The following is a 288358-nucleotide window of genomic DNA, read 5'->3' as shown; positions in this document are numbered from 1 at the left end:
CCAGCCAACTCTGGATGTTATAACCATTTGGGCAGTGAATCAGCAGAGGGAATCTCTCCCTCTTTCTCTCTCTGTCTCTCTTCCTTTCTCTTTGTGTCTTTCTCTCTGTGACTCCACCTTTCAAATAAATTGAGATGCATATGTAAAACATTATTTGAAATATAAAATGTTAATATTTATTCAATACTCTTGGATAGCTATGTGTAAGACATATCTATTTCTCATTTTTAAAAAATTATAACAAATAGTGAACCATCAATGAAAGATCTCTCTTTCTCTGTCTCTCTTCTCTCTGCAAAATATGCCTTCCCAATAAAAATAAATAAATCTTAAAGAAATAGTTTAACTAAAATGGCAATAGTTCAGCAAGAATATAAGAAGGAGCTATAAATAGCACTTATATGCAAAGTTATAATTGTTATTCATATATAGTACATTTTTAAATTAAGTAATTTAAAATTTACTTTTCCATGATATAATTCCATAGGCTCTGGGATTTCCCTTCCTCCTCACCCTAAATCTCTACCCTTGACACTGATCATTACAATAATACAGTCCTTCACAATCAGTCTTAAGTCCATCATACTGCTATTTAAGTGTATCCTACATTATAGGCATGGACAGTGGTGGAGAGGCCAGCGTCTGATTGTCAAAGTACATTCAACAGTTTCATTGCGAGCCCATCTATGACTTGGAAGTAGAGATGTACAATGCATTGTATTGATAGTCTCTACTATCCAGTTGTTATATATCCCCTTAAATGAAAACCATAAAGAAAATCAGCAACAGAGTGAAAAACAGAAAATTTGCAACATGAAGTTAAATAACATGCTACTGAATGACCAATATGCTGCTGAAGAAATTAAAAAGAAAATCAAAGACCTATCTTAAGCAAACAATGCTATTATATGACCTCTGAATCAGTGAGGAAATTAAGAAAAACAAAAACTGTTTTAAATGAATAAATATAAAAACAAAAATACCAAACCCTCCGAGATGTAGCAAAAGCAATTTTAAGGGCTATTGATCTTGTGTTTTGCCTGAAGATTGCTGTATGATATCAGAGAAAATATGTGATATTTATCATTTGGGGATTGGCTTATTTCACTGAGCTTAATGTCTTTAGTAGACCATTTGGTTGCAAATAGTAGAATCCCAATCTTTTTAATGGCTGAGTAATATTCCATGAGGTAGATGTACCATGGCTTCTTTATTCATTCCTCTTTTGATGGGCATCTGAGTTGTTTCCAATTCTTTGCTATTGTAAATTGTGCTGCTATAAATATAGGGTTATAGATTCCCTTCTGTCATATGCAGTTTTCATTTCCTTTGGATATATTCCCAGAAGCAGGATAGCTGGGTCATATGGCAGGTCAATTTTCAGTTCTCTTAGAACTCTCAATAATGACTTCCATAGTGGTTTACCAGCCTACACACTCACTAACAGTGAAGAAGCGTAGCTTTCTCCCCACATCCACCAGCAGGTTTTGTTAGTTGAGTTCTGAATGCAGGCCAGTCTCACTGGAGTTAGGTGGAATTCCAGTGTGGTTTTCATTTGTATTTCCCTGATAGTTAGGAAGGGTGAGCATTTTTTCATGTGTCTACTAGCCATTTGAATTTGTTCTTTTGAAACTGTCTGTTCATTTCCTTCACCCATTTCTTTACCCAGTTGTTTGTTTTTCTGTCATTGAGTTTCTAAAGCCCTTTATAAATCTTCGATCTTAGTCCCCTGTAGATTGTGTAGTGTGCAATGATTTCCCCCATTTTATTGGTTGTTTCTTCATTTTGTTGATCAATTTTGCCGTACAGAAGCTTTTTAGCATGATGTAGTCCCATTTGTTTATTTTGCTTTGAATACCTGTGCTTTTGGTGACTTTTCTAAAAGTCCTTGCCTTTTGCTTATATCTTGTAGAGTGCTTTCTATGCTTCCCTCTAACAGTTTGAGGTTTCTAGGTGCATTTAGATCCTTGATCCACTTAGAGCTGATTTTTGTATATATAAATCTGCAATGAAGTCATCGGTTCCAGGGCTTTTCTTGCTTGGGAACTGATTTTCTTGTAAGAACTGATTCAATCTCAGTTCTTGATATAGGTCTATTTCAATTACTAAGGGCCTCATGCTTCAGTTTTGGTAGATTGTATGTCTCCAAAAATCTATCCATTTTTCTCTAGGTCTTCTGATTTGTTGGCGTATAGTTACTTATAATAGTTCCTAGTAAGTCTCTATGGCTGAGGTATCTGTTGTTACATTTCCTTTTTTGTTTCCGATCCTATCTTTTTGGTATCTTCTCCCTCCTTTTTTGGAGGGGAGATTAGTTGAACTAGTGCATGTCTATTTTGTTGATTTTCTCAAAGAACCAGCTCTTTGATTCATTGATCTTATTTATTGTTCTTTTGGTCTCTATTTGGTTTATTTCCTTCTTTATTTTGGTTATTTGTGCTTTCCTATTAATCTTGGTATTGCTCTGCTACTGTTTTTCTAGTTCTTTCAAATGTGTGGTTAGCTCATTTACTTGGGGCTTTCCTAATTTCTTTTTTTTTTTAAAGATTTATTTATTTTATTACAAAGTCAGATATACAGAGAGGAGGAGAGACAGAGAGGAAGATCTTCCGTCCGATGATTCACTCCCCAAGTGAGCCTCAATGGCCGGTGCGCGCCGATCCGGAGCCGGGAACCAGGAACCTCTTCCGGGTCTCCCACACGGGTGCAGGGTCCCAATGCATTGGGCCGTCCTCGACTGCTTTCCCAGGCCACAAGCAGGGAGCTGGATGGGAAGTGGAGCAGCCGGGATTAGAACCGGCGCCCATATGGGATCCCGGGGTGTTCAAGGCGAGGACTTTAGCCACTAGGCCACGCCGCTGGGCCCGCTTTTCTAATTTCTTAACATAAGATTGAGTGAGATGAACTTTCCTATTAACACTGCCTTGGATATGTCCATAAAATATTACATTCTTTTAAAATAGTTTTTAAAATTAAAAAAAATCCTGTCATTTAAAAATAATTAAAGATCACGGAAACTTTAGCAGTATATCATTCTTAACAATTTATTTGGCAAAATATAAAATAAAGTTTGACAAAACTGCATCTGCAGGAATAGGAATACTGTTCTTATAGACATATCTTTTCTCAGTTTTAATTTTTTCACAGAGTGATATCTAGCTCAGCTCTATTATTAAAATCCATTTAAGACCATCATAGAAGGCACAGTTATCAAAATCTTTAACAAAATCTGAGGTAGTTTAGAAATCATCTAATTTGAGTCTATTTTATTTTACAAATGAAAACAAAAAGAAAAGAGCTGTCCAGATTCACTTGAAGGCACTAATAGAACTAAAATCTGAATTTGGGTCTTTTTTTTTCCACCCTAGTTCTTTACCCGCCATGACACATGAATCCTTTGCTCAGCTTTGACTATCTGCATAAATGCCTCACTCCCCAAGAGTAATTGTTCCCATGAGTGAACTGGAGAGGACACTAAAGTAGATGTAGGAGTTGTAGGAGAAGCAATCCTAAAGGTTATTGGGCATCAACATTTTTGAAGCAGAGGACTGGTAGAGGAAATACAAAGAGCTACATACCTTCCTTTATGGTTAAGAGATATCAGAAAATGGGGTTTCTGAGGCGGGTAACAAGGCAGTTGGTGTTGGCTGTCATAGAACCAAACTACGTAAGTGGAAATAGAAAGAGAAATGTTGCACACTGATTTTGTGCAGTGTACTATATCTCCAATTGGAAATCTCCTTTAGGCAGTTGTAGGTGCAGCTTGAGGTTCAGGATGTAAGGGTGCAGTGAATGCGTCAGTTCATTCTTTTTTCTGTAAGAATAAGGATTGATAGTATGTGGGCCATCCAGCAATACACACAGGGAATGAGCGGTTGGCAGGATGGTCGATACATGTTGTGTTGTTGTTTTCATAGTCACGGGCAGGGCCATCTGCGGAAACAGTACTGGTTGCATTACTTCTGGTAAATGTCAAAGATTTACACAGAGTATTGTGATGGGTACCGAAGGTCATAGTATTTACTGAAGATGTCCAAGAAACAGACTCTCCATGCTTAAATTAGCCCCTGGTTAAATTAGCCAGGAAATGCCTTCACTGTCTCCTTGGGTTTTAAACTCTGCTTTTCCCTTCTCAACTCTGGCAGGAATCGAGAGAAGAGTTTCATTTTCTAAGTAGAGGGCTCTTATAATCTGAGTCCCTCTTCCAACTCAAACTCTCATGGGTATCAAAAAACAATCTGAGTATTTAAACATAGCTGTCCTCCCCTGCTGGTGCACACCGCTGGCCAGGAGCACTCCCATTGACCTAGAACCAGCCTGCAACATTGAGCTCTTCTCTTCAACCACTTTTTTTTTTTTTTTTTTTTTTTTGGCAACGGGGCGAGAGGGAGGCTGGTGTATGGGAGTAAGATGTCTTTTTTTGTTGTTGTTGTTGTTGTTGTTGTTGTTGTCCTGAGCACATCCAGGAATCCATTCACTCAGCTTCTAGAGAATGTTTTCAGGTGACAGTCTAGTTGGTTCCAAACTTCTCCCATATCATTACCAATAAAAAATAATAGTCTTAATTCTGTTGAAGAAATAAATTTGTGCTTGTAATTCTGCACGCCTGTTTTAGCTCTTTCATATTCCTTTTGTTGCAGAATTGATCTGCCTGACCTATGCTCTGCATTTGGTTTAGCTTAGTATATATGCTATGTTACACTTGAATAGCTATTTAATTTTTTTTTAATTATTTATTATTTAACTTCATTAATTACATTGTATTATGTGACACAGTTACATAGATACTTGGGTTCTCCCCACCCCACCCCAAACCCTCCCACCATGGTGGATTACTCCACTTTGTTGCATAACCACAGCTCAAGTTCAGTTGAGATTCCCCCATTGCAAGCGTATACCAAACATAGAGTCCAACATCTTATTGTCCAGTCAAGTTCAACGGCTTCTTAGGTATACCCTCTCTGGTCTGAAGACAGAGCCAGCAGAGTATCATCCCAGTCAATTGAAAGCTCCAACATACCATCAGCAGAAATTTACATCATTATGGAATTAATTGACATAGTAATGAGTAACCAATATGTTAAAAATAAATGCAAGTTCTTAACCACATTCTGTGACCACCTCACCTATACTTCAATTTTAGTTTATACACAACATATAACATTCAAAACATAACATGTTATACATAACATCATATCATCTTAAAGTAAGGCAAACATGTGGTATTTAACCTTTTGGGATTGGCTCATTTCCCTTAGCATTATGGTTTCCAGTTTGGCCCATTTGGCCACAAAGAACTGCATTTTGGTTTTTTTAATAGCTGAGTAGTATTCCATGGAGTAGATGAACCATAGCTTTCTTATCCAATCCTCTGTTGATGGGCATTTTGGTTGCTTCCATGTTTTTGCAATTACTGATTGTGCTGCTATGAGCATAGGGGTGCATGTTGGTTTCTCATAAAACAAGTGTTCTGGATATATTCCTAGGAGTGCTATTGCTGGATCATACGGTATGTTGAATTTGAGTTGTTTGAATATTCTCCACACTGATTTCCATAGAGGCTGTACCAGCCTGCAGCCCCACCAGCAGTGGAGTAGGGATCCCTTTTCCCCGCAACCTCGCCAACAAGTGTTGTTGGTGCTTTTATTCATGTGGGCCACTCTTACTGGCGTTAGGTGGTACCTCATTGATGTTTTAATTTAGATTTCCCTTATTGCCAGGGAACTTGAGCATTTTTTCATATGTTTATTTGCCATTTGGGTTTGTTCCTTTGTGAAGTGTTTGCCCATTTCCCGTGCCCATTTCTTGAGTGGCTTGTTTGTTTTGACATTTTGGTTGTTTTGTAGCTCTTTGTATATTCTGGAGATCAGCCCTCTATCACCTATGTCGTGTGCGAAGATCTTCTCCCATTCTGTGGGTTGCCTTTTTACTTTGTTGATTGTTTCTCTAGCTGTACAGAAGCTGCTTAGTTTGATGAGGTCCCAATTGTTTATTTTGGTCTCGATTTCTACTGCATTTGGAGTCTTTTTTAGGAAGTGAGGGCCTACCCCTAAGTGTTCCAGTGTGTTTCCAACATTTTCTTCCAAAAGTTTGAAGGTTTCTGGATGTAGGTTTAGATCTGTTATCCATTTAGATCTGATCTTAGTGTATGGTGAGAGATGTGGATCTATTTTTTTGTTTCTGCAGGCTATTAACCAGTTGTCCCAACAGCATCTATTGAACAGACCTTCCCATTTGCCTGGATTGTCATTTGTCTTTTTGTCAAAGATTATTTGGCTGTATCTGTGTGGGTTTCCTTCTGGTGTTTCTATTCTGCTCCATTGATCTTCCTCTCTATCTTTGTGCCAGTACCACGCTGTTTTGATAACCACTGCCCTATAGTATGTCCAGAGGTCCGGAACTATCACACAGGCCACAGTATTTATTGAAGAAGCTGAACTGAAGCTCTCATAGTTACCTGACAGGAATCCAAGAATTTACATTGTAAAATGTGATTTGGCCAAAATTAGAAATGTTTAGACTTCCCACCAATCATCACCATTGTAATAATGCCTATTGTTTACTATGCACTAGATTCTTCACTAAATTAGGTTATATACAATTTTTTTACCTAATCCTCTCCATTTCCTTATGATGCAAATGCAATTTTTGTCTTTACTTGACAGAGCAAGGAACTAAAGTTTAAGGTTAACTAACTCAAACAAGGCAACACAGCTAGTAAGAGTCAGAAGTAGAATGCAAAGCATCCATTCCCGTCAAAGCACATTCTTAACCACTAAGCTAAACTAAATTCCTGTGTATTCAACGTTTTCTCCAAATGTGGTTTGGGAGAATGCTTGCTCTGCTCTGATTGTCACTTAAGCTGTTCATGACAGGGATTCTTTTTATTTGTTTGACTATCTGTATATGCTGAATGCTAAATGTGAATTGTCACTCATGCATTCCCCACAGCCCAAACATTGCATTGAGCAGTCCTAAAAGGGACTTGAGATGGGTAGAACAAAGGATGAAAGTTTCCAGAGTACTTTAAATTAAGCTAATGTAATAATGATTAGGGTCAAGTCTCGTATAAGGCAACCAAAACTGGAACCATGATGATACAAACATGTCAGGGGATGCCTCCTTCACAACCAAGTGACGCAAAGAGAAAAAAAAAAAAGACTAAGTGTTGGGTGGATGATATATTCCATTTGACTTAAATAAATGAAAGACCCATTAGTTTGAGCATACAATAAAAAAAATGAACCAACCAGGATGACTAAATTGGGGGAAACTTATTGGGTTTCAGTTTATATAAACTTCAAGGGGGAGAGAAAAGCCAAGAAAAGGGATTTTTAATGTTAAGAAAAATAGTGAGTAAAAATTTATAATTTTGTTTGATTTTACTTTCTCAATCTTGTCCAGCCCTGTCACGATCTGAAATTTCAACCCCACAGCTCAGCCACCATGTATTCTCTTTGGATCAAGAAAGCATGTAAAGAAAACAAACAGAATCACCAACATTTTGCAAAGTTGGAGGCCTCAAGTCTTCAGCAGAGTATACAGAATCAGGATTTAAGTCACTTTTGCCTTATATCATGATCAGCCACTAGATGGCAAAATTTGACATGAAACGTGAGCTTCCATAGTCAAGTTTGGTGAATCTAAAGCAGAGTTTTGTGTTTGTGTAAGCACATAATAGTACAACATGCATAAAGATATGTAATAGGGTCATTCCTAGCGTGTGCACATTACTTCTAAGAATCTCTATTAATTCATTCAAATTTGTATCCAGAGAATGAGACCCAGTTGACTATGGAGCTTAGTTCCTGAGTCCCATTTCTAATAATTTCTCTCTTCCTGACTCTGCCATCTTCCTCTAAAAAACTCAATCTCAGCCCGCTACTTAACAATGCTTTGAGTGCCAACCAGCAGTTGTCCTGGGCCCTTATTAATGATATTGTCTGTCACCATCCTCATTCCTCTCTGTCTCCTTTCAGAATCCTTCCTGTTTATCACTGGGTAACCGTAGGTACATATTTGCTTGAACAGAGCCCTATTGTGATCATTTATTTTAAACAGAGTATACTGCTAATCTAATGAACCCATCTCTAAGCAGTGAACTGAGCAGATTAATTTTAGGTCCTAGTCTGAGCCAAAATGAGTCCCATAATATTCAAGGAACTTTTTTTAACTTAAAAAATGGTTGTGTGGTTGATTTTGTGTGCCAAATTCAGTAAGTTGAGGGATACCCAAAGGGGTGGTTAAGACTTTAGTCCTGGGTGTGTCTGTGCAGGACCTTATGTCATTGCTTGAGTCATCAACTGAGTAAGATCAGACCTAGCCATCCTTCAGACTAGTGAGGGACTGGACAGAACACAAGTTCACTCACTTCTATGGCTGGACCCTCGTCTATCTTCTGTCTCTCAGGTGGGAGCTCCTGACCGTCAGAGCTCCGGTCTTGAACTGGACTTTTGCATCGTTCTCTCCCTTGGTGCTTGGGTCTTTGAACATAGAATGGTTTCTATCACTGGTTTTCCTTGCTTTCCTTTTTTCACAAAGTAGATGGTGACCCTTGTAATCACCTAAGCTGACTCCACAATAAAGCTCCTCTGACATTGCATGTGTTTCTTAGAACTGTAATACAGCAGGCCACATAAATGATAAAGAGATGAATGTCAAATTGAGTTAAGCTGCTTATTCCAAGTTTCTCATCAACAATTACTAAAAATAGAACCAGACACTCCTTACACCTGATTTGACATTCCACTTAGTCAGTAGTATCTTTCTTTGATCATAAAATGAAAAAAGAGAGGACCTTTTAAAGAGAGAGAATCCTGCCAAAAGCAGAGCTTTTCCAAGTTCTATCAGTAAAAACAGTAACAGAAAAAAAAAAATTCTGCCATGCTCTCCAATGTTCTGGACTTCATCATTTCTACACTCTACCACCTGAGCACAAATTGAATCACTAGAAGCTTTTGTTACAGATGAGCAAAGTGAAGGGGAACTGGTAATTCCCCAAAGCAGATGGGTTTTTGTGAAACTTCCATGCAGTATTTAGAGACCAGGTATCGCTGTGTCCACAGGCCTCTTACAAAAAGATGAAGTAGCCAAGCAATCTTCTGCACAAAATTTATCCAGACCAAATTTCTGCAGTTTAAGTGAACCTCACTTCCTCTTTGCCTGGCACATAACAGATGCTCAATAGTTATAGAGAGGATAGTGGAAAGAAAGAAAAAAATAGGTCAAAATGGGAGTTAGATGAGAGAAGAAACTGTTATTAAGAACATATGAGGGGCAGGATGTCAGCTCAGAGGGCAATTTACCATTTGGGATGCTTGGATCATGTATTGGAGTAACTAAGTTCCAATCCCTGCCCACTGGTAACCCAATAGACAATGTCTTAAGTACTTGAGTCTGTGCTTCCACATGAACACTCAAGGGTTCCTGGCTCTTGGTTTTAGCTTGGCTTGGCCTGTCTGTTTCAAGCTTTTGGGGGAGTGTATTAGAAGTTGGAAGACCTCTCTATGAATCTCTGTCTCTGTACCTCTATCAATTTCTCCTTCTCTATCAAATAAATGCAGATAAACAATTTTTAAGGCAATCGTATTGATTTAGTTCTCATCCACATGGATGAGATTTTCCAAAGTGGTGGCAGGTACATCAGTAACTGACACATAGAGTTTATTTGGTGAATCTTCATCCTCATTACATTTTTCTGGACAATCTCATGTGAATATGGGATGGGACATTCCTTATTCCTTTGGCCCAAATTGCTTTGTGGAGCCTGATATCAACGTGCACATCTGGAGTTCCCATCTCTTTGATGGCAAACTTCCAGATCTCTTGGAGTACCCAAGAAACCTGCCTCTGGAACTCCACTCCGTGGATGCTCTGATGAATGTTAATGGTTTACTTCTGCATCACCACCTCATTGATGGCAGAATGGCCACTTTTCTTCCTTCCCTTTTTTGCAAGAGCCATCTCCTAGGGCCAAACAAATTAAAAACAAAACAACAAAAAGAGAGAAATACCTGTAAAATCACCAAGAAGCATCATTCATTTGCTCAGATGAGATGAACAAATGTTAATTCTCTTCTCAATATAATCTGTTGTAAGGTTATCCATTATGCAAAATATTCCTGAGGCATTTCTTCTCTAGACTGAACAATTCCAGATCTCAAAACTTTGTTTCTAAACTTTCATTATTTCCTGTTGTTCTTATCTATACCAGTTTTGATTATTGTTAAAGTTTAAATCATGTAAGGTTATTTTCAATTGTTTTTCATTTTCCTTTTCAGTATTATCCTTTTCAGGAAGTGATTATATATTGAAGAGGAAAAAATAAAGGAAAATCCATATTTTGAAATCCAAGGAGTGCCTAGCGCAATAACATAGCAGCTAAAGTCCTTCCCTTGCATGTGCTGGGATCCCATACGGATGCCGGTTCTAATCCCGGCAGCCCTGCTTTCCATCCAGCTCACTGGTTGTAGCCTAGGAAAGCAATAGAGTTCACCCCAAGGCCTTGGCACCCTGCACACATGTGTGAGACCCTGAAGAGGCTCCTGGCTCCTGGCTTCAAATTGGCTTAGCTCCAGTCGTTGCGGCCACTTAGTGAATCATCATATGGAATATCTTCCTCTCTGTCTCTCCTCCTCTCTGTATATCTGACTTTGCAATAAAAATAAATAAATCTTAAAAAAAGATTCAGACCTGATGGGGTATAAAATTGGGAATTTACATTAAAAAAAATCCAAAGAATAGTAAAAAAAATTCCCTGGAAATGTGTATTAAGGAAAAAACTATGCACTAATTTCAAAATTTTTGCACCAAAATTAACTTTTAATTCAATTTTTATGAAGTCTTTTATAATGCCCTCATCTCGCAAAAGGCAGAAAATTGAAAAACCTGCATGTAAAATTACATGTAAGTTATAAAAAATTTGCATGCAAATGCAAACCAATTTTAGCAGCAATTAGGTGTTTTGAAATAATGTAATAGATTATTATCAAGTCCAAACTTTTTTTCAACACACATACATATACATACACACCCTCACATACACACATATCTTCCTATGGTAGGAAGATGATTATGATATCAAATGGAATACAATATCAAAATACCTTGCCCTAAGCTCACAAAATTCAGCAATGTAAGAACTCAGAAAAACAATTGACAAGGTTTGTTTTGGACAGGTGAGTAAAGTTGAAATGTTTTCCTGTTTTGAAGTCAGCTGTCCTTGACCCTCTGCCAGGATCACCTTGCAGAATGACATCAGCAGCACTTCCCGGAGCTGCTGACTGCTGGACTCCATCTACTTTCAGTCCTGCCCATCAGAGTTTCAGGGGTGAGGACTTGAAAATCGGTACACCCCCCCAGATAGTTCTGGTCATTATTTCAGTTCCCAGGGTTACTCATGTCAGCTTTAACTTTGTGGATCTGCCTTTTTGTCTCCTTTTGTCTTTCAAAATCCAAAGATTTAAATGGATATTTAAACATGGATAATTAAAATGTGCAAGTAGTGCCTTTCCCAACTGAAAATCAAACCCTGCATCTATTTCATCAGTGATTATTGTGTAGACAGAATTCACTTGTGTTTCTAGGAACCTACAATGTGCTTTGATCTTCCAGGGACTGACTTTATCTTTGGATGTTGATGTAAGACAAATCCTACAATCTCTTTCATAATTCATTGACTTGGCCAAGTATCAAATTTGTACCTCACATCTCACTGTTTAATTTCTCCCTAATGGTGAAATCTAATGTAAGACATTTGTCCTTTTGGGTAATATGGGAATATTTATTTCCATTGTCAGATGTTTGAAAGGAAGGGAAAAGAATTCTGAGTGCCAAATGCTGAGTCAGTGGTCTGAGTGAAGGAATGGCGTGCCAAGAAGAAGGCTTACAATTCCTTTAGTTGTTAGCACTCATGTCAACCCAGGTTACATATGACTAGCCGTAAAAACTTGGAATCATGTGACAAATTATAATGTGCACAAATATCAGCAAGCTATTCTCTAAAATAAACTTGCTTTAGCAACTTTTTCATCATTCTTAAAGACATTTTTCCTCATCAAAATAAGCGACTGTATTTTTAAAGTCCCTTGACTATGGATTGCTAAAGACACCTCTGCGATAGCCTTCCTGGAGTTCATTGGCTTTTTTTATATTCCATAAAAGGTTTGGTATTTGTTTTTCATAGATACATACTTCATCGAGAACTTTAAGATGCATTTGATTCTCATGGCAGCTTATATAGTGAAAAGGAACATATACATGTCAATTCAATTAAAACTTAATGTTACTAACCATCAGTGTAAATTTTGTCACAAATGAAATTTAAAGGATGGAAAATTAGTGTTGCTATTAATTGAAATTAGCATAGAAATGTGTTTTATCGTGTATATATTGGACGAAAGAGAAATCTATGAAAAGTCTAAGCTGCATGAATTATATTTCTTTACATTGAGTGTGATAAAAAAATAGGTTTCAGATTTCCAAGTTAATGTTATAATTTCTTGTCATTAACTCATCATATTGGGCCAATTTGGCCATCAGTACATTGAGTGTACCAGTGTGCCCAATACTGTCCATTTATGCCTCTGGCTATAGCACACCAAAAGTGCCCACATTGAACAATAAATTATATGATCTTCCAAATACAAATTCCTGGACCACAATTTCACCAATATGACATGATAAAATTTGCCTATTTATAACTCATAGACCCAGTAAAAAAAATCTCAGAGTTAAATATCATCTTATTGAATATTTGCACTATTCTTATGGGAGTGCTAAACTGTGGGTAAAGAAGATACAAGAATGTCAGGTTACATAGATACAAACATTTTTTTTAACCCCCAAATAGGTTGTATTGTTTGGAACTAGAATATATTCCTCCTTCTCAAAAGCAAAGCTAGAAAATATTACCAACGTACAATATTAACTCCAAATTCATTTAGGGGTCTATCTAGCCAGAAATGGGGAGGGAATAGAAAGGAACAGGCTCCAGAGAAGGGGTACAGGCAGAGCTATGCTCTCAGGAAAGCGTGAACCAATCATGGGGGAGGCCAGAGATGGACAACCCAGGCACACTCGGGCTCTGCTACAGGAAGAGGCCTTTGATTTCTTGACAGGCTAATGATACAGCACAGGCTAATCCCTCTTGGGAATCATAACCAGATGTGTTTCAGAGTGTTGGACCTAAACCCCTTCTGAGATATGATTGATATGTTTACTCGAAATGTCAAAGAAGATAATGGAGTCGCGACTTCCAGCCCTCCACCTCGACCCAAGGCCCACCTCCTTCTCGGTTCCTCTCACAGTGGGTCAAAGGCATCTCTCCAACAGGAGAACTCAGGAAACTAGAGTAATACTTTCAGAAGTCAGTCCCTGAAAGGGTAGGAATCTTTCACGTTTCTTACAGGGTTTGCTCACGTGTGGCCCCCCGCTGCTGCCCTGTAGTGGAGTCCCTCCTCTTGCGGCATCTATTCCGTCCAATCAGAATAAAGCACAGTGACCTTGAGAGAGCCTCACCCTGTCAGAGACACCGCACCCTCCGTGTGTACTTGCGAGGGATATTTATCAACGTGATGCATTTAGATCCAGGAACACTTACATTATCCTAACTCCAAAATGGAGATTACTGTCAGGATGGTTCATGTGGCTTCCCATGTCCAATCTCTGCTATGGCTTTATTTCATTGCAGTTTGCCTCCCTTGAAAAGAGAACTACTGAACTTCGCAGAGATTCCGATTGTGTTTTACCATCCTAAATGGTCTTATTTAATCAAAAATAAACTGACCCTAATAGCTAAAGTTATAAATTGAGAGCTGAATTTCCTGGGATGTGCTATACCTGTTACACTGAAAACTGACGCCACTCCTTTCTCCAGCCTGCCTCCAGCAGCGTCCTTTCCCAGGCACGCACTGTGGCAGTATTGATTTAGCTGCACTGCGAAGATCACTGCATAGATCCAAAAACCATTTTAACCAATTCCAATACTACAACAATCCTGGAAGCAGGAAGAATTAGGGCTTTTCCACCAAAATAAATTCTGTTGTGTTTGTTTATTCACAGATGATTAAAATAACATTCTGTACCTGCCTCTCAAATCTATACCATTAATGTGATCAAAACAAACACATTCTCTTCAAACTCGTAGAAAATACAATCTCAGGCCTGTGATGAGGACGGGGCAGCACTTGTGGGAAGGTGACACACCTTGCTAGTATGATACTCCTGTTGAAAATAACTGTTTTCCATTCTAATTTGCAATCAAGAATTCAAATGTGATGTTCTTAAAGTGGTTTATTAACTGATATATTAGCGTTTTGTTAAACTGTGCTTTTAAAAAATATATTTATTTATTTTTTATTGGAAAGTCAGATATACAGAGAGGAGGAGAGACAAAGAGGAAGATCTTCCATCCCATGGTTCACTCCCCAAGCAGCCGCAACAGCCGGAGCCAAACCAATCCAAAGCCAGGAGACAGGAGCTTCCTCCGGGTCTCCCACGCGGGTGCAGGGTCCAAAGGCCGTGGTCCGTCCTCGACTGCTTTCCCAGGCCACAAGCAGGGAGCTGGATGGGAAGTGGGGCTGCTGGGATTAGAACCGGCCCCATATGGGATCCTGGGTGTGCAAGGTGAGGACTTTAACCACTACGCTGTTGTGCCAGGCCTTAAAATGTGCTTTTTAATATTTCCATTGAACATGTCATAGGTACCTCAAATTAAAACCATTTTGTTCTTTCTGGGTACTCCTAACTCCCCCATATCTGCTCCTCTCACACTGTTCCTTCTTTAAGCAAAGATTCTATAGCCTGCCCAGGCACTCAAGTAGAAACCCTTAAGTAATCATCAACTTCTGTGTCATAATTAATAAAGATTGATGAGTTAAAGAACTGTATTTCTTACGTACCACCAGGAAGACGAATCCTCACTGGCTTGAACCAGTAATTATCCCTCTTTTTGTACCTTAGGCAAGACACTTAACATTTCAAAATGCCTGTTGCCACATCAATAAATTCAAAGATAGGGACTCTATGAAGTATATAATGGACACTATGGGACTAATGGGAAGTGAAGATACATTGCAGGAGGCAACTCTATTCATAAACAAAAAGAGAAGTCCCAGTGGAGCAAATGCATATTTCTCAACACTATGATACCTTTGTCTATACCTGTGATGGCCATGGTGCACTTAAATAGCAGATTGTTACACTTGTAACTGTTACCACAGGACTATACTGCTGAGATAATGACAGAAATGGTAGGAGGAGAAGATGGGCGAGAGAGAAAAGGGAGAGGAAGGTGAGAATCCCTATACCTACAAAACTATATCATGGAAAATAATAAAAATAATTTAAAAAATAGTTCCAAGGTTCTCCACTGCAACATTGCAACCACATTCACGTAATGATATCTTGACAAGTAGAAGATAATCAATGGCTTAGCAATGCTTTCTACATGCGTGGGTTTGTTTCGTATTCTGCATACTTTCCAAAAACGTCCTGTGTTTGATTCCATGGCAGTGCTTAGCATTCTCAAACACTGTTTTCTGCTTATTAACCATCCTCCAGATACACACTGTGATTTCTCAAAATCACGATCCACACGTGTAGACTATGGCCTTTATTGCTTTAGCTTTCCAATTGCATGTAAGTCCTGTATTGTAGAACATCAAAGAATCTAATTCATTGTTCTTGGGCACTCTAGACTAAGCTGTCCTCACTCCTGCTAGGATGCCCAAAAAAATCCTCCTCAGTTACTTTGCCTTCAGCCCCTTGCCTTCTTCCATCTTCCAGAGCAGTCACGTGACCTTCCCAGACCCTTCTGTTGCACATTCCACTTCACTGATGTCACATGTGCCTGCTGCCTACCTTTAAAGCCCCAACTGGTGCTTCTCTGTGGTGCCAGACACAGTAACCTCACAGTAACCTCTCTTCAGCTACTCTTCTCTGTCTCAGGGCCTTTCATCATGTTGTCCTCTCTAATTCCGAAGGAATTACCTTCCAGAAAAATCATAAGATATCCTGAGTCAACCATAGTTGTTTTTCTAAAAGAGATACAAAGCTTATATTTTGCACTTCAGGAGTATATCTGTTTATAGTTACATAAATGAAATGTCTAGCATTTTTTTCAAGTGTGAATTGTATTTATCATCCACTTATGCTGTAGTGTAACTACTCCTGGGGGTTATACATAAGAATGTATACATCAAGATGTATTAAGCTTTCATTATAAATATATGGAGATCATGATTAGTCACGAAGAATACCCAAAGGTTGTCTCTTAAGTCAGTATTCTTTTTTTAAAAAAATAACAGACTGTCCTTCTCGTTCTATATTCATCTCAGAAAATCATAAAATGCTTCCAAAACCAATCTGTAGAGCACAGTACTACTTTACTACCCAAAAGAGAGTTCCTTCCCCAGAAAGCAAAACAACTTCTATGGGGTGTGGGGTAATGGTTACTTCCAAAATATTTCCAAAACGATAGCATGACAAAAAAAGAAATTAGAACTGTGACGTGGTGTTTTCCTGATTTTACAACTTACACTTTAATATCATTCTGCTATCACATTGTCTGTTGGCTCAGAAAGTCTAGAAATAGCTAATGCAATACTATCAGATTGCTTATTCTTAAAAGCAAGTCTCAGGAAAGTTCATCCTATCCTTTACCAAAACACTCTTAAATTTGAGAGACAGTATAAAATGTTAAAGGCTATGGGGGTTCCTTTCAGTGACTTGTACTACACATTTTATACGTTCTCACGCCGGGGGGACTCTCTGACGTTCACGAAACAACAGGTTCTGGTGGGTGCACAAGCATGCAGCCCACACATCAGCCATCCGACACGTCCAAATCCAATAGAAATTGTTCTAAACTCATATTTTGGCAACTGAAATAACAAAGACATTGATCCTTGAAGTGCCTGGGAAAGTGACAAACTTCCTCGTGGTGTCTCCAAGCCTCTCCGTGCTCTGCCCTGTGAATGCGATTGTGTTTACGTAAGGATTAGTTCTCCTGACAACTATCTGGGGTTTGATTTAGGAACTGAATAAGAGTCTACCACAAAGAGCCACTGGATCACAGACAGTGTGTTCTTTTAATTTACTTCCATAAACAGGCAGAAATTGAAGTCAGCTGTCAGCACAGGCCAAATTAAAGAGCCGAGTGTCAGAGACACAGTTGAATCAAGATCAGTTTTTTGAGGTGGGGGTGGTGGGAGGTTGGATTTGGAAGTTTTCAGAGAAGATGAATTGTGAGGTAAATAGCTCAGACTTTCACTTGAACTGTGGTTTATATATACTGTGCATTGTTTACTTTTCAGAAATTAAATTTAGACTGAAACTAATATCATTCCTAAAAAAAACCTTTTCTTACTTTAATAATGTATATAAGCACAAAATACAATAAAATAAATGTGCAGACCGTAACCACCCCTAATATAATAATAGTGATTCAAGCTCAGTTGGCTAAATTTGTGGGCTGCAAACCTCCTTAATCTGACTCAATATAAACTCCTAATGCTTCTTTTAATGATTATTCTAATTCTGTCCTGGTAGTTATTTCCTTTTCTTGTTATATATCTCTCAGTGACCTTGCTATTGTGCAAGTCTCCTGTAACAGAACACGATCCTTCTGATTACCAGGAGGGCATTAGCAATAGCTCAATCCTGGAATTTTTGATCACTTAATAAAAAGTACACACATTTATGCTATTTATTCAAAGGATGGAGGAGGTCTTTGGATATGTACTAATGCTTTTAAATCTACTGAACTAAGTAATTATAGTCTAGTGGTCAAAATGACTGGAATCAGATCCGGGTTTGAATTGTGATTCAAATATTTAATAGGAAATTATAAATTTCTTTGGCATTTAATTTACTCATTTGTATAATAAACGTGTTTCTTAAGGTTTTTTTTTTCCCAAGATTTATTTTTATTGGCAAGTCAGATATACAAAGAGAGAAGGAGAGACAATGGTCCTCGGTCCCGCTGCTCCATTCCCTGAGGGGCCACAGTTGAGTTGATCTGAAGCCAGGAGCCTGGAACCTCTTCTGGGTCTCCCATGTGGGTGTAAGGTCCTGAGGCTTTGGGCCGTCCTTGACTGCTTTTCCAGGCCACAAGTGGGAACTGGATGGGAAGTGGAGCAGCTGGGATATGAATCCACACCTATATGGGATCCCAGACATGCAAGGTGAGGGTTTTAGGAGTTAGGTTACCACATCAGGCCCTTTAAGGTTGTTTTTGAAAATGAAGCATGACAATGTATGTTATGTGCTTAGCATAAAGTGCATTGAAAGTGCTTAACAAAATGATGGTTCCCATCATTTTATTATCAGTCCTATTGAGTAAATAGACGTGTGTAGTCCTGCAGTGTGCTCAGCTCTGAGGGATACAAAGACCAAGTGAGAAGCAGTGCCTCTGTCTTCCAGAACTGTATGATCCAGTTGTTAGTTCTGATTATGCAAAGCAGCATGACTAGAAAGTACAGCATATTACCCTACACGACAATGTCAGTGTGAGTGCAGAGGAGGTGAAGAGCAGAGAAAGACCACCAAAAAGAGGCTGACTTGTTGAAAAGATGGCAAGATGCTTCCAGGCGGAGGTGGAGGTTGCAATGGAGCCCTGAATGGAGGGTCTTCCACCTTGGGAGTGAGTGAGATGGACAGACATGCCCCTGGCCTGTTTGAGCCTTCGGGAGCTTCTCTAGAGCAGGTGTATAAAGACTAGTTTCATGCGGAAGAGCCTGCATTTCTCAAGGGGGGAAGAGCCTCTCACATTCACACAAACACATGAGCAGAGAAAGAGAGAGGGTGAGATTGAAGTGGTAAAGAAGCAGAGTGAAGGAAAGACAGGCAGGTAAACAGAAGGATTTACTTATTTTGCAGTCAAATGATTGTAAAATGTTAGCAAAAAGTGAAACAGGTGTCATTGTAGAATGCCTTAGAGACCCTCTTCCATTAATATGCATAGCAGAAGCACAGCTGATTTTAGTGTTTAAAAGCATCTAGTTACACCTTAATATTATAATGTCCATCGTGGTAAAATATAAGGGTACCTCAAAGGGATCATGGAAAATAGAATTGAAAAATAAGTTTATCACACACAAAAACATTTTTGAAATGTGTGCAGTTTTCATAACAAGCATTTTTATGAACTTCTTGAAGAACTCTAATACACATTTTAAACTTTTTACACCAAGATAAAGTACTCTTTTAATTTCATTTTTCATGAACTTTTTGAAGCATGCACATGTAGTTAGTCCTCCATATCCACAGGTTCAACATTTATGAATTCAACTAATCACAGATCAAAAATGTTGGGATAAAATCGATTCTATGCTGAATATGTACATACTTTTTCAGTTGTCATTATTTTCCTAGGCAATATAGTGCAACAACTATCAATGTCGCATTTATATAGTGTTAGGTTTAAAGTCATCTACCTATGATTGTAAGTATATGGAGGAATGTTCACGAGATATATGAAAATAACGTGCCATTTTGCAGAAGGCACCAAGTGTCTGTGGACTTTGACATTCCATTGAACCCAACCTCCAACAATTCCAAGGGTCAACTATACATAGTTAAATCTATCTTTTCATCAGAAGAAAAGTTAGTAGTAATATGAGATTGAGAATAGATGAATAAAAATGAAAGCAGTTAAGAAATGACTCCCAAAACATGAAGATTGAAGTTCTATTGAATTTGATGATAGGATTTCAAGAAGGCTGAATTATGTTCTATTCAAAGATGCCATACTTGGAGGAAAAGAGGGATTGAGAGATTTCACCTTTTGATGAGCAAACAAGCAACATAGCCAAGTTTTAAAGAATAGTAATGTGCTTTTTTTAAGTTTTTCATTAAGATAATGTGTAAAACTTGAGTAGAATTTATATCACACAGGCTTTATTTTCTACTTGTGTTTTGAGATTCATGAATTCTGTAGGATGCATTTTTGAAAATAGAATGAACTTCTCCTACAAAGGGCTTGTTACCCTAGATCTTCTGCAAGAGCTACAGGACCAGGATGTCTGCTCTGAGGACGCCATAGGAGCCCCCATTTTCCAGGTGATTTGACCAGACTCAACCAGTCACAAGCTATTGAAAGGCCATGAGAAAGAGTAAAAACACTCAAGGTCTTGTGAGGCTTGATCTGCCACATGGTCACTTTTCTAATTTTTCTTGGCCAAAGTAAATCCCAAGTGTAGCACAGGAATAGTTATAACATTACAATACATAAAGTTGTATGTGGAGAAAGGGAAATTGTGTAGACATTTATAGAATTGATCATATTTTCTAATTTTTTTAATTGGAAAGGCAGATTTATAGAGAGAAAGAGAGCCAGAGAGAAAGATCTGCCATCCTCTGGTTCAAGCCCCAAATGGTCACAATGCCTGGAATAGAGCCAACCTGCCCTAGGAGCCTCCTCTGAATCCCTAGCGTGTGCAGGCTCCCAAGGCTTTGGGCCATCTGCCACTGCTTTTACAGGTAGGGAAAAATAAAGCCGGAAGCTGGAGATGAAAAGTGGAGCAGCTGGAACACAACCAACACCCAAATGGGATGCTGACACTTGCAAGTGGAGGATCAGCCAGTTGAGCCATCACACCAGCCCCAATTTATCTTATCTTACAGTGTAATTTTTTTCATACAAATCTAGTTAAAGGTCTTTGCTTCAGACTATGTAAAATGGTAACATTCCCAGAAAGCTGAATCAATTCAATAGAATGAAACTGTCTGAACCAGAAATGAACATGAAAATGTAAGTTACCTGTGAGGTTGCTAAGACTTTTAGCAGATATAAAACTTTCCGCAAGTGACAAAATGGGTTATGGAATGTTGGCTACTTCTTAAGAACATTCTGAAACCAACTGAAATGACTTCCATAGCTTAAGTTTTCCCATCCTCTTCAATCTTCTTGATTCTACTACCCCACTTCTCATTCCCTTTCTTGCTCTTTTCATCTAAGAATGAACCCCCATTTCTGAACGTGAGAACAAAGTGATAGCAACTTCTAAAATATTTCAAACAAATTAAAAACAAAAATACACATACTTCTAAATCCCAGGCATTTGAGATTTTCAACATTTGGTTGTTGAATCACTACTTTGGGAACATCTGTACAGTTTTACTTACTATTATTATTATAAGATTTATTTATATTGGACAGGCAGATTTGCAGAGAGGAGAGACAGAGAGAGATCTTTCATCTGCTGGTTCACTCCCCAAGGGCTGCAACACCCAGAGCTGAAGCAAACTGAAGCCAGGGGTCAGGAAAAAATACGATGGAAACTGGCCAGGTGTCTAGCCTCAAAGTCACAAAGCCTGAGTGCTTTGTTGGAGGATCTGGATCAATACATGCCTCCAGCCCTTGCCTTCAGCTTCTGGATGTACATCTTAGGAAGCAGGGGTGATGACCCAACTGATGGATCAACTGCCATCCATGTGAATGATTGGATTGAGTTCCTAGCTCCTGACTTCAGCTCTCTCCCTACCCAGTTCCAGCCATTGTGGCATTTGGTATTTTGTTCCCTCTTTCAAATAAATCAATAATATTTTTTAAAAGATGATCAAATCCTCCACTTATAAAAGTTGGTATGAATACTCATACCACCACAAACACACACACACACACACACACACACACATCATGATGGGTAGCTGTGACTAAAGTGCAATTCCATTATTAATTACAGTCAACATTCACTACAATGTTGATAGTTTTTGAAGTGCTCATTCTTTCCTCTATCATATTGAAATATGCTGGAAATTTGATTTCCTTTCACTCCTGAAAATGAGCCTGCTATGGCTGAGGCACCACCTAAACTGGCTGCCACAGACTGCTTCACTGCAACAGTGTATGGTTTAAGCATCATTCTACTGAGGGTACAAGGACAAACAACAACAACAACAACAATAAAAACTTGTTGGGGCTGCTGACTTCAAAAGTTCCTCTCATTTCATTTCCCCTTAAAATAGTGTTTAGATGCAAGCTTTCTCATAGTCATTTATTTTTGGTTATTCTAAATACATTCTTAACCCCTCCCCAAATTGTCATGGGTCATGTTCAAGGTGTTAATACATTATTGGGTTATTGATATTCATTCTAGTACAACAATCACATTCATGTACATAATCGATTAAAGCCAATAAACTGAATAAGAGGAAATGTGTTGAGGCTCCACAAAGAGCCAAGCACCATGTTAAGAGAGCCTGGCTCTCAGTAGAGGAATGATATTTACCTAATTTATACACCAAGTCTAAAATTGACCCCCTATCACCATCTGGATTTACTTTGGAAAAGTGTAAATTTGACCAATCAACATACTGGGCCTAAAATATTTTTAAAAATTTTTATTTTTCATGATATAGTTTCATAGGTTCAGGGATTTTCCCTTCCACCACCCTCATTTTTCCCTTCCCCATTTCTAATTTCCCCCATATTATTACAATAATACAGTCCTTCAACAATAGTCACAAGTCCATCATTCTATTTAAATATGTCATGACATTGTAAATATAGACAGTGGTAGAAAATCCAGCACCCTATTGCCAAGATACATATAACGGTTCATTGGAAGTCTTTGATTCAGGAATAGAATTGCATACTGCACTGTATCTTCTCTCAGTATGTTGGCCTTCCTCATACAGTTCCTCTAGATGAATATATGTATATACATGTTTACCTATGTATCTATTGATCCTATGTTTTACATGAATGTTGCTGCCTGATATCAGAGAAAGTGTATGATATTTGTCCTTCTAGAATTCCCATATTTCATCGAGCATAATGGTCTCTAGCTGGGACCATTTTGCTGCAAATGGTAGGACTTCATTTTTAATGGCTGAGTAATATTCCACGGCATAAATGTACCACAGCTTCTTTATCCATTCCTCTCTAAATGAGCATCAGAGTTGCTTCAATGTCTCTGCTGCCGTGGATTATGCTGTTGTAAATATAAAATTACAGTTCACTTTCTCATATACAGATTTCATTTCCTTGGCTATATTCCCAGAAGTAGGATAGCTGAGTCATATGGCAGATCAAGTTTCAGTTGTCTTAGCACTCTCCATACTGACTTCCATGTTGGCTAAACCTAAAATATTTTTTCCTAGGGTAAAGTCTGACCTATTTTTGAAGGCCTGCAGAGTCTTCCATGATCTCCCCTTTGCCGCCTCTCCTATCTTACCCATCTCCCTTTCTCACGCTGGGTTATATTCTTTACCCAATCTTATACCCCAATCAACCTAGGAACTTGGCTTCCAATCACCCCAGCACTATCTTCCCACATAAATTTCTCCCAAGGCTGCTTCTTTGCATCACTTAGGTCCTAGCTCAGCTCATTCTCTCTCTCTCTCTCTCTCTCTCTCTCTCTCTCTCTCTCTTGCAATTGCTTCATTTTGACAATCTTTACATAGTTACTCAAGGCACAAAGGGTCAAGGGTTACAGGAAAGTGGGTAAGTCTATTGTTTCCACATTATTGCTTTTTTTTCCCTGTATCTGGGGTAAATGGGGAGATAAATGGAGAAGCCCCACCCAGCCTCCTACCCATCCCAGGTCCCCGATGTGGGGAATGCTCCGAGGGTCCTGCTCAAGTGGTTTTAAAAATTCAACAGTTCTGAATTGCTGCCAATGTCGTCATTCCAAGCACAACGAAATCGCTGCAGAATTCACTGGGTGACATAGTTCACATTAGAGTCTCTGCCCAGGTTTTCATTGCCAACACATGGCTGGGGTAGTTGATTGGTTTGTTTTGTCCTCCATCCTCTGTTGTGGTACCAGGTGCCCTCTGCAGGTTCTGATGGACTGCCATATCCTCCGTGTGCACCTGGATATGTTGTCCACAGCTCTGTCTGAGCCTCTGAGGAGGCTCAGCTGTGACACATGCACTCCATGGTGAGATCATGAAACCTGCACCTCTCTTCATGGTTGGGGTTCTGAGTTCAGCAGTTCGATTTTAGAGAACCCCAAAGAAACTTTGTCTGAGGTAATCCCAGACCAGATTTTTGTGTGTCCATACCAGTACAGGGCCTGGCACAGTCCATCTCCCCAATCAGCTGGTGGTTGCAATTGCTGGGTCAGTTTTGTTTCCAGCCTTGTCTTCCACACGAACCAATGGGAGTCACAGTCCAGCGTGTTTCTGACCAGCATACAATTGGCCCTCATACAAACCAGTGGGAAATGCAGCCTAGTCAGAGTGACCCACAATAACCCCCACCAGTCCTACCCCCTGCCCTGGCTCCCATGCTTGCCTGTATGTACCACAGACTTGTTCAGTCTGTTCCACACCCCATTCAGCTCTCCTACATGTCAATGGGCATTGAATCCTAGTTCAACCCAACAGGCCCACTATCTAGCCTACACAGAATGGTGGGTACCATTCTGTTCAACCAGGTCTGCCCCAGTCCTGGTTTTTGTGCTCTCCAGTGGGAGTGATAACCCAAGAAGGAGGTGCCCACTATTTCCCTTCAGGGCCCAATCCCAGATCACGCACTTCCCGGGTGGTTCTGTAGTTTAACTTGTCTGGTCTCATTTTCATGAGAAGTCTTCCTGGACCATCCTAGGTAAAATATCAACTGACTGCCTACTCCTTGTTATCCCTCTTCTCCATCACTCTGTGTTCTTAATGGAAGTGAGAATTCTCTGGATTTATATTCTGTATTCATTTGTTCCCATGTTCTACTTGAATGCAAAGGGTTGACATCTTTCCTATAAGCTTTGTCTTTTATGCCTAAAATAGTAATTTTGGGCCAAATGCGTAATTTGGTGATATTTATAGCCATGAAATGGAGACATATCTATGCTAAATATTTTATCCAACATCACATAAATAATCCATTTGAATTTTGGTGTGTCACTTTAGCCCCATTTGAATTCAGGATTGCCTGATTTCAACTCCCATGCTATCCAATGTATGAAGTTCCAAGCGTCTAATATGTACAAGAAAATCATATAAATCTACATGATCCTCCTTTCAACAATTAAGCAAATGGATAAATGTCTATAAAAGCAAGATAGCTTAATTCCATATTCTATCCTGGGTCTGAAGAGGAGAGGATTTAAATGTTAAATTTCATCATAGAGCCTTGGTTTTGTTCAGGAGAATGTTCCAAAAAAAAAAAGACAAGGAAAGAAAATGAAGAACAATTTTGGCTCCCAGCCATTTATAAAGCGTGCTGTGTTAAGATGATTAACATCCATGTGTTACAAACACTGCTGCACAAAGAAATGAAAACATTTGGAGATTCATGTATCAGTAATAGTAGAATATGAATATTTTTCTGTATGAATTCAAACTCCATGGGCTTTCCAGAGCACCACAAGCTCACTGAGTGGCAACAGTGTTTTTCAATAGTAAAATAAGATTTGTTTTACCTTTTAAAGGAGTTTTATTAGTATTTAATTATTTGACTTGAAGGAGTTATATGGGTTGGGGAGAGACACACAGAGGTCTTCCATCCATTGGTTCACTCTCCAAATGGCCTCAATGGCCAGAGCTGGCTTGGTCTGAAACTAGGAACCAGGAGCTTCTTTTGGGTCCCCGAGATAGGTGCAGGGGTCCAAAGCTTTGGACCATCCCCTGCTGTTCTCTCAGACCATCTTTAGCAAGAGTTGGAAGTGGAACACTGGGATGGTGGTGCTATAGGCAGAGTGCTGGCCAAAGATTTTTTTTCTATTAACTTCACCTACACTTGTAGTTTTCTGGCATTAATTTTTTCTAGAATACAATATGATATATTTACCAAAATTCTGACTTCTCTCCTAAATAATGGTAACAGAAATGTGTGCGCAATTAAATAAAATCACATTAATAAAGGCTCGCTATGGCCCAGCATGGTAGGCTAGTGGCTAAAGTCCTCACCTTGCATAGTGTTGGGATTCCATATAGGCACTGGTTCGTGTCCTGGCTACTCCACTTACCTTCCAGCTCCCTGCTTCTAGCCTGGAAAAGTGGTAGGAGATAGCCCAAAGCCTTGGAACCCTGCTCCCACATGGGAAATCTGGAAGAAGCTCCTGTCCCCTGGCATCGGATCTGCTCATCTCTAGCTATTGTGGCCACTTGGGGAGTAAACCAGAGAATGGAAGATCTTTCTCTCTCCTTCTCTTTGTAAATCTTACTTTCCAATAAAAAAAAAAAAAAGTAAAAAATGGCTCACTAAAAACCAGCCAAAAGCCTATGCAGTGCTCATCAGTAGAAGGAATTTCAAATCTTTCACAAAATTAAACACTCCATTTTTCCTTGTGCTGCCTTCCTTTTTAATAAAACAGATTGAAACTGATTTGTATGGCAATTGGATGTCTGTTACACTACTTTTAATTAACGTCCAGTTTTGACGTTCCTCCCGCTGTCATGGAATGTGAGCCAAGAAACTACACGCAGGTGTCAAATGCCAAACTAAGGTCCATCTAAACTTAACCTTGACACAGGAACATCCTACCTGAGAAATGCCCATTTTTCAAGTTTCTCAGGATTGTCAATAAAGATGTCCCTAATTGTAAACTGAACAAGATTGGATTCAGCAGTGTGCGGCTTTTCATCGCACCTGAGCTCACAGTGAGGTGCCAGGTGACAGGCATTTCAATGCTCTTCCTCAGAAGTGTGAATACTGGGAGCAGAGTGGATTTGCAGCTGACATCATCCCACCAAGTTAGCAGCAGCTCCATTCCTGTTCCAATTGTCATTTACTTATCCTTATGGGAATCAGGCTGTGTCTTAATTCAAAGGTACTGTCCATCTCTGCTTTCCTGCCTTCATTAAGATATGTCAACTCTCTTGAGTCATGTTTCAAAAACTTACCCTGAGTTCTCAGGAACAGGCAAGAGCCACAAGTCAACTCAGGAATTCTGGTCTTTGGCACAGTTCTTCTCCAGGAAAATTGCATTTTCTACTTTCTCCTGTAATTTCCTGAATTTAGAATCTAAAGTATGCTGGAAACCTGCATTGCCCAGCTATTGAAAAGCAATGCAATTGTTAAAAGAGTATATTTAGTCAGTGGGATGTGGGCTTGAGCAGAAAATTGCCTCCTAAAAACAACAAAAAGAAGTTGGAAGAAAATCCACATATTTATATCTAATTTATACTTATTTTAGCTATAAAATAGTACATATTTATGAAAACATTAAAGTACATTTAAGGGAGGTCATAGGTAGGAGTAAGTTTTTACTTTTTACTTTATTCTCTTCTACATTCTTCAAATTTAGATCATGAGCATCTTTTTTGTTTATTTTAAAGAAATGGCACTATTAGAAACAAAATGGGTAAAGAACCTGCGAGATGCCATTGTGAGGTTAGGTATAGACTCAGGGAATTTTGGGCTGTACTGAAAGGAAGGAAGGAGGGAAGGAAAGAAGGAAGGAAGGAAGGAAGGGAGGGAAAGAAAGGAAAAGAAGGGCAGGAAGAGAAGAGAAGGGAATGAGGGAATAAAAGGGAAGAGAAGGGAAGGGAAGAAGAAAAAAAAGCCATTCAAAGATATAAAAATTCAAACAAGGAAAAGAAACACTGCAATGACATTCTGTGATTTTTGACACGAAAAGCTATGACTTGTGTGGGCTTCACAAGGAGAAACATCCACAACGTTTAACCCTGATTGCAATTTTCCCTTTATGCCTATGTTATGAAACACTCCCATTTTCCTGAAATCACTTTGAATTATTTTCCTGGAAATTCTAACATTTCCAAGAGACCAACTTCCCCCATTGCCAAAATCTCCTCTTGGCCTGACCTTTTCATCTCAAATTTTGAGGCATTGTCCATTTTATATCTCACACAACATTACTCATTTCTTCGTCAGGTGGCTTGGATAAGTTGCAATGTTTTCCAGTTCTGCAACTAAACTGTTACAGCAGGCTGCTTTTTGGAAAGGGTGAAGACGTGGTGAAAGTATGGGTAAGAGGCAGCTTTGGCTGCCAGTAAAAAGTGTTGAACTATAGACAACCCAAGAGGTACCCGATTTCACACTCTGGGATGGCACCAAACACAGCTCAAACTGTAATATTTATTTCAGTGATGGAAAGTACTGTTGGAGAAATACACAAAAGCAACTCTTGCAACTTTAGCAAACCAATTATCATGGTATATAAACTGAACACCTGGTGAATCAAAATACCACTAAATCTGATCCCTTCTGGAATTTGAAATAAAACTGCATCCATTATTTAGCAAGAACATCTAGGACTAAAAGACAATTTGCGTTCCTGTGCAAAATCTGGCTAACAATATTCAGGTTTCTTATTCTGAAGACCTGGCTAGTTCAAATTCTCTTCTGTATTACCTCCCAGGGTTTTCTCCAGATACATTTCCAAGGTTACAAACTGTCAGGAAGAAATTCCAGAATTTTTCTCCCGTTCCTATTCTTTAAAATTTTACAATAGTTAATAGGCAGAGGATGGCTCTCTAACCTATTTAATGACCTTTAGTCACTTTCTTAAGGAGAGTCTCACTCAATAATAATGGATTAACTGCTTTGTATGCATATGCAATCATTGTGCAGTGAAGACCAAGAAGAAAAGAGAATGTTTTCTAAAAGGTAGCCATAGTAAATATGAGTTGAGTCAGTAGTATTGAATGTGATGCTTTCAGTGGTGGTAGAAAACAAAGTGGAGGCTCTATTTGAAAGAACAAAAAGATTCTTATGGTGGGGTTTGTTTGTTGTATTCTTGTATTTTTTGCACTTGTCAGTTTGGAAAACTTTTCCCATCTTGACCTTTTCTTTTTGTTTTTAAATATTTTTTTTAATTATCAGCTTTAAGTTATAAAACAAAAATTGTGAGGTAGCAGTACTCTGAATTCCCCTATACCTTTTACCTCCTACTTCCCAAAAATACAAGTTTCTGAAGACAACGGCCCTTGAAAGTCTGAGGGATTCGATGGTTCTGCTGGAAAACAGCTCTAAACTGAATGTGTGCATCCTGTCCATGTTTGTGTGTTGAAGTCCTGCCCCATGCGTGATAGTATTTAAAGTTAGTGGTCTTTGGGAGTATGTAGGTCTAGGTTAGAGTGCAAAGATGAGGCTCCCACAAGAGGAGCAGTGGCCTTATAAGAAGAAAACAGAAAGATCAATAGCCTTGCAAGTATTTAAATTCTAGCCATCTGCACAACAGACGGAGGTCCCTGGCCAAAGCAAAGCTAAACACCTTGATCATGAACTTCCTCCAGAAGGCTGAGAAATAAAGTCCTATTTTGTAGACCTCCTAGTCTGTGTTGTCTTGTTATGGCAGCTCAGCAGACTAAAACAAGCATATGTGGAATGGCTTTCCCAACAAAGTGACTAATTCAGCAGTGTCTGATGTGAAAATGGTTGTAGCTGCCCTGAAGAACTCAGGGCATTTATGCCACTGCACCATAGTGGGAGATTCAGAGCCCCAGCTCTAAATTCAACAGATGTCACCTCAAGAGAGGCACCACTTCTGCCTCCAGCAGCCCACATTAGATGGTGAATACTAACGGGAATGTCTTTGCAGCCTTCAGTCATCTCAAAGAGATGAATAGAAATGCAAATATTTCTTTACATTTAAAAAGTAGTTTCCTACAAACTGGCCTATTTGATTTGTACCTGTGTGATTCCATGAGAGAATCCTGTTCTCACAAACTGGGCACCTGAGGACCTACGTTGCTTGCCAGAGGCTGCAGCTGAGTCATGACTTCCTCATTCTCTTCAACAGAATCTCTGATGAATGATGCTATAAACTTCCCACCTCACCTTGGAGGGCTCTGGTCAAAACTAAAGGTCACTTCGCTGGCAGTCAAAGCCACTCCTTATGACTTTTTTTTTTGAATCAATAGGACTTATATTCACTTAACTTCTTTCAAAGTATATCGTTATAACTGTTCTGCCTTATTGTTGCTAATCTCTTTCTCTGCCTAATTTGTAAATTAAACTTTAAATTAAATTCATCTATATATTGAAAGATAATATGAAGGGGTTATACTATACAAAATTTCAGGCTTTTCAAGAGAGTATTAAAGAGTATCCCTCATGGAAAAGTGGGCATTAACATCTTCACACTTTACATTTATAAAAGCAAGGGATTAGCCAACATTTAACATAAAATTAAATTTACTTCCAGTTATTGTATTTTTAAGGGAGAATAACCCATACCTAAACAAGTTACTTGCATAGACATCAGGCATATTGCTTATGTGCCATGTGCTAATGCTACTTAGACAAGGTGCTTGAGATGCTAGATACCACAACAGGTAATCTTCACAAACTGTGTCCATGCCTTGCAAAGGAGTGGAGTTAATCTTTCTGGTTCTATTGTTCTGTATGTATTCCACTTAGATAGTAAGACTCAATCAAATACTACTCGGTATTTTATCTTCTGTCCTCTTTCACTTTTGATGTTATTGCCTCTCTAATAGGAACACTTCTGAATTGTATGTGCAAGCAAAATCTAAAATATTCGATGCTAGAGGACAGCACTTGATTTGAAGCAAAGGTACAAATCATGAATGATAAAAGTAGTTGAGTTTAACTTTTCTTGCTTATAATGAACTACACCTATCAAACATGCTCTTTAAATATTAAACATATTAAACTCAATATAATGAATGTATTTTTAAGTTATTTATTATTATTTGAAAGGCAGAGTTGCAGAAACAGAAGGCGAGATAGCTCTTCCAGCTGCTGGTTCGCTCTCCAAATATCTACAATAGCTGGAGCTGAGTTGGTCAGAAGCCAGGACTCAGGAACTGTTTCTTGCTTTCCAATGTGGGTTCAGGAGCCCAAAGACTTGGGACTTTCTTCAATGCCTGTCCAGGCCATGAGCAGAGAGCTGGATTGGAAATGAGTTATCAGGACTCACACCAGTATCCGTATGGAATGCTGGCACTGCAGGCAATGAGTTAGCTTGCTATGCCATGGTGCCAGCCACTGAATATAAATTTCAGAATATTAAAATAGAGTAATAAACCCAGCAGTTTTTGTCTTGCATTGTTTAGATGAAAGGTAAACCTCTGGAAAGGAAGGAGGAACATATTTTAGGGTAAAAACACTACTTCTCCTATGATGTGATTCTTAGCAAGTTTTCCAAGAAGAAATTTCTTCCCACTCAGTAGTCAAGAAGAACTGAGGAAACAACACATCACCCTTGTGCAGTAGACATGAAATTTAACATATAGATGACTGAAGCAGTTTGAAATGCAGCTCCTTTATTTGTTTTCATTTCAATTGGCTGAGAGTAGAAAAAACTCAAACTTTACTGTTAAAGGCCACTCTCCAATTTAAACTGATCTCTTTTCATATAACTCCAGCTTGTTTTTCTAAATGCCCAGACAATTCAAATGTTAAATTCTTTATAAGAACTTAATGAATGTTCATAGGCTGGAGCCAATTGTAATTATGCGGAAAGGATAAAAACAGTATAAAACGTTTTGGGTCCTACAGTGCAAAGGTGGCCTCCCTGATGCGTGTCCTTCTCTGACCCAAGTCAAACAGACAACTTCCCAGACTTCACTCCTGTGGCTCTGGGCTCTGCACTTGGACTTCCTGACTTCCAAGCCTCTGACTTAACAATCTTGCTCATATGCAAACTTAAGGAATTCACTTTAATCCTCAGCTGCAAAACAAAACTCTCCCAAATTAATTCTATCTCGCTGTTAAACCTTAAAACAGAATTTATAAAAGCATTTGCAACAATAAAACAGAATTTATAAAAGCAAAAAAAAAAAAAACAAAAACAAAAACAAAACTGCTTCACAGGAATCAGTGGCAAGATGACACCGACAGGGCCCTTTGACACCTGTTTCTTTCAAGATGTCTGGGGGGGTGGGGGGGTTAGACATTCCCAGATAGCTATAGACCGACACGTTTGTAAAATAGAATGAAATGAGTTATTAGAAATGAAATCACAGAAAAGCAAATAGATTTACAACAGAAGCCCAAGTTACTCTAAAAGATTCTGATCACATTTTTTTCTCACTTTCTCATCTTCATTCTGTTGCCATCAGGAATAGTTTGCATGCTCTAGTCCACCACCCATGCTTGATTTAGTGATACCACCCCATGTCTCCATAAACCAACACAACATGAATATTAGCTCTTCTTATTTTTATTGACTCCCAGAAGAAAGACAGGGAAAGTCAAGTAGTATGCACCAAAAATCAAACACAGTATCAACAATTTGTGAATGGCAAGTATTTAAAAATAATTGACAGGAAAACTGACAAACGAGGACTACATGTATAATCTTTATCCATTTATCGTTTTCAAAAGAGAATAAGAGGTTGTAGGAATCATGTTGTAAATGAGTAAACTAAGATCAAAAACTCTTCAAGGACTTGCCAAAAGTCATACAACCCAGTAGCTCCAAATACTGATTGCATGTTAGAATTAGAGCTTTTGAAAACTACTTGTGCATAGATACTGCTGTAAATCAATGAAATCAATGCCTCTGATGATGTGGCAGGGCCAGAGGATTTGTAAAGAGCTGGTCATATGTTTAGAATGTGCAGGGCTTGGTTAAGATTTTCTGACAGAACCTATTAGTGGAGAAGAGAGGACCATGACCCTTACCCATTAGCCTCATAATTACTTTGGAAGCCACCCTGCAGGGGAAACGTGTGTCTTTGGAGAACTTAGATGAATAAATTTTGTGAAAAAAGTAGTTGTATATTAAGTGTATGAATAATGAACTAAGCCCACAGTACTTGTACAGATATCAGACTTAGGCTGTCAGTGTCTACGTGGATCGCCAAGGAAGCCGCATGGACCAGCCAGAATGGAAGGGTGCTAGAGTGGACTCTACATAACCTTTTAGATCCATCTTGGAATTCAAGGCTCAAGACAGTTTTTTTTTAAATGAAATATCTTGTTTCATCCCTTCTTCCAAAATTGTAATCAAAACTCTGGCTTGTACGATGTATTATTTTTCTCATTTGGTTTCCCTTGGAAGAGAATGGAAACTTTGAATCTTGGCCACTGTTCCGTCACATTCTGATTTCCCCACTTCATGGGTCAGAGTGCTCCATGTACTTTTTTTTTAATAGCAATAGAATTAAAGTACATTCTTCAGAAAATATACTGTGGAGATTTATAGACTTCAAGAATATAGTAAAAATTATGCCAAATGTTGAAGTTTCTTTAAAGTTAAAGGTGGTATATTAGATGTGCTTGCCAATGTTTCATCTGAGGTAAAGGCATTTAAACATTCCAAGGCTTACTTTATATTGTTTGTATTCAAAATACTGACTCCTAGACCTCCCTTGTGTAAAATTCACTCTGAACTAGTTGGGAAGGTCTTAGATGTAGAATTATGAGTGGATGAATTTGATCACATCACAAGCAAAATTGTGTCAGCCATTGAAGTAGAATATTAAGAGGGAGATAGTATTCCTTGCAGAATTCTGCTGGCTGTGTCTTGGTTAGCCTGACTACCTCAAGCTTTTCATTCAGTTGCTCCTTAATAACACCTGTCCAGGGTAGTTTGCATCTCTGTATTTAACTATGTTTTTTTTTTTGTTTTGTTTTTTTAAGATTTATTCATTTTATTACAGCCAAATATACACAGAGAAGGAGAGACAGAGAGGAAGATCTTCCGTCCGATGATTCACTCCCCAAGTGAGCCACAACGGGCCAGTGCGTGCCGATCCGAAGCCAGGAAACAGGAACCTCTTCCAGGTCTCTCACGCAGGTGCAGTGTCCCAATGCATTGGGCCGTCCTCAACTACTTTCCCAGGCCACAAGCAGGGAGCTGGATGGGAAGTGGAGCTGCCGGGATTAGAACCAGCACCCATATGGGATCCTGGGGCTTTCAAGGCGAGGACTTTAGCTGCTAGGCCACGCCGCCGGGCCCTAGCTATATGTTTTAACAGACCTATTTGGCATAGCAGTTATCATGACTGTATTTGCTTGCTATATTTTCCCTACTGTAAAATGAGTTTTGTGTCCATATTATTCTATTCCCAGTGCCACAGTACTAATACAGTTCCTAGCATGCGCACTGTTCCATGGAGCTTGTTGAATCAATAACTGAATGTACTCTTATCATTATCACCACTTGACCCACAAATACATTGTTTAGTGATTACAAGTATTGGCCAAAAGTGTAGTAGTGGTAAAATTACATAACACCTTTCACAAGTCTTTCAGTTGTGCTTTGTAGAACCTATAAGCTACTCAAACTCTATGCCATCATCACAATTAAAAAACCGCACCTTAGGTGGTTATATTCAGGCTGAAACCTTAAACTTGGAATCAAATATTGAATGTGCCACTTGCTAACAATTTACCTAATCACACAAAGCCTCAGCTTTCACATATATAAAATGTCCAGCCATAATAACAATAATGAATAACACACCACAGACCATGGTTGTAAGAATGGAATAGGATAATATATAATTTAAAACTCCCAAAGTTCCTAGCCCAGAGTAAATCCTCAATTAATGCTTGTTGAATCTGAACTTGAGAAAAAGATGACAATTTTGGATGGAAGTTTTCCCAGGTCCAACAGGCCATTTCAAGGTGAAGAAGGCTTGGACTGCCTTGATTATCAAGACTCCACTCCCTGCACCCTTGAGCCACGGCTCCTGCAACAGTAACTTTTATTCCACCTGCGGTTTCTGGAGTCACATCAGAGATTTGGAGTAATTTGAATTAACTTTTCCTCTATAACAATATCATATAATCTGAAACTCCTATTCCCCTTAATTTTGCTCTGATTACTTTCTAAAGCTCAGACTCCAAAATATTCTAGAAACTACATGTAAAATAATATATGGGTATACTGACTACTTGCTAAATTAATTCTGGAAAGTTTACCTAATACCATACTCAGGAATTCAAAACTTTGTTTCACTTTTGATCTCCCTGAATTATTTTGAAGAGCACTTTATACCTAGTATTTTGTGTGTAAGTCTTGCCTTTATCCAAAATCAACAACATTTTTAACTGTTAACGACTTATAAAGTTTATGACTTAAAGGAAATTACTTAACTTCTTTCTTTGTACCTTAGTTTCCTTAACTGTTACATGGGAATAGTAAGACTACTAAATATTTAGGGTTATTTTCAGCATTGAGTAAAATAACTCATGTGCAGCACAGTGAAAGTGTCTGGCACCTCATAAGAATTTAATAAACATTAGCTACTTTAATAGGACTGGGCAGATGGGTCACACACAAAAAACACAAAACTATCTAAGAACAAGATGACTACCTATGATGACTTTCTCTACAAATATTATGATGTTAGTTCATATTTCCTAGAGAGTATACTTAACAGCTAATTTCAAACTTTCATGTCAGGGAGGACCATGTCTTTAAAAAGTTCTCATTAATGTATACAAACAGTCCCAAGTAGTCCACAATTTCTCCTATTGTAGTGCACTAATGCCCTTAGTGTTAAACATTGTGTGATTTAAAAGATGTCTTGCCTCAATGACTCAGTTCTAGAGAATGAAATTCTGAGGCTATAGAGCCAGAGAGCATGTGCTACAAATTTATTAAACAATCTCCATACGTGTGAAAATTTGAAAATAGCTATAACAGATTGAATTTATTACTTTTGTATCATGATTTTCACATAGAAATGTCACAATGCCTTTGGTGGGGAAAAAAAGGCAATATTAGCCTACTTCACAAAAACCAAGGTAAATTTCCATGTTTTGGATTGGCACTATATACCAGATTCTGTGCCTGACTTCTGTCCTAACGATGTTAACACTCTAGTGAAACTACACAGAGTTCAATCTCAGAAATCATTTGCCCCTGAAATGTTTCTAAATATTCTGTCATGAGCCTAAAATGCAGACTATAATTGCATTGGATACAGTCATGGTTTTTTTTTAAAGATTTATTTTATTTTTATTACAAAGTCAGATATACTGAGAGGAGGAGAGATAGAGAGGAAGTGGAGCTGCCGGGATTAGAACCAGCGGCCATATGGGATCAAGGCGAGGACCTTAGCCACTAGGCCACGCCGCCGAGCCCCCAGTCATGGTTTTATTCTGTAGGAATGGAATACACAAGCAGAGGAAGAAACATCAATTAACCACAAAGCATGGAGAACATGCTTGCGAAACAAAGCACATCAGAGTATGTTGACAAATGTGAACGCAAGAAATATCTCTGATGTGGACCCAAGACTAACAATGCTAATTAAGCCTGGGGCTGGACTCTGGTCTAGCCCAAGCCAAGCACATAATGTTAGAGGAAACCATGTTTATCCAGGTAGATACAATTAATTTTCTCTAGGAATGAGGATGTTATCTGGTAGCAGGATTGTGAAGCCTATGTGTCTATCATTATTCAAAGTCTCCTACAGTCTTATATTAAGAGTGCAGCTAGCTCTAATAGTAAGCTTCAAGAAAATTCACCCTGAGGAAAATATCCCTGTTTGTCGTTCATACCAATTAGGGTCCTCTAGAACCTGCGAGAAACTAACAGAGTCCTTGTGCACCCTGTTCCCTGCTGATTATTCCCAAATTAAGTCTTCCAGAGGCCAGGGTAATGTTCGGGAAGAGATGCAAAAGAAAACTGTCACTAAAAGAATAAACAATAATTTTCCATGCTAATTTGTCCTAGAAAAACACAAAACTTAAATGGGATGTAATACAAACATTCTGATTCAACAAATATTAAAAGTTTTACTCATAGCAGATAATCCCCAGTAGTTCCCCCTTTTCCTATCCTTCATGAAAAGAACAGATTTCCTTCTGTGCCTTGGGATGTATTCAATCCTATCTGGATTGACTGTGGATCCTTGGGTATTTAAAGGGACAAGGAAGCGCATTTGAAACACAAGGCAAACACTGAGCTTTCATTCCACTGTTGAAGTTCTCTATATTTGAGTTAAAAAAAAAAAAAACAAGAGGCATATTTGCATTTGCATTTTTTGCCCCTAACTGAAGAATCAGTTTTTCAGAAGAATATGAAGCTGAAAAAATGTCAATGAAATAGCTGGGTTTCATAAGCCATGGGACACTTAGTACAATTAGCATTTGTGGCTTCAAACAGGGAGTCTCTGTGGCTGAGCTGAGCAAACAGCAACTCAAACTCAACTTCATGTGGCTATCTTGACCAACAGGAAGTGTGTAAGCAGTTTCAGAGCCACCTGTCAGGTAGGTGGATGGCCATGTTCTTACATTGCCACAGCATCTCCCTTTCTGTCCTTTGCTTACCAGAACACCCTACCAAATCTAGAGTGTAGTCATTAGTTCTCCTGGGACTAACCGTAAGTTGACATTGTATGTAAAATTTAACAAATCACACACTACAAACTTCTAGACAGACGGGCTATCTTCAATTTTGGCTATTATTTTGCCTTGAATCTGTAGGATTGCTGAAAAATCCTTTTAAAAAGAGGAAGAAGAGGGCTCGGCAGCGTGGCCTAGAGGCTAAGGTCCTCACCTTGATCCCATATGGCCGCTGGTTCTAATCCCTGCAGCTCCACTTCCTCTCTATCTCTCCTCCTCTCCGTATATCTGACTTTGTAATAAAAATAAAATAAATCTTTAAAAAAAAAAAGAGGAAGAAGAGAAAAAGAAAAGAAGAAAGTAGGGAAGAATGGAATGAGATGGGGAGGATGGAAAGAAGGAAGGACAAAAGCAAGCAAAGAAGGAAGACAGAGCTGGAGTAGGAAGGATTGGTGGGATAAGAGAGAAAAGAAAGGAAAACTGAAAGGAAAGAAAGAAGAAAATGATGTTTGTTTCAGTAGGACAGCAAAGATAACATTAGGCACACCCTAAGAATCCCTGGCTAAGTGTCTCTAGTGTATTTTGCATTAAAAGCAGACTAATTTGGTGTGACTGCGACTCAACCAGCACTCGGATTCCCAAGGTTCAGCTCTGGGCTCCTCTCGCTCCCAGCCATCTCCCACTAGGTCACACAAAAGAGGGAAAGTGTTTATTTATTGCTCTATTATGACTGAAACCAGCATTATTTGGCACTTGCTCTCCAAAGTTTAATGTCAAAACTTCAATATCATGAAACAACGAGCTCGGTCAGGGCCAAAATGCTTTGAGAATAACTTTTTTTTTTTCTCATGGCATTTCCATTGCCAGTGCTAGCCAAAACCCAAACTACATACCCAGATGAAAATAAACATAAATCAGAAAACCTCAGAAATGGCCTGAGCTCAGTGTGAAGACTGAATGAATGATGGCTTCAATTAGCTTGGACTAGATCCTCAGTTTTTATGCAAATAAAATTGCTATTATAATAGTAAAATAAAATACCTTCCCCAACAAGAAATATCCAGAAATTCAGCCTACTCCATTAAATGTTAGGCAAAGTCCAGTAATGGATGACTTATTCCAGTTATTTCTTCAGTTTTTCTGGTAAGAGGTTCAGCAAGGAATTGTTCTTCCTGTAACAGAAATCTTGTGTCTTTGACACTCAAAAATCACTCCTGCTTGGAGAAAAAACCAACAGAAGCACCTTTTGTGAGAAGGACCTGACGTTAGCAGGAACCATGACGGAAATGCCCTGGGTTACTATCATTTCATTTTTTGGTAAAACTTGGTGACCTTTTCTTTCTTTTCCAATATGGACAGGATGAGGCACATAAAAGCATTTATGAAAGGATATAATTTTGCTTGAAAGCGAACTCTATTTCTGCCCCCACAGGATGTCGGTGCTCTCCACAGACCTTGTGTTGATTACCCTCTGTGGGAAGTAGCGGTCAACTCTAATTAACTAATTTACTTTCAACAAGTGTTTAATTAGGGCCTTTGCCCATATGCTGTTCTCTTTTGAAGATTCTGCCCAAGGTAAGAATTTTGTTAAAATAAAAATAAGACTGTCTCTATGGCATAAGAAGTCTTTGACCATGTAGGAGATATTCTGAATCCCCTGACAAGTTATTATGTTTCATAGATGTATATATGTTGGACAATTTGAAGGGACATTAGGCTGGTTATCAGCAGGATCAAATGCAGCGCAATCAAAGGCTGGAACTGAAGATGAGAACATGAAAACAAAAAAGCAAAATCCAAAAGAAGCAAAGTATAATCACTTTTGGTAGATGGAGATTAGTTGGTATTATGTGACTATTAACTATGTGCCAGACACTCTGTACTGTTAACAATTCCATTGAATATTCCCAAGAACTATAGATTCTTAAATCATCTTCAATGTGCAAGATAGGTAGGTAACTTTTATGCTTACAAGTGGCAAATTTCAGACTTGGGATACAAACATGTATAGTTATTGGGGATTTCCAAAGCTCCTTAAAGAAATGCTTCCCTGGGCCCAGCACCTAGCAGCTAAAGTCCTCGCCTTGAATGCATCAGGATCCCATATAGGCACCGGTTCTAATCCCAGCAGCCCCAATTTCCATCGAGTTCCCTGCTTGTGACCTAGGAAAGCAGTCAAGGACAGTCCAAAGCCTTGGGATCCTGCATCCGCATGGGAGACCTGGAAGAGGCTCCAGACTCCTGGCTTGGGATCAACGCAGCTCGAGCCATCACAGTCACTTGGGGAGTGAATCATCAGATGGAAGATCTTTCCCTCTCTCTCTCCCTCTCTCTGTATATATCTGACTTTGCAATAAAAATAAATAAACCTTAAGAGAGAGAGAAAGAGAGAGATGCTTCCCAAATGCTAATGTCTATAGGAACTGCCGGATAATCCAGCAAGCAGAAAATTCTCATTTAGTGGATCTGTGTCCTGGGTGGGCTTGTGTTTCTGAGTCCGTGATAAGGTCCAGGGGTGGAGGTGGTAAGACACTCATTCCACTGACCCCTCAACAATTCTTTGGATAGCAAGAACTCATAAGTAAGGCTTCCAACAAACTAAAATATGGCTAAGAATGTGCTACAGATTTCAGGAGGTGAAGCAGTGCCATGGAACTAATAAAATGGTGATGTCAGTAGGGCCTCAGTCTCCTCACCCACTAAATAAGAAGTGCTGAGAGAGCCGGATCATTTCAATCATGCCTCTCAGGTATAATAGAATAAGAACCTATGATTCATTAGGAGATGGACATGAGACTAAGTTTTCTGGCAGAGATGTTGAATAAAGCTGTTGGGTCCTGCTCCCCATATTCCTAAGCCCACCAACAATTTAGTAAGGATAAGAAGAAATGTTAAAGTTTGCATTTTTAACAATACCTCACTATGCTGATGCATGTGGTCCCCACCCTTGGAGAAACAGTACCCTAAGTGATATAGAAGCCAATCTAAAGCTTGGCAGTTTCTACGAACAATCCTTATGCATGTGATCCAGATATGGATAAATGAAAGATAATATCCAAAGATAATGACAACCCCTATTCACTGAGTGCATACCCCAAGCTACACATGCAGAAAATATTACTTATTTCTAGATGTATGTGTATAAAATATCTAGTCCTCACAAAATCCCTGCAGATGTTTTTGAGCTATTCTTCAAGTTATGTGAGCCTATTAATTTCCTTTTTATTTAAGCCATATTGAGTTGGGGTTTTGGTTCCTTGCAGCCAAAAATACCTTAACTAATTGACATGTAATATGCCAGGCCCTGAGATTCAAAAGTGAGCTTTTCCAAAGAACTCAATGGCTCAGTGCAAGAAGAAACTGTGAAACAAGTAAAGTTGTGATTAATTTCAAAACAGAGATAGATTCAAGGTGCTATGGAAACACAAAGGAGAGACAGAAAAGCTTTAGAAATGGAGACCCTAAGTGAATTATTGAAGAATGAGCAAACAAAATGGATGAAGAGAGCAATCAAGAACAAGGAAATGACTTGTACAAAGGTCAGACACGGGTGTGAAGGAGCGTCAGTCAGACTCTACAAGAAGACAGTTGCCGCAAAAGTGGAAATTATTAGAACATCTGTTTATGAAACAAAGAAGAATTTTGTCTTCTCCAGGCATTATGGAGAAATATGTGCCACAATTCTACTTTCACATATTTTATTCCAATTTCAGCTTCACCTCTGAATAGCTGTGTAATCTTTATAGGTTATTCTCCAAACCCTCATTTCCTTGTATGAAAATACAGGATAATGAGTTTTAATTTTCAGGTAGTTTAACCTGGAAAGATAGTCAGGATAAAGTTCTTGGCACAGTATTACTTCTAGTTTGGTTATTGAATATGTGCTAACAAGGCAAAAATTAAAAAGCCTCTTCCCCTGGCTCTTAAGATAACTCAACATCTAGTTGTCAAAAATATTCAACCAAGTAGTTCATTGAGAAAGAGAAATGCTTAGTACACTGTAAGAAGTATTACTTTTAAAAATTATTTATTTATGGGCCCGGCACGATAGCTTAGTGGTTAAAGTCCTCACCTTGAACGTGCTGGGATCCCATATGTTCACCGGTTCTAATCCCGGTGGCCCTGCTTCCCATCCAGCTCCCTGTTTTTGGTCTGGGAAAGTAGTCGAGGACAGCCCAAAGCCTTGGGACCCTGCACCCATGTTGGAGACCAGGAGGAGCTCCTGGCTCCTGGCTTCAGATTGGCTCAGCCCCAGCCATTGTGGTCACTTGGGGAGTGAACCATCAGATAAAAGATTTTTCTGTCTCTCCTCTTCTCTGTATATCCACCTTTCCAATTTAAAAAAAAATTATTTATTCATTTATTTATTAAAAATCAGATTTACAGAAAGAAGGAGAGACAGAAATATCTCCCATTCACTAGTTTACTCCCTAGTGACCACAACAGCCAGAGCTGATCGATTCTGAAGCCAGAAGCCAGAAGCCAGGAGCTTCTTCATGGTCTCCCACATGGGTTCAGAATCCCCAGGCTTTAGCCATCCTTCACTGCTCTTGCAGGCCACAGGCAGCAGCTGGAGCGAAAGTGAAGCAGCTGGAATTAGAACCAGTACCCACATGGGATCCGATGCAGGCAAGGTGAAGATTTTAGCCACTAGGCTATCATGCTGCGGCCCAGCATTGCTTTTTAAAACTCAGTAAGGCAGCTTTTTATCCTACCAGTTACCTCACCTGTTAAAATGCCCATGTCCCACTTCCAAACATCTACTTCTGAAGAATATTCAACCAAGTAGTTCACTGAGAAGGAAACAAGCTTAGGACAGTGTAAGAAGCATTGCTTGTTCAAACTCAGGAAGGCACTCATTTATCCTACCAATGACCTCACCTGCTAAGATGCCCATATCCCACGTTAAAATTGCTGGAATCATTGCTTACCACTGCCTCCTGATCCCAGGTTCCTGCTAATGAAAAACAATTGCCGGCAGCAGAGATGAGTCGATCAGAATCATGCCACCTGGTCTCAGGTCTCATGTGGGAGATCTGAGTTGAGTTCTTGGCTCCAAGTAGACTCACTGTGGATTCTGGCTGAAGGGTGGTGGTGGTGTGTGTATGTAACAAATACATGAAAACTCTATCTCATAAATAAATAATAAACATAAAGATCAAGGTTGTTTTTAAGATAATGGCTTCTGCTACGTTGTGGAGAATTGATTGAGAAAAGTGAGGACAGAAGATTGGTTGAAGGATTGATACATTAGGGTGAGCTAGGAAACAGTGGTTGAAGAAAACTGGCATTGATAAGCATTTGGGAACAAAGCTGTTTGCACTTCTTAAGTCAGCTAAGATTCTAGGATGACACTCACACTTCTAGTTTAGGAATGATTAAGAGATCATTCTTCAGCTCTGGAGGATAAAGGAGAATCAGCAGTTTTCCTACTCTCATCTTCCAGCATTCAGTGATCTATTTCCTAGCCATCTGTGCCATCAATTTTAAGCAAGGTGCATTATAGCCCGCCACTTGTGTATAAGCTTTTCTCTTTTTGAGCTTTCTCACTGCAGTTGTTAAACTAACACTATCCACAGTACACAGGAACGTCTTATATCCTGGAAACTCTGGGGCTGACTCCATCAGCCGGTGTTTCAGCTCATCCACCAGGTGATCCTGCTACCTGCTACAATCATGTTTAGGGCTCTAAAGTGTTTTGTAACATCCTGCTTTCTTTCTCAGCTGAGGAAGCAGCTCCTGCAGCATTCTACCAGACCTGGAGGTGGAAAAGCACAGCTTCCTAAGGAGAATAATAGAGCCAGAAGACTGAGCAGCTCAAGAATCCTCACCAAAAATACAGGTAAGCTCCTACTTGGAGACCCACAAGTTTGGAAAGCCCTGTAACTGATATGGAACAACTTTTTTCTTCCCAGACAAATTTGAGTATGTTAAGTAGCCATGATATGTGCTACAAAACTGTGTCAGGATTAGTTCAGACTTCAAGGCCCAATTTTACTAAGAGACGAACTGAGGACGGGTAGAATACGTGAGAGGTAATCAAAAGGAAAAACACCTCCTCAAACATGTTCCTCCTGCGTGCTGGGTCATTTTACTATTCTTACAAACCAGGCCACTTAGATTCCAAGAGGCAAATATAATAGCCCATCATGCTGGGTCAATGGCTAAAATTTCAAGGGTCAACAAGCCATGGTCTTAAAGCTCCAATTACGAATCTAACCACCAAACAGATGCTCAATTGTCTACTGGCCTCTCTGACACAACTCTGTATTTCTTGGCAGGGGTTGGGGGCGGGTGGTAGAAGACTTGTTCCTTGGCACTCAGAGAAAGCAGATTAATCCTATCATGACCTCTAGGTCTTGGTTTTAATCACTGATTTAATTTTTGACTAAATGGCATCCCTGGGTGGGTTGCATAGTTTTTGAAATGCTGTAAAAATCCTTTCCTAAAAATTCTCAAAGTAAAATTTGATGTATGGAATATTATCTTTCTTGCTACATCGTTGATTTCCTTATTGGAAATCTATGATTCTGGTTTTGAGAAGTTGAAAATATTTAGCTTAAATAGTCTCATCCCTGAGCATAGAAATCAATAGTTGAAACATCTTTTCTTGACTGACCAAGGCTGTGTTAGATAATCTAGCTAAATATCAGCAGCTGCTGAGCATCAGCCTCGCTTAGTTTTTTACAGTTCATCTCCTCCCGTCCCTCTAAGCTAATTATACTCACGGATTGGCTCACAGTTAGACATCCATAGGCAGGATCTAGACATGTAGAACTACTCAGAGGTCAAATAAAAGACCTTTCATCTGTGTGTTTTTTCCTACTCTTAACAGGAATTGTTTAATGCAACTAGTTCTTAGAAATTGTGTTCTCAGCTCATTGTGGTCAAGGTCTTGGAGATAGGCACCATAACCACTACTACTCCAATATTTGTGGTATGTCAGTTTTGCCACAGAATTCTTGGAATTGCAATATATGCCTGGTATTAGCTGAAAGATGTTGATCAAAAGTTTCTCAACCTATGGAATCATGACTTTCTTATCTGCAAAGCCGAGGTGGTTGTGCAGGCTAAATGAATGAATGTATGTAGTGTCAATGTTGTTTCTAGCACATGGTGTTGAATAAATACTAGCACGGAAACAGCAACGACAATGAATGATGATGGTGGTCGTGGTATAGGGATTGTAGTGGTTAATGATGGGACAGAGGATGATATAGTTTAGTAGACAGTATCGATGCTTGTCTCAGGACCCTACGCGCCATTTCTATCACACTTCCTAAAAAGACAGTGACTATTGGGTGTAAGAAATAGGAAAACCTCATGATTTCTTTGAACAACAAAACTGCTTTTAAACTTAAAAGGTTCTTGGTTTAACAGAATGGCTTTGGCACTGGTTTGGTTGATCTACTTGATTTTGCGATGATTAGCACCAAAAGTTTCTAGTACTGATTCTGGCTTTATGTAATTTGTACGATCTAAAACGCGGGCTGATGGCTACAGGATCTTGCGGGGAGCAATAGTTGGGACAAATCATTGACATGCACAAGCAGAAGGGAACATGAAGTAGGCTGGCTCATCTCCTTCCTCAGCAATGTAACTTACCTGGTGAGGAACTGCTCCCCAGCAGGCTGTGGTGCAACTCTGATCTTTAGAAGTTGGTCCTCACATCTTGTTCTTTCATCCTGCACTAGCTGGTTCCCCAAGAGCAGAATACACCTGTGTGAATCATCAAACACACTATGGTGAGATATGAGGGAATTTAGTTAGTGATGTTATCTTCAGTAAACAATCTATTTCCCACATTTGGTGAGAACTGAAATTACAGCAGTGTATAAAACATTGAAGAAATGTACCATCTAATAAAAGAAAAATTCAGAGAGAACTATAATATAAAATGTTGTTGTTTGTGAGGAAAGACAATAGAAAGAAAATACTGCCCTTTTATTGAACATTTATTGAGTCCTAAGCATTGTGCCATGTGTGTATCTATCCATTTATATTTATGCTTCATAATAAATCACTTCAGGTATATTTTGAAGTATAAGAAGTACAGAAGTTAAGAAATGGAGGTTAGTACAATATTTGTGGATGGTGTAAATAGCAGAATTGGGTTTTGAATCTAGTTCTACAACAAAGCCTACTTCATTTTTCCCAAATCCTGCCACAGTGAGGAGTATCTGTTTGGTTTGCAGTCATATCTTCCAAGTTGAAATTGTGTTTAAGAGGAAAGTAAAAGAATATTTTTGGCTTTACCAGGTAAAATGAGTGTGTGTGTGTGTGTGTGTGTGTGTGTGTGTGTGTGTGTGTGTGATTCAGCAGTGAAAAAGCAAGATCCATGATAGTGAGAACAGCCAATATGAAAATCCAGGAACAGCAAAGAACATATCCCATTCTTGGTTGTCTGTTGCTACTTTGGAGATGCCAAAGATAGGAAAATGTACTAGTTACAGCATCCAAACTTCGTGCTGAGGCTGACAGTGAGAGAACCATTGCTAAATTTTGAAGTACAATTTACATTTTATAAAAACTCTGTTGTCTATACTATAAAGAATGGACTGTGACTTGGTACATCTAGAATGGAGAGTTGCTGCGTCTTCTTACATGAATAAATGTAGGTCTTACAAGTATTTCAAGATATTACCATGGCAGTAAATCGTATCCTTGTGTGCTGCAGTTTGTACTCAATGTATTGCTTTAGCAATTCTTTTTTTAACTTAACATTTGATTATTTTGAGACTTTGTTTTTTATTGTATAAAGTGAACAAATTTTATAATGCAGATTTAGGAGCACAGTGATATTTCCTATTTCCTATCCTGTTTTCTCTCTTGCCTGTATTCTCCATCTACCTTCCTCTTTCCTGCTTTTTTTTTTAAATAGTGTTTACAATGGCATGCTTTTATTACACTTAGCAATCATAGGCTTAACACTCCGTTAGGTACAGATATCAACATATAGCAACATATAGCAACTAGAAAATATACCCTACTCCCACCAGGCCTACTCCCAGCTCTGGTTCCTATGCTAGCCAGTATGTGCAGCAGAGTGTCCCAGTCTGTCCCGTATCCAATTCAGCTCTCGTGCCTATCAATGGATGTAGAAACCTAGCTCAATCCAACCGACACCCCTATAAGCCCACACTTATGCCAGCTAGTGCTGCCACCTGTCTGGCCAGGCCTGCCTCACAACACTCATGCTTACCAGTGGAAGTTGCAGCCCATTAGGGAGGTGCCCACAGTTTCCGTAGAAGACTCACTCTCAGGCCTGGATTTTGCACTCGTCAGGTGGTTCTGGATTTTGCACCCAGTTCCAACTCTCGCTGGTGGGTGCTGCAGCCTAGCTCTGCCAGACTACTCTCATCTCTGGCTCATGCAAACCAGTAGGTGTGATGGCCTAACCCAGCTTGACTCACTCTATCCTGGTTCCTGCACTAGCCTAGTCCAGCATGACTCATACTCTATCCTGGTTCCTGCACATGCCAGTGTATTAATGTTTGGCTCAGCACTGCCCAGTCTGGCCTCCTAGCCCTTTGGTATCAATCCACACACCTACTGACAAGTGGAGCTACCTTGTCTGGCCAGACCAACTCCTAGGCCTGAATCACTTGCTCACAAACAGGATCTATGGCCTACCAGGCCCACTCCCAGAGATCTCATGCATTTCAGTGAGTACTAGGCCCTTACCCGGCATGGTCTGCCCCCTGTGTCTCAGCCTTTGTATGAGCTGGTGGATGTCGTTACCTGGCTCACTGCATACCCTATTCTTGGGTTTGCCTGCAGATGATGCAGCCTGGACCAGCCCTACTTGTTCCCAACCCCAGTACCCATGAGTGTTGGAGGGTTCCATGGTTGTCCCTAGCTCAGCCTGTTAGCATTCCACAGCTCTTAAGCAAACCAGTGGAAATTGCAGTTCCACAGGGGTGGGTTCATATATCTGCCCACATACCTGCTTTTCTTGTGTGATGATTAGTGTCATGTCCCAGCCTAGCATTACCTCCTCACTGCTCCAATTCTCACTGGCATGTACTGGGATATAGACCTGCCAGGAAAGGCCTCAACCCTAACTTTAGTATGCACTGGTGAGTGGTCGTGGTCGGCTGTTGTCCATGCTAACTAGTCCAGCTGAGATCTCCCACATGGACTGGTTCGTCTGTCTGACCCATAGAGGTCCTGCTGCTTCCAGCCTCTAAACCAGTCATTGTCAGTCCCCTCGCTTACCTGCAAGTGCAGTGGCCTTTTCTATGAGTCCCTCAGAAGTCATTCCTCCTCTGTAACATATTTCTTCAGCAGTCCTCCCTCCCTCACATCTCCTTACCACCTCCCCTGATCAATCCGTGGACCACACTCATGGGGAAATTCCCAGGTTCGCTCCACCTGCCAGCAGGCAAGACCCCAGCTCTCCCCACTCCCCGCCTCACCCCCGTACCATCCCTCAGGTCCCCTATCACAAGCCCACACCCTCAAGCACCCATGAGCACAGGTCAAGGGCTGTACCCCATGAGCAGCTAGCTGCATGTCAGCCACTCCTGCCAAGGGTACCTAATTGTGTCACTGCTGTTCTACTTCTTATCCAGCTCCATGCTAATGGCTTTTGGAAAGCAGCACAAGATGTCACACAGACTTAGGTCGCTGTCACCCATGCGGGAGACTCAGATGAAGCTCTTAGATCATGGCTGTGGCATGGCCCAGTACCAGCCTTTGCATCTGTCTGGAGAGTGAACCTGCAGGTGAAAGATCAGTCATCAGGGTCCTGCACTATGACCTAGCAACTGAAGTCCTCACCTTGAATGCATTGGGATCCCATATGGGTGCTGGTTCTATTCCCATTAGCCCCACTTCCTACCCAGCTCACTGCTTGTGACCTGGGAAAGCAATGGAGAATGGCCCAAAGCTTTGGTATCCTGTACCACATGGGAGACCTAGATGAAGCTCCAGGTTCTTGGTTTCAGATCGGTGCAGCTCCGTCTGTTGTGGTCAGAGGAGAGAATCATCAGACAGAAAATCTTCCTTTCTGTTCCTCCTCCTCTCTATATTTTTGACTTTGCAATAAAAATAAATAAATCTTTTAAAAAAAAAACAATCATCAATCTGTGTGTGTGTGTGGGTGTCTTCCTCTCACTGACTTGGAAATAGATACATGTTTTTAAATGTACAATTTTTTTTTTATCTTAAGTGGGTATGGATCTAGTAGTCTGTGGCATATAGTAATCTTTTTTCTAAAATGAAAAACTCAAATTATTTTTTAAAAGATTTATATATTTATTTGAAAGGTAGAATTACAGGCCCAGTGTGGTAGCCTAGTGGCTAAAGTCCTTACCTTGTGTGTGCCAGGATCCCATATGGACACCAGTTCATAGCTCAGCTGCTTCACTTCCATTCCAGCTCCCAACTTGTGGCCTGGGAAAGCAGGAGGATGGCCCAATGCCTTGGGACCCTGAACTCATGTGGGAGACCTGGAGGAGGCTCCTGGCTCCTGGGTTTAGGTTGGCTTAGTTCTGGCCATTGTGGTCACTAGGGAATGAACCAGTGAATGGAAGAAGATCTTGCTTTCTCTCACTCTCTCTGTAAATCTGATTTTCCAATAAAAATAATAATAAATCTTAAGAAAAAGGGAGAGTTACACAGAGAAATTGAGAAAGAGAAGAGAGAAAAAGAGAATCTTTATTCCTTTGGTTCACCCTCCAAATGGCCATAACAGTTAGGCCTGTACTAGGCTGAAGTCAGGAGCCCAGAGCTTCTTCTAGGTCTCCCACATGGACACAAGGGCCCAAATACTTTGGCTGTTTTCCACTGCTTTCCCAGATACATTCGATCAGAAATGGAGCAACCAGATCCTAAGTCAGTACCCACATGGGCTTCCAGTCAGTGTTGGTTTCATAAGCCACAACATAAGAACGAGGCTCCAAAGTTAGATAAAGAATGAAAGGAAGGAAGGAGTAAGACAAAGAAAGGGTAAGGGAAGGGACAGAAAGGAAGACAAGAAAAAATGTAAAGCAAGCGAGGAAGGAAAGTATTATGTTCTTAGAATTGTGTCTGTGAAATACGTTGAAACTGTTCTGCTCGTATTAGTGTTAGTTTAACATGAGACCTAATGGTATTGGAGTAACCTGTTGCAGTAACCATCATTCATTTATAGTGACCCTGACAATCTAGTGTGTTAATAAAATTCTTCTAAAAATAGTAAAAGGTATTATACCTAGCATTCTATTTCTGAACACTGATGCCCATCCTTTTTTAGACATCTTTGGAATTTTGAGACAATGTATCACACATTTGGGTTTACTCTTTTGGCCTGTTTTGATTCACTTAGAATGTGGCCCAAAATGTTGCTCATTTTAAACAGAAACTGAAGCTAACAAGGTTTAACATATCCAGGTGGTAGTCCAATGGACCGCAGTAGATCCAGTTATTATTAAAGAACTTAAATAAGATCAGGAAATTATAAACTTTCCAGTAAGTCCCAGTAAGAGAATTATAATAGAAATTTTGAAGAACATTGAAACACTTCTGCAGCTGTTCTCCTTTTGGTGAAACAGCTCTTCAGTGTCAACTGCGGCAGGTGAGGGTTCTGTGCAAACTGAGTTATCCCTCAAGAGATGCTAGAATAGGAGCCAATGTTTTGGCACAGCAAATTGAGCTGCCATGTCCAGTGCCAGCATCCCATATCAGAGTCTCAGCTGCTCAGCTCGTGATCTACCTCTCTGCTAATGAGTCTGAGCCTGCAGTGGATGATGGCTGACACTGACCTTGGAGACCCCACAGATAGAGTTCTGATCTCCTGGCTTCAGTCTGGGTCAGCTCTTGCCTGTTGAGGCCATCAGTGGAGTGAACCAGCACATAGAACTTTGTTTACTCTCCCTCTCTCCTCTCCTTCTCTCCTCTCTCTCCCTTTCTTCCTTCTTCCCTCCCTCTCTCCCCCTTCTCCTCCCTCTACCCCTTTCTGCTCTCACACGCATTCAAATAACAACCAAATTTTTAGAAAACAAACTTCACAGTAACAGATCAAATTGATCATAACTATGTCACTTTGTTTTTAAGTGGAACAATAATGAAGCAGGGAACTGAAAGTAAATTTTTAAACAGATGGGTTGTATTTCCACTGAAACTGTAGCTTTGGCATTGCTCCCTCTAGATGGACTCAGAGAATTCTTTATGACGTATGACAAAGCAGGGGAGAGATATGAAACTGTTTTAAATACTGTACTTAATATGCTGTCATCCGCTTCAAACGAACAAGAGTAACCGTGGCTGAGACTTGTCTGTCTTTCTAACAGGCAGAATCTTCCTAATTAGTGTTTCTTTGAAATTTAGGTCTATAATCTTGAAATGGTATTGTAATCATCATTGGAAAAATCTAGAATTTCTCTGAGATCTTTAAGATTTGTCAAACAAAGGAAATGAAAAAGTTTAAACTAATATTAAGTACATTTTAATTTAAAGCATTAGATATATTGGGATTTTAAGTAAGTTTTTGTTAAACAAAGAGTTAGCTAGGGTAGCTTGCATAGCACCTCCTTATTGTATAAATATCTTTCTTATTACTATGCCCTTGTGAATTATACCCTATTCTTAATTTGGGATGGTTTCCAACATTTTAACGTTCACACTTTCAGTATCATGAAACATTCTTCAAGTTTTCCTTAGTGTGATTATATTTAGTCAACATTCCTTCTTCTAGAATGTCTTCGTTTATTACCACCACATCTTTCCTCATTCTTGTCAATAAGTTTTTTTCATTAAATTTCTCTATGAATCTCCTATTGAAATTGTCAATATTCCTAAGATCAGCTATTTTGTTCTGTAATTCCATTCTCATTTGATTTAAAATTAATTTCCAGTGTTATCACTTTTTACCTGTTTGCCACTTCTACCTTTGTAGGCAAATTCCATTTTTAAATGATCCATTTTGTAAAAGTTACATGGGTTTGTCCCTGTGTGACAAGGTGGCAACAAAGTGATATATATGGCTGAATAACAAGTGACCAATCCCTGATAAATTTTGAAAGAAATGACATGATTGATTACTGATAATTATATCCAGATATCATTAGCATGGTGACTTGTGGACTGAATAATTTGCTGTAAAATGTGTACTTCATGCAATCTTTCTCAATGAATATGGCATGGTAACTGAAATGTGGTCTGTGTTCTTGAGGGAATGGTGTTATTTGAATTATACTAACTGAAGGACCTCCATTGTAAAACTAGAGGGGAAATCAATGAAGCAGGGACTTTGGGGAAGAGCACAGGCAACCCCAGAGCTGATGGTATTATATCATAAAATAAAATATTTTTAATTATAAAAAATTATAAGTGAAATCCATGGATATTACCTCTATGTTAAGTGAAGCATTACAATATATTGGTTATCCACCTCCTCTTGAATGACAAGAGGGCAGAATAATATCTAAACTGATCGGTAGGCATGAGTTGGACATATGGCCAAAAGCTGTGAAAAGAAGGATTTTTGCAGATTTATGACAGAGGCCCAGATTGTAAGAGTAATTATATGTGAAGCTTCATTGAAGATTTCATTTATAGAAGATGTTCTCATTCATAACATGAACAAGGTTATCAACCCTATGCACATTAAGTCAACTTCATTTGTGGGACCCATATAGGTTGGTCAGTGAACTCATAAACATGGTAGTGTGATTGAAAGATGTATTTTCTGCATGATTTACAACATATACTACTCTCACACAGACCGATTTGATTGTTCCTATCTCCAAGTGTGAAACGTTCTAAAGAAACCAATATGACTCCCGCAGAGCCAACAAGCAGTTGGTGGAATGCTGATTCTGTTGCAGCTGATCCTCATAAAAGAGACTGAAATTTGTTTTAGAAAATACAATAAGTATTACTGGATTTGGATTTACCTCCCTTCCTACCATCTTCTAAAAGTAGCATCCAGAGTTTTCCTCTGTTAGTTTTCTGCAGAACTTTCAAAGAATAGGTTATGAAGTGGGCCAGGTAATAACATCCACCAGCTCATACAAAGGTTGAGACACAGACCATGCCGGGTAAGGGCCTAGTACTCATTGACATGCATGAGATCTGGATCTGGGAGTGGGCCTGGTGGGCCATAGATCCTGTTTGTGAGCAAGTGATTCAGGCCTAGGAGTTGGTCTGGCCAGACAAGGTAGCTCCACTTGTCAGCAAGTGTGTGGATTGGTACCAAGGGGCTAGGAGGCCAGACCGGGCAGTGCTGAGCCAAACATTAATACACTGGCATGTGCAGGAACCAGGATAGAGTATGAGTCATGCTGGGCTAGGCTATCACACCTACTGGTTTGCATGAGCCAGAGATGAGAGTAGTCTGGCAGAGCTAGGCTGCAGCACCCACCAGTGAGAGTTAGAACCGGGTACAGTCTGGACCATGCCAGGCTGCTGCATCTGATGGCAAATGCCATGACAGGGGATGGGCCATGCTGAGCTGAGTCAGAGCAACCACTGGCAAGCACAAGACCTGTGGCTGAGAGTGAGCCTGCTTGGGAAGCTAAGGCAATGCCCCAGGAGGAATGTGGTTCCCACTGGTGAGTGCGAGAGCCAGAATGGGGGCAGCAATGTGAGCTGGACATGACTGCAGTTTGCCTTAGTATTGGTATGTACTGAGTCTGGGGTATGCCAAACTGGGATAAACTCCAGTGCCAGCTGGTGCTTGTGAGAGCGAGGGTTGCTTTCAGATGGTCTGGGCTAGGTCTTGGCATGTGTTGAACAACAGGAGAACTGTGTCTGGTTATGGGCCAGGTGTGGCTGGGCTGTAGCCCCAAGCAGTATGAACCAGAATTGGTATGCGCTGTTTGGCCCAGGCCACTGTTCCTGTCAGAACTGGAGGTGGACCAAGTCAGGCTGGGCCAAGGAAGGACTGCTCCAGTGTGCAGGATATCTGGCATTGGGAGGAGACCTGACAGAGGAGATTGGGGAACTCCTTTGTCAGGATGCAGTCCCTGCAGGTGAGCACAAGAATCAAGGCCGGGAGCAGCTCAGACCATGCCATGTTACAGTACCTGCCAGTATATGTGTAGGTCATGTCTGGGTTCAGGCCAGGCTGGGCCAGTCCATAACACCCACTGGCAGATCTGAGAACCAGGTCGGGGTACAGAACTGGACATGTTGGGTTGCAACAACAGCCAGTCCACATTAGGGTCAGTACTGGGGACTGTCCAGGCTGGGCTTGGTTGTAGTACTAACCAGCATGAGTTGCAACTGGCAAAGACTGGACCAGGCCAGGCTACCGCACCTGCTGACAAATGCCGAGATGAGGCGGGTATGATAGATTGGGCCGCAGCTTCCACTTGCACATGTAAAACCTGGGACAGAGGTTGAGCACTGTATGGGACAGTGAGCACTCCCTTGCTGGGCTGCTATCCCTGTTCTAGAGCATTAAACCCAGTGGGTTGAGGGGTAGAGGCAGTCAAGGCCAGGCAGAACCACAATACCTGTTGGCCCGCATGTGAGCTAGGTTAGCGGGAGAGCCAGACTGAGCTAAGTGACTGTATCCATTTGTGCATGCATAAGCCAGAGTAAATGCAGGCTAGTCAGAGTTTGCTGCAACATCAGCTAGCAAATGCTGGGAATGTTGGCATGTCCTGTCAAGGTAGATTATAAAACCACCTGTAAAATACAATTATCTGGTCCTGGGAGTGGGTCTTTTAGGGAAACTGTGGGCACCTCTTTTGATGGGTTGCAACTCCTACCAGTGAGCAGTTGGTGGTGGACCTTGCTGGATGAGCAGTAGTAACCATCAGCATAAGTGTGAGCTACTGAGTGGGGTCAGTTGGTCTGAATTAGGCTGAAGCACCCATTGGTGTGTACAAAAGGCAAATGGAATACAGGACAGACTGGACCAGTCTGCTGCACTTATTGGCATGAACAGGAACCAGGTCTGGGGGTGGGCTGGTAGGTTTATTGACTGTCATTATGACTGGGTTACAGTTCCCACTGGTGTACATGAAGGCCAAGTGTATGGTGGGTGTGTTGGCCTGGCCCACATCAAGTTTTCTTTTGTGTAAGAGGTGAGGCTGGAGAAAGAACTGACCCAGCAAGTGCAACCACCCTGTATGCATAGGCTGATGTGGGTGATGAGCTCAACTGAATCCTGTACTTGGTAGCACACAAAAGCGAAAGGTCCAGAGTCACTTCAGATCAAGTTCCTTTATGGATACCCACCCACCCACCCCCTGCCGCAACTGAACTCCGAACTCCAAACTCCAAATATGGAGAATTGCAGCGTCTGTGGTCTGACCACAGAGTATATGTGTCAGAACTGGGCTAAGACAGAGCAGTGGACAGTGTACCCTGATGCACATGGAGGATATGGCAGTCTGTTGTGAACTGTAGAGGACATCTAGTATCATAGCAGAGAAAGGTGGCAGAAAAATGTGTATAACTCCTGTAGCCAAGCATCGACAGTGAATATCTGGCAGAGACTTTAAGGTGGACGATGTCAGCCATTGGACCTTGGGAAGATTTCCTCATCCTTGGAACAACAAAATCAACAGCATTTCAGAACTATTAAAACCACTTGAGCAGAACCCTTAGAGCATGCTCTACATCAGGGACCCTGGGATGGCATCAGGTAGCCATTCCCCATCCCCGGGTACTGGTGTGTATAAGATGTTGTGTGAGGCTTCTCCACTTCTTTGCCCTCTCTTCCCAGATACAGGAAGAAGAATAAGAAACTTGGAAACAATGATCTCCTCCATTTTCCCTAATTCTCAACCCTTCCCACCCTAATCAGTGGTCCACATGGGCATGCATCCTTCTCAACTATGTAACCATCATCAAAAATAAAATGAAAAAATAAATTAAAAAAATACTTGAAAATGAAAACCAAGGGGTAGATGCTAGTAGGGCTTCTCCCATTATAATACTTTGTCCCCATTTGCAAAAATGTTTATCCCTGTCACAAATGACAATAAGTTGTGGATCTGGTTAATTAGAGAAGTTAGCACCCAAGAGAGAAAGAATAGACCATGGGACATAACAACCCTTGCACTACATTGGGAGCTGTGATTGCTTTCTTACTCTTCGGGGCTTCACAGTCTGTTTTATAAACAGGCAAAATAAGGTTCCAGTGCTGCCTGAATCCACATTAGGACTCTGCACACAAATACTCCTTTTGGTACATGGCTTTGTGGGTCAGTCATGATGGCTGCTATAGAGTGAAAGCAGCCACAGTCAATCCTTAAAGGAATACACATGCCCATATTTCTACAGGTGGACTGAAGTACAGATTTGGAAAATAAATGGATCTCTTCCTACCCTTCCCAGTGACACTTATTTGATGACATGAATTAGTAGAGAAACAGACATTTCGATTTCTCCATGTTTCTTCATGAGTTAATATAATAGAAGATTTTGCCTGTGGCTGAGGTATTATGAAGGAAACCACATTTTTGCCCATTTTCCATTCATTATCTCTCCCTGAGACTTGCCGAGTGACTGAGCTCTATATATGGGTGTGTCAGCCCCTCCTGGGTTCTTTCTCTCTTTGAGAGACTTTCATACCATACTGTTTTTCAACATAAAGTCTTTCCTTCTCTTATCTCTGATCTGTGGACTTTACAGAGAGGCTTAGAATTTGCAAGGACAAATAGCTGTAAAGCTGCAGTGTTGCTGTTGTTCTTGTCTGCAAATTTGCATAAATTCAGCTACTTTGGTGTCATGGTTCATGTATAAGCAACACCATATTTTTGTAAGATTTAGTATTTGGAAGGTGGAAAGAGACAAAGAGGTGGAGAAATAAATCTTCCATCCATTAGTTTACTCTCCAGATGCCCACTGATTTAAGGACAGAAACAGGACAATCGCAGGAACTTCATCTGAGTCACCCACAAAGATGGTCAAGACACAAGTACTTGATCATTGTCTGCTGCCTTCCAGGTGCATCAGCAGGAAGCTGAACAGGAAGCAAAGTAGCTGGCACTGGAACTAGATCTTCCAACATGAGATTCAGGCACTCAAAGCAGCAGCTTGATTTACTGCCCCTCAACTCCCAACCCCAGCAACACTGATTTAGTCTCCGATATCCCTCTTTGATCCTCTGCTACTTTACAGTCTACTAAAGAACGAGCTTGATTTAATCTCAAAAGAAAGTTTTCTCCAATACTTAAAGTGTCTTGCTATTTTGAGTATTTACATCATGACTAAATCTCAAGATGGTGAGCATCACTTAGGGTGAGAAGGAGAGCAAACCAGTCTCCCATTTCATAGGAAGTCAGGATTCTAAAGCCAGGATGCCAAAAACAGTCTTTTTAAAATTTACTGTTGTAGAGGCTAAGCTACACTTTTTAGATACATTACCTTGTTTAATCCTGAATACTACTATAGAGCTTGAAGTAGGATAGTCTCGCTTTAGTTGAACAACAGAGACTAGAGATCTTAAGTGATTTCTTGTTGTCCACACAAACTGGTGTATTGTAAAACCAGAGTTTGCACAGTAATCTCTGACTCATAAGCGCACACTCTTAACTTCTGTGCTCTTCTGTTAGTAGTCAGCAGGTGGGAAACTGAAATAACAGGCCACAATTTCTTGTCCACCCAAGACAGGTCGTTCTCCGTAACAGATCCTTCTCAAGAAAGGAAGGAAATTTATCCATGGCCCTTCCAAGGAGACAATTCCATTGACCAAACATCTTCTCAATTACAAAACCATGGGTCTGTACCTTTTTAAGTCACAGGTCACCAGGAAATATGGTTCCTGGCTTTTCCCAGCATAGTAGTTCTCATGAGGCTAACAACTCTCTTCTGTTAGACGGCAGGGTAAAGGGCCTTAGAGGGGAGAGCTCTTACTGTCTGAAACTTGAGTGTCACCTCTGAGACCAGTTCAAAATATCTGCTAATCTGGGTAACAAGCTGACTGTGCTCTTCTCTGAAATTCGAATAACGACAGAGGTTTTCCAGAGAGAATTATGGAATCATCATGGACTGCAAAAACACGAGTTCTTATACATCTTCTCTTGTTTAAGTGCTCTTCTCCTGAATATTCTACCAGGCCTTGAGTCTCCTTGAATGTTTTCACACAGAACAAAAAATGCTCTCTGTTTAACAGAGCAAGAAGCCACAGGGCACATTTCCTTTCTTCAGGATGCCTCTGTCTGAATATTATATCATTAGACAATTGCTTCATATATCCATAATATTTATCTTAAAAAATAAAAAAGACAAATGTGGCACACAGTCAGCAGTTACAATGATTTAAGTGACTTTGGTTTATATAGCTAAGAATTCTTGTGACTGTTCAGCCATCTGGCTCACACATGGAAGAGAGTAAACTAACTGAATTGGCTGAGAACATGAGAAGAACCATCTGGTCATGTAACAAGCATTGCTTGTGTGCCTACTCTGTGCCAGGAACTGAAACCAAGGGTGAAGATAATGCTTTGGTTATATCAGGCTCAGTGTGAGAAAGGCTTTTTTTCCACTTTGGATTCTCAGACAATGGAACAGGTTATTTCGAAAACCCTTAAAATCTCTATTTGTTAATTCAGTTTGAATGGTCACAAGATATTGTAATATGTGTGTTTTCCCAGTGTGGGAAGGGTCAATAGCTGTAAGGTGGAAAAGTCTACAATTTGTAGCTCTTCTTGCTTTAAGCTTCAAGTTCCACTACTTTAGTATAATGATCCATGTGTAAGCATCACTGTATTTTAAAAATAAGAATCATTGATTTATTTGAAAGGTAGAGTGAAAGAGGGAGCTAAGTGGCAGCTATTTGTGGAGTGTGCCAATCAATGGGTATTTCCTTTGACTCTTACTCTTAAAAAAATAGAAAATTTCTGTTCATAGATTCACCTCCTTGTTAACAATTCAAAAATGGTTTCTTCAACTCCTAGTGCTCCCTCCAAGTCACATTTAGCCATCCTACTAGAAATTTCCATTTGAAGTCCTGCTACTTGTCCAAAGTCAAAGTGTTTAATAAATTTATCTTTAAGTCAAAACTAAGTTCTCTTGATGTGATCTATATTTCTATAGATGGCATCTTTCTATTTTTTCTCAGTAATTTAGGTCCAGAATCTTATCATCATTGATGTACTACATCAGGGAGATCTTGAAATTTATTAATCTTCAAGTCATGTTTAACATTTCCAGATTCCATGCACACTTTCAAAACAAGCATTCTACTCTTGAAATCTTAACACTGTCAAAGGAATTGGGTACAGTATTCCCACAGCTCTGTTGACTTTTTTCATTTCTCTTGATAAGTACATGTTCCCTTTTGAAAGTTTTGCTGCCCATTACTTATTCATCCCCAAAATATAAATGATTGAATAATATCTCTTTATATTAGTGGGAGCAAAACTCATTTCCTTTATTTCAGTTACAATATACTCAATAGATAATTTATAAAATAGAAAGATGTAAATAACCCTTAAAACATGTTGTCATCTACAAATAAGAAATCTGTGAATGTATGTGCGATTTCCATTTTCCTCTTGTTTATACTCATGAGAAGTTGAAATTGATCTATCACTATGACATTATTCAACCTGTGGGATTCCATTGATAGCTCTTGCTCTTCAAAGCATATGTCACAGCTTAACCTGGAAGTACCATCACCACCTTCAGGATTTATTGCATATTGGCATTTGGTTAATAGTAATCTAATTTCCCTGCAATATCAATATTAAGTCTCTTATTTTACTTAACTATAAGCTTCCAAAAGCCAAGGATCCTGTTTTCAAGGAAACATTTTTTAAAATTTATTTATTTTTATTGCAAAAGCAGATTTACAGAGGGAAGGAGAGACTGAGAAAAAGATCTTTCATCCACTGGTTCACATTCCAGTGGCTGCAAAGCCTGGAGCTTAGCTGACCTGAAACCAGGAGCCAGGAGCTGCTTCCAGATCTCCCATATGGATATAGGACCCCAAGGCTTTAGGCCATTCTCTGCTGATTTTTCAGGACACATGCAGGGAGTTAGTTGAAAAGTGAAGCTGCTGGGACAAACCAGAACTCATATGGGTCCCAGCACTTGCAGGAAGAGGATTAGTCAATTGAACCATTGCACTGGGCCCTCAAGTAAACATTTAAAGTGTGAATTCTCAGATGCTAGAAGAGAGAAGTTACTAAATTTGCAGTTAGTAAATTAGTTGAATAGAGGAACCTTGATCTTTTGTTCCTTGAAGGCATTGTTAAAAGAGGAAAAGTATAACTATATAGCCTAGGACAGCAAATGATAAAGCATGTATAGAAGCTATATCCTAATTACGTCACCCTTATAATTTTTAAAGCAAACAACACAATTTAAAGTGGACAAAATATCTTACCAAAGAACATATTATATTAATCACACACAAGAAAATATACTAACATGAAGGGCATCCATTGTAAAACTGAAAGGGAAATCAATGAGGCAGTGACCTTGGGGAAGAGAATGGGCAACCCCAGAGCCTACGGAACTATATCATAAAACAAACAAAGCATTTTTTAAATGTAAATATATATATATGCTAACAACATGCAAATTAAAGCATCATACTAAACTACATATCTAATATATTTAAAATTAGGGAGGTTAACCACATATTTAATGGTGACAATATACATCTATTGTAGTTCTCACCCACTTTTGGTGTATGCAAATGTTAAATCTTACAATGCAGCTACTCCACTAGCAATCTATGTGAAGAACAGGAAAACATATGTTTACTTTCACTTTTACTTAATATTCTTAGCTCTGTTGCAGTAGCCCAACATTTAAAATGCTTTTCAACTGGTATAGAGATATATCATATATAGAATAGCACAATGAAAAAGACTGAGCTAATGCTTCATATAACTTATAAATAAACAAGTCTTAAGATGATTATGCATGAAAGAAGGTAGGTATAAAGAGTATATGTTGGGCTCAGTTGATGGCCTAGTGGATGAATCCTCACTTTGCATGTGCCCAGATACCCTACAGCTGCTCCACTTCCCAAATAGCTCCTGGTTTGTAGCCTGGGAAGGCAGTGGAAGATGGCCCAGGACCTTGGGACCCTGTTCCTGTGTGGGAGACCAGGAAGAAGCTCCTGGTTTCTGCCTTCAGATCAGCTCAGCTCCAGCTGTTTCAGCCACTTGGGGAGTGAACCAGCGAATGGAAGATCTCTCCTCTCTCTCTCTTTGTAAGTCTCTCTCCTTTACTCTGTAAATCTGTGTTTCTATTTAAAAAATCTTATTTTTAAAAGAGTATGTGCTATATAATTCAATTTATAACATTCTCAAAAATGGTGAATCAGTGTGGTGTTCCAGAAAGCATATGAGTGCCTTGCCCGAGGACAGAGATAAGTACAAAGAAATGACAAAGGGCCATAAGAAAACTTTCAGAGACTATGGAGTTATATTATCATTTTGGTAATATCTGATTACCATGATATTAATGTGGTTTCATGGGTATTTCAATGTTTATGCTTATCAAATTGTAGACTCTTAAAATATATGCCTTTCTTCTATGCCACATATACCCTCAATGTTTCAAAAAGAGAGGGACAGTTCATAACTAATTCCCTGCTATCACTGTATTTGAGTCAATGATCATCTGGATTAACACATAGAGGAAGATTTTTCCCCCAGATTTTGTTATTTGAAAGGCAGTGTTACAGAGAGAGAAGGGGCAGTGAGGGCATGGGGCAGAGAGAGAGATAGAGAGAGAGAGAGAGACCTTTCATCTACTGGTTCACTGACCAAATGGCAGCAATGGCCAGAGCTGGGCCAGTTGGAAACTGGAATTCAGGCATTTCCTCTGGGTTTGGGTCTCTGACTCAGTTTCATGGGCCGAAGAACTTAGGCCATCTTCTACTGCCCTCCTAGGCACAATATCAGGAAGCTGGATGGGAAGTGAAGCAGCCAGGACTCCAACCAGTGTCCATATGGGAAGTTAGCGTGACTAATGGAGGCTCAGCCTGATACAACATGGTGCCAGTCTAACTTTCATTGCTAAAAGGAAAATCTGGCTAAGGGTATTGCTGCATATGCAAGACTCCATCACTAATCAATTCATTTAACATATATTGCTTAAGATTCCTATCTCCCAGCACTATATCAGCTACTAGTGATAAAACCAACAATATAGCCATAGCCATAGTTCGCACTCTCTTGGAAATTAAATTCTGTGGAGGCAAGAGGAGGTGGGGAGATATGCTCACTACATGGACAAATAGATCTTGTGTCACTGCCTGAGCAGAATGATGGGAAAGGAATTTCTCTTTCAGTTTGAGTAGTCAGGAAAGACATGGGAGGTGATATTTGTAGAGAAAATGTTTCATAATCTCAACACATTTATGTGTTTTTAAAAAGATTTGAAATAGCAAAAAAAAAAAAAAAAAAACTTGGTGGTAATCTTAGTTCTTTGACTCTTCAGGTGATTTCCCCTCGGGGATCTTAAAGAATTTGGATGGTTTGTTGATTGAAAGGGAAGTTGTGGAGAGTTAAGCAACAACAACAAAATACATAAATGAAAAGTTGGTGAAATTTCCAAAAGCCAAACACCAACTAGAAAACCAGTTTCAAATTAGAATCATCTTCCATAATTGCCACTTTGAGGGTAATTAACTTGACCCTCATAATAGAACATGTAGTCCCCTTTCATTTCGCAGCTGAACCCATGTATTTTATTTTTGATTTACAGTATCTTGTCTGTCCTGATTCTTGCGTGTTGAAATCAAAATATCCATGGCAATGAATGATGAGGTCATCTTTGTATTATCAGATTTGTCCTCTGGTGTTAACCTATCCCTTCACCCACCCAGTATTGTGAAGTATTCACTATGTGCCAAGCACTTACTGCCACATGAGGCTGTGACGATGAAGCAGGTACACTCTTTGAATAGCTTCCTATCTACCATAGCTAGACAAAACGTGAAGATAAACAGGAATTAATTTCAGGTGGCATTCATTTCCAAGCTAAAGCCAGAAGGAGAAAGATAGTTTATCCTGCCTATTATTGGGGTGTGTCCCCTCATTTTTCAGTGAGCTGGAGCTTTTCCTACTCTCTCTACTCCCACCCTCCTATTCCTGGAAATTTCTGGATCTAGTTCTTTGGAGACAGCTATCCTCGGCCAAGTCTTCACATGTCATCCCATACATCCTTTTAAAAAATTATGAAATATATCAAATACAAAATTTTAAAGTTTTAAACCAATAAAGAAAATTTTCACAAGTAAAACATAGCCCATATTATTGACATCTCCTATGTCCCTCACTTGTTCCTCTCCATCCTACCCAAGATCTTTTAACAGAAGTAACTTCCATTCTGAAAGTAGCATCTGCCAAATCTCTGCATTTGTTTCTCATTTTGCTTTGTACATATATACTACATTTGTATACAACGTTGATTGTGTTTCTTTACAAACTTGTAAATGACATCAATCTCTAAGTATTCTGGAAACTGGATTTTTCTGCAAGTGTGTAAGATTAATTCTTGTTGATATGTGTGAAGCTAGTTGTCACTTCTCTGCTCATATTCTTCCATTATGTGAACATTCCAAGATTTATTTCTGCTCTGGTTGACAGACTTTCAACAATGTTGGTTCAACAAAACTCCCATAAACATTGCTACATAGGGTGGCATGTGCACATGTGTGAAAATCTCCCAGGGGCATGCTTGGAAATTGAATTATTGGATCATCTAATACATAAAACTTATACTTTATAGATGTTACCAAATACTCCAAAATGTTTTTAGCTGTATAAATTCCAATCAGCAGTATATAAATTCCTGTTTTCCACGTTCTCACTAATTCTTGGCATAATCATTTATAAAAATATTTTCAAATAAAAGGGTGTGAAATAGTAATTCAATCTGTCTTGAATTTTCATTTTTCTTACTATTAGTGGGATTAGACATCTTTTCAACTTGTTTATTTGTCATTCTTGTTTTCCATTTTATGAAATATTTTTCTCTTCTCAAAACATCACATCAGCATAGCTTATTTTATCTTCTTCAATTAGAAATTTATTAGAGTTTTGATGGAATATATTTTGTCCTTCTTAAATCATAAATCAGTAAAATTCTCCTTACCCCTAACCACCTAGTTTTTCTTTTAGTAATTTCTTCATTTATGAAAGCAAAGGATAGAGTATTGCTTCTTTACTTTTGCTATGAATTAAAGAGAAGTGGTTTGGTAGGTGTAGCCAAATTTATGATGTTGTAGCAATTTTTGAAGGCTTTCATAACTCTTGAACAAAGAGGTCAGAATTGATACCGGACCAAGAAACCTGGGAGTGATATGTATCCTAACACATGAGGGCTCAAGCTAGATCTGTCCTTCAAGACAACAATTCCAGGATCCAATGGCTGGTAGACTGCACCTGTCTGTCCTGAGAGTAATGAACACAAGAACCATACAGGGAGAAGAGTCAGCACGTGCTCTCCAAATGTTCTTCATGAAGCCTGTGTGGTGATACATTGTGCCACACATTGCTTTAGGGTTCTCTGACACTCTCATGAATAGCCTACCTTATTCCTGAGCTATTTGTATGGAACTGTTTGCTACATAAGAAATACTTTACACATTAGTTCATTGGATTTATCCAGACTTCCTATGGGTTACTAAATTGCTCCAGGGCTATGAAACATCCTCCTCCTCAGGATACCCACGCATTGACAGGGAGAAAAAGCCACATTTAAGTAGCCACTCTCTGAGTTTATCACAGAAATAATAAAGCTCCAGATTTAGATCACTTGTAAGCAAGTTACAGTTCTGAGCAAAGTGTCAAGCTGTATCTAAGATGCCAGCTTTTCCTGTGTCAGCTAAAATAAATGCCTTGAAATGTTCTTACCCGTAAGACTCCCAATTCTCCCAGGATCTCCACTCTCAAAGGCTATGAGATGGACTCGGATGTGAGCTCAAGAGTCTCACTGTGGTTGCTAGAAGATAAATTACCCTTTGAAAAAGTTTCTTTTATGAAAAATTCAATGTCTTCTATAAAGAAATTGATCATTTGTTTTAAAAGGTGATATGTTCACCCTGAAGGTCTAAGTTTTCAGCGAAATAAATTCAAGCCAATTTTTTTCCATTCCAATCGAAGCTTTTATTCAACACTAAAAATCCCATGGCCACTAACCCACAGAAGCTGTTGTATCCTTTGAAGTTCCCCTGTGTTTCAGTCAAGAGTTGGTGCCAAGTCTGGCTTCAGGAGCCCTTCAGCGATTGTTCTCTGCCCAAGCAGAGTCCTCTTTGTGGCAAAGTTGAGTCTTTGACTTAAATTTCACAAGGAGGACCTGGTTGCCAAAGTGACATGGGTACCTGTATACAGCACAGTGAGAAGTTTGTGACAGATGAGCGTGCCTGTGTGAGAAGAACAGATACATGCACACATGTGCACACATACACACACATGGAGTTTAATTTGATTTTGCTGAAATAAGCCCATGAAATTTATATTGAAAAAAACTATCTTGTTCACTTTATGTGTTCCAAACATGTACGTTTATCAGATCTGGAAATTACTTCGTTTAGATATTTTAATGACTGTACAATAGTTATACCATTTTTTTGTCATGGAATTATTAGCTAACTTGAGATACTGATGAATGATATTAATAAATGGCCTAATAAAATATAATGCCAAATTGACTGTGAGCAGCAATGAAAAAGAAGCACATGAAAGTGGTTAAGTGTATTACCCAAAATTCCCATTCCTGTTCTCAGCCATCTCGCCTTACGATGCCCTAGTATTTCTCTTAAATAGGGTCATGGATCATTAATTTCCTGGCCTTGAAATCTCTTATTATTTAAAGTGTTACTTAGCAACTTTCAGACATTGAAGTTAATCCAAATAAATGAAGCCAAAAGGTCTGTTGGTCTGTTCACTCTTATTGTAAAAACTCTATTGAGGTTCCATGCTGGAATATTGCTCACTTGCTTTCTTAGAACTACATTGTCTTGACTGAGTGAAAGAAAAAAAAAAAAAAGAAGAAGAGCACAGTGTGCCATTCCTGGGTTCCCACAGCCAGGAAAACAAAGTCACCAATGTGTTCAGTGTTTGTCCCATGCATCCACCTCCCTGCTCTTCATACATGAGAAGGGCTCTTATTTCCTCCAAATTATGGATTTGGTCTTTAAAATAATACATATTCCCTAATATCTGGTTAGTGTAGAAAGCAAGACCAAACAAGTCTCTGTTTCTGCCAGGGTGATTGTTTATCCGCAGCTGCTTGTCTGCTTTTATCTGGGGCAGGCTTTGTGACTATGCCCCTGAGGTTACACAGGACCCAGGTCCTACTCTTGGTTTTCATGTTGTGCTGTCTCTATTGAAACTGTGTTTTCATTTTGTACTGGCCTCCACAAGATATTTAAGTGACCCTGCTGGTGTATCTCTCTTCCCCTCCAGAGATGAGCTATCTGAGAAAAAGAATGGTATTTTCAGGTCCAGCTGTATACAAAGATTAACTTTCATAGAAGCTTCATAGCAAAATATCGGAATCAGATAGCATAATATCGGACTCAGTTTAAGTGTGCACCTAACTATAATTTATTTTAAAATAACATTTTAAATACAATTAATACCACAAATAAAAAAGCGATTAGATTTTAAAATAAGTGTTAAACTGTTTTTGATCACTATGATTCCAATTTTAATTTTTAATGTTTAATGCTTTCAAAAGTAGAAGCTAACATAGCAAACTCTTGGGTCAAGGCCAGTAGCCTGAAGTTCAATATCAATCTCCCGTGTGGGCAATAGGAACCCACACACTTTAGCTACCTATTGCTATCAGTGAGCATCAGCTGGAAGCTAACAGTGGGAGGTGGGCTGAGGTGGTAACCTAGGCACCTGTGTGGAAGATGGCATCTTAAATGCACAAAACTTATCCCTCTACATTTTAAAATAATAAACGTCTTTAAATATTAGTGCTTTTTAAAATCGTTTTAGGACTCCTTCCATCTTTATTAAACCCTTGTTGTATTTTAATTTATTGTCATTCATTTTTAACAGATTCAATATAGTGTGTACATACACTCTTAATATGTTATTTTCTAATCTGGGTAGAAGAGCGTCTGGGCAGAACAGAGTCACCTTCTCTTCTACCCTCCTTCCTTCTCTCTTTGTTAGTTTTTGAGATAAAATATATTCAATTTATATTTCAATAAAAATGCTTGATGTTTATTCAAATAAGTTTTACAAGGAAAAAGCAAAAAGATCCTAGCTTCAAAGAAAGATAGGTAAAGAGCATAAGCAATAATGGAATGGAAAACTGAACACTTCATCTATGTATAGCAAATTTCAAAGTAATCACAGATCATTAAAATTACAATAGCCTAACATTCTTAACTGTTGGCATGACAAAGTTATAAAACAAAATTTTACAAAAGCACATTTGCAACAGTACTAATATACATAGGCTTTTGTTTTTTGCTTTTGCTGTTTTTTACTATTTTAAAATTTTAGCTCCCACGTATAATGAGACCAGGCACTGTTTGTCTTTCTGTGTCCAGCTTGTTTTACTCAATGTGATGCTTCTTTTTGCATGAATTTTGATATGAATTCTAGGATTTAATTTTTCTGTAGCTTAGTAATGCTCTGTTGTGAATATACGTGGTATTTCCTTTGTTCATCTGATGGTGGACACCTTGGCTGATTTCAAATTTTGACTGTTGTGAACAGTGCTGCTATGGACATGGTGATGCAAGTATCTAACACAGTGTGACTTGTTTTTTGTGTATGTACTCAGTAGTGTGATTGCTGGGTCATCCTATGGTACATCTATTTCCAGTTTGTTTTTAAGAAATCTCCATGCCATTTTCCGCAGTGGCTGCACTAATTTATATTCCTACCAAGAGTGTGTAAGTGTTCTTTCTCCACACCCTTGGCAGCATCTGTTCTTCTCTGTCTTTTGAAGTTCAGCCATTCTGACACAAGTGAGTAAATTATACTTTGGATTTCCAAGACAAGGCATAAACTTGAGCAAATTCTGCCAAGTGATGAAGTTGAGCATGAGCAAACCTTCCTTACACCAGTCATTCCAAAACTGGGTAACTTGGGAATAGCACTGGGTCAAACACCATCCCCCCAACTCTGCAGATGGCATTGTTCTCCTAGGGGTGCTGTCAGAGAACAAGTCTTCCCTGCAGGGGAACCTTTGGAGGGACAAATCCCAAGGTAAATATGTGCACTGGGTAGTGGAATGACTCCCTGTGCTTGCTTTAGCAGAATATTTTCTTCACAACTGAATTGCAGCACTTTGGATTCAAGTGCTCAAGTGCCTTGGCAGTTCTGTTTCTGTCACTAAATTTCATGCTGCTTCATTTTTCCTGCGTCCTCTTCCAACACACAACATGAAATGTGTTGTATTAGTGAGGCTACCTAGGTACTTTAACCATGCATGCAGAATATGTCAAGTCAGAACTTACTTCAAGTGGGCTGTACTGCTTGACATATATTGTTAAATATGCCTTATAATTCACAATTAAACAGACCTCACTTTAGTGTCAAAACATTGAAAAAGATAAAAGGGATATGATTTCAGTTTAATTATGATAGCCCTCTGTCCTGAAGGGAGTATGTACATTCATCAGGCCTGTTCATAAACAATTGACCACCTACTTCAGATTCCTCTATTCCTGAACATTGTTTGCTTGTTATAAAGACAGTTAGGGGACTCAGATAAATGCAGTCACTCAGCCTACATACATATCACCATAAATCACTGCAGAAATATAAGTTAATATATGCAAACCATTGTGCTAAGTGATCCACAAAAACAATCTTTTAAACCTAAGTGCCTTTTCTTCTGAGAATTTGTGACCTAGTTACAAATATGAATGCCCCAGTGTAGCAAGAGGAATGACAGATCACTGTTTATAGAACGCAGACTAAATTCTAGGCTCACTGTAAACTCTGCTCACTCATTTCTCTGTAATTTTATATTAAATCATTTAAGGTCTACACGAAATCACAGGGTGAGTTTTTTTCCAAAATTCTTCTGGTGAATACTTGAACAGGCATTTGAGTACCATTTTTTTTTCTTTGACAGTAAATCAAAGAAATAATTATTTCTAAACAAATTCAGGCCCAAATATCTCAATATAGCCTAAGCATCTACCCAGCCAGCAGAATGTCATTTATTATAGTTGATTGGCAGTAAATACAATAAATGTAAACATCAAGAAGATGTTTGAAAGAAAATAGTTTCAGCACTAAACACTCAACAAGTATTGCAGAACAAAAGAGAAGTCATATGATCTGACAAAGTATATTTAATAATTCGTGCTAATTTTTAGATGGTAGTCTTTTAAATTGTCTAAATTTCCTAATTAGAGTATAGCAAATTTAATGACAAAGAACTACACACAGGCACCTAATTACAGTGGAGCAACGCTGATACTGAGAAGTTAAAGAGAGGGTAACTACCATACCATCCATTTTGTCTGTTGCTATTTCACAAAACACATCAGAGTTCAAAACTATAAGATGAAACAGATTTGGCCAGGCGATTTTCAAAAGCTTAACAGTCTGTGTTTTTGAAATGCACTAATTTAAATTTAAAGACACATATTTAAAGCTTCCCCTTTGTAGGTTTTCAGCAACATCCACACATGGAGTCACCATCTGTTTTCAGGCTGGTTCATTACCAATTCATGCCCTGCTCTGTATTATCAGATCAAGAGGGTGGACATAAATTTGGCCACCTGGGCACTGGTGTCATTAACAGGCACTCCAGCCGCACACTCATAAAGTGGTTTTGCTCGGAGCTGTTACTTGGGGGTGCTTCCTTTTTCCATTTGATCAATGTTGAGATTTTCTCAGTAAGCTCTTAGTAATGTAACTTCAGAAAACGAAATTAGAGAACACCAAGAACTTTCAGAAATATTTCATCTATGAGAAAATCATCTGTAGCCGAGAACAATGAAAGAAGCGAAGGTAGAGAGAGACAGATCCTCACAAGCAGAAACAGAGAGATGTACCGAAGCTTCTGGATTTGTTGCTGCATGAAGAGGCATAGGAAAGAATCAGACATTCAGCATAGTTCTCACAACGACTCAGGACTGCAAGTGGACGAACCCACATTTTCGCTTTGTGGTGAGAGGAGACATATAGCTCTTCTGCCCAGGTCACTTAGTTCATCACAGAATTCAAGCATCACATCTAAAACAGATGTTATTCTTTCCTAATTAAAATTTTAACTGACCCTGTGTCACTTTGCAAACTACCTGGAATTGAGAGCTGATCTAATAAATTGTGAAGTCTACTAAAACAGAAAAACTGCCCTCATTACTTCTTACTACCCCTTTTAAACACTGAGCAAAAATGCAAAAGCATCTTAGAAAAAAATACTAGGAAGCAATTTATATCCTAACAGGTTCTTTTAAGAAATGTAATGTATTTGAAGGGTTTTACAATTGATGCGAAAATCACCTTCCTGGACAAAGAAACATTTTTCTCTGGTTTCTCAGGTTTCCTGGATTTGAGTATATTTTTTAAAATTGGTAAGCAGATAGTAGTCCATCAACATAATCCTTTCAATTAACAACATACTGAACAGCTACTATAATTTTGTAGGCTACAGAGATTTGAAACAGAAAGTCAGTTATTGCTTCCAGCAGTTTAAGCTCAGCTAGTGAAAAATGCATGTTGCAACTTCTTTAAAAAAAGTAACTGAACGTAGTCACTGTAGAAATTCAGAGTGTATCTATGAGGAGTCAGGAAGGCTACCTGAAGGAAGTGCACATCTGGTGAAGATGTGTACAGAGGAGCATGAGCTGCAGGGCTGAAACACCAGCAATCTGCTTCTCACGCCTGGGCGGGCTGTAAAGCCAGAATGTCGTCAGAGGCCCTTCTAACCCGCAGGGAGACAGCCACCTTCTCACTGCATCCGCACAAGGCAGTTCTGTGCACCCACCGTCTCTTCCTCTTTTAGCAAGCCCACCTTAAGATGTCATTTACCCCTAGTGCTCCATCAAAGGCTCTATTTCCAAATGTAATTACATTATGGATTAGGGCATGGAAGGGTCAAATTCAGCCCATTATTGATGGGATTCTGATGAGGCTTTTTGTGGGGGGTGGAGGGGGGAGGAAGATCCATGCTATAACGTGAAAGGACATAGTGTTGGACAGATTCATTATCAGCCATGCTTGCTGCCATTTCAAGGGTGCACTGTATCTTCTTCACAAAGTAGGCACATGGAGAAAACCTATAGAAACCACATGCTTTTTGGCTCGTAGTTATATGTATGAATCTTGGAAAAAGTTGGACAATAAATTATTGTCACTTTCAGTATATCTGTCAATCTCTTGTCAGAATGAGATTTACTTCACTGAAAGTAGAGGTTATTGTTCTAATTCTAAGCTTATGGTTCACTATACTTTTGGCTTTTCTACTTTTATATATCTATGATCAAGTCTCCGTTAATAGATAATATGTGCTGTAATATATAATAATTACTGGATTCCAAGAAAAATCAAACTGAAAAAGTTACATTCCAGAGGATGCAAGGCTACCCAAAGGTAATTAATAACCCAGAAACTTGGTTCCTTAGTACAATGCTTTTTGATGAGGCGATGCCTGATTTAGCTTGGGCAACCACTGTTTCCCATACCATGAGTCAGAGACCAATGTTGCTTTCACATTGTGGCTCTCCCTTTGTGGTCACAGCAAAAAGAGAAAAGAAATCTTGGTCAAGTGCACCCCAACACTCAAGGGTGCCAGCCCCGAAGCGACATCTGTATTTCCCATCCAAATTCCATGAATTAAAATCAATCCAAAGAAACCATACAAGTTCAAGAAGATTGGGAAATGAAATGCTCCTCTGTGACCAGAGAGGAGAGAACTGGATGTGCTGAGTACCAGAAGTCCCTGTCACAGTTTTCTGGATAGCATATAACCTAGACAGGGGAAACTCACAATGAGTATATATGACAGAGAAAAGGATCAGGCATGTATTTATTAAATTTTAATACGTGAAATGCAAGTTCTTAAAGCTTTAGTTGTTCTAACTTACAAAATAAACCTTTTGAAATGGTATTTTTTGCCACTCTTTTGCTTCCCAGTGAAATACCATGATTGCTTGTGCACGTGCAATACCTCTCTCTGTTCCAACATGCAGGCTTTCACATTGCAGAGCTGCTACCAGAGGCTCTCCATAATTACCAGTTTGAAAAAAAAATTCCTCCCTGTTGAAAATCACAAACCCAAGGACCTTTAATTTGCAGAATGTTTTGTTGTTCACTTGATATAGTTCATTAAATTTGAAAGAAGTAAAGAGAAAGTCTTTGTAGAGTCCTTCAGATAATTATTGAATCATAAATGTAGATGAAATTGGTAGGTGATAGAGTAGCCTGAAATTAAGTATCATTATCACATTTATAGGAACGAGTGGTTTCCAGAGTTTTTAAGCATTGACTTATTTTAAATTCTCTCTACAATGAAACTATTTTCAAGGAGATTATAAACTGTCTATCAATTTCTCTCTTGCAGAGTACACAATAAGTAAATGGACTTGAGAATAGTAAAACCATCGACCATTACACACTTTGCTAATTGTCATCCCTACTTTCTTGTAATAGTTGAACTCTGAACCAAAGGGCAAGGAATCTGTACAAAATGTGATTCCCAAGCCCTGGGTTACAAGAGGTGGCTACCAGCTGCAGATCTTCTTCCCTGAATACTTCCTAACAATCTGCTGATTTCTCATCCTCTCATTGGTGACCAAGGTGTGAGTGTTCCTAAGTCTCTTTTCTTCCCTTTAATATTCTCTCTGATCAACCCCTAAAGTTCCACAGATTTAAGCATCATCCATACACTGAAACCAATCCCAAGATGAAATCTTTAGCTCTAAACTTTTTTTTTTGTCAACTCCAAACTTACGTGCAACTGCCTTTTGGAATCCATATATAGACATCTAAGAGATACCTCAAATTTAGCAGGTAAAAACTATTTATTTTCTAGTATTTCTTAACTTTCTCCATATTCCTTAGAAAAAGAAACCCTTGGAATATCTTTGATTTTCTTCCTTTACCCCACATCCAGCTCATTGGCAACTCTTGTAGTTTCCTCTACCAAAATGTGCTGTGAATCTACCCATTAACACCATTCACCAATCCATATCGCATGGATTCTTATCTGATTCTATACTAATCTGCTAACTTGTGTTTCTGAAAACCCACCTTCACACAGCAGCCCAAATAAATAGAGCATAGAAATGAGACTACGTCACTCTCTGCTTCAAACCTGCCAAAGAATTGTCAGGCTCTTAGAGTAACATCTAAGGTCTCTTTGCCCCTCCCAACTTTACCTTCATTGGTTCCTGCTTTCATATTGATTGCATGTTCCTCCTGAATGTACTCTCATCACTTTCCTATTCAGGTTGTATATTCATAATACTAATCCCATGTGTACATTAACACTTAATTTCAGTGACTGGGCTTCTCTTCCTTAGATTGTTGTATTCCCAGAAATCAGACTTTTTGCAAAAGAACATCCCTCAGAGATGCCTTCCTTAATTCTCCTACCACTATCATAGGTTCTACATGCTGAACATTTGTCTAAAACTCACCCAGCAGCCAAAATGAACAAGCTAGAAAGCTGGGGTAGTGTAGTCACTATTTAACAGGTTTTGTTCTTACAAGATATTCAATGCATACTTAATTTTCAGAGGCAAGATATAAAGTGGGAGTCAGGCTCAATTAAGGACATGTGCAAAGATAAGCTGTGTTAAGAAAAGGTACAAAGATAATGGGCACTTAAGGAATTACGCATTCCAGAAGCATAATAAAGAGATAGTAAGTATATTCAAATAATCATTGTAAAGAGAAGTCTTCCTGACTGTGTTTAAGATGAGTATGCAGCATCAATTCATGTAGACTTGGGACCCAAGAACAAGAATAGGGTATAGCACAGAAAAAAAAAAAAGTATGGATTTATAAAGCTAGAAGTTAAAGTACATAATTATTTGATTAGAATGCAGGAGCTAGGAAATGCTAGAAGATAGTGAAGGTGTTTTTATCAATTTAGAGGTTTCAGATTGAAAAAAAATTACCTAGGATTTTTTTGTTGCTTTTTGGGAGTTTCACGAGAGAAAGGTAAAGCTCAGAGACAAAAGAGAGAAATACTAATTGATCTTCCATCTACTGGTTCTCTCCCCAAAACAGCTAGGATTTGGCCAGCCCAAAGTCAACAGCTTAGAACTCCATCCAGGTCTCCCATGTGGATGGCAAAGGGTTCACATACATGTTCCATCAATCATCCACTGCTTTACAGAACATATATTAGCAGGAAGCTTAATCAGAAGCCAGATTTGGAACCAGGTCTTCAGCACAGGATGTGAGCATCCCAATGGCAGCTTAACCCACCATATTCACCCCCAAGGGCTTTTGTCTTAATGTTTGGAGCTAAAAAGTAGGTATCAATGTATAATGCAATAGAGGCTTGAATGAACCGCAGATATTTGTGCATGGTAAGTAAAGAAATGGATGTGTTTGTGGTTGTTGTTGTTTTGAGAGGTGAAGAATGTGCCTCCATAAGCTTCTAGGCTAGACCAAAGCTGGTAGCTAAGAAAGCCATCCAGACATATCATATGAGTGTCAGAAACTCCATTATCTGAGCTGTCACTGCTGCCTTCCATGGTCTTTTCAGTGGGTATGCTGGAGTCAGGAGCTAGAGGCAGATATTGAACTCATGGGAGATGCTGGCATCTTAACTGGTAGGCCAAATGCCTGTCTCATTTTATTTTTTTAATATTTTATTTTAGACTCGGACCTGTAATACAAACTTGTGGCCAATAAGAGAGAAAAAAACTAATAATTGGGTGAGATAGCACAAATGGAAGCATGAAGTAGTGGTTGATGGCATCTACAGATGTTTACCATGCCATGTGTATGCAGAGTATTTACTGGACTCCTAGAAGAGGCAGAACTAGGAGCCTCCCATGACTGAATTTAGAAGAACAATGTGCAAACCAAGGAGAAATCTTCCACATCAGGGACTAGCAAATCCAGTCTGTAAGCCCAGTCCACAAGGCTGCCTGTTTTGGTATGGCTAGTAATCTGATAATTTTACTCTTTTTCAATTGTTAGAAAAATATCAAAATAAGTGTAATATATCATACTAATTTTAAACTATCAACTGGACATAAATAAACAGAACTTTAGCATAGCCATGCCCGTATGCTTATGTACTAAATGTGGCTACTTTGATGCTACAACAGGAGAAAAGAGTAGTTGTGACCAACACCATGTAGTCCTCAAAGCTTAGAATAGCCCTTTGCAGAAAACATTGGTCTCATGCTCTTCTCAAAACCAGATGTGAGAAGGTTTGTGACTCCATTGTAAATTAGCAACGAGAAGGGGGGGGGGGGCAATCACTAGATAAAGCTCAAATTAAAGTTCCTTGTGTCCTGGAGAGCATGCCGACGCAGCAGCGGATGCTATGGAAACCCAAGGAGCAGTCAGGACAACGCCATTAGGAAAGCCTACCAGCATACAACTGTGCTCCTTAATTGGAACGTCATTTCTCCCAGGGTTAAGTGACTGTATGCCAAGGTGACTGTGTTTTATGTGTGAAGACACACAAAACAAGTACACATCTTCCTGAAATGTGATTTTGTTCTAAGTCACTCCTCCCCTTCCTTCGGGGGATGTTGAAGATTAGGGGGATAATTGTGCATTTTAAAACGCACAGCCATTTTTACTGAGCAACATGCTGATTCTGCACAAATGTTTGTGTTATGAAGACTAAAATACCGATATAATTTATAAATTCAGTGGAAAGGTTATAAAAACACTGGAGGGGGTGTTCTGAAGAATTTCTGGGTGAAGAAAACTGTCGCTCTTTGGGGCTTCCACTTGAACCTGAGAAGCAAAAAGTAACTTCTCTGTCAGCTTCAATCTGTTGCTAGTGTTGGCTTGGAATGATAAGGATTTTCTCTGTGTATTTTGCTCAGGTTATGATTTAACAAGGCCTGCTCGAGCTGGAGGAGGCTGCGCATGGCATTTTGTTGTAACATTCCATCACAAACTAAATGCAAATCTGATTTTGCCTTTTTACAATACACAACATTCAGACTGTTCAACAAGAGGGCTTTCAAGTGTTCATGGAAAAGTCTAAGGGTTCAGGGTCCTGGTGCAGCAGGCTAATTCACTAGGTGCATGGCTAGCATCCCATATCAGAATCAGTTTGAGTCCTGGCTGTTCTGCTACTGATCCAGACGTTTGTTCATGTACCTGGGGACACGGCAGAAGACCGTCGTAGTACTGAGGCTCCTCCACATGGAGCTCCTGGCTCCTGGCTTTGGCATAGCCCGTCCCTAGCATCTGCCTTTTGAGTTTGTCTGTCTGTTTGTTTTATGAAACTGAAGGATAATGTGGACATGGGTGTTTGGACTTAGTCTTACAATGCTTGCATACCCAGCTCCTGATTACAGTTTCCCACTATTGCATTCTGGGAAGTATCATTGATGACTGAGGTCCTTGGGTCCCTGCGACCACAAGGATTGGATTAATGGCTCTCACGTTCAGCCTGGTCCAGTCCTGGCCTGGCCTCTAGGGATACTTAGGGAAAAGAACTGGCGGATAAGTGCTCTCACTGGTACACAAATAATATTTTAAAAATATACATTTCCCATGACCTTTTGTACCTGCTCGATTATTGTATTATCTATTGGAACAGAAGAAAAAGACAGAGATAGAAAGAGAGAATGCTACCTTTCATTTATTGGCTCATTCCCAAAACAACCACAACACACCAGTGTGAGGCCAGGCCAAGAATCTGAACTCCAGTTAGTTCTCCCACCTGGATGATAGTGGCTCAAACACTCAATCCATAATCTGCTGTCACTTACGGTGCCTCAGCAGGAAGCTTGATTAACAGTGAAGACAAAACTCAGACTGGCACTCCAGTATGGGGTGTGAGCATTCCGTGATATTTTCTTAAGATCTTATTTTTATTTGCAAGGGAGATTTGGAGATGGAGATAGAGATCATCCATCTGCTATTTCACTCTCCAAATGGCCACTACAGCCAAAGATAGGCAGCTCCAAAGCCAGGAGATTCTTCCACTGCTTTTCCAAATGCATTAGCTAGGGAGGGTGATTAAAAGTGGAGCATCTGGGACTTGAACCAGCACCCATCAGATATGCCAGCACCACAGGTAACAGCTTTGCTCACTCTGTCACAGCACTGATTCCTGATAATCTCGACCCAGAATATTACAATGCTATTACAATGCTTGTTGCAACCATTTACTCTTTAAATATGTAAATAAATACTGATGCGGATGGGGCAGGGTAATCCACTGTTGGTGGGAATGTAAATGAATGTAATCACTATGGAAGACACAATGGAGATTTCTCAGATTTTTAAATAGATCTCCGTATGATCCAGCCATCCCCACTACTGCGAATTTATCCAAATGAAACCAACCTCTTACTCTTAAAGGCAAGTTTACCCTTAAATGTATGCCTTCACGAGTCAAGAGGTTATCAGTCATATGGTGAGTATGCCCAAGTTTACTGGTAAAGAAACACTGGAGTTTTGGGAGGGGAAAGATGATCTCAGTGTTTGTCTTTTTTGAATCTCCGTATGTTACATGATGAAGAGGATGTTTAAAAAGCACTGTGCTTATGTGAAAGTAAGAAAAAGGAAGGTGTTTGAGCAAGACAACAGAAGGCTAAATAGGTCAGTAGAAAGTTAAGTGGTAGAAATACAAATGAAGTTTTGGAGTGAGTGAAGCTGGTAACAAGATTTTTTTTAACATATAGTTATTTATTTGTTTTTTTTTTCCCTTATACAGATTTACATGCACAGGGAATCATACCTCCTCCCTCACTACTTTCTCCCTTCTGGTATCCTCCTGTTATTATTTGTCCCCAAGTTTTTACAATGGCATAATTCATTTTACTGTTACAGGCGTAACTTTCTAATATGTAAATGTATTCTAATATTACAAATGTGGGGAAAAATGTAAAAGTATAATTAAAAATAGTAATGGGAGTTCTATCATTCAGAAGGAAAGGTGCATGCAGACTGTTATTTCCCAGTATGCTAATGTCCTTAGTAGAGTTCATAGTTGTGTGTGTCTATGTTTGATGTTAGTTGTCTCAGACCAGGGAGAACATAAGATATTTGTCTTTTATGGACTGGCCTATTTCACTAAGCCTAATAGTTTCCAGAGGGTCCATTTTGTTGCACATGGTAAGATTTCATTCTTTCTTCGCTGAGTATTATTCTGTGAAGTAAATGTACCATGTACCACATTTTCTTTATCCATTCATCTGTCAATGACTATTTGGGTTCTTTCCAAGCTGGGCAATTGTGAATTGTGCTATGATAAACATGGGGTTGTGGGTATCTCTCCTAGGCAGATTTCATTTCGTGTGGATATACTCCAGGATTGGGGTGGCTGGGTCCTGTAGGAGAGCTATCGTCAGCTGTCTGAGCAATCTCCATCCTGACTTCCACAGGGGTGGCACTAGTTTACATTCCCACCAACCGTGGATTAGGGTGCCTTTTTCCATGTATCCTTGCCAGTGATGATCATCGTGGACTTTTTATGTAGGCTGTTCTCACCAGAACTGGGTAGAATCTCATTGTAGTTTTTAGTTGCATTTCCCTAATCGCTAGAGAACCTGAGTACTTTTCATGTATCTATTAGAACTTTGAACTACAGCATTTGAAAAATACCTATTTATGTCCTTTGCCAATATCTTAACTGAGTTTCTTGTTTTGGTGTTCCATGTAAATCCTGGACATTAATCCTATCTGTTGTGTAATTTTTGAATATTTTCTCCCATTCTGTTGGTTGTCTCTTCACTTTATTGTTTCCCTTGCATTATAGAAAGTTTTTAGCTTGATGTAGTCCCATTTGTGCATTTTGGTTTGAAATGCCTGTGCTTTGGGGTCCTCTCCAGAAAGTATTTGCCTGTGTTTATGTACTGCAAGGTGTTCCTGATGTTTTCTGCTAGTAATTTGATGGTGTCAGGTTGTACATTTAGATCCTGGATCTGCTTAGAGTTGATTTTTGCATAAAGTGAAAAGTAGTGATCTTGTTTCTTATTCCTACAAGCATATATCCAATTTTACCAGCACCATTTGTTAGAGACAGTCCTTTCTGTCTGGATTCATTTTGGTTAATTTGTCAAGAATTAGTTGGTTTTAGGTGTGTGGGTTCACGTCTGGGGTGTCTATTCTATTGGGACAATAGAACAGAGTGTTCATAGAGAACACTATCACATGAGCTACTGGGAACAACTGGATAACAGCAGCACTGATGGAAAACTGAAGCTGGAAGGTGGAGAGCCCCAGGGTGTTTTCTTCTCACTCTGATCCAAGCGATCTTTCCACAGTAATGAGATTATTAGAGATGATCCTAACAGGTTCTTTATCCTTGGTCCTAGCTCCTTCTGTCAGTCCACTTCTTACTGCAGCTCCTGCTTTGGTACTAATTCTAACAGGGTGGCCTTCACGTCTGGATTGTGAAAATGCCACTTCCCCTTGTTATCCTCTAACTCAGGGAAATAGTGGCTTCCTGGTGTTACTAATTTCAGGGCTGTGCTGCTGACCTATGCTAGCTTTTTTGCCCTTTGTTCATTTCTGCAACCAATCCCTGCTATTATGTTTCTTGTCTGAACACCCCAGGTTGGTTTATGTCATTGGCAGTGCCTCAGTTGATTCAGTAATTCCTATCTGTGCATATATTGCTTCATAAGCTGGGTTTCTGGGGGAAACTTGGAAATCCTATATATATATATATATATACACACACACACGTATATATATAATATAAATATATATTATATATAATCATATATATATATATATATATATATTGCTCCAAGAATAGAAGTTTAGCAGATATTTTCTAGGAATCAAGTAATACATTGAAGCATATATAGTCAGAAATATAGTCTATTTTGTTAAAGAGAAACCAATATGTCAGAGAGTAAATATCCAGTGAAAGAGGCACTAACAGGTAATGGGCATAGTTTTTCGTAATACTGTTGCTGTTATACTGTTCTTTACACATTTTACCCAATTTAGTTCTTCAAATACCACCCTAGAGATTTACTACTCAATTACATCCCTGTAGGTAGGTAACTGTGTTCCCCATCTCACAGATAAGGACATTGAAACTGGAGATGGCTTGGACTGGGCAACCTGACTTTAAACTAGCTAGTGTCCTAGATATAGTTACTAACATTACTTTTCCATTTTGTTTTCTTTTAAAAAATAACAATTACTTGGGGGTTTAATTGTTCAAGAATTTCATTTTTATCCCAAATGTACATTTTTATAACAAAAAAATCTTCACAAAACATAATTTTGAAGTTTTTAATGCACAAAAAGGAACATCCCAGAAACAGAACAAGTATTGACTTATTAACAATGAAGAACTCTACAAAGGAGACCCCTCCCCACTTAGTAACTAGGAATACAGCATCAACAGATGAGAAGGAGGGGAACACTTGAGGGCTAACTGCCAACGCTAAAGTTGTATACAACATTCATGTATGGCTTATCTCTGAGAACAGTATTTCCACAGTGCTGCACATGACATTGATACTGGGAAGATGCTTTTGACTCAACTATTAAACAAAAATACTGAAGAGGTAGTTTTGCCAACGCAAGGTGAGACAAAGGCTTTTCCTTGCTTTGGTTATTTCTCCAATAATCTGCAAACATTTCTTTTTTGTTTAATTTTTTCCTTGATCAGGAAGATTGATTTTTTTTTAAGAATTCATGACCCTCTAAAAACAGGTTGTCCCCAAGGAGCTGTTTTGGAAAGTATTATTCTGAATGTTACCTGGGAGAGTTTCATCCTGCCTCTACCATTTTGGATATGAAAGTTTGACTCAATGCAGAGCTGTTGAGATTTGACGGGTAGTTGTTGGAATTCACTCTGGCTTAGTCAAATTCCATGCATGGTTTCATGAAGGTAATGTCGACAGTGATCAGGGATATAATGAGATGCCCTATCACTGACACTTGGGGAAAGCTAGCAATTTCTTAAGTCGAATAATTAAGTGTGACAAATTCTTCCAGGTAGCCCATAAAATGGCACAGGGAGTTCTTCAAGTAAGTGCATGCAATTCCTCATGTTTTCAGTTGTGTTTCATAGACTCATCCTATCCTAGGCTCTTCTGATGGCCAAATGCCACATGCTGCCTTATTTGCGCGGGGGACACATGGAGTGGGGAAGGTCTGTCCATAACTGTTTTGACACTGGGCATTGGCTATGTACAAACTAGCTTATCCTATTCTTACAATGAGAAATAAGCCCCCCCAAAAAAATTTTTTTTCAAGAGGCAGCAAAATACTTGTCCACTTGCATATATAACCTAGAACAGTTAAGACAATGGTTAGGAACCACTAGAAACAAGGTGACATCATATTCATCTGGTATGACTTGTTACATACAAGGAAGCATAAATATACAGTAAAGAAGAGCTTTCTATGTAGCCCCAGCAGAATATGTACATATTAGAGCTGCTGTGGAACTGAGCAGGAATTTCCATAGCACATCCCTAATTACAAGCAGTTTCATCATCCAACAGTTTGAAGGTCACAGACGCTGGGACACCAAGGGTAACACGAAGCAGGCATCCACATACACTTATCCTCAGAAATGCACATTGGGACAAACAAAGGTCACAGGTGAACAGTGCTTCGCCTGCCGAGTATCTTTCACATAAATAGGCATGAGTCCCTCCTCCGGGCATGATGGGCAGCCTCACACCTCACAAGTGCTCTGGACCAGGGATGGATCCTCTTGGCACGCAGCGAGCCAATCATGTGCCTGCTTCCACTGAGTCAGGCTCACAAGCTCCTGCTTCACAGTCTCCAGATTCAAATCAAAACATAAATAACCCAGAAACCACTCCTGTGGCTCTTACTTTCACAATGATACTAGAAACAGACACTGGTCAGAGCAGCAACAGATGCTGTTTCCCAGCGCGCTGGAGTGGAGAGTAGCTTTGTGCACCTTTGCGAAACAAACCCAAAACAAAACAAAACAAAATCCAGATTTATTGTCTGTGTCTTGTCTTTTACTGACTCGCTCTGTCTGTGGCCAGGAACACACTGTGCTGCTCCTGGGCCCTTTCCATCAGCTTCCTCTTCTTCTTCTTGTTCCTCTTCTCCTTTGCTTTGGGTGGTCTCTTCCCTGCAATGGGGGAAAGAGAAAGGCGGATTTGTCAGAAAAGGCTTTCTCTAGAAAAGAAAGCACAAAACATGGAGAGTTTTGAACAAAGCCCATCTGGAAAACATCACCTATGGAAAAAGCAGCCTCAAAGAGAAAATTGTTCACATTAATTTTGACGGAATAATAATAATTTACTAAATTGGATATGCTGTCTAAAGCAGAGACTGATCTTCCTATTACAGGGAACTGGCATATTTAAAAACCTCCCAGTGGCCTGATCGGTCTCTCAAATATCCTCCTGCCACAAAAATTTCGCTTATCCCCTCCTACTTTTAACAATGCTACCCTTTACTAGACATCTTTACATCTTTCTACTGCTCCATATGTCAGTGGGTCAAAAGAAAATAAGCACATATCTACAGTAAATATACCAGGAGTTTCAAACTCCCCCTCTCTGCCCCTTGAGAGAGAGGGAAAAAAATGCATTGCTTTTAAGTGTTCCCTCCATGCTCTCCACATGCCAATATATGAAGTGACATATGGAAGTATTTTTTTTCATTTTCTATGAAAATTCACAAAAACATCATTCATTATGTACTTTACATATAAATTTTGATAAGGAAATCAGAGAGCAAAAATAATGCTAGCTTGTTCTAATGAACTGGTGGTAGGTATCCTACTACCAAAAACGCACACCAAGTTATCCTATCTCCCTCTTTGCCTTAGCCACTAGGAAGCCCAGACCACAAGCTAAATACCCGAGGTTTTCCTTCATTAGAAATCTTTGGCTGCAGTTTCCTTTTGCTGCTGCTCTATTTTACTTTGTTCATCATGCAGTAATGTTTCTCTGCAAATATGGGTACATAAGTTTTCCAGTATGTATAAGGAATAAAGATATTGGTTTTGATCCACCCATTGCCCTCTAGACTCTAAACACATAGAAACCATGAGATTTTTTTACGACAGAAAATGTATTAAAGGTCTATCTGTGAGAGAAGTTACAGCAACATTGTTACACTTTCACTAAAGGAAATCTTTCTCCAGTAGACTAGAAATGTTAGTGACTGTTCTTCCTCTCCTTCCAGCCTTTCTTCTGATTTTATTGCATAGTTCTACCACACACAGGCGTGCATTCGTGTGAAATGTAGCTGTTGACCAGGATGGAGAATCAGTACCACAATGGGACATTTCTCATGCATAAAACCTACAAAACTCAACGTCCCAGATCTTTTCATTACAGGAATGCGGTTGGCCAACTTCTCAACCTAGACTGTGGAGAAAATGGCTGATGTTAAAAATAGAGAAATTGGCTAGAAATTAGGGAGACTTGTGCCTAGGAAACCATGTCATACAAGATTGTGAAAGGCCATGAAATTTTTGAAATGAAGGGGGTTTCTCATTTAAACTCTTATCAGAAAAAGTCTGTTTTGGCTGAGGAAGAAAAACAGTCTCACTCATCAAGCACCTACCACAGGAACCATCACATAGTTAGTATTCCACGAATGTTGCTGAATGAAGTTTTTATCACAAGAAAAAGATAAGTTTTTAATAGGATGCAACGTTAAAATAATGAGAACATGATCGTATCCCATATTAAATTATAAAAGTCCTTGAAGTTAACTTCTGTTTCTCATTAAATTCTGGTACTAATGTTATGGTGGCATTTTGCCATCTTTAAATGAAGTTAATCCTAGCTGATGAAATTGTAGCCCAGGCAATCATTAATCAAAACAGCTGTAAAGCTATAACTATTTAGTAACATTATCTCTAATGATGAGATATGTGTAATGAGGGCAGAGATGAAACATGTAAAATAGCATATTTTAAAGGATTCAATTATAAAGTCTTAAGAAAAAGTTTATGTAGGGAAAGTAAAGAACCAAGAAAACAAAGCTCTTCAATTGAAATCATTTAAAAATTGTTTGGTTTATGCTTAATTTATACGCAACCTGGAATTTCTTTTAAAAGTAATCTAATATTACTACATTTTAAGTGTACTTATTTTAAGAAAGCTTTTCACATTCATGATTTGGTTCTTCAACTAGATCATGCCATTGGAATTTGAAAGTGTACTATTAACTGCAAATCTAGGCAAAATGACTACACTCATTTTAAAAGCACCAATTTCGTGTCATTTACTCAATTTATTATTCTGATATAGATGTAAATATAAAGGGATCTGTAAGTTTTGCCGAAATAGAAAAGTTACTCAATATGTGACATTAGTTCTGACTAGCCATGCTTTGGGGTCTCAAATCACAACTCTAAATGTTTTCCATACAGATCTTCTCTGGTTAGCCTCTCTTTGCTATTGGTTGGCTATTGGTTTTGGTCTTGGTCAATCCCATTTCTCATGTTGAGTACACTGTAAATATTTAAGAGCCAGAGGAGATCAGAGAGATGCTGAAACTAACTGAAAAACATGTTGTGTGCCCCTCAGTATATTGTTTGAACTCTAAGTTCAACTCAAAGTGTGAAGATATCTTCAATACATTTTCTTCTGAATCTTCCTAAGACTCAGAGCCACAAGAAAATTAGTAAGATTAAAGCTAACTGATGATTCGCTCCCCAAGTGACCTTGGAAGATCTTCCTCTCTGTCTCTCCCCCTCTCTGCATATCTGACTTTGCAATAAAAATAAATAACTCTTTCAAAAAACAAAGCTAACTGAGATATATGCCCCTGTTTTCTATATGATTCAAAATCAGTTGTGTAGGGTGCATAAGTGTGCTAATTCTGGTGCCACTTGATTTCTTTATATTTGTAAAGATGAGATTTGAATCCCAGAAAGATTTCTGGAAGGTAGGATGCTTCACATTCCTACCTGCAGGAAGTGCCCTACCAGTCACCCAAACAGAAAATCATGGGCTTAATTTTGTCTTATATTCTCAAGTACAGACATGGGATGGATAAAATCTAGGATCAAAGAAACAGTTTGAATGTGACGAGACAATTGTCAACCTCCAGCATATTAAGGACTAGTTCTACTCATCAAACTGAGAACTTTGGTAGTGAGCTCTTAAGGCCACTTCTGCATTCTCAAAGTGACGCTCGTCATGATCAGGCAGAATGGGTGCTACAGAGAAAACATTTTTTTGCTACCTGATAGGTGGATTGAAGAGCTGGCCCAGATACGGCTGTGTTTAAAGGGAAGTAATGTGGTTTCACAGAGAAAGGAACCTGCTAGCAAGGCATGCTCGTGTAACTGAGTTGATAAGTCATATTTGTGACTGCCAGTTGCCACATTTACAGAATGAAGACACTTCAGCGTCTTTCACTACACAGTTAGGAAACCATGTGGAAATCTGTGTTTTGATAATGAAAGGAAGATGTAGAAAATCACCAGCCAAGCAAAATCCTGAAAACGAGCAAAGCTTGAAAGATACTATCAAGCCACTCTTGCCAACATAATTACATTGACTTGCACACATGTGGAAATGGTCCAACAGGATAACCTGTCAACTCCTGTGCAGAGAAAGGAGAACAGTTCCTTATAGAAATATTCCTATCCTTCGGCTGTGGATTACTGCTGTTGGAATCATAACGAGGGTATATTATTTTGCATCAAGATAACCAACACACTCACAAATATCATGAAGCTTTGAAAATACTGACTACCACTAGTCAGGCACAGATTTCACAAGCTCCTAAATTCAAGACCAGCCTTCAAATGGCTTTTCCCCTCCCTAGAAAAGGACAAACATAATAAAAGGAAACTGAGAGGAAAATCCATAGCTATGACTATAAAGGTTTAAACCTCCTCTCTCTTGATCTTTCCCTATTGCTATCCTCTTAACTTCCCCCTCCAAACACACAGCCAAAGAAGCTTCCAAAAGTTCATGGAAAATCCACATTGCACTTTTCCCCCAAGAACTTTCTGAAGCCATGTCTTACACACATATGCATATGCATTAAGAGAGCCCCATTACGGCAACTATTACCTATTGTTAGTCGTACTTATGACAAAAATGATGACTTACAATCAGGATTGATCATTTGCTAAGTTCTCATACATCTGTGATTCTGTGGCTAGAAACCCGGGCTTCCCCGCATCTATGAACTCCTCCAGTGAGATTCCTTTTTAGATTTGTTGGAAAGGCAGAGCAGCAGAGAAAGAGTAGAAGATGTCTTCTATCTGCTCATTCATTCCCAACTACCCACAGCACCCAGATCTGAGCCACGAGGAAGCCAAGAGTCCCATTTAGGTCTCCCATTGTGGGTGGCAGGAGTTCAAGTACTTGAACTTCTGTCCAAGCACATTAGCAGGACGCTGGACTGCTAGTGGAGCAGCCAGGAATCAAACCAATGCTACCACACTGAATACAGGCACCACAAACAGCACTTGAAGCTGATTGGCTACAGTGCCAACCCAACCATGGAGACTTGGGAGTCACCTCAAAGAGATTCCAGTATCCTTCGAAGCAGCTGGAACAGACAGACAGCACGTCAGTGTAACCACCAACCCTACAAAGCTGGCCAATTGCAGGGGATGCTATGCAGGCACAACCTAAAGTTTACTTCACATACAAAGTCATAAAGACTCAGTTGTGCATAATGAATAGGAATTGGTCTGTCTTTTTGTCATATGGACAACTGAAGTTTGAGAATGAGTAGCAGCGGATTTATTTATTAAAGAGTGATTAATGATTCTCTGGAAAATGCCAGCTGGTTCCTAAAAGATTTTCAAGGTGCATATCAAAATAGACAGGAGACCTAAATACAGCACAGAAAGGAAATGAAAATGGCTAATGTGTTTGAGCTTAAGATGCTACTACAAAAGTTCTTGAAAGTAATAATACCTAATATTTCCAAGTATATAATGAGACAGGCATCAGGATGTATTAAGAGAATATAAAATTAATACTACCTTTCTTAAAAGTGATCTCGCAACTTGTACAAAAACATTAAATGTATTCATAACTTGTATGTAGGAGTCTATTCTAAGAAAAAACTTGAGTAAAATTTATACATAGAGATGTTTATTACTCATGTAACACTGAAAAAATTGTAAATGACCTAAATGCCCAAGTGCGATTTTTCATGACTCACATTTTATGCTTGTTGAGCAGTAAGATGCATTTTTGGCTATATATTTAAGGAGTTTGCATTTTAACTCTTTTGCAGAGGTCTTTTTCAGATTCTTAAAACTTAGCTTAAATGGTCAGGAGAAAAAAGATTGCGCTACAAAGTTCCACCTACTGTGATGCAGATTTTTTTGCAAAATGTCACTTACACTTGGATCTAAGATGCAAAAGCAGAAGAGCCATGGGATCAAGCTCTAGGAAAACCTTAAGAATGCATAGTAATTCATTAAACTTTCTTATTCTAGAAGGTGGTCCCAGGAGACAAATATGGTTATGCCTGGAATGTACCACAGTACTTTGTAAAGAGTCTAACATAAAAATTTTCCCACTGTCAATAACAGTTGAAACTAACAAACTTTTAACTGAACAAACACTGAATGTAGATGGTATATAATATAATGTTCTATGTGTATATGATATAGGACTTCAAAAATTCACGGAAGATTTACTATTTTCTTATTCCATTTTCTCCAAGTTGTTGAAAACCTCTTAAATTGTGAAATTTCATTTCATTAGCCATCACCTTGATTCTTTTTTTTGTGGTATGAAATTGTAACTTTGTTTACAACTTTTTTTAAAAAGCACACAGGTTGCCCATATGACATGAGAAGTCAGATAAGTAGGTAAGGGGAAAAGAAAATAAAACCATCCTCACTCCTTATCATGCCAAGCTCTGGGAGGGGCATTTTTAGTTACATCCATCTGTGTGTGTGTGTGTGTGTAAGAAAACCTCCTTCCACTAGAATCATTTCTCTGGTAGAGAAGTTTTTTTCAGCCTATTTTATTATTTGTATATCGTTTTATGACACAGTTTCATAGGTTCTGGAATTCCCCCAGACCCTCCCCAAGCCCTCACCCCATACTGAATTCCTCCAAATTGTTACAGTAATACAGATCGTACCCTGTCATGATTCCTTCATTGCGGGCATGGACCATGTAGAGTCCAGCACCTTACTGTCCAGATAAATTCAACAGTCTCATTGGGAGACCATCCTTGTTTTGAAGTATGTTTTGAGAGGAACAGAAACTTCTAACCCTCTAATGCTTATTTGCTATGATCCAGTTTTGAGAAAAATATTACCTGTAGACAAACCAACAAATATCGACTGTGTGAAATGAGGAGTCCACTGAATAGAAACGCTTGCATTTCAAGCAATAATAGATTAGGAAGCTCGCAAGCAGTAGTTTCACCAATTCATCCTTAGGAACATGTGCTTTAAACTTCTACAGATAGGCATTCGTCAGGGGTGACCACGATCCAAAACAGAGTGTGACAGCTTTCCCTGCACGTAAACACGAAAATCACTCAAGACGCCAGAACTGAAAATATTCAAGACCGTCCTAGGTTTCCATTCATCTACAGAAACAAATTCAAAAAGACAATTTGACCGAGTGGGAAGCCCCTCTGTGTTTCTTTCATCTTGAAAGTTTGCTGTATGTTGATGTAAAACATGGCAAAGGTAAGTTTGTTGTGCTGCATAAAGACTGCTTGATCTGACGGTACGAATGGAGGATGCTGAGGATCCACTGAGGATCGCTGAGCATCTGTTGCTGGCAGCAGAGACAGAGGGCCATGCCTAGGACACACACCCTACCTTGCACTGTCCATGAACTTTCTGAAGTGTTCTTGTAGACAAACATCTCCTTAGGTGAAAAACCCTGATTTTTAAAATTGCTCCACTGCAGCATGAGAAAACATGGAAGCACGGTGAGTCCTGAAGGTTCAAGAAAACTTTATCAATTGTTCTCATTAAAGTTTCCTGCACAGGGTGCTTCTCAAGTTCCTCATTTAACAGCCCTGGTGGGGATCTTAGTTCTAGGTCTATAACACAATTTTTCAGCTATTTCCAAGCTCTTACCACCTCATCTGGAGCAGTAAGGACCACAACAAAGCTTCTTGAATGCAAGCCGGGTTTGTTCCCTAGAATGGGAGTCTTACTATTTGATCTGACTTCAATTCTTGGATAACTGACACTTCAAACAGAAGCAAAATTGTTCAAACACAGGATGACTTGAAGATGAGTGAGAACAAGTAGAAGTAGTTTAAGCACTCTAAAATTCTTCTCATAAATAATTCAGGCTCATGGTAGAGCAGCATCATTGCTGAAAAATGAAATAACACTCCCCTCCCCTCTACCGCCCCACCACCGCCACCAGAAATAATGTAAATATGAATACCTGTTTCTACCACAAGAGGGCAGTAATTCACTTTATTGTAAGTCTTGGTTAAGCATTATGTTTCTGTATTTGTTAAGATGAAAATATACAGGGGACCTTTAGGGGTCCAGATTTTTGAATTACTTATTTCAGTCCCAATTAGACACATTTAACTTCCTAGCTTACAGGTAAACTCTTCATGGAACTAAAGAATAAGTTAGAAAACCCAAATACCACGATAGGAAAAACAGCAGTGCACTGCTATGGAAAACGTTTCTGACAATCTAGGGTTCCAACGAGAGAAGAAAAATAAGATGAGGCTGCTAGGCATACAGTGACTGAAGAGGAAATATTATCTACAAGCCCGCGGCACCACTTTATTACAGGGACGTTAACTCCTTGATGTTAGAACTGTTAGAACGATCACTTGCTGGCGATTCCTGAGACATGATTCTGCCTACATCAGCCTTGCCGCACACAATCACATGGGCCATACTGGGGCACGTGCGGAGATGCCGAGTGTGGTAGATACGTGCTGTGTGCCCTGCTGTAGCCCACCTGTGCCAAGTGGTTGAACAATGATTCAAGGTAAATACGGAAAATCTAAAGGGACATCTCCCACCCCCAGATTCCTGTGGCTAATCAGCAGTAGAGCTGGTCTTCAAGCAGCCATTTAAATTTCTCTTTAATACACACGCCCATTGCTTTGAAAGTCACCGGACAAGAGCTATTTTTCAGGGAAAGTTGAGAAGAATTAGAAGATAACTACTGTTGCTCTGAGTTCTGTGAGAAAGATCTATGGCCTCACTGTAACTTCAAAAATCCTTTAGGAACCGTTCAGCGCTGTATAAATGAGAACTTAACCTGTAAAACCTTCTGTAAATTTGTTGTGCATTGATTTGTTGCATATTCGTTTTCTTACCTTTTAGCAAAACACAGGGTAGAAACCTGTCCGGCAGGGGTAAAGGAGATGACGGACATGCTCACGGCGCAACCTGCACTGAGTGCTTCATGCACAATCCCATGGACTTAAATACCACGAAACACACACACACACCCCAACAGCCAGAATGTTGTGTAGCTCCCTGCCTTAAAGTGATTCAGAATAAGCAAAAATATTCAGAGAATTATCAGGCTCATTTAGCACTCCTAGTTCAAATCAGAGAAAGCATTGGGTTTTGCAGAGAAAATGATACTACGGTTTTCATTTGATTATGAGCTACGATATAGCCAAAAAAGAACTTCTAATTCCTTCACAGATGACTTCATATTATAACAGGACATAACTTTTAAGCTAATTCCATTAGAATGAGGATTTAATACCACATTCTTGTTCTCAAATCAATAACCATTAACTAAATGAAAAAATCATCTAAGAAAAGACATTTAAGACTGCCATCATATGGCAAGCATGTATTGAATTTGGATTCAACACGATTTCTATGGACCTTGGAAGCACACAAGTGGAAAGAAAGTAATGGTGTCTTCTAGTAGCTACAGAGGAAGATGAGCTAACCCTCAAGCTCCCAGTGTGCCTAAGGGCAGGTCTTACAGGCAGATAGTGAACATGGTATAAACGGGGGTTGGGGGGAGGTAGGCTCCACACAGGATTCCACGTGTGGTCCTTCCTCTATGCCCCACAAGATTTTGAACCTCCCTCCTTGTAAAACCCACCCACTTCTCTGATGACACATGTGGCTGAGTATCATAACCACCAGTCTGCTAATTAATAAATAATTATAAATACTTCCTTGTAAATAAGTAAAAATATCTACAATGTAATGCCAATATGTGACAAAGAATACTACTTAACAGTCTTTCCAGAAACCAGTTTATACCATTCACTTACATAAAGTTAGACCAAAGACCTAGGGGCTACATCTTTATACAGAGCGGGGTCAAAAACCAAAGCCATAGGGACTCGGTCAGCTGTGACACAGGTGACCTCCCTGCTCCTCTGGGCTCACGTGTGGCTTCCGCCCCGCACCTCCATTCCTACCTGGTCACTGGAGACTACCCTCACCCTCAGGAACCCTGCAGCTCTGCAGCTTGTTACTCCCTCTGCTAATTGCTTCCATTTCAGATTCCCCAGAGGGAAAATGAACATATTTTGGTCACTCTGTAAGCTAATCCCCAGTGTCATGGATGCCTGTACAGCCCGGGTGGGTCACTCCCAGATCTAGCCTGCAGGAGTGGGATGGAGTTCCATGATGCCAGAGCTGGCAGGCAGCTGAAACACAAGGTTAAGAACATAGGTTTGGGGGACCCACAGTCTTTGATTGGAGCTGAGCTAAACTGCTTAGAAACTAATGATCTTGGATTAATTATGTACATTTTCTAAACCTATAGTCACTATAGCACCTACCTTAGCCTTAATGAAAGGGATTAAAGAGAAAATTCTAAATGTCACCTTTGGCATCTAAATGCTAAAGAACATATACACCATCATGTAAGGTGCCCCACGTCTTATTTCTAATTGTCACAACACCCAGCAACAAAGCATTATTTCCACTTTGGTGATGAGGGAATAGGCTTAGAGAATTAAATAGTTCACACTCACATAGGTGAGCAGTGATTCCAACCAACATCTGGCAGATTCTAAAGCCTGTCCTATTTCCACTATGCTTTTCTGGATCCCTTGTGTCCAACAAAAAGCTTCTGATCTCATAGTCATTTAAATGGCCGCTGAACTAACAAATTGATAAGTAAATACAAGAGTGCTAAAAGCATCAGGCTCCCTGCACAATGCTATGTCGGTCCAAGGTTCCTTGAGGTTTCATCAGCTCCCATGGGGCTGGGCTACAATCTGTATCTCTCACATCAATTATTCCAAGGGGTTGGAGCATCCAAAGTGGCTCCACTTCCTGGGCCCAAACAACTCAGTTAGCAGCCCCACGTCACTATCCACGGGGTGTATCCTAAAGTTTTAACTTTTTCTAATGTTTCTTGTCTAACTTCCCTGTCCCTCCTTGTCTCTGTAACTGTCCTTTTCAAATAAGTAAGATCTCTTCAAAAAAAAAAAAAAAAGAACGAAAATATTTTTTCAGCAGCAGAAACTGAGAAACAGAATCAAGCCACTTAATATATTCTAAGCAACAGAAGAGGTAGAGTTGGGATTTGAACTCGGGCAGTCTGGTCCCAAAGCTTCTAGCCCAACAGAGGTTGTGATTCCTCTCGTCTCCCTGTAGCATAGCCATGACCCAAGGGTGCAGGAAGAGGAAAGGGGAGACCAGCGTTACGCCCCTGCTCTGAACTCCTGCAGCACCTATGGACGGGTCATTCAGTTAAGTGGCTGCCTATTAATTAATCTCATAAAATGGAGCCCGGGGCCATCATGGGTTTGATAGAAGATGGCTCAAGAGCATATTTTCTCTGTTATTCTTATAAGACAAGGGAAATATATGAACATTTGCCAAAGGAAACAGTTGCTATCTACTAGAAATGGCCAAACATTTTGAACACTGTAGAATTTTTGCAAACTACCCAAGTAACAACAATGAATTTTAAGTAAGGAAGGGAAAATTATTGGACAAGAAATCCAAATAACATGTTCATCACACCTCATGATTATTAGTGACAAATTTTTAAGATTTAAAAAAAAAGTCAACTTTTCTAGCTTATCTTGGATCCTAGCTATCTGTGTGACTATCCAGATGTTAATTCAGCAGAATATGGCTATATTTATAAATATCCTGCTATTTAAGAAATTTATTTTTCTTCCATTGAAAATGATATTTCATGTGCCAGAAAAGGAGATTGTTAAATATTTAACACAAATTAAAATCAAAGAATGTTACTCTAAGTGTACATACACACACATATATATTAAACATCTTCAATATTTTCCAGACATTGCCTATTGTCAGGATTGTATCATGATGTTCTTCCAGGTTTTGTTTAACTCCCATACTAAAGGAAATATGTGAAAACAAAATTTTGTTAGTATGGAACATTTAAGATGTAATTTAAATGATTTAAAATGAACTGAAGTTATCTAAGTTATTTGTATTCCAAACTACTGTGATTTAGTCAAAAACGTTAAAGTTTGCACACAGACACCAGGGAACTTAACATGATACAAAATAAGCTTTTTGCAGCCTTAGCAAAGCAGACCCAAGACCTATACTGAAATCTGAAGCAAATGAATCAGTACAAGCAAATTAAAAACCTGTAGAACTCAATGAAGCAGCAAAAAAGCAACTGTATTTAAGAGCAGGCAGAGCCTGACCAGACATTTTATCAGCATAAGAGACAGGAATGGCCTATTAACATGATCAAGAATTGCAAATTAAAACCACAATCAGATATCACTTCACACCCATTAGAATGACTTATCCAAAAAAAAAAAAAAAAAAACCAAGCATGAAAGTATGCAGAGAAAAGATTCCCACACTCTGATGAAGGGCACATAAATTAATGTAGTCAGTTTGGAAAATACTACAAAATTGCTCAAGAAACTAAACAGAATCATGATGTAATCCAGCCACACCACTGTTGTGTGTGCACAGGACATGCAAGTTACTTGGTGATGAATTAGGCATGTGAATACAGATGGAGTAAAATTATGTCTTTTCAAAAACTGATGAAAGAAAGGGGAGGGCAGGTTGGAAGGTGAGCAGCAGGGAAGGGGAAGTGTTTGTGTTTTCCTGGAGCCATACTAAAGAATGCACAATATCTGTCACTTTATATTAATAACACCTTAAAGTCTATGGAAATGTGTTTTGTGAAAAATTATGTATGTATTTCAACAAAATTTTACACCAAAATAAACTTTCCATTTCCCATAAACTTTGAGGAGTACTCTCATAATCCCAAAGAACTGAAATTGAAATCAACTAAATATATCTCCATGTTGACTTTGGCATTTGTAACAATAGCCAAGTCTGCTCATTAATGGGTGAATGAGAAAATACTGTGTGTGTATAATCAATTATACTATACGGCCTTTAAAAAGAAGGAAATTCTGTCATTTTAAAAACATACATGGCACCACAGGAAAATATGTTAACTAAAATAAACCAGGTACTAAAAGACAGGTTCTGTACCATCCCGTTCATATCTGGAATCTAAAAAGTCCATCACATAGAATCAGTAGAAAAGTGTTTACCAGAGTCCGGGAGGGCAACTTGATCAGAAGCAGGATGGGGGACTGCTGCTCACAGGGAATAATGTGCTGGTTAAATTGGAGGAAGGAGTTCAGCGATGTACGATTTACGTACCACTGGTCACCACAGTAAACAGCTCTGTATTAAATGCATGTATCAAAACTGCACTGTATCAAAACATCCTCACAACAAAATGACTCTGACAGAATAAGACTGTCCATGTGTAATGTCCTCTACATGAGGACTGCACAGTCACTACACTGCAAGACTGTCTGCCATGAGGCTGCTGAGTTTAAGTGAGCAGATCCAAAAGAGGGAGAAGAAAAGTCACGCAGACTCTGAGAAAGGACAATGGAGAATATTAACAGGAGTGGTTTAAAAAAAATCTGTGTGAAAACAGAACTATATTCTACTTTTGACTATATTGCTGGAAAAACATGGATGAAATGAATCAAAATATCCAAGAGGCTTCCTGTTTAATCACATTTTAAAAAATCAGCCATTTTCCTAAAAGCTTAGAAATCTGAAGACAATAAATAAATTTCTAAGAAGTTCTTAAAATAATTGAACTCTAATATAAAGCATAATTATGGGTAATAAAGGTTATAGATTATTGCTTAAATATCTATTGTCTTGTTTTCCAAATATTCCTGTAGAAAAATTCCAAATTTCACTAAAATGACTAGGATGATCTAAATGCATTAAAAACTCTACTGGAGAGAGGGTATGGGGCTGGCACTGTGGGATATTGGGCTAATCTTGCTTCCTGCGCCAGCACCGCACTGGGTGCCGGATAGGATTCCAGCTATTCCTCTTCCAATCCAGTTCCCTTCTTTTTTTAAAAAAAAAGATTTATTCATTTTATTACAGCCAGATATACAGAGAGGAGGAGAGACAGAGAGGAAGATCTTCCGTCCGATGATTCACTCCCCAAGTGAGCCGCAACGGGCCAGTATGTGCCGATCTGATGCCGGGAACCTGGAACCTCTTCTGGGTCTCCCACGCAGGTGCAGTGTCCCAATGCATTGGGCCGTCCTCAACTGCTTTCCCAGGCCATAAGCAGGGAGCTGGATGGGAAGTGGAGCTGCCGGGATTAGAACCGGCACCCATATGGGATCCTGGGGCTTTGAAGGCGAGGACTTTAGCCGCTAGGCCACGCCGCTGGGCCCTCTAGTTCCCTTCTGAAGGCCAATGAAAGCAATGGAGGCTGGCTCAAGTTCTTGGGCCCCTGAAGTCATGTGAGAGACCCATGACTCCTGGCCTCAGACTGGTTCAGCTCCAGCCATTGTGGCCATTCAGAGTTTGAACAAGCAGAAGACTTCTCTGTCTCTTCTTCTCTTTCTCTGTAAAATACACTTTGCAAACAAAATAAATAGATCTTTTAAATGTTTATTTAGGGAGCTAGTGGCACACTGGGTTCAGCTGCCACTCAATGCTAGCATCCCCAACAGGAACACTGGTTTGTATCCCATTGGAGACCGGAGTTTCAGGCTCCTGGCTTCAGCCTGGTCCTGCCTGTTGTGGCCGTTTGAGGAGTGAACAAGCAGATGGTAGATCTCTTTTAGTCTCTCCTGTCAGTCCATCTTTCAGAAAAACGAAGTTAGGTTAAAAAAAATTGGTTGTAACATAAATCACTTTTTTCTTTGAAAGGCAGTTACAACTATAGTTTAATGACCTTTCTTTAATCATGATTTGTGAGTCACTCACAGAATTGGAAGCATGTTACCTTAAAAATCATATAGGATGGACAATTTCCATGAGATATATGTGTGTTCCTATGGTTACATGTGCCTAAAGCACATGGCTCTGTGGAATGCTTATGAACATACCAGGAAGTGGACAATTTCTATCCAAGAAGCATATATGATTTTTACTTCAAAAAAATAAGGTTAGGATTGTGATCAACAGATTACAACTTCCTTTAAAAACTGATAAAGTAAAAATTATAAATTTAGCATATGGTGCAAAATTCCTAGAGTAGGATTATGGCTAGGAGATAAGCAGATCAAAGCTATTTTTGGGCTCTGCAAACACATGTTTTTTGACATAATCACATAGCTTCATTTTGGGTTCGGTTTATATTTCACCAACAAGGTACAGTAACTCCTCTGGACTCAGTACAGAGCATGTGCTGCAATCTCTCTCCCAGTTCCTCCATTTATGAACCAAACATGGAAACAATCAAATCTGGGTAAGGCACTTTGTTGGGGAGTGGAGAAAAAGGAGGTAGATACCCCTCGGCAGTTTGTGTAATTCCCTCTTTCAGTTTCAGGAATCAAAAAGGTATAGAATTGGGCCTGGTGAATTGGCTCAATTGGCTAATCTTCCCCCCTTCAAGTGTTCGGATCCTGTATGGATAACAGCAGATATCCTGTTTGCTCCATGTCCCATCTACCTCCCTGTTTATGACCTGAGAAAGCAGCAGAGGTTGGTCCAAAGCCTTGGGACCCTGCACCTGTATGCGAGTTCTGGAAGAAGCTCCTGGCTGCTGGCTTCAGATCAGCTCAGCTCTGGCTGTTGTGGTCACTTGGGAAATGAACCAGCAGATGAAAATCTTTCTGTCTTTTCTTCTCTCTGTAAATCTGTCTTTACATAAAAATAAATATTTTCTTTAGAAGGCATAGAATTTAGAAATGATTGCCTATTATGTCTATTGTTCAGTTCAAATATACATCATCTTAAGATGTGTGTTTTATACATACTTTCTCATTGACAATGGTTCACTGGCTGAGTCAGACATTTAACCTGACAATTAAGAGACTGCAGAATACCTGGTGCCGGTCCCAGTTCTAACTCCACCTTCCTGACAGTGCAGAACCCGGGAAGCAGTAAACTGATGAAGTTCTTCAAAAAACTAGAAATAGAACTTCTATGCGATCCAGCAATCCCACTACTGGCAATATGTCCAAAAGAATCAAAAACAACATATCAAAGGGAATTCTGTACTCACCCTGTTTTTTGCAGCACAAAGCTGAGACATGCAACCAGATAATGCAACCAGTCTGCATGTTAATCAAGAAATATTGGATGAGGAAAATATGATATATATACCTAATGGAATAGTTCAGCCAAAAAAAAAAAATGAAATCCTGTCATTTGTAGCAACATGGATGGAACTATAGGATATGATGCTAACTGAAATAAGCCAGGCATAGAAAGACAAACATCACATGTTCTAGCAGTGTTGAAGCTGAAGTTGACCTTAAAAATGGAGACTAGGAGAGAAGTTACCACAGCCTGAGGGAGTGATGGAGAGAGGAGGCTCACTGAGTACGAGAGTACAGACACATAGCCGGAAAGGAAGAACCACTGCAGTGTTCCATAGCAAGACAGACATAGTTGGCAAGCAACTGAGGGGTGCAAGGTAGCCAGTGGAGACGATCCTGTATGTTCCTAAACCCAAATCAAGATTCTGTCTGAGGCAAAAGTTATCCCAGTTACGCTCTTATGATCATACACAGTGCGCACCTTCATTAAGATGCCACACTGTACCTCTTAAGGATGTACAGCCACTGTGTATCAATTAAAATATGTATTTAAATGAAAACAGAACATACATGAAAAGAAATTTATTTAGTGAAGTCGCAAAAATGGTACTCAAATATTTCATCCATGATATGATTTTCAAAACTACTCTTGAGAGGTATAAATTACAGAAGAAGTGTTTTGCCATAGATCCTATCTGAAGAGTTTACATAATGGAAACACCAAAATGACTAAACCTCATGGGGACTGTAAAACATGATACTCTAGGACAGACTCCCCTGGAAATACAGTTTTCAAAAGGTAATATTTGGATCATAAACCAACTTTTCCTACCATTAAAGATAATGAGTAGGTTTCAAGCATAAATCCTATTACTATTAATTCCATATAACCCTACAAATTATACATTTCAAAATTTGAATACATTATGACTTTTCCTTTGAGATATTGAGTTTGCCCTGGTGCCAACAGCAGTGCTCATTACAGGCCATACAGATGCATAATGTTATGAAGATAAAGAGTTCCTTCCCTAAATACCACTCCGTGGAAATTTTAAACATGAGCAAATTCAACTGCTAATGCATCTGTAAATGTACCCAATGGAAGTTAAGTGCAATGAGTAACACATAAAGCATATAAAGGAACAAAGAAGTGTTCTCATATATCCCTGACATTGGTATGAAGGGATAAAACCTGCTGATACACAATAGACACCTGTATCCCACAAACAATTTCAGGCCTGAGAAAAAACTTGGAAGATTACCTCAATTAACAATAGCAGTAAAAATTTAAATAACTTGGAATAAATCTCACCAAGGATGTGAGGGGTCTCTATGATGAATTTACAGTAAGAAATAGAAGATATCAAAACATGGAAAAACCTGCCATGTTGGTAGATTGATAGATTTAATATCATCAAAATATCCATACTACCAAAATCAACATAGAGATTCCATATGATCCCTAAATACCTGTGACATTCTTCTCAGATCTAATATGTGTATTATATGATGCTAAAATTCATTCAGAAATATAAGAGACCCTAAGAAACTAAAGCAATTTTCAACAAGAAAAACAGAGCTGGAGACATCATAATACAAGACTTCAAAATGTACTACAGGGCAGCTGGAAACAAAACAGCCTGGCACTGGCACCAAGGTACACATGAAGATCAGTGTAACAGGATACTGATCCCAGAAATCAACCCATACATACATAGCCAACTAACTTTTGACAAGGAAACTGAAACCAACCCGGGAGGAAAGGACACTTTCTCTAGCCTACAGTGCTGAGAAAATTGACCTACATGTGCAGATACATGAAGCAAGACCCTTTCCTTACACCTTATACAAAAATCAGTTCACAGCGGATCACGGATCTAACCTGACCTGATATCATCAAACCATGGGAACACATCGGTTATATTCCGCAAGACATTGGCATTGGCAAAATCTTCCTGGAGGAGACCCCAGAAGCACAGACAATTAAAGCAAAAACAAATGGGATTACATCAAGCTAAGAAGCTGCCATAGTGCAAAGGGAATGACATAAAGAGACATCCAACAAAATAAGAGAAAATATTTGCAAACTGTTAAACTGAGAGACTCAATATCTAGAATCTAAAAGGAGCTCAAGAAACTCAATGGCAACAAAAGAAATCATATGTTAAGAAATGAGCAAATAATATAAGCAGATATTTTTCAAAGGATAAAATTCAAATGCCCAGCAGACATATAAAAAAAAAATGCTCAACTTTACTAGCCATGAAGGAGATACAAATAAAAACCACAATGAGGCTTTACCTCTCTCCAGTTAGAATGGCTACAAACAACAACAACATGCCAGTGAAGATGTGGGGAAAAATTACCCTAATCCATCACTGTTGAGAATGTAAACTAGCACAGTCATGTGGAAGACAGTATGGAGATTCCTCAGATATCTGAAAAATAAAAATACCATATGACCCAACCATCGAATTCCTGGAAATTCATTCAAGCAAAATGAAATCACCATAAGAGAGAGCTGTATGTACCACCACGTTTATGGTTGCTCAATTTATAATAGCTAAAATATGAAATCAACCCAAACACCCATCAATTGACTGGTAACTGTATACTATGGAATACAACTCACCCTTTAAAAATGAAATTAACCCTCTAAGATGCTAAAACAGTCAAAAGTCTGAGAATTCAGTTATGGATCAGACTTGGAGAGCTGCCATTATCTAGGCAAGAGAGGAATTTTTACTTCTATCTCAGCCATGTGGAAGCAAACTTCTTTTGGTGTTTTCAGTTTGTTGAGCTAGCTTTTCCCACACTTCATTTCTGAAACTGGAACGTTGGTTTGTTCCATCAGATACAAAAACAGAGGCAAATACCACAATGTAACAGGTTAAGCTTCTGCCTATGGTGCTATATGCAGACCAGTTCAAGTTTTAGATGCACCAAAATAAAATCGTGTACTACAATTTTTATGTGAACTTCTTGAGGTGCCCTCACACATAGATAAACAATATACTGTTTAGGTGCATGTAAATATCTTTAAACGCAAAGAATAGAGGTAATTGCTGACAGAAAGATGATGATAGGGCTTGCAAAGTGTCTCATAGAACTGCAAGGAAACCCAAAGTGATAATAAAGAGAACCCACAAGGAGAGAGAGATTACCAACCATACTAAGCTGGTCCATCCATGCCAGCTCGGAAGTCAAACACAAGACTAGGATGCTTCACGTGGGTCCACCTTCCACGAATAACACAACAGGGTGAATATTCCCAAACAAGAGCCGCCCAGATGCAGCCTGTCAACTCTCAAATTTATGCTGAACTGATAAAACTGTTGATTTTAAGCTGCTAAGCTTGCAGATGTTTGTCCTGTAGCAACAGATAGCCAGAATAGGCACTGTACTACTGGGAATATTGCTGAGCTGAGACAGGACTATGATACGCATTCCTTTTCTTGGACTTTAGATTCTATTAAAATGTTTTTACTGGCAAAGGCATGTTACTCAAATGATAGGATTTGATTCACAAGTTCAGAATAAGATTTTTTGCAAGTTTTTACAGCAAATGTCTTAGCATCAATTCAGGTAGCATGGAACATCAAGAGTAACAGGTACAAGATTATACGGCTATGTTCACCTTTCAACACTTAGATACTAGTCCACTGCCTTCCACTTTTTCGTTTGGCCCTACTCCTAGCAATGTCTGGGGACAGTCTGGTTTTGACTTCTCTTCTCTGAAGTGCTTTCTTTATGGAAGCTTGCGGGGATTTTCTCCATCCTTTGCAATCAAATCTTTTTTTAAAATCCATTTTTATTGGAAAGGTAACACACAAAAAGAAGGAGATACAGAGAGAAAGATCTTCCATCTGCTAACTCACTCCTTAAGTGGCCACTGCTTTCCCAGATCACAAGCAGGGAGCTGGATGGGAAGTGGAGCCTCTGGGACATGAGCCAGCACCCATATGGGATCTAGGCACATGCAAAGCAAAGATTTTACACACTAGGCTATCACACCAGGCCCTGCAATCAAATCTTGGTCCCAGGCTGTGTCTGTAGATTCCTCTCACATACCAAGTTGTTTGACTCTATAAAACAAGGGTGTTTTTCAACTGTAGTGTTTTATCATCACTTCTGGAAGTGTTTTCATGAGTTCATTTTCTGCAATTATGTTCATGCTTTCCAAATTTCCTTACATGTCATTACTCCATTTTTTTTCAAGAGATCAATTCTGTACTTCAATTTCCTCCAATTATACTTTGACTACTCTTTGCTGACCTGCCTTTTAACTTTGTCACACTGTCCTTGTATCCAAATTTTCTTATTAGCACATGATCCTGCATCCAATGAAGGGCAAATATTTTCCCCTGACTTATACACAAACACACATACAGAGAGAGAGAGAGAGAGAGAGAGAGAGAGAGAGTTTGAATTCCACTAAATTTAGCATTTTTTCTCATATTCTATAATAATTATTCTGCGACCTCATTTTTCTGTTTCTTCAAAAATAAAGTATGTGCATATGTAGTGACTGCCACCTCCCACTGCTTAGGCTGACACTGATTCAATTCCATTTTTGTCCCAACATATCAGTAACACTTGGATCTTTCCTTCAACCTAACCCAGTGTTTCAGTAACCATTTTCTATGTAGCAGTGTTTAACCAAAATGGACCTTTCCCTTAGCTACTGTCTGGATCTACCACAACAAAGGGAAAATTCTCATACAAGGTTTAGTATTTCAACCCCTTGGGCTTCATTCCACCATCTTCCTAACTTACAGAACTCAATGGCATCATATTATCCAGGAAACAATGGGCCATGCACATACGTGCTTGACTCTGGGAGATAGTGAATATTTGTAGGCTTAGAGAATAAAATGTAATAAAGAGGGATCCAGCTTCATAGACAGTTTATCCTTGTCATTAGGAGCGTTAGCCCTGAAGCCAGATTGTGTGGATTCAAATCTTGGCTCCACTCCTTTACTTGTTCAAATCACACAACTAATACTGGTCATCTCCATGTCTAATTCCTCATGCATAAGTCAGGAAGCACAACAGTACTTTTCCCATAAAATGATGTCATCATTAGGTATGTTAATATATTTAATACAATGTCTGCAGTAAGTATTCACTGACTACTGTAATTATCATCCTGTTATAAGGCAGAGGCCATGCAACAAAAGGTTATCTGTCCAGTTTTCCAACTGATTCCCTTTTGACCTATCGGTCAATTGGCCGGGAGTGAAGAAAGTTATCCCCCACCTTTCCTATAGGCACCATCATCAACAGTGTAGTGTAAATGACTCTCCATTTATGTGTGTCAATTCAGTCCTATCAGTATTTACTTCTGGATTCTGACAGCAGGTCTAATGTTTTAGCTGACAGTGTTACCCATTCCATCATTTTAGGGAGAAATCGGAAGGAGTGGTGCAAAAGTGAAACCATCCATATAACACTCTAAATTATTAGAGACTAGTCACCACTAATCTTAAATATATCCAAGCCCTTTATGTTTTGGAAAAATGTGCAACTAATATTGTTTGAGAACTCAAGTGTCCAAATTTGTTTTGCTTACACCAAAGGCAAACACAAGCACTAAAATTTCTGACTATTGAGGACTTCAGATATTCCAGTGACTGACCTGACCCAGTGGCTCAACTGTACCATCTATTAAAACTTCCATCTACATGCATTTATCCTGGAAAGAGTATTGTAGTGACACAAGAGAACACTAAAGTAATCTTAATAACCTGAAGTATGATGGAATTTTTGATTACTTGAATCCCAAGCCTCTTTCTGTGGTAACTTAAGTATAGTTTCTCTGAGACTAATAGTTGGTCACCAGGTTCCATATAATCTTAATGTTCTTTAAATCTTAATAGATCATCCTTTACTCTTTTTTGTGTAGTTAACAGATGTACTGCCTAGCTGACAAAAAATGAATAATCAGCCTTATAAAAACACATGGCGCCTATGCTTTGAAAGACCATATTTATTTTAGAAACTAAGAATTTAGTCTTGCCTAAGTATTTCAAATTGCATTTTTCCCAGCACTGTTCGTCTAGGTTTTATCTTTTGATCACCTTCACAGAAGGCATTTAAATCATATGGAAGTAATGGAACAGGGAGAAATGCCATTCTAGATTTTTGGTAAGAAATATTTTAAATATTTAAATCGACACTTTCCAGAAGTCTTCTCAGTCCAGGAGAGAAACACAGCATACAAATTTGGAATATGCTCCCTACAGAGTGAATTTTCATTTAAACCTTAGCTGTACCACTGTAGCTGTTTCATGGCTGGTCTCTTCTCTAAGCCTCAATTTATTTCATCTGTGAAATGTGAGAAATAACAGTTAACTACCAGGTCAAGCTGGTGGCATGTTAAACAAGAAAATGAAGTAACTTTCAGCCCAGTTCATGGCATAGAATGAGCACTCAATGCATGTTACGAGCGGTGGTGATTGTGGTACTGATAACACGACAGCAACCAAGAATGCGAGTGAGACCAAAAGAACAAGAGTAGGTTTCAGCCTTCCTCAAACCAACCACATGAAACAATCAAACCCAGAACCAAACCACAGGAATGATTGGACCACCTGCCCCGACAATGCTGAAAGTCCCATGCCATGGCCATGCCGGGTCAGCTCAGTAGCACTAGACTGTGTTACTTGTTTGATATCAGAAGTCTCTCTTCCAACCCCTGATGGATGCTGGTGGCTGATTAAGATGAGATTCACTGTACATCCTCTGACTTTAACATCTTTGCAAAAGTAACTTATTAGTTTTCGGAGGAGAAGTAACAACACTGTAGAGTGACTCATGTCCAGCAAAGTGAGGATCGTGTAAGGAAGGGAAAACACCCAAAGGAAAACAAATGTGTGGAGGAGATAAATTCACTTCAGGATGGATGTTTACCAAAAAGGAATTACATCCACAGTTCCCTCAGCTGGGGACAAATGGCAAGCTACATGCCCCCTGTCTAGCAGCTGAAAGCCAGCCAGATCCTGTGGCTTGGCTCCCTCACAAGCTTTAAATACATGAACTCGCAGAGCAGCACCCAAGTAAGCAAATAATGTGCACACTGCTGCCGGCTAAGAACTGAAGAGGAGGGCAGAGAGGACTTTTTCAATAACTGCAAGCCTGAAGGGATTATACAGCTAAATGAGTTCGGTTCTTACCAAAGAAGACAACATTTAATTAAATCTTCAAAAATCTCTGAAGGATACTTTAAAACACAGTCGGCCCTCCCACCCCCACTCTCTGGGGTCTGTATCACTTTAACACTGTCTAGGATAGGTTGTAGGAAACTTAAAGCAGCTAGACATTCTATCTTTCCAACAGTTGCTTATCTTCTTTTTCTGACAACCTGAATAGGCTTCACACTACAAAGAGAGATGGAACGCAATTCTATCTAAACTGTTAATAAGTTTGTAAAGAAGTTCCAAAGCAAAACAGTCTTCTGGAGAGAAAAACACATTGTCAGATGGATTTACCTGGTGCCGTTTCACATATGTATCCTTGGGGATAACTTCTGTGCCATCACCCTGTGCTTGGTGCAGCACTTAAGGAGCCTCTTTAGACACTCAGACCCCATATCACAGTGTCTGGTTGGAGTCTGGGCTCCACTTTGTATCTTCCTACTAATGAGCACCATGGGTGACACAGATGATGGCTCATGTGTTGAGTACCAGCCACACATGGGGAGCTAGATGGAGTCCTAAACCTTCTGGCATAAGCAAGCTTTAGCTTTCACAAATCCCTCATACCTCCATCCACTGTTGCCCTGCTCTCTTCTTTCAAATAAAATGAAAAAATTTGAAAAGGTTAAAAAGCAATGTACATAGCCAATGTTCACATATTTTCAGCTCTCTAATTCATTCTGCCGCTCTTCTGGCCTGGGAAACCCTTCTTGAAGTCAATACCATTAAGAATATATACATATAGATTCTTTATATACGCTAACATTGTCCATATGAACCTGCTCTCTGTCACTCTAATTACTTTCTTGTTGGCCTCTAGCTCTGAAACAGGATGTTACTCTATCTGCTAGGTAACTACTAGCTACTGTAGGTCCACTCAATCACTCAAGGCAATAAATGATTCTCATTATACCATACTGTCACTGAGAAATCTCATGATACATATACATTCCAAACCATGAAGTTGAACAAGAAGCCCCAATGCACTAAAGTTGTATAGTTTTGGTTTTCTAATGATCTCAAAGTATGTTGCTTCATCTCTAAATAAGTCATCTAACTCAGGATGAGTACTCAATATGACCTTATTAAATATACAACTATGACCTCACATTTGGAGAAACCGGATTATTGTCAAAAAAGGCACAAACTACCCTCCAAGATCCACAGCAGAGCCAGGCATTTGAGGTCGACCCCATTACCAGACACTTGGCTAGAGCATCGTGTGTCATTTTTCATCCCATGACTGTATGCTATGGTTCAAATCCTTACTTAACTAATCGACATGCTAAACTACCAAGTAGGATTTTATAATCTGATATGTTTCTCATCATTTAGGCAGCTATTTTAACCAAATTGTGCTAATTTGTTTCAGGCCATACATAAAATTCAGCTTAGAAAAATAAGAGTACTTTGCCAGTGAATGAGAAAGTTTAGATTACTTATGCAAAACCTTGACATAAAATAAAGCTCATTATAAGACAAAATTTAAGGTTTAAACTGCTTAATAATTCTTATTAACCCTGCTGTAAACAGTGATACCAACAATGAACAAGAGTTACTTTGTGCATACCCAATCTCCTCAAATTAGTGCTACTTCCTTCATAGGAAAAAGAGGTTTTAACATAAAGTATGTCTTTATTCTTCATATATCCTCCAAACGCTAGCTTTGTGGTGCTTCTGGCTCCAAGATAGCCAAAGTTCAGTAATGCCCTTGGTAATTTGAGATCCACAGCCCACATTTGACACAAGCCTCCTTTATTTCCCCCCTTTAATGCCGTCTAAACACATGAATGTTATCACTCCGCATTACTCGATGTTTGGATGCTTGGCATTCGCAGAATTAATGGGACCGTTTGGATCAAGTCACAGAAACAAATACTACACAAAACAGAAAACAAATTCAAGTAAAACAAAATAAAAATTGCTGAAGTGCAGTTACAAAAATGGGAAATTACAACTAACGTGAAGCAAGCAAACTACAGCGAGTTTCAGAGTATCTGATAGCCCTCACAACATGGTAGTTCTCTAAAACACAGCAGGGAGCTCCAAGGGACAAAAAATGCCAAATAAGAGGCATTTATCTCATTTTAAAAAATCATGTCAACAGCAAAATTTCCATATACCCAGATACCAAGTCTGACGTCCAATTTTTACATTCCTTAAGAATTAAAAAGAATTTGTACACCAAACATAAGCTGTTCTGTTTGTGTTTATGAAAGTGAATGATATCAGTAGCTGTCCTCAGTTGGGCTTATTTCTTTAGCAAAAAGTTAACTAAAAACTTGTGGGAGGGAGCCAGTGCAATGGTGTAGCATGCTAATTCTCTGCCTGTGGTGCCAATGCCTATTCCATACCTGTTCAGGTCTTGGTGGCTCCACTTCCGATCCAGTTGCCTGCTCATGGGGCCAGAAAGCAGAGGATGGCGGCTCAAGGCCTTGGGCCCATGCACCCACATGAGGGACCTGGAGGAAGCTCCCAGCTCCCAATTTCAGATCAGCCCAGCTCTGGCCACCATGACCATTGGGGAGTGGGCCGGCAGATAAGGGATCTATGTCTCCTCCTGTCTCTGTAACCTTGATTTTCAAGTAAAATAAGTAATTTTTGAGGTTATCATAAAAATCGAAAAATGCATTATATATTTTGAAAATACCATATCATTAAAAATTAGTTAATGCCTAGTAAATTCAGAAATATCACTAGGTACATATTTTTTGGCTTTTAGATAATACCTAAATGAGATTGTAATTTTGCATAGTACATATGTCCGCTTTATAGAGTTGGTCTCAATAAGAAAAAGGACTATTCCAGGAACTATTGAAGTTGTGGCAGTTGGCAAAGAGAAGAGTGAGGACTGGTTAAGGTAAGGGGGTAGGCGTGATTGTGAGATTGAGGTGGAGATGGGATATAGGAAGGAAGGATAATTAAGGTTGAGGCTGACTACTAGACTGTGGCTCAACTGAGATAGGAAGCTGAGACCCCTGTCTCATAGCACAGTTGGTAGAGTTTATTTGAAGGAAATTAGAAGGAAATGATTTTGAAGTAGATGTGGGACAACAAGGTGAAAATATGAATGTCAGGAGTTGAATTGAGTACTGAGAAGGAGCTGGTAGAGCAAAGAGGAAAACTGAGAGTGTCCTAACAGATTAATTAAAATGAACCAGTCTTGATTTCTATAAATGCCCATCTTAAATGTATCACCTTTTTAAAATGAATATGTATAAAATATTTTTGGGGTCACCATATCACTACTTTTAAAAATGATAAAGTCTATGAACAGATTTCTGGAGCAGCATATATGCCACTTTTTACCTCTGAGGAGAATTTTAAGATTCATTTTCATAAAGCAATTTTTCAAGCAGTTGACATGTCCTTAATTCTATTTGCCTTGGCTGGCGCCATTCAAAACTTAGAGAGCTTTGAAGAACAGAAGCTATAACTATCACTGAACAATACAACAGGTTATAAATTCAACATTTTAGTGCAACTTTGGACTCATTTCAATCCATCTGAAAATTAAAGACCTTGAAGTACTTGGACCACAGAATCTGGCCTGAAATATCCAACTGTGAAAATTTCAAAACTCCTTGCTGTTTGTTATGAACATCTTGGGCCTTCATCCTAGAAAATAAAACTGCTGTATTTTTAAAAGTGTTCCTTTTTCCTGAGTTCATTAAGGAATGCCTATGCTCTATGTCCAAGATGGGCAAAGCTTATGATTCACAAAGGAATAACTACAATGTTTAAACAAAGGAGTAAGAGATTTACCCCTTCTTAATAAATAAGTGAATATAATTAAACACAGAAGAGTATGTGAAACAAACATGAAACAAACAGATTGTTTTAAAATACAAAAACGGTCTTGGATAGTACGATAACACTGATGTGCAAACTTACCTTGGGGCATATATAACAAATGTAAGTCCTTTTGGAAGGCCATTTGGCATTCTGAACACACTGGCAAAATACATCCCTATCCTTTTAGATAGTAATCCTACTACTCAATCTATTCCAAGAGAAAAGTCCAAAATAGAGAACATTATATTCATGATGATAAGCACAAAATATTCTCTTGGAAAATAAACCTTAAGGGGCTTCTCTCTTCATTTTAATTCTAAAAGAATATCAATGGCACAAACTTAAGACCTACACATGAAAATGAAGAGCAACTTTACACATCCCTATTAACTCAAGTATCTACTAAGAACTTGCATGGAAGGAACTATTAAACACTGAAGACAGAAGTATTGAGTGTGACAAGGCTTCCCAGCACAAACCAAACAAATACCCAATCCTTAATATTTTGATGATTTCCAGGATTTTTTCTGTTCAAATAAATTTATTTTTTAATTGGTTGATGATCGTGACAAGGAATGTTATGAACATTTCCATTCCGTCTTTGTTCAATAATCCTGCTGACAAAAGGATAACTCTAAATGGGAAAAAAAAAAAAACACTTTCAGTGTTCAATTGTGAAATTTAGTTGTGATTGCCTTTTAAATTCTTTTATTTTGGTAATCTTTACATATTTAATTAGGGCACAAAGGGTCAAGGGCTACAGAAAAGTGGGTAAGACCATTGCTTCCAAATTTTAATTTTGATTAAGACACATATACAGCTTAGGCTTATCAGACACATAGCATCTCCTCACCTATCAAATAGACAAATTTATATTTTTTACATAACACTCAGACCTAAATATGAAAAATGTCTGGGCAGATACACAAATGTGCAATATGGTATATTTTTAATAACTTTAAGCTTGATTTAGAAAAAATATTAATAATCCCAAAGTGATTAAATCCCTTAGGGATCAAAATGAATGTAATCTTGATGTTCACTTTAGAATTGTACAGTTTCATGGTTTCCTACTAGATTGTGGATTTATGAAGGATACACCTGGACTTCTGAAAGGACTGTCACAGTTAGGCCAACCATGACCAGGTGTTCAGATCACAGACAATGGCCTAAGCCAGTGAGGTAACATACCAGTAGGTGGGATATTTGGATGACACACTGGGGCTGTAAAAAGTTCTCCACTGAGTGGTACATCATTACCCTTTTTATCTCATGAATAAAAGACCTAGGGCTAGCTATCTAATGGATGCTATAAGCGAGGAATCCAGAAGAACACGAACTACTTTCAGGAGCTTGAAGAACTGTAGTGTCTCAACAATTACCCTTGCCAAATTCACACTAGGTAACCATTAGCCAGCACACGTTAGCCATCGGTAGACACTGTGCAATCCTTAAATCTCCCAAGCCTGCAATTTAGATTCCATGCTCTGCTCCCCACTCTACAGCAAAGCAGAATCAGCGACACATTCAAGTCCACACAGTTCATCAGTGGCTGCTACAGGGAGACAACTTCAGGACTCCGGCCCTTTCTCGCCTTGCCTTTACTCTTGCTATTCCCTTTCTCTTCTCTCTTCCATGAAATTATCAAACAAAAGCAAATGGAAGAGCCAGGAGTAGAGCCCCAAGATGGCACAGCACTGAGATCAGAGCAGGTGGCCTCTAGCTGGAACCGACTAGAGATGCCAAGTTCTAAAGAACATAAAGAAATTCACAGAGGACACACCAAAATATTTATTCCTAAATATACAAATTTTCATTCTACATTGTAAATATTCTGCAAAGTTATTCTTCCTGCCAAGAGCTAGTAGTTATGATCCTCACCAAATGGATTTCATGCACGTTACAGAGATCATGCCCCTCAGTATTTTCAGTAGACCAATTAAGACAACATGCATCTTGCTTATACATACATGCACACATACAGAGGAAATAGGAATATAGCATGCAAAAATATTTTTGGTGTCTGATTAAAATTTTGAATGTGTCAGATATAGGATCTTTGAAGGAAATTTGGAGTAGTTCTATACTAAATGTCTAAGAACATTTTAGTGTCCTTAAAGCTGAAATTTCAAGTAATAGAAGATAAAACAGTTAAAAAGGACTTTCATTAAGATAGGAAAATCTTAAAACCAAAAGTTTTGGTTTTGCTACATTTCTTGACAAATTTTAAATCACATATGTTGCCTCTGTGATACTAAACCTGAAAAATATCCAAACAAATTACAATAAAGTCAGCAATACTCACACATTTACCACTGCCCTAATGGTTTCTAATTACCCACACTTCTTCCTAGGAAAATTCTCTAGGTAGCCATCTTAAAAATACATTAAGTTTCATTTATGAATCGCTATAAAAGCACTTGAAACACTCACATGAAAGATTCTTCTTTTCAAAATACACATTGTCTGAAACACTATCAGCACAGAAGATCATTTATTAAAGCCATGATATCCCACCCACTTAGTGAAAACAAATAGACACAACAAAGACTGCAATTCCGCAGTCCATCAACCAACTTGATTAAAATTTGGGTCGCTCACTTGATAGTAACTATGGTAACATGTAAAGTGTTTGTAAGCTAAAACAAAGCGTAAATTCGGGAAAAATGAGGCACTCCCAAGAAACATGCAACATCTGAGGAGGCAGGTGGACGTTTAAATACAAGAGGAGCTCATTTTATCACCTGGTGGGACCAAACATATTCTGCACCCTTTCAAAATAAGGCATTCTGATGAACTGAGGCAGAAGTACTGGAATTGAATGACAAAATGTTTACCTCCAACCCTCTCTCTTCTACCCTCAGCTGCCACCCATATTTTGTCACAAGGACCAAAGTCACAGGAACAAGGCAGCAGAATTCAAAGCTTTTCGTTACAGTTTTATTCCGGGTGGGAATCAAATCAAAGTTTTGAATCAGCCCAAGGCACATTTCAGGCCTTTTTCTGAAAACAAAGTCAGGTGTCCAAGAGAGTCGGAGAGTCTTCAGTAGCTACACACAGAGGAAGGGTATCATCAAAGACAGAGACATGTTGGTGAGCAAATGTAAGATCATTCTTGTTATCAACTCCAGCCAAGTCTAAACAAACACGGTTTTACTTCCAGTTAGTATCGAGTCACATGACCACTGGCAGGAACTGTTATCACTTCATTTTCTGCAGAATGTTTCAGAAACGCGAAACCTCCCACACTTTTCCCCCGTGTGAATACTCTGGATTTTTAAACAACCATCAAGTGTTTCCTTCCAAAACTGAATATACTTGACAGCCTAGTGCCACAGCTGGTCCATCCCAAGCTGTTCAACAGGAAGAGTGGAAAGAAAAAGCACTGAAAAGTTACTAGGCCAAAGAGCACAGTGATGACAAAGTTATTATGGGATTATTATAAAGAACTGCCATTTCAGTGAATCAACTTCGCATTAAGTGTGTCGGTCTTCTGCCTTTGCCTGCTTTTCTATTCAGTAGTTCAAAATGAGACCTTATAACAGAGGAATGCTTCATATTACTGAAAATAAAAGGAAAACCTTTGAAAAACTTTTTTCAAAATTGCCATTAACTTATTTTTATTTGTCTGAAAGGCAAAGAGACACACATTTAAAAAGAGAGAGAAAGGGAGATAAGGAGATGGAGAGAGGAGGAGAGGGAGATCGATTCCGATCTATTGGTTTGTTTCTCAAATGCCTATGGCAGCCAAGGCTGGTTCAGGCTGCAGTCAGCACCCTGGAAATCAGTACGGGTCTCCTGCGAGAGTGGCAGGGACCCAATTATTTGAAAGATTGTATGAGGCCTCTCAGAGTCTGCAATAGTAGGAAATTGAAGTCAGAAGGCAAGCCAGACCCCAAACTTGCCATGAGATGGGATGTGGGTGTTCTGGGCAGTATACTGAACCAAATGTGCACCCCAAGGTGGTAACATTTCAAAATGTGCTATAATCTGATTTTCTCTGTATTGCTGACCCACATGAGCCTTCCCCACTGAGCAGTAACATAAAACAGAGGATACCAAGCAAGTTAATTGCCAAACGTGACGCCAAAGTTCTATTGCTATAATAAGAGAACATTTTCCAGAATTCCCAGTCTAGCATTTGCTGCTAGCTTGATAATATGGTTAATCCTTGATTTTTTTTTCTGGGCTGTTTTACCAATGACAAACAACAACATCTTTCCTCATAATTATCATTATTGGATGTACACAAGGTGAACTACTTTCAAGAACCAAAGAAAGTCAAACTGAGGTCCTTTAAGTCAAACACAGCTTCCTCCAAGTTACAGTCACCCTAGAACACTGTCACTGTGCTCTTACGGCAGTTCTTCAGTACCACACACCAACAAACCTTCAGGGAGTTCTGTTGCTGGCCACTGAACTGGGCTTCCCAAGTTGAAAACCAGTCCTTCAATTTGCACAGAGGTGGCCCTTGCTGCTTAGCAGATTAAGTGCTGGCTTTTGCCTTTTAAGGAGCTTGAAATGGAAAACACCAGCTTTCGTAACCTGAGCCAAGTATGTGTGTTTTACATCACACACTGGCCAGAAATGCAAATTATTTCTACAAAGTTCTAATCCTGTTATCAATCCCACGAGACACACCCCCCTCACCCGTCTTTTCTCTCCCCTGGCTATGGCTCTACATTTTTATGGTGTGTTTTAAAAAAGAAAAACACCAGTAAAGCTACCCTAGATTGTAGTTTAGGCACCCCAAGAGATGATTCTAAGGTGTGGACATGAGCCGCTTTCTAATTAAAAAGTCAGATGGTCTGTTTCTCTTAGAAAAGTTTCACCTCCTAGTGAAGGATTGGCTCATTGCTTCTTGGCCCCAGGCCAGCAACAGCAGCCCCAACCAAGCTCTTCCTGGAGTGGGGTGGAGAGGGGTGCAGCAGGGAGTGGGGATTCGGGGCATTGTAGAGGAAAGAACAGGGAAATGAGTGGAACACATAGAACAGTCCAAGTTCACTAGTGAAAACACCAATGCAGCTTTCTTCTGACAGTTTTATTTTGTGTATTTCTGTAAGAGAATCTTAACATAACTTCTTCATGAAATTTTCAAGCAAATAGCGTCAGTATTTTCCTGTGGTGCTAGTGTTTCCTGTGTCAGAATTTGATTTTTGCTTTAATTTCAGTGATAGCAACTTAATTACCTTCTGACATTGAATCATCTTATCATCATGGCTCCAGGTTTGTAAGTTATTTTAATAACAATTATGGATCTTGTTTTTTAAAAAAGTGTGCATGTCACCAGTTTCTCTCAAGCTTGCTTGTAGGCCATAGAATCCTGATTCCAATAACAACAGAAATTATTTCCAGACTCTAGACTAACCACTTGGCATTCATCAAGGACTATACAAGAGGGATCAGAGAAAAACGCCCCAAAGGAGGCTAAGGACAGAAGCCTTACAAGTCACTTTCACAACTTCATCATCCACAAAGTGTTTTCTCTCATGGTTACCCTAAAATATGAAAATCTAAGAACTTGGGTATGACAATGGCCTCAATTACAATGCCCTCGTTAGATCTTTGGCCTATAATATGATGACAAATAGAATAACAGTAGGGGCCTAGTGTTGGGGTGTAGAAAGTAAAGCTGCTTTCTATGCCACCAGTATCCCATATGAGCACCAGTTGTTGTCCCAGCAGCTTCACAGTTCCATTATCAATCCATTTCCCTGCTAAAGGCCTAGGAAACGCAGCACAAGATGGCCTAAGTGCTGGGGCCCCTGCCAACCACGCGGGCAATTCAGAGGAAACTCCTGGTTCTTGGCTTCAGCTTAACACAGTCTAACTGAAGAGACCATTGGGAAACAACAGAAAAAGTATCTTCCTCTATTCACCTCTCCTTCTCTATATCTCTCTGAGTAGAATTCTTTCAACCACACAATGTTTTTTAAAAAGGAGAGATTAACAAGCACAGGGTAATAAGTCAATAGAGAATAAAGATCATTACAACAAGAAGTAGATTCTGAAGTTCCCTCTAGTTATTCACACACTCTACATAATAAAGGGGCCATTTTTCATTTTCTGTTTCTTGGGGGGCTTTATCTATACAATCCACGAAGATACCCTCTCCAGGGGGCTAACGGGGGATTGCACAACGTTAACCCTCCACCTTGTCATACCAGCATCTCATGTGGGTGCTAGTCCATGTCCTGGCTGCTCCACTTTCAATGGAGGGAATCCTGCAACCACATGGGAGACCTAGCAGTAGCTCCTAGCTATCAATTTCAGATCAGCTTAGCTGATGAAAGACATTTTCTCTTTACGTCTCCTTTCTGTCAACTTGCCTTTCAAATACAAATAAACAAACCCTTTTTTAAAAATATATATTCTTTCCAGATAGTTACATAAGTGTTTCAAATGATCACACTTACTTGAATATATCAGGTTTATCCATTGAAAACAGCAAGGAAAACACATAAAAAGAGAAAACCGTTGAACTAGGATGTTGAAAAGGCTTATGACTATAAAGAAAGGCAGAACTTGCTAACAGAACTGCCTACAATTACCTGCTGCCAGCTGTAACAGATTCAGAGAAATGATACTGTTGGCCGAACTTTAGGAGCTAAAATTCTAGGGCAACTTGAGAGAAGCTACTCAGACCAGAAGTCTGAGACAGAAAATACCTGCGCCCTCCTGATCTCCCCTAAGAACCTCCTGAGGTAACTCGGCTACCCTTGGGTACTCCAAAAGTAGGAAAGATATCCCTTCCAACTCCAGATTCCAAAGGAAGCAGAATATCTCTTCCAATTCGAATTGGATTTCATAAGCCCAAGAGACAGTAGAAGGTAGTCTCCTGTTGGGGGGGGGAGGGTAGGGGAGGGGAAGGGAAGACTACATAGTGACTGAGGTGATGAATGCATTATTTCAGCCCACATGTATATTCTGAAAAGTCCATTTGCAGGGCTGCACTCTAACAATAGCATAATAATGAATCACAGCATTAATACAATGATGTCATCACACATAAAGAATTTCATAAGTCTGATTGTCTTTATGAGGATCAGAAATGGAGATGTAAATTCGAGATACTGACACCAGCATTGTGGCACAGCAGGTAAAGCCAGCGCCTGCATAACCAGTACCCCACCTGAGCCCCAGTTCTCATCTTGACCCCTCCACTTCCATTCGGCTCCCTGTCACAGGCCTGGGAAAAGCAGAGAAAGGCGGCCTAAGCATCCAGGCCCTTGCCTGCCACATGGAGGATCCAGTGAAAGCTCCTGATTTTAGTCTGGCACAGCCCCAGCCACTGCAGGCATCTAAGGAGCAAACCAGTGGACAAGAGGTCCCTTTCTCTATTTCTGTAGCCCTGATTTTGACATAAATAAATTTTTTTAAAATTGAGATACTTCAACTCCCTTATAACACCAACATTGTAGCCTAAAATAGCACTAGGGAGTAAGCATATAAACTCATTTTTCCCTCTGTTGATAAAAATGAAATAATATTACCTATGAAACTGTGTCACATAATACAATGTAATTAATGAATTATAAATAATAATTTAAAAAAAACATATTCCAGAATTAAATCGCTTTAGTCTGTATAAACCCAGATGGAATAAAAAAAATAATTTAAAAAAAATAATAAAATTTAAAAAAATGAAATAATATTATACTTGACATAATAAAACCTTTTTGACCCTTGTTAGGAAAATTCAGATAGCAGGAAAGCGCATTTTTTTTTTTCTGGTCAACAGAAACTACATTTTTGCTTTTCCAAGTTTATGAAAGAGAATATTTTTGAGTAATAACAGAGTCTGACTTTTTTGTTGTCAAAATGCACAGATGCTAAACATTAAAGAAAAGTTTGAATGCACAGACAAGCTGCTTTTAAAACAAAGGTATAAAATGAACTTAAACTGTGGGTGTTTTTTTGTATTCAAGCTCTCTTTTTCTTCTTAGTGGGCTTCCGTCCCCAGTAGCAGACAAATGCACTAATTTTCTCAATATGGAAAATGCCAGCATTAAAGCCAAATAAAGTTGAGTTTAAGATAATTACACTAGATTTCATCAAAGCAACTTGGCACTCATCAGAATTCAATCCCAGTTAGTTGATGAGATTTCATCAGGCTGCTTAAGAGGGAAGGAAATAAACAAAAGTGGATAGACAATGAAAACAATGTGACAACTGTCAAACAAAATACTGAGTACAGCATTGAACACGGCCCTAAATTCAGTGCTGAAACTACTAATTCTCTCTTCTCTCTCTCTCTCATACACACACGTGCACACACAACAGTACCAAAAAAAAAAAATGAATGACCACACATTTTGAATTTTCAATTTAATATGCATTCACTGCATAAAACTGTGGAATAATTTGCTTACATTTACTAAAAGTTGCATAGAGTGTCAGCAATTTGAAGACTTCAGAGTAAGAAAAAAAAAACTTTTAAAATATGAGTGCTTAAGAGGTCAGCACCCTTGTTTGAACTTCTTTAACCAAGTTCTTAATAAATGTAAGCTATTATAAAAAGAATGGTTCAAATTAGGCTACTCCCAATGTTACAGTTTTGCAACTAGATACGCTCACATGTCATCCACCTGGTGGAAAGACTTCATGTAGTGGTTCTTGGGATATGCAGGTCTTATGTTTCTGATAAAAAAAAAAGCAGCAAACTGGTAACAGCAAACAGAGTGCATTGCTTCAAACAGTGCCACAGAAGCTCACTAAAGAACTCTTAATTCAAAGCATACTTGATGACTGTATTAAGTCAATCTGCGCCCTTAGAGCTGACAATTATACCAAATAGAGGAAGATCTGAAATGCAAGACATTTGACATTTGAGGCAAAAATTATTTTAAATGCCTCAAGTTAGTAATACCATTCTCGACATGTAAAATACAAGAGTACTACAAGAAATCTTCGCACAGATGCAAGACAGACACTTGTGGTTTCCTTCTGCAGGTTTGGACGTAAGATGAAAAGAAAAGAGGGAGGGAGCATGGGAGTCCATCCCATATTGTGCCTGGATTAGCACTCAATTGTTTCACCATTCCATCTATCAAAGGTTAATTTCTTTTCAGATTTTTCAAGAAAGTGCTTTCATAAAGCACTTTTTTGGTTTTTGAAAAATAAGATTCTTCAAATCAGCCACAGTCTATTGCCCATATCCTGGCTGTAAGCATGGGAGGATGAAGGATGTATTACTATTTCAAGCTCCTAGTTTTGGTTACTCTCCTAGAATAGATATTCTATCAGCTACCTGAAGATCAGTGAACAAAAGTCATCATAGGACAGTATTCCCAAACTTCAAGCAGAAAAGATGTAAGATCCATAAGAATTTTCTCCTGGAAACAAGGGAAGAGAATAACTGCTGAAGAAACTACTGAACAGGCAGTTCAAGATGAAATAAAAGGGTTTTTTTAAATTTTTTATTATTTTTATTATTTTTATTTAGGCACATAAAATTTGTGTATTCAAATCAAAGGATAAAAACTCATAAAAGGGAGACTTTTACAAAAATTATTGGCCCCTCAGACTGTTGCCGCATCCAGCACAAATAAGAACATTACTGAATTCAGACTACGCTGACTTTTGTATTTTTTTAGATGATATACTGAAAATAAATAAAAGACCATTCTCCAGGGAGGATAGATACAATAACATGAAAAACCCTACTTGCATCATCTGAACAATTTGTAGAGGATATTATGGGTTGGATGGGAAAAAGACTGTCAGATCCAGAGCTGTCCAAGCAAGAATCAAGTATTGCCTTTCCCATCTACTGTTATAACCACAGGGGATGCACCCAGACGCTCAACATACTTGAAAAACATAAGTTTACTAGGGAGACACAGTTATTAAGAAAAAAAAGAAAACCAAAACTCATGCATATAAAAAAAACCCTCCAACAATTTATGAAGTAAATAAATAAATAAATAAAACTACCTGTTCCATCCAGAAAAACAGTTCAGTCTCCTGCCTGCTAGGCCTCTCCCCTAGCAAGCCCTGAGAACTCCCAAAAACCATTACAGCCTGCACACAAATAGGTTGGAGCACGAGGAATCTACAGCGAGTGTTTGCTCTCTTCCTGCAAGTCCTATATCTTCAAGATTAAATGACCAATACATAATAATGGCTTTGAGGGACCGAAATTCCAAGGAAAAGGGCAACATATATTATGGCGTTTTTGTATTCCTCTGTACTCTTCTAACTTTGGGCTCATTAAATTCTTGAGCCTGGTGCAATGGCCTAGTGATTGAATCCTCACCTTACATGTGCCAGGATATTATATGGGTTTATGTCCCGCTACTCCATTTTCCATTCAGCTTCCTATTTGTGGCCTGAGAAAGCAGAGATGGATGGCCCAAAGCCTTGGGACCCTGAACCCTTGTGGGAGACCTGGAAGAAGCTCCTGGTTCCTGGCTTTGGATTGGCTCAGCTCCAGCCATTGCAACTACTTAGGGAGTGAACCAATGGACGGACTCGTTCTCTGTGTTTCTGCTTCTCTCTATAAATCTGTCTTTCCAACAAAAACAAATAAATCTTTAAAAAAATAAAAGCGAAAACAGGCTCATCACATTCATAGGACTTGGATGGCTGTCTTCACTGGTTACAAGCTACATCATATGTCTTACCCGAGCTTTAATGAACATTCACATACCTGGGCCACAGACTGTGAAAGAATCACCATGAACGGACAGAGACTTGTTCTTCCCTGTGATAAGTCTTCAACCCTCTGTAAATTCTTCTGGTAGCCTCAAGTCAGCCCACAAGACTTAATTTGGTAGTTACTATTTATTTATTTTTTATGATTCCTGAGTGTATTCCTTATTCTTATTTCTATTCCTTTTGCCAAAATGTTTGTCCTTTGCTATATGACATATTACATGTTATAAGAAGATTCTTCAGGTTTACATAGATGATAAACAATGCACCCTCACTGCTTCATACCTTTGTTCACTCTTCACTCTATTTGTTTATATATATCTAGTTCGCCCCTGGACCACAGATTCCAGGTCAATATTCTAAAGTCATCACCTAAACCACCATGAGTGTTTTGAAGGAAGTGTTTTGAATAGACGAAACTAAATTAAAAAAAAAAAAAACATCAAAATCCATGAGATAGTTTCTGCTTATCTTTGTTGGTGAGATAAGTTTTTTTGTAGGCAAAAGAGAGCAAGATAAATTTTACAATTGGAGTACGTATTTTAGCCTGTTCTTTCTGGATGTGAGAAACAGATTCAAGAACAAGGTGAAAAGCCTTGGCAAATGGAAGGCTAGTGATGCTTTTATAAACATGACTATCCTGGTAGAAATGAGGTATAATTAATGCTTCACTGAGCAAGACATTAGGATATCAAATGAGGGAAGGCCATTCAAATGACAAATCTATGGGAATGACACCAAAGCAAAAGCAAAATGACTGGGATGAGCATTTTGCACAAATGTTGAGACACAGCTTGGGACACCCATATCAAGTGCCTGGTTGAGAGGATAGGCACCAATCCCTATCCCAGCTTCTGCTAATGCATTCCCTGTGAGGAAGATCATAGATCAAATATTTAGGTCTCTGCTACACATATAGTAGACCTAGATTGAATTCCCAACTTTGACTCCAAGCAGTCTGAGCTATGGCACATATCTGGAGAGCAAACCAGATTAGAGATCCATTTCTCCCCTCTCTGATTTCAAATAAATAAAAGTAGACACATTTTAAAAAGGAAGTGACCTCCCGAATGTAGCTGTGAGGTAGGATGAAATCAAAAGAAAATAAAAAGACAAGAGAAAGCAGGTCATGGGAGGTAGGAAAATACTCCAAAGTTATTAACAGAATTTCAATAATATGTAATAGAAAAATACCAAAATTCACCCAGTTTCAAACCTTCTTTATCAAAATAATCCTGCTATGTATTAACCACTTTCCACATATGACTAAACTTGATGTCTTTTAATAAATGGCCAGGACCAACATATACCAATGGATCAGTTAAATATACTTTGACAATATGATATTAGACTTACTACCTTTGCCTATAGTTACAATGCCATGATACACTTAAATAACAGAATGTTAACTTGTAACTATTATGAAACAAATATACTACCATGATAATATGGGAGAAAATAGTGGGGGGGGGGGGAAATGAAGAGGGAGAAGTGGAAGGTGGAGGGAGGAATACCTTTACCTACAAAATTATATCATGGAAAATAATAAGAAAAAAATTAAAAATGTTAAAACTTCATCTCTTTTCCATATTAACTTTCCCAGTATATATACAAATATCCACCATCAGTGGAGATGTTCTACAGAAGGTAGACAATTTGTGGTAGGTGTTGTGGCACAGTAGGTTCAACTGCCTAATTGTAATGCTGGCATCCCATTTCAGAATGCTGGTCTGAGTACAAACTATTCTGCTTCTGATCTAGCTTGACTAATGTGCCTGGTTGGCAGCAGATGATAAAGTTTGAGTCCCTGCTACCCATGTGAGAAAGCCAGCTTTGGTGTGACCCAGTTTGGGCAATGGCAGACATTTGGAGAATGAACCAGGGGATAGAAGGGATCTGTGTCACTTCTCATTCTTTCTGCCTTTCAAGATGCAAATTTTAAAAAGCAAATTTTAAATAAGATAGATAACTGCTTACCAAATGCATTAAAGTATGTGTGTGTGAGGACTAGAGAGGAAGCATCAGAGAGCTCTGATCACAACAATTAAAGGATTAGAACTAGGAAAGAACACACACAGGGCACATCGCTTTCCACACTGCTGCTGTATGATGTTCTTATAAACACAGCACTCCATTCAGATTCCTTCCAACATGTTATTTAAAGTCACCTTAGGTTAGACATTGGATTTCGATATTTAAAGAATGTTTTTGACCTTGATTTTGAATTATATGTAATTTGTGTCCTTAAATTTCCTGAGTACTATGAAGCTTGTTGATAAAGGGAACCCATCAAATGGTTAATGTGCCAAGAGAATACTATATCCAAGGAGTCTGGTACAGGACAAATGGAAATAGTTGTCAGAAATAAATATAGTTCACTTAGGGTGAAAGCAAAATGTGCACAGATTTTTTAAAAAAGATAGAAAGGGAAAAAACTGCACAAATACAAGCAATGGAATGGCCTGCCTTAGAAATTTGGCAGAAAGCAATATCGGGGATACAGTGGACTACAAGCCAAGACAAAATCCTGCACTCATTAGAAAAGCAAGCATAACAGAAAAATGTATAAACACTTGAACTCAAAAGTGCCCCATTAAAATGTACCTGTATTCAGGGCTCTACTGCAAAGCTGAGATGTGTAGCCTGTCCTATTTGCACCTCACCAGCACTGCCTTCACTCAGTCATTTCCATCTCCAATCAGCTTACTAGAATGTCTCCCTGCTCAAATGTCTCTGATGGCTTTCCATGTTGCACAAGGTTAAACTCAAAAATCCTTGTTTTCCATAGATAAACTTCACATGTTTATCTATGTGTTTATCTGTAAAATGTAATATTATCTCAACCTCAAATAGTCTATCTCACGTGCAATATGATATTATGAAGTAACCAATGAACCAACAATCAATGTGAATCAGACTGCTTATGATCTACATCAAAGAACTGTAAAACCTAATATACTTTTAATACCCTATGTTATTCCGTAATAGGGCAGGAGAGCAGAGAAATCTTCCATCTCCCTAGAATGTGTGAGGAAGATGTGAAATATAACCTACAAGGAACATAACTGGTAACTCATAGACAACAGACTCAAATCAGCATTAGAAAACAGTTAAACTATAAAGACATATATGGGGAATCAAGAGCGATCCTGACAACCTCTTAACAGGTCATATGCACAGAGCAGGGGGGGACCCCAGAGCAGAGCAGGGGGACAGGAGGAGGCTTGTATCCCAACCCTGAATTCTTCTAGATCCTCACCAAGGACCATCAGTATGAGCACCAAGGACTACATCCCAATTGCCAAGGAGACCACGGGGAATTGGAGTGCCTCGGGGGCCAAGAACTCTGAGGTCATCCACTCCCACTTGGATCTACCACATGGGATGGAAGCAGTCCAAATCCTTCCTCACAGGATCCAAGGGCATCAGAACTACAGCCAGGAGCCCTGAGCAGTGCGCAGAAACAGAAAAACAGTAAACTTCCTTCGGGACTAGGGAGGGGAGCTTTCTCTGGTCCTTGCTTGGTTCCAACTTTGGGTCCCCACCCTCTCTGGTAATGACCATCAGGATCGCTCCGGAAACTCCTCAAAACAAACAAACAAAATCTAGAATAGATAGAGAACAAGGAAAGCCTAGAATCAGACAGGAAATGGTCAGTGTGGATTCACTTATACCTTACTAGGTGGGACACAAAGATTAGTTACTCCTCACTAGGTTACTGAAGATTTCTCTGCACACCCCTCCTAAAACTGTCCTGCACCTAAACTGTTGACATATGTTTTGTTAGGGTTATAAGCTAGTCTAGACTATCCAAAAAAAAGCCAGGTTCAGCAAAATTATGCTTCTACGCTATAGAATGCTAAATACTATAATGAAAATAGACACAAGACAGCTGAATAGTAATCTATAGCCATTTTAAGGTGTATAGAATCTGGTTGTATATAAACTAAAATTGAAATGTCAATGAAGAAGTCACAGGATGTGGTTAAGAACCTGTATTTTTTTTTAACATATTGGTTACTCAATACTATGTCAATTAACTCCATAACGTTATAAATTGTTGCTGATGTTATGTTGGGGCTTTTAATTGATCAGGATGATATTCTGCCGGCTCTACCTTCAGACCAGAGATGGTCTCCCCAAGAAACCGTTGAACTTACCTGGACAATAAGTGCTGGACTCTATGCTTGGTATATGCTTGCAATGAAAGAATCTCAACTGAACTTGAACTGTGGTAATGCAAAAAGGTGGAGGAATCCACCATGGGGGGAGGGTAAAGGGCATGGCTAGGGGGAATCCCACTACCTATAAAACTGTGTCACATAATGCAATGTAATGAATAATAATAATAATAATAAACTTCACATGTTGCGGTGGCTTGCTTCTTTGTCTTCTACTATGTGTGTTTGTTTGCCATTAGCAAACTGTTACAGCTAGGCTCATCCGCCTTGGATGCATGAAGCACAAATTGGTGTCCACCCAACTCCACAATTTCTATCTTAAATTCATCTTTTTCAAATGTGATTTCCACACACTCCTCTTCACAGAACTTAAGTTTTGTTTTTGGTGAAATACTGTTTCCAAAAACTAGAAAATTTTACCAGTAATTCTATAATATCAGAATCTACTGTAATAATACTTGACATTTAACAGCTCAACTTAGCTTCCTAACTTATTTTGTAACATGCATTTTCTTCTTCCCTAATTGTAGTATAAATTTTTTTGTTTGTCCTACCAATAGGAAGTAATAGACGAACCTACAGCCATGGCAATGGAAAATCCCAGACTGCCTGAAATCCCAGCTCCAACACTGGATTATCTTGAGGAAATGGGTTGAAACGGGAAATAAGGCACTTGGAAGCAGACTTTAATAAAGTCAATTCAACTCAGTAGACATTTATTCAAAATCCCCATGGTTTTCTCATAATAAATAGTTTTGCAACAGATTAAGATGATCAAAGACCAGATTTGGAGAAGAAACAAAAATCACAAAAGGTTATTTAAAATACTAGTACAGAGCTTGAGATAATCACAAGAAATAACTTTGCATCTATATATGTAACTCCAGAGCTTATTTACAAATACCTTACTATCTAGAAGGCACCATGTTTATTGTCAAGTAAGGCCAAGTATGAAGGCCAACTATTTCCCAAGAAAAAAGACTTGCTAGTTTTCTAGATTCTCTAGATACCATGAGAGTCCAAATGAACTTACTACTCACTGAAATAACTTGACTGGAATTACCCAGTAAGTTCTACATGCAAAGTCAAGAAGTCTTGATTCCTTGTTATACATGTCTCTGTTGAGTCATGAAATGATTATATCCTCAGCTTTCAATAAGCAATAAACAGCAAGTTGCCTTCAGCCTTTTAAAAATATGGATATATGGAAAATATTGTTGAGAATCCTACTCACTGCTCTGGATGAAATTATCCACTTGAGAAACTACTTAATACTGTAGAAATCTGTAGTTCTTATAGGATTAGAACACTTTCTTTTCTGAGATAATTGTCATTAACTGTCTCATTTTTATGATGCAATTCTTACCACTTCTTTAAACACATTCCTCAATGTAAATGAGATTAAAGTGAATTCTTATACAGATGTATGTGGCTATGCATGTCTGTCTGTGTGGGTCTATACACAGGTGATGAGTTTTCCTTTGGAGTCTATTATTAAATTGGTATTCTATGTTATAACCATATTGTTTACTTTAAATGAGAATATGGGGGCCAGCACAGGGGAACAGCAAGCTAATTCTCCACCCTGTGGTGCTGACATTCCGTATTGGCACTGGTTTGTGTCCTGGCTGCTCCATTTTCAATCCAGCTCTATACTTGTGGGCTGGGAGGGCACCAGAATGTGACCCAAGTCCTTGAGACTCTATACCCACAATGCAGCTCCAGAAGAGGTTCCTGGATCCTGGCTTTGGATGAGCTCAGCTCTGGCCATTGCAGCCATGTGGGTAGTGAAACCAGCAGGTGGAAGACCTTTTCTGTGTCTCCAACTCTGTATAAAATCTGCTTTTCAGATAAAAATAAATAAGTCTTTTAATTAATTAATAATAAAGAACCACACCTATATTTTTTCTTTGCCTAGCAGCAAACACAAAATCATATTTTGGCCCAATTATGTGAACAAGAATGGATTTATATTGCCTGCTTTACTTGTCCTAATTGTTTTCAATTCCAATCCTTTATATTCTTTAATTTTGTTTTGCCATATTTTTCACATTACATTAACCCAATGTCCTTTGAGTAATGTGCAGAATATAAAAGCACATTATCAATTTTAAACGTCTCCTAACTAGACAAAACACTTTATTCCTTCTGACGGCAGTCCTCAGTCCCAGAAAACACGAAGAATCACGCCTACAGGTCAGTTGTGAGGAAGAAACCGCTGTCTACATTTTTAGTTTAAATTAATGGTAATAAGTTTTGCCACCTCTGGTCCATAAAGTAATTTTATCATCTTAAGCACTTCTGTATGATGACAACATGAATCATGCTGGGAGTTTAGTGAAACTCTGTCATTCTTTCCACTAAAATGTTTTCTTCTGGCCTTCTAATCCTGTGGGATATCCCCAAGTCCAGCTCTAGGTCAAGTCAGTAGCTGGAGAAGTATTACAGGAAATCTGAGTGAGCCAGATGCCTGCTCTCTTTCATCAACACTGCCTGAAGATCTCAGAGGTGTCTGATGAGGGGAGGAAGTTGTTCTGAAAACCCATTAGGGGATTTATACCGAAGGCTTTCTTGTATCATGAGGAGGAAAAACTTCTCTTGTGAGGAACAGAAAAAAAAAATCTACTATGGACACCATGTGCATCCTATTAAAACTGTTTTTTATTTTAGAGTGTTGTAAAAATTGTTTTATATATTTTACATTAAGATCAGAGCAGCTACTGCTGTGCAAAATTCATAAAAAGAAAGGTCCCTTGGGAATGTTCTCATCTTTGCCTTGTTACACAAAGAACTTCAGACCTTTAGTGGCAATATGTACCCACAAAATTGTTCTCACAAGGACATGCTGCCCCAGACTCTAATTAAATGGGGCCGGTTGAGCTTGCAGACGAGGAACTGTACAGAATGGCAGATAATACCAGCTTCTTTCACTTGCACTCTCCCTGTTCACTCTGGCAAGCAAAGTTGGCACCAAGACAGATTCAAAATGAAATTGATAAACTGACTTGTTTCTGGACTCCCGGCCCCCATGTGGTGAGTGCTCTGCCCTTCTTCGATTTCTGAGTCCATGTCTACATCCAGGACTACACTTAAATTCTTTTTTGTTTTGATCTTTCACACAAGTCACTGGAGCCCCTTCTCTGCTTGCTCAATGTCTCTAACCTTACCAGCTGAGAGATGACAATTAGTACACAGAAATCAGTGATTAAAACAATAGAAGGGTGGACATTTGAATTTGACTCAGTGGTTGTCCCTATCTGGGAAGCTCACATGTGATATCAAAATGCCTGGTCTAGTTCAGGCTCTTGTGCCATCAGTCGAGCTTCTTGTTAATGTGCATCCTTGAAGGCATCCTATGAGGGCCCTAATGCTTGGATGGCTTGCCTCTTGCCAATCAAAACAGGTTCTAACAGTCATTCTCTGTCTACTTTCAATAGGGTAATTACACACATTTTCCATAAAATACTAAAGCAATAACAACAAAAAGGAATGATAGGAAGAAAGAGATATTTGTGATCCAAAAGAAGAATGTCAAATACTTTAATGCAGGGAAAAGTCTGAAGACAGACTTGTCTTTGGTAAATATCAATTTTATACCAAAAAAAATTTAGATTAGTATTTGAGTAGTGGCAATTTAAACTTTTTGCCTAGATACCACTTGGTATGCCTATATCTGAAGTCAAAGACTTAGGTTCAAGTTCTAACTATGCTCCCAAATTCCCACATTCTGCTAAGGGACACACTGAGAGGCAACAGATGATGTTTTAAGGTCTGGATCTTGGCCACCCATGTGGGGCAAGCGGATTGAGTTCCTGGTTTCTGGTTTTGGTGTGGCCCAGCCCCAGAAGTTTCAGGCAATTGAAGAGTGAATGGCAGATGGGAACTCAAAATATGTCTTGCTCTCTTTTAGCATTTTAAATAATAAACAGTTTTGTTTGTTTGTTTGTTTTTAAATAGCAGTGAATATGGCAGTGGGTATTTGGACTAGCAGTTAAATGCAAATTAGGATGCCTATTGGCCTTATAAGAGTAGTTACCTTGGAGTCTTGACTCCAGCTTATGATCTCACTTTCCTGCTAATGAAGACTCCGGGAAGCAACAATCATGGCTCAAGTAATTGAGTTCCTGCCGCCTATGTGGGATACCTGGATTGAATTTCCAGCACCTAGATTCAGTCACAGAGGGAGTTATTGTGGACATTTAGAGAACGAAACAGTGAGTAGGAGAATTTTTTATCTTTCCCTCAAAAAAATTTTTATTATATTAATTGAAGTTGTTTATGGGTAATTTTCCCAATTTTAACCATTCAAAAAATTGTAATTTACTTTCATATATTCAAAGTATCCATCAAATAATGTAATTTGCACAAATCAGTGATTTTTCCATAGAATAATTAAACATAACAAATAGAAGGGCAACAAAAATTCCCTGATACTCTTAATACGAAATTTTTAATATTAACATTCCTTACAAAGTCTCATAAAGTTAAAAAAAAAAGTTTTCTCTTATCCCCTCTCTTCCAAACTACTCTTGAGGTTGGCATGTATAAAGCAGACCACATAAATTGGAACTCAAATGTAAACAAAATGTACAAAAATAAAGAACATATGTCTAAAGCATATTTTCTTGACCCTATCCTAACTGAAAATGTGCTTATTTCCTGCTCTTAGTTTAATACATCACAATCTACAACAATCTTGTTTTGTAGCATTGAATAGTCATTGCCATCTTATTGTCAGCTTGTAGGCAGAAAAAACACAAAGATTAAAGAGATCTAATTGCTATTTCCCTTTAAAAAGTAAATGTTCACAGAGATCAGAGTTATAAGTTGTGAAATAATATTTTCTTTTGTTTCCTATCAAGTTAAAAGACACTTTTAGGGACAAAACAAAGATTAGGAATGCTTTTCATAAAACAGAATGAGGTATTTTCAAATTAAAATATACAGACTTCAGATTTAAATTTTAGTACCGTGTTTAGAAAACATGCCTAGGACCTAAAGATTTTCACAATGTGGTTCCTAACAGCCATACTATGATGAGTTAGGTTGTAATGATCGAAAGTGGAAAACAGCTACCCTAGCATAAATTAAAAAAGTCATCTGAATTACTTTAGAAGTCTAATGAATGAAATGTATCAAAAAGAAATAGCAGTGCTGTACACAGAGCCATCAGCCCTGGCTAGGGGTCAGCTCACCCAGATTGTGCAGAGACTGAGTACCTATAACCAAATGGCCAGAGCTGCGTCCTGGGTGTGGCTCAGCACCAGGTTAACCCATGGAGAATGTTCTTTTTTTCCTTAGTCCAACAAAACCAATCTTGGGGCAGGCATTATGTGGTAGCAGGTTATGTGACATCCCTTGTGGGTGCCGGTTTTCACTTCCTATCCTACTAACATAGCTGGGAAAACAGAAGACTGCTCGTGTAGTCAAACCTTGCCACCCATGTTGGAGATTCAAATATAATTTCTGGCTTCTACGCTGCTCAGCTCAAACAGCTCTTCTTCGAGGCGTGAATCAGCAGATGGAAAGTCTCTCTTTCTCTCTCCCCCACCACCAGCCACCTTTCAATCAAATAAAATAAATCTTCAAAAAAAAAAAAATACTAATCCGGAAGCCACATCTTTTTCTCCAACAGAGGAACAACAATAAAACTAAGAGACAACAGGGCCTTAACAGAAACAGCAACAAAAATCAACAGCTCAATGCTGAGGCATTTATAAAATAATCTTTGGACACATTTCACTACGTACTCCAAACAGATGTCAAAAGGGAATTTCTGACGGCAGGATATTAGGCTTTTAAAAAACACTTGTAACGCAAAACAAAAACAATATTTTTGGTAGAGGAAGAAATAATTAAAAGTTGGTTACTTTGGCTTTTATCTTTGATCTTTAGCACGAGGAACAAGAAAAAGGCACAAGGAGACATTGGTCCTTCCCTTTTCCCTACCTAGAGGTAACTCATTGTTTATCACCTTGGGCTAGCCAAAGTCTCACTGAAGCATATTGCTTTACTTCCATAAGATATGGTGGAGAACCAACCCATTTTCTAGTTCCCTACACTGATTTTTCTTTGAAGTCCTTGTCTCCATAAGATATTACAAATGGTCATTCTTTATTGCAATGACTTCCTTTAGAAAAAAATAAGATAATAAGCTCTATAAGAAGGAGTCCTTGATTCAATCCCTGAATAGAGCTGTGGCAGTAGACAGCAGTGCTTAATCAGTATCTAATGAAATAAACAGATGAAATTAGTGGTCAGGAGTCTTGACAAAGCAAAAGAAGTTTCATATATACTTAAGATATTCAAAGTTGAGATCACAATGTAGACTGTGTCCATGAAAGAATAAGCACACTTGCAGATGACATTTTTTCTGATGTATAAACATCCTCCAACATCAGAACCTTGACAACCATGATTCTGCTCTATCATTTTTCCTTTAAATACATGAGAATAACAAGTTTATATTTTTCAGTTTAGGCCATGCCTGATGTTGGGCCAGAACTGTGATGCTGGCATTCCTTATAGACACCAGTTCATGTCCTGAATGCTCCACATTTTAGTTTTTTCAAAGATTTATTTATTTTTATTTGAAAAATAGGATTACAGAGAGAGACAGAGATATCGTCCATCTGCTGGTTCATTCCCCAAAATGCCTTAATGGCTACAGCTGGTAATGGCTACAGCTGGGCTGATCCAAAGCGGGGGGCCAGGAGCTTCCTTACAGTCACTCACATGGATGCAGCAGCCCAACTACTTGGGCCACCCACAACTGCCTTCCCAGGCCACTAGCAAGGAGCTGCACTGGAAGCATAGCCAGGACTCAAACTGGTGCCCATGTGGGATGCTGGCAACTGTAGGCAGAGACCTAGCTTGCTATGCCACAGTGTCAGTTCCATTGGTTGCTCTTCTAATCCAGCTCCAAGCTATTGTCCTGGAAAAGACAGTAGAAAATGAGCCAAATGGTGAGGCTCCTGCAACCACATGGGAGACCTGGATGAAGTTGTCTGGCTACCGGCTTGGGCCTGGGGCAGCCCTGGTAGCTACAGACATTTGAAGAGTGCATTAGTAGATATAGGTTTCTGTCTCTCTCTCCTCATGGTCTTTCAAATAAATAAATCTTTATAAACTTAAAAGTATACTGCCTAATACAAAATACACTTCAGACATGAAATTCTACTTAAAGCTTTAAGTTGCATATTAAGATAGTCCCAAAAGCAACAAAAATAATTTAAATAATAAACAAAATAGTATAGTCCCAACAGTTAATTGGTAGGCACAGGGAAGCTGGGGGGAGAGTGGAAATGGTTATATATTTTCTTTTTACTTGCTTCCTGCACTTGCTTTTCCATACTTTATCCTCTCTACTCTCCATCTTTTTCTTTTTTCCCCGTAGTGTTTTGTGCTGTTTTCTTTATTCCTTTTTCTGTATTTTCCTATACTGGTAGCTAATCCAAAATTCATGCATAAATATAAAACAACCTTTCTTAATCACTGACGACTCCACAAAGCAGAGTCCTTCCCAAAGGTAGAACATGAAAATGACCACATGTATAAGGTTTAGCAAATGCACAGGGGAGCTCACTGGTCATGAAACAATGTTCATGACTTCTTAGTCTCTTTCTTACCCTCCACTCTGCACACAGAACTTTTTTGACAGGGAATCCTACAGTCATCAGACCTTAGAACTAGCCTGGATCTTAGAGATCACCTACTCCAAGAACCTCAATTCACAAAAGAGGAAATGGAGGTCAAGCGAGGTTAAGTGACTTGCAAGGGGTCACAAAATTAATGAGTTGACAGGATGTAGAGATCCACATGTCTTGAGTGCCAGACCAATCCCTCAAGAATGAGTATATAGCAGGTTTCACCAAAATCAAAGAAAAGATAACCTATCTATAAGAAAAGTTTGGGAATTAACTTTGAGTGCTTAACAGCATAAATCCGTCCACTCCCTAAGATATTTCCAGATATTTGATTTTTTTTCAAGTGAGTAAGCATGTGACATTTAAGGAAAAAAAAATATACTACAATGTTACACTATTTTTTAAAATTCTTACAGCCATTTATTTTCTCATATTTAATAGTTTTCCGTGTAATATCTTACACACTTGGTGCCTTTTCCATTACACTGACCTCTAACATGCCTTTCAGTAATGGAAAGCAGCTGATTTTAATGTGACGCTGCTTTAGTGTGAAGGATGTTAAGGCTGTGTTTGTGTGCAATCAGGTTACGATTGGCTCCAACAGGAGAAAAATCCATACATATGTTGAAAATATCTGAAAAAATGCCTGTATTCACAAACTGATTACGACTTACATTTTTGCATGGTTTGTCAAAGCAGATCACTGAAATCAAATCAAGATGTAACATGGGATAAAGTGGTTTTCTTCTCTATCCTTCCATTAATCACCATGACTTATCGAAGAAAGTTTTTCCTCCCTCACCTGAGGCAAGGTATGCTACTATACCAGCAGCTATGCCAATTTTATCAATAGGTGCTCAAATTACAAAATTAATTTTCTAGTTTCATTTCCTACATTTGTAAGTTATTTTACTGCAGAGCAATTCACCATTTATCAATATTAATTCTATTTCATTTGTCAAAACCAATCAATATAGTGTTGAAAATATACTTAATTAAAAGCTTAAATGAAAATTGATTCATCAAACTGTAAGGTGTATAAATAGGGAGTAGAGTGATAACTGGTCTTTACTAATGAATTAAAGTTTGGCAAAACCCAAAGCAGAATCCATAGTTGGCTTGTAAAAAAAGACTCATCACAGTTAATACAGAAATATTTGTATTTGGCATAATTTACATTGCTAGTGATGTCAAGTCATATTCAATTAAGAGAGTATACTGTCATTGGTAGTATCAAAAAGTGCAAATAGAACATATATTATGCTTGAAAATCCAGCTGTTATCTAGAAAAATTCTCAAATTAGACTGAGGCTTGGTCAGAATACTTTGGGAGGCAAAGGGATAGAGTTGGCTGTGGGTGCATGTTTGCTCTCAGAGCATTTTCAGTTTAATTTTTGCTATTAACGTAAACCACAATTGGGGGGGTACTATGCTGCTGTTAGAGGAACTGGGTAGAGGCTAGTTACATAAACAATGTGCAACAAAGAAAGTCTTTCTTTCCAACACCTGAATACATCAGGTTTGTTTTTAGGCAGAAGGTTGCAGGTTAAATGCTCTCAGCTATCCCAGAAGTGGCTTATTAGTTTTGTGAGAAAATATTTTCTTATATTTTGACTGAAAAATACCCAGTTGAAGGGAACAAAACCATCCTTGTTAGTGAAAAGTAGATCCAGAAAAAAAAAAAAACTATTTCAAAGACTCACTAAAGAAAAGCAAAACTAATTCAAGAGGAAAAGCGGCTTTCGTACTTAGAGCTTCTGAATCTGGATCTAATCGTTCGCAAAGGCTAACGGGAGTCTCCGAGTCTTCAAAGTTTGTCTTTGTCCATGGGTCATAGACATTCTCTATGAGGCAGCAGAACATGAATATAAGGTCTTTTTAAAGCTGATATATATTCTGTTTCTGAGCGAGAGGCATGAAGCTCAGAAACTATGAACCCACTGAAAGAATAAAAGCCAACAAACGTTTTGACTATCAATAGATCACGGTACAGTTTTGATTGTTGCCGTTTTCCAAACACAACTTGTTTCAGTTTCTCTATCTTATGCATCAGACAGTCCCAGCTTTATCTCAGGCAACATAGTAACCCAGTAAATGGCGACAAGCCAGACAAGCCATCGTGGCTTGAAATGTCACAGTGACAGTGCTGAGAACTGCATGTCACTTTACCGCCCACTGCGGCCCAACACCTTAGCTCTGTCCTCTTCTAATTTATAAATGGGCCTAATCCTGTTATTACAAAATAATTACTACAAATCACCACAATTACTACAAGAACTTGAATGGACACACACACACACACACACACACACACACACACACACACACACACAGTAGCTGTTTTCTACAAATTATTATCAAAACAAAGAGCAGCAGCTAATTGTGGTAACTTTAAGATGACGTTTATTCCTCCCAGTGTTTGGGCAAGTTTATTTTAACTTGTCAACTTCAACTAGTAATGAGGCAGATGACTACACAGATTCCATGAACCTTCCTAATCTAAACTCTTCTCCACTGGAACTTGGCTCCTGCCTTCAGAGCAACATCTGCAACGGCCTGATTTCATAAGAACCCACTTCTATGGTACATTGGAAAAACAATGTGCACTCTCAGAAAGCTCACTTTAGTAAGCTCATTTATTCTGTTCCCCTCTAAATTGAATTTTTAATACATAGGAAAGTAAGTGAAATAATCCCTTCACAGCCTTCACAACACAACAGAAGAATTCCCTTCTAAACATGACGTAGAATTCTACTCCTCACCTTTGTGATTATGAAGTTTCTTTCACACACAGGTAATTTGTATTGGAAGGAAATATAGGGAGGACAGAGAGAACTTGGAAAGGGAACAGGATAGAGTCAGGGTCATTGACACCTACCTCCTGGGCAGTGCCTCATGGCCATCTTACATCTCCTGGATTCAGCAATGGTTGGACATGGTATTGTGTCCTTCGCAGGCTTTTTCACAATTTGCCGTGTTCTGGTTTCCAGACCCCATTTAAATCCACATGTGCGATTATTTCTGCTGCAAGTTCCCCATTCACTCCAATGACCAACTTCACAGCCTTCTAATACAGAATAAGAAAAAGACACAAACACAGATGACTCTTGGATATCCATTTGCTCCATTGTCATCAAATTTATACAGCAACAATTCTCCCCTCCTTCACCTCCCAATGGCAAAGACTGACCAGCCGAGCAAGGAAGACCTTCACCTGCCTTTGGGGAACGCTTTAAGCCACAGGCATGCATTTCCATGATAAGCAAATTCCACACAAATCATTTAAAAGCTGATTTTTTTTCATTTGTCTTCATCTTTTTAAAGAGATACCATTGGTCATTCCTAAAGATACCAAATGTGTAATCTTTGAAAGATTCAGCAGCTAAAACCTAAAGTAGAAGACTCTATCATGACACAACTTTCCAGATTAGTTCTGAATGCCTTCTGTCCCTGTAAAGCCACACATGTGAGTGCTATTTTGGAAACACTTGATGAGCAGAATGGAATTTGTACAGCATTTTCTCCTTCTCACTAGTTCTTTCAATGGTATCTAGAAATGATGTATTTAGTACTCCCTCTATTGGTGTTATACATTTCAACAGCTTAAAAACTAGGTGAACATCATCAGATATTTGGAAAAGTATGTTTATTCTAAGAAAGTAAAAGTTTTATGTCCCCTTTTGTAAGTTTATCTAGTGGAGAGTAGACACTCTCCCAGGCTCAAGGAGAAAAATAATGAAAAGAGGCAAAATTAAACCTCCCTGTCAATTCTCCATTAAACAGCACTTCCATATATTGAATGATGACTCAACTCCAGAGCACACACATCCACAACTAATATTTCACTGTTCTAGATCTCATAGACATCATCCTATTAGGAAGATGGCAAAGATCTCCTAATAGTGTTCACTGCTAATCAACAAGAGAAAACTCATTTTTAGGATGAATATATTGGTCATTTCTAATTTAAAGAAACAGATGTTGAAAATATGAGAGTTACATTAAAAACTACTCACCCACACATTCCATGGTTTCATCTAATGGTGCAAACCCATCTGGACACTCGTCAAAGCAGCGGCCTCTATGCAAATAGAAGCCTACTTTGCACTTGGTACAAAAGTCTTTGCTAAAGCAAGAATCACAGTTTTCTATTCTGCATCCTGAAAACAATTTTAGAAAAAGAAAAAAATTTCAGTCAAAGAACTTTACTAGTTTGGCAAATAAAATTTTCACAAACTTACCACTTAGCCAAATTGAAATTGTAGTGGTCAGAGAAATGGGTTCAATGTATTTGTTTCCCAATGCTGTCTCATTCTAAATCACTCCCATCTCTTCCATCAGCTTACCACATCAATAAGCTAAGACAGAATGCCAGTTCAGAACCCCGGGCAGTAAGAGATGCTTCCGAAATGTTTGCAACTCCAAATGGAATTACACACACACACACACACACACACACACACACACACACACAAATTTAAAGGAAGGCGGGAAAAACACTCCCACTATAAATAAATTACATTGCTGCCAAATCTAAAATCAGTTTCACTCTTTAAAAGACAATGAAAAACATAATAGAAACACTATCTTCTGTTTAGACATAGTAAGTTAAGAATTTTCATTTTTTAGAACATTTATTTGAACGATGAAGGGTGAAAGAGACCGAGAGATCTTTCATCCACTGGTTCACTCTTCAAATGGCCACAACAAATGGGAGCTTCCTCTGGGTCTCCCACAGGTGCAGGGACCCAAGGACTTCAGCTATCTTTTTCTGCTGGAAAGAAGCTGGATCAGAAGTGGAACAGCCAGAACACAGACCAGCACCCATATGGGATGGGTCGCACCACAGGTGGCAGCTTTGCCCACTACACCACAGTGCCAGTCCTAAGAATTTCCATTCTAAAAAAAATATTTTTAGAAGTATGGTCTCTAGAGAGTATTTGTCAATGCTGGCATCCAGCATTGAGTTGATTTACTTGACTCAGGCAGGAGTGGAAAGGCTACATAAATACCATGCTTTAGGTATAGTTTGTCTCCCAAAGGCTCAGCTGTCTTAGAGTGTTGGTTGTAAAATGTGATGGGATCTCTAAGAATCAGAGCCTAGTGGAAGTAACTGGGCCATGAAGAGCACTGCTCTTGGAGGGAAATATTGTACTTTTCACAGGACCCTGGTTCTGTAGAGAGACAATTACCCCAAAATACCAAGATTGGTCCCTGCCTCTCTTTGCCTTTCTGCCTTGCTAGGTGACACCCCTTCACGTTTGCTCTATGAGTCTCTCATCAAAGGTTGAACGCATGGGCTGCCCAATCTTGGGATTTTCGGCCTGCAAGTTGTTAGCAAAAGAAACCACTTGTTGTTAATGTGCCCATCCTTGAGGATTTTGTCACAGCAGTAAGATTCAGACTGAGGCATTCTGTTAATAATCTGCAATGTTATGAAAAGCTTTACCAAATTTCCACTATTTCTTCATAATAACCCTACCAGGTGAGTTAATAGCATCTCCGTTTTGCAAATATTGGAACCTGAAGCTATGAAAGCAAGTATCTAAGCTAATAGTGGCTGAGTTAGTCCTTTAAACTCCCACCCCCAAAACTGCCTACCTCCCAAATCCATTCTCCTTTCTCCTTAACTCACTAACTAGAAGCAGTTGATGGAACAGAAGTGCTTTCTGGTCTGTAAGATCTGGATTTGGGTACCATCTCTGTCTCACAGCTCCATGTGTATTGATAATTACATGTCTCTCCTGGCACTAACTTCTTCATGCCTAAAACTGGTACGTCACTGACCTTACAAGAATATTGTGAAGATTCCTAATATTTGTAAAGTCACCTGTTCATAAAAGATAGTCTACAGATAGAAGCCACAGTAAATTAGAGATACATTTTTCTAATAAATCACATATATTACAACAAAGTATAAAGAGAAGCAATAATTTATCAGCTTGTATTCTGGGTAAGCTTCCTGGTAAACCAGAAACATCTTGGCCAGAAATGGCTGGCATGTACAGGTGAAAATAAAGACACTCCAAACTACAAGAAGAAAGAGAAGTCTATAAGACTGGTTAAGTGGAAATTCAGGTTCTCAACAGTGCATCATGGTACACTATTACTTGTAATATATTTAACTAATGATAATGAAGGACATAAAGCACTATGCAAACTCTGTACAATCACCTTTCATCATTCGCCAAGACTTCAGCACTGTATTTGATCCTTTAAGGATTCTCAAAAGGCTTAAAAGACATTTCTGCAACTGGGTGTAAAGTACAACTAAAATCTGAAATTACTAGCATTTTGAGAAAAGGCCAGAAAACAGAGTTAAGGCTAAAGATCACCCATTAAATATATCACATTGTAAATAACAGTAGTTGTTGGACTTCTAAGAAGAGCACAGCAACTCTTTTTCCTGTCATTTTATGTTAAATGACCACCGTGAAGCAGCTAAGTAAACCTCTCGAATGTTGCCAAATTCATAATCAGAACTCCACGATATGTGGGTTAAAGTCCACAAATAAATTACACCATTGCTCCATCACGGGGGAAGAGAAATGGTGGGCACAGAAGCAGAGTTTATTGCCCCACAAAAGGTTCAGCTGTTGTCTTAAATGCTGAAACCTGTATTTTAATAAACCAGTGGAGTAGAGCTGGTCAGCAGCCTCAGAGTCATGGTGAAATACATGACCATTATGTCCACAAACTGCTGGCTTTTCTTGCAACATTTGTTTTAAAAGCAAGCCCTCCTTCCTGTTAGAGTTATTTGCCAAGAAATAATAAGCATTCCAAAGGAAAAATACAGAACTAGCCAGTGACAAGTCTAACACATTTATATTGGGGGGGGGGGGGCTGTATGCTTTATAAGTCAGCTGTTATGAAATGTGTACTTATGTTTGATTTCTTTTTATACATTATCTGCATGGATAAATAAGCTTTATATCCATAAAGTCATGGAAATAAAGGTTTGGCATTTTATAAATGTCTTTACTGATCATAGAATGTAGGACTTCTGATATAACTCATTCACTGAAAAGTCTCTTAAGGTTTCTTCAAGTATAAATCAGCTAAAAGATCAATGACTTGTTCTCAAATTTAAGTACAATGAAAATATGATATGTTCAAATTACAGAATAACAGCTATTAAAAAGCAGAATGTGGATTATAAATAACGATCCAGGAAAACTTACAAACCTATTGCTAAGTAAAGTTAAGCTGCAAGACATTTATAGAATGACACAATAAAATTGTATACATGTATTTATATAAAGAAGCTTAGAAGTTAATCTTGGGGGAGGATGATAGTATTTTGAAATGTTAAAATTTTATTTCTGAATCATATAAACCTTTTATAGTGTAACATTGTTATAAAAATATAACAAAAAGGGTTATTACGATATACATTGTGACCCACTTAAGTTTATTTTAAAAATTCACTATAGTAACATTACGAAATAAAACCTTTTTGATTTTAACAGGCAGGAATAAACAAAGACCTATTATCCCATCCCAAACTGTTTTCGATTTGGGTACATGGAATTTTATCCTTTATTTAATAATACTGAACCTGCTGTAACCTTCCAATACACATTCATTTAACCATCTCTTGCCAGTATTCTATATGTTTTCATATGCTCAATGGTGCTTTTCCTCCACTGAAACCATGGAGGAAAAAACTAAATAAAATATTGTCTATGCAATAAAATATTTTTAGAAGATTCTTATTGATGCCAAGTCTTAACAACTGAAGCTCTGCCGGCCTTCCTGGCTTCGGTCGCTGTTTGCCAACGTCAAAACAAAGCAGGTGACTCATGCATTCGGCACCCTGCACTGACAAAATTCATCTCATCACAAACATCTATGAACCCAAAGCCTTGAACAGCTACCAGCTGCATAAAGCGCCCACCCCAGAAGTCTTCACTCCCTGGAAACCTTTTTCACAAGCTCCAGACCCATCTACAGCCCCCTGCTGTTTATCCACTTCTGAAGGAAATAACATCTCTGCTTTGGGGAAAAAATTCTTTGTAGGGTCTTATAATACTAAACTTTTACCCCTAGCCCGCAGGCCCTCCAGGGCAGGGACAGAAAGCCGGCTTGTTACGTCATATTTGAATGAGATTCACATCAACTCTACCAACTTATAATCAAATTAATTATGATTTATAATTACTTTTTCTGTTGCATCCCATGTGTTTTGATGCTTTTTTATCTGTTTTATTTATTCCAAGGACATTCGTTTCTCTTGTCGATTTATAATTACTTTTTTTAAAACTTTTTTTTGTATTATTTATTTTTTATTACAGAGAGGAGGAGAGACAGAGAGGAAGATCTTCCATCAGATGATTCACTCCCCAAGTGAGCGCAACAGCCAGTGCTGCACCGATCTGAAGCCAGGAACCAGGAAACTCTTCCAGGTCTCCCACACGGGTGCAGGGTCCCAAGGATCTGGGCCATCCTCGACTGCTTTCCCAGGCCACAAGCAAGGAGCTGGATGGGAAGTGGAGCTGCCGGGATTAGAACCAGTGCCATATGGGATCCCGGCGCATTCTAGGCGAGGACTTTAGCTGCTAGGCCACGCCACCGGGCCCTATAATTACTTTTAAAGATAAGTATTATGACATTCTCATAAATAAAAACTCCCAACAGTACATAAGATTCTCTGTCTCTCGCTCACTCGCTCACTCTCTTGCTCTGTCACTCACACAACAATTTATTTAAATACAAAAATCCCCTTTTACACCTAACTGGCAGATTAGGCCCACCCCAAAAAGTACCACTGTGTTAACATTTTCTTAAACACACTTTAAGAAAATCTCTATGTACATCTTGTAAATAAATGTGTCAAATGCCAGTAAAACACCATTGGAACTACACAATAGGTTGCTAAACCTTAGAAAACCTTTTACTGACTAAGATAATGAGTATGGTATATCAGAATTTACTTAACATAGCCCTTTCCTATAAAACTGTGCTTTTAGCCCTTGTTCTGAAATGTAAGATCCTAACATAGTCAACTTACACGCTGCTAAATTACAGCATCTCCTCAAAAATGTATCGCACCAGATGAGGACTGCCCACATTGATTTAAGTAAGATGACTGTCCAAGTTCAACTGTTTCTGAAGGCAGGCCAATGAGGCTGTCATCTGGCAAGGGGAACTTAGCCTGGACAAGAAATATCAAAACAGGCTGGTTCCCTTATCCCCTCACATTACTCCAACAACCACCCCTTTCCTACCATAGTTAATATAACATTTTAAAAGTAATCTTGTAGTCCGTCCAGTTCATTTGTTCAGTCCAAGCATTCCCTAAGAAACTAGTAGGCTTGTGTCAGACCCTGCAAATGAGACCCATCAACAGTGGAGCCTTGTCCTGGAGGAAGAGAATCATGTGACACACATAGAACACCAAAATAAGGCATAGTAGCTATTAGGTGCTTCTCCAGGATATATTAGACAGAAGAGATGCAATTCTGTTCTGCCTGCCACCCAAGTATTCTTTTTTTCCAGTCAACACACAGCACTGAAAACAACAGATAGTTTTAATACTTGCCAAGTAAATAGACATGACCACCATTTAAAAACTCAGTTTCTGAACCAAGCGTGATGGCCTAGCAGCTAAATCTTCAATCTGCAAGCACCAGGATCCCATATGTGTGCCGGTTCATGTCCCATCTGCTTCACTTCCCCTCCAGCTCCCTGCTTGTGGCCTGCAAAAGTGGAAGAGCATGGGCCAAAGCCTTAGGACCATGCACCTGTGTGGGAGACCCAGAAAAAGCTCCTAGGTGCTGGCTTTGGGTTGGCTAAGCTCTGGCCATTGCAGCCATTTGGGGAGTGAGCCAGCAGACAGAAGATCTTTCTGTTTCTCCTCTTCTGTAAGTCTCACTTTCAATAAAAATAAATCTTTTTTAGAATCTCAGTTTCTTTGTTTTATATAAAATCATTTTCACATTCATTGTAAATATTTCTAACATTAAAAAAAAACTAAGCTTCTAGTAAATAACTATAATCCAACAGTTAAACACCTGAAAACAATTGTAATATAGACTTTAAATCTCAAAGAATATCTACTGTGCAAATTGGAATCTCTATTGAGGTGTGTGTGTGTGTGTGTGTTTGAGTGACATAGCAGAATGTGGGCAAGAGTGGCTACACTCCTGGCAAAGGGACAGAGAATCCTCTCAGGGTTTGGGATGGGCCCAAGAAGTGGTTGATGGAAGTGGAGGTTATGTGAGGAAAATTTGTCTTGAGTTTTTACTGTGAGGGTGGGAATAAAACTTGTTTGTGTGCCTTGTATGATTTTAAGTAGATAATCATTAAAATTAATAAAAGCTAAAACTAGATTCAAACTTTTGGGGGGGTAATTTTAATTAGCATTGAGTGATCTCCATAGTTTTCTGAATAAAAAAGGATCATGAATGAAGTGGGATTTTGCTTCTTTGTCCATTTAGATAGGCAAGTGCCCTGAGGGCCTGGCATCTTTTGGATATCTAGAAACAATGAACAATCAAGGTAACTACAAACCTCAGTGTCTTCTGAATTCAGAAGGGTAAGGTACACAGGTAGACAATTAAGCCCTAGCATAATTACTCTAAACTAGAGGTATATACCACATATATCGAATGAGTGCAAACAACTGTTCTGTTAAGGTTAACCTACCTTAATGCAGGTATACTGGAGGCCCAACACTCCAAGAAATAATATTTAGAGGGAAAGGAGCTATGATGAACCAAGTGAATGAAAAAATAAACAAAAACAAAAGTGGAGAAGAAGATGAACAAAGTAGCCACAGATCACAGAAGTATCCTTTCTCCCTGTAGTCCAACAGTGCTCATGGGGCACCAATAATCCAGGGTTTACCTTGTTTCTCTCTCCACCTCTATTTGGATGGGAAAAAACACATCATTAAATTTATGTGTTTTATTTATTCAATGGGTAGAGACAGACAGATGGTCATTCTCTGATTCAGTGCCTCATATGCCCATAACATCAGAAGTTGGGCCAGGCCAAAGTCAAAGGTAGGAATTCAATTTTGTCTCCCATGTGAGAGACAGAGACTGAAGCATTCAAACAAATCACCTACACCCCTCCCAGTTCTGCAGCAGCAGGAAACTGTGAGCAGGACCAGAGCTGGGAACTGACCCCACATGCTCCAACGTCAGAGGAAGGTTTCCCGAGCGGCATCTTCACCATGACACCAAGCTACTTCTCTACCCATCTTGTGATTGAATACATCAGCATGGTAAATCATATAAACAAGAAATGAAAACCTTATCTAAAAGCCAAAGTAATTCCACATAGATTAAATTCAACTACGAAAGTATAATTCTGTGTATTGTAATTATTGAAGATAAGGAGAAACTTCGTGAGGTAGAGGGCCTTAGACACACAACAAAAATCCATTTTCTCCCTCTCTCAGCAAGCATCAAAGCTGGACCATGATAAGCATACCAGGAAATATGGCTGCTGCTTGCTCTTCAACTGCTGTTTGTTTTTTATTTGCTTTTTTTTTTCAATCTAGCATCTCTATTTAGAATAAGATGGACCACTGATCCCTATGGAGGGCACTTAATCCCCAGGTTGCAATCGCCAGGGTCAAATAATATCAAGCCAACCCACTGAGGCTTCTCTACTCATCGTGTAATAAAATTTGAGGAGAAATTAAATGGATGGGTGGTTCCAATAAACATTCAAAATTGGACTTTCAGCAATTTTTCTCATAGAAGTTTCTTAACTGTGAAACTCAATATGAAGTTTCCTAAAATTGTCTGAATAGTTTTAGGCTTCTGTAACTGCAAATACTTCAAATAGATCATTCCTTCTGCAAACTTGCAATGCCTTGCAAAACAAAGTTTTTAAGTTTTTATGTTACCAAAACCATACTTTTCTAGTATGTACTAGTGCAAGAATCTCCCTAGAGTTCAAACTGATGGAAATATGACCTAAAAACTGAAATTATCATGTTGGTCATACAGTTTCATTACACACAGTTCCTTAGGAGTTATAGTAGTTCAACCTAAAGACATAAATGACAAATCCAGAGGTTTTAGAACCTCAGTGTTTCATACAGACAACTAAGGTATGGTGCAGAAAGCCAGCATGACTAAGTTAACAGAAGACCTGGTGTTAAAGTCTATGTCAGGCTCACTAGAATGGATTCAAGATTAGCTCTATTAGTGGGAATACTTAGCATAGATGAAATACAACTGTGGCAAATACAATGAAGAACACCAGCATAAACAAGGCATGGTATAAGAACTACTTTAAACATAGTAGCCACTCCAATATTACAATGGCGAGCAGACCAGAGGTTGGTCACAATCTTGGCCCACTAACTATGCATGACCCTTGGCAATTCAGCAAAGTTCTCTTTTCTGTAGCATCCTTATCTATGAACAGGAAGTCCATCTCTAATCTCAGAGCTCTTGAAAGGATTCAGGGGCTAAATTAATGCAAGCACCTCAGAACAGTAGCTGCTGAACAATTATTGATCCAGGTATATGAGCTACTGTGAGCATAAAAATTTACTAACCAGTACAGAGGAAGATGGGAGGACAAGACAGGGGAAGGGAATTCAAACAGGATACTCCATATGGAGAAACATAATTTCAATTTTTACACAATTTTAATCTAAACCCATGTATACATACACTGCTGAAAGGAAGAGCATTATCCAAAGACCACTATCCACACTAAATGTAATGATGGGCCCATTGACATCATACAGCTGAGCAAATTAATTGTAATAACTTGTTGAGTGCCTGTATGGCAAGCCATCTGCTTCAAACACTACAGTCCAAGCATCAGGAAACTGAAATGTATAGACAGTTTGACCCAAGTGAGGTTTAGAGTCTATACCATCACCATCAGATAAGAGTAAAAATACTAACTTATCCTATCTGAGCCCAGGTTACTGATTTTAGATCTCAACTTCTAATTATGTATAAAGTAAACTACTTCGAAGTTTTTTATTTTATTCCATGGTACCCTTTAAACTTCTGGGTATATTCATGCTGTCAAAACCAATTTTTCTCCTAGTTCATTTTGACGAAGTTTTGTAACAGTTCATCTTCAAAAAACCCCAAACTTGGAAATATGTTGGTAGCTTCACTGGAATATTTGAATGTTTAAATATTCTATCTTGCCCACCCACACACACACACCAACAAAGAAACATTGAGGCTTGTGTAAAATTATGTGGTCAAATAATGAGGAACTATAAAAATGTTGGCTTTATTTCACATGTGTTCAAGTGATGCATACTTGAAATCATTCTCAAAACATTTGAAATTAAAACTTCAACACACTCGATGGGAACATAATTGTCAAGCATTTAAAGGGAGTTAAAGTGTTTTGTTTCCATTTGATGGGAGTGGAAGGAAGACCATCCCTCAAAATAAAATAGGAAAGAAACTTTCTAACAATGAAGAAACCTCTAAAACTTGCAAACCAAATGAGTATCACATATCAGATTTTAAATTCTTGTCAGTTGATCTCTGCTGTTGATGAGCCCTTGTGCTTTTCCCTTTTTGCTAACTTGTCACTGTTTCACAGAAAGGTGGGACCACAGCAGATCGATCAGCTTCAGATCTGAGTCATTGCTGAATCTTCTCCAATGTTAGAAAAGGCAAATGCCCCCCCCCCCAACTAAATCATACAGTATATGCAAGCTAATGTCTATCTCATCCTCTCAATATCTGTCCACGGAAAATAAGAATTTCTTAACGCCTTCACACTCCAAATAAGCCAGAGCAAGCTTTCCTGTAAAAGGCCATGTAGTAAACACTGCAGGTCTCTGTCTAAACTACTTAACCTCTACCATAGCACAAGACAGCCACAGGCAACACATGAATGATTAAATGTGGCTCATTTCCAATAAACTTTATCACCACTAAAATTTGCTGTTAATGTAATTTTCATGTGTCACAAAATATTGTGCTTCTTTTGTGTTTTGCCCCAACTACTTGGACATCTACAAGCTATTCATAGTTCTAGGGCCTTGCTGAAAAGACAACAAGCAAAATTTTGCTCTTGGATCTTTATTCGCTGACCCCTGAGCAAAAGAATAAATGAAATCTATGGAGCATCACAAACACAAAAACAGAAGGAAAAAAGGGGGAGGGAACTTCATTTGAAAATATCAAATGGTAGCATTCAAGTCTGAGGAAATGTGGTTGGTATCTTTCATACATCACCTGGCAAAACACATCAAATATTTCACATGAGCCCTAGTTTTCTTGGCATAATAACATTATTACTTCAATATTTTACCATTACATTGAGAAATCAGAAAAGAGAACTCCTGATTAATTATCAATGTGTTAAAAAATTCCATCTTATTTTAATAAATTTATAATTCCTTGCTTCCTATATTATTGTGAATTAAAGAACTGGTCAAAGAGAGAAAAAATAGTCATACAAAACAAATAGCTGAAACTAACATAAAATGTATGCCTAGTTTTGGGGCTTAATATCTCATTGGCTCTGCTTGTGAAGGTAGCTTGACTCCCAGTCTTGTTTGCTGCTAAAAGTAGACAGAACCTCAGCTGTGTCACGTAGAAGAAGCCATTCCTTGAACAACTCAATGGACCTCTCAGAATCCACCTGCTACCTGTTGTGTGAGAGGGAAACCAATACCGTCCTCATAGCACTGACTCTGGGAAATGATAATACTTGGCCTCCAAAGCATTCAGATGAAAGCACCGTAAAAATTAAAGTGCTAAGTTGGGTGCAGTAGCCTACTGGGTAAAGCCTCGCCTTTCATGCTCTGGGATCGCATATGGCCATCATTTTGTGTCCTGGCTTCTCCACTTCCTATCCAGCTCCCTCCCCGACTGTGGCCTGGGAAAGTGGTAGAGAGTGACTCAAAGCTTTGAGACCTGGTACCCAACTGGGAGATCCAGAAAAAGCTACTGACTCCTGGCTCAGCCCCGGCCACTGCCATCACTTGGGGCAGCAGACACATCTATTTCCCTGTCTCTGTAGATCCGCCTTTCCAATAAAAATAAATCTTTGGGAAAAAAACGTGCTGGAGCCAGTTTTGTAACACAGCAGATTAAAACTACCACTTACTACACCAGCATCCCATTTAGGCACAAATTGGAATTTGCCCGGGAAAGCATTCGCAGATGGCTCAAGTGTTCGTGTCCTGTCACTAACATAGGAATGAACTTCCAAGCTCCTGGCTTCTGCCTTGTCCAGCCCCAAACTTTGTAGCCATTTCAGGAGTGAACCAGCAGATGGATGATCCCTATCTTCTACATCTCTTCAATGCTGTTTTATAATAAAAAAAGTAATCAAGTGCTAAGTCGATGCCTTACTTACAAATTAGCATCTGACTTTCCATTAGAATGAGGTTGCCCAACTTGATTCTATATATAAATAATAAGCTTATGCAAAAGAACTACTCAGCCCACAAAACACTTATATACAGTACATATAAAATCACAAGATCAATATTATAAAAAGGAACTGCCAACACTTTGTCTTTTCCTGAGATATTTTTAGAGATTGAATTAAGAGGGTATTATTCCAGTGTATTAAGTACTTTGTCTACACTTGCAAAGCTGTTAACCATCCAGAATCAAATGAGAACCCATACTCCTTGTTCCCTTAAAGATGTACTTTACCCCAAATTGACTTCTTTAGAGGATAAAATTGAATGTGTTAAAATACTTACCTGGATTAGCTGAGAATTCATTTAAAAACATATAAGGACATTGAGTTTTTTTATAATTTCTTGTTTACCATTATTCATAATAATTGTGTCTATATCACATGATTTATTCATTTAAAGAATAGTATAATGAACAGAGGATTCCACTAGAATCCATTTCTGATACTTGAAGGCCACCCTGGTACTAACTTTTGATTTTGGAGAAATGCTTCCCATAAAAGCCTTAGTATTTGTTGGAGATAGGAAAGTGAAAATAAGGTAGAAAAAGAAAGGAGAGGAACAAAGAGGGAAGGTGAAGACAAGAAGAATGAAAAGCAATTCAGTCTCAGTCTCATCCAGATCTAGAGCTGTAATATCTGGTTTGAGAGAATCTCCATTGCACCCAGCACAAAATGGCAAAATCCTTGCCTTCCACGCACTGGAATCCCATGTGGGTACTGGTTCTAATCCTGGCTGCTGTCTCCATCCAGCTCCCTGATTGTGTCCTGGAAAAGCAGTAGGACAGCCCAAAGCTTTGGGACCCTACACCTGCATGGGAGACCCAGAAGATGCCCCTAACTCCTGGCTTTGGATCAACAAGGCTCTGGCTATTGCGTCCACGTGGGGAGTTAAAAAGTGGATGGAAGATCTTTGTCTCTCCTCCTCTCTTCATAAATCTAGCTATCCAATAAAAATAAATAAATCTTTTAAAAAGAGAATCTACTGCATAATTGGGGACATGAAGATTATAAATACACAGACTTATAAAAATAAAAACTCCCTTTTTAGAAATATTTGACACATGAAGTTATTATCTATTTTCTTTATCACAGTACAACAAACAAGAGCTCATCTTCATTTGAACTTGATCTACACAATGAAGAGATTTGGGGGGCTGGCATTGTAGCATAGCAGGTTAAGCCATTGCCTGTCATGCCAGCATCCCACATATGCACCAGTTCAAGTCCCAGCTCTTCATCAGGCAATAAGCTCTCTGCTAATGTTCCAAATGCTTGGGTCCATGCTACCCACATGGAATACCCAAAAGAAGCTCTTGCCTGAAGCGTGCCTGAGCCCTTAGCCGTGGTGACCATTCAGGGTGTGAAACAGCAAATGGAAGATCTCATTGTACGTATTTCCCTCTCTCTGAGAATAGAGAAAGATGTTATACTATGAACTGTCTCCTGTGAAATATAAAGCAATCACCTATCACTGCCTATGTTTGTCCATTGAAAAAAATAATAAAGATACCAAAAAGGGCAGCTACATGGTATCACAGCCTACTCTTGGACAATACATAGTAAGCATGTTTTCAAGAAATCCACTGATTGTCACATGATCTTAAAGGCTAAAGACAGTAATTATAAATAGCTTCATTAAATACAAAAATGGCCTCAGTTTATAAGGTATCTTTTTGCAAATGTATAAAGTGATCCCTTTTAAACCAAACTGTGAAACACATCCTGAGAAACACACTGCCCAGCAACAAAGAACTTCTGATGTCCTTGGTGACAAACACATTTCAGGATTCAACCTGCTGCAAAGCAGTCGAGGACTATGAGTAAGCCATTTATCTTTGCTAGGCCTAAGTTCACTTGTCTGCCATACTTGAAGCATGATAGAGCCTTCTCTTCTTGTATTGAGGTCCCTGTGGTGCCTGAGGCATCCTAAAAAGCTAATATGTATGGGCCCAACGTGATAGACTAGTGGCTGAAGTCCTCGCCTTGCAAGCACAGGGATCCCATTTGGGTGTGAGTTCATGTCCTAGGGGTCCTGCTTCCCATCTAGCTCCCTGTTTGTGGTCTGGGAAAGCAGTCAAGGATGGCCAAAAGCTTTGGGACCCTGCACTCACATGGGAGACCCGGAAGAGGCTCCTGGCTCCTAACTTTGGATTGGCGCATGGGTATTGGTTCTAGTAGCTTTTGCAGCTACTTGGGGAGTGAATCAGCGGATGGAAGATCTTCCTCTGTCTCAACTCCTCTCTGTATATCTGACTTTCCAATAAAACTTTAAAAATAAATATTTTTAAAAAGAATAAAAAGCTAATATGTCAAGAGCATCTATGAGATGTCAAAGCCCTTGACTGGTTCACCCCAATTGAACCATGAACTTTTTGACACCAAATTTTGGATACAATCCCATAAACTAAAAACAAAAGATAATTTGGGACCAGTGCAGCAGCATAGCAAACTAAGCCTCTGCTTGCAGCGCTGGTGTCTCCTATGAACAGCAGTTCAAGTCCTGACTGCCCCACTTCCATTTCAGCTCCCTGCTTATGTCCTGGGAAAGCAGAGGAGGCTGGGGCAAGTTCTTGGGCCCTTGCACCCATGTGAGAGACCCAGAGGAAGCCACTAGCTCCCAGCTTCAGACTGGCCCAACTCCAGCCATTACAGTCACTTAGGGGAGTAAACCAGAAAATGGAAGATCTCTGTATGTTTCTCCTTCTCTGTCTGTAACTCTGCAATTCAAATAAAAATAAGTCTTTGAAAAAAACTTTAAAAACTGATCAACACTTTAACCCCAGACATAGATACTATAGCCAGTGACTTGCATAAATAGGTTTTATTCAGAAGAGAGTGTGAACAACTCAAGAGACTCTGCATATAAATGGGATCTCAGTTATCTTCTAATTAGGGTTTTCTAGGACCATTTCCACAGTTCCTCTAAAGAACAATTCATTGATGATACCCAGTCATGACCACGGTGCTAATCAGCCGGTAGCAACACTTTACCTAACACTTCAGGGCATACAGTTTTCTCCAATTGTCAGGAATATGATAACCAAATGCATATAACCTGCAGATTGACCTGTAGGACATGGTATCTTTTTAAGAAAGACACCAGCACAAGAGTCCAGAACTAGCCACATGTTAACACGGGATATGGAAAGGGATCATTGTTTCACTACAATGTGCTCACATGCTTAGAATGGACCAAAGTGTGTCTTTCGCCATAGTCTTAGATTTCACATCCATAGGTCATCATCATTACACTCTGGTAGTGCTTCTCAAAGTGCAGCCACCGAGCTTCCCTACCAGCATTGCTCAGAGTATTTTAACAGGTCACTGGATGCATTTCCCCTCTCGTATTAGAAAGTTTCAAGCAATGGTGTCAATAACAAACAATTGCTGTCTTTTGGAACGTTAGAGACAAGATTATAGACATGAATGTACAAGGAAGGATTGGACCAAGAAGAGAAGCAAACAAAATAAACTGTGGGAAGGTGATGAGATGGACAAACATCTACGCAAGCATCAAATTCTGCAAAGCTCATGCAGGCTGGTCCCCTTTAGAACCTACTTGGATAAAAACTACTTTTGCTAACATATCTACTGCTTGAAGGATTCTTGAAGGTGACTAACATGCCATATGTATAGGGCACAGCCATGAATTCCCGTTAGAATCTTGTTGAACCATACAGTAGATGCCTGGTAGATACTGAAGCATAATATTCCTGGTGATACCTACATCTACAGCCAGTATTTCAAGTAAATTTAAGATGTAATAAATAGATACTAATTAAAATTTTTCTTAAATAGATGAAGATATCCAATTCTATGACGCACAACATACTTGCCAAGTGTGTCACCTCACACTCAAAGTTCCTAAAGTTGAACTTGCTCCGCCATCATTCAAAACCAAAAAGGCCCGTTGCAAACAAAAGTCTTTTCTGTTGCCTCTGTATCCAACAAATCAACTTCTGCCTATTCTGCCTCCTAATTTCTAGACTGTCTCTTTCCCTCTAGAGCTCAATTGCCTTGGCAGAAGTCCTTGTTACTGCACCAAGATTAAAGTAACAGCCTCTTGGTTGATCCCCCAAGCCTCCTCTCTAGCCACTCATCAAACCTGATGAGATTCTAAAGCAAGACAATGATGTCTTCCCAAAAGATAAATTCTCCATCTACTGTTTAAACAAGTGAACCTGCCCAGGGCAGATTTACCCTACTTGCGTTTTAAATCATAGTTCTGCTTCCATTTGCTATTATGTTTCCTGTATCATTTCCCCATCTCTCCACCTAAACTAGCTCTTCCATCTTCATGTCTCATTCCTTGAGCTTACTAACCACCATCACATACTGTTTTTCAATAAGCCAAGCAGAGAAAGCAGAGTGGCTACTTTTCCTATGACTCCACGCATTCGCCAAAATCTTGGCCATCAGAATATGACATAGAATGACTCCCCAATTAGTGTCATAAGATCCAGTGTTTAAACAAAGTAACTTTGACACTTGCTCTGTTTTGAGCCTTCCTACTCCTAGTGTTGTGAAATATCACCCAACCCACTCCTTTTCTATGTTCCCAGTGAGTCAGTCACAGGCTTTTCCTCACTTGTTAAATGTCAACATTCTTTGGGGTTTAATCTTCAGTACTCTCCCCCTCAGTTTTTCTTTCTCACATTCAGTTCAAACTGCCTTTTAGGGATCCAGACCTTACTTCTCACTGTCTTTTGGTATTTTCGACTGGGTGTTGTCTATCACTTTAAACTCCTTATGTCCCACATCAAACATTCTCCATCACCACGGCCAAATATGTCTCTCCATTTTGATCTGCCTTGATAGGATTACACCTTGAGAGGCAGAAAGTGGAATCAGAGTAATTTCCTTTTCACCACTATCTTCATCCAACATCTACAATTGACCACGTCCTGCTCATTGTTTCACCATATCTCTGCATTCTCCCATCTCTAACTCCACTGTAATGAACTTCCTTCACTGAGTCAACTCAACAGATTCATGGGGGACTGCCACTGTGTGTCAGATATTATTCAGAATATCACGAGCATGAACCAAACCAATTCAAATTCCTTCCTCCTTAATGTCTAACATCCTAATGAAAGGTATAGACAGTAAAAATAGGAATATAGGGTCTGATTTCACTGAGAAATGCTACAGAAGGGAAGAAGCAGCAGATCAAAGAGATCAAAAATAAAGAGGGGAAAAGGGAAAAGATAAATTGGGATGAGGAATATTGAAACTCTTGAAAAACAGATCAGTAGATAAATGGACCTACCAGTGTAGGCCTAAATGAGGAGACAAATGTTCTCAGTTTAAAGATTTAATTTTTAATTTTGTTGTTGTTGTTGGAAAGGCAGATTTACAGAGAAGGAGAAACAGAGAAAAATCTTCCATCTGCTGGCTCACTCCTCAAATGGTTGAAAAGGCTGGAGCTGAGCCAATCTGAACCAGGAGTTTTTCCCAGGTCTCCCACCCAGATGCAGCGTCCCAAGGCTTTGAACTATCCTCTACTGCTTTCCCAGGCAGGAAGCTGGATGGAAAGTGGAGCAGCTGGGACAGAAACTGGCACCAATATGTGATGCCAGCTCTTGCCAGGCAAGGATGTAGCCACTGGGCATTTGCATCACAGCCAAATATGTAGACATCAGTCATATCTGTTATTGATCTTGCTGCTTTCAATGCTAGCTCATTTTTATCTCAACATTTTCCTTGTTGGCAAAAGAAAAATATTTCTAAAAATAACATAATCTTGTCATTTCCTTACTCAGAATCCTTCAGTGATTACTCAGGGCTTTCCAGAAAATGTTTAAACTGCTGACATTTACCATATTAGTTTTGTCCTAATGTAGTCATTCATTTCTAACTAGTATTTCTGATTATATAGTAGGATTGTACTCAACAACATGCATGCTGTTTAACAATGGATTTCTTATTTTCTATACTAATTTCTTACTAGGTTTTAACTAACTAAATGTAGTCTATAGATACAATTCTAGGAATATACTGATACTCCCTTCCTCCTTCCATTGGGAATTAAAAAGCCAGAGTTATCAAGAAAATGGGGAATGGGGCAGGCGAAGAGGGAAACAGCCAGACTGATCTTCCACCCACTGGTTTACTTTCCAAAGAGCTGCAATGGCCATGGCTGGGCAAGGCTAAAACCAAGCACTTCTTATGTTTCACATGGATAGCAGGAACCCATTTGGGCCATTTTCCAGGGCTTTTCCCAGGCCATTATCAGGGAACAGGTCAAACATAGAGTAGTTGAGACATTAACTGGCACCCAAATGGGATTCTGGCCTTGCAAGTAACAGCCTAATCTGATATACCATGGCACCAGTACCCTAGATGATGTTTCTTGTCTGCATGCTTTCATGCTTTTCTTCCACTGACAGTTCTTAATCCTACTAATTCTAAGACCACTCTGTTTTCGTAAAAAGCACTCAGTGTTTTCATAAATATCACTGCCTTTTTTACTATAATCTACAGTTTTTCTAACACACCCAGTTTAAATGACTTCCCTGAAAAAAATAGGAATATATAACCTACTCTATACTCTGGATTTTAAAAATAAGAGAGTGCATCTGATGGAGTAGTCAGATGAGAACAGAAGCCTATATTTCAACCAGTGTCACATCTAAAGTTAAAGGAAAATGCATGTTAAAGATGTTTTAACACTGTGCAGTTTCTTACAAGTACGGATTTTGCATTAACTTTCGGACCACCCTCAGCTATACTGAATTACTTCTTTTTCCCACTGGACAAGAGTTTCTTAGAACCTGGACACTAGTAACATCTTGATGTGGATGATTTTTGTTGCAAAGCAACGTTCATGTGCATTGTAGAACATTTAGTAACATCTACAAGCATTTAGATATCAATAATGCCTTTGACTTTTAATATAAAAAATGTCTAAGTCACTCTTGACTAAGAATCACCATGAGAAACCATTTTTAACTCAAATAATTATTACTCATTATTGTACGTAATACCAAAAAACACTATATAGTAGGTATTTGATGATTCATTTCATTTTGTATGTTTTTGAAATTGATCTTTGGGGGTACTATTGTGCCATAGCAAATTAAGTTACACCTGTAATGCCATCATTCTAGATGAGGCCCCAGTTCAACTCCAGCTGTCCTAATTCTGATCCAGCTCCCTGCTAACTAACCTGGGAAGACACTAGAAACTGCCCAAGTACATGTGGGAGACCGAGATAAGCTCCTGGCTCTGGTGTGACCCAGCCCTAGGACATTGTGACCACTTGGAGAGTGAACCAGTTGAAGGAAGACTTCTCTCTATCTCCATCTCTCCTTAACTCTGCTTTTCAAGTAAATAAATATTTTTTAAAAATAAAGACGCTGACCTAACTCTACTTAGCATTTATTGTTCCTGTCATTCAATATTATGTTTGCTATACAACTGCACAATATTCTAGCATATTCTAGCATCTTCAATATTTTGTTATGAAAATACAATGTTGTCTTAAATAGTCTCTTGTTTGAATATTTGGGTTGTTTCCAATTTTCAGCTAGTAATAATAGTGGTGGTTACGTAGTGTATCCACTTTGTAAAAGTAATAAACTCTTCACTGATTATTTTTAGTCAGTAAAATCCAGTGACACAATAATCCCTCAGTATCCATAGTGAATTGGTTCCAGGGCTCCCCTATGATTCAAAGAAATCCACAAATGTTGAACTACCCATTTTCAATGGAGTAGTATTTGCATATAATACTTGCACATCCTCCTGCACACTTTAAATCCTTCTACATTACCTAATAAAATGCAAGATATGAAAATGGCTATTATGTTATTTAACAATGTCAAGAAAAAATATATGTGTGCTCAGTACAGTGGGAATGCTTTTTATTTATTTATTTATTTATTTATTTATTTATTTATTTATTTATTTAAAAACCAAAGTTACAGAGAGCCAGAGAGCTTGCATCTGCTAGGTCACTTGTCAGATAGCTGCAACAGCCAGAAATGGCCAGGATGAAGCCAGAAGCCTGTAACTCCACCTAAGTCTCTCAGATCAGTGGCACAGGCCGAAGCACTTGGGCCAACTTGTGTTCCTTTTTCCTTTTCCCTTGCCATTAGTAAAGATCTGGATTGAAGTGCAGCAGCCAGAACACAAAACAGAACCCCTATGGAATGCAAGCATTATGGTCAGCAGCTTTACCCACTATGTCACCACGCCAGATGCTTTAATATTTGTGAACAGTGGTCCATTCAACACACAGAACTTGAGCTTATAAGAGCCCAAATCCATTGCATTTGAAGGATTTTTTGTTACTAAGAAAAAGACAGTTACACAATCAAAACAGGAGTAGAAATTCCAGCAGACATCTCACAATGCCAATATCCATGTGAAAAGTAGATGTTCCACTTCAATCTGATTTTCTTTGGTGCAAATTGAACAACCAATTTTTAAACAATTTTGATCATTCATATTCAGCAAGGAAAATCTCTACAATCAAGAGGTGAACCGGCATGCTTTTGCAGCAGGGAATTTGGTGATATACGCCAAAAGTTTTGCAACTGACTTATTCTATGTCTGAAAGTTCATCTATCATGCCAGCAAGGTTGGCACAGTGGGTAAAGCTGTCAGCTGCAGTGCTGGCATCCCATAGTACCAGTTTGTGTCCTGGTTGTTTTATTTCTGATCCAGTTCCCTGTAAACAGCGTCATAAAAAAACTGTGAAAGATGGCTCAAGTGGTTGGGGCCCTGCCCCTAAGTGGGAGGCCTAATTTCATTCTGGCCAGCACTGACCACTGCAGCCAGCTGGGGAAGGAACCAGCAGATGGAACATTTCTCTGTGTGTACTTTCCCTCTCTCTGTAACTGACTTTCACGTAAACAAAAATATCTTTTCTAAAAATACAAGTTTATCTTATAAATCAGGAAACTGTAAAAATTTGTGTATTTGAAAGTGAGAGTTCTTTACTTAATATTTTTCATAAAACTGCTTACAATAGTGAAAAAAGTAAAACTTTCTGAAGTTCACTCATCAAGAATCCATTCATAGACTACACACAGGTATACAATAAAATGAAAAAAAATGTTCAAACTTCTTCAAATTAAACAAGTTACAAAAGCAGAATAGTTAAATTACTAGAATCCACCAAAGACAAAATTCGTCATGAAGCCAAAACGTTAAGTTTTAATATCTTTGGTTACTAATTCATTTGTTTGTTTTGGTTTTGCTTGTTTGAAGGTCTTTGTATTTTATGACCCTTCTATAAGAAAAATGTATGATGATTTTAAATACCAAGCTTTTATGTAAGTTAATTTGGCAACAAGTAAGAAAGCATAAAACTAGTATCACCTACTATAGCATCAGACACAATGGTGGCTTCTAGTGCTTATTATTGAATTAATTGGCTTTTGTGAGCATATTTGAATTTTGTGTTTCTTACTACAGGAACCAAGAAGCCAGGCCCAGCCAACTTCTCACAGAGCAGGTATTCCTTTCAAAGAAATGTATCACTTTACACTTGGACTCTTACATTGATGATTCTGAGATAAAGGAGCAAGTTTCACTTTTAAGATGTAAGTTACTGTTGCTGAGAGTAGAACGTTCTTCATGAAGTCTTAAAAGTGGATGTGACTTCAAGTTATGAGTCTGTGACAGTATTTCCTGTTTAAATATTTCTCATCATTGCAATGGAATACAAACGTCAGCAAAGACAGATGCACTATCCATGAAAAAAGGCAAAAAGTTACTCTGGAAGAATCACGGTCACTTAAAGTCACATGCTGAGACAAGCATATTTCTCACTCTGCTTCACAAAGCCTTGCTAAGGAGCACTTCACCTGTACTAGAAAACTCACAACTCCCTCTAGGTCAACACTCCAAACTTGGCCAAAATGTGCTTGTTAGCTCCTGCTTGGGAGTCATCTGAAGAAGATGGTGCCAATACATTACGACCTCACTGCTGGGATGACCATCCAGTCTGCCCGGGGCATTTCTGGTTCACACTGAATCTCCTGTTCTTTCCACATCCACATTTGGGTAAATACATCATCCAATCAGCCTGCTACCCAGACACAGGTTTGTGTGTGTTCCTTTATTCCAAAATTTATTTAAATACTCCCCAGTAGATATGCCTCTTTCCAAAACACTGCTGTCTGTAGAAGATGTTATTCAAACTCCTTCCTTATCTACCTGAACACTACCTGGGATGAACTGTCATACACACAATGCGCTAAGGGGAGAAAAAATCACCATCAGGAGATTTAATGCCCTCTGATGTAGCACTCAACAAATTATGATCAAACTGCTTGCTGTCTGTTAATCCATAAGGGATGTTCCTTTGGCATCAATTTCATATTTTTTCATAACCTCAAATTCTACTTTTGGAAATCATGTTATTAGTAATTTTTACATTAAAAATGAAAAGTTGTACCTTCACTTCTAGACACAGGATGCCACTCCTTAATCATCTTTTTATCATCACTAAACCCAGGACTTAATATGAAGTAAGTATTCTACTCACATCTTCACCAGTAATGGTGCTTCAAAGACCTAAAATGCATATGCTTAATTACAGGTTATACTAAAGCTAAGGTATTAGAAAGGCTCATGTAAAAGAAGAAAGAAGCTTTAAAAAGTGTGTTACATTCTGCAATGAGTTTTTAGTATAAACTATTTAACTCTGTGGTTTGGTTTTAGTTTCGATTTTGCAAATACTAAGTACTCTTTATAATAATTACCTAACAAGCTTGTGATAAAGCAGGTACGAATTAAAGTCTCTGTGTCTGTGTGTTGTACTCTCAGAGAAGTGTAAAGTTAACGTGCTCTGATACATCCCACTTTTTTTTTGTGCAAGCCTGAGCTCAGATTTTAAACACTTTTTACAAATACATCTTTTACAATCAACATTTTCAACTAAGCTCAACCTCCAAGCTGCATTTCCAGGAAAATAAGGCAAAAATCAAATGCTCACTTGCACATCTGTTCATATCAGGGGCTCGGTGTCCATAGTAGCCTGATGGGCAGGAATGCAGGCACTCTCCATACTGACGCATCCCTTCTCTCCGAAGGAAGAAAAACAATTTCTGTTGACATCGACTGCACCCATTGTCCTTTGAACAAGACAAGCAACCTTTGCAAATGGGATTTGATACATAACTAGCTGCAAAAGAAAAAACAACAAAAAATGTATTTAGACATTCTGATTCATACACCATGATGAAAGGACAAATGTCTCTTTCGTCATTCTTACGTTCTGCTCACACAGAAATACTAAGCAAATACCACTCTACCCCACCCCTCACATATAAGAAAGGGTTAAAATATTAAAGTAAAACTAAGCTTAGAAACAAAGAAGAAACATAGATGCCAAGTTGAGGCCAGAAGTTGAAATGGAATCATTCACAGGGATGCGAGGCCAGCAAGAGAGACAGCTTCAGCCTGAATCCAGAGTCCAGCTGAAGCAGGCAGGCACAGGAGAGACAGAGAGGAAGATCTCCCGTCCAATGATTCGCTCCCCAAGTGAGCACAACGGCCAGTGCTGCACCAATCCGAAGCTGGGAACCAGGAACCTCTTCCAGGTCTCCAACACGGGTGCATGGTCCCATATCTTTGGGCCGTCCTCGACTGTTTTCCCAGGCCACAAGCAGGGAGCTGGATGGGAAGTGGAGCTGCCGGGATTAGAACTGGCGCCCATATGGGATCCCGGCGTGTTCAAGGCGAGGACTTTAGCTGCTAGGCCACGCCGCTGGGCCCAACAGACACACTTTTTTAAAATGCACAAGATCACTAGTCATCAGGGATATTAAAATTGCAATAAAGCTTTACTACACCCTAGTTAGAGTGGCTATCCCCCAAAACTCAAGACACAATCTACTGGAGAGGATGTGGAGAAAACTGCACCATGATCCACTCTTGGTGGGAATGTAAACTAGTGCTATCATTACAGATGACAGGGAAGACGGTACGGATATTCCTCACAAACCTGAGAACAGATCTACCTTATGACCCAACCATCACACTCCTGGGTATTCACCCAAATGAAATAAAATCAGCAAAGGAAAGAATCCTCTACATCCTCATGTTAACTGCAGCCCAAAGCACAATACCTAAGAGGGCAATCAACCCAGATGCCCACCAACTGATGACTGAATAAAGAAAATGTGGTATGTGCACACTATGGAATACTCTTCAGCCATAACAATAAAATCCTGTCTTCTGCAACACCATGGAATTGAAAATCACGATATTTAGCAAAGAAAATAAATTGGTACCAAAGAGACAAATGCTTTCGTAGATACATGACATTTAATATAGAATAGAAACAATGTAGAGATGAAATGGACATCTTTTGATATGATTATTTTTTTAGCCCTTGTTAATACTATTGAGGAATTGTAGTCTTACCACTTTTCTCTTGTTGAGTAGTATGGTTAGTGGTGTGTTAAATTTGTAATTACAGAATTGATTCAATTCTACAATAATTTTATGTCTGCAAAAATTAAAGAAAGGAAACAAGGATGGGGATTGAAGGAGGGATAGCAGGAGGGAGAGAAGTATAGTTATTCTCTTGGAACTTTATCTATGAAATACATGAAATCTATTTTCTTTATATTAATACAATTTTTTAAAGCAACTACAGCATCAAACAAGAGATAACAGCATGTAAGAAAAAAATGAATACTAAAACATGAGTAGTAACTACTACAGAAGTTAAAGACAGAAAGAATAAATAAGACATACTATTCCAAGAGATCATGGCTGACTCCTTTTCAAAATTCAGAGACACTCATTCTTAGAAAAAAATTAGGAACAAGGTAGGAGAACATAGTGCTGCAAAAAGTCGAAATAGTACCAAGGAGCGATCAAAATGGCAGAATAGCGTGAACACATATTAAAACAGACAGAGAAGGATTATCAAGGAGAAGCAAAGAAGGGGAAATAGGAGAAGACAGGCCAATGGAAGAAGACACCTGGAGACCCATGGACATGGGGAAGCAGCAGAGACAGTGCAGCAGTGCTGCATGGAACAGATACCCCAGAAGCAACAGAGCTCTACCAGTGGTCAGGTGGTCAGGGGAGGTGAATCCAGCCATAGAATTGCAGGTCCCACCAACCCTTAATGATTGAGGTCTCATGTGGTTGCTGGTTTGTGTCTTGGGTGCTCAACTTCTCATCCAGCTTCCTACTTGTGGCCTGGGGAAACAACGAGGATGGCTCAAAGCCTTTTGACCCTAAACGCACGTGGGACATCCAGAAGAAGTGCCTGACTTCAGATCAGTTCAGATTCGCCATTGTAGACACTTGGGGAGTAAACCAGCAGACAGATCATTCTCTCTGCCTCCCATTCTCCATAAATCTGCCTTTCCAATTCTTTTTATTTTAATTCAATCACAAGCATAAGCAGAGATGCAGAGTTCTAATGGATGGGTGTGGGACCAGGTTGGATTTCATAGCTCAGATCCCCAGCAGTGTCACACTGGGCACCATTTCAACTTCTATGTCAAGGCCCCTGGTGGTGTCTTTGGGAGCAGAGGCTAGGGGAGACAATGAACTATGCATATGCTAAGCCAGTGGAGAATTCACTTTAAGCACAATTCATTGCACTAGTCCCACCAGTAAAATACCAGCAACTCGACATTCCACAGGTTCCATCCAGAAATAGATCTGAACTTCCCCCAGACTAATTGCCAGCAGAGTCCAACAAGATGAAAGAAAACAAGATCAATCCAACAGGCGCCACTGACAGACCTGTGATCTAGCTTAAAGCCACAGCTGGTGTTTCCTTAATCCCAGTGAGCAAGAGAAAGGCTAAGCAAACAACCAGGCAGCCACAATATAGGATCACTGAGGGCAGAGTAGCGACCTATGAGTCCTGGCTGCTGAGGCCACAGCAGAAGCATCCAACTGCACCCCAGGACTGGAACTCACTGGAGGGAATGGAGAACTAGGCAGTGAATGATATCGGTAAACTCAACTTGTAGGCTTGTGGATGATACAGCTTAAAGATTGGACTCACGGAGAAGAACTGCTAATCAGAATTGCAATGGCCAACCAAGGTCAAAAGACACAATAAATGAGGTTACTGATGCCTGTCCTGCAAAGGGGTAGAAGACTATTTCAACCTCAGAAATAACTTTAGAAGACATCAAGAACTGCCAGATAAAGATTTTTTTAAATCATTATAAAACTCCTTAAAAACAATAAGAAGCACATACAAGAGTTCAAGATATTTAAGGAATATATTACACAGAAAATAACATTGAAACATCAAACTGAATTATTAGAAATGAAGAATACAACACAGAAAATTAAAAATTCAGTGGAAAGTCTCAATAATTGCATGAGTGACACAGAAGAAAGAATCTCAGAACAAGACTCCACATAAAATGCTGAAAAAGTCAGGAAGCTGGAAGAACTAAGTAAAGAATCAAGTAATATCATCAAAAAATCCAAATATACTGAATATATTCAACCAGATGCGATCCTCACAACATATTACAATCAGCTGGAACATAAAGAAAGGAAACTTAAATATGCACATGAGAAAAGTCCATTAAATTACAGAGGAACCCCAATGAGACTCACAGCTGACCTCTCAGAAGAAACCCTAAAGGCCAGAAGAGAGTGCAGTGACATTTTCCATACCCTAAAACAGAAAACTGTCAGCCCAGAATAACACACCCAGAAAAACTTTTTCTTTTGTGCTTGAAAATGAAAGAAAATATTTCCAAAGCAAACAAAAATTGACTTTGTTTCTTCCAAATCTGCCGTGCAAATATTACTTAAAAATGTGCTACAGAGAAAAAACATAACAGCTACCAGATACAGAGGCAAATGCGAAGATTTCAATAAAACAAGAAAAGAAACCTAAATCAGATGATGAAAAACCCATTGCTAAAATGACAGAACCAAATCATTACATATCAATATCCAGATATCCTGAATACCTTGGAATAAACCTAACCAAAGATGTGGAGGACCTGCACATTGAAAATTACAAAACAATTTAAAAAGGATAAAAGAATACATTAAAAGATAGAGAAATCTACCACATTCCTAAATTGATTGACTCAACATCATCATAATGTCCATATTATCAAAAGTAATAGGCAGATTCAACATGATCCTAATCAAAATCTGAACAACATTCTTCTCAGATATAGAAAAGATGTTAAGAAAATTCATCTGGAAACACAAGATACCATGAATAACCAAAGCTATCCTGAAAAATAAAAATAAAGTTGGAGGAATCACAATTCTAGAGCTCAAGACATACTACGATAGGGCAGTCATCAGTCTGGTACTGGTACATAACAGAGGAGATCAATGGAACAGAATAAAAACCCCAGAAGGTGTCATCTTCAACAAGAGAACTGAAAATACAGGGGGAAAGTCTGGTGCTTTCAACAAGTGCAGTTGTTGGGACAACAGCATATTAGCCTGCAGAAATAATAAACAAGACCTCCTCTTGTGACTTTATACAAAAATCAGCTCTAAATGAATCAAGACCTAAATCTGTACTCCGAAGCCATTAAACTATTAGAGGAAAACATAGGAAGCACTCTGCAAGCTATAGGTATTGGGGAAGACTTCTTAGAAAAGTCACCAAAAGCACAGGCAGTCAAGACAAAATAAACAAATGGGACTACATCAAACTAAGAAGTTTCTGTACAAGCAAAGGAAATAATCAAGAAGTGAAGAAGCTACCAACAGAATAGGAGAAAACCTTTGCAGTCTACACAACTAATAGGGGACTAATATTCAGGACTTATGAAGAGCTTCAGAAACTCAGTAACAATCAAACAACTCTGTGAAGAAAGGGGAAAGGAAATGAGCAGGCATTAAAAAAAAAACAAATTCAAATAGAAAGTAGATAGGAAAAAATACTCAGGCAACCTAGCTAGTAGGAAAATACAAATACATTGAGGTTCCATTTAACTCCAGTGAGACTTTTGGAGTCTTTTGACATTTGGAGGTCTAATAACAACACTTATTGGCATGGATGTGGGGAAAAAGGTACCCTACTCCACTGATGGTGGGAATGTAGGCTAGTGCAGCCACTGTGGAAGTCAATATGAGATTGCTAAGACAACCGAAAACTGATCTATCATATTGACGAGCTAACACACTCCTGCAACTCTATAGCAGCACAATACACAATAGCAAAGGCATGGATAAAGCAGCTATGACAAGTATACTCTGGAATACCACTCAGCCATGAAAAAGAATGAATTTCTACCATTTGCAACAAAATGGTCCCAGCTGGATTCCATTATGCTCAGTGAAATAAGTCAATCTTTAAAGGACAAATATGATATGTTCTCTGTGATGTAAAGCAACTGTCATAAACAATACAAAATAAACAGGTAGACAGATCTATATGTATACATATATTCTCATGTATGATGGAGACTAGCATACCAGGAAGTGAAGATACATTACAATGTATATCTCTACTCATGAATAAAAGGAGAACTCCAAAACTGTTAAATAAACCTTGACAATAACTTGACCAGATTTTTTACCACTGCCTATTTCTACAATGCCATGATATTCATAAATAGTAGAATGTTGGATTTATTACTATTGCTGAGGGCTACTCTGTTGTAATAATATGAGGAATTAGGTAGGGTGGGCGGGTGGGGAAGCAATAGTGGGAGGTAGAAGTAGAAATATCTATAAAACTTTATTTTGGAAAAATAATAATAAAAGAAAAACAATCAATTGATAAAATAAATCTTTAAAAAAGAAATAGCACCTAAAATCCAATATATGAACATCTTGAAGCTTACTAAATTGTGAGACAAGTAATTTAAAAGAAGCAAACAAAACCCTTTGCAAATATGGTATAAAACCTAGCAATGAAATAATCTGATATCCCAATCTAACTTCTAAAATATAAAAAAAAATTTAACCTGGTTTTTAAAAAGATATAAATATAACAGACCACTTGAATCTATGCTGCCTTCATTTTGTGGTGTTAATCCAACAAAGAACTAAGAGGTAAGGAACAGAAATTAATCCATTATTAACACTTTAATCTTTGAAATAGCATCCTGTTTGTCCTAAATAGAATCATATTGCATATAAAATAGCATCAAATGAGAAGTGCTGGTTCAGGGCCCAGCAGCGTGGCCTAGAGGCTAAAGTCCTTGCCTTGAAAGCCCCGGGATCCCATATGGGCACCAGTTCTAATCCCGGCAGCTCCACTTCCCATCCAGCTCCCTGCTTGTGGCCTGGGAAAGCAGTCGAGGATGGCCCAATGCTTTGGAACCCTGCACCTGCGTGTTGGAGACCTGGAAGAGGTTCCTGGTTCCTGGCTTCAGATCAGCGCAGCACTGGCAGTTGCGGCTCACTTGGAGAGTGAATCATCTGATGGAAGATCTTCCTCTCTGTCTCTCCTCTCTGTATGTCTGACTTTGTAATAAAAAAAAAAAGTGCTGGTTCAGACAGAAAAACAAAAATCACTGCACACTGTATCAATCCTTCATTTATGACAATAACCAATGTCTTTATAGTCACTTATAACTCCACAGGTTTTAATTGCCACAAGATGGTTCCTCAATCTCTTACCCTCAAATAGCCCTGATTTAATCTTACAATCTCTGTTTCATGGATACCTTTCAGATAAGAAAGCAAGGAAGAATGAAGGCCTTTCACGACCAGGAATCAGAGCCAATGCACCTCTTATTAACCAGTTATGGCTGTATTCTAATAATTGCTCAACAGCTTTGATCTGCATATTCAGTATATCACAGACATTGTCTTGCTTTTAAACCTACATTTACTGTCTAAGTAACTTCCTATTTAGTACTTGAGTTCCTTAAATCTGCAATTGTGAGTAACAGGGTGAAGGAAATACTTCAGGACCAAAAAAGAAAAAAGCACGCTTGAGATGCAATTATTAATAACATTTTAGAAAATAAATATTGATATTACTTTCTATGCATATTGAGATATGCAACATGGAATTTCATTTTATGGTCCAGAACATGATCCTTTTGAACCATCTGTGTTATAATGCGCTTGATTTCAGCCAGGCATAAGCATCTTTCCATAGCAATACCAGAACAATGTCATTATCCTATTCACTGGAGTGTCAGTTTTATTTAATGTCTCTATTCACCATGTCTACACCAAGCAATTATCTCCAAGACTACTTTTTCTGCAGACCACAATCAGTTTTCCAATCTTCAATTCAAGACCTAATTCTCAATTTGTGGTCCTCTTAACACCAGTAGCATGAGTTGTTGGATGTGTTCTTCCTCAAGTTCTCATTGTAATACCCCCTCATAAAGATTTTATTCCAACCCACACTCCTGTGATTTTATGAATCTTCTCATAACTAACACTCTTCTTATTTCTTTCTTTCTTAGTTATGGCACTGTGCCCCAGGCCTGTCTCCTCTGCTTCACTCCACATTTTACTGCTAGGTTCACTTTTACTGCCTTTTTACTCACAGCGATATTTCTGTTAGCATTTACTTTGATTAGATGATTCTTACGAAGCATTTTCACACAGATGACCAAACATAACTGCAGACTATCATTTCTCCAATGACCTTTTGTAATTTTATGTGGGAATCATTCCAGTTGTCCTGAGAAAGGTGTGAGTGAGCGAATTTCAACAGAGTTCAGCTTTTCTAGGAACAAAATGCTGAAAAACTTAAGGAGGTAGGCTGACGTTCTGAAAGCTGAAGGATAGCAACTTGGACTATTTGGAGGCTGTGCAAGCAAAAAGCTATGCTGGGATCGACAATGGCTAGGGAGAAGCACACTCTTATTTTCAGGTGTGTCCATGAACATAATTAACTTAAATGTAAATAACCTATAGCACGATACGGATAGAAGTATAAATCTTTTGTGAAGAAGCTGCCCCCCATGTCTGGGAGGAACTGAGAGACTAGAATAAGAGCAGGGCTTGTGAACTGGAGTGCCATCAAATGCAGCCCCAATAGGAGAGCCCTCTGCAAGGTGTCTGCAGGGTTTGCTGCCTCTCTCTGCTCCTAACTACAGGTTTTAAGAAACATTATCAGTATTATTCAAACCCAAATGTTAGCTTTGTAAGCTTATGGGGAACTCAAGGAGATGGTTCTCTGTGCCACAGTCCTCATCATAATATAAAGCTAAAACTATATTTACTTCCAGTTCAAAGGTGAAACGAAAAGCTCTTCAATCACCATAAATCACAGTCACCGTAGAAATACAGAGGAAAGAGAATTACAGAACCAAGAGAATGAGCACAAATTAAAGGCTTTTATTTTTATGTTCCAGAAGTCAACTTTCATCTTGACCATCAAGATTTCAGAGTCAACAAATTGTGCCTGACATTTATTCTTAAAAGGTTATTCTTAAAAGCATTGCTTTATTTGACAGACTTAAACAATGAAAATGAATTGAGCATAGTTATCAAAAAGTCTGTATCTTAGATATCTTTCCAACCCTATAATGAGGAATTCTCTTAAAGCAGAAGAAATCTGAGTCACACCAAGCTTAAATGTTCTCTCATGCCTTACTCCAATCTTCTTCACTCATAATGCTGCTAAATGCTAAAAGAAAAAAGGCATATGGTATGTTTACAATCTGAAGTTTCTTGATGCAAATCTCAAAAACTTTTCAATTTAATCCACCATTGTCCAGTGTCAACATCTATCTTTATGGCCTTTTTTTATGTTATGAATCAACAGCTTAGTAGTAAAGTTTAGGAGAACTTTTCCATCCACTGGATGGTAACTACACCAACTTTCAGTATAAACAGAGGCAAAAAGACATTTAAACAGGACTATAGTAATTTATTTTATCAGGATCTTAATAAATCAAATGGCTCTGTCCACAGCTATGAGATTTAATTCAAGGGTGCAGGTGAATAAACAGATCCTAATTCCCAGCTCTGATGAGCATGTTTATTTGCTCTCTCTCTCTGTAAGCTTCAACTTTTCCAACCCAGAAGCCTGCTGAGATCCAGAGCCCCATCCTTCCAACCAAAACACTTTTCTAAATCTAGACACACCCCAAATTCTAAAGAGGAAATACATCACCACAACATTAAAAATCCTGTAAGCAGTGACAGTGACTCTAGCACCAACCCACACACATATCCTTGACAGGAAAAGGAACATATGGATTCAGAAAACAAGGAGAAACGTGAAATAGTAATAAGATAACAAAAAAGCGTGAAAAGAAGCAGAAATCTGTACTCCTGGTTCTAGTTATTTCATTGGTGTACCCTTAAATTGTGAAGTAAATTTGGTCCTCCTAAGAATACTGATATTTTAGATGTTATCCTGTGTTAAATCAAAACCAGTTATCCATAGTATATCTCCTAAGGCATTTTATATAGGTGTTGAATGTTCATCTGTTTCCAATAGACTGCTGACACTTTTTGGTTACGTGTTCCCCTATTTTTGCAGTTAGCCTTTGCCAAGCAAGAAGAAATCTAAATTCCTTCTAGCTGAAGGCATCTATTCCTGACAAAGGTACAGATTTCTAATTCTGAATATAACAGGACTGAACATGGTCTGTTGGCATCTTAGCCTCACTCCATATTTTTTGGCTAAATAATGTTACAAACTCAACAGATTTTTTAAAATGAACCATTAGTAGTGACTATCCATTTTACTATAAAATTGTTAATATGTTTCTGCCTATTCTCAAACTCAAGATATATACTTACAAACAGCAACAGTAAACCCTTTGGCAACAATAAAATTGAATATCATGTCAGATCCTACATATATCAAAGCAGGCAGAGAAATCTCTTCTCCAGCACATGGCAACCTTGGGCTGAAATCCTGTGTCCCTGGAGACCAGTAGGTGAAAACTCAACGAAGGAATCACAATTAATGCTCCACATGAGATTCAACTAAAATGAGAAATGCCTTCCTTACGATACTCTAAAACTATAAATATTTATATAAAATACCTCCATAGAAAATGGAGTCTGATAGTTAATATGAGGACAAAATTTAATGCTAGATAATCAGTAATATAATTATCAAGCCCTAGATAGGAAGCATTAAAGCATGTTAATAAAGAATGAGCTAAGAATCAAGTCTGAAGACAGGAACCCAATCCAGGTCTCCCAGGTGGATGATAAGAATCCAGTTACTTGAGCCTAACTGCTGGCTCTCAGGATTCGCACCAGCAGAAAAAATGAGAGCCAGGAACCTCAGGCGAGCATCAAATTCAGGCACTCCAACATGGAACATTATCTCTTAACCACTAGGCCAAATTCTCATTATGAATAGTATTAATGGAATCAGAAATAAAGCTCTCCAATAATATGAATCATACTGGAAAAGCTAGGAGATTTTAAAATATGGAAGAAAGGAATTAAGCAGAATTTATTTTTAATACATGGAATTCTAATATCTTCCTAAATAATGAAGAAAATTACCACAATTAAAAACCTTAAATTTCTCCCCGGGGCCACCACTATGACTGAAATCCTCATGAATTAATACCTCAAAAGTACATGTAAAATCATGATTAACCATAGCCACACTTGGTTCATTGGTCAACAGTGTTTTCATCTATATTCATGTGAGAGGGAGAGGGGGAAAGAGTAAAAGGGGAAGAGGGAGAGAGGGAGGAGCAGCAAAAGGGAGAGAAGGGAAGCAAGGGAGAGAGCAGAAGAGAGAGGAAAAGAGGAACAGAGGGAAGGATGGGGGAGAGAGGGAAAGAAGGAAGGAGTGGGGAAGAAAGGGGGGGAGAGAGGGAGGGAAGGAAGTGTGAGTTCCTATCAAGTGTCCCCAACCAACAAGGAATAGGCCAGAATCCAGAAATTCAATCCTATCCCCTACATGTACAAGCAAAACTAGACCACTTCAACCATCACCTATGGTGTGTATTAGCAAGAAGTTGGAATCAAAAGTGTAGCTAGAACTTGGACCCATGCATTCCACCATTAGGTGCAGATGTCCCAACACCAGCTACTGGCGCCAATGCCTGCCCAGATAATTTTCATACAAAGCAGAAGCAGAAAAGTCTCTACAAGGCATGTGGCAGTGATCTTCCAAGTCCCATTGAACCAAGATGTCACAGGGCAGCTTAGAATATTCAGTAGATGTTAAGTCATGGAAAGATAATGTACCAAAGAATGACTGCAAAATCACTTTGTTTTTTAGCATGGTTCTGTTTGAAGGCAAAACAGGCTTATTCATAACATCACCAATACCTTCTTGTTCTAACTCAACAAGTGAGAAGCATGAGTAATATTCAAGACCATCCGCGCAACTGGAAGAGACTGAAAGGATTTGCCAAAGCAACCACTGGCATCACTAGAACAAAGTAACTCTGTCTCTTGGGCCCGGCGGCGTGGCCTAGCGGCTAAAGTCCTCGCCTTGAAAGCCCCGGGATCCCATATGGGCCGCCGGTTCTAATCCCGGCAGCTCCACTTCCCATCGAGCTCCCTGCTTGTGGCCTGGGAAAGCAGTCGAGGATGGCCCAAACCTTTGGGACCCTGCACCTGCATGTGGGAGACCCGGAAGAGGTTCCTGGTTCCCGGCATCGGATTGGCACACACCGGCCCGTTGCGGCTCACTTGGTGAGTGAATCATCGGATGGAAGATCTTCCTCTCTGTCTCTCCTCCTCTCTGTATATCCGGCTTTCCAATAATAATAAAATCTTTAAAAAAAAAAAAAAGTAACTCTGTCTCAACATGTTTTACTTTGATACAAAGCAATGTCCCTTAACCATATTTTACCCCAAATATAAGCATCTGAAGCCAGTGTGTGCAGCACACTTGCTGACAGAGCCATAGATATCCCCAAAGTTTCCAAATGGACATCAATTGCAATACAAGACACTTTGAGTGCTTTTATCAGCACCCACAGAGGAAAAGTGAAGCAAACATTAGCAATTTGGGATGCCAGTTCTATGCACGAGCTGAGAGTCGGTCATATTTCAGCCTATCCCAGCATAAGAAGTTCAAATAGCACACAATTGAAATTAATGAAGAGAGATTTAGACATTTTACAGAAGCATATTTCCAAAACACAATTTTTAATACTCAAAGTCACAGAGAAACACAAAACTCAAGAAAAAAGCAGCAATTAATCCTTTCCAACAAGAAAATCATCAATCTTCACATTAGCACATACAGTTCTCCAAAGGATGAAATATTTCCTACTATTAACACTCACTTTGGGAAAGAAACACTATAAAAAAAAGTCTTCCTACATAAATCTTATCACATATTCCTACACTAGATATTAATTCGAGCAGGTTATGAGGGGGAAAACATACAATTAAGGATTAGCACATGCTCATTATGCTATTCAAGTGGGCAAAATACAACACCATAATCACAAGTTCCTCAACCTGTACAACTGGTAGTAACATCAGTAACATCAATTAACTGATCAATCTGGAGAAAAATATAGGATGGTTGGCTAGTGCTTGTTTTTGCAAAGTTTTTGAAGCAAGAGAAGAACCACGTCCTAGGTTCTGTAAAGTAAGCCACTTGCTTGATTCCATAAGAGAAGAACATTTTATCTGTAAAACCATCCTGATGCCAAAAGCAAAGCATGTTTAAAGTCAGCACTCATGCAGCCCTAGAAGCCATGGCTAGAAAGTACTCTATTATAGAGATTATTCTGGCAGAGTGTTGGCTTAAGCTTTCACAATGTACTTAAAAGACCCATGGTAACGCTGAGAGACTGTCCGTGCTAATGGTAACCCCAAAGTGAGCAGATCTAAATATATACATTTATAAAGACTGTAAAACCACCTCTTACTTGGTTCCATGTTTACATGAGGAGATAATCCAATTATTTAAATGGAAAAAAACAAACTGCTCACAAACAGAGCCAGGTACTTGCTCCCTAAAGTGCTTAACTACTTCTTACACTAGCACTCCTTCAAAATAGCTTTGTATACTTGCCGAGTTATCTAAACAGAAATGCCACAGTGCCTGATTTCTGACTCCATCTATGAAAATCTTTCCCTCCTGTCTAGCTGAAGTTTACATTGTTTTTAATTGTCTGTTCAATGGATCTTCATTATGTACAAGTTACTAAACTATCCCTCATAGACCACCTGCTTCTTATACTGGGAAGTGTTTGCTAGCCCCTGCTTACACACTGTCCTAATTCTAAAACTGTAGTCAAAAGCAAAGAATTGCTTATGTGGTGTTATAAACACAGCTCTCAAAAAGAATAACTGCCGTGACTCACCAAATTCAACTCTCCATATGTTAACCATCATTTTAAAATGAGGAAAGAACACTTTTGTTAGCTATACTATTCTAGAGAGCTTTCTTTAAGCAAAGATAAATTTTAGTGCTTTTTTAAAAGTGGCTTGAATGAAAAGCACAATAACAAACCCTTAGGATTGACAAGCACTATTATGCAATTGTTACTCAGGAGCATATTATGACATGAACAAGTAAAAGTTGCAGTATCTTGCAATCAATGGAATGAAGGGACAATCCAACAGAATGGAAGAAAATATTTACAAGCTACTTATCTACAAAGGGTTAATATCCAGAGTATGCCAGAAACTTACATTCAACGACAAAAAAAATCAATCAATCCAGTTTTCTAATGGGCATGGATGTAGGCAGTGCTCCAAGAAAAGAATTAACAATGGCCAATAAATGTGTGAAAAAATACCCAACATCACATACCATCAGGAAAATGCAGATCAAACCCATGATGAGGTATCACCTCAACCCTGTCAGAATGATGAAAATCCAAGACAGGAAACAGCAAATGCTGGCGAGAGTGCAGAAAAAGAACAATACTTGTACACTATAAATTAGTGCAGTCACTGGGGAAGACACTATAGAGATTTCTTTTAAACAAGAAATAGATTTTCTGTATGATATAGTAATCCCCCTATAGGGTAAATAACACATGTTGCATAAAAAAGATAGATTACTACCACGTTTATAGCAGCACTATTCACAATAGCCAAAACATGGAATCAACAAAGGTGCCCATCATATAACTGGATAAAGACAATGACACACACCCAGAAGAACATTACATATATATGATCCAACTTGAGAACATCATGTTGAGTGAAATAAGCTGGACACAAACAAATATTGTATGTTCTTATCCGTAGGAGACAAAATTTGAAAAAGAAAAAAATAGAAAGAAATGCCTGGATGTATCAGGATTGCTGTAAATACAGTTCTTGTAAAACTGTTTTATAATTGTCAAATCAATGGTTAAGAATCACTGTAGTTTTAATCATCTGTGATTACTTTAAAATGTACCGGGTAGGGCCCGGCACGATAGTGTAGTGGTTAAGGTCCTTGCCTTGCGCGCCGCCAGGATCCCATATGGGCGCCAGTTCTAATCCCGGTAGCCCTGCTTCCCATTCAGCTCCCTGCTTGTGGCCTGGGAAAGCAGTCAAGAACGGCCCAACGCCTTGGGACCCTGCACCTGCGTGGGAGACCCAGAAATGCTCCTGGCTCCTGCCTTCGGATTGGCTCAGCTCCAGCAGTTGTGCTCACTTGGGGAGTGAACCTTTGGACGGAGGATCTTCCTGTCTCCCCTCCTCTCTGTATATCTGCCTCACCAATAAAAATAAATAAATCTTAAAAAAAATGTACTGTGTATGGGTGAAATGTTCACTTTTCTGTTCAGTTATCCTTTTTTACCCCTCATCTGTATTCCCGCTAAACTAGATCTTCTTGGTTTTCACTTTAAACTGTTTATTTGGAGAAGCATTAAGCCTTTTTATTGTAGTGAAAATTTAAAATGTTAGCACAAAAAAAACTGAATGAATGAACCAAACGAAAAAAACGGACCGAAGACTGAGTGGGAGAGAGAAATGGGGGTGGGAGGAAGGAAGAGAACATTATGTTGTTAAATGGTGTCCAAAAACTATATTGAAACTGCTAAAAGCTAAAGATAAAAATGCTAAAAGTAAAATTTTAAAAAGAGTTACATTATTTTCCATATGAATCTTACATACTATACTAATTAAGAATTACGTTTCAAATCTTTAGAACAATGATCTACAAAACACTCATTAAATTTTATCTATTTATTTATTTGAAAGGCAGAAATTTAGAGAGAGTAAGATAAAGTAAGATATGTAAGATAAAGTGGGGGCGACAGAGGGACATGGAAAGAGGAGGAGATCTTCATCCCCTAGTTCACTCCCAAATATAATGGCCAGGCACGGAGTTTGGAACTCCATCTGGGTCTGCCATGTGAATTTAGGAGCCCCAGGACTTGGGTCATCTTTGGATGCTGTCCCTGGTGCATTAACAGGCAACCAACCAGGAGGAAAGCATAACAGCTGAGATTCAAACCTGCACCCAAACAGGGAAGTTGGCAAGGGCCAGCTTACTGTGCCACAATACAGTTCACTTTGATACGCTGTTGATTTGCTAACTTCTCAGGTATCCAATATATATAATATCCAGTTTACTTAACCATGATTCTAAAACTAAGAGGATTCTGTTTATTTAGAACAAGAAAGAGGTGAAAAGAGGAAAGTAGAATTGAAAACATGGAGAAAGAAGAAAATGACCATTAGGGAACACACTATGTATTACATTACAGGCTACATGCTTTCTACTTACCATTTCAATTTATTGAGGTAAATGAACAGATCTGAAAGCTTAGAAAACTTTCAAAATCATATACTTAGTGACAAATTTGAATCCAGCTGTGACTTCAAAAGTTATAAGCAACATATTTATAGTCTCAAAGAAAAAGCAATTCATGGTGAAAACTGTCAGAATTTTCTTCCAAATTGAACTATACCTTGGGGTTTGCTTACTGCCCCTTTTCCATTTCTTACTACAGGAAAATAATCAAATTTCTTTTGATAACTCAGAGATCTATAGTACTTCTTTCTTAACTAGAATTACCTAAGTCCTAGAAATCAACAAAATCAGGATGTGACCCATAAAAATACATAAGAGTAAAACTGCTGATGGAACAAAAAACTTAACTAGGGGAAACCAAGCTACAGTTCTCTTGTGGTAGAGGTTAAAGAGATATACTCAGACTGTAAATACAGCCTTTAACTGTTGAGCCCAAGGTAAGAGGCCAGTACTTCTTGAGCAGGAATCTTCATTCATTCAACAAGTTCAAAGAAAACAAGAATCACCCCCCAAACATGCAATTTCCTGCAAATGGGCCACTCTCCTCATTGTCTTTGAAGACAACTCTTGTCTTGGCAGAGGGGCCTTTGAAGTAACACAGCTAACATACCTACATAATTAGAAAGCCTCAAACTAGAATTTATAGATGCACTAAAGTTGGTGGTGTACACTAAACAGATTTGGGAAGAATTTTCCACTGCTTATTGTCCATGATTCTTCTCCACTCCCTCCAACTCATGGTAGCTAAAATCAACCTGACTCTAGTGTTGGTGGAAAACTGTAAACTCGCAAAAAGTGGCAAAATACTACACAATGCATACACACAAAACCATAGATGTAGAGACATACATGTACTTACATGGCACATATAAATTAATATACTATTTTCTGAATCATTTCAACATAGTTTGCAAATACTACGTCATCTTACCTCCAAATTGTTCAGGCTTCACTATTTGTTTTCAAAGACAGATATTCCTATGTCAGCTAGATTTGACACAACACTAGCTTCTAGTCCAAGAGTTCGTATTCCATTACTCAACAGCATCTTGCAGTCCTCTAAATATATTTTTCCCTAGAGTCAAATCCCATCCAAGATTATGCATTTCACATCTCTAGCTCTGTTTTAATCTGAGACAGTTCTTTCATCAGCTTCTCATTTTTTCAGTTAGTTACTTGCAACATGTCTATTTGGATTTATCTGATATTACCTTGTAACTGGTATTTTTGTGGAGATAACGTATGAAGTGATGTCATTTTGTCAAGTGGCACATTGTGAGCCTGTTTTCTACAGTATAAAGTTGTTGTGAGGAGATTTAGTAATAGAAACACAGAAACTTCTTAAAAGTTGTTCTTCAAACTTCCACATGCCAATTTTAACAGACATTGACAATCTTTGCCTGAATCAACTACTATTGATATAATTGTCCAAGGTTCCCTTTTTTAACATTTGTTATTCTGAAAGTCAGAATTAGAGATCAATCAATCTTATAATCTCTGGTTCATTCATAAGACAATCATAAGGGCCAGTACTGGGGGTTTCAAACCCTTGGGCCATTTTCCCTTGCATTTCCCTGGCAGTTCCTAGGGCTCAGAAATGCAGCCGCTGGCCAGAACGAAAAACAGAGCTCCCATGGGAGGGTGGTATTCCAACAGGAGGCTGTTCTACACATGGTGCCACAACTTCAGCCACTAAGGTGACACTTTAGCTCCATCATTTCTTCATTCACTGGAATGTCAATGCATAGAGAAGCAAGCAAACATTTTCCTTTCTCTCCTATTTCTTTGATCCTTGGATTTCCTTCAATTAATTATATATAATTTCTTAAGTCTTCATTTAGCATACAAATTGTCGCAGATGTGATAAGAGTGCCTGAAGGCATAGAGATTTTTAAATTATGGTTTATGTACATATGAAGTACTTCAAAATGTTTTAGAAACAAGGAGATTGAAGTATTTTAACACATAAAAATTAATACCTATGCATTGTTTATTCATAATTGGAATGCTCCATGAACTTTTCAAGACCTCAAGGATGCATGGTTTTCAGATCTTTTTATCAAAAAAAAAATAAATTTGTCATTCAGCTTTATGTATCATGGTCTATCTGAAGTACCTTCAAACTACCAAAACAATTCCGACAGAGAAGCAGAAGGTGTAATTTTTCCTAGGAATGCTAAGCAAGGGGTAGTAATATGAGCTGGTTTTATCAGGAAAGCAGGTTGCCAGTTGGAACAGGAATCCTAAGTAGCAGGAATGGCAGAGATATGCATAGGACAGAGGAAGGCAGATTGGAAGTTGAGTCTGATAAACTTTGTCCTATCCTACTAAACATCGTCTTTCATATAAATAGCAAAAACAAAAGGAATTATTCAAACTCAGATACAAGGAAAAACTGTTGGCAATACGGAAAATTACAATATTACACTAGGACTTCCAAGAATCCAAAACAGAAACTCTGACCCTGAAAATATAAACTAAAAGATGATTTTAAAACTGTAAAAGAAATTAGGTTTGGGTTCACAGCCAGTTTGTAAATTAGAATGGTAACTAAAAGGATATTTATAAGGTAAGAATTTATTTAAGTGATTCTAATAAGAAAACCCACAAATGATATTCAATATGATACTATAGGAAGGTCTCTGATGAATTCAAACATTTTAAGCAAGTATATTCAGGAGAAAAAAATTATAACCTCAAGAGAAATGGGAGGCTAAAGTGTCCTAAAATTATTGGAAAATTTTTAGAATAAATTTTTAAAATAATTAAAGTCAATTAAGATATTAGATAAAAGAAAATTTTTGATTTATACTTTGCTTTTTTAAATCTATTACAAATAAAGATTTGAGGGGCTAGCATTGTGGCATAGCCAGGATTTTCATGTAGCTGCCTGCAATGCTGACATCTCATACGGGTGCTGTTCAAAGACTAGCTTGCTCCACTTCCAATCTGGCACCCTGGTAATGGCCTAGGAAATGGAACAAAAATGGTCCGGGCATGTGATCCTTTACCACCTACATATAAGACCCTTGGTTCCTTACTTCAGCCTGCCCACCTCTTGACATTACAGCCATCTAGATTAAGCCAGTGGATGAAAGATCTCCCCTCCCTGTCTTTCCCTCTAACTTTTGAAATAATAAGTCTTTTATTTTTTTTAAAGATTTATTCATTTTATTACAGCCAGATATACAGAGAGGAGGAGAGACAGACAGGAAGATCTTCCATCCGATGATTCACTCTCCAAGTGAGCTGCAACGGGCCGGTGCGCGCCAATCCGATGTCGGGAACCTGGAACCTCTTCCAGGTCTCCCACGCGGGTGCAGTGTCCCAATGCATTGGGCCGTCCTCGATTGCTTTCCCAGGCCACAAGCAGGGAGCTGGATGGGAAGTGGAGCTGCCGGGATTAGAACCGGCGCCCATATGGGATCCCGGGGCTTTCAAGGCGAGGACTTTAGCCACTAGGCCACGCCGCCGGGCCCGAAATAATAAGTCTTTAAAGAAATGAGAGCTTCAAACAGAAAGAAAAACTAACATGGTTTCGGTTACTAAAATATTAGACAAGAGTAGTAAGTTACATCTGTATTGATTTTTTTTAAAATACTGAGAAATTGATTCCTTTAAAAATGAAACCTAGGGATCCTGCATCCATGTGGGAGACGTGGAAGAAGTTCCTGGCTCCTGGCTTTGGACTGGTGTAACACTGGCCGTTGTGGTCACTTAAGGAGTGAATCAGCAGACAGAAGATCTACCTCTCTGTCTCTCCTCCTCTGTGTATATCTGACTTTGCAATCAAAATAAATAAATCTTTTAAAAAAACTAACTTCATTATTTTTAGAAATTTCAATTTTATTCTGTATACAATATGCAATACTCTAGAGAGAAAAAAATACACATTTTTGATGTACTACTTGAAAGTGAATCAACAGACCCATAGTGATGTCTCAGGGGTTAAATTCTCACCTTGCACAAGCTGGGAACACATATGGGTGCAGGTTGTGTCCCAGCTGCTCCACTTCCCATTCACCTCCCTGCTCGTGACCTGGGAAAGCAGTGGAGAATGGCCCAAAGCCTTGGGATACCAAGAAGAAGCTCCTGGCTCTTGGCTCCTGGCTTTGGATCGCCTCAACTCTGGCCCTTGCAGCCACTTGGGGAGTGATCCAGCAGAAGCAAGATTTTTCTCTCTGTGTCTCCTTCTCTCTCTGTACATCTGCCTTTTCAGTAAAAATAAATCTTACACAAAATTAAGCTCTTTTTTTGCTGTGGAAGAATTTTATTAGATTTTTAAAGACAAAGGAAAACTTTGCAGGCTATATTGCTGTTGGGCTGACAGTTTTTTCCTTTTAGAATGTGGATTATGGCATTCCATTCTCTTTTGGCTTATAGAGTTTCTTTTGAGAGGTCAACACCTATCCATATTAACCATGAAGGTAAATGACTTAAATTCAACCAAAGATCAGTGGAAACTGTATCTCATGGATTTTTATGTTTTTGCTGTTATTTTCATTTCCGTTAAAGTTTTTTCCTCATATTCTTCATTCTCTCATAAATCATACAGTAGCACAATTCTTTTCAAGAAGGTTCTTGGTTTCCTTTTTCATTGCCTCAGGGACACATTAGTCATTCAGTAGCATGTTATCTAACTTTGTGGAGCTGTGCATTTCTATTTTTCTTCCCGTTTTTGATTTTGTTTTGTGGCTTTTCATTTAAGGGAATGTAAAGTGACTGTATAATAGAAACTAGCACATCCAGATGTGAAGATACAATGCAGTATGCATCTCTACTTCCAAATCAAAGATGGACTCTTAATGAAACTGTTGAATGTATCTTGACAACAGGATGCTGGATTCTGCCATTGTCCATACCTGCAATGTCAGGATACACTTATATAGCATAATGATGGACTTATGACTGCTTCTGAAGGACTATACTATTGTTATAATATAGGGAAAATTGGGGTGGGGGAAGGTAATTTGGGGAGAGTGTAAGCGAAATTCCAGAGCCTTGGAACTGTATCATAAAATAATAAAAAAGAAAAAGCAAATCACAAAACTTGCTCCTATAATATTTGACACACATTCCTGTATGAGTAAGGATATGCCTTGTATAACCACAGTATCATTGTCAGACCTCAGAAGCATAACATGAAAAAAGACTAGTAATACGTCATCTATAAAGACATTTCCTAAGATGTACTAAAAACATTTTCATCTATCTAGAAGACAGTCGAGGAGTATCTGTTGCATTTATGTCTAATTCAATTTAAATGCTCTCTTATTTCTATCTTGCTTCACATTTTGTTTTTTATGCAAACTTTATTTTTTAAATTTTATGAAACAGTTCCATAGGCTCTGGAATTTCCCTTACACCCTCCTCAAATCCTCACTTCCCTGCTGATTTTCTCTATATCATTACAATAATATAGTCCTGCATAATCAGTCATAAGTCCATCATTCTGCTATTTAGGTGTGTCCTGACATTGTAGGCATGGACAATGGCAGAGAGTCCAGCATCCTATTGTCAAGATACAGTTAACAGTTTCATTGGGAGTCCATCTCTGATTTGGAAGTAGAGACACATGCTGCGTTGTATCTTCATGACTTGTACACGCAAGAATTACATCCATTCTAATACATCTAGTCAAATTTACCTAACAAAAAACAGCATCCATGGGATTACTTACTAATGTCATGACAATGGAGAGATTTGAACAAACTCAAGAAATCAAACTTAACATCATTGAAAATTATAAGTGCTGCATTTACATGCCTCCTAGCATGCCACTGCATAGAAAGATCGCCAGTAGACACATTCCTGCAATTATTTTGCAGTCACTAAGTCTCCAATTTAATTTTCAGGGATTCAGACATTGATACAGTAGAAATTTCTCTATCTATCTATCCACAGTACCATAAAGAAATTAAATAAAATCTACTGAATGGCTATGGGACAACGCCAAAAAACAACATTAAGTAAAGAGGTAAATTTTACTTAAATTGCAAAATCCTTTGGGGTATAATACATAATCAACAAATTAACTGGAAACAAATATTGCAACATACAACAAAGGGTAAACTTTTTGTAGAAATAACATTTGCAAAGCAATATAAAACGAAGTTCCTGGGCCCGGCGGCGTGGCCTAGTGGCTAAGGTCCTCGCCTTGAAAGCCCCGGGATCCCATATGGGCGCCGATTCTAATCCCGGCAGCTCCACTTCCCATCCAGCTCCCTGCTTGTGGCCTGGGAAAGCAGTCGAGGACGGCCCAAAGCCTTGGGTTCCTGCACCCGCGTGGGAGACCGGGAGGAGGTTCCAGGTTCCCGGCTTTGGATTGGCGCGCACCGGCCCGTTGCGGCTCACTTGGGGAGTGAATCATCGGACGGAAGATCTTCCTCTCTGTCTCTCCTCCTCTCTGTATATCTGGCTGTAATAAAATGAATAAATCTTTAAAAAAAAAAAAAGAAAAAGAAAAAACGAAGTTCCTCTACAAAAATAAATGGGGTGGGGGATAGCACTATGGCTGAATAGGATAATTCTCCACCCTGTGGTGCCAGTATCCGATATGGACACTAGTCCATGTCCCAGCTGCTCACTGCCTATCCAGTTCTCTGCTTATGCCCTAGGAAAGCAGTGGAGAATGATGCAAGTTCTTAGGACCCTGTACGCATGTGGGAGATGCTGAAGAAGCTACTGGCTCCTAGTTTCAGATCAGCTTAGCTTCAGTTGTTGAGGCCAACTGGGGAGTCAACCAGCAGATGAAAGACCTCTCCCTGTCTCTCCTCTCTGTAAACTCATCTTTGAAAACAAAAATAAACTTTATAAAAAACTTGAAAATACAGAGACAGGATGAAAATAAGTAGAAATGAAAAATAGGATAAGATGTATATGAAAGTATAATGAACCTCATAAATACCAGTCAAAATAAGGAGTCATCTCCCTATATGTTTATATTTAAGAGATTGATGAATAATTCAAAACATTCCCTAAAGGGACATTTGGCCTAATGGTTATCATGCCTAAATCCCCTATCATAGTGCCTAGGTTGGAATCCCAGCTTTGCTCTGATTTCAGCTTCCTGCTGATGCGGGCAAGCAGTAAGGCACAGCTGAGGCAGTCTGGTCCCTACCTGCAATGTGAGACAGCCAAATGAGTTCTTAGCCCCTGGCTTCAATCTGTCACAGTCCCAGGTATGTTATAGGGCTCTGGAGACTGAACCAGATTGGAATATCTGTGCCTGTACAGGCATATGCATGCTTCTCGAATAAGATTTGTTTTAAATACTGATAAACAGGCCCTGGCACTGTGTTGCAAAGTAAAACTACCTCTTGCAATGGAAGCTTGAATCCCAGCTGCTTCACTTACAGTCCAGGCTCCTGCTAACGCCTCTACAAAAGTAGCAAAAGATGGCTGGAGTACTTGGGCTCTTGCCATCCACATTGGAGATCCAGATGAAGCTTTTGACTTGAGCCTAACGCAGTCACCAGCCATTGTGGTCATCTAAGGAATGAACCACATGTGGAAGACCTCAGTCTCTCTCACTCTCTCTCTCTGTAAATATTCCTTTCAAATAAATAAAATGAACCTAATATTAAAGAATAATTTTTTAAAAATACACGGATAAGCATTTAGAAAGTAGATCCCTCATTTGCTGCTGGTGATAATGTAAATTGGTCTAAGTTCTCTAGAATATAACTTGATGTTGAACTTCTTCATCCATTAATATCACTTCTAGGAATCTACTTAAAATTGTACAAACGCACAAATATATATAGTTTATATCACAGCATTTCTTTTAATAGTGAAGATCTAAATAGTCTAAATATCCATTAATACAACATTGAATCTTAGGTATAAAAATGTACAACACAGAGCACTGTTTATATATATATATATATATATATATATATATATATATATATATGGTTTTCTCTATACAGAATGAGGTAGGTTACAAAATCAGTATTCAAATATCATATTTCTGTGAAAGTATGTTATTTATAGACTCTTGAATTCATTTCTAGTCTATATTCATTTTCATCACTCAGTCACACCAGTGGAATCCATTGGCTCCCCAGAAGTCTTCTCAGAAATGCAAATGCTCAAATTATAAGTTTTCAAATAGAATTTAAAAACTCCTGGAAGAATATTCTTCCTCTTCCTTTAATTTCTTGGAGTTGCAAGTCATTGGGTTTTGAATATCACATACCAGAAACAGAAAGGACTGGGAGAAAAAATTTCAGTCATAAATAAGGAGGGTAGGTCTCATCATCTATCAGGACCTACTGAGGCAAGAGAAGGGACCCAGGAACAAGGGCAGAGGAGAACGAGGAGGACAGAACATAAAGCTGAGACTATACGGATCTCTATGAAGCATGTACACCCTGACCTTGAGTGGTAGAACAAAATACAGGCCTCGTTGCACCCTCATAAGTTTGGGAGTCTACGACCAGAAGACCTCCACAAGCCTAAGAAAATAGTATCACAGGTGCTCCTCCCTGATAGGAATCTTACTGGCATGAATAGTGAGATGGCAGAGAGCCCGTCAGGGCAGAGAGGACACAAAGCTCCTCTTGAAGTACACAGCAGTGGATGTCACTTCAGCAAGGGTCCAGAGTACCCACCTGCACAGGGACGGTCTTAGGCAAGTCAGAGATGCATGGAGCCTGGCAAGGAGCCCTGGGGAAGACATGACACAAGCAACACTAGGAAGGAGGAATAGAACACAGAGTGCATCCAGAGGTAAAAACTGCACCACACTTAATTGGCAGAGTACACGAATTTGCTAGAATCCATTTTCCACTACTAGAAGCATCCAGACTCAAAGACAGAAACAACTCAAGTTTTAGAAATAAAGCATCTGTACTGCCAGAGTACATATCTTAGGGAATGTCTACCTTTTGTATTTGCACAGAAAAATACCTTGCACAACTAGATACACATGTGTTAACAATGTTTTCTTCCAAATTGTAGGATACTTCCTTTCATTCCAGTACTTAGTACTTCATTCACATCTTACAAGAAATTCACGTAACTTGTTTTTAGACAGCAGTTATCTTGTAAATCAAAGTTAAGTGGCAATTATTTAGTTATCCTTAAGATCATTTTTGGGAAAAGGCTAGCATAATCAGTGTATTTATCATACCAGATGGAAAGATCTATGCTAAGTCAGCTTAACAAAGAAAACATTACAAATAAATTATTTTATGAATATTATAGGAGATGTATTTAAAGGTATTCATCCTGACTTTTCTCCCTGAATTTTGTGTCATAACAAGTTATCACCATGATGGCTTCACAGCCTAATTACTGGTAAATGGTTGAGACACAGGGATGGGAGACAGATTGGACTAGTCTGATATACATACTGGCAAACCAGGGTAGGGAGCGGGCCTGGTGAGGGTTATTGTGGGTTGCTCAGACTAGGCTGCAGCTCCCGCTGGTTTATGTGAGGGCTGAGTGTGTGCTGGGCAGAACCAGGCTGGATTGCAACACCCATTGGTTCCAGTGGAAGACAGGGCTGGAAACAGAACCAACCTAGCATTTGCAACCACCAGCTGATTGGGGAGATGGACTGTGCTGGGCCCTGTACTTGCTAGTACATACAAGAATCTGGTCTGGGAACACCTCACACAAAATTTCTTTGGGAATCCCCCCAATTGAACTGCCAGACTCAGAACCCTAGCCATGAAAAGATAGACGACAGAACAAGTCAATCAACCACCTCAGCTATTTGTTGGCAGTAAAAAACTGGGCAAACGAGACTCTATGAAGGACTATGTCAATCAGTGGATTCTTCAACGACCTCATTGTGCTTGGTGTGGCGAGATTGGCAGCAATTCATAACTTGAGCAAGACCCTCGGAGCATGCTCCACATCTGGGACCTGGGGTGGATGGGAGACTGGGTGGGGCTTCTCCCTTAAAATTCCCCTTAACCTCAGATATATGAAGGAAACAATATGGAAATAATAGTCTTACCCATTTTCCTGTAGCCCTTGAACCTTTTTACCCCAATTAACTATGTAAAGACTGTCAAAAATGTAATTAAAAAATGGAAAAGGAAAAAAAAGAAACACTAGACTAATTATACCAAGATATTATTAGGAAATATCTCCATGTGGTGATTTCTATTTCCCCCTCCACAACTCTCTTCCACCTTCTCTCTGTAAAAATTTGCCTTTCCAAAAAAAAATAAATCTTTTTAATTTAAAAAAATTAATATCCACACTTAATCACATCAGTTGAAATAGAAGTGATCAGACATGTTTGATGAAAACAAAACCTGTCATTTGTAAATTCTTATTCTAAGGGAAGAAAATACGTTCTATGAATTATGTAAATAAGTTATTTTGTACCACAAAGTGTTTTTAAATCAACTTTTTAAAAAATTACAAAAGTATATCAGGTATTTCTCGCATTTCTTAGTTTTTGCTTTAGATGATCCACAAGAAATGAGTGAGAAAAATCCTAAACTTGGATCTGTAATTTGCCAGTATTAAGAAAGCAATGCACCTGTCCTTGATCCACATGGGCTGAACACATACATGCTCATTCACGCACAGGTGATCCTGGGCAGGGAAGAGTTACTGTCTCTTTTAAAAAGCACATATAATTCTAATTTGCTTAAAATACACACAGGAACTCAAAGGCCATAATAACCTTCATTACAATTTCCTCCAGGTAGAACATTTATAAGCCTTAAATCCCCTTATTCAATTTTATTGCCAGTAATTAGGCAAAGGCTACAGAGCTAAAAGAGCGTGTTGTTCAAATGTAATAGTATCAAGAATCATTTGTATCATTTAGACCCCTGGATTTTTAATAGGATGAAAACACTTAAAGACAAAAAGATGTGAAAAAGTAGTAACTGGAAATGAAGAAATTTCTACATCAATTCAACCTCTAAATAAATGTGATATTTAAGTCCCATTCATATAAATAGCTTTTGTGTTCCATATTCCTTTGCCTTTCTAAAAACAAAGCCAATGTTTTCTTTTTCTACTATTGCACTGAATGAACAAACAAAGCTTGAAAGTCTGGCTGTGCTTAGTTCAGTTCTCAGCTCCCAGTGTCAGCCTCATCTGGAAGCTGAATGTCAAGCCTCAGCTCACACCTGCTGAGTCCAAATCTGCATTCAAACCCCTGGTCCATTCCTCCAGTACGCAGCAAGATAAACTCACAGCAGCCTTGAAGTTAGCCCTCCTCCTCCTAAAGGCAAGCAAAACCAATACCTCCATCTGAAATCTTTACAATTATTTTTGTGCTTCATTTAGAGAAATCAATTTAAGCAGGAATTTCAAACAACTTTCAAACAGAAAAAACAAGAATAAAACAGTAGTGGCAACGTCCTATTTTATCAGGTCAATCTTAAATCCTAAGTCGAAAATGGATTGATGTGCATACAGTTCAATGGTACATGCTCTTTTTCCAGAGGGAAACATTTGACCCTCACCAGACTATGGCACGGGAAAGTACAAATCACAATTTACTATCATAGTCAAGTACAGACCATATAATGACAAAGAGATCCTCCAATGCAGTTCGCTCAAAAATGAGTTTTAAGAGTGCAGTGCATAAAGGAGAAATAACAAAGATTAGGAAATACGAAAATTAAGCTAAGTTCTCACTCATTGAAATGTATAATCCTTACACTGGAATTCACCCCAAAGGTACAATCCACACAAATCTGGCACAAATCAGCCTAACGGGTCCCTGCCACACTGGATCAGATTCACAACCCTTCCTCCCCAGGATTCTGATGATGGTACCAAGGGACATGCTGTGGGAAGAATGAGTGTTCTTTGATGTCAACCTCAAAGGTTAGGAGTGTACCCAAAACATCCCAGTTTCCTTACAATAACCCATTGTGGATCTGTCATCCACAAATTTAGTTAAGCCATTTTTTGAGGTTATTTATACTTTCCACCCCTCCTTCCTCTTAGAGTAATCATTTCCATAAGTTACAGCTTATGGTGCGTATGGTGGCACATGCTAGTTCTGTAGTTCACCATACATGGAATAAGGCAGTGAATTTATTACCAGCACCATTCCTATCATCCATCACATACAAAAATGGAGTCAGGGGAAGTGTCCCTATCTCCTCAGAACACTTGTGTTTCCATAGAGATTCTTGTTGTTTTCTCTTTCTCTCCAGCTGCTGCTTCTTGAGTCTGTTCCTCTATTTAGCAGAAAGACACAGCAACAATGAGGTAAAAAGAAGTCTTCGATCCTCTGGTTCACTCCCCACAAAATCCACAATCCTAGGCTAAGAAAAAAACCAAAACCCAGGCTGGGTCGAGGGAGAAACGAGTAGCCCAGAATGCCACCCAGGTCTCCCACATATACGGCACTGACTTAACACTGGAGTCATCATCTGTCACTTCCGAGAGGGAGTGCATCAGGAGAAAGAGGATTCCAAGTGGAGTGGGGCCTGGAACCCAAGCATCCGCAAGCCGGTGTCGGCATCTCAGAAATATTTTAACCACAGCACCAGATATCTCAGCAAGCACCTCCTATTTTGAACATTCTAGAATCCTTGAATTCCTTCTCATTTCATAATTTATCTTTGAGTACTTACTGACTACAAGCAGTGAATACAACTTCAATTAAAGATAAGCAGAGCATATTCTTTATTTGAAAGTAACACTAGTTTACAGCCAAATCAAAATCTTGGTCACGATTTACAAGAATCCTGTATCTCTTCATCAATACCAATAACTAAAACACAAGATAGAAGCCAAACTTACTTATAATGCGCAGTTACTGTTTCACTTTGTTTGATTTTTGCTTTTACTTCCACTTTTCCACCCTTGTGAACATAGATTTATCATCCTGTTTCAGTTTCCACACACTCAAGTAAGCACAAAGCTTTGTCCTACAATTTCTAACCCACCACATTTGATTGTGCTAACTGCAGAGAATACTATTGAAGGCTAAAAAATGGTACTAGTGTATCCTTTCAAAATAGTAAATTAGCACAATGTTTACGATGTCTCATTGGCCACATATTTCCTTCGTAGAAAAGCACCCAGTTACACCTATTATTTGTAAATTATTTGTTAGCCACAACAGAAACAAAGGTATAGCCTTCTATCCTCCAATTTTATGGTGACAAATTCCTTTCAGATTATATGACACCACTGATTACATGCATGTTTATATTGGATTCCTCAAACTGATTAACAGCTGAACACAACTTGTGGAGAAAAACCTCCAACACCATTCTCCCATTCTACCCTTATTCCATATTCCTACAACAACAACAAAACACACACACACATTAAGACATTACTCATCGGACATAGTCCTAGAATTCCCTTGAAAATTTTTGCTAAGAACCGGCTGATTTCATGAGGTACAATCACAAAAACTTAACTGTGACAGATTCTCCCTGACACAGCTTCATTCAGGCCACTCCCAATCTTCTTCACTGGCCTCAAGCTTGGCTCTGCCTTTACTGCACCTGCTTGCGCCAGTCGTAGCAGGAAACCTCCAAGGGCAATCTACAAAGGTCACCACCTTCCCTTTCTCTACCATTCTCCATGCATACCTGGCCAGATCCAATATGCCCCAGGCTTGACAGCTGATCACCCTGTTGGGCCTTTAGAAAGATCCTGTGACATCAGCTGCGGCAGGCCAGGCTAGGCAGTGCTACAACACCTGTGGCCTGTGGCCTGCATTTGAGTTGGGCTGTGGGGAAGGCCAGGCTGAGCTCACCAACTGTATCCACTAGTGTATGCACAGGCTGGAGAAGGTGCAGGCTGGTTGGGCTTTGCCATAGTATCAGCAGGCAAATGCTGGGATGGAGGGCAAGTCTTGTTAGGCAAGACTGCATGTTAGGGAAAATGTGGGCACCTGTCTGATGGGCTTCAGCTCCCACTGGTGATTATGAGAATCAGGACTAGGGACAGGGATGGAGACAGGCCTGGCTGGACAGGCGGTGGCACCTGCCAGTATGAGTGTGGGGCTAGATAGTGGGGTCGGTTGTGTTGAGCTAAGTTTCCACATCCATTAACATGTAGAAGAGCTGACTGGGATGTGGGACAGACTGGACCAGTCTGCTGCAAATACAGGCAAGCATAGGAACCAAGACTAGGACCAGGCCTAAAGGGGTTTATTAGGAGTTACCCCAACAAGGCTGCAGGGTTTATTGGAGAATGTGAGGGCTGAGTGTATGGTACGCAGGGTTGGGCTTGGCCACAACAATCAATGATTTCCATAAGAGATGGGGTTGGAGATAGAAATGACCCAGCAATTACAACTAGTAGTATGTGTGTACACGGACATTGGGTGACAGACTGAGCTGGATCCCATACTGGCAAACACACAAGAGTCATGTCTCAGGCCCAGCATTGTAGCCTAGAGGCTAAAGTCCTCACCTTGCACATGCCAGGATGGGATCCCATATGGGCACCAGTCCTAACCCCAACTGCTCTACTTCCCTTCCAGCTCTGGGAAAGCAATCAATGAATGCCTGAAGCCTTAGGACCCGGAGCCAGCATGGGAGACACAGAAGAAGCTCCTGGCTCCTGGTTTCGGATTGGTTCAGTTCTGGCCATTGTAACCACTTATGGAGTGTGCCAGCAGACAGATCTTTCTGTCTCTCATTCTCTCTGTATATCTGTCTTTTCGATAAAAATAAATAAATCTTGGGGAAAAAAGTCAGGTCTGGGATCACCTCAAGCGAGGTTTCTGTGGGGATCCTCCCAACTTAACTACTGGACTCATAACTCCAACCATGGGGAGAATTGCAGGATCTGTGGTCTGACCATGCAGTGCCTGTGTCAGAACTGGACCTCCTCAATAGAAACGATGGAGCAGTGGACAGCATGACCATATGCACATGGAGGATATGGCCATCTATTGAATCTGCAGAGCACATCTGGTGCCATAGCAGAGGGAGGAAAGCAGAACAAATTGGACAACTACCCCAGTCAAGCTTTGACAGCAAATATCTGTGCAAATGGAGACTCTGGGGTACAGTGTGTCAGCAAATTCATCTTGGAAGCATTTCCTCATCCTTGGATTGGCAACATCAATAGCATTTCAGAACTACTGAAACCACTCAAGTAAAACTCTCAAAGCAGGCCCCATATCAGAGGCCCTGGGATGGCATCAGGTGACCATTCCCCATATCTGGGTACTGGGGTGGCTGGGAGACTGGGTGTAGCTTTTCTCCTAATTCCCTCCACTTCCCCCAGATACAGGAGGTAGAGAGGGGAATATTTGGAAACAAGGGTCTCATCTTGATCTACTACATAAACAAAATCAAAAATAAAAATGAAATATATATATATATATATATAAAATTCTAAATTCCTCACTGCACTAAAATACTCTTGGACCATAGGTAACTGAATCTGCAGAAGGTGAAATCACAGGTAAAAGAAGACAGTATTTGGTTTGGACATACAGCACACTCATTAGGTGGCTCTTCTGTGGCTCATGTTTGCAGGGTTGTAAGCACAACATATTCTCCCTGGAAAAACATAGAAGAGAGGCATGGCTGTGTGTGGCGAGAAAAGGAAAGAGTGAAGATGAGTTCAAACTTTATCTTCTCTAGTGGAAATGGAGTCGATGATACACCAAACCCAAAAGCAGAGAAGGAACAATAAGGAAATATTTTCAAGAGTAATGAATTCTCCAGCCTTCTAAAGGACTTGCAGACACAAGGATGAAGAGAGTCAGGAAGGCCCCGGCACAGGACAGTGCAACAAGCTGGTAGAATTATCTCCGGTGAAAAAAATTAAAACAAAGGTGTACTTATTTCCTGGTAATATTAGTAATGAATGATTCATCTAGACTCCAGAAATTTTCAATTTTATAGGATTAAAGAAATTCTAAACTGACGTTTCAATTTCAAGAACTCTGCAAGTGTCAGGGAGGGCAAGGCACAGGTGAGTGTTAGTGGTCTGTGGGCTGCTGGCAGGGAAGATCATTGCATCTAAATTCCCAGATGTTTTTATGAATTCTCACCAACAAAAACCCTTTCTAGATTCTGAAATCTTATCCAGTATTTTGCATCACACAGCAGTTGATCAAGATACACACACAGAAAGAAAAGCAAAGCATTATTTGATGTAATATTTTTATTTTCTGAATCATAGATAAAAGTATCCCTTTCACTCTTATTTGTGTTTCCTTGCTACAAGGAATTTCACTTAAATCCTGCCCAAAAAAAAAGAATCTGAGTTTCAATACAGCTCACAGCACTGAAGGCAAGACCTTTTCGGCTGAGCAGGTGGAGGTGGGCGGGTGCAGAGGGTGAGTCTCTTGTTTCACTCAGGGAAAATAAGGGAATTAGTCCAAGAAATAACAACACATTCTTATATAAAGCATTGGGTCTATAAGGCAAGAATGCCTGTATTAATGATAGATGGCATTTGAAATAAAATCTCTCTCACACCGTGCTATATTAACCAATAATTCCCAAACCTCCCTGAGGTCAACATCAGAGACCTCAAGCAGCCAACCAGCTTAACCAAGACCACATCAAGCAAAACCAGGCCACACAGAAGTGCTTTCTTACATAGGAGACAAAACAATACATGTATGATTTCAATAGTTTCTTAAGCTGTTCCAGTGTTGGCAAAAGCTTACATCTTTCCAGACTTAGCAAAAATACAGACATTATCCAGACCTAAGCAGTTTCACATTCAATAAAATTAAAACTGTTTGTTCCTCTTAGCCAAATGTCTCAAAATGTTCAACAGGAGTTAAAAGGGAGCAGGGACAGGATAGAAAATCAAGATAAAAAAACATGAAAAATAAATGCAGGCAGGCCAGCACTACAGCGTGGCAAATTAAGGTCCCATTTAGAGTGCCAGCATCCCATGCAGGCACAAGTTCTGGACCTGGCTGCTCCACCACAGATCCCATTTCCTGCTACTATGCCTAGGAAAGCCATGGAGGATGGCCCAAGTGCTTGAACAATGGATACTGTCTGTCATCCAATGCTAAGATTTCTTTTTCAGGGAATCACCCAGAATTGAAGAGTAACAGTACTCTGAATTTCATGCTTCCATGGCTGTTTAAAAATTCAGATTTTTAATTCAATGATTCATACTTGAAGAAAACATTCATTTCATACAAGTTTAAGAACTGTGTATTTGTTACTGCATATAAACTTAGCACAGTCATAGGTGTATGTATTTGGCATAGGTCTTAAGAAGCCACGTAGGACGGGAACCCACTTCAGAGTGCGTAAGTCCAAGTTTCAGCTCTGAGTTCAGCGTCCTGCTAATGTGCACTGTAAGAGCTCAAGGAGTTGAATTCCTCCCAAACACATGGGGGACTAGGATCAGCTTCTGGTCTCTTGACTTAGGTCTGATCCAGCAGGTTTGGATATTTGGGGCATGAGTCATCAGACAGAAGATCTCTTTCTACATTGGATAAATCAACAAAAGGAGCCCTTTCCACCTGGCACTCCCTTGCCCTTCTCTGTGCGATTCTCTGTGTGTTATCCTCTGCCTTTCAAATAAAAATCTTATAAAATACTGTCAGAATATGTTTTTTACATATTTAAGTGAGGCCAGAATGATACAGATGCTTCCAAATGCAAAAAGAGATTTGTAGAAGCATATTTGATTTTTAAAAAGATGTATTATTTGATTTCTGCTCTGTAAGATTCATAAGTATAACAAAATGAATTCAACTCAAACCTGAGCACACTACCCAAAACTGATTATTGGTATAAAAAATAAACTAAGCTGAACCCATACAACCTTTTTGCACTTGGATCTTTAATCTTCTCTTCTGCAAAGACAACAAACGCTTTCCTTGCTCCTTTAATCACCACTTTCAAACACAGGTTCACATGATGCTGTCAACTATTCTTCCAGGGTCTGAGTTGGGTTTTTTTTTTTCTCATTATTCACCTAAATCAAGACGGATGAAAAAGACCAACCATCTCCATTTTAGAACTTCTAGTGCCATACCCGGTGCTGTAGCCTAATGGCTAAAGTTCTCACTCTGTATGGGCTGGGATCCCATGTGGGTACCAATTCATGTCCTCTCAGGCCCTTTTTCCACCCAGCTCCCTGCCTGTGACCTGGGAAAGCAATTGAGGAAGGCCCAAGACCTTGGGACACTGAGCCCATGTGGGAGAACTGCAAGAAGCTCCTGGCTCTGGCCTTCAGATTGACTGAGCGCTGGCCATTGTGGCCACTTGGGGAGTGAATCAGAAGACAAAATGTCTTCCTCTCTGTCTCTCCTCTTCTCTATATGTCTGACTTTCCAATAAAAATAAATAAATAAATATTTTTTTAAAAAAATAACTTCTAGTGCTAATATCCTTATAGAAAGTGCCAAAGCACCTGCTGGTTGAATGCATATTAAAGTTATGACATTTTCCTTATATTTTTAAAAGTTTATATAAAGGCTGCATGTGCAGTGTGGTGTGTGTGTGTGAGAGAGAGAGAGAGAGAATGAGAGAATGAATTTCTTCCATCCACTGGTTTACTCCCAAAATGTCTACAACAGATGGAAGCCAGAAGCCAGGAACTTCATCTGGGTCTCCCATGAGGGAGGCAGAGATCCAGCGCTGGAGCACCGTCTGTTACTTCTCCAGGTGTGCTCTAGCAAGAAGCCAGATTAGAAGCAGATCCAGACCTAAAATCCAACCCTCCAACATGAGATAAGGATATCCCAGATGGCAGTTAAACCGCAACACTTAACCCAAATATATAACCACTGTACATACCCACTAATATGTAATGTTTTTCTAAAAATATTCTTAAGAATATACATTGTGCCTTCATATCAATGGTACTGAAACAGGAAACACATGTCAGACATTCCCAGTTGTCTACACCTCAAAATCCTGACTTTCCAGGTGCTTTTGAAATCAGGAGGCCTCTGCTGCCTGACACCACAGGCAAGACCACACGTACATCAGTTGGTTCTCTCGTGCTTTTTATAAAATGCCAACAGCTTTTCCATGAAGTCCAACTAGAAGACTCCTGCTTACATCTCAACAACCAAAACTTTCCACCGACCCTTGATTCTTGCCCACCTCCAGTTAACAGCTCCTACCAATCAGCATTCTCTGAAGGATCCTTCTCTCACTCTTCTGTATTTGCGTCACCATATTTCTCATTCCAGGGCATGAGCCACTCCATCAACATACACACTTTCAGATCGCAGTTCTCATACCCAACTAATCTAACTAAACACAGAACTTTTAATTTTTTTTAATCATCTGAAACATCACATTACTCTCCCTCAACTCCTTTTACATACTTGGTCTCTTCTACCTAGTCCCACCTCTGACGTATGTCGATTAGAACACAAAACACTAACCTCACACCTTTGAAGTTCTACTTCTGCTCATCACCCTTTAACTCTAGGACACATTCACTCACCCCTAGAATCCTTGTCTTTGTCTCATCACCATGTAATCACTCAGCTCTCTGCATGTCTTCCTTAGTAGACAGTGGACTCTTCAAAGGTAGGTATCCTATCCTACATGATTCAATGTGCCCAAAGACTACCACAGTGTTTAACTTCTAATAAAGCCATTTACAATTGCAAAAGAAGGCACTGTTGAAATTAAGTGACTTCTCAGTTAACATGTTTTATGCACACTCTTTTCCTCAGAAAATGAGTTGCTTTGCCTCCCAGAACATATGGTCTAATTTAACAAGATATGCGCATGTGACATGCCAAATTTAATGTAGCATTAAATAAGGGGAAAACTCCCTAAGACATAGTCTCAATCACTTTGAGCAATCTATCTCAAGCATTTTGAACAACTGTATGACAGCACTGTATAAATCACTGACTACAAAGTCGCTTTGCCAAACCAATCATAACTAGCCTTCAAAAACAGTTTATTTACATGACAGTGACTCAAACTAATTTTTCCCAAAAATTCTTCCCCTTCCTCTGTTAGACTCCCACTTTCCAGCAGAGTACCAATTCCCTAGATGAAGAAGATTCCTTAAATGAAAGAATAAAGATTATAGTTCTCTACACTTCAGGCCCATTCTTTCTCTGTTTAAAACAGCAATTTAGGGGCCAGGGCAAAGATGTAGTTCATTAAACTCATCTTTGGTGCTGGCATCCAACACAGACACCAGTCCCAGCTGCTCTACTTCCGATGCAGCTCCTTGCCTATTGCCTTGTAGAGTAGAGGATGGTCAGGTCCTGGGGCGCCTGTACCCATGTGGGATACCCAGAGGTCCTGGGGCGCCTGTACCCATGTGGGATACCCAGAGGTCCTGGGGCGCCTGTACCCATGTGGGCTACCCAGACGAGGCTCCTATTTTCAGCTCGGCTTAGCTACAGACTTTGCTGCCATGGGGGGAAGGAAACAACAGAAGGAAAGTCTTTCCCACTATGTCCCTTCTCTCTGTAACTCTTCATATCAAATAAAAATAAACCTTTAAAACAAAAACCATCAATTTAATTGTACATAAAGCTTCTCCTCTCCTCTCAGTAATATAGAGAGGAAGTCAAATTTTGAAGACCTCTGAATACAAGAGGGTCAGAGGGATGTGCTAACTTCTCCAGTTACAGAGGGAAAGAGTCATATCTTCCATATGAAGGCTTGGTTGGCCTTTGGTCTCCTTGACATAGGTTCAGAAAGGGTTTTGCCCATCTTTACAAATCACACCAATATCCCAAAGCTTTGCCAATCTTAACTGAAATCTCACTACAAATTCCAGTTGAACACCCAGCTGCCTCCCTACCTCACTACAGTGTTAACAATAACCCCAACACCATTCCACCTTACATAAGCTCCATTTTTAATACATTCTACAGGCAGTCCCTGTCTTCAGGTCTTCAGGTCTCTGTCGGTGCTTGGAGACAGAGAGTATGGGAGAGCGCAAATGGTCTAACCCCATTTCCAAAAATTGAAGGAAAAACTCTTCCCCGTGTTTGTCAAGAGCACTCAAACTTAAGTGATTTTAAGTTTCCACCCTCGGAGACTTCCTTTGGTAGAAAAATGTTTCTCCTTCATTCCAAAGCCCAAAGCACATATGAGAGAGTGGATGTAAACACACATTAGACACCAGAAAGTGGCACAGCACAGTGCTCTTAACAAACCCACCACCAGGACCACCACCCCCTACACATACAACCAGGTAATTATATTAGGTGACGAATCTATAAATTTGTTTAGCTGTAGTAATCACTTCATTACAACATGCATACCAAAATATTATTTAATAATCCTTACATACATATGAGATTACTTCAAAAAATGTGTGGAAATGAAGTTAAAAGATAAGTCTATTGAAAAAAACTGAAATCTATGAACACAAGGTATCTTAAAATACTTCATAGGAAATACATATTATTAAAAAGAACTACAAATGGATTTAAAGTTTCTGTGCTAATATGAGCTTTTAATTTCACTATTCACAAATTTTTGAAGCATTCTTAAACAAGAAATAATTAAAAAAAAAACAATAATTCATCTAGAGAAGACCAATAAAAGGGAAGATGAGAGACAGGGTTGTTTGTGTGTGTTATTTGTTTGTTTGTTTGTAATACCCAGTGTAAGAAATTGAGAAAGAAAGGGGAGAGAGGGATTAGTTCAATTATTAAGTTTTCAAATTAAACCAATTCACATTCCTACTTATTGCTCCTCAGATCATGTGTGCTCAATTCCTCTTCACAGTTACTGCAAGGGAATAAATCATGTCACTCTCATCCAATAGTAGAAACTCAGGATTGTGAAACGTGGTGCATCAGGCAGACATCCTGAGGAGCTCACCACCTCACTTCCAGAGACCACGTGAAAACCAAGCTCAGAAAGCACCAGCTTCTAGTTAAAGTCAGTCAGCACAGAAACAACAGAGTCTTTGTCAGGAAAGCCCGAGTTCAAGTGCAGGAGGATCAGATAAAATACAACACATGGCATCTCCACTACAATGATAGGCTTTGAGCTTAGATGAAAAGGTAAAAACCCAACAGAACACGAACACTTAAAAGAAAGGATGTACAAATAAAATGAGGATTGGCTTCCTCTCAGGTGGTGACAGTGGAACAGAAATGTGGTCACTCTGAAGGCATTATGGAGCAGTGCTTTGAACTCCTTTATGTGTAAATCCACAACGTACAGGCTTCTGTTGAGTAGGATGCTCTATTTACAATGACACGTAGTAGATATTAAATACCCAACTATTCAGAAAATGTATTTTCTCCAAGAAACTAATAATAAAATAATAACTATGAATTCAGAGCTCACAGGGCCATGCTTGCAGTCTTTAAAGTCTGTGTCCTGCAGCAGAAGGAGGAAGCAGTGGATGGAAGGAGTTATGCAGAGTCGTGTCTCAATTACGGCTATAAAACCAGTTACCCAAATTCTTTCAGAACCTCTCATTAGAAGCTACTCAGATTACCTAAGATAATAAAAAGCCAGGAAGCATAAGGGCTCTTTTGACCACACATTAAACATGAATTAAATTACTGAAATTTCATGGTGTGTAGTTCCAATCTGGAATGTTTCTGTGTTTAAAAGTCAGAGAATTTAACAATCTTATAGACTAAAGGATACTTCCCAAGGAAGGAAAGTTAATTACACATAAATAATTCTAACACTCTCTACCAAAGATAATTCTTTAAAAGTTGAATTAAGTCATTTCAATGAAATATAAAAATGACACTGCTCTGAAAGTAACATTTGTGCAAGGTTGTTCGTGCAGCAAAATCCTTTCCTGTTCATGCCTATCCTGGGACACGCCCAAGTGCCCACTCATAGCAGAGTGATTGGATAAATTATGAAACATCCACACCACCCAGTACAACACAGCCATTCAAACAGAGCTGAGGAAAACTAACTTCTGATGTTATTTCCAGAATATCCCATTATCTTCATATACATATATATATAATTAAAATGTGTGTATATATATATGTAAGGTGAACAAATTTCATGTTTTTCAAAATACAGATTCAGCATAGTAATACATCCCACTCTGCCCTCCTTCCTGCCCCAGTCTCCAACCACCTTCCTCTTTCTTTTAGTTTTTATAATGACATACTTTCATTTACTTCCCAATCATAGGTTTAATACCCTACTAGGTAAACAGTTCAGCAAATAACAAGTATAAAAACACAACCACTGCTGCTCAAGAAATGATTTCATTGTGTTTTACGGTTGAGTAGTATTCCCTAGTGTATATATGCTACAGTTTATATTCCTACAATTGTGTCTATAAGCATATGGAATCTATTCTCTTTATAGCAACAAAAACATTTTAAAGGCAATGTGCTAATATCTAATGTATCTTCCCCTCAATAACAGAACAAAGGGGCAACGAGAAAATAAACACAGTGTTCGTACAAAAAGATGATAAAGGTGAATATAACAGAAAGTATTGAGAATAGCTACCTTTACCAGGCATGCAGAGGGAATGACAAAGACACAGAAAGGTCAAGGGACACGAGAAACATGAGCAGTGCTTGTCATATTGTTCCAACCTGCAGAATCATATTACTAGTTGATACACTCAATGACATACAGAAGCAATAAGAATAAGGAAGGCAAAAATGAATTTAACAAAGCAAGTACAGGTGCACAATATGGACTCATGTACACACACACACAGCCAAGATTTGTTTGCCAAGCAGCCCTAGAAGCAATGACACAAACAGACCTAACATACAAATTTTGCTTCCTAAATAACCATTCTCAAAACCAAAAGTAGGGATTGGATGCACCAGGCCGGTTCAGATCCCAATACCATCTGGTGTTATGGAGAACCAGGGTTGATGTGGGACTGACTAGGCTGGGTCTCATTCCTCTTCTGAACCATGTGTGAGCTGTATGTGGGTATGGACGAGCCATGGCCGGGCTGAAACATCCAACAACAGGAACCAGAATGGGGTGAAAGCCAACCAGGAAAAACCACTGTTCCTGCTAGGACAGGAGGTGAACTGAGTAGGGCTGGCTCAAGAACCCCCTGGCAAGCGCAAAATCTGGCATTGGGAGGGGTTCTGATGGAGGAGCCTGGGCAACTCCTCTGGCAGGACACAGTCCCTGCAGGTAAGCGCAAGAATCATGATAGGAAACAGCCCAGAATCGGCCATGGAAAGTTTCCCACTGGCATGCATTCAGCATGGGTCAGGAGCAGATCAGGCTGAATCAGTTCATGTCAACCACTGGCAAATCCGATCGCCAGACCAGAGTATGGGATGGGCCGGGTTTGGTTGCGACAAAACCAGTACACATTATGGAATGCCAGGGCGTGGTTGCCTGTACTGGATATGAATGCAGCACCCATCCAGCACACGTGAAATCCAGGAAGGAAGGGGCAGAGCTGGCGGGGGGGATTAAGGGGCTGGTCCCCTCGCCGGTCAGCTACTCCCACTGGAGAGTGTTGGCTGAGATAGAGACAGACCCGACTAAGCAAGGCTGTATCACCTGTGCGCTGCATGTGGACTAGATCAGGACCGCAGCATCAGCTGGCAGAAGCTGGCACTGGGGACTAATTCTGTCGAGTCAAATCACAGGACCACCTAAAGAGTGCATAAACCGGGACAGAGAGACCTGGGAGGGAAAAGTGGGTTCCCCCTTCCTGAATCACTATTCCCGTAGGAGGGCATGAAAACTAGGATGGGGGCTGGGATGGCTAGATAGAGAGGCACTCAACAACATCCGTGAGGGCTGGATGGTTGAGTTGATTAGATAGAACTAAGCTTTAATACCCATTGACGGGTACCAGAGCCAAATGGGATGGGGGACAGACGGGTCTTCTGCTACACATACTGGCAAACCAGGGTGGGGGGCGGGCTTGGTGGGGGTTAATGTGGGTCGCCCCGACTAGGCTGCAGCTCCCACTGGTTGATGTAAGGGCCGAACCAGACTGGACTGCAACACCCATTGGTTCCAGTGCAACTCGGGACTGAAAACAGAACCAACCCAGCAGTTGCAACCACCAGCTGATCGGGGTGATGGACTGTGCCGGGCCCTGTGCTTGCTAGAACATACAAAAAACTAATCTGGGAATACCTCAAAGTATCTTTGGAGATCTCCCCAATCGAACTGCTGGACTCAGAACTCTAACCAAGAAAAGACAGAAGACAGAACGGGACAGTCATTCATCTCAGCTATATGTTGGCAGCAAATTATGGGGCAAACGGAGACTTTATGATGGACCATATCAATCAGTGGACGACCTCATCGAGCGAAACGGGCAGCAATTCATAACTAGAGAACTATTAACACCACTTGGGCACATATCTCGGAGCATGCCCCACATCCGGGACTTGGGGTGGGCGGGAAACCGGGTGGGGCTTCTCCCTCAATGTCCCCCTTTACCTCAGATACATGATGGAAACAATATGGACATAATGGCATTGCCCACTTTCCTATCCCCCTGAACCTTTTTTTTCCTTTTTTCTTTTTTTTTCTTTTTCCTTTAACTGTAATTAACTATGTAAAGATTGTCAACAACAATACAATAATAAAATAAATAAATAAATAAATAAATAAACCAAAAGTAACTCCTTGGAGAAATGCCAGCTCAAACACTGGGTCACAGGAAGCACAGGAACAGACTGAGAAATGGTTCATTGTGGCTCAGTGGGTTAAGCCACTGAGTGCAATGCCCAAATCCCATATGTGCGCTGGCTCAAATACCAACTATTCCACTTCTAATCCAGCTCCTTGTTAGCATGTGTGGGAAAGCAAAGGAAGATACCTCTAACACTTGGGCTGCAGATACCCAAGGTGTAGGTGAAGCCCCAGACTTCAGCCCAGCCTGTCCCCAACCACTGAAGCCATTTAGTAAGTGAATCAACAGATGGAAGCTCTTCCTCTCCCTTTTCCTGTAAAAAGAAAAAAATAGAGGAGGAAGAAGAGAGAAGAGGAGGAAGAAGCCTAAAGAATATCTTGCTAAAAAGCAGAAAAGTGTTAAAAGCAAAATGGGAACATGTGAAAAGAATAAAAACTTAAAGGTTCCAGGTGTCCCATGTCCAATCTGAAACTATTTGAACAATAAACAATTACATTATCGTATCAGCTATAATTAAACGTATGATTCAAAGAAGTAGCCATGAACTTATACAGATACAAATAATTAGACAATCAATCCAAGAGAAAGAAGAGTTCTTTCTTGCAGAATTTAAATTAATGAATACAGATCCAAGAAAAAAAATCAGATCGCTACTTGGAAATCAACACATAGCTTGAGTATCCCTGAAATCTTTGGAACCAAAAGTGTTTGAAACTTCATATTTTTTACACAGTTTGAAATTTCTAAAGCTTCATCATGAAATTCATGTTTTATATCTACCTCAGAGGTAGAATCTGAAGATTATTGTATACAATATTTTTATGTGTCTGGATTCTGACTGCAATATATCCCCTGAAATCAAGTGTGAAATTTTCTGTTTATGGCATCATGATGATACTGAAAGTTCTGGGATTGAAACAGAACTTTGGATTTTCAGATCAGGAATGCTCAACCTAGAGTCACAACTGACTCGATCACTAGCCGAAACTATTGAGCGATGTACCATGAGAAACAACATTTCATGTAGTATTAAAATGTCTCCGACAAGATACTTAGAAAATTTCCAAAAGAAATCTAATATCTTTGCAGATAATAAATCTTAGAGTGTTAACCAGAATTAGCAGAAGCAGAAGTGAAGGAGATCCATACCACGTGTTTCCTGAAAGAAGCACTGAAAAGAATACAGCATCACTTTTGTCTTATTTCTGGCACAAGTGAGTAACCTCAATCTAATCAAGAGGAACCACCACACAAACCCAGATGAGGACCTCTAGCCACAGCAACTGGACAGCATTTTTCAAATGTCAAGGACTTGGAAAAACAAATACCGAGGAAATGGTCCAGATAACAAAAACACATCAACTAAATGAATATGATCCTGGATTAGATCTGAAATAGACCTTTCTTTGCACTACAAAACAAATTAGGGAAAAAATTGGCAAAATTTAAGTAAGTTCTACAGACTGTACAAAATTATACCAATGTTAGTTTCTTATTTTTACAAATAAGTTACAGACAAGAATAACTTTGTTTTTAGGAGATATTAATAATCCTGTAACTTTCCAAGTATGTCTCCAACTTGTTAAAACCTCAGGAAAAAATTGATGATGATATTGCAATTGTGATTTGTGGCAAAATAGTAACATTTAAGGAATCTAAGTAAAGGTTATACAAGAATTCCTTACACAATTTGATTTCTCTGTAACTGAAATAATTTCAACATAAATACTCACAATATAATCAACCAATGCATTTTTAAATAATTGACATAAAATTACCTGTAAGAAACAATTAATACAAAGTAATTTTGTGAAACTGCTCACAGTTATTTCAAGATGTCTAGGTTACCTCAATACTTCCTGGATCATCTGAGTAAATCATAATATCAACCTCTTTTTTCTTAGATAACAAAGCTCATTACTTAAAAGAAAGATGCTCAAATATGTTGTTTTTTCTCTTGGCTAAATGTCTTTACTGAGAAGCCTAACTGATGAAGTCATGAAAGACATTGTCCTCATACTTAAACATATAACATGGGGGTCATCACTATAGTACAATGGCATGGCAAAGTAAGCCTCTGCTTGCTGCGCTGGCATGCCATACGGACACTGGTTCCACTCTGGCCACTCCACTTCTAATCCAGCTCCCTGCTAATGTACATAGGAAAGCATCAGAAAATGGCCCAAGTGTTTGGGCCCCTGCACCCACATGCAAAAACCCAGAAGAATCTCATAGCTTCAGACTGGCCCAGATCTGGCCATTTTATTTTAAAAACCATAATAAAGGAAATTAAAAGTCAAACAGAATGGACATCTGGTTCCCCAAGCTAATTGGTTCACTGTCAACTCTGACAAATGAATCGATCAATCCATTAGAATTACTACAGGCAGGCTTAACACTCAATACAGTCAAAGGAAAGAAAAAAATACTTAATTTCAGGGAACTTACGCCAAGTGCATGCTACATTACAGGACATTTTTATTCAGGAAAATTCAGGAGAAGAGAGCTTGTATTAAAAGCAAGAAAAAGAAAAAAATAGTCCCATTATGACAATTTATTCTAAATCTACACTATTCATTAGAATGACATGAGCGGTTGGGGGATAAATGTAGCTTTGAAACTTGATTTCTAGGTAGCTCTCCTGAGCTTATCAGAAAGAACAAAAATGGATCACATTGCTTCTTTTAGGATTTCACTCATTAAAAAATAATCAGTTTATGATCATGATCATGTATTCAATACTTTGCAAGCTTCTTTCAAGAGTTGTGCACTTTAAGCTTTAATGTAACTCTCACACCCCTCTGTCCCTCAGCATTGAAAATTGATTTTAAAAAGAAAAGAGACACTGGCCTTCTTTCCACTGGTTCACTCCTAAACAGCTAGGACTAGGCCAGGCGGAAGCCAGAAGTTGGCAGGATCCTCCAGATCACCCACATAGATGCAGAAATCCTAGCACTTTGCCATCTTCAACTTTCCCAGGCACTTTCCCATGCTTTCCCAGGCACGTTAGCAGGGAGCTTGATTGGAAGTGGTGCAGCTCAGTCTCGATCAGGAACCCATATGGGATGTCAGCATCACAGCTAGCAACTTTGCCTGCTATGCCATAACGTAGGCCCCAGACCTTTTTCCTTCTGATAATTACTTTGTCTTATCTTTGCCCTACCATCTCACATAGCCAAGAGAAAATTGGTCAAGCATTAGCTTCTCCAAACTTTTTCTTTTCTCCAATCCAAGAAGTTATTTGTCTTCTCTGTAAATTCGGAAACAACATAATTTGCTCTACCCTTTGTGCCATCTGCTGCACCTGGAAGTGGTGAGAAGAACATTGGCTCCCCCTTCCTGATGCTGCCTTCCTCCTGGGGGACATCTATTTTAATAGTAATATTCACCTTCTCCCCTGCCTCTAAAAAAAGGGTAAGAGGGTTGCTGGAATGGAGAATTTGGGACAAGTAACTGTGTATTGCATGCCAGCCCCCTTCTCCATTTACTCTTTGGAATGTTTCCACCACTGCTCAAGTGTTACAGAAGCAGGCATCCTTGAGACTCTTATGGTCATCCATCCTCTCTATGCTTGGCTAGCCCATCCTGTCTGAATCAAAATATGAGACTAGAAAATGTTTTTGTAGCACTCCAAAGCTGTGTTCTCCATTAATGTCTTCACCAGTAGCAACAATAATATTATCATCTGGGTGTGCTTGTCAACATACTTAATTCAGGCAGATAAGATAAACGGATTCAAATTACTACCTCGTCCTCTAAACGACAGGATCCCAAAGTGGCCCATTAATGCCTTGCAGATGGCTGACACTGGTACCTGAGTGAACAAGTACTTCCTATTCATTTTTTTAAAATCATGATATGGTGGAGTCATTCCAAATCCTGGTGCTGGTATTTACCACAACAACCAAACAGATCATGGGCAAGCCTCTTCATACAAGAGTCCCACTTTTCCATCCAAAAAGTAAGTTCCTCAAAAGTTGGCTAATTATGGTCCACCAGGCCAATAAAGGCCAGCATAGCTTTTAAAGTAATTGGTCATCAGAATACAGTCATGAGCATTTCTTTGCTTCTGTGGCTACTTCTACACCACAACAGCCAAACTGAGCAACTGCTACAGAGATGTAAACTGCAAAGATCTACATAGATTCTCTGGCCACTTTTGTACATTTTGCTAACTGCTATTCTAAGAGCTGTGTAGCTGAACACAGTTAAGATGTTTATTCCTAGCCCTTACCATGTAAACAACTGTTACCCATTTAAATACCATAGCAACATTCAAGGTAATATAAAGGAAAAATCCTATAGATACATGGAATGAATAACTAACACATCCTATGCTTAAATACCCCACACCCAAAATAGACTGGGGAAACCTCACCCCCCAAAATCACTGTTTTCTAATTTGTCACGAACTTGGAGGCTCAGAAAGTATTACATTGCTCAGAAACTTACATTGCTGAGCATCTTGAAGACAACATCTATCACGATGTTCCAGACAACAAAGATGACTCAAAGGAAATAAAAGATATGCCAAACATTTTTTCCACTGAAAGGAATCCTGAAATAGAACTTGAGTAACAAGCGTAAGTATATTTACATATTTAATATTCTTTAATGGATGAAAAGAAGAGAGTACTAATGGGAGTTACTCCAGGTCGAAATAAGCTGTGAAAACTATTAAGTCTGACTGAGACAATGCAATAATTCTTCCAATTAACTTTCACTTCTTTAGCATTCTATTAAGTGTTGGGAAACAAACACAAAGACAGTCCTTGTCCTTGTAAAGTTCAGACACTAGTGAGGAACTCAGCATTATTTAACAGGATTATCAGAATTCTACCAGCTGAAATCCAAACACTGAACAAAAGTAGTGGCTCTCTATCTTCCTCAATCCCATGTCAGTTTTGTTTACGAACCAGAGATAGAGAGAGGAGTTACATAAGGTAAGGTCCTGTGACAAGTAAGAATGTAAGACAACAAGGCAGGTAATGTTGGCCAGTTTCTTAGGCTTAATTACAGTAGCACAGTTTGTAAGGATAAAGAATTCTAGCTGGATGATCTGGTTGAGAATATACTCTGTTGGAGAATCAAGATGATGGATTTGGGTAAGGACACGTTTAAACGGATGGAGAAACATTTAATCAGAATGAAGCAGAGAGGACACATTCCAGGAAATAGAAGAGGACAGAACAACAGCAGAGGGGTACCTAGAGACAGAAAGATACAGGAAAGCAGCGGACACAACAGTGTGGTGTTGCAGTGACTGATACTCAAGTGGCATTCAGATAACGGTGATCCGAACTACACCAGCAGCCAGAAATCCACCAGCAACCAGGTGGGAAGGGACTCTCACTGGGAGCTTGGGAGGTGAATCCAGACAAAGAACTGCTTGTCCTGCTGGATGTTTGATCTGACCAGGAGCAGAGACAGAGCAGCAGGTCCCAGATGGACAGTGCGAGAACAGGGTGGATTTCACAGCCAGTCAGCGCCCTAGAGTCAAATTGGGTGCCATCTTGCCTGAGAAGGCAAAGGTAAGGACTGAGCATACGGTGAGCTGGGAGTGAACTCATTTCTGACTCAGGGAACAGCAGCAACGTGGCATTCTATAGGTTCCACCCAAGACAGGTCTGTGTAGCCCTCAGACCTGACAACAAGCAGATCAAGAACTCTAGTAGTGGTACATAAGGTGCCATTTTGTACACTGTGGCAAAAGCTTTAGGACTGCAGGGGACAACAGTGAACTGCACATGTGCTGAGCTTGTGAGAACTCACTGAGTTCAGTGGATTGCACTGGTCCTGCAGGAAAATACCGAATGTGGCATTGTACAGGTCAAAATAGGTCCATGTGGCACCCAGACCTAACGTCCAACAGTTCCGGTAAGATCAGTGCCACCAACAACCTAGCTATATAGGACACCTGGTGCCTCTCTAATCCTGGGACCTGCTCCAAACGAAAGTGGGAGAAAGGTTGTACAGACAACGGTGCAGCCTCAGCATGGTATCACAGGAGGTAGAGATAGGTGAGCCAGGAGCTAGGGCTATGGAGTTCTTGGTGGAAATCTAGCATAAGAACCCAGACCTGCAACTCGCTGGAGGTTGTGGCACAAGTGGCTGCAAGCAAAGAGTTGTGTGCCAAATGCAATAAAATCAAACTGTAGACTTGTGGGTGACACAGCTTAGAAACCTACCCCAAGGAGAAGACTCTGTTAACCAGAAATACAATGACCAAGAGCAAAAGAAGAGACAACAGCACAATGAATATTACTAAAATTCCCCTGCAAAGGAGCAAAATCTTATGCCAACCTCAGATTTAACTGAGGAAGACATTGAGAAAGGGGGCATACAGAATTCAGAAAACTCATTTTAAAGCTTCTGATCAACAATGAGAAAACATACAAGAGTTCAAAGAATTTAAGGAATATTTTACACAAGCAATAGCAGCAATAAAGCAAATCAAGGCTGATACATCAGAAATTACGAACATAGTATACAGCAAATTAAAAGTACAGTGGAGAGTCTCCAAAATAAAATGAAACAAACAGAAGAAAGAATCTCAGAATTGGAAGATATTTCCTGTCATCAAGGGGAAGCAAACAAAAAGCTGGAAGCAGAGCTGGATCGGGCCAAAAAAAAGTATTCAAGAATTGAAAGACACTATTAAGAGGCTTAATATAAGAGTTATGGGAGTCACAGAAGGTGCAGAAAGAGAAACTGAGTTTGCAAATACATTTAATGAAATAATAAAGGAAAATTTCCCTAATCTGGAGAACATCCAGGAGGGGCACAGAACTCCCAACAGGCCTGATCAAAAGCAATCTTCACCACCACACATGATCATCAAGCTCTCTTCAGTTGAACATAAGGAAAAGATCCCTAAACGTGCACATGAGAAAAAATCAATCGACATATAAAGGAATGCCAATTAAACTCACAGGAGATCTCTCACAGGAAACTCTACAGGCAAGAAGAGAATGGAGTGACATATTCCAGATTCTAAAGGAAAAAAAACTGTCAGCCTAGGATAACATATCCAGCAAAGCTTTCTTTTGTCTTTGAAAATGAAATAAAATTCTTCCACAGTCAAGAAAAGCTAAAAGAATTTGCCTCTTCCAAACCTGCCCTACAAATGATACTTCAAGATGTTCTCTTGACAGAGAAGAGGAATAGCGCCCACCAAAACCAAAGGCAAATGGGAAGAACATCCCAGTAAAATGACAACAGAAGACTAAACCAATGAACAACCCATTCCTGAAATGACAGGACCAAAGTACCATCTATACATATTAACTCTGAGTGTAATGGCTTAAGCTCAAACATCATAGATTAGTAGACTGGATTATATTTGTTTAGAAGAGACACACTTTACCAACAAAAATCAGCAGAAACTATATTGCATGGGTTTTGATGTTTTCTGTTAGTTTCATCTCTTCAAAACACTTTCTTCTGATTAAATCATTCAATGACTCATAGATCATACAGTTGCATCATTTTCTTCAAGAAGGTTCTTGATTTTCATCTCTTCAGCTACACGTTAGTCATTCAGTAGCATGTTATTTAACTTCATGGTGTTGTTAATTTCTTTTTCTTCCTGCTGTTTATTTTGTTTTGTGGCTCTTTGTTTAAGAGCATGTATAGTAGCTGTGTAATGCAGACTGTCATATCTAGTAACATATTATTTAACTTCATGGCATTGTAAATTTATTTTTCTTTCTATTGTTATTTTGTATTATGACTTTTCATTTGAGGGGATGTACAGTAGCTGTGAAATAGAGATTAACATATCCAGATGTGAGAATACAATGTAACAAGTATGCATTTCTACTTCCAGACAAAGATGGACTTACAATGAAAGTGTTTACTATATCTTGACAATAGGATGCTGGACTCTCTGCCATTGTCCATGCCCGCAATGACGGACATATGACTGTGTATGAAGAACTATATGTTAGTAATGATATAAAGAAACTAGGTGTGTATGTCGGGGGGGGGGGTTGGGGTTGGGATAAGGGAAACACCAGGAGCCTATGGAACTGTATCATAAAATGATAGTAATAATAAAAAATACAAAGAGAATACAATCTGTCAGAGACACTCCTTTACTCTTTCATAACATGTAAATGTTTCTTCATATATGCAGCGTAGAGTTGAGCAGTTATCAAGGTCTCCACATCTATGTGGAAGCCAGTATGGCCTTTGCATTAATAACTGCAGAAGCACTATCCATCGAAAGGTACCCCAAATGACCTCCAGAGACATTGGTTAGTAGGTACCCAAGCAAGAAAGCAAAGCCACAGTGGATGCTGTGCAAGGACCATGTGCGATTCCAAAAATTACTGGAGAAATTTACAAAGAGTGGAACACACAATCTTTCATTCATGTAATGCTTTAAATATGCCATACCTATGTAGGACACTTAGGCAACTAAAACTAAATACCAAACTGCTATGATGAAATCCATACAAACTCATACATCAAAATTCAGAGGACGGGCTTCTCATTTGATAGTTGGAGCAAATCAGAAAAAAAAAAACTGAAAATGCTCAGTTATAACTTTTATTAATGTTAACTTTTCAGCTTGCTTTTCTCTGAAGATATGCAGTTATAAAGGGACCCATTTTCGATTTTATCTAACATGGAATGAAATCAAGCATGATGTCGAAGGTCCAAAAAAAAGTGATAAGAATTTTGCCACTAATGATTATACTCCTGTATCAATGTACTTTAAGGATTAGGGTGAACCTTTGACTAAAGACATAAAAATTTTATGTATCTCCACTAGATTTCTTTCAAGTTCAACTAATTCTACTGTTAATGATTCTCGTATCTCACAGAATACACATCTAAGCCACATTTCCAAACTGGAACAAACATAACTTGAACCAGTCTATAAGTCATGGTGTTATAAGCTTGAACCTATCATCAGATTAATGTTCCCTCAAATAATGGCTATAAAGAGGGTACTTAAAAGATCCCCAAAATCTTGCATCACTAATGGATCACCATTACATGGTGCAGAAAACTTGACTCAGGAAGTTGTAAGAGTACACAGATGGAGTCCATTATAAGTTTCCTTTCTTGTGGTGTAACTAAATGGCCCTATTATGCTACCAACTTTTTTTTAAATTGCAATGTTCATTACTGATTATTAAAAACACTATGTATACCATGTACTTTGAAAAAAATCACAAAATAGTCAATCCATTTTTTAAAGAGACTTGTCTTTTATATTGGTAAAACTCTTTCAGGATAAGGAAAACACAGTAAGATTTGTAGATTTGGTGAAAATAATTGATATTTAACAACCCAGGAACAATACCATAGTTAATACACTGAAAATTAAACCATGACTGAAAATGCAGAACTCATGTTTACGAAGAATGATAAAGATTGAAGATTTGCTTAGTGGACTTTATTTCTGCATTTTATTGTTTTCCTCTTTAAATAGAGGGGTGAAAATGATGACACTGAACCAGGAATATATCATCTTTGGCAATCACTTGTAACCTTTTGAAGGAAGTGACTGATTTCCTCTATTTCTGGTACAAGTAAAAGAGCTCAGCAGCATTATGGAATACAATTGGCACCCCACTTCTCTGATGTCACACTATTGACCCAGTAGCTACAACTGTTCTTAGATTGGCAGGGATGGATAAGGAGGAGGGAAAAAGGAGGATGTCACTCCACACACCAAGAGAGTCTATACAGTTGTAGCCTTATCCCAGCAAGTGTGAATGGTCAGATGCATATACCAAACACAAAAACTGACCACATCCTGCCTCAAAAACCTAACACCTTCAGTAAGCCTGAAGATAGCATGTTACAGATAGCACACCTATCAAATTCACCAAGAGTAGGCCTTGCCTCAGATAATCATAAGTATTTAATAACATATATAATTCTTACATGGTCCAGCATAAGAACCTACTCATTAACCTTCATTCTTAATTAATAAGGAGCTCCTTGAAGGCAGCACTTCTTGTATTTTATCATTGTCACCTTAACACAGTATATGGTACATTCAAGTTAATGTACTTTATGTAAATGGATACTCATCTTTCAAATCAAAAATTCTCATTTCTATTCTGCATCCATATATAGTAAAAGGCTCTCAATATTTGCTCCCTTTGGCTATGTATGTAAATTTCCTGTCACCAATCTTGTCTTTTAAAAACATAACAAACACCACCTCTTATTATGTATTATAGTACAAATTCTTGATCACTACCATTTTCTGTCATTTTGCAAATCCACTAAATCAATAGGATATTCATAAACATCTTTAGCATCTCTTCCTTTAACCAGGATACCAGTTCATTTGCTAATTAATTTTGGCCTTGATTTCTGCAAGAATTTCTAGACATCTAGACTGATTCTGACTTCCTCCTCTCCAAAGAACTCATCATCCCCACCCTTGTTGTTTATCATTCCCCTCAGAGACAGACATGCCTGACAGCAGGTGCTATGTCTCAGTCAACTCAGAGTGTACTTTCATACCTTTGAAATAAAAAGCATTCAATTGCACTGAAGAATCAGATGTTGCATGGACATGAAGTTATGCTTAAAAATAGACCTTCCTGGAATCATCCAGGTTGTTTTAACAAAAACAGTAGCCTTACAATCTTCCTGATCACAAGGGAATTGCTAGCATGTCAGGAAGAAACTTGCAACTGAGTTTTTTTTTAATTTATTGATTACATTGCATTATGTGACACAGTTTTATAGGCACTGGGATTCCCCCCACCCCTCCCCAAACCTTCCCCCCATTGTGGATTCCTCCACCTTGCTGCATTACCACAGTTCAGATTCAGTTGAGATTCTTTCATTGCAAGCATTTATCATGCATAAAGTCCAGCATCTTATTGTCCAGATAAGTTCAACAACTGAGTTTTACACCGTTACATTTTGATTCCCAGATTTTTGCCAATGTTTAAAAAATGAGAATGAAGACAATGGGGTGACTGTGCTTGGTGCTGGTGCTGATGTATGGAAAGCAATGCATGGGGGAAAAGGAAAAATGAATTCCAAATTGCACATTCTTTATGAAATTCCATCATATCTGGAAAGCTAAAAACTAAAATCCACCAACATCACCCTTCGCTGAGTCACTGTATTCTTTGTGAGCATTTTTCTAAGAGCAATCAAAACAGTAATTGCAGGACTAACTTTAGAACATGAAATCACTACATCTGCACTGACATGGAATGTAATGTGAAAAGTAATCTCTCATTAAGCCAGACACTGTGGTTTACATTGTTTAAAAAGTGCATGGGATCGCTCATTCTCAAAGCATACATCATGGTGCTCCTTAAGGACAGAAAATTGAAACTATTAGTTCCTTCCACAAAATACTTTTTTTAAAAAGTCACATGAAGTTTAAAATTGTTTACCCTCCTCATCTGTTCTAACTACACCAGGAATGAAGTGTTCTTACTCTATGGCTTTGAGATGTTCTTTTCTTCAACTAGGAACTTCATTCAACTAATTTTAAAAAGCATCTTTGAGACAATCTAAGAATAATATTGATATTATAATGAATTATAATTATAATGAATTATAATTTCAACAGATAAAGCAATGGTACTGTGGCTATAGAAGAACATTTTACAGGTAAGTAATGAGGATAAATTACCTACAGGAGATTTGCTTAAAGATGTTTCAGCAGAGATGGAGAATGGGTGATTGTTGAATCTGTGTGGTAGATATAGCAGTGGAAGTAGGGGAGCAGGTTATTTTCTTTGTGTGGACTGAAACTTTTCATTAAGCAAAGCCCTAAACTCTCCTTTCTTTCCTTTATTTAGTACGCAAAATAACATGTGCAGAAATCCAACCAAGAAGTAGGGGACCACAGTAGCAGCAAAGTAGAGCAAGGTTTTACCATGTCAGGGTTTGGTCAGAGCTAGGTGAAAACCTAGTCCTTGCGGTGCCATTTTCTGAAAATGCTACTACGAAGTCTAGAAAGGATATACCTGTATGAACAGAACATTTAATCTCATGGCAACCTCTCATGAAAGCTAAGCTTCCTGTTCAGATTTGGACAGAAATGATGAACTTTCCCAAGATAGAGTGCTTTGTTGTATCCCCTCCCACATCATAAGCACAAAATCTTTCATCAAATAATTGAAATCTTTTGAAAGGTTTCTATAAGCAGTGTCTTCTGCATCTTGATTTTCAATGGGAAAAAGGAACTGAGAACTGAGGAAGAGTCGCGATCCTTTTTCAAGAAAATAACAAAATGGAAACAAAGACTAAAGAACCACCTAAGCATCAAGAAACAGCATTAGAATCTTAGAAACCTAATCATCTTTTCTGTATTATATTGTTCTCCTCAAATCACTGCCTTCTGTTATTCCTTCTTAGCAGGTACAAGTAATACACTAGGTATATTCAAAGATTGGGGATAGACTCGGGGGGGAGCACTTAGCAATAAGATACCATTCTGAGAAATCCTTTAGACAATTTCATCATGAAAATATAGAGGACCCCTACACAAATCTAGAGGATATGAATACATCAATATCCCTTTTTGGTACAGGTCTGAGATACATTTATGCAGAAACATGTAAGAGTACTGCTAAAGTAACATGGCACGTGAGTTTACAGGTAACTAATTTTTCTAAGTAGGAATACACTCTAATATAAAATGTGTTGTAAATACAAAAGTCATCATTGGTCATTTATGAGTATGAAACATGTAGTATATATAATTGAATTTGCCATTCTTTCACAGAACTGGCAGTGTAGTCCTATACACCAGAATTAACACAAATATAATGCATTGTGGTAAGTGACGATGTTAATTGGTGATCGAAATGTTTGATTTCTGATATAATCTTATAGGGCCATGTCATAGATGTAATGTCACTGACTAACAAATCATTATGAGGAAGATATATGATTCTACTTCCCACTGACTTTCAATTCATCTTTGTGTTTTCTTACTGATTTTAGTCTTACCTCTGAGTATGAATTGACAAAATCAAACTCCATTTGTGTTTTTCTCAGCTCTGAGACTGCTGGACATAGTCCTTGTCCCTGGAGAGTAGGTTTCCATTTATCTGGATGCGGGCCCAGGCTCTGTCTGCTAACGTCACCTACGAATCACAGACTCTACCCACCACCCCCACCCTGTGCCGGATAATGTGCATATTTGTCTTGATTGTGTTAAACACATTCCAAAGATAGACACAAAGGAAGCTTATGAAATCTGTGTGTGTCATTCTCCAAGTATTAGGAAGCAGCTTTAAAGGTTTTTGCTAATATCCAAAATATTGAAACAAACCAAAAAAAACTGGCAAATGACAAAGAACCATCACCATGTCTTTCATGTCAAAGTAAGCCATTACTGGTGCTTTGGCATCCCACAGACCTTAACAAAGCAAACAAAACCAAACCACTACAACAGAAATTCACCTTACAGTATTAAAATATGTTAAATTCTAGAGCACAATTATTCTCTCCCTCCACAAACTCCAAGTCGTCTTTCAAGAGGCAGCACTTGTGACATCCCACTCTGAAATACCTCCCTCTAGTCCCAGCAGAGGCCTGGAGCTCACTCCACGTCCCTGTGTTGAGAGCACTCTCTGGTGCTGAGCTAGCATTACCGCCTTTTCCGGCATTTTCATCCCCACAACAGAGACTGTGTATTATCTACATGTTACCCTCCTATAGGAATCATCTGATAAATATCTCACTTGGGATCTACTAAGTATCATATGCATTATGATGCATATTTTGATTGGATTAAAGTGGTTATTTAGTTCTCAGGAATATGCAAAAACAAAACAAGTGTGCACAGAATTGTTCTGTAATTTCCAGAATAAAGAGAATGAAGTTTCCAGTCATTCTCTTTCATATATTCTACATTTTAACCAAAATACTAGTGGTTCTTGATTTACACATTAAAACCATAGCACATTATTAGTCTCACAAGCAAATTAGAAAGCATAAGTTCTAATCTTTCTGCTTTTGCTTGCAGTAATCCCTCACTGCTTTGTAACAGCAATGTTAACTGCCAGCATTTCAGAATGTACTAAATGCCATATTTACACATATTGAGTAATTTAATACGCATCAAAATCTTATCAGGTATTTTTATTCCAGTTATGATGTGAGTAAAAATGAAACATGAAGAATTGTGTATCTTGTCCAAATCCATTTGACTACTACTGCACTCAGGCAATCCAGCTTCAATGCCCTGAATAGAATGTTTCAACTATGTTTTCCTGTGTGTTTAAGAGTAAAAAAAAAAAAATGATTTTAGAAAGATGGTTTGTCATAAGGCTTATTTTTTTTAAAGATTTATTCATTTTATTACAGCCAGATATACAGAGAGGAGGAGAGACAGAGAAGAAGATCTTCCATCTCATGTTTCACTCCCCAAGTGAGCTGCAAAGGGCCGGTGCGCGCCAATCCGATGCCGGGAAGCAGGAACCTCTTCCGGGTCTCCCACGCGGGTGCAGTGTCCCAAAGCCTTGGGCCGTCCTCGACTGCTTTCCCAGGCCACAAGCAGGGAGCTGGATGGGAAGTGGAGCTGCCGGGGTTAGAACCGGCGCCCATATGGGATCCCGGGGCTTTGAAGGCGAGGACTTTAGCCACTAGGCCACGCCGCCGGGCCCATAAGGCTTATTTTTTAAAGTAAGAAATAGCAATAGTTCATTTTTTTTTAGGGTCTACACTAGGCCAGTCCTGCCTCTCTCTCTCTCTCCTATCAACCTTAAAAGTGTCCCAGTGACATCAAGGCACATTTATTCTTCAAGTGGAATGGATGTTTAAGTCTCTCCCAGCCCCAAGTTCTTCTAGTGAAGCCCTAAGCCTCAATGTGATGGTGTCAGCAGGTAGGTCTTCTGGAGGTAATCAAGTCATATTTGTGGAGGCCTTGTGGACAGTCTTAGTGTAATTACAAGATGCCTGAGAGGTAGCTGACTCACCACTCTTGGAGGACATAACAAAAAACCAGCCATCTCCAATCTAGAAGAGGGCCCTAACAAGAACCAGACCACTCGAGGCCCTGATTCTAGATTTCTATGCTTCCAGAACTCTGAGAAATCAATTTATCTGGCTTATATTCTGCCAGTGAATGGTACTCTATTACAACAATCTCATGTCAATTAAATAAAAACAAAGGATTAATTTTTTTAAAATATTGAGGTCCTATTACTAAAAGGCTTTGAGATATAGGAAAACAAAACATAAGGTTAAAATCTTGGAAAAGCATTAATCAAAAGATTCCATCAATATTGAAATAACAATTATCAAAGGCAGCCTCAGCATTACACATATGGAAATTTTCTGTTTGAATCTTCTAATCCCTCAGTAGAGAATTTTCAAGGAAAATATCTCAGACAGGTCTTCTGGGCTAGACTATGAAAAGCAGAAGGAAAAACCTGTCAGGGAGAAAGAACACATGAGCAAAAGGCACAAGCACACATACAGCAGGCGTGGCTCGGTACAGGTGAATGCTGCAGTTCAGCTCAAGTATAGAACAAATGCTTGATGCTCTTAGAACACAGAGAAGGTAGGTTGAGTTCAGACCAAACAGAACACAAAAATTAACCTCCATCCCCTGAAAAAAACCTGAAATCTGACCACGTGAATAATATGGCTAGAATTATAATAGGAGGGTTAATGTGATCAGACACATAAAGAGGGTGATAAATAGCATAATCAGGTAATAGACTTTTGCAATAATCACAACTAAAACACTGATCTCAATAGAGTGTTGGCAAGGGGAAATTCAGCAGAGTGGATCTGATTCATCATGAGCAAAAAAACTAGCAAATGTTGGCTACAGATTGCATATGGAGATCTGAAAAGGAATAATTGAAGATACAATCAAAATTTCCAAGCTGGAGAAGACGACTGAACCATAGCTAAAATCAACAGCAAGGTCAATGTTGAAAAGATAGTCATGCAGAGTTGTGAGGTTTTCCAGTTGTTTAGTCTTGGCTGTGGACAAGTGAACAAGGATCAGATTTTAGAATAAGTTAAGCTAGCCAAGAAAGGGGGCGGGGACTTTCCTGCATACAAATGGAAACACAGGGCTTCTCTACAGAAAGATTTCAAAATTACCCAGCCATCTAGGAAGAGAGACCCACAACATAAGCTGAAATCAAGTTTCTTATAACATTCTAGAAGGAGTTCAGGAATGAATGAACAGCAAGAAAGAAGAGTCCTGGGGAACTATAAAAACCGATTAAATATATCATGTCTTAAGATTTGTAGAGTCAAGTAACAGTTACATTCGTAATGTCAAAGATACCCAGAAACTTATGAAGGATGAAGTAGATTATACCAGCAAGCAAAAGGTGGAAGGTCTAGGTGGTGCAGCTCATATGTAAGCAAGGTCGAACAAGACATGAACCAAACAAGCAATAGCATTAAGCTGCACCTAATTTGATACAGGAGGAAAGAATAAAAGATTGAGTAAATAAAAAAGCTTTGTAGGAAAAGAGTGGGATTTTCACCAAAAAGAGTACAAGATTGGTGGGAGTGAGGTAAGATTCATGAGGTCTCAGAGAATATCGTTGACACGCTCATAAAGAAGAAAGGCTGTCATTCAAATAAGAAACAGCATGGAATAAACATCAGAACTGCAGGAACCCATCCGGAAGAGTCCCTGTGAAGGCAACACAATAGAGTCCAAATGAGTTTAGAAGTAAATGCCATTGGAAGCCAAAGATTATACCCAGCTTCACTCAGTGCCATGGGATTGGCATACCAAAAGGTTAATGGGAAAAGGGAAAAGAAAATGAATATGCCAGCCTGTAAAATGGCCATCGGTCCAGTCTAAATATGCTGACAGAGTTCAGAAACAATTTAATAACAATAATCAGAATGAAACTTGGAGACCTGTGATTCCAGTCAAGACAAAAAACAGGTTCAGCCAGAGGATGATAAAGAAAATCAAATGTAATTTTAAAAAAAAGAACAGCCAACCACTCAAATGCAAGCAAACTTGAAAAGCAAGAGTGAGATGATCAAGATCTAGTCGCTTCACTGAGTCACTGAGGAGAACATGAAACCACAGTAAGTCCAACAGAGTCATCCACACAGCACCTTCTGGCATAGAGGTCAGCAGAATCCCATGAACAATCCATGAACAGAGGATTGTGCAGCAAGGTTTTGCAAGACTTTGGATGGGTGATAATCTAGCAAAAGGAGCATAAATGCAGTACACTACAAAGGAGACCATTAACCAGTAATATTGAGAAATAAGGACCAAGAAAGGCATAAGGCAACAGAATCAGCCCTTGCATTTCCAAGGAACCCTGGAAGAATTAGAGGGGTTTTCACAGAGGAAGATTCCAAAATAGATACATCGTTGCCTTCGTCCCAATTTTATTAAGACTCAGTAGTGACGCCCATCAAGTATTGATGGATATTTGATAGATATCCAATAGATGGCCCTATTGGATAGAGTCGTCAAGAAAGCAAAGTAACATTGTCATTAACACGAGGAATCTATGATGTTGGGAGAAAGAGGAGAGAAAAAGTGAGGGGCATGAGTGAATAAGCAGCACAGTTCTTGGGGATCCCATTAGTGATAAGAGAGGATAAGCCTTGAGGTACAATTGTGGATAAGATGAAGGAAGCATGACAGTGGCAGACTGGCAGCACACAACTGAAGGATCAAACACTTTATTGAGATCTGTTCCAGTCTCAAATTCTTGTTCCATCACATGAGAGCCTGCATAGCTGCTTGTCCCACCTCTTTGCTCCTTTAGACTCCTTGTGTGCAAGCTTCCAAAGTCATACCAAGGACCTGCAGCTGCTGTTGGGAGTACATGCAATAATAAACACTTGTAAAGCACACAGTTGAAACAAACAGATCAAAAATAAGCAGTAGCTATTGTTACTTGAGGAAAATAGCCATTGAATCATCTCAGACCTAGCCAGTGAAAAATGAAACAGCCTCGGGCACCCAGTGAGCTAAGAAGAGAGAAGATAAGAGTTATTACAGAACAGCAAGTGCCTTGATAAATGGGGCTTTTAAACCTTACGGATAAGTGTACTCAATTTGTAGCGGGAAGTTTGTTTTGATTAAAATACTTTCTCTGTTTACATGTAATGTTAATGTCTTACCACTTTAAAACCCAGTATTTTTTTGTTGTTGTTTTAAGAAAACTCAAGACAGCCTAAGAGATAAAAGCATTGTGAACACTGTTCTGCCCATTAAGATCACTGCGGTTGCTCAGACTCTGGCAAGGAAGGGGCTCCCCTTCATCTGCTGTGTGTCTCACAATGCAAGAAAGTGTACACACGAAGGAACAAAAGAGAAAGGATGAGGCAGGTGTTTGGTGTATCAGTTAAGACACCACTTGGCACATCCACATGCCATCTGGGAGCCTGAATTGGAATCCTGGCTCTGTTCCCAATTCCAGCTTCCTGCTACTACACAGCCTGGGAGGTGGCAGGTGATGGTGCAAAGTCTGGGTTCCTGTCACCCATGCCGAAGACCTGGATTGAGTTTCCACCTCCTGGCTTTGACCTGACCCTACACTGGCTCTTTTGGACACTGAGAAAACCTCCCTCTCTCCTTTCCTCTCTTGAGTGATTTGTCCATCTTGCCCTCTGTCTGTCTACCTGTCTCTTCTCAGTCTCTATTTGCTCTCTCCACTCTCGTCTCCCATGTCTTTCTCAGCTGTCCTTACTCTCATCTGCCTCTCCGCCTTTTTAGCTCCTTCTCTCCCTCTCATCTTTCTGCCTCTCCCCATCTCTCCTCCTCTCTATTTCTCTCTCCCACTAACCACACCCTTTCTCCCTCCCAGTGTTTCTCTCTGTATTTGTCTCTCACATCTCTCATATTGCTGTGTATCTCCCATTTCCTTGTATCATTCATCTGCCTCTTTAAAATCTGTTTCTGCTGGCTGTCTCCATCTCTTTCCTTCTGGTTCTCCCTGTCTCTTTTTGCCTTTCACATAAAATAAGACTTTATAAAGAAAAAAATGTTTTTCTAAAATTGAATCTAAAATACCATCTTGCTCTTGTGCTAAGCTGATGCAGGAGAATGATTCATTTCGTTCCAGTTTTTAACATATTTGGAGAAGAAAAGCAACATCTTGGAACAACTCCAGAAGATAATTTCAGCACATCTCATCCTGAAGTGTGCCAGCATTCTCTTGTCCCACATTCTGTTTGAAAGGAAATTAAGGGGATGCCCCCTGAGAGCTTGGCTGAACCTCACCATTGTGATAGGCAAGAAGCAAAGAAATTGAAAGGCTGTGCAGCCTGGTATGGCTGTCAAATCTCTCAGGACCCAGCACACTCCAGGGCAAAGCACAATGAAAAAACCGCTCATGCTCAAACCGTTTTGATGACCAACAATGTTAAGAGATGTTACACAGCCACAGCTGCATTTGAATTTCCAAAATCAACTTTGGAAGGAAAATAAAAACCTCAGGATTTTTTTTTCTTTTACCCACCAGGATGAAGGGAAGGAAATCAATGCAAAAGCAAAGTTTGGCTTGTCTAGAAATGACAGCCACTTTCAGCACCAAGCCTGACACCTCACAGGTGTTGAAGAGATCTTTGCTCTGTGAATGCATATTCTGTGAGCTGTTCACTGTTCCAAGGGTTCTCCCATAATTCTAACCTGAGCTAACAAAAAGTCATCCAATACCCCCGATGCTGTAGTCCAGAGAGAAAGCCATATACCTTTACGTAGGAAATGATCAAAGGGAAAATGTTGATTTGGAAAATAAAAAAAGAACACTGATAGTTTTATTACAAAGCTTATGTTCAGATACATGGCTTCAAAATCCAAATGTCATAAAAATATTAATTCCTGTGTTCCCGTACTATCCACTATGATGCACAAAAAAACTGTACAAAAGCATGTGTCATTCACTATCCATAAATATGAAACTTGCAAATATTCAAACTTTTTTGATGATTGTGGTCAGAAATGTCTGATCCATATGTTTACTGTTCATGCAAGGTTCACCTTTGCCAGACATTACAAGATAGTCATCTTTTCTGAGTGCGTTACACTGATATACACATCCTGAACAGTCAAAGGCGCTACTTGCAGGGACCTGAGTTGCAGAGGAGAACATGTGAACAATTTGCTAACTGCTTATTTGCATTCTGGCTGCACTGAGTCGGCACTCCAGGATATATATATGGTTGGAATTAAACTGTGTAATATAAAACACAACTACATTTTCAATCGCTTCTTCCTACCATGCTTTTTACTGAATCTAGTATCTTGAGTTCATATAAGAAAATATTCAGTAAAATCTGAAACATCACTCAATGCACAGGGGCAGAAGGTCAAGGCAGGCACAGTCAAATGCTGAATGACCCACTTCTACTCCAAACAACGCAAGTGATGGTCGTGGCTGCCTGAGGAAGTCTCTCCCTGGACACATTTCTCAGGGCATGGAAACCATTTGTTAATGAGCAATCATAATTTAGGCCTAGGGCCTTACAAAAAAAAAAACATCTATACATTCACACAGAAATGTAGTGGGATTTCACAAATGCAAAGATAAAATGTGCTATTATTTATCTTGGATTGTGATATCTGGAGTCTGATTGCCTAGTAAAATGTCCAAATCAAGAACAATCACAAGTTTTTCTCACACTACAGACACCAAAAAGCACAAATACATCTTGTTGACAATGCAAAAGATTGGAAAGGAAGTGAATTGTCTATTAAGTGGTAGACAAATCCATTAAGATTTGAACATACAATGTGAAGAGGAAAGAACAAACAGAAATTACACCAGCAGCAAAAATTGGCCATTGACCTTCTTTTTTAAAGACTCCTTTTTTATTTTTATTGGAAAGCCAGATATACAAAGAGGAGAGATAGAGGAAGATTTTCCATCTGCTGATTCACTCCCCAAGTGGCCACAACAGCCAGAGCTGCACCAATCCAAAACCAAGAGCCTGGAGCCTCTTTTGGGTCTCCTATGTGGGTGAATAATACCAAGGCCTTAGGCTGTTCTCAACTGCTTTTCTAGGCCACAAGCAGGGAGCTAACTGCAAAGCAGGACTGCCGGGATTAGAATCAGTGCCCATATGGGATCCCGGTGCATGCAGGGCGAAGACGTTAGCTGCTAAACTACACCTCTGGGCCCAGCCATGGGTCATTTTTAAGCTAACCATTTCGGAAAGGAACAATCACATCTGACTGCATAAATATTTTTCTTTTAATGAAAAATGAACACCTTGAGACAACAGCATTGTTTGCAAATATAACAGTAGCTCTGTTAACTGCACAGATCAGAAACATTGCACCCTTCAAGTCCATAACTCAAGTCTTACTCGGAATGTTACTGTGATTCTGCCAACTAGCACATACAATGGACAAGAATTTAGTACATATCCTAGGAATTCCCTCTCCCTCTCCCAACAGTGCTATTATATATAATTCATATTATAAGCTTTCTTATAAATGAAACAAACCATTCTGCTGTACAAAGCAGCAACTTTTACGTAGTCAAGAATTACCATTGAAAAAAATTATATCATTCCCCGAGTTAATTCCAAAGTCTGAGGAAAAAGTTTAAAAAGAGGTTGTCTCTCTGCCTCCCAAATAATTAAAAATCATATTTAAAAAAGAACAAAAGAGGGAATCAGCTGAGACGAGAGCTGGAAGCTGTCCTGTGTGACAAGCAGAAACCCCACCAAGGCATGAGCTGATGACACAGAAGCAGGCAGGACTTCCCGCAGAACTTTTTGCACCTTCGTTCCTGGGGAGTATTACTTTGTGACTGTTTGGCATTATCCAGGATGCGAGGCATTACTCATGCATGGGAAATGTAATCATGCACGCGAAAAAACATGGGGCCTCCAATTTTGTTATAAATATTTAATTGCCAAGATATTAAGAGAAACTTGAAATTTGTGACTCCATATCTTGTCAGCGGAATTGCTACCATCTGATCATGACAAAGTTTAGTTTTCATGCTTTGCCTCCATCCTCTCTAAGAGGCCTCAGGAAAATTCCTATATTTCCAAAGGAAATTTTGAAATAAAAATTTTAAATGAATGGGGAAATTTTCTGAAAGCTTGCTGGGCAGTGCTTCCACTTCCTCAGCAAGGATCTTCCAGTTAAAAAGAAGCCTGTGAGCTGCCGTATTTGTAATATGCATTCCAGGTAGTGGGGTACATTAAGCCAATGACACAAGATGTCCCTGTACTCATGTAGGAGATCCAGAGGATACTCCGGGCTATGGATCAGCTCAGCTTCCGGCATTGCAGTCATTTGGGGAGTTAACCAGCAGACGGAAGATTTCTCTCTGTCTCTCCTCTGTGATCTGCCTAATAAAAACTTAAATATTTTTTATCTTGTTTATTTATGTGTTATTAAATGATACAGTTCCATAGTCTCTGGAATTTCCCCTTCCCTTTCTCTAAATCCCCACCCCCTCCTACTGATTTTCCCTATGTTCTTACAATAATATACTCCTTCACAATCAGTCATAAGTCCATGATTCTGTTATTTAAGTGTGTCCTGAAATTGCAGGAATGGACGATGCCAAAGAGTCCAGCATCCTATTGTTAAGATATATTTAGCAGTTTCATTGGGAGTCCATCTTTAATTAGGAAGTAGAGATGCATACTGCATTGTATCTTCACACCTGGATATGACAGTCTAATACACAGTTACTATACATCTCCTTAAATGTAAAATCATAAAACAAAATCAACAGCGGGAGAAAATTTCCAGCATGAAGGTAAATAACATGCTACTGAATAACCAGTGTGTCTCTGAAGCAATGAAAATCAAAATCAAAAACCTTCTAGAATAAAATGATGCTACTGTATGACTTATGGGTCAGTGAAGAATTTGAGAAAAAGCTGACGAAATGAAAACAGAAAACAAAGCTATCAAAACCCGGAGATGCTGCAAAAATAGTATTGAAATGGACTTTTATAGCATCAGGTGTTGACCAAAAAAATCTATCTCAAACAAATGATCTAATAATGAATCTCAAGGACTTACTAAAAAAGAAAAAGATGAATAAGCAAGAAATTATGAGAATCACTGCAAAATTAAATGTAATTGAAATTAAAAAACAAATTGCAACAAGAGTCATTTTTTTAAGATGAGCAAAACTTTTAGCTAGATTTTTAAAAAAGATAGGAAACCATGTAAAATTAGAGATGAAAAAGAGAGCATCATAAGAAATAAGGTGATCTCTTCTTGCTGAATGCATCCTTTGATCATTATGTGGTATCCTTCTTTGTCTCTTTTAATATTTTTCCATACCAAAGTCTATATTGTCTGATATAAAAATGGCTACAACAACTTGTTTTTCTTTTCATTAACTTGGAATATCTGTTTCCATCCTTTCACTTTTAGTTCCCATGTATGTTGGTGAGATTTGTCTCCTGTAAGCAAAAGGCTTGGTTTTTTAATCCAGTCTGCTATTCTATGAAACTTGAGGAGTTTAAGCCATTTATATTCAGGGTTAATATTGATAGGTAGTAATTTAGTGCTGTCATTTTAACAATGGAATGTTCATTGGTTGATTTAGTCTTCTTTTGTTGTCTTATTGAGACATTCTCCACATTTACCTTTGGTTTTGGTAGGTGCTCTTTTCTGTCAATAAAATATCTATTGTTTTTAAGGCTGATATGGAACAGACAAATTATTTGAGCTTTCTTCACTGTGGAAGACTTTTAATTCATTTTCAAAGACAAACGAAAGTTTTGCTGGGTACATTATTTGGGGCTGACAATATTTCCCTTTTAGAAACTGAAATATGTCATCTGGCCTATAGTGTTTCCTCTGAGAGCTCAGCTGTGAGTTTGATTGGGGTTCCTCCATAGGTCACTTGATTTTTTTCACATACATATTTAAGGATCTCTTCCCTGTGTTCAACTAAAGAGATTTTGATTATCATGTGTTGTGGTGAAGATCACTTTGGGTCAGCCCTATTGGGAGTTCTGTGCCCCTCTTGTATTTTGCTTCCCAATTCTTCCTCAAAATAGGAAAAGTTTTCATTTATTATTTCATTGAAGATAGCTTTAAACCCAGCATCTCTTTCTGCACCTTACGGAACTCCAATAAATCTTACATTTGGCCTTTTAATCATGTCCCTTAATTCTTGATTAATTCTTAACACTTTCTTAGCCTGATCAAATTCCTCTTTCAGCTATTTCAAATTTACCCCCATTGTTGAAGCAAATGTCTTCCAATTCTGAGATTCTTTCTTCTGCCTCCTTCATTTTATTATTCAGGCTTTCCACTGGCTTTCCATTGACTTTTTAATTTGCTCTATTGTGTCCTTCATTTCCAATAATTTGGCTTGATATTGTTTCAGCAGTGCTATTTTCTGTGTGACATATTCCTTAAATTCCTTGAACTCCTGTCTATGCTTCTCACTGCTGTTGAGCTTTATAACAAGTTTTTTAAAAAAAATTTTTTTATCTCCTATTTCCTTGATATATTCCTCAGCTAACTCTGTGATTGGGAAAGGCTTTTGCTCCTTTGTGGGGGCAGCATCAGTGATATTCATTGTGCATCTGTCTCTTCTTTTACTCTTGGTCATTGCTGTTCTGTTAGTTTCCTTTCCCTAGGGTCAGCGTCTAAACTGTGCTGCCTACAGGTCAGTTTTACTGATTGCGTTCAATATCCAGTTCTTTGTAATCACTGGTGCCACTCCCTCCAACAAGTTTCAGGTTTGGGCTCTTGTATTAGATTTCTACCACAGTCTCTGTAGTCCCAGTTCCTGGCTCACCACTTTGCACCAGCTTTGATCATTGCTGTGGCTGCATCGCTGAATGAACAGCCTTTCTCCTACTCCTGGTTCAACCAGTACCTGGAATTAGGGAGGCACCAGCTGTCTCAAATCACCTGTTTGTCAGTGGTGATCTATTTTGGGTGGAATCCACAGGATGCCAAGTCAGTACTATTCTCCCTGCAAGATCAGTGCAATGTGTTGAGCCAGAAGCAAGTTCTCTACTGACTCAGCATCTTTGCACTTGCTGCTGTTCTTTCTGCCCCACAGCCTTTTCCTCAGTACCCAATGTCATCTGATGTAGCACTGGTGAAGTTCTGAGCCTCCTGGCTGTTAGGTCTGGAGGTCACCCAAACCTATTTTTAGTGGAATCTGTAGGATGTCAATACTGTTTTCCCTGTGGGATCAATGCAATATGTTGAGCCAGATGTAGGTTCTCTCCCAGATTAGCACATATGGAGCTCACTGTTGTTCCTCCAGCCAGCCCCCTCCCACAGTCCTTTGCTCGTTACACAAAATGGTGCCCAGTGAGGAACTGGTGCATGTCTGGGACTGCTGATCGTTAATCTGGGGGCCACCTGGCCCTATCTTGGGTAGAATCTCTAGGATTCCAAGTCAGTACTGTTTTCCCTATGGTATCAATACAATGCATCCACCTGGAAATGAGCTCACTCCTGCCTTAATGCATGTGCAGCTCTCTGTTGTCCCTCCGCCCCACAACCTTTTCCTCATTACACAAAATGGTGCCTGGTGTGGCTCTGGTGGGGGGTTTGAGCCATGAGATCCACCCTGTTCCTGAACCAGCCTGCTCGGGCTCTGCCATTCTGATCCTGCACACAGTTAAATCAAGCAATTCAGCAGTTCAGACAGTTCTATGCCTGGGTTCACCTCCTGAGCTTCCAGTAAACTCTCCTTCCCACCTGGCCACTGGCAGAGCTCATCACCACTGGCCACTGGGGTATCTGGTCATGGCCACTGGTAGAGCTCTGATTGCCAATCGCCACAGGGGTCACTGCAATACCTCTCCACTGTCTCTGCTCCTTCCCCATACCCATAGGTCTCCAGGTGTCCTTCTGCCATTGATCTGTCCTCTCCTATCCCTAGGAACACAGCCTCTCTGCTTCACCCTAATGATTTTCCATCTGTTTAAACATGTCCTTACCCTTTTACACCATTTTGTTTCTCCCACCTTGGTTTTTTTTTTTTTTTTATCAAGTCCATTTAAAAAAAGGGAAAGGGGTTACATATTGGTTTCTTGAAGTTCTAACACTTTTTATTTTCCTCTTTGGAACATGACTTTCCAAAATGATACATCATCTAGTAACAAGTATTTAAGATTCACTGACTCTTTAAAATTCTAACAGTTGGGCTCGGCAGCGTGGCCTAGTGGCTAAGGTCCTCGCCTTGATCCCATATGACCGCTGGTTCTAATCTCGGCAGCTCCACTTCCTCTCTGTCTCTCCTCCTCTCAGTATATCTGACTTTGTAATAAAAATGGAATAAATCTTTAAAAAAAAAAAAAAGCACTCTGTTTAAAAAAAAAATCCTAACAGTTAAAACTAAAACGAAATATTCTTTTCATCCCATGTTTTTCATGTAATGTTTCAAAATCTTTCTACCATATTCATAATGCCATAATGTTATGGAAAACAGAACATTACTCCATTGACTGTTGCACCTTCTTCACTATAATGTAGCAATACTGGGAAATTTCAATGTCCCCCAATCCCCTGGTGTTTCTATCCACTGGTTCATTCCCCAAATAGGAACAATGCACAAGGATGAGTCAAGCTGAAGCCAAGAGCTTCTTCTAGGAATCCTACATGGGCGTTAGGGACCCAAACATTTGCCATCAGCAAGGAGCTGGATCAGAAGTGGGGTAAAAGAACAGTGGGGCAGGAAGGACACAAACCGGCACATATGGGATAAAAGCATCACAGGAGACAGTTTAATCAGCTATGCCACAACACCTGCCCCTAGAATGTATTTTCACAGGTACAGATGCACTAATTTGGGGGGAAAGCTAATTGTTTCTAACTGAACAACTTCATGTCTTTCATGTATGCAATACAAGCCTAAAATATATTTATACTTTTTCTTTCAAAGTTTCAAAATTTTCTTCTTTCAAGTATATTTTTAACTTAACAAATTCAATGTAGACACAATTCCAAGATTATGTTATTCCCTCCCTCCTTTCCTTTCTTTACTTTCTGAAATAACCTATTTTAATGTATATTACAGTGAAGAGCTTAAAGCTCCACCAAATAAAAGTTGATCAAATAGACTCCAGTTCTGTAGGAATATAAACAAGGTCTATAAATGATAGTTATAGATCATACAAACTATACTAGCGTAACATTCTTTTTTTAAAAAAAGATTTTTTTATTATTGGAAAGTCGGATATACAGAGAGGAGGAGAGACAGAGAGGAAGATCTTCCATCCGATGATTCACTCCCCAAGTGAGCCGCAACGGGCCAGTGTGCGCCAATCTGAAGCCGGGAACCAGGAACCTCATCTGGGTCTCCCACGCGGGTACAGGGTCCCAAAGCCTTGGGCCATCCTCAACTGCTTTCCCAGGCCACAAGCAGGGAGCTGGATGGGAAGTGGAGCTGCCGGGATTAGCATAACATTCTTAACCATGGCTTTTTTAAATAATTATTTTAAAAGAATGCATGCAAGAGTAAAATTTATCCCTCTGGATAATTCATCAATCCTGTTACAAAGTCCCACTGAATAGGTTTACCTGTTCATAAAAATTAGTAATAGGAACAATGAATTTGGCATAGCAGTTAGACACCATTTGGGACATCCAGATCTCTTGTAGCAATGCCCGAGTTGATTCTGGCTCTGCTTCAATTCTAGCTTCCTGCAAATGTGTGGCTTTGCCGATGGCAGGTGATGGTTTACATCTGTGAGTCGCTACCACTCACTTGGGAGACCCAGACCGAGTTCCCAGCTCCTGTCTTCAATCTGTGTTTTGGCTACTGTGATCACTTGGAGAGTGAATCAGCTCATGTAAGATCTCCTCTCTTTTAAACAGTAACGTACCTCTAAAAAATTGTTTAGCATGACTAACAATATTATACATACTAGGAGTATTCAAAAATTTCATGGAGAACACATTTTATGAAGAACCACAGAGAGATTTCAGAAATTTTGGTGACCAAAATAAACCATACTTTAAATACATTTTCCATGAATTTTGTTAAAGTACCCTTTTATACAAATTGATGAAGCAAATATTGCAAGATGTTAATTTATTCCAGGCAGCAGAGAGATAGATAGGATATTAAAGTCACTGTCCTTTCTGGTTCCGATTGCTTCCAGTTGATCCAAAATTGAAGGTTAAAGAACTTTTAAAGAAACAGCAGAGGGCCAACATTGCAGCAGAGTAGGCAAAGCCACTACCTGCAGTGTAGGCATCCCACATGGATATGAGTTCATGTCCCAGTTGCTCCATTTCCAATACAGCTTCTTGCTAATGTTTGGGAATGCGGTACAAGATGGCCAAAATGCCTCAGCCCTTGCCACCTGTGAGGGAGACCCATGTGAAGCTCTTGGCTTCAGCCTTGTTGCAGCTATCTGGGGAGTGAACCAGCAGATGGAAGACAAATATTCCCATTCTCTCCATTTCTCTCTTGCCTTTCTTCTCACCACCTCTGCCCCCTTTTGCCTTTCAAAAAGTCAATCTTTGATAACAGTAAATAACATAAGGAACATGGCATTCATAAAAATTTCATTTGAAATGAAAACTGCAATGAGCTGCAAGTGAAATTCTCCAAAGAAAGTTACCAGCACTGGGAAAATGTAGGTCGGCATGGGAAGCCTGTGCCCAAGTCACTGGCCTCCGCAGCGGGTGGCAAAGAGGAAGAGGCACAGAATGCACACCATGAGGGCAGCCAGAGAGGTGTCCAGGCTTCCAAACACAGGAAGGTCCTCCAAGGGAAAAATGTTGCTCAACAGCTTTTTCCTGGGTTCCCTTTCACTGATCTGAACTTGATATTTCATGTCTGGGAGATTAATTACAATGATGGCTACAGTAACATACCACAAGTGAATCAAGAAGTGGAGAATCCTCTCAACACCACAAAATCAGAACCATGTGTCGGGATGTGAACCAGAGCTGATGAGCACTGTGGGGCTTTAACCAACCAGCAACATCTTCCCTGGTCCTTACCACACCCCCTAGCCCCACTAGTAGCATGTTTGGTGCTGAAAAAGGAAAGCTAATTTGGAGTCTGAAACAGACAGTAAAGATGAAGTAGCTTGTTAAAGCTCATTCAAATGTTAGGATAGGATGCTTATTACTATAAAATAATCCAGACAGTGTCCCACCAGCAGTCTATTCTAAAATGATGTGCATTTTAGAAGCACAGAACTAGGCTGAGGACGGCAGCCCGTACTCTAAATTTAGCAGGTTTAAGGTTTGTATTGTACTTCCATCAGAAAAGGGGTGGCATTGCAAAAAATTAACGTTTCTTTGTCATTGGCTATTTTGTGGGTTTGTTCAGAAGATGTGAGTAGTAAAAGATGTCAGATAAATTTTTTTAAGATTTATTTGTTGAAAAGGCAGGGTTACACAGCAGAGCAGAGACAGAGCGATCTTGCATCTGCTGGTGCACTACCAAATGGCTACAAGGCCGGAGTTGGGGTGGTTTGAACTGGAACCAGGCAATTTTTTCCAGCTCTCCCACATGGGTTCAGGGTTCATGGCTCTGATCATTTCCCAGGTCAAAAGCAAATAGCTGGATTAGAAACTGGAGCAGCAAGACTCAAACCAGCCTCCATATGAGATCCCGACACTGCAGACAGAGGCATAGCCTGATATACTACCAAGCTGGCCTCAGATGTCAGATAATTCAAAGAAATTTTAAAAACACTATCTAATTTCTAAAAGCTCTGCCAATAAAAATAGCAATGCATAGAAACAAATGCACGATTGATTTGAAAGTGAAGCAAGTGACTCGGGGTCTTATCAGAGCTCTGCTGTAAGACATTCTAGAAGAACCAACACAGCATCCGAAGCAGTTTTGAATACCATTCCAGGAAATGGAAAAGACAATGAGTCAGTGTTCAGATACAGGAGGGGAGCAACAATCACACACTCAGATTCCTTCTTCTACCATGAGGCCCAGAAAGACTCAAAGCCTGTAGTCACGACAGCTGACACCCATCTGGGACTGCAGCCCAAGACTCGCCTCTTAAGTCAACGTTTTCTATTCAACCAGCCCCACAGAACTCAAGTTGCATGCATAACCAGGGCTAAGTAAACCCAAGTTTCATCAAGTGTTTTCTTTGGGGATTTCCATCCTAGCTCTTGGGCAACTTATACCAAACTAAGCAATGTACATGTTAAAATATTGGTTTGTATATTTTTTCAAAAAAAATAAAAACTCTAGAATAAATACTAAAAGGAAAACTTAAGCTTTTTCAGCTGTTGGAGCATGTCTAATGTGACTCATTTTCACAGTGAAATAAACCTATTTATATAAAGCTGGATCACACAAGAATTAGATTCTACAGAAAGCCAGGAAATAGAAGATATGTGGAGTTAAAGTTGTAGATTTTTAATTTTTTAATTCATTACTGTTTTTCTTTTATAATATTTATTAATATCGAGAGAGATGAAGCAAAAGAGACAGGGAAAGAGAGAGAGATGAAAATGATACACTCAACTAATTCAATCTCCAAATGCCATCAACAGCCAGTGCTAGGTTAGGCTCCAGTTGGGAGTTGGGACTCAATCGGGGTCTCTCAAGTGGGTCAGGAAAATGAAGCACTTGGCTCATCATCACTGTTTCTCAGCACATTAGCAGGAAGCTGGAGATCAGAGCCATGATCCAAGCCCAGGTACTGAGATACAGGACACAGGTGTCGTAATCAGCATCTCAGAAGCTAAACTCAACACCAACTCTTCATTGCTCTGCAAGCTGCACTTTGCACACTAGGCAACAACATAAGGAATCACTCCCTATTACATTCTGTGCTGATCCCCAGAAGCAGCAATATAAAGAGCAGAAGTTGCTTTTATTGAGGAATGCACACTTATCTATGATTTTACAAGAGTCAGATTCCTCAGCACCTCGATGCAGAGTCCCACATTACTATGCTGGGCTGGAACTCCAATTCTGATGCATTTTAGAAGTACCTTAGTGGTTCATTGAAATTAGAGTGTTTTTAAAAGGATGTTATTTCAAAAAAATCCTCCAAGCATGAACAGATAATTTTTACACACTTGGTATGGAAAATACAAATGTACAGTGCAATAAAACATCTAAGACAAAAGGAAAATTTAATTTGCAGCAGCTAACAGTCATTACACATTTGCCAGGCACTGTTCCCAGGCCTTGACATGGACCATCTAATTAATTCCCAACAAAACTTTCAGCTACATTAACACCATGACATAATACCATTTTACAAAGAGCAAAGCTGGCACACTTATGAAGTCATCCAACCAACACGACAATAATCAAGAGATGGAGCAACTTTAATCAATGGGGGAAGAGAAGAATGGGCCAAATGAAAAAATGAAAAGTATACACTATCATTAGAGATAGTGCTGTGACCAGTTAGTCCAAATGTCTTTAAAAAGCAGAATATTTCACCAAAAGCTGAAGTTTGCTCTTTTCTTTTTCTCCCCTCCTTCACTCATTCACTCTCACTCACACACACGCACACACACATGCACGAGTTTAAGTTAACTTGTTAGAGCACAGGCACTTCTAGAAGGCAGGCCACCACATCCTATCCCAGACTGATGTTTTCATCATTAAGTCAATAGAGTAACAAGGGAGTTCACATGTAAATAATATATTACCTTTCTGTTCTTAAAAATTCAAAGATACTAAGTATAATAAATAACTGTAAAGGAAAGAAATTCATTTCTTTTTAAGATTTATTTGAAAGTGTTAAAAGTGAGGAAGAAACACACACAAACGCACACACAAACACACACGGCAAGAACTAGAGAACAAGAGAAAATTTCCAGCCATTGGTTTACCATTACTCCCTATGTGGCCACACTACCACCTATAGCTGGGCCATGCTGAAGCCAGGAGCTTCTTACAAATCTCCCATGTGAGTGGCAGGAGCCCAAACACTTGGATCATCTTTACCACATTTCCCATGCCATTACCGGAGAGCTGGGTTGGAAGCGAAGCAGCTGGGGCTCATAACGGCATCCATATAGAATGCTGGTGTTGCAGTTAGTGGCTTTACTAGCTATGCCACAACGCCGGTCCTGTAAATTCAGTATCTTCTACTTACAAGCACATAAACAAAGATCTGAATAGCCTAATCTATGAACATCATTCTTTGTGTTGTACCTCTCTGATAGATTTTGAAAACATTTTTAGCTAAGAATGTTAGAACCACTTGATAAACACTGGATACTGTATACTTAAGAGTTAGCTCTTATTCCTATTTTCATTGAGTTATTTCCTAGAGTTATTACACCAACCTCCCTCCCCTCTGCACCAGAAGATCTTTCCCATCTAGATCATTCTGACAATCTGTTTTGAATCATTTATATGTTGTAATGTTACTGCTACTCTTGTTTTTTTTTTTTTCAAAAACAAACATTACTGGACCCTCAAAATAGAAAAAGTCTTGCACTGTGCAATGGTAAACCAATGTGAACAAGACTCATCTTTCTATGGTTGGGTTCAAGAAGTTCTGGGGGAATAGCATGCCTGTCTGAATCAGGACAAGCAATGCTAGCCTTTGAGACAAAGACCTTAACATCTCACTCGCTTAACCCTAACTCAGATTGCAGCTTGCTCTCACATGGTCCAGTGCAAGCATAAAATGATGACAGGCTCATCAGGTATAAAAAGGTCAATTATTTGAGCTCAGAGTAAGGGCTACCTTCTGTGCACCTGCTGAGCAGCTACTAAAGGAAGAGCCTCTCCCCAGGGGCCAGGCCTGTAATAGATTCTTCACTTCTACTCACATCCCACAAGTCTAAACTCTGGAACATAACCACACCTAAATCAAAGCTATCGTAACTACAACACAAAGAGGCAAAAAAACCTGATCTGATGACATAGAAAGTTCTAGATAGTTTAAAAATAAAGATGCCACCACTGTGGCAGAGAGGATTAGGCCACCACATACAATAATAATGTCCTTTATAGGCACGTGTTTGAGCCCTGGCTGCTCCGTTTCCAATTCTGCTGCCTACTGCTGTGCCTGTGTAAGCACAAGACAGCATGAGTACTTGGACCCTGGCACCCACATCCAAGAGTCAATTGGAGTTCCAGTTCCTTCAGCATGGCCCCACCCTGGCCATTGCGGCCATTTGGGGATTGAACCAGTAGATGAAAGACTGACAAACAGTCTTTGAAAAAGAAATAAAAGAAACTATACAGGAGCTCAGATTAGAGGAAGATAAATGGCGCTTTCAGAGTACAAGACTCAAGGGGGCTCTGTGGTGCAGGTAGGTACACTCTTTATTGTGAAACGGAACCCTCTTGCTTCCCCTTAGGCCTGGCCCTTGTAGTTTACCACTACCAACAAAAAAGTAAGAAAAATGTGCTAATGTGTTGCCTTAGCTAGTAAGAATGGACCTAGTTACACAGAGGGAAGGAAAAGAGCTTTCTAGAAAGTCAAAGCACATGCAAAAGTCCTGACACAGACACAAGTTCAAGGTTTCAAGAAATAGTAATCAGCCATGGAGAGGAGATCCCAGAAGGAGAAGGCAGCAGCATCCAGTTCACACTGTGTCATCTGCACTGGGCAGGAGTTTAGGTTTTATCCAAGGTACAGTGAAAACCCACTGAGGCATTTAAGGGAGGGCATCAAATGTTGACTTTTGGAAGCCATGGCTCAGGACGCCCTATAAAGACCAGATTACAGCAGATTGGCAGGAAGAGCACTGGGATGGAGAGGCTGACAGCTTGCCTGGCTTATACAAATGGCAGCAGAGAGAAAAAAAAAAAGCATTCATAATAGTAGAGGTAGGGTATAGAGAGTAGGAATGGCTGGAAAACAAGGAACAGAGATGTACCCAATTAACTATTCATGCTATTTAGATCCAGGAAAAAATAACAGTGAAGTTTTCATCTTCATATTTAATAGTAAGCTCATCAAGGTAAGAGTCATGCTTCCTTTCATTCTCAACAAACACTTTGAAAATATGCACTTAAAAAAGGAAACTTATCAAAGACCATGGCAGTAAGTCCATAAGTTCCCAACTACAAAATCAGGATCAATATTCTAAAGAACAGTTGGCCATGAAGAGTCTCACCTTCCTATTTCGATGGTAAGAACACAGCTCGATGACAATGCCTACAGACATTCCAACACTTACCAGCTCTGTGACCTGGCACAAAGTGACCACCCTTTTGTGCCTCGGATTTATCACTGATAAAATGGGGAGAAAACGAGGTCTACCTAACAAGATCATTTGAAGATTAAATAACAAAGCTTTTAACAAACTGTTTGCTACAAACTATGTGTTCCAGAAATGTACTGACTATACTATGTTAGGCGTAGTTCTGTAAAAAAAAATTAAAAATAAAATTTAAATTTAAAAAAAAACAAGATGTGGGAAAAGATATCAGGGCATTCACAGAAATGTTGTTTATTAAGCAGTTTTAATAGCACTGAAATGATTAGCTGCCAAAAAATAAGAAATTTAAAATCATCATGGGTGAATGCCAACTTATGATGCAGACATCCAGAATACTATTAAAAACTGTGTTGAATATCCCCCCATGATACATTGATTGCATGTCAAGGTTTTATATTGGTGTAGAAAGGGGGTAAATACCCAGAAAGATGAAAACCACAGTGTTAGCATTGGCCCTCACTGAAGGAAATGACTGTCGGTAGCTTTGTTTTCTTCATGGTACTTGTATTGCTTTATAAATTTGTGACAACTATATTCCTTTTTGGAAATGGCAATACGTTTCTTTTGTCACACCGACATCTCATATAAGCCAAGTGTAGTTCATTACCAAAAAACCTTTTAAGAACCAAATAAAAAACAGGAGGAGGACAAAGAACATACATGTATTACTGGTCCCAATCATTAGCTACAGCTCATTTTGTATCTTTCTAAAATATATTTTACATATTGAGGAAGGAAAAATATCTTCATTTTCTAAAACCTTTCATTAGTTATAGAAGCTGTGTCCAGTTCTAGTTCTACTCCCCAGCCCAGTCCTTAAGTACTTTCTTCAAAGTACTTTGAAGGCAGTAACGGAAACATACACTGATGTTGCTTCTTCAACCATAGATTTTTTTTTTCATGGTACAGTTCCATAGGCTCAGGGATTTCCCCTTTCACCCTCCCCATTTGCCCTGCCCCACCACTCTTTTCCCCTATATTATTACAATATGATAGTCCTTCAGCAACAGTCTCAAGTCTATCATTCTGCTATTTAGGATTTTTATTAGAGAATTTCAAAAAGTTCATAACAATTAGGATTCAAAGATTACTGTGCCACAAAAATTTGAAATCCACTTATTTTTTCAGAATATGCATTTTTCAATATTTTCTTATCAGGCACATGTAGAATGTTTTGTTTCTATTTTTTTTTTCAAAAGGCAGCAATATAGAAGGAGAATGACAATGACTCCTCCACCTGCTGGTTCAACCCCCAAATGCCTCATAACAGCTAGGGTTTGGTCAGGCCAAGTGCAGGCATACAGAATTCAAGCCAGACTAGCTATAGAAGTGAAGACATGTTGCAATATGCATCTCTACTCCAGAATAAAGAGAACTCCCAATGAAACTGTTGAATCTATCTTGACAATACAATGTTGGACTTCACCACTGTCTATACCTACAGTAAAATGATGCACTTAAATAGCAAAGTGATGGACTTGTGACTGTTTAAGAACTATCCTATTGTAATAATATGGAGGAAAACAGTGGCAGGAGTGAAAGTGGAAATATCTATGCCTATGGAACCATACCAAGAACAAGAAGAAAGAAAAAGAAGAAGAGGAAGAAGAAAGAAGACGACGAAGGAAGAAGAATCTCGATCCAACATGGGTGAGAGGGACCCTGCCTCACAGGGTGCACATTAGCAGCGCAGCCTGGGCTCAAACTAGATACCCCAATATGGATACAGCCGTCACAAGCAGCTAATTACTGCTGCACCAGACACTCATCACTGTATTTATAGTGTTATTTTCAGAATACATAACAAGCTCTTTAATTTTCTTATTCAACATTTTGTGACTTAAAATTATGGAATGTACATATTATAAGTATCTTTCTACGAGGCATAAGAAATCTATACTCATGGTAGCTTGATTAGTAGAAATGAGTTCAATTTTTAAATGGGTAAAGCAAAGATTTCTGCAATTAAGAGAACTGGCTGCAGGAGGAATGTTCACTCTTTAAAACTGGCCATCACCCTGATACTCTGCTGGCTCTCTCTTCAGACCAGAGAGGGTATACCTAAGAAGCCGTTGAACTTGACTGGACAATAAGATGCTGGACTCTATGTTTGGTATATGCTTGCAATGGGGGATTCTCAACTGAACTTGAACTATGGTTATGCAACAAGATGGAGGAATCCACCATGGTGGGAAGGTTTGGGGAGGGGTGGGGAGAACCCAAGTACCTATGAAACTGTGTCACATAATACAATGTAATTAATGAATTAATAAAAAATAAAATAATACAATGTAATTAATCAATTAAAAATAATAAATGATAAAAAAAAACTGGCCATCACCCATTAGCTGACAGTGTGTCATCTCAGAGTCCTTCCTTTATAGACTGCACAGCAGGGATGACCCACGGTGGGCGCTCAGAGCATCTGCCATTCAGGTCAATACTGCAGAAACTGTACTCCCTCTCAGGTGATGTTGCCTGTATTCCACAACAGCCAGTTGATCTCCTTCCTCACCTCACTAAGCCTTCCAGGGGGTGTCTAAGTAGCGTAAAGTACTATGTTTCTGCCCAATGAGCCTTAGGTTGCATGAGGCCGAAGCTACTGCTTCATGTCCACTGGGTAGTTCCCCTGAAACCTGTTGACAGAGCACATTATCAGAAGATGTGTAACACAAGTCAGATTTGCAGGAGGTTTACATTTCATTCCCATTAGCAGGAGCCAAAGTCTTTTCTGATGCTCTTCAAACCCTTCTGCAGAGTGAGCGGACTGTTGAAGACATCACTTCTACCATCAGGCAGTAGCCTGACAGAAATCAAAGTATTGTATTCACTTCTGGTGGAGCTGACCAACTTCTTAGCTCAATACAGATCAGCTAATTACTCTGAATATTAGTAATTAAAGGAAAAGAATTAAGCAGATGGTCTGCTTTTCCTCTAGGAACTATGCTCAGTAGTAACCAAATATCTACGTTCAAAGAGAAATGACTCTGTTCAAGCTAAAAAAAAAAAGAAAAGTGTGGAAGGAATTAAGGGGAGGAATTACTGTATTGCAACTACTAATCAAACTGCTGACAATTCAGGTAAATACCATCAGTGAAAGGAACATTAGATGAAAGGTTAATAGTAACCTTAAAATGGAGGGTCTCATGCTGTATGAGCTACCACCACAAGTGACACATGACATTTTGTGCCTCCTGATAAGACATAATAAGAAGCACATAGTATCACCCATGAAGTGTTCTAGCCAAAGGAATCTAAACAAAATTCAAGAACTTCCAGGTAACAGAAAAATACAGAGGACAGAAGAATAAATCAGAAGAATACCACAAGGGAACAAAAGAGATTGAGAAGGTTAGACATTCTGCAGAAGAACAACCTGAGTTTGTACTAAGTAAATAACACAAGAAACAAGTGAGGAGGCAGTCCTGCTCTCTCTAGCATCAAAGTAGCTTGGCACAGTACCAAACAGATGCAATGAGTAGGTGTTACCTGAATGTTAGTTGACTTACACCAGCTACGGAAAGACATTGAGGCAATTGGACAAATCCATTTAACACTGACTTTAAAGAGGCTTACCAAGACATGCTTTTTAGTTAGTGACATTATGGTTCAAGACAATATTCATATTTGTAAGAAATGTGTTCAGAAATATGAGGGGTTAAATAGCTGCAATTTTCTTTATGTCACTTCAGAAAATAAAAAGGAAAACAAGATAAAGAACAAATAACACATATGACAAAACTGAAATTTGTTCAGTCTGGGGAATGGTTACAGGTGGATTCGTTAAGACACCGTTCTATAAATTGAAAAGACGTCATAAATAGTTTCAAAAGAGTGTTTTCATTGACACTTTACACATCACATGAATAAACTAAGCAAATGGGCATGGAAATATTTACCCGGTACTCAAAATCAAAGGGAACTCACTAGCTTACAATATCTCTAGTGCCAGAAACCATGGAACCATGTAGAGCAGACAACACTGAGATTGTACAATGGTGCTTTGTAAAGGATGCTACACTCATGGTAGGCAGCAAACCTTCAAAGAGAGCAAGGAAAATAGCAGGAATCAGATCTGATCTGGGAATTTTTTGGAGAAAAAAAACTCAGGTGATGCCCCAGATCCATGTTGTTCCCAAGAACTCCAAAGACAGAAAGGATCCTGAGGTCACTTACTCCATACACCATACACTGAAACAACTTGCAAAGCATCCCACCTCCAGGGACCCTACATACAGGAGCCCCCACTGTCGTTTTACGTGTGAGGACAATCTGTATGGCTATGTGCACTTGTCCTATATTAATCATTCTGCTTCTATTCCCATTGTAACTGCTTCTTCCCTCAACACTTGTTCTAATTACTATGTAATAAAGTGGTACTAGATTTTCTACCATTGGCTACACCTACAGTGTAATGATACATTTAAATAGCAGGATGTTGGACTTGCGACTATTGCTGAGACTACACTATTTTAATAATATGATGGAAAATCCTGGGCAAAGGGAGAATGAGGAGGGATAATGAGAAGGGAGGATAAGGAAGGAGGGGACTCCCTGAGCCTACAAATCCATTTCATGGAAAATAACAATAAAAATTTTTAAATGAAAATAATTAATATCAGCAATTACTCCACAGGTTTGTTGTGAAAATTAAATGAGGACTTAATTAGGCATGCAATTGCATCATGTACTACAGAGTTATGATAAAGTCCTCAACCCCAGGGTCTTTACTGATATAATCAGGTTATCACTAAGTCAACAACCTGGGCCTTAACCTAATAGATCTGTCTTTCTTATAGGAAAAGAGACAGAGAAGGCAAGGGAACCATTAGAAAATGGAAACAGAGATCGGAGCTCTGCTACCACAAGCCAAAGTACCCCTGGGGCTAACAGAAAGAGACAAGGAAGGATCCTTCCTGGAGTATCAGTGAGGGCATGACCTTGTTGATGTCTTGGTTTTGGACTTCTAACCTCCAGAACTATGAGAAAACACACTTTGTATTAAGCCAGGCCATTTTCAGCACATTACAAGAGTCCCCAAAAACTTCCACAGTGTGACAGCTGAGGGTTGCCATGCACTTCCACACTTCAGCTCTAGACTAGAATATTAAGACTTGTGAGCAGAATGTTCTCCATCCACTTCATTCTTGAACCTGGGTGAATACTTCTACTGTAGCCAATTCTTCTAGCAACAATATAACATCACAACCCTGGGAGAAGTCAATTCACCAGAAATCACTTCTCTTCTACATCCAATTCTTTCACAGTAAAACCCTTGCCTATATCCCTGCTGAACTATGGCCTTTTGTGCGCTCCACCACCTTTTTTTGTTTGTTTTAGTAGAGCATTAAGCATTTAACCATAATATGGATTTAAAATGTAATCTCAGAGATTAAATTATAAATTTTAATAAGCTAGTTCTTTTTTTAAAGAGTAAGCTTACGTGATCCTCATCAAGATTTCATTCATAAAGTCAATTTCTCATCCCAACCATCACTAATTGTTAACTATTCACCCAACACTTTAAAAGTCCTCTTCACATTCATATTAAACAAGAGTGTTGGTTACACAACATCAGTACTCCACTAAACCATTGGGAAAATATTATTGCAATGAAAACTGAAGATGAGGACCCTCACTTTCCCAGAGAATTCCCTCAAAGTGAACACCAATTCCCTTTAGTCCCATTATTAATAAATGTGTCAAAAACTTATTCACTTTGCAAACTAGTAACTCCATTAAAGAAAGCAAAATGTTTGTATGGCATAAGACACACTGATTATGCCCCTGTTGAAATTTCAAATGTTTTCATAATAAAATGTTTGAGAAATTGATGTCATCTTCATGTAAGAATTAAGAATATGCCTTTTCACTAGGAATGCATGTCATAGTTTAACATTCAGTATTTTTTACTGGAGTTTATGATGATGATGCTAAGGCATTTGATACAGAATCTGCAGGAGTTTTTTTTTGTTGTTGTTCTCTGTTAGAGAAGACAGGAATCTTCTGCATCAAATACTTCAGTATTTGTTAGAACACTACAGATTCACTGCAAAGCTCTCAAGCATAAATGGCCCTCCGTACTCCCTGTAGCCACCTGGTTTACAACTCTGTTACGGCTGAATACTTGGAGCTTCGGAAAAGGATCTTTCCTACGAATGGACCGATTTCTAACTATAACCTTCAAATAGATCTTCATGAAATACCTTCACTAGATCAATGGAGCAGAATCGAAACACCAGATGGGAACCCACACAGATACAGCCAAATAATCTTTGACAAAAAGACAAATGACAACCCAGGCAAATGGGAAGGTCTGTTCAATAAATGCTGTTGGGACAACTGGTTAACAGCCTGTAGAAACAAAAAGATAGACCCACATCTCTCACCATACACTAAGATCAAATCCAAATGGATAAAAGATCTAAACCTACATCCAGAAACCTTCAAACTTTTGGAAGAAAATGTTGGAAATACTCTACAAGATCTAGGGGTAGGTCCCTACTTCCTAAAAAGGACACCAAAAGCATTAGCAATCAAAACCAGAATAAACAAATGGGACCTCATCAAACTAAGAAGCTTCTGTACAGCGAAGGAAACAATCAACAAAGTAAAAAAGCAACCCACAGAATGGGAGAAGATCTTCGCACACGACATAGGTGACAGAGGGCTAATCTTCAGAATATACAAAGAACTACAAAACAACCAAAATGTCAAAACAAACAAGCCACTCAAGAAATGGGCACGGGAAATGGGCAAACACTTCACAAAAGAACAAACCCAAATGGCAAATACACATATGAAAAAATGCTCAAGTTCCCTGGCAATAAGGGAAATCCAAATTAAAACATCAATGAGGTACCACCTAACGCCAGTAAGAGTGGCCCACATGAAAAAAAGCACCAACAACACTTGTTGGCGAGGTTGTGGGGAAAAGGGAACCCTACTCCACTGCTGGTGGGGCTGCAGGCTGGTACAGCCTCTATGGAAATCAGTATAGAGAACATTCAAACAACTCAAAATCGACATACTGTATGATCCAGCAATAGCACTCCTAGGAATATACCCAAAACACCTGTTTTATGAGAAGCCAACATGCACCCCTATGCTCATAGCACATTCAGTAATTGCAAAAACATGGAAGCAACCGAAATGCCCATCAGCAGAAGACTGGATAAGAAAGCTATGGTTCATCTACTCCATGGAATACTACTCAGCTATTAAAAAAAACAAAATGCAGTTCTTTGTGGCCAAATGGGCCAAACTGGAAACCATAATGCTAAGGGAAATGAGCCAATCCCAAAAGGTCAGATACCACATGTTTGCGTTAATTTAAGAGGATATGATGTTATGTAAAGCATGTTACTTTATGTATATTATATGTTGTGTATAAACTAAAACTGAATTGACAATGAGGTGATCACAGAAGATGGTTAAGAAATTGCAATTGTTTTTAACATACTGGTTACTCAATATTATAACTATTAATTACACAACGAAGTTAATTGTTGCTGAGGGTATGTTGGAGCCTTTAATTGATCGGGTTGATAATCTGATGGTTCTGCCCTCGGAACGGACAGGGTCTCCCCAGGAAGCTGAGGAACTAGACTGGACTATAAGATGTTGGACTCTATGTTTAGTTTATGCTTGCAAAGAGGGAATCTCAACTGTACTTGATCAGTGGATATGCAACAAGGTGGAATATTCCACATGGGGGGAGGGCGGGGGGAGGGGTGGGGTGATTCCCAGTTCCAACGAAACTGTATCACATAATACAATGTAATCAATGAATAAAAAAAAATGAAATACCTTCACTTTGCCTTAATTCCAATACGTACAATAAATCTTTTTCTACATGATAGATATCAAGTTTTTGAAAAGGTAACCCCATTCTTGCTCTTTTTTTTTCCCTAGGTTCAACTTCTGTCATTTCTTCAAATCTTTACAAACCCAACAAAAAGATGTCAGATGTTTGTGTAAAAGTTTTGCCAAAACGTTAGGCTAGTCACCTACCAGACTCATTTTCAAGCAAAAGTCATGCAGAGATCACTCATATTAACTCAAATAGCTCTACATAAAAGAAAAAAGCAAGCGGCCTTAAATCCATAATTTTGGACAGTAATAATTTGCTGTTGAAGATATCTAGATAAATTTCAAGCTACAGATCAGTTTTCACAGTATTCATTAAAGGATAGGGACAAAGATTACTTTCTGGTTGATCCATTGTGATGTTTTAATATAATAATTGTCATGTTGTAGGATTTTAGATTAGCTAACTAGCATTAATAATCTCTTTCACATATGTAAACCTGGATAGAGTTGTTTTAGTTACTAGAAAATATATATAGGGGCATACCTGCTTTCTATAAAAATTTCATGATTCAGTTACAAATCCCCTTCAGCCACTTCATGCCTTACTGGCCCCTGGGAGCTGGATCAAATGCCTTCCCTAACTCCATGAACTAACCTCAGCCCACCAAGAGTGCTTCTGAGAACCACGGCAGTTCACGTACGCGACACCAGTGGCTTTAACCTCCTGACAAAGTTCCTCTACTGCAGAAAGCTAGGAGGAGGAGGGTGGTATCAAGATATCTTTCCCTGGAGGAAGAAATGTAGTAGACAGGACAACGACACGTGCCTAAATCCCTAGGGAAACAGAAAAATTTAAGCAAGTTTACTCATCTCCCCACTTAACCTACAGCTATTCCCCTCCCACATCCTCATATCGACTTAGATCCCTGGATTAATACTCAAGAGACCCCCATAATTTGCCAGTAAATTTGACCATTAAACAGACACACACACACACAATTTCAATTTGAGTAAGCGAACCTCTAAAACATTTTCATGAAAGTTGTGTCAAAAATCAGCACTGATGCTAACAAAGTGTTTTTATACATCCAGAATTAACCTGGTGACATGACAAATTCAAGACCAGGACTGCCTTAAAGTCTACTTATCTATGGTCACCTGGGATTCCCAGGAGCCATTCTTCACAATCCACTGAGGTTCAAGGGTCTCTCCTTTACGGCACAGTCTTCAAAGACCATTAATGGCAGTGGAAAAGCCATACCATGGTTACCCCGAAGAGTTACATTCTGGAGAATGAGCACAAGACATGTTATTGGTAATGCCATTAACCCCACTATGAGTCAACTAAACTTCATAAAGACAACAAGCATATTCACCATCTTAATCAACGGGGTAAGACACAAATCTACAGAGTCTTAGATATTAAAAAAAAAAGTCTACTGATTAATTATATGGTTAATGATGACATGATGACAGTGTAAGTCTCTGAAAAGTAAGTCCATATTTGATTATCCAGAAACACGTAAAGTGAAAACAAGCAAATGTCAGAGTTTTAAATCATAAGTTGGAGTTTATCACAAAGGAGGCAAGAATTTAAAAAGAAAAGGAAACGGGATTTGAGGGCAAGAGCAGAGCACATTTGCCACCTAAACCAACCAGACCAGGAAAGCACAAACCCCATAGAAGGAGCCAAAGCTCAAGAAAAAGAATGCAAAGTGCGCCCTCTATCGGTCATTGCTTTTCAACGGCTGTTGTGATGGGCAGGTGAGGTGTCCCCAGCAGCAAGCTAGAGATCAAACCCAGGACAGTACAGAAATTCTGACATTTTCTGAAACAGAAGGAAATAGCAGACGCCTGCCTGGCTGGAAGTGAAGAATACTAACCCCTGGCTCTGACCACCTTGTGGGCTGACCGTGTGATACATCAAGTCACATCAATGCCAATCCCACAAGTCATCAGCCATAAAATTGTATTAGCTAACAGCTGTTTCTCAAACTACACATCATTGTTGATGAGATTAAAAAGCAAGACATTGGTAAACTGTAACAAAACCCTTTGTACTAAGTACTTAATTTTAAACTTTTATCAACTCCTTAGGCGGAATGGAGAATTCCCCAATTTCTTCATGTGATTACAATCGTCATAAATATTGTTTTTGAAACGGTGCTTCCAATACGGTGTTATGCACATGGGAGATCTATGAAAACCCATGTAAAGCAAACGAAACTTCTAGATAACAATTTGAAACAGCCATTTGGCATCATACTAATTCAGAAGTTCTAACTTCTAGCACTCTAACCAATCCTGCTTAAGATGTTAAAGGGAAAAGATACACAATGGGCCACTTTTGAAACATTGGGGATGATTTATCCTTTAGCAGTAAGAGTTGAAAAGCTTTGAGTAGCTTCTAAGCTACTTCCCCCCAAATAACTGAAGGAAAAGCTATAACTAGTTTCTCCACTAGAATAAAATAACATGGTTTTTAGCCAGCTTCTCTATCTTCTTTTGGTCAATGGACTGTTGAATAATACGTATGTGCTTACATAAAACACATGCACCCCCTACAAACATATATAGAGGCACACACACACACACACACACACACACACACACAACTTGTTCTGGCTACTGGAGCACCAGAAACAAAAACAAATTAAAGTGCTTCAAAACTTTCATGGAAAAATCAGCATTAAGGCTCAACAGGTTAAGCTATTACCTGAGACACTAGCTTCCCATAACAGAGCACCAGTTAAGAGTCCTGGCTTCTCTCCTTTAAAAATCATTGTTGTTATTTTCATGATACATTTTTCTAGGAATTCCCCACTTACCCTCCTTAGTCTCCCTTCCTGCCATTTCCTCCCATGTAATTACAGTAGTACGGTCCTTTAGTAACAGCTATAAGTTTAACATTCAACTATGTAAGTACATGATGGAAACTAGGTACAGACATAGAAAACTTTGTATCAGATTGTCAAGGTATATAACTGTTTCACTAGAAGTTCTTTTATTAGGGAGTAGAGATGCCTACTGTGTCATGTTTTCACTTTCCAATATGCTGGTCTTCATTATATAGATCCTCTATGAGAACACAGTATATACTTCTTCACCTGTATATAAACACACAATAGTGAAGATATGGAAACAACTCAGATGTCCATCAAAAGAAGAATGGATAAAACAGCTGTGCTATACCTATCCCACAGAGTACTACACAGTCATTAAAAAAATGAAATCCTACCAGTTGCAACAAGATGGTCCCAACTGAAGACTAAAATAAGTTTATATATAGGAACTCTGCTTCTGATCCAAATTCAAGCTAGTGTTCCTAGGAAATCAACAGATGATGGTCCAAAGTAGCAGTCAGATCCAGACGGAGTTCCAGCATCCTGCCTTCATCCTGGCCCAGTCCTGGCTGTTGTGGCCATTTTGGGAGTAAATCAACAGATGGAAAATCTGTCATGAAATCTTCCATCTAATGATTCACTTGCCAAATGGCCATTAATAGCTGGGGCTGGGACAAGCTGACCAGCAGCCCACAACTACACTAACATCTCCTATGTGGCTGGCAGGGGCTCAAATGCTTGAATCACCTTCTACTGATTTCCCAGGTATATCAAGCAATTGTACCCAAAGTGAAGCAGCCAGTGCTTGAACTTTGTTCTGTATGGGCTGAGGGCATCATAGGCAGTGAGTGGTTTAACATACTGCACCACACCACTGAATCATTCATGAATTTATTGAAGCCCCCTTTTTGCCAGATGATCAAAACATTCAGCAGGGGTAAGCTCCATGCCAGAGTAGATAAAACCACTAACTGGTAAAGCCCAGAGTCACGGCTGCTCCACTTCCAATACAGCTCCCTGTTAACATGCCTGGAGGTGCCCGGACCCTGCAACCCATAGAAGAAAGCTGGAAAGAGCAATTAAGCATACTTAAAATTTTATGCATCAAGTATATCATTTCCTCAGCCATCAGTAACATAATTTATCAGTTGTTTAGTGAGTATAATCATGAGTTTTTGGGAAGTCTGGAGGTCAGTAAAAGTCTGATATGAGGAAATTTTGAATGGTTCAAAGATGAATTCCTCATTTTTTATTGAAAGTTTATGTTGGAAGCTTGCTGTGTACATGGGAAGCCAGAAATTCAGGAGAGCTGATTCCAGTTTGGGCTCTCTTCCACATAACGGTGTTTAAATATCATGCTTGGTTTTGGCAAGCAGTTCATCTTCCTTGTAATCCAAACAACTCCCACCTCCTATAAAGGGCCATGAAGGCTATTATTTTCCTGAAAAAACACACAGACAACTATGTCATTTCTTAACACCCGCAGAAGGAATGCACTTGTAACACACACAATCACCTCTCTATATAACTATCATTACAGTAAAGTCATCAATGTAATTGATTTGGATTTTTTTTTTTTGGCACTAGCTTATCCATGCTACTGAGTGCCTTTTAAGAGGACAGAAACTGGGCCTGGCGTGGTAGCCTAATGGCTAAAGTTCTCACTTTGCCCACCACTGGGGTCCTATAAGGATACTAGTTCATATTCCAGCTGCTGCACCTCCCTTCCAGCTCCTTGCCTGTGGCCTGGGAAAGCAGTGGAGGCTGGCCCAAATCCTAGAGACCCTGCATCTGCATGGGAGACCCGGAAGAAGCTCCTGGTTCCTGGCTTCAGATTAGCTCAGCTCCAGCTATTTCCACTATTTGGGGAGTGAACCAGTGAATGGAAGATCTGTCTCTCTTTCACTCTGTAAATCTGATTCTCCAATAAAAATAAATTTTTTTAAGAGGAGGAGGAGAAAAGAGAAGAAAGGAGGAGGAAGTGGATGAAGAGGAAGAGGAGGAAGAAGAGGAGGAAGAAGAGGAGGAAGAAGAGGAGGAAGAAGAGGAGCAAGACGACACAAACCAGGGCTGGTGCAATGGCTCATTCTGCTTGCCAGTGCCCCAACCCATATGGGTGCTGCTTCATGTGCCAGTTGCTCCATTTCAGATCCTGTACTTTGCTTTTCAGTCTGGGAGAGGAGTAGAGAATGGCCCAAAGCCTTTGGACCCTGCACCCATGTGGGAGACCTGGAAGAAGCTCCTGCCTCCTGGTTTCTAGCTTAGGATCAGCCCTGGCCATTTCTGCCATTTGGGGAGTGTACCAGTGGAAAATGTTCTTTATCTCTCCTCCTCTCTGGAAATCTGCCAATAAAAAATGAAATAAAGCCTTAAAAAGAGAGAGAGAGAATGCAAACCATTTTCTTTGAGTTATACCTAGCTGATTTTCATTCAATGGGCAAAATGTTCAGAGTTGAAAATCACTTCTTGTCCCTTTCTCATTCAAAGGACAGACAGCTAAATGGATTTCCAAACAGTCACTGGTAAATTTTGAACTTGCAGAGCTTATCAGAAGACACGTAAAAATGAATATAGGGCTGAGTGGGGCTTTTATAGCTCAATCTACATTTATTCTTCTCTGAATGATAAATAATAGTCAACAGTGAGATTACCTGAATTTAAAAACCAAGCAATTTCTCATTGGATCAACAAAAGTTAGTTTAAGGACAACCAATACACTCTCGTGTTCAATGACTTTCTTTTTTACTACAACTTGAAGAAGCACTCTATAAGATGTAAGTTTGGATGAATATGTTATAGTCTGTCCAAAGAAGCTTAAAATGTGAGATGGGACATGTTGCACAATAGCAAGAACACAGGTGGAAATAACATTCCTTTAAGAATTTTGACACACAAAGGTCTAAGTATCTATGAAGAAATACTTCATTTTGGCTTTAGGATAGATGGCAGAAAATTCCAGGCAGTCTTTCTGGAGGCCATGGCAATTTGCCTGGGCATTTGTTCAACCACACAAAAGCATGGAACTATATGGTGTGCCTGAATATGGAGGGATTTAGTATAGCCTAAGTGTATGTTGCTCTCAGGGTCGTGGGAAGCTGAAAGGAGACTGCATTCAGATAGCAATGAATCTCGACTGTCACATAAAAAAAGACTATATTCCACAGTCAATATGAAGACATGAATGGCATCAGCATTTAGACCTACTGGTTTAGAGATCGATTGAGATATTTGCATCCCATACCTGAATACCTGTGTTCAACTCCTGGCCACAACTCCTAACTCTAGTTCTCTGCTCATGCAGACCTGAGGAGGCACCAAGCAATGGTTCCAATGACTGTGTTCCTGCCACTTCTCTAGAGGAGCCCCAGACTGGATTTCCAACTCAAATTCAGTCCTGGTCCAGTCTCAGCCATTCTGGACACTGATGAGTGAACCAGCGAATGGGATGTGCCCCACCACTACCAACAATCACCACCAACCACCACCACCTCTTCTGACTGTCTGATTTACAAGTCATATTTGTATATGATGTTAAAATATACACGGGGCCTTATTAATAGAGAAATATTAACACAATCTGTGGCTGAGAAAAAAGTTAACGTGGCAGCATCTTAAAGGCGAAGCTTAAAAAGTAGATACTAAGATATGGAGAACCTCAGAGGCCTAAGGTTAGGACCTAAGGTTAGGAAAGACTTCTAGGGATAGAAAGGGTAGGATTCACATAAACATCACAGCTGAGGTGGAACGATTAAGGTGGACTAGCTTCTGCTAATGAATTCAGAAAGGAAGTAACATTAAAGTCAAAAACTAGAGTGAGGTTTCCCATCCTACATGTCAGAATGCCAGCAACAAGGAACCCCAGCAGAGGCTCACACCTGGCGAGAGCAAAAGGAGGAGCAGAGTCCTGGAAGCCAACAGAGCACGCAATGCCCGTCAAGGAGCAGTGATGGAGAGAGCAGAATGCAGCCGTATACACTGGAAAACAAAACAAAAGGTTGAGGCTGTAGCTGAACGACTTGAGTGCAAACAAATGAAAATAGAGAGATGGGTTTTAAAAAATTCCCGCCCCCACAAGGAAAAGAATAAAGAAACAGTAGTCTACACCTGTTCTCAAAGACAGGACCAAAGAGGAAGCATGACTGGAGTGGACCATCACCAGGCACAGACCAAGCAGAGACTCTTGTTTGGAAAGGGGCGACACCTCTGGAGATCATCATAATGCCCCTGAAGTTGTCAGTGAACTGATTACACAGGGTGGATGACCACGAAACTTCTTCCAGGAATCTCAATGCACTACTAATTTTGGCTGTAGATCTGACGCTGCTCCAAAAAAATAACGTGTAATAACAAATGTTCTAAAGAAAACTTTCAGGAAAAGGAAACCCAAATTTTAATAGACCGAAGGATGAAAAGGATTATCAAACAAGAGAAAGGGCTGAAGTGAAGGAAAGCAAAAGAGACTAAAAAGTAATAGAAGGAGAGAAAAGTTGAGAATCTCAGGATTAGAAAACAGGTGACTGATAGAAGAAGGGCCCGGAAGAGAGAATATAAGTGAAAGGTGGCCCTTAGAAAGGGAAAAAATAACCTCCCCTCAGTCAGTCTTATTCCCTCTCACTCATCCTTCCTTCCTAAGAGAAGGATGGAAAGAATGGGAAAATGAGTGAAAATTTTAGTTTTGAAAATTCCACCATCTCTATAAATACACCCTCCCCATTATATTATTGTTGTAATCTTGTTTTGCAGTAGTCATTGGCACATCCATATTTATTTCAGCTGAAATATATATATATATATGAATATATATAGGACATGAAGCACTGTGTTCATCTAGTGATTTATGCTTGCTTGCTTGCTTCAGAAATTGCAGAAAAACAGTGAACCTCATGCTATGCTGAAAACTATGGCAAACTGCACTATTTCATCTCCAGCTTGCTGCCTCCTTTTAGCAGAGTGACTATCAAGCATTGTATTGAAGGATTTGTCTCTCATCTATTTTCTAGACTTGGGTTGCATGAGAATGTATTTCCAAGAAAACTATATAATTTAAAGGCAGTCAATTGGAAGGAAAGAAGTCAAAAGTAGCCAGGATAATCCATAACCTGCAGGTCAGTCTCTGAATAAATCAAGAGGAGGTTCTGCATTAAGGAATTAGAAGTGTCACTCCCAACTAGTAATTCCTACAAATAACTGGATTCTACGCAAGCTTAATTCAAAAGCTAGAATTCAAGGGAGGCCTATGGGAACATCGCCTATTTTGAATCAACTCCAAATTTCTGGAGCAAAGTAAGACATTAGTCTGAACACAGCAACTTTCTAAACTCCCTGCACTGGTAAGACACTAGCTAGGAAAAACAAAATTCATGCAATTATACAAGGAGAAAAAGCAGCTGATTAAAAAAAAAGGAGAAAAGAAAGAATATGTTTATGTTGCAAAATTAAACATCACATCAGCTTTTCTGAAATACTTTGGAACTTGAAAAAGTAAACAAGCATACAAAATGTATTTTGAAGACGTTTCATTCAAGTGTAGGTTAATATGTTCCATGTGCTACTTTGTCTTTTGAAAGAATATGCTGCGAAATAAACTTCTTAAAAAATACTTGTCAAAAACAGCTGTCTCCAAATATCCTCATTACATTTTCAGAATACAAACACAAATTAATTAGGCACTATAAAGTTAAAGAGAAAAATGTCCATTGTTTTTTCCTAACCTCAGTTGCTAGAAAAACACGGCACTATTTGTGCCACACATTTTCTTCTCATGGAAGAAGCCCGATCTAGTTTTATAGAAAGACGTGGTAGAGGCAAAAGCTAAAGCTTCAATCTAGAAACAACTTCACCACGAGCCCCTTGTGCGACCACACCCCCTACCACCTGACCACCAGAAACATGAATCTGATACTGCATCAGAAGGGCTTTTGCAGGATGCTTTCATAATCCAGATATAAAATATGACTGGCTAGACATATAAACAGAGTGGAAGAGATGGAAGATAAAGTCACTGCATACCAAGCTCAAGAGACTGCAGGAAGCCTTCATACAGTTACAATTTGTCTATCCACCTTTCCATAATCCTGACTAAAACGTAGCTAGTTTACAACCATTCCAAAAAAAAAATAGAGCTAGGCAATCCCATTTACCATATTAATAAATCATAAGCAGTCCCAAGACAGATACTGGCAATAGGGTTAACAGTAGCTAATGATGATTGTTGTAAAGGGGCGTGGAGGTGAGGGGTGGGGGAGCAGGCAGTGAGAAAGCCAGCACATCTTAACCCTGTTAACGTCGAAGCATCAGTTACCAACCAGCTGCTCTAACTACTGACAGTCTCTCCCTTTCTCCAAAGCTATTCCTTCTCAGTCCTATGTTTGTGTGCCTAATTAGTAACAAAAATTAGTGCAGGCAGGCCCCATTAGTGGTTATTAAATGCATTTTTATTTTATCATCTTGTTTTCAGAATCCAAAGAAAAATGCCTAATGGGTTATTAGGGTTATTGGTCTCCCCCATACAAGCTTTTGTCCAAAAGTGGAGGGGTCGGGTCAACATTCTATTTTCAATCCTCTGGCATGTTTTGAAATGAAACATAGAGTTAAATTATACATTTGCTCTCTATTCTAGACTGGATGCAATTGATTTTAACTGACTAAATTATCTGATCTCTGCCAAGAATTTTATTTCATTAAGAAAATGATATTATGGAGCATCTGAGATCATAGAGCAGACTAAACATAATGCCAAAGGAGTTCTGAGAATGCTGCACAGTGAAGGTTTGATTATTTGCAGATGGAATATGAAAAAAAAAAAAGAAAGAAAGAAAACCCAGCAGGTCCCAAGGGGAAGCCCAACCAATCCTGGTAGCACCAGTGTCTCCATCATAGCACAAAGCCAAGAAAAAAAGTGATCTAAGCTACAACACCTCTTTTTAAAAGTACTAATCACATTTCTCCCTGGAAAGTCATATTTAACTGCCACAATCCAAAACAAAGGAGGAAGAGGAAATGTTGGTGCCACAATGAGCTCCGGCATGTCAACTGTCCTTGCTGACATGATCTGGCTAGTAGTCAAGCATTCACCAAGAAACTGATTTAAATCAATCTCCTTTCGGAGAGCCGATTGTTTGGTATGCGCAACAATTGATGTAGGATCAATCAGTAGACATGAGATCAATTAAAAGCAGCTTAAGTTGGTGACCAGAGACAATTCACACAACTTGAGTCAGATCTCCATTCATTTCAATACTCACAATGCGATTCCTAAGCTTCCTTGCAAAGCAAAAAAAAAAAAAAAAAAAAAAAATTGCTACTATCACTCTACACTGCCTAGCCAGCCTGTAAGTAGTTCCACTTTTAATTAAAAAACACAGTACACCCTTTGTTGGCACAGATAGTGTGGTCACTTTTAAAGACCACAGTTATTTTAGCCAGTAACTTGGCATTTTTAGAAGGGACATCTGTTGAGGAGGGAAAAATGGAGGAGGAGGGAAGAAGGGATAAACTTAATGCACTTCTTTTTTAAAACAACCTTACCAATTTACATGTACCGGAAAACATTTTATTAAATTGTAAGGTTGATTCGCAGAAATTCAGTTACTGCACACTTCAGAATTGAATTTATAAATGCCAGCAGACGGCCACACGGACAGCAACTACTACCACGGATTCCTTGCTCAAGCAGGCTTTGAAAGAAGCAGGTTCTGCCTCCCACACCTAGGAAGGCAGGGCTCCGTTGGGGAAAGCGTGCAGTATCGCGTTTGGCCGCAGGAGTGCTGCAATGCCATTCTCCAGCAAGCAGCATCTCTGCACCGAGTTCTACTGCAACAACACGCTCAGCGCACTCCAATCAACCACAATGGGTCAGGCGGTGTGCTGCAGACAGCAAACATCCCAGTAAAAAGTCCTCTAAGAAACCAACAAGAATTTGCCAGAGGGCTTCGTACCCTTCTATGTATTTTGCAAACTTTAAGCACTTTGGCCTTTCAATGAAGTGGACTGCAGCTTGAATTTTTCCAAAGTGGAAGCCTCTCCAAAAGCTGAACCACAAAACAACCAAACATTACAAATATTACCTGCTCTGCCGAATGCTACCTGGAAAAGAAATTTTGGAGTGGAAAAGCAGTAGGTGGGAAGCAGAGACAGAAAGGGGGCTTTTTCAAGGCTAACATCAATAGCACCAAACAGTAGGGGATCTCGGAGATTTTTCTGTTACTTTTGTGTGGGATAATTTCTGAAAGCTAGTAGTATTTTCCAAATGACAAAAATGAAACAGCGACAACGGCGAGCATGGACTCTAAAAGTCTCCAATTACCGTGAGTTCTGTGCGGGGACAAGCGAACTTCGAACTCTGGCCCTAGGAGAGCACAGCTGAACAACATCCTAAAAAGCCACGAAAACATAAAGCTAGAAAAGCCTTCCCCACAATCTAGACAGAGGACCAGGGGTTCCATGAGTTATAAACAAATCACATCACAGGCTGGGAGAGACATGTATATCCCAGCCGAATTAAGATCCGTGAACCAACCTCAGGATAAAGCCTTCCTGGGTGAAGACCAATAGCTCCCATTAGGCTTCCGCAAGACTGTGGCGCACTTTCCCAACAAGAGTTATTCAAGGTGGGTGAGTGGGTGGCTGTGTGTCCGCTGTGGTTTACGTTGAAATCCACCAGAAGACTTAATTGCGCCGAACAGCACTCGCCCTAAAATGCAGGCCAATGAGCTACAACCCCCAAAGGACTAGAAAGCAGAAACACGTGCGCACTGGAATCTACAGGAGAGGTAATTCTCAGAAAGCTTTCTGGGAGGCTTCCACTCGCTTTTCACTCTGGGCACACAAGCTAAAGAACGCAGGGAGAAGTTTAAAAAGCCGCAAGTGAATTTCATTGAGAACAGAAGCCAGTGGAAACAGCTGCATTTGAGGAGAGCAAATGGATGGGGGTAAAGTGGGGTGTGTTAAAAAATAATAATAAACCCGCTGGGGAACACTCCCCGTCTCCCCAGCGCTCAACCTAGTGACCAGCTCAGAAAGTTCCCATCTCAAGTTTAGCAAGAGAGAGGACTGCTGCCCTTTCCCTTGGGGGAAAAAATTAACAGATCCTTGATCTCGGCGCCCCTCCCCAGCTCTCACCCGCCCGCCCAATACCAGGCCGCGTTCAAAACGACCTGTGGCCGCGATCTAGAGAGCACGTAGGTGGAAAAGTAGAGATGGGGTAAAAAGAGAGGAGGAGGAGTAAAATGGACCTAGCTAAGAAAAGCGACCGAGAGACGGGCCGCAGCGAACTCGAGTGCGCAGCCAGCGCAGCGCACGACTTAACCCGCAGCGCAAGGGAGACCCGGAGCTCACGGCGCCCCCAGCTAGTCGCGCTCGTGATCAGCCGCGCCTACTGGGGACAGCAGAGCTGGAGCGTTCCGCGGAGCTTCCGGGTGCCCAAAGTGGGAGGTGTGGCCCGCCAGAGCTGGGGTGGAGAGCACAGCCCTGCCCACGCGAGCCGGCGAGCCCAGGCGTGGGTGAGCGCCGCGGGACGCCTCGCCACCGGGACAGAGAGGAACCAACCTCGCTTATTGCGTCTCCATCGGTTGCCTTGGCAGTGGCTGTAATCCATACAGTTCAGAATGATGAGCGCAAAGGAGAAGAGGCGAAACTGCATCTGGACGGTCGGCGAAGGAGAGACGCCTCTCAGAGCTGGGAACTGGAAGGCTCATCCAAGGAGCCGGCGCCGGCGCGCTGCTGGGGACGACTCGGAGGGCGAGTAGCCGCTAGCCCCGGGGCCGTACGCTTCAGTTTCGCGCCAGCAGCATCTCTCCGCCGTGAACCTGAGATGAGGAGCGACAAACAGGGTGGATGGGGTAGGGAGAATGGAGAGAACCGCGAGGAGGCAGCTGCGCTTTCGCGCGTCCCAATTTAAAGATGAGATGGGAGGAGGAAGCGAAGCCCCTGCCTGCCACGAGCGGCGGGGCGCACAGCTGCGGACCTCTGGGAAGGGTGATTGCAATCAGTGAATTAGCAACCTCTGCGGGGGCAGAGGCTCCGACCCCGCGGGAAGGACGTCGTGCGGGCGCTGTGAAAAACGGAAAGAGCCCTCAAAGCACTAAAGGCAAGGGTTCAAAGAGCGCTCCAGGGCCCTTTGCGCGCTAGGGCAAGGGTCCCGAGCGCCGCAGTAACGACGGCCAGGTATGGGTCGCCTACCGTGCGCACGTTCGTCTCGCAGGCACGGCGTGCCTAGGCGCGGCGCTTCATCCCAGGTCGGGAAGTCGGTTGCTTCGTTAGCACGTGGGCCAGGGGAAAGTTTGCAGCGAGACACCCGGAGTGTCTGGCAGCTCCGGGATCCCTGTGGCCGCCGCAGGGCAGGCGTGCGCGGAGGGTCGTCTGGGCAGGCGGCTCCTGGCAGAGCTGGCGCCTTCGCGGCCACTGAGATGCTGCGTCCCGCTCGCAAGTGCTATCCGCGGGCAAGGAGTGTGCCGGCTCTCGATCTCCACTGCGTCCCTGTCCAATTGCGCCGCTTCCCGGGCTCTCTCCACTATATCTTGACGGGTAAGCCTTCGTTCTTTCCAAGCTGTGGGAGACGGAAAGCTCCCGGGAGGCCGAAGAGATGTGGCTGGCTCACTTTCCGATGGAGATGCAGACGGACTGAGGCTCGGGATGCTTCTATAAGTAGGTGGTGCTGTGGTCCAAGGCATCTAAGTCTAGGCGGGCTCGGAGTTCCTGGGTCCTAATGCCAGAAACGCTCTGGTTTCCCTGAGGTCCTAAAGAGAGCGGACGGTTCACAGTGAGCCTCTCCCTGGGCGAATCCCAGGCCCGGCTTTCCAAAAGGTGGTGGCTTATGTGGAGAGTGGCTAGCAACAAAGTGCGCCCCAGCTTCGCAGCGCCTACCATGGAGCCTGGCCACGCGCCCACAAGGTGTCCTCTTGGGCGCTGTGCAGCCAGTCCAAGCTCAGTGCCAGCTAGCCTTCCTGCAAAGGGTATCTGACTGATAGCTTAGGCTGGACCTTATTTTCTCAGGGCAGGGATCGCTGCTGTCCACCAGAGGAGCTGAACCTGGAACCTCGGCTCACTAGGTGTCACACCTCTGTCAGTTTTTAATTTACATCTGGCTTTGTTGATAGGCAAATCTGTTAGCACAGTTGAAATGTGAGCTCTGTTTGGGGGGTGGGGGAGTGACATGGTGTGTTTCCAATAGCTTTTGCTTATTCTCAAAACTGCAGGTTCTTAACTATAATGCTGCATCAAGGTGGAGGAATCCACCAGGGGGGAGGGGTGGGGGGAGGGGTGGGAGAGGGGTGGGGGAGGTGTGGGGGAGGGGCGGGGGGATTCCCAGAGCCTATGAAACTGTCACATAATGCAAAATATCAATAAAAAAAATACTGCAGGTTCTTGACTATTTCTCCTCCTGGAAATCTTACAGAAACCTATAAACTTTTACTTTGCAGTAGTCACGAAATTTGGATCTTGATTCTTTAAAGAAAAGTTGCTTCCCACTGAAGTATTTCTCTTTTTAAATCATCCTTCCTCCTCTTTTGCTACCCATTCCAAAGTGTCATGATTGAAACTTAGGGTGCCTTGGATTGGGGCAACTACTCTGTTCAACGCAGTGTTACATTAAATCACTTGATGCTACCTAATTCCATCTGGTGAACTGTTTTGTTCTGCATTCACTACTGTGGGAATGAATTTGCTCCTCTGGCAAGACATCAGTCAGACTGCTAGCCGTGGCAGTACAGATATCTCCACACATATGCCCATAGATGCCAAGTTATTGTAGTAACATTTCTATCTTTTGAACTCCCTTTTCTGTTCCTTCGGTTTCTTAAGATGTTCAGATAGGTGGAGACTTGAGACAAATAGAACCAACATTAAAATTGTCACTTCACTGGTCCACAGCTGTTCTATATGACTCTTTTAGACACTGTAACCACAATGCAATATTTGTGTATGAAGGATTTCAATGTTTGGCACCCGGGTTGTGTCCAGTGGGTTAAGCCACAGGCCACAGCACTGGCATCCCATATGGAAGCAGTGGTTCCAGTCCACACTGTTCAGCTTCTCGCCCAGTTCCCAGCAAATGCTCCTGAGAAAACAGTGGCAGATGGCTCAGATACTGGGGCCTCTACCATCTACATGGGAAGACCCAGATCAAGTTAGAGGTTTCTGGCTTACTGTGGCCCTTTGGGAAGCAAATCAGCAGATGGAACACCAAAATCTCTTTCTCTCACATCCTGTCTCTCCTTTCTCACACCCTGTCACTCTGCCTTTCAAATAAATAAATGCGGGGTTCTTTTTAACCCAGTGTTAATTCCTTTGTGACTAAGGATAACCCAAGAATCTGGGTTGAGATCATTGGTCCCATATCATAGAAAGGAAGAGTCTCCTGAAACTGGCTCACTAGACACACATCAAGATGATAAAATGAGACTTGCAGAAGTAGCTGATCTGTGTCTTGGCCTTCTCAATCCTTTGTTTTTGTCACAGAATTTGGAAGCAATTGGAAACACTTCAGTCTGACATAACGACTTAATCATATTCCACTGAATCCCTTTCCAGCAACATAAATGCATGTCTTCCAGAGTATGCTAACATGCACATTGTATTTAGAAAGGAGTTAAGCCTATGGGTGAGATCAGTCTCTTCTAAAACCCCTGTCTTCCTATATAGATAGCTATAGGAGCCATTCAAGTTCAGTAGTTAAGACTGGGTGTTCAGCATCACAGTTAAGTCACCTCTTGGGATGTCTGCATCCCTTATCACAGGGCTTGATTTGTGTCCAGGTTTCCCTGCTTCTGATTCAGCTTCCTGCTAGTGTACATCCTGGGGGGTAACAGATTACAACTCACGTACTTGAGTCCCTACCATTCTCACAGAACACCTGGACTGAGCTCTCTGCTGTTGGCTTCCTCATGGCTCAGTGCTGGCTATTGCCAACAAATGGGTACTGAAGCAGCAGATGGAAAATGTCTAAGTATCTCTTTCTGTATCTCCAGTGTATCTCTTTTTCTCTGTATCTCCCTTTAGAATGGAGTGAGAAAATACATTTTTACAAATGATCAATGGTCATCTGTGTCCTACTTCAAAAAAAAAAAAACACTTACTTGAAAAGCAGTTTCAGAGAGAGGGAAAGACAGAATGAGAGAGACCTCCACAGATGGTCACAACAGCCTGAGCTGGGTCAGTCCAAAGCTAGGAGCCAAGAGCTCCCTCCAGGACTCTCATGTGGGTGCAGGTGCCCAAGGATGTAGACCATCTTCTGCTATCTTCCTAGACACATTAGCAGGGAGCTGGACCAAGAAAGGAGCAGCTGGATCTTGAACTAAACTTTGAGTGGGATGTTGAAACTACAGGTGGTGGCTTCACCTATAACGCCACAGCCTCTGTCTTAAGGTCCTCTAGTTAGAGATAAAAATAAGCACAAGTCCAAGTAGATCTGGCTGTACTGTGCACCACTTGGGTTGCTTTGGGTGAGTCTCTGGATCTGTTATCTTGGCAGTATTTTTAGGAAATTAGATCAATGTTTCTTTCACCCCTTCCATATGCTGCTCTACATTCAAGTTTGTCATTTTAATGAGAAGGAAGAACCACTGTAAGCAATACTCATCAGTGACAGAGTTCTCTGTGGGAAAAGAGAGTTACACTGTCAGCCTTAGTTGAATTATATATACCACTTTCAAACTTATCCCTCCAAAGATAACTTTCTGTAATTTTGTATAATTATTTAGTTATTTAGTTGAGCCACAGAGAAAGAGAGCATCCATTTGATAATTCTGTTCTCAAATGTCCACAAATGACCAGGACTGGGCTAGACCAAAGTTTGGAGCTGAGAATTCAATGCACAGCTACTAGAATTGCAGGAACCCAATTAAATCAACTGTCACTGCTGCCTCACAGGAAGCTGAAGTCAGGAACTACAGCCTGGGATCAAGCCCAGGTAAGCCAATGTGGCACTACTATGTGGGACACCGTTATCTTAACCACTGGATTAAATGCCCAGACCTTCATAATTGCAACCATTATCCCACTTGGCATTTTGTTGTGTTTACTTATCTTTTATATACTTGAAAGAACAGCAGAGAAAGGGAGAGACAGGTTTTCCATTCAGCAGTTCACTCCCCAAATGCCCTCTGCAGCCAAGGCTAGCCCAGACTTCAGCTAGGAGCCAGGACTTTCATCTGGGTCTCCTGAGTTGATGGCATGGGCCCAAGCACTTCAGCCTTGCCTTGTTGCTTCCCCAGATACGTAAGGAGTTGAACCTGAAGCAAAGTGCCCAGGACTTGAGTGTGCAATGCAGACCCTTCAAGGGGCAACCTCAACTGCTGTGCCCAAACCCCCACAGCCAGTTGTCATTTTGTTAACCAGAGATATTGTTCATTTAATGAACCCCTAGAAGCAATCCGTTAAAGAGAATTTTACAGTGCCTTTTCTGTAGAAACTTGGTCAACTTGGCCTAATAGGACAAGAGTAGGTTCTGGGAAAAATGAAGATTACTAATTCTCCTTAGCCCCCCTTCTGTTCTATGTCTGCCTTTTAAGGGACAACATTGAACCTCAAAAACCTGTCATCCTCAGATTGGAGAAGACCTGTGGGTCTCACATTTAACCTATGAGGCTAATGTGTTATTAATGCATACCTTTTTGTATTATCTACTAAATATGTTTCCTGATTTCAAGAATCCAGGATTGTTCTTGCTACTAAAAAGTACCTCTTGGCAGATCCGAAACTATAATTAACTTTAATCTAATGTCTCTGCTTCTTTTCACTTGTATCTGAGTGTGTTGCTGTTGAGGCTTACAGATCCTCCCTGCATGTTTCTTCAATCTGAAGTCAGTGGATTCAGGAAACTCTCTCTGCGAGTGGATATGTGGTTTGTCGGTGTACTCATGAGGCTGACTCCTCACCATTCATCAGCAATGGAGAAGTTAACGCAGAGCAGGGCTTCTAGATGGGAGGCAGTTTTCGTAGTTCACTTTTTTTGACTTATGATTCATTCCTAGAAGTTAAAAATCAAGCCTCAGGAAAAGGTACACATGAAAAAGTCTCGCCAACCTCCCTCTCCTGGAACCCAGTTCTCATATTTAGAAACCACCAGTTATTCTTAAGTAACCTTCCAGGTTTTGCCTATACTTCCAGATACTTTGTTAAGGAAATTTCTGTCTTGGGCCAGCACCATGGTCTAGCGGCTAAAGTCCTTGCCTTGAACACACTGGGATCCCATATGGGTGCCAGTTCTAATCCTGGCAACCCTGCTTCCCATCCAGCTCCCTGCTTGTGGCCTGGGAAAGCAGTTGAGGACAGCCCAAAGCCTTGGGACCCGGCACCTGTGTGGGAGACCTTGAAGAGGATCCAGGTTCCTGGCTTCGGATCGGCGCATCACCGACCGTTGTGGTCACATGGGGAGTGAATCATCGGACGGAAGATCTTCCTCTTTGTCTCTCCTCCTCTCTGTATATATCTGACTTTGCAATAAAAATAAATCTTAAAAAAAGAAAAAATGCCTGTTGATCTCTCTCTCTCTCTCACACTGGTAGTAGTCAGCATTTTGCAAATGGATTTTTCTCACATATCCTACCATCCATTTGACATCAGTTCACAGAAAACATTTCTATTATTTTTATGCAATTGAATTCCCTTGTTCCATCGTTATACTTAGCCAGCTCCCTCCTGACAGATGTGTAGATTATATTTAGCCTCTTTCTGTAATAAGCAATGATACAACTAATTTTCTTGTGAGACGTTTTGCCTTTGCCTTAAAAATTCTTGTGAGGAGAGAAGTTTTGTCAAGGGGTTTAAGGTGAGCCTGGGGTAATAAGGTTTCAGATGATAATCCAAGTATTTGGGTCCCTGCCACCCACACGAAAAGTCAGGATGTAGCAGCTATTATGGACATGTGGGGAGTGAACTAGAAGGTGGAAGATGTCTCCCTTTTCTGTCTCCTTCACTTTCTCTGTAGGATTTTTCCAAAGAAGTAAATACATTTTTCAAGGTTGTATGTGCTCATGTTCTTTAAATTGCCTTCTGCAGATGGTTCTAGTGTATTAAAACAAGTAAAAATGCCTGTCTATGTTCTGGCCACATTTTGATTTTTGATATATGTAGGCAAACAGTGGTACCTCATTAAGTTTTAATTTGCACTTTTTGGGGGTGGGTGGGAAACTGGGTGGGGCTTCTCCCTCAATATCCCCCTTTACCTCAGATACAAGAAGGAAACAATATGGACATAACAGTCTTACCCACTTCCCTATAGCCCCTGAACCTTTTCACCATAGTTAACTATATAAAGATTGTCAACAATATAATATTAAAAAAATAATAATAATTTGCGCTTTTTCTCTGAAGTTATATATATTTATCTTTAATAAGCTCAAATAATTTTCTTTTTCTATCTTCCTTTTCCATGAAGTCTGATATCATTTGCTTCTTTTAGCATTGTGATCTTCATTTTTGCTTTGCAAAATTTGATTTTATATATATGTATTTAATCACCTCTTGTGATTTGAGTTGCAAATCCTTTTCCAGTTTATCATCAGTCTTTTAACTCTATTTTGATGTATATCAGTATGTAGAAAAATTGAATATATTCTTATGGAATTTCTCAATCTTTTATAGCTTTCCTGTGTCATATTTGATAAAGCTGCCCTCCTCATCATGTCATTGTTTTTAAATTTTCATTTGGGAGTTGGCCAAAACAGTTTTTCAATATTTAAAACCAAAAATATCAATGGTATTATAACTGCAAAATGGGGCAAATGCAGCATAGGTTTTAAAAAAAGTTTTAATCCTTCTGAAATATTTATGTTCACAGATTTAGTTGATCTTGGTTCTGATTCTTGTTTTCATTAGCTAATTGATTTAGTTATCTCTTATGTTATCAGGTATTCATATTCTCAGATTTCTAGTTTCCCACAAGCTTGTATTCAATGTTGATATTTGTTAATGTTGCCTGCTCTCTTCCAGTCTAGAATTTATCTTGTAATTGCTTTGGAACAAATTATAGCATACTTGTCGTTGTGTCAATATTGACAATATAATTTTCCCTGCTAAATACAAGCTTAATATCCATTTGCCAGTTACATGTGATACCCTATGCTCATTTATTATATTTTCAATGAAGTAATTAATTTAATATGAAAGATCTTCAACAAGGTCAATGACCAGTCCTTATCCAGGCTAATTTGTTGTTTTTAAAACCCACATCATAAACACTTATTTAACATTTGAAAAATGTGTAAATATCTTGCTCTTCCAAATGTTAATGCTGTGTTCTGGGACTTGAGAACTAGTCCGTAGACTGATGTGATAAGGTTCATTTCTCATTTTACTCTCTATCCCAGGGAACAAATCCAGGAGGCAATTTTGTTGACTTCAAATAAAGTCCAAAACAGAGCAGCTGAAAAGATAAATGTCAACACTGGACCAGAAGTTTTCAAATTATACCCTTCCTGAACCTTGTGTGCCCTGAAATCTTTTGAACAAACAGAATATGTGACACTTCTATTGTTTTTTTCCTGGGTGAATGTGGTTGCTGGAATAGTTAGTACACCCAGTTAACAAGAGATACATGAGGATTCTCAGGCATCCAAAGAATCAGGCTCAGTTTGCATGAACACGAATAGAATGTCTACTTCCACTCAATCAGCAATGCTAATGGAGATAAACAGTGAACAGGTATCTCCTTGGAGCAGAAAACCCACTCCCCAGAGCTTTTTTTCAATACTAGTATTCAAAACAGGAGCAGCTGTTCTGCATGTCAGTGGGTCATTTGTCTTTAACTTGGAGTCATAATGAATCGTATTTCTGCTCATAAGAAAATTTGTGTCTCAGTCCCTAAAAATATGCATGTTTATGGCAAGCATTTTATATATGAAGGTCATTCCTTGCTCTATTTTATGTTCCAACCTTTATTGTTCCCACTATGCTTGTCTTGCTTATTTTTAATGTATAATACACTGAAGCATAACCTTGGAGCAACTAGGAAAAACTGTTAAAAGTAATAGAAACAAATATAAGCACATGAAAAGGAACGGATGTGGAGCTTTATCTAGTTGCTGACTGTATCTCTCTAACTAGTCTTTTCAGAACAGGGGAAATAAACGTGAGTGGGTTCGAGGATCAACTAGTCCATGGGAGACAGGCCCAAGTCAAAACGGCATTCATCACCCAGTCTTCCTAAGTCCCCCCTCTGGTGAATCACTATGACATTTGAGATGCCAAGAAATGAAAGTCAGTTTAGAGTTAATATTCCTCTGTTACCAAAAGTATTTCTTTTTTGAAATATAATCAGTTGAATGAATGACCCCAAGGTCTTACAGGGTTGAGGGGAGGCCAGCAAAATGGCTTATGCCTGAGACTGGATCTCTACGTCTGGAAACTTACTCACATCTAAGACAGGTTAAGGATCTGAGATGGTTGTGGGGACTCGAGTCATACTGTGTTTAGCCAGACTGAACATGCGTCACTTATAAAATAAAGGCAAGATATTGGTTGACTGTGTAAATGATAAATAACAGCTACAATCATATTTCTAGTTATATAAATACACTGTATAAAGATCGCTCTTCCTTGATTTGAATCGAACATCAAATAGTAATGTCTTTATATACCATTCCTCTCTATAACATAAGAAATGTTAACCCTCCTTTGGGATTATATATCAGTATTTACGACGTAATGAGCATGACTCATCCAAAAATAATAATATCCCCAAATGAATGAAGGGGTACATGAGACTTTTAGGAAGAAGGTCAGTGTGTGCGCATGTGTGTGTGCGTGTGTGTGTGGACAAGTCCTCCATGTTGTATGTCAGCATGAATTTCTTTCGTCTTTATTTGAAAATTCAATGTGGTTGAGAGGTGTATATTAGATACCCGGATATTGTGAAGAAATGGACTGTTGTGGTTTTTCATTATTTCATCTAGGATAAATCAGGAAATGAGTTTCTCAAATCTCATGCTGGGTAATGATTTTGAGTTCAAGCTGGCTGAAACAGCAAGGTGTATGACATTTGAGGGGGCAGAAGTAAAATAGCAGCTTAAATTATCTGCAAGTCTTTTTTTTTTTTTTTTGGCCATATTCTGCAATGAAGCACAGTAGCCACAGTCCACAGTCTGTAGTACTTGAAGCTCACTCTCCTCTGCTCCACATCCTGCTCTCCTCCCTGGCTGGTGGCCCTGGTGACCACAGAGACCATCAGTCCAGCACTAAAGACTCCACTTAGAAATAATAGCTTTCTGGAGACCCTCGCATTAACTCCTCTGTTGCATGGCACTATGATGGCTGAGCATGCTTGACATCTCAGAAATGTTAGTGAGCCCTCGGATGCTCTGTTCCTTTTGGGAACTTCACTCCCTCAGCTCCTCTAACAACTGTGCAAGATCTAATTCCCATAATGACTCCTTTTTCCATAAACTCAGTGATTCTGTTTCCCTAACTGAACCAAGATTGATACAGCAATTATCTATTGATTTTGTTCTATAAAAAAACCAAAAACATTCCCTTTTCCTTCTGTCTCTTTCCTGTATACCATGCCCCATCCTGTAGATATGGTTAGATCAATGCTAAGTGATTATGTTACTGAGACTAAGTATGTTAGTCAAATCTGAGTCCTGTGGGAAGCTGTGACAACAGTTACTTTTCTGAATTACTTTTTGTTTTCTCTGGAATTATCAGCACTGTTTTCTCTTCTGCAGACTGTCCTGGGTCTTTCTATGAATTCCACCCAACCTCTGTTCGCCTTGTTCATCTCAATATTCACACCAACAAGGCCCTTCATTTCATCTTCTTTGGGTTGCTCTGGGAGCCTGTGTCATGTTAGACCGGATACTCTGGGCACCTGGTATCCAGCTGTCCTTGTGGGATGTTCCCTCATGTTCCTGGAGATCCTCTCTCACTTCCGGTGGATTTTCTGTTTCCTCTGTTTCATGCCTTTGTCACTCCTCGTTAATGCTTCACTGTAGTAAAGGACGTTCTATAACAGTTTCCCGAAAAGTTTCACATGGAGTAAATGCTTTAAAATTTTACATATCTAAAAATGTTCCTGTTCTACCCTCATACATGATTGCTTGATTGCTGAATATAAAATTCTGGATTTACATCATTTCCATTTGGCATTCTGAAGACACTGCTGAATTTCCTTTTATCTTCCAATATTTCTTTTCAAAAACGATATCCACTCTAGCCACTGATTATTTTTATATTCCTGTCTGGAGCTCACTCCAGAAGCATAAAGTTCTGGAATTTCCCTGCAAGTATTTTCAGGAGGATATCCTCCCCTCTTTTTCTAGGACATTGATGGACTTTTGTCCAAATATTAGATAGTCAAGAATGGCCCTCTAACTTTCCTGTTTTTGATTCTCTCTCCTTTTGGTCCCTCTCTGGAATAATCTTTTCAGTTCATACTCCAAGTCTTCTATCTAATTTTTCACTGCTCTTCTCATTTTTTATAAATTCTAAGACCTCTCTTACTTTCTGAAGTCTATTGTATATAGTTTATTCTGCTCTACACTGTGCTGCTTTAATTTCTGTAGACTTCCTTTTATTTATTTATTTAAACATCAGAAGGAGATGAGATCTTCCACGTACTGGTTAACTCCCTCAAGCACCAGCAACAGCCAGATCTGAGCCAAGCTGAAACCAGGAACCCAAAACCCAGCTCAACCTTCAAAAATAGGTAGTGGCGGTCAGTTCCAAGCACCTGAGTCATTTTCTATTGTCTTATATGGTACACTTCAGCAAGATATGGATCAAAAGTACAGCCAACATTCAAAACTAAGGGATGGAGGCATCTTTATCACTATACCAAAAACCCTGCCTGGATTTTCTTGATATTTGTTAATACTTACCTTTAAAAGTGAAAAGTGACTTAAATATTTTAGCAGTTGGGGCCCAACGGCGTGGCCTAGCAGCTGAAGTCCTCGCCCTGAACGCACCGAGATCCCATATGGGCGCCGGTTCTAAACCCGGCAGCTCCACTTCCCATCCAGCTCCCTGCTTGTGGCCTGGGAAAGCAGTCGAGGATGGCTCAAAGCCTTGGGACCCTGCACCTGTGTGGGAGACCTGGAAGAGCTCCTGGCTCCTGGCTTTGAATTGGCTCAGCTCCAGCTGTTGCACTCACTTGGGGAGTGAATCATCGAATGGAAGATCTTCCTCTCTGTCTCTCCTCCTCTCTGTATATCTGACTTTCTAATAAATATAAGTAATTTTTTAAATTTTTTTAAAGATTTATTTATTTTTTTATGTTATTTTTATACAGAGAGGAGGAGAGACAAAGAGGAAGATCTTCTGTCCAATGGTTCACTCCCCAAGTGAGTGCAACAGCTGGAGCTGAGCCAATTCAAAGCCAGGAGCCAGGAGCTCTTCCGGGTCTCCCACACAGGTGCAGGGTCCCAAGGCTTTGGGCCATCCTCAACTGCTTTCCCAGGCCACAAGCAGGGAGCTGGATGGGAAGTAGAGCTGCCGGGATTAGAACCGGCGCCCATATGGGATCCCGGTGCGTTCAGGGCGAGGACTTTAGCCGCTAAGCCACGCTGCCGGGCCCAAAATAAATAAATCTTAAAAAAAATTTTTAGCAGTTGGATAATGCTTGCCAATCACAACTTAAGAATGTGGCTTAAAAAAAACAAACAAAAAATAACCACAAGTAAGCTGCTGGAGGCATTTCTTAAGGGAATCAAATGAGTGTTTATCTGTTTTCACTACGGTTGATCATACACACCAAAGGAGAATTTGTCCATATTCCACTAAAATAATTCTGAGGGAACAGTGAAGGCTAATGGTGGACAGTTAATATCTTTTAAAATGTTTATGTATTAGTTTATTCAAAAGGTAGAAACAGGCAAAGGCTCCAAGAGTTCTCCTATACCCTGGTTCATTTCCAAAATGCCCACAAAAGTCAAGGTTGGGCCAAGAGCCCAGAACTCCACCCAAGTTCTTTCACATGAGTTGCAGGGAGTTAATTACTTGGGCCATCATTCCTGTCTCCCACTGTGTGTTTCATCAGGAAAGTGGAATCTGAAGAAGAAACAGAATGTGAAACCAGGCACTCAAACATGGGAGGAAGGCTTCCCTCCAAAGGGCATCCGCCCCTGCCTTTTCTTTTGCTCTTCCTTTCCTTAGGATTTACCTCTTTTTCAATTTTTTTTGGGGGGGATTGTTTTGTTTTGTTTTGTTTTTACTTTATATGTACTGGGATTTTAGGAGAGAAAAACTGTAAGGGCAAGTTGACCCATAAGATCATATTGAGCAAAGTAGATTGAACTACACCATTCCAACAGGGTCTATTTACAGATATAGTATGACGAAAACACAGGGTCAGAATCCAGGAGTGCAGACAACAGAAAGGAAAAAACTGACCATGGACCAGAGCTTTCAAAGAGACTTCTGAGTCCCAGGAGTAACTGGCTCAGTTATCTGAAAACAATTAGATGTGCTACTCAGCACTACTCATAATAACAGATATTTTTCTACTAATGCAAAGACCTACAATCTAATGAGAAAATATCAGGCAAAGGAACAGGCATTTGGAACAGTGTTTAAGATAGTGAGTAGAGGGCCCGGCAGCGTGGCCTAGCGGCTAAAGCCCTCGCCTTGAAAGCCCCGGGATCCCATATGGGCACCGGTTCTAGTCCCTGCAGCTCCACTTCCCGTCCAGCTCCCTGTTTGTGGCCTGGGAAAGCAGTTGAGGACGGCCCAATGCCTTGGGACCCTGCACCCGTGTGGGAGACCCAGAAGAGGTTCCAGGTTCCTGGCTTCGGATTGGCGCGCACCGGCCTGGTGCGGCTCACTTGGGGAGTGAATCATCGGACGGAAGATCTTCCTCTTTGTCTCTCCTCCTCTGTGTAATAAAATTTTATCTGTAATAAAATGAATAAATCTTTAAAAAAAAAAAAAGGATAGTGAGTAGACACTCTCATCTCATATTGAAGCACCTATGTTTGGATTGCAGCTCTGTTCCCACTTCTGGCACATATGGGAGACAGCAGAGGCTGTCTCAATCAGTTAGACTCTTGTTCCCCATGAGGGAGAGTTCCTGGGTCCTGGTTTGGCCTGGCTCAGCCCCCACTGTTGCATTTGGAGAATGGGCCAACATATGGGACATCTCTCTGTGCCTGCATCTGCCCACCTCTCTCCCTGACTCTCATATAAATGAAATATTTATTTATAAACAAGCCAAACAAGAATCCAGGAAGATGAATGAGCGAACAAACAACAACAAAAACAAAACCCACTTTCATCCTGAGGATACTTGTCCAGCTTAGAAAGTTTGAAGTTTTTCTTTTTTTAAAAAACTGAAGATTTATTTTTATTGGAAAGTCAGGTTTACAGAGAGAAGGAGAGACAAAGATCTTCTATCCTCTAGTTCACTCCTCCAGTGATCAAAATGGCCAGGGCTGAGCCAATCCAAGCAATGAGCCAGGGGCTTCTTCCAGGTCTCCCACATGGGTGCAGGGTCCCAAAGCTTTGGGCCGTCCTCTACTGCTTTCCCAGGCCACACGCAGGGAGCTGATAGGAAGTAGAGCAGCTAGGACATGAACTGGTGCCCATATAGGATCCATGCATATGCAAGATGGGGACTCTAGCCACTAGGCTATTGCACCGGGCCATAACTTTTTAGTTTTGAGGAAGATTTCTGTGGGAAGGGAAATAGAAATTCAAATGAGAAACATATGAGGAGATTCTCCTGTCAACCAAATAATACCTAAAATACTCCCCTAGTGCCAGTTCAGTAATAACTGAGCCCATATCACAACTTGCATTCCAGACTTATATCAGAGTGTCTAGAGACCCAGCTACACTGAATTTGATTTTACATGCTCCTAGGTTGGTAGTGTCACCAGGTGTTGGCAAAAACAAAGTTAAAACCTGTCTGAAAATAAACTACCTTCCGTCTTGGCTTCTCATTAGTCCTGCAAATAATTTTCAAATGCAATGAATGTCATGAGATGGTAACCAGATACAGAAAGACACAAAGATAACTGTGGCTAAGAAGCCACAAGTCAACCTGCAAAGCTCCATGAAGACTCCAAATGGTAAGATAATTAAGCAGTCCGCAAAACAACCATGTTTTAACATATTAAAGGAATTAAAAAAACAAGCTTTGTGAAATGCATTTTCATGATTTCTTTGCACACTAAAGCTAGAGACAACTATGACTAGAGAAGACAGGGTTCTCTGACGTGCATGCAATGAGTGAAAGCAATAACAAAATAGCTTGATCCTTACAGACAGCAGATACCTCTAATGTTTGTAGGTCTATTTTCCATCACCTCACTCCACTAGGCAATCTTATTTTTTCATCCTTACTGCCATGCACTGCTTCCAGTGGACTTGAAAAGCGGTAACCTGATCCCTGACTGAGCAGTGGAAGCATTCCACTCTGCTGGTCACTGCAATGGACTCAGAAGTGCGACTCATTCCCAAGAAAAGCTGAGGAACATTCATGCTAGGCTGCTAGGTTTTCTTCTTCGTTTGTTTTTGTTTTGGGTTTTTGTTAATTGTTTGTTTTGTTCTGTTCACAATGTCCCCTTCCAAAACTGAAGTTTAATGTCATTATAAGATTATTAAGAGGTGGGAACTTTTAAAAAGTCAGTAGGTCATGCAGACTCAGTCCTCATGAAGAAATGAGTGCATTGTTCCAGGAGTAGGTTCCTGATGAAAACGATGGGTTCAACCTGATGTTCTCTCTGTTACGCACATGCTTACCTCCGCTTGTAGAGTGTTAACGGCACAGCTTGAAGGCTCATGCCAGATGTTGGTGCCCTGCTTTCGGACTTCCTGGCCCGAAGAACTACAAGCCAGATAAAACGCTGCTGTTTATATTTCACCAGCCTGCACTACTCTGAGATGGTAGCAGAAAACAAAAGACATATGTCTAAATCCCTAGCAGGTTTCCAGTTTATGAGCCTATACATTCTCTTTTCCTACTTAAGCCAATTTGAAAAGAGTTTGGGTAATTTGCAAATAAAATGGTCCTTGTATATGAGAGCTATTTTTAAAGCCCTGGCTAGGCATAAAGGGTAAGAAGTCTGAAAGATGAAGAAGAGGAAATCATTTGAAATTTCAGATAATGACACTGATCTTCACCAATCTAACCTAAAATAATCTCGTACTGAATTTTTGTAGTACTTGGTCATTTATCATCATTTTTAATTTTAAAGATCCTATGTTGTATTGTAGCTAAATCTGTACATTTCTCCTCTTCTTAAAAAAGACCCCTTCCCTGTAGTATTTGCAGAATTACTAAGTAAGTGCCTTGGATAGATATAAGTTGAGAAAGGGATCATGTTTTATTTTGGGATCATTTGGGTAATATAAATCAAATGAAGGAATGAGTCAATAGAATGGAAAGGTAAAAAGAGAATAACAAAGAATAAGGTATAAGAAAGTTGGAAATACAATTTAAAAATGCCATGTCTGGGGAAAGGAGAAGAAAGCTCAAAATACACAGAACAACAGAAGGCAAGAATATGTCAAGCACAAGTAGTAATTCTTAGGTAATTGTACGTGGCTCCCTGTCTGGGCTACATTAAAATGCTTTCCTTCAGAGTACTGACTCCTCTAGTTATTGTCTACTAATTTGAATAATAAATTCTATTTTTAAAAGTATCCTAGGTACACATAACAACAGGAGGAAGGACATCTGGATGTGTTACTTTTCCTGAAACCTGATTTACATCAGAAGGTGAAAGAGACTGTAAGCACATCAGACTCTCTGGTGATGGGCTTGGGCCAAGGCTCTTGGTCATCCGGGTAGTTGCACTGCAGTTCTCAGCTATTCACAGCCCCTCTCCTTAGTGTTATTATTCATCTTACTCATTGCCATGGAAACTACAGTGACTTCTTGTGGGAGAAAAATACTTCCCTGCCTCATTGACATCAGTCTTGGCCATGCAACTTGCTTTGGTCAACAGTGTGTTTGACCCATGCCACACCCCAGCACAAGCTTCAAGAAGCATAGTGCGTTCCCTTTAGGACTGAGAATGACATTTTGACATGACAGCTTCTTCTTTATTTTGGATCCTGGAATAAAATGGCTTACAAAGAAGAATCATAGCCACCTTTGCTAATACAAATTATTGCAACTGAGGGGTCATTTGTTACAACAGCAAAGCTGACTTATACGTCATAGAATAGCCTTGGAGGCATGAACACCAACATTTTTCAAAGTAAAAACCTCTGAATTATTCCACCAGAATTACATATTCTGAGATAAAGTGATTCAGAAAATATATTCAATACTTAGTACCCGTGATGTACATTAACGATAACCACAAAAATCAATCTATAATCTCTACACGTCACAACTACTGTGTCTGCTAATACAATAAAAAAAAGAGTCCCATTACTTCTCCAGACAGACATTTAGATTACTTTACTCTCTTTGCAGGAGAAAAAATAGACTTTAGTTATAAATGTTAAAAAAGAAAAATGGTGAGACAGTCTGTGTGTATAGGGAGACCACCCTTTCTTTCTTCACCACTACCACCATAAAAATATTTACAGACTATAAATATCTTAGTTTCAGGATCCAACTGGTCATCTGATAGTTCAGTAATGGTCTCAGTGCAGAAAGAAAAATATGTTTCTTGGTTTTAGAGGAAGGAAAAGGAAAACAACTCCAACGGTTGCATTTTTTAATTCCAAGCTGCAAAGGAAATGTTTTCTTTCATGAAAAACCAATGAAGCAAGACTCCTCTGGATTTTTATATGAAGCTCAAAAAATCCATAGGATATAAAGCACTACCACTTTAGAAAAGGCAAATTTTTCATTGTCTTAAAAGATGATAATACTGAGTCAGAGAGCTACCAGGAATGTAATATGTGATGTGCATGAGCCAATATGCCACACAGCCTTCCTACGCACGCGCACACACACACACACACACACACACACACACACACACACAATCAATCAAAAATTGCTTTTGTCCTAGACTTAAGAATGAGCAAATTTCACCTCCTATCTCCCCCACATCTTTTCAAATCATAGAAAAGGAAAAAATAAAAACTAGGGACAAAAACTATGAAGGGATGGCTTTTGTAATTCATTTGAGCTTTAATTCTAGAAATTTTTTCATCTTTTTTGTCTTTCCAATAGGCTAAATACATATGAAAAGAGGAATACGCTTCTCCCTGCCTCCTGAATCCGCCTCTTTCACCCTGCACCTGCTGTGGTTGTTTGTGAGAATCTGGCAACAGCATAAGGCCCTGCCAGAACATACAAGAACAGTGGGCTGCTTCTGGAGCACACCCACTGCCATGGGCTGATAGACCCAAAGGGACAGAGCCCATTCAGCTTGCCTGCTCTACCCACCATGCTGGTTGGGGAAGATTAGGCTTGTTGGGTGTTCAGAGAAAGATGTTTTAGATTCCAAATGTTTCCTGTTTGTCTTTTTTTTAATAAAGATATCTTCATCCATCAACTGAAGGGATAGATTTTTTTCCTGTTCAGGGAATAATCTGTTCCTTCCACTCTTTTTGGTGGCAATGCATTATTTTTACAAGATTAATCATTGGCCATAAATCCCGTGCATCTAAAGTACTTGGCTTGTGCTTTGCTGCAGCACTGTAAAATATTAGTAAATCTAATATAACAGATTGTGTCAGCCAATGTATGCATTTTTGAAAGGGAAAGCCAAACATAAGTAAATTGAATTGGCTGCCTTCTAAGGACCAGAGAGCTCTAGGAGGCACAAGTTTGGACTAAGTGCAATCTCGTTCCTCCTTCCCCCTACCCAACCCCCACCTGTGCTTTTCCATTTCAGTAACCAGGTTCTCTAATGGCAAGGCCCTAGCTTCAAATAGACTGGTCTTTGTTTACTAGAAGGGACCATTATACAGCCCGGTGAAATGAAATTTCAAAATTTCAATACTTTTCCCTCCATTTCTTAGTGCAAAACACTTGCCACAAAATACAGGAATGCTTCTGATGAATATTCCCTCCCACTCAACTACAAGAGCACTCTGTCAGGACCAGTCAGATCCCACTTACTTGGGAAGAGGAGAAAATACTTTCTTCCTCCTGGTGTGCCCATCCCTCCCAAATGCTACCCTCCCTTTCTTTTCTTCTTCTTTTTTTTAATCCAGGTCATCATGTGATACCCAAAGTTAAAATCTGACCAGCTTGTGTGAAAAATGCTCATGTGAAAAAACTTGATGACAACTCAGCAAAAACTATATTCCGAATGGCATGTAAACTCTTAGATTCACCACTAACCCTCAATTCCTTCTCTTTTTTTAATTAAAAATGTATTTCTTTTTATTGGAAAGGCAGATTTACAGAGAGAAACAGAGAAAGATCTCTCATCCACTAGTTCACTTCCCAAATGGCGCAACAGTTAGAGCTGAACTGATCCAAAGCCAGGAGCCAGCAGTTTCCAAGGCTTAGCTCATCCTCTGCTGCTTTCCCAGGCCACAAGCAGGGAATTGGATCAGACGTGGGGTAGTTGGGACATGAATTGGTGCTCATATGGGATGCCAGAAGATTAACCAATTTTATCATCATGATGGCCCCCATAATTTTCTGCTCGTTTCTGCTACCTTGAGTTCCTCGTAAGAAATAGGGGATTTCATTATGAATTACATTCAGATTGTAGTCATAGTTTAGTTCTCATCAAGTTTCCTCACCTAAGCATTGGACCTATTGAAGCTAAAATCTTCCCAGTTTTCAAGAGACATGTGCCTCAGTTGAGAACGCATCAAGGAAACCAGACAAATTCAAATATTTATGATACATCTCAATTTTTATATGTAGCTAACAAATTTAATTTTTAAATATGTCCATTAGTATACACATTCTTAGCAATTACGTCTCTGGGCCTCCAGTTTATGATTAGGAACAGCAACATATCTAAAATATATTACTGAAGTCACAGCCTCCACCTTTTCAGAATCACAGACTACCTCGGGCTAAGTAACTTTGTGAGAGCGCATTTATTTACCCATTCATTTACTAGATATCTGTAGAGAGAGAAAAAACACAAAGCACCTGACTTCAAAAACCTTACAAATACCCAGGGAGCCTGACACAGAAATTAAATATAGGTAAGAACAGCCTATCATAGAAATATGTTGGATGCAAAGAAATGAAGTTCTACAGAATCATTTAAAAATCAAATCATATCTTCAATCTACAAGACACAGGTTGGCATTGTGACACAGTGGTTTAAACAGCAGCAGCTTGCAATGACAGCATCCCATACTCGTGCACCAGTTCAACAACTGGCTGCTCTGCTTCTAACCCAAATTCCTGTTAATGCACCTAGCAAATCATTACATGAATGTCTAGGTATTTGTGTCCCTGCCATCCCTGTGAGAGATCTGGATGGAGTTTCCTGTACCTATTACAGCCTGGCCCACCCCTGCCTATTGTAGCATTTTAATAAATGAGCCAGCAGATGGAAGCTCCTTCTCTTTCTGTCTCTCCTCCTCTCTGTTACTCTATCAAATAAATGAATCAATCTTTTTTAAAAATCGCTATTACGCTGTTAACATTCCCTCATCTCTAAAACTTGGTTCCCCCTACTTCTGCCCTCTTTTCATGTAACATAAACTAATTACTTCATGTGCCAAAGGAGCTGAGTATATTCACCAGCTGCTTTACACTCACTAAGCGCAATTAATTCAACAAATAACTCATGTCAAGAACCTAGTTATAGGGGCTGGCAGCATGGCAAAGTAGGGTAAGCCTCTGACTGCAATGCTGAAATTCTATATGGGTACCAGTTCAAGTCTTAACAGCTCCACTTTCTAATCAATTCCTGCTAATGTGTCTGGGAGAGCAGCACAAGATGGCCCAAAACCTTGAGACCCTGCATCCACGTGGAAAACTAAGAAGAAGCTCCTGGGTCCTGACTCCAGATCAGCTCTGCCCATTGCAGCTATTTGGGGAGTGAGCCAGCAGATGGAAGATCTTTGTCTCTCCTTCCCTGAAAGTCTGCCTTTCAGACAGAAAAATAAACATTTTTTAAAAGAACCTAGTTACACAAACCACCTTCTCAGACATCATATATTTAAATGCTCACAAATAATGGAACACAAAAAACAAATAAAATATTTCTTGTTACTTTTACTTTTTTATCTTGATTTCTCCAGTATCTGCTGCATATCCTAATCCCATATGGGGATTTGTTCTTCATATAACTTAGATGCAACACAGCATAATGCCTCGCATGACTTTCAGACACTAGAAAATAAGGGGATGGGATGCCATCTCCTTCTAAAACAAAGCATATATCATTTGTCCATGAGACTTCCCAACTTAAGCCCTTAAATGTAAATGGTTATTCAAATACACTCTACTAAGGAAAGACCTTAGAATAGAAGGGTTGTCCAATGTTTTGAAATCAAAATCTCAGCATAATTTTCTGCTGAATCTGGGGTCTTTATATAGCTAGAAATCAACAAGTCAAAAATTCCTTGACTCAAAGAATAGAAATCCGTTGACATACTTGATAAATTATAAGCTTTAGTTAAAGAATAAACCTTGAGGGCCTCCCATGATTCAGTACTATGCTAGATCGTTTACACAAATTTAAGCCTTATAATTATCAGGAAACATTACCACAGGGAAAAGACCTGAGAAAATTACGTAGTCTCTGAAAAATCACACGCTGGTTAGTGATAAAGTTAGAGTGTCAGTGCAGGTCTGGCTAACCTTCACCTCTTACTCCCCTTACTAACCACACAGGTATCGTAAAGTAGACTGGAAAAATCCCGGCTCACTTGGTCATAATTTGACATTCATAGACTCTTTAACTGCAACCTGATCACTAAGTGAAAAAAAAAAAAAGCCTTCAAATACAACTTTTCTTGCCCAAATTTTCTTAACAAGGCTTCGGGTTGATTTTCACCCATGATCACAGCAAATTAACACGGTAAATTTGTACATAGTTTGCCTTCCTGGTAATAAGTAGAATTTGCTAATAAATGCAAATGGACCATCATGTTGTTCAATCTACTATAACTTGTTGCAAGAGTAGATTGATTTCACTGAAAATAAGAATGGATATATTTAAATGGGGAAATGATAGTCTTACCCACTTTTCTGTAGCCCTTGAATCTTTGTGCCCTAATTAACTATGTAAAGATTATCAAAAATAAAATTTTAAAAAGGCAAAAAAATGGATATATTTGATATACATCCATTTTATAATGCAAAGACATGAGTTACCATTGTTTGCTGTTAACATTAGCCTCAATATATCAGCATCAAATTCCTTATTGGCCTGGTTGCCTGTTTACTCCCACCCATTTCATGTACATTAATGAATTCATAAATTGAAGTAATGATGTGTGTCTATTGTATACTTCATACACAGCAAACTTCCTTACCCCATTGCCTGTGATGTCAGGATCCCATGTGAGCTCTGATTTGAGATCTGGCTGCTCTTCTCCAATTCAGCACTCTACTACTGCACCTGGGAAAGCAATGGAAGATGGCCAAGCTCCTAGGAGACCTGGAAACAGCTCTGGGATTTCTTCAAAGGAAATGTTGTAGACTCATTGATGTTTTAATTTGGTTTAGTCACCCTGCAATGGATCTAGCAAAAAAGTCATTAAAGTTTGCAGGAAATAGGTGGCTTTCTTCTAAATGTTTTCAAGCATCTCTATTTTTCTGGCCCTGTATTCATTGCAGGTGAAGATGGCAGGATGTTAGGATGCCTATATTTATTACACACACACCGGCAAGTCTTTTACTATGACTTCTTCTATCCCTTTCTACTTAGAATGTCATACCCCACATCCTCCAATTTTAGAACTTTGATTAAAAACTAGTTTTCACCAGTGGGAGTTTTATAGTTTTCTAAAGAGTCTTTTTATTCTCAAGAAAAACTATTAACAATTCCATTGGTTTTCAATATCCTAAGACATTCTCAACTAAAACAAACAAGCATAACACCCCACAGATTTTTCTTGTCTTAAATTTAAAAAATAAAATTCTTTTATCTATAAATATAGTAAATTTATGTAAAATAAGAATGATAAATTTCAACAGACTTTAATATTTACTCAATTCAAATAGAACAAAATGAATTCCATTTAAATGGTTTTACTTACATACTTAACTTCTCTAAGCATTTAAAAGAACACTTGTTAGATTAGTATAAGCTTTTAAGCTTTTCTATAATTGATAAATAAAAATTCCATTTGTGAGGGTGCAGTGTGATAAAACAGTGTAAGAATAGAATGTGTAATAATCAACTCAAGAAAATTAGCATTTCCATGTCCTTAAATATTTATCAGTTCTTTGTGTTTAAACTTCTGAACTCTTCTCTCTTAGTTCTTCTTGTGAAGAATTTCAAATGCTTGATTGGGCAAGTTCACAGAACCGCTAAGAAAATCCTTCCTAGCATTCATTCAACTCTTCTGCCTTACAAATTGTGGATGTGTTGGATAAAGAGAAAGTTAGATGGAGAGTGAGAGACAACAAGAAAAAATGGATTTTAACTCCTTTTAAGTATTCTAAGAGTCTTTTCAAGTTTGAGAAAAGTAACTACTCAATTTTCAAGTTAAATTATACATCTAATTTCAATTACCTTCTTAAAGCTGGAGCCTAGGGTCAAGCTTCCAAATTCTAAAAGTTTAAAATTCTCCTTAGCGTTCAAACCATTTAACAAACATGTAGATTATGGTAAGTTTGACACAAATGATTTAAACTACGGGCTTGATGTCCTCACCATCTGAATACTGTAGTAAGATTATCTCAAGAGATATGTACCAAATGCCAGACTCAAAACTAAGAAGGCACATTGTTTTTAACCAACACTGGGACATGGAGAAATACTGTGTAAGAGGTGACTTTAGAAGCGTTTGTAGAAAAAAATTAGAATTAAGAGACAGATTTGCTGCAGTACAAAACATTTTTTGAATCCATACATAGTTTTTTCATATTACACATTTTCCATAAACATTTTGCAGGTTATTTTGTATTGGACCATAAAAACTTCAATAAGTTCTACAAGCAGAATTAAACATACCATGTGATATAACCAAAATGTAACTCAAAATGAATGACAAGAAAATATAAAGAAATCCACCAATTCCAAAATCTAAAAATAATTTCCTATAAAAAGATGAATAAAATGAAAACTGTAACACATTTATAATCATCATACTTGGTTGACAATATCCCTCACTGAATCTCCTTGCTGCAGTCATCCACTTTTGGTCATTCATATGCATTGATAATTACTTTAATAGGTGGCTCACCATCTTTTTTCCCATTACTTCTTCTCATCCTTTTTGATGAAATTCTTGACTTCCTCAAATGCAAGGATGACTTTTTCCACAACTAGAGAAAGAATACTCATTTTATTTTTTATTAGGAAAATATTACTGGATTATCTTTACAGGGTTAAATCATTCATCTCATAATAAATCTGTTCTACTAAGTGATAGTTTAAATAAGTTCTTCTATTGGAGTGCCTGCTTCTATCATCTTTCTGAATACTCTATTTATTTTATTTTATTTTAAAAATTATTTATTTATTTATTTTAGATTATCTTATTTTTAATGTTAGTTGCTGAAGGTACAAGTATTCGTTCAATTGCAAAATATAATGGAATTCCATACTGAGATGTAAATTAAGTGATCCGTAACAATTATTAAAATACACAGCATAGTCCCTATGCAGAGCAGGCATTTATTCTAGCAATTGACATAACTGCAAACCACATTGGAATAAGTGCATTCAATTGCAGGCTCTGGCTCCCAACTCCAGCATCCTGCTAATGCAGACCTTGGAAAGCAACGCTGTTGGCTGAGTAATTAGTTTCTTTTTACTTTCATGGGAGACTGAAATTGTATTCCTGGCTTCCAGCTTTGCGACTGACCCAGGTTTGCCATTTGGGGCATTTAAGGAATGGACCAATGGATGAGACACCTGTCCTATCTCTTTTTATTTATCTCTGCCTCTAGAATACATGAATAAATCAATACCAGTGCCTTTGGTACAGATTCTACAAAGAAAATGAAAAAAAGAACCCAGGAAGAAAATGTGATCTCAAGTCTAAAACAAAGCAAGTGTTGCAACACAGCATATTAAGTTGCTACTTGGAATACCCACATCCCATATGGAGTGCTCTTTCAGGCCCAGCTACCCTATTTTCGATCCAGCCTCCTGCTCTTGCATCCCAGGAAGCAGCAGATGACAATTCAAGTGCTTGAGTCTCTGCCCTCTATGTGGCAGACCCAGGTGGAGTTCCAATCTCCTGGCTTCAGCATTGCTTGGCCCTACTTTTTGTAGGTATTGGGAGAGTGATCTGGCAGATGGAAGATACTCATCTCTCTCTCTTTCAAGTAAATAAGAATTAAATAAATAAACAAATTTTTAAAGGATAGGAATTCATTTTTGTTTCATAGGCCAGGAGATTACATTCTTGCTCCAAAAACACTGCCCAGAAAACTGAAATGCTACACAAGAAAGTAAAAAAGAGACAGTGGACATTGGGTAGATATCATTTGTGTATACAATACTGAGACTTGAAAGAAGGGAGAAAATTTTTAACTGGTGTTACTTGAAATGATTCCATGAGGGAAGCTAAATAAGCTATTTCTTAAAAGATGGCAAGATTTAGATATTTAGGGGCCCGGTACGGTGGCTTAGTGGCTAAGGTCCTCACCATGGATGCACCGGGATCCCATATGGCCACCGGTTCTGATCCTGGCAGCCCCGCTTCCCATCTAGCTCTGTGCTTGGGACCTGGGAAGGTGGTTGACGACAGCCCAGGGCCTTGGGACCCTGCACCCACATGGCAGACCTGGAGGAGGTTCCTGGTTTCGGATCGGCTCAGCACTGGCCGTTGTGGTCACTTGGGGAGTGAATCTTCAGATGGAGGATCTTCCTGTCTGTCTCTCCTCCTCTCTGTATATATGACTTTGCAATAAAAATAAAATAAATCTTTAAAAAAGAGAGAAAGAGATTCAGAAGGCAAAGGGAGATTACTCTGATCGTACAAACAGTGTGGGCAGTAGGTAAGTTCAAATATTAATATGCCACGTTCAGAGAACATGTCAAAGTGGAAACAGCACTGGGGGACAATGACAGAAGACTGATTCTATGCAGTGAGTTCAAGCTGTGGGACTTCTTGTATATTTGACCCAGGGCACATTCGGGTCAACTGAAAGTTATGAAGCAAGGGGAAGAATGTATGTAGCTGATATTTAAGAAAGCTTACTATGGTTGCAGAACATAGTATAGATTAAAATTTGTTCATAAATAACATTCAAGTGCTTTTGCTGCAACTATTACAGTTGTTGCCCAGCAGAAGGTCTCGGAGTTATCCCAAACAATGTTTCCTGAATAATGGTTCACAAGCTGGCAACTGTCCATGATATGCTCTCTGATCCTCCCAGAAAATGTGCTGTCCATTCTTGGGACTTCACTAATAATTACTATCAGAGCAATATCATCACTACATTTTACAACATGAGACATCTCTACCTTAAACTACGGCAGCTGAGCTTTTGAGAAGGAAATATAATTAGTATCTTCACTTTTTTTCTAAGTAGGCCATTTTTGTCATGGTCAACATGTTCAAAGTTAAAGCGTTGACATCATCCATGTGTGGAAAAGTGTGTGAAGACTAAGTTTGATGCCAGTTTCCTTTTCAAGCACTGTGCATCCAAGCTCTGGCTTAATGGCCTGTGTGACTCACCCTCCATTTTTTCCCCTCATCCCTCCACTCCCCACCCCTGGGGCAACTCAGATTTCTGCTACAGACTGGGGATTAGTCCCACCCCCAACCTGTGAACCAAGTTTCCTTCCTGCTATCTGGGGAGAAATTCTGAAACCTTAATCAAGTAGCTCAGTGACTCAGCAAACCAGAATGCAGTGAGCCTGTCTTGGGGAGGAAGGGGTTAATCTTCTGACCCCTTCCTAGGGATCAGGTGTTCACTCTGTTTTTCCTTGTGATGTCTATCTCCAGGGCTTCCTCCTTTGCATCTGAGGCCCCACATGGTGCTCCTGAAGGCCAGTGACCTGCCCCCTGAGTCCCAATCCCACCCAGCCTCTGCCAGGTGCTCCTGATGCTCCCCATCTTTTTGTTGATATTTCTAGTTAATGCTCCTTATTAAATCCCAAGGAGCTCTCACCAGCAGAATGGTTTTGCTAATCTCGTATCACTGATATTTCCATGATCTTCTTAGCCAAGTCAGTAGAACAAATGACCACAACCCTAATTCTGACTTGCTATTTGCTTGTATAAATGTTTTCAATCTTAGGGCCAGTTGATCAGTATTTTGTTTGTAGTAGGATTTCTGAAATATCTATTTCTTTATTTGAAAGGTAGAGTTAAAGAAAGAAGGAGACAAACAGAATATTCCAGCTGCTGGCTCACTCCCCAAATGGTTGCAACAGCTGGATCTGGGCTAGGAGCCTGGAACTTTATCCAGACATACCATGTGAGTGGCAGGGACCCACATTCTTGAGCTGTCTTCTGCTAACTTCCCAAGTGCATTAGCAGGGAACTGGATTTGAAGCAGAGCAGCTAAGACAACAACCAGTACTTATATGGAATGTGAGTGGCAGGCGGTGGCTTAACTTGCTGAGACAGAACACTGGCCCCAGAATGATTTCTTTTTGCTAAAATATTAATAAATTTTTATTCTTTATATATTTTTCCAATTTTTATTCCAAAAGATGACCAGGCATTTATTATTTCCTTGATCTAGACAATTTTGCTGGTAAAGTAGCAGCTGGTCATAGAAATATTATTTTGTTTTGCTTTAAATCCTACTGAAGAGTTTATACTAAAATACTAATTTGAAGAAATAAATGGCACTATATGAAAGGAAAAGGGATGGAGACCCATTGTAGTGTATAGCCCTGCAAGTTGACATTACCACAATGGGGATGACTGAGGTCTCAATAACTTAGGCCCAGGCAACTCCAGTGTCTAAAGGTGGCATAGCCCAAAGGAGAACAGTGGTGCTCAGCTGTTGAACTGAAAGGACCAGTCAGCTGGGACAATGGTACTTCAGACATGGAGCAAAGAGATGAGATCAGACATATGGCTGGTCAACTGTCCAGCCCTGTGATACAGTTCAAAGGAGAATCAGGCGGTGGGCATTGGCACAGATGGTGCTTGAAACACTTGCATCCCATATGGGAATGCTTGGGACCAAGGACAAGTTCTGCTTCAAAACCATCATTCTGATAATGCATATCCCAGGGGGTGGCAGGTCATAGCTCAGATTTGTGTTCTGACCACCTATGTATGAGACTTGGATTGAGTTCACAGCTCCTGGTTGGTCCAGCTCTGGCTGTTGCAGGTATCTAGGGAGTGCATTAACAGATTGAATATGCTTTCTGTCTGCCTCTGTGTCTCTCTTTATGTATTTCAAATAAAGTCTTAAAAATTTAAAGTGATTCAACTTGGGACATGCATAGTTGCATAGCAAGTAAAGCCACCATCTGCAGACTGACATCTCACACAGATACTAGTTCATGTCCTGGCTGTTCCATTCCTGATCTGGCTCCCTGATCATGGCGTGGAGAAAGTAGCAGAAGACAGCCCAAGTATTTGGGCTCTCACACTCCATGTAGGAATCTTGGAAAAGTCTCTAGATTGCTGGCTTCAGTCTGACCAAACCCTGAGTGTTATAAGCCCCTAGGAAGTGAGCCAGCAGATGGAAGGCTAGCTCTGCTTCTTACTACCTCCACCCCCAACTTTGACATTCAAATGAATAAATCTTTGAAAAATGGAGATTAGATTAGAATTTTGTCAGCCCTGTTATTTAATTTAAAGAGAAAAAATAATTTATTTAAATGACAGAGAGGTAGAGACAGAGCAAATGAGTTTCCATCCACCAATTCACTCCCCAAATGACTCCAACAGGCAGTTGTGGACCAGGCCAAAGCAGGAAGCCACAAATTCCATCTGGTCTTCCCACATGGGTTGTAGGGGCAAAACTAATAGGCTCACTTTCTGCTACCTTTCCAGGCACATTAGAAGGAAGATGGATTTGAAGAGGAACAGCTGGAACTCAAGATGGGCATCACAAGTTTGGCATAATCTGCTGCACCATAACACTGGTCCCCAGAAACAGGTTTTGCATCTAAGTAGGGTTCTATTTTGACACAAGTAAAATGTTTCATACCACCCCCCTCATCCCATCCTGTTCATCCCTTGATTCTCCAGCAATTTACTGTAAGGACCATCATGGATAAGTCATTTAGACTTGAACATGAATGTTACTAACATCACATTGCTAAATTCCTGCATTGTGCAGTACAACTTTCATCATGGAAAATCTTATCCTGTATAAGGGGTCTCAGATATCCCAAATAGGTAGATAGATATAGGTAGATAAAATGGGACAGTTCTCTTCCTACATTCACAGAGCCAAGTCAGTAACCTATCCCATTAACTCCAGCTACCTGCCACTGGACCAGGAACTATCTCAGTCCTGTATGACCTTATACTAAACTGAAAACATCCACCCTAATTTTAAGCAAGGTCCCGTTCCAAATTCTCAATGGACAAGAACTCTGGGCTGACACTATTCAACCCCAGTATGTGGGTTGATGTAATGTTGACATTCTCCATGGCTTGAGCCTATCCTCTTTTTATCATATACCCTCTTCTTTAACATCTCTTTCACACTTATACATGCAATGAGCTTACTTTTGCAGAAGAAAAATATTTTCACAGAAAGCATGAAATGGTAAAGACATGAACAGTGTACTATTACAGACTTTTATAATCTGGCACATAGAATTTGAATAATGTCACAGGTTGCACAGCTCCTTAAGGACCCCCTCAGTTCCATATTCCTCCTACTTAACCATCCTGACTGTTCCTCCATAGATTCATCTTGGATTAAAATGTTTTCCCATTTTTATCATATTTTTGACAATCTTTACATAGTTAACTTGGGTAAAAAATGTTCAAGGGCTACAGGAAAGTGGGTAAGACTATTATTTCCACATTGTTTTTGTCATGTATCTGAGGTAAAAGGGGATTTTAAGGGAGAAGCCTCATCCAGTCTCCCACCCACCCCAGGTCTCAGATGTGGGGCATGCTCCGAGAGTCTTGCTCAAGTGGTTTTGATAGTTCAACAGTTATGAATTGCTGCCAATCTCGCCACTCCAAGCATGATGAGGTCGTTGAAGAATCCACTGGTTGACATAGTCCATCTTAGAGTCTCTGTTTGCCCAGTTTTTTACGGCCAACATATAGCTGAGGTGGTTGATTGACTTGTTCTGTCCTCTGTCTTTTCATAGTTAGGGTTCTGAGTCTAGTAGTTCGACTGGGGAGATCCCCAAAGAAGCTTTGTCTGACCTCATTGTGCTTGGAGTGGAGAGAGTGGCAGCAATTCAGAACTGTTGAACTATCAAAACCACTTGAGCAAGACCCTCAGAGCATGCCCCACATCTGGGACCTGGGGTGGGTAGGAGACTGGGTGGGGCTTCTCCCTTAAAATCCCCTTTTACATCAGATATATTAAGGAAACAATACGGAACTAATTGTCTTGCCCATCTTCCTGTAGCGCTTGAACCTTTTTTACCCTAATTATGTCAAGATTGTCAAAATAAATAAATTAATTAATTTTAAAAAATTAAAAAAAGAAACTTTGTGTGAGGTGTTCCCAGACCAGATTCTTGTATGTACTAGCAAGTATAGGGCCCGGTACAGTCCATCGCCCCAACCAGCTGGTGGTTGCAATGGCTGGGTTGGTTCTGTTTCCAGCCCTGTCTTCCACTGGAACCAATGGGTGTTGCAATCCAGCCTGATTCTGCCCAGCACACACTCAGCCCTCACATAAACCAATGGGAGCTGTAGCCTAGTCGGAGCGACCCACAATAACCCCCACCAGGTCTGCCCCTACCCTGGTTTGCCAGTATGTGCAGCAGACTAGTCCAGTCTGTTCCCCATCCCATTCAGCTCTCATACATGTCAATGTTGAATTAAAATTTAAAAAAATTTTTTTCAGCAGCATGATTATCTAGTAAAGTCTGCAATTATTGTTCTAACACCAGCAGTATAGGTTTAGAAATCGGCTCTTAAGTCCTTTCCTTGCTTTAATGTAGAGCATTCAGAAAGCTACTTACTGTTTTTGAGTTATGGTTTCCACATACAAGAAAACACAAATAATTGGTATTTCTGATGAAGATGAAGTGGTAAAGTGCAAATCAACAATGAAACAACTAAAGTTTGCTGGTTGGGCCTACTCTCCCCAGCAAGAACATATGCAGAGTCAACTGGGTTTTAAATATGACGGTTGAGAACATAGATGTAAATCATACCTGGTCTCTACCTTCAAGAAATTTCAAGACAGATGTGGAAAATAACACAAGATCACCAATAGAAATAATACAGGAAAACACAATGCAACATGATATCTGTGTTACGAAAGGTGATGAAAGCTTACCTCTGGATCAGCAACATCTTCAAGAAACTACTGAACTGATACACTTTACATAAGCAAATTCAGTCAACCTGGGAAAGAACAACCTTATTTCAGCAGTATTCTATGGAAAGTTCACTTGTCTGGAATCTGCCACACTATCATGCCATGGGGAATGAAAAAGGAAGAGATGAATGAAGCAGGACATACTGAGCCCTGTTCTGCTGAGAGGGTGGACAGAGTGTGCAAAGTCGTGAGAGTTGTATTCACAATGTGCAAGGCCAGTTCTCTTCAGTAGAGCCACCTGCACTGTGTCAAGAGTTACATACTACATAAATGCAAACAGTCTTTTAACACATCCATAATGAACAGCAGAACCAGTTCATCTAAAACAAGGTTGACAACAGTTCAGCTGCAATATCTTCAATCTGACCCAGGACTCGGTAAAAATATGGGACATAAAGGAGATAAGAATTACAACCAGAAGAAACATACTAATCAATGAGCAACATACTAATCAATGAATGAAAGGTTTTTGCAAAGTATTCACAGCAAAAGTGAGGAGGGAGTGCCAGAAATAGCTTACAAACTGTACCCTACAGAAACCTGATCGTAAATGAAGTTGATTCAGTGAAATTCTCCATAGTAAAAAAAAAAAATTTTATTTCCCTTATACAAATCGTATTACCATGAAATGATTCTGATGAAATTTTGCATATTGCTACTTCAGCAAGAGAACAGAAGTACCATTTAAAGGTAGGGGCTTTGCTCAATCACCAGTGTTTAACCCCAGGACTGGGTTCCACTCAATTTTCCATGTCATTTTATTCAGTCTATGTAAGAGTCATCTACAGAGAAATCATTGGCTAATAAGTCTTCCCCAAGTGTCATGGACAGAGCTACGAACAAGTTATCGCCAACCCTTCACTGCCAAGCTCTTATCACATCTGAGGATATCAACAGGAATTCTACCAAGCAGGCTTGGAGCCTGGAAAAACCCACTAGACCTCCAAATCTACTTCACATTCCTCTACAGCTCAACCAAAGAATGCTGAAGTCAGCTTCCCGAGTTCAAACAATACAACCAGAAAGGTAGAGAAAAGTTTCACAGTTGATTTGCTCTTTCCCCAATTATTTGTTAAAAATAATAAAACTGGCAGCATTTCTATTACTTTTCTCTTGCTCTTTAGAATTTGTATATTTAATTACTCTGATGCCCAACTTAGTGTTGGGAAAATTATTCCATTTACAACAGTGAAACAACAACTCAGAAGTTCAGCCCAGCTTTGCTAAAACTGCATGTAAGTATGAATTACCCCATCCTTTCAGAAAATTATAATACAACTGCCTATAACTCTGTATTTCATCATTTAAACCAATTGTATTAGTTTCATAATTTAAATCATGGTAGTGGTAGACTTTGAGCCAATGGTTACGATTTGAATTGGAACTCCAGTGTCCCACATGAGTGCCTAGATTTGACCCTTAGCCCTCTGGCTTCAGCTTCTTGAAGGAACGGGGAGGAGGTACAAGGTGATGGTTCAACTCCTCGAGTCCTTGCCACCCACCCATGGCAGACCTGGACTGTGTTCAAAGCTCCTGGCATCAGCCTAGATCAATCTTGGCTGTTGTGGGCATGTTAGGAAAGAATCAGTTAATAGGAGCTTTTTTTTTTCCTCTCTCTCCTTTTCTCCTCTCCCTGTCTCTCAGACAAATAAGTGTTTTACATGATTTTAAAATCAAGAATTCCTTGTTTCAGCCTTCGAAGTATTTGTCAAAAAATGTTCTTTCCTCTTTGTCTATTGAAACGTAGGCTTTCTCTTCAAGCCCTAAAGACAACTGCTAAAAGAAAGTCATACTAGAATCATAGCTCAAAATAGCTGAGCTATGTAACTATACCGTAGAAGAGTGAAAGCCATTGCTGTGGTTTCCTCTTGGAGCATCATAGTACAGAATAAACCTCTACTAGCAACGCTGCAAGCATCATGGCAGGGAAGAGTCCCCCTCTGTGCAAACATATTGGTTATATTCTGATTCCTTAAGGCAGAATAGCAAAAGATTTGTGAAGTGGAAAGAATAGAGTAGGTTACAATGCCAGGTGGTCTCCTTAGGTGTAACTCACCATTCTTTTCCTCACTCTTTTCCAGCCCTGTGTCCCCAAATCCTAGACCATCCACTGAACATGTAATCCCTGGGCACCCACATCAAGAAGGATGTTTGTCACCAAAGATAAAAGGCATAGATTCCTCTTTTCAGTTTCTTTTGCCATGGGCACCTTGCTGTAGGAAGACCTGAGAATCTGACTGGATCGCTGTGCATCAGGGTGGTACTTAAGGGTCCCCAAGAATAGTGAAACAATCGAGCAAACCATCACTTCTCTTTTCTCCTTCACAAATTGCCACACCACAGTGCTTCTGAGGGGCAGAACATGCCTTCTATTAATCTCATTACCAGCACTCAATCCCCTTTGGAGCAAGACTTAAATCCCACCCCAGTTCTGACACAATAGAATTCTCAGAAGTGAACATTTCTCAGGGAAAGAGCAATAAATCAGGACCAGCGGCTCCTCCCTGAGACTTCTGCGGCAAATGTCATATTTTCCAGGCAAATAGGAGCAGGCAGCAAAAAAATAAGTGAGCTCGGGTTTCCCTGCGATGTGATTACTACCTTGGGGGAGGGAGAGGAGGGGAAGATGGAGAGAAAATCTGACCCTACTTTGGTTTTCTTTTTTTTTTAAGCTGGCATTTTGGCAGTCTGTCTACAAGTGCTTTCTGAATGCCAAGTCCAACTGAAGAACCCTGCCAGAAACAGAGACCTCCGGTGTCTTGTGATAAGCCACTGTTTCACTCACTCTGCTTTTCAATAGTGTCAGGTGAACAGAGCTTTGTGCTGCAACCTTAGAACTGGGAGAACAGCGGCTGCAAAGCAACCCAACACCTCCACTGCCACGGTGCACACCGCCAGGCGGGGGGAGGAGCAGGCCCAGCCTTCTTCTCTTTACAGAAAGATCTTGCTTCTTGGCCCTTTTTCTTAACCTTTCTTTTTCTGCTAGCTACTCTAATCAGGTTTATCAGTCAGTTGGGCCAAGGGGAATCAGCTCATGCCACACCTTTGCCTGAGCAATCGTACCCTTGGGGTTTTTTTAGAGGGTGGAGAGCTTGACTTCTGCAACAATCCTCTCTTCATATTTCGCACAGCCTTGAGAGACCCAGCCAACTGAACATTACGTACTCTTAACCTCACTGAACCTCAGTTCCCTCTATAAAGTAAGTATTTCTCTTAGCATCAGGATGGCCCTTCAGGGCCTTGTCAAAGATTAAAAGAAAGACTTAAAATGTTTACGGTAAGATGTAACATGTATTATGCTCTTGATCAGCAGTTATTGGCTGCAGATATGTACAAAAGCAGGTATGCAAACGATGGCTTTTTTTTTAAAGATTTACTTACATATTTGAAATGCAGAATTACCGAGAGAGAGAGATAGATACTAATTTTCCATTTGCTTGCTCCCCTAAATGATGCAACAGCAAGGGCTGGGCCATGCCAACACCAAGAGCCAGTTCTTCCCTGGTCTCCCACCTGGAAGGGCCCAAGCACCTGAGCCTTGCTCTACAGTTTTCCCAGGCATATTAGTAGGGAGCTGGATAGGAAGTGGAAGAGTCAGGCCACAACACAGTGCACATATGGGATGCCAGTGTTGCAGAAGAGGGGCTTCACCTGCTACGTAACAATGCTGGCCCCAAGCAGTATGGCTTTGATTGTGATTGGAAGGTGCCTTAAAAGCTGTCATCCCTGCTGGCAAAATTCCTTGTTCATTTGGTCTTTTCACTCTTCTTTCAAGATTCAACCCAAACCTCTCTGTCAAACAAATCTTTCCCAATTTCAGAGAGTGCAATGTTTCTTTCTTCATGTTTCCAAAGCAAATTGTTTGCATTTTTACATGGCATAATTCCTGTTGGATTGAATGGGGTCATTTCCTCATCTGTCAGCCCTGTTTTCTTGCAATACCCTGAATCCTTGGAAGCCAATGGAGAGATTGTTTCATGTGTTGGTTATGAGCACGGGCTCTGGAGCCGGACTGCTTGAGATCAAGTCCCATACTTCTTGAACACACACAGTTATTGTGTTTTAGTATTCTCCCAGAAACTAAGAGTGACAATAAGACTACAAGTATCCCCAGGTAAAATTTTTAATGATTTTTTTTTTTTGGAAAATCAAATTTACAGAGAGAAGGAGAGACAAAGATTTTCTATCAGTTGGTTCACTGCCCAACTGGCCACAACAGAGCTGAGCTGATCCAAAGCCAGAAGTCAGGATCTTCTTCTGGGTCTCCCACAGGGGTGCAGGGTCCCAAGGCTTTGGGCCGTTCTTGACTGCTTTCAAAGGCTACAAGCAGGGAGCTGGATGGGAAGTGGAGTAGCTGGGGTACAAACTGGTGTCCACATGGGATCCTGGCTCATGCAAGGCAAGGACTTTTGCCACTAGACTCCCACGCCAGGCCACCCGCCCCAGGAAAGTTTAGGCACTATGAAATATTCCCTTTTATTATTATTCTCTCTTGCATCCCAGCAACCTGACAGGCATCAGGCAATTGATATATGGAAGAATCGCTGCAAGGTATAAGAGCAGTAAATTGTTCATTTCATTTAAGGGCAACTAAACTGCTAGCCAAAGAACTGAAGATAGGATCCTGAAGGGATATCATCACACACCTCACTGCAACATTCGTCATAATAGCCAGCATGTGGAAGCAACCTCAGTGTCTACATTTGAACAGATGAGAAGATAAGCAAAATGTGGTATATTCATTCAATGGAACACTATTCTACCTTGGAAAAGAAAATTACGTGAGCCATTATTACTTGATGAGGTTTGAGGACATTATGAACGAAGCAAGTCAATCACAAAGAACAAATACTGCATGGTTCCATATATGTGAAACATCTCGTCTTGCATGAAAGAGAGCAGAATTCTGGCTGCCAGCAGGTAGGCTGAAGGGAAACTGTTCCAGCAGTACGGAGTTCCAGTCATATAAGACAAAAAAAAAGTTTTACATAGCTGCATATCACTACGTTTATAGAATTAACAATACTACAATGTACATTGAAAATTATTAAGGTGCACACTTAAAAATGATCAAGTACGCACTGTGGCACAGTGGGTTAAGCTGCAACTTGGACAGCCTGCATTTGATATCAAAGTGGTGGTTTCAGCCTGTGCTACTCCACCTCCAACTCAACTTTCTGCTAATGCGCCTGGGAGAGCAGCGGGTGATGGCTAAGTACTTGGATGCCTATTACCCACATGATAGAATCAGATGAAATTCTGGGCTCCTAGTTTTGACCTGGCCCACCCCCTGGCTGTTGTGGGCATTTGGGGAGTAAATCAGCAGAAGGAAAATCTTTCTCTCTGTCTCTCACACTTTGTCATACTGCCTTTCGAATGAATAAATAAGTAGTAATAATCTTTTAAAAATTGTTGTTAGAGTAAATCACTCTCATATACTATTACCCACAATTTTTAAAATGTAAACTTACAGCTAAAAGAAAAATTAAATAGGGTATGTGTCAAGTTCAAAACCAGTTTATTGATGCTCACTTCACGTCTGAATTGTTATCTCACCCAGAGCAGTCAACTTAATCTCAAAGTAATAGTGATTTATGGTTCCTTCTTGGTGACATGAATCTGTGTCTACGTCTGCATCAAGTGTTTGTTTTTGCTGAGCAAGCACTGATATCATCTGAGAGACCTGAGACATTCAGTTTGGGGGAAAAAAACTGCACAGAATTGAGTGATGCCTAAAGTCTTCCTGCTGTACTTCCTCACAAGGCATAGAATAGTTTGGTTTCCAAACAAGTCTATTAGATAACCTCCTCCATTGTTCTGCATAGCACCTACCCACACTACAGAATCCAGGGAGAGATGCTGTACCCATGAATCCGGCCAAC

At 39.5% G+C, this 288358-nt stretch overlaps 1 protein-coding gene and 1 pseudogene across 1 annotated transcript; both read right to left on the bottom strand.

Moving 5' to 3' along the window:
- Window positions 1-9593: 9593 nt before the first annotated feature.
- On the bottom strand, window positions 9594-9963 carry LOC101531794 (large ribosomal subunit protein eL31-like; annotated as a pseudogene).
- A 69445-nt stretch (window positions 9964-79408) lies between these two features.
- RSPO2 (R-spondin 2) lies at window positions 79409-251760 on the bottom strand. The gene is made up of 5 exons (XM_004580680.2): window positions 251633-251760; window positions 156323-156511; window positions 134007-134150; window positions 132869-133057; window positions 79409-81205 (listed from the first exon to the last, which is right to left on the bottom strand). Exons 1-5 carry the CDS (start codon window positions 251724-251726, stop codon window positions 81090-81092), a joined length of 732 nt encoding a protein of 243 aa, XP_004580737.1. The 5' UTR covers window positions 251727-251760; the 3' UTR covers window positions 79409-81089.
- Between the last annotated feature and the right edge of the window lie 36598 nt (window positions 251761-288358).

Source organism: Ochotona princeps, chromosome 9 (assembly GCF_030435755.1).
Source record: "Ochotona princeps isolate mOchPri1 chromosome 9, mOchPri1.hap1, whole genome shotgun sequence".
In the NCBI taxonomy this organism is placed as follows: domain Eukaryota; kingdom Metazoa; phylum Chordata; class Mammalia; order Lagomorpha; family Ochotonidae; genus Ochotona; species Ochotona princeps.
The sequence above is the reverse complement of the archived record's forward strand: the minus strand, read 5'-3'. Positions and strand labels throughout refer to the sequence as shown.

Bases quoted from the DNA above. Each gene is read 5' to 3' on its own strand.
- RSPO2 (XM_004580680.2), bottom strand. From the start codon at position 251,726: ATGCAGTTTCGCCTCTTCTCCTTTGCGCTCATCATTCTGAACTGTATG. The intron at 134,151-156,322 runs GTGAGCATTTGA...AATTGTTTTCAG, and splicing joins TGATATGAACAGATGTGCAA to GATGCAGAATAGAAAACTGT. The intron at 81,206-132,868 runs GTAGGTGTCAAT...CCCCCATTGCAG, and splicing joins CATGAGGCACTGCCCAGGAG to GGAAGAGACCACCCAAAGCA.